The sequence below is a fragment of the Halichoerus grypus genome, chromosome 13 (genome assembly GCF_964656455.1).
Source record: "Halichoerus grypus chromosome 13, mHalGry1.hap1.1, whole genome shotgun sequence".
NCBI classification, from domain to species: domain Eukaryota; kingdom Metazoa; phylum Chordata; class Mammalia; order Carnivora; family Phocidae; genus Halichoerus; species Halichoerus grypus.
Genome location: NC_135724.1, coordinates 94968007 through 95206697, shown reverse-complemented (window position 1 = coordinate 95206697; position 238691 = coordinate 94968007). Strand labels below are relative to the sequence as shown.

The 238691-nt window shown below is 56.8% G+C and overlaps 7 protein-coding genes across 23 annotated transcripts; 3 read left to right on the top strand and 4 right to left on the bottom strand.

Annotated features, from left to right (window-relative positions):
* Positions 1–4911: 4911 nt before the first annotated feature.
* Positions 4912–28429, top strand: ANKLE2 (ankyrin repeat and LEM domain containing 2). The gene is made up of 13 exons (XM_078061175.1): positions 4912–5147; positions 10940–11413; positions 14230–14433; positions 15578–15771; positions 15851–16039; positions 19696–19818; positions 20783–20849; positions 21621–21793; positions 23448–23554; positions 24432–24622; positions 25059–25704; positions 26205–26336; positions 26756–28429. Exons 1-13 carry the CDS (start codon positions 4961–4963, stop codon positions 26958–26960), a joined length of 2892 nt encoding a protein of 963 aa, XP_077917301.1. The 5' UTR covers positions 4912–4960; the 3' UTR covers positions 26961–28429.
* A 2182-nt stretch (positions 28430–30611) lies between these two features.
* Positions 30612–38426, bottom strand: PGAM5 (PGAM family member 5, mitochondrial serine/threonine protein phosphatase). Of its 2 annotated transcripts, none has more exons than XM_036087520.2 (6): positions 38163–38426; positions 35317–35495; positions 34029–34154; positions 33832–33920; positions 33574–33704; positions 30612–31565 (listed from the first exon to the last, which is right to left on the bottom strand). In XM_036087520.2, exons 1-6 carry the CDS (start codon positions 38351–38353, stop codon positions 31415–31417), a joined length of 867 nt encoding a protein of 288 aa, XP_035943413.1. In that variant the 5' UTR covers positions 38354–38426; the 3' UTR covers positions 30612–31414. The 2 variants fall into 2 exon arrangements, with proteins under 2 accessions (XP_035943413.1, XP_035943412.1); XM_036087519.2 differs by having other exon boundaries at positions 33574–33707; positions 38163–38425.
* A 3468-nt stretch (positions 38427–41894) lies between these two features.
* Positions 41895–52004, bottom strand: PXMP2 (peroxisomal membrane protein 2). Of its 6 annotated transcripts, XR_013443574.1 has the most exons (7): positions 51711–52004; positions 50186–50299; positions 48163–48325; positions 47896–48030; positions 47633–47779; positions 47355–47456; positions 44822–44941 (listed from the first exon to the last, which is right to left on the bottom strand). XR_013443574.1 is itself a non-coding variant. In XM_078061173.1 (6 exons), exons 1-6 carry the CDS (start codon positions 51830–51832, stop codon positions 42170–42172), a joined length of 723 nt encoding a protein of 240 aa, XP_077917299.1. In that variant the 5' UTR covers positions 51833–51986; the 3' UTR covers positions 41895–42169. The 6 variants fall into 6 exon arrangements, 3 of the variants coding, with proteins under 3 accessions (XP_077917299.1, XP_077917300.1, XP_035927750.1); XM_078061173.1 differs by lacking the exons at positions 47355–47456; positions 47633–47779 and adding an exon at positions 41895–42238 and having other exon boundaries at positions 51711–51986; XR_013443573.1 differs by having other exon boundaries at positions 47355–47779.
* A 150-nt stretch (positions 52005–52154) lies between these two features.
* Positions 52155–100633, top strand: POLE (DNA polymerase epsilon, catalytic subunit). Its single transcript, XM_078061172.1, has 49 exons — positions 52155–52224; positions 55099–55240; positions 55592–55672; positions 56087–56131; positions 56323–56415; positions 56723–56877; positions 57861–58002; positions 58130–58210; positions 58953–59060; positions 59367–59477; positions 59967–60052; positions 60339–60458; positions 61781–61913; positions 62007–62120; positions 62251–62463; positions 62725–62832; positions 66315–66443; positions 66520–66622; positions 66713–66859; positions 67254–67399; positions 70406–70554; positions 71793–71885; positions 72080–72224; positions 74661–74818; positions 75161–75356; positions 77232–77446; positions 78999–79101; positions 79517–79597; positions 79707–79829; positions 82510–82722; positions 82991–83200; positions 83397–83540; positions 84661–84801; positions 84992–85145; positions 85220–85326; positions 85460–85636; positions 85716–85939; positions 86056–86276; positions 86577–86781; positions 87209–87382; positions 89053–89178; positions 90556–90688; positions 92029–92206; positions 92570–92698; positions 92805–92998; positions 97659–97859; positions 98190–98315; positions 98970–99059; positions 99181–100633. Exons 1-49 carry the CDS (start codon positions 52163–52165, stop codon positions 99292–99294), a joined length of 6843 nt encoding a protein of 2280 aa, XP_077917298.1. The 5' UTR covers positions 52155–52162; the 3' UTR covers positions 99295–100633.
* A 1572-nt stretch (positions 100634–102205) lies between these two features.
* Positions 102206–105365, bottom strand: P2RX2 (purinergic receptor P2X 2). Its single transcript, XM_036073018.2, has 12 exons — positions 105176–105365; positions 104933–105068; positions 104770–104841; positions 104594–104669; positions 104427–104523; positions 104190–104270; positions 103943–104081; positions 103422–103552; positions 103157–103247; positions 102954–103019; positions 102774–102851; positions 102206–102605 (listed from the first exon to the last, which is right to left on the bottom strand). The coding sequence occupies exons 1-12, from the start codon at positions 105349–105351 to the stop codon at positions 102501–102503; spliced, it is 1248 nt and encodes a 415-aa protein (XP_035928911.1). The 5' UTR covers positions 105352–105365; the 3' UTR covers positions 102206–102500.
* A 13427-nt stretch (positions 105366–118792) lies between these two features.
* On the top strand, positions 118793–119319 carry LRCOL1 (leucine rich colipase like 1; the record flags this gene model as incomplete). Its single annotated transcript, XM_078060480.1, has 3 exons — positions 118793–118951; positions 119027–119149; positions 119251–119319. Coding segments are annotated over 3 exons (351 nt in total), but the record flags the coding sequence as incomplete, so codon positions are not given.
* A 30663-nt stretch (positions 119320–149982) lies between these two features.
* On the bottom strand, positions 149983–236860 carry FBRSL1 (fibrosin like 1). Of its 11 annotated transcripts, none has more exons than XM_078061162.1 (20): positions 236402–236856; positions 219200–219400; positions 204850–204954; positions 202693–202728; positions 181885–181914; positions 163832–163877; positions 160990–161308; positions 160685–160905; positions 159969–160037; positions 159587–159801; positions 158766–158816; positions 158479–158574; positions 157861–157929; positions 157700–157729; positions 157434–157505; positions 156156–156288; positions 153974–154051; positions 153678–153761; positions 153265–153463; positions 149983–152282 (listed from the first exon to the last, which is right to left on the bottom strand). In XM_078061162.1, the coding sequence occupies exons 1-20, from the start codon at positions 236678–236680 to the stop codon at positions 151301–151303; spliced, it is 3315 nt and encodes a 1104-aa protein (XP_077917288.1). In that variant the 5' UTR covers positions 236681–236856; the 3' UTR covers positions 149983–151300. The 11 variants fall into 11 exon arrangements, with proteins under 11 accessions (XP_077917288.1, XP_077917289.1, XP_077917297.1 ...); XM_078061163.1 differs by having other exon boundaries at positions 156156–156285; XM_078061171.1 differs by having other exon boundaries at positions 160685–160790; positions 161202–161308; positions 236402–236855.
* Between the last annotated feature and the right edge of the window lie 1831 nt (positions 236861–238691).

Here is a 238691-nt window from a genome sequence, read left to right as displayed (position 1 = left end):
CTCCACGAGGAGTCTGCTCCCTCTGACCCTCCCCCCTCTCATGCTCTCTCTCTCTCTCATTCTTTCTCTCAAATTGACAGAGCAAGAGCACAAGCAGGGGGAGGGGTAAAGGGAGGGGAGAAGCAGACTCCCTGCTGAGCAGGGAGCCGGATGTGGCGCTCGATCCCAGGACCCAGAGATCGTGACCTGAGCTGAAGGCAGACGCTTAACCGACTGAGCCACCCAGGTGTCCCAGAGATTTACTCATTTTAGAGAGAAAGCGGAGGGGACTGGGAGAGAGAATCCCAGGCAGACTGCCCACTGAGTGCGGAGCCTGATGACGACTCGGGGCTCCATCTCACGTCTCTGAGATCATGACCTGAGCCGAAATCAAGAGTCGGACGCTCAACTGACTGAGCCACCCAGGCGCCTGTTTGTGAGCTTTAAATGTGCATTTGTAAAGACTTGATGGATATTTCAAAGTGATTTTCCTGGTACTTAAACGTTGGTGTGTTGAAAGCTGTCTCCTCTTCACCCAGAAAACAGCACTTTCCCTTGACTGGCCTCTCTGTGTTAGTGATAGGCCAGCCCTGCCCACAGCTCCTTCTGCCTGTTCGGTGCCCCTCCTGTCTCCGAGTCAGCTGAGAGCCCGGCTCGGCTCTGGAGCCAACCCTGTACCAGCCTCCTCCACTCTTGTCTGCAGTGTACGTTTGCTTGAGTTCAGAGCACAGTGTGGCTATCACACCGTCTGCAGTCTGGCCCACATCAACCCCTCCAGCTTCTTAGTCCATTCAACATTGAGAGTCCTGTGGTAAGCACTGGGCTCTCCCCCAGTTCCCCCTCCTCCGCTGGCTTCTGGCGGAGCCGGCAGGTGGCTGCCGTGGGGCAGGGAGCTCAGCGCATTAGAGCCAGTGGAGCGTGTCCCTTCTGGGCCAGAGCCCTGACCGTGGGTCGTATAACCCCCACCATGGCGACAGCATGATGGTGGCCGTGTGGCAGCAAATAGGAGCAAGAAATAAACCTGGTTCCCTCAAGCCTCTGGAGACCTGGGGGAATTACTACGACATGATCGGTTGGGGCTCAGGAGCGCCCCATGCCTTGCTGGGACATCTGGCCTGCTTCCTGTGCCTAGTGCCACCCCTGCCTCGCCTTCACGCACAAGACGTGTCTGAGTGCTTGTGGCTGTCACGCACGATACCAGAGATACGGCTCTCCAGAGGGAAGAAGCCTGGTTTGTGGCATTTGGTGATTCCTAGGTGTGAATACCCTTCCTGGGCAGAGCTGAAGCTCCCGACATGATGTCTTTGGAGCTGGGAAGGGGTGTGGGCTTTCCCAGGAGACTCCAGCACATCGCTGACTGTCCCTGAGGGATGTGACCATGAGCAGAAAGCAGACCTAGCTCGACTCCTTCATAAAAGCTTCCCTAATCCCCAACCCACTGTGCTCCTTCCCCGTGTACATTTACATATAGGGAACTAAGCTTATGCCATATAGTTATTTCTGGAGAGTCCCTTCTTTTCCTACTAGATTAGGGGGCATCAGGGGCTGGAGGACAGTACTGTGTATCCCACTCAGCAAGTGAGTTTCGTTGAACAGATGAGCCTTAAAGTCAGTGACTTTGAAGAGATATGTAAAGAAATACCAGTTGGGGGATTTTCTTCCTTGCTAATTTGGTGTAGAAATGGTGGCAGAACACTTCAAATAGAGCAGATTTATGAATTAGGGATAAATAAATACCTTTATTGAAGACCTTAAAATTCAGAAAGATCATGACAGCCTTGTGTGGAATAACCCTTTGCTAACCTGCACGTGCAATTTCCAGGCTCCCCTGCCAGCCAGGCTTCCTTCTGGGCTCCGCTGTGCCCTCTGCCAATGGTCCCAGCTGCCTCCTGCTGTGACTGTCCCTTATCACTCCCAGACTGCCTGGCATGGGCTGCTTTCCTGGCTAGACCCCCGCCACAAGTAACATCATGTGTGGCTGGACTGCCCACGCTTTCCCTTCTCTTGTTGAAGAGACGTGTGAAAACGAGGCTTTCTCAGTGACACGTGAAAACGAGGCTTTCTCAGTCGTTGACGGATACCGTCCCTGGCCCTTGTGATCTGGGATCAGAAATGGAGTTCGGGATTAGGATAGGAGTTAGACAAACTACAAGTAGGAATTAGATCAAACCTGCTCCTGTCAGAGAAGACCATCAGTTCTAAGCTTAATTTCTGTCCATTCGTTGGAAATCCACTTCTACCTCAGTGGTACATTGTGGTCAGTAATAGGGTTGGCTTCTTAACGTTGGAACTGTTTTTCCTCATGATTATCCCACTCTTACTTCAAATGTAGTCTGCATTAGACAGTGGTGAGGAGGATCCCGCCGTCGTAGGATCCCTATCGTTCGCTGGAGTCCCAGAAGATCCCGTATCAACATTACTGGTTAGGCTGGTAAAGCTGCTTGAAGAGACCCCAAAGTTCAGTGGCTTAAATGAGGGAAGTTTCTCTTTCATACAACAGCCCAGGCATAGAAACGGGACCAACTGGGGCAGTTTCGTGGTGCTGTCTACGTCTGGCATAACCTGTGACTTCCATCTGTGGCCTAGGACAGCGGCTCCAGGCCCCAACTTCCTATCTGCCTTTCCCACGCCCTTGGAAGGCATGTTCTGTGCCCTCGTTGAAGGGCGCAGCTCGCCAGCTCCACAGACCACACCGTCTGTTGCCTCTCCGTAGTCCCTGGGCCACAGGATGTGGTTTTTAGCTAGGCAGCAGGATGTTTGTCATTAAAAAGTGGAGGGTGGCTGCTGCTGGCCACAGCCTCTGCCCCAGTCCACAATCTGGTTGGTCCTGTCCCAACTACTGGGATTCGTGATTACTACACCAAAATCCCTTATGATAGGGGAGGACCCTGCTACCTCGTGAAGGCCCAGGCAGGTAACTTCTGCCTCGTCAACTACGGAAACGGTAATAGCAGCTAACATACCACGCCCTTACGCAGGGCGGCTGTGTAGCAAGGACTGGCATATGTTAATCCTCGCCTCTGAGACGGGTGACTGTCATCCTCCATTTCACCACTGAGGAAGATGCAGCACAGGGCAGCTAGGCAATTCATCCAAAGTTACCCAGCAGGGAGGGGCAGACAGGGCACCAGCGCAGGCAGCCTGGCCCAAGCCGGCTGCTCTCATCCGCGCAGTGGCACACATCTGTAAACAGGTCCAGAGGCCCCGGGCGACCCCGCTGGTCGAGTGCTGGGCTCTGGATTTCAGCTCAGCTTATGGCCTCGGGGTCGTGAGATCCAGCCCTGTGCGGTAGGCTCGGGATTCTCTCTCCCTCCGCCCCTACCCCCCACTCGTGCGCGATCTCTTAAATTAAAAATCTTAAAAAAAAAAAAGATTGGGGAGCTGCTGGGGACAGATGTCTGTTTTCAGGATACTTAGTACTTAAAAACAAGAAATGGCAAGATTTCATTCAAGCAAGGCACTCTTCCTTTTTAAATATACACAAAATTTACAGTTAACAAGTATTTTTAGTGTCCAGTTTGGTGAGCTCTGGCAACCACCCACCCGTGTGTACCCAAGCGAGACAGGGAGCGTCTCCTTCACAGGGACGGCTCCCTCCTGCCCAGCTAGCCACCCCTCAGGGGGGGCCCCTGCTCGGACTCCTATCGCCACGAGCCTTGGCTGGCCTTCACTCTTACGGATGGACTCGCACAGCACGCACTTGTGCGGGGAGGGGTCCTTGCGCTTGGTTCTCAGGTTCATCCCTGTTACTGCTGATACAGTGCGCACCAGAGGACCTTCAGAGGACGGCGCCCCGGCTTGGCGGTTCCCGCTGGCGACGTCCGCCTTCACACCTAAGATGCCCGGCCGAGCCGCGGAGCAGGAGCGTGCGTCCGCCCTCGTGGGAAACGGCCTCGGGGTCTCCAGGGCGCGCAGCTCCTCCTACGCCCGCAGCGCTGCACGGGGAGGCCGTGCGGCCGCACACGCGCCAAAGTTAGCAGTTCTGGGGGTGAGGAGCAGTGCTTCGCTGTGGGTTTGACCTGCGTTTCACTCACCCTCACTTACTGACTCTTCTTTTGGGCCAAAGCACTGTCAGCACCGCCCCGTTAAGTGTTTTCACCAAGAATGCCACATTTCCTCAGGGTTTTTATTTGTCCCATTTAAAGAACTGAGTTACCGTAAGAGTCACCCTTTTACGTCCACGTCCGAGTTCCGACACGCACGTGGGGCGCTCCCCGCGGCCCCTGCAGTCCCCCAGTCCACTCTCCATAGTCCGCCCACCGCGAGGAATCCCGCCGCCCGGAGCCTGCCCCCACGGCGCCGGCACGGCGGCTCGCACGCACGCCTACGGGAAGCCCCCCGCGCCCCAGGGCTGCGGCCGGGGAGGCCGGCGGCGCGGCCGACGGGGAACGTGTCTCCCGAGCACACGCTGCAGCTGCCGGGTCTCCGGTGTCCGCCTGCTTCGGCAGAACCTTGTTCTAAGCCCGTGCGCCGCCGGGAACTCTGCTGTGTCACAGGGGGTCCAGGAGAACCAGCCAAGGCCGACTCTCCCGAGGACCTTGCTTGCGCCGACCCCGCGAGCAACCGTTCCCACTGCGGCCGGGCAGAGCCCGCTGAGCCCCAGGCCGCCCCCCGGACCGCGCCCGCCGGACCTCCCCTATCTCCGGCCGGTTCCGGGAGCCCCCCCTTTCGCAGCACGCCGCGGCCGTGGAGGCCGCCCGCCTCAGGACCCCGCGACTCGAGCTGCCCGCGCCACTGCCTGAAGGCGCGCTCGACCGCCCCGCGCCGTCAGGGACTGGGGCCCCGGCCACGCTCCCTTGCCAGGCCACCGGGCGCGGCGGCGAGCGCCCCGTCCCGCGCGTGCGGTCTCGGCCCCGCACCGGCCACCCCGGTGTGCGGCGCCATCAGGCAGTGGCGCGGGCAGCTCGGGTCGCGGGGTCCTGAGGCGGGCGGCCTCTTCCACGGCGGCGGCGGCGGCGGCGGCGGCGGCCGGGCGGCGGCGATGCTGTGGCCGCGGCTGGCGGCGGCTGAGTGGGTGCCCCTGGTCTGGGAGCTGCTGGGCGCCTCGGTGCTGCTCATCGCGGTGCGCTGGCTGGTGCGGCGGCTGGAGAAGCGGCCGCGGGGCCTGGGCCGGAGCGGGCCTCCAGCCCCGCCGCCCGGCGCGCCCACGAACTCGGCCTTAGACCCAGGTGAGGCCTGTCCGCCGGTGGGCCCGCGTCCCTCCCGTCGCTGCCCTGGGCCCCCCCCTCCCCGGGCCCCCCTCCGCTCGCCCCCTCCCGTCGCCGCCCTGGGCCCCCCCCTCCCCGGGCCCCCTCCCGTCGCCGCCCTGGGCCTCCTCCCCTCTCCTCCCGTAGCCGCCCCTCCGCGGGCCTCAGTCCCCTCCCCTCCCCGGGCCCCCTCCCGTCGCCGCCCTGGGCCCCCCCCCTCCCCGGGCCCCCCTCCGCTCGCCCCCTCCCGTCGCCGCCCTGGGCCCCCTCCCCTCCCCGGGTCCCCTCCCGTCGCCGCCCTGGGCCCCCCCCTCCCCGGGCCCCCCTCCGCTCGCCCCCTCCCGTCGCCGCCCTGGGCCCCCTCCCCTCCCCGGGTCCCCTCCCGTCGCCGCCCTGGGCCTCCTCCCCTCTCCTCCCGTAGCCGCCCCTCCGCGGGCCTCAGTCCCCTCCCCGGGCCTTGGCCCCCTCCGTCGCCGGCCTGAATCTGGGGATCTGGGAAAAGACCTAGAGTAAAACTCTGGCGTCTTCGACATGCCGACGGGGGGAGAGCTGGGAGCCCCGGTGTCTTGCCTGGGGGCAGTTTTGTTTGTGGGGATCCCTACGGGACCGCCCTCCCGCGGGGTCCTGCGGTCGGTGCTCGTCGCCTGCGTGGCCTCGCGCGGCGTGTGCGGCCGCAGGGTCTCCCCGGACACTGCGCGCCCTGCGTGCCGCGGACCCTGCTCGGCCGCGTTCAGTTCGCTCTCCGGCGCGTGGACGATGCTCCTAAGGACTGTGAGGAGGGCGAGGCTTAGTAGCAGACAGCGGAGTTGAGCCCGCCTGGAGTCGCGGGGCCAGCGGGGCCGTGGGGACGACTTCCTTTTCTTGTTGAGGTTTTACAGCTGAGGAGACGGGTCCCAGGAGGGCCCAGCTCTGAGAACGCGGGTGGGCGGCAGACGCCCGCCGGGAGCGCGGCCGGGGACAGCAGGTGCCGCTGGCTTACCTTCGCTCAGCCTCCGGAGAAAGTTTTAGCGCTCTTTTTTTTCCTTTTTAAGATTTTATTTATTTGTCGGACAGCGAGAGCACAAGCAGGGGGAGTGGGAGAGGGAGCAGCAGGCTCCCCGCCGAGCAGGGAGCCCGGTTCCGGACTCCGTCCCAGGGCCCGGGATCCTGACCTGAGCTGAAAGCAGACGCTTAACGACTGAGCCCCCAGGCGCCCCCTCAGTCGGCATCCTGAGTAAATAGCAGGCGGATTGGTCCGGTTACACGGTCCGCCCTGTCGCTGTCGGACCCGAGACCGCAGGCTGCCCAGATGCTAAAGCTGAACGACGTGTGTGTCCAGTAGGGCGTGGGACTAAGAGATGAGGGCTCGGAGTGTCTTTTTTTTTTTTTTTAATTTTTATTAAAAATTTCCTTTTTAATTTTTAGTTTTCTATTTTGAAATCATTTTAGACATAAAAAATTACAAAAAGAGTATGACGCAGATACACACATGTGAAAAGATGCTCAACGTTTCCAGCCAATAGTGAAATACAAATTAAACCTAAAATGAGATGTGACACCCATTAAAAGGGCTAAAGTAAAAATACCACAAGATGCTGGTGGAAATGTTGAGAAAACTGGGTCTCTCATTTACTGCTGGTGGAAATAATAAAGGTTCAGCTACTCCAAAATCAGTCTGGCAGTTGCTCAAAAACGTAACTGTGCACTGCTTTCCTGGGCATTTATCCTAGAGAAGTGAAAACTTATTTTTACACAAAAACCATGTGTGAGTGCTTATAACTAGTTGTAATTGTAGTGTTCAAACACTGGAAGCAGCCCAAACGTCTCCCGAGGGCTGAATGGCTAAACGGCCGGTGGCACATTCACACCATGGAGTGCTACTCAGCAGTGAGAAGGCAGGACGTGCTGGTGGGTCTCCAGGGCATTATGCTGAGTGAAAAAAGGCGATCTGAGAAGGTTATAGTGTATGATTCCATCTATAATAACATTCTTGAAAAATTACGGCGATAGAGAACAAATTAGTGATCGCCAGGGTTTGGGGACAGGGGAGGAGGTTGGGTGTGACTGTAAGGGGGTGGCAGGAGATCTTTGTTCTGGTGGAACAGTGGAATGGTTGATTATGAGTTTATACGTGTGGCGGATGGTCATGGAATGCCATACCAAGACAGCAGAGCGATGCAGGCACTTCCTGATGCGCTGCGGCGTGTAGGAGGTCACCAGTGAGGGACTAGGAACCGTCCATACTATTTTTCAACTTGAGTTTATAATTTTTTTTTTTAAATATTTTATTTATTTATTCATGAGAGACAGAGAGAGAGAGAGAGGCAGAGGGAGAAGCAGGCTCCCAAGGAGCAGGGAGCCCGATGCAGGACTCGATCCCAGGACCCTGAGATCATGACCTGAGCTGAAGGCAGACGCCCAACCATCTGAGCCACCCAGGCGCCCCACAACTTGAGTTTATAATTTTTTCAAAATATAGTTAGATCCGGTATACCATTCACTTGGATTCTCTAATGTTAGTATCTTACATAATCACTGTAAGTAGGACAAGCCTCAACCTTAGTCTGGGGCCCTTTACAGAAGTTTGCTGACCCCTGTTCTGGCCTCCCCCTCCCCTTGCTTGTAGCTCCCTTCTCTTGGTGAGGAACCTGGCTTTCCTTAGCCACTATCTATCTAGTTATTTGCTGATTCCTAGAGTAGGCGTAAAGTAGCTTCAGAATTGCTGACCCGTAGAGTGCATAGTCACATGCTGTTTTTCATTTACTAGGTTAGTTCTCTCCCACCCATTTCTAATTTGTAATGCAGTTGAGCTCATTTGTTCTGGTTTGTATTCCACTTGGGGGGCCTTCCGCCATCTTTTTGTTTATTATTTTTTAGCATGTGAATCACAGACATGTTTCTAAAAGTCAGAACATACGAAGTGATACTCAGAAGGATTGCCCTCGGGACACCTGGGTGGCTCGGTCGGTTAAGCATCAGGTCTTGATCTCAGGGTCCTGGGATCGAGCCCCACGCCGGGCTCCCTGCTCCGCAGGGAGCCTGCTTCTCCCTCTCCCTCTGCTGCTCCCCCTGCTTGTGCTTTCTCTCTGTCAAATAAATAAATTAAAAAAACAAAAAAAATTTGAACCTTAAAAAAAAAAAAAGTGTTGCCCTACCCTGGGCTGGCCCTCTGTCCATTCTTCGCATCCAGTTTCCACCCTCCACCCCCAACAGGGACCCAAGCTCATTAGTTCCTGCTTTATTCTTTCTTTTGTACACATGAGCAAATACTTGTGTATTGTATTACAAATATTAATGTATTAATAAGTGTATTAAAACACATGTTTTTGTTTTTATTCAAATTGACTTTCTAGCAGAGTAATAAGCCTGTGTTACTTGATAACTTAGTAACCAGAACTGACAGTTATGGATAATTTGTCAGTGTCAAACACAGCAGCACAGATTTAACATGTAGTATTTTATCTAATTTTCATTGCAGCCTAAGAAGTAGAGCTGTTGTTATGTCCATTTTATAGATGAGGAAACAGGCTTGGCGTTTGCGTGACTTGTCCAAGGTCACACGGTTAGTGCTGTGACTTAATGTAATTGTTCTGTTTAGTGCCTGCAAGGACAAAACCCCCTTCAGACTAGCCCGGGATAGAAAGGTAGTAGCTTTAGAGCAAAGACATGGGAATGGTATGAAAACTGGACTTCTGTAGGAATGGATGCAATTCCTCTGTTTATTCAGAGCATCTACCCCACTTGTCCCGATCCCTTGTGTGTGGTTTTTACCTATCCTGTGCCTTTCATACCAGTTTCCTATCACTGGGCCACCTCTGTTGCTCTCATATCCAGGTACAGGGGGAATCTGCTTAGGTACCCTCCCCGGGTAGAATCCTGTGATCAGTAGGCCTCCCCCTTCAAGTTCTTTGGCAGCTTTTTGGGGCTGTGCGTTAACATTCATTGTTTAAAAGGCTAATACCCCTTTGCAAATAAGTAACAGCCATTTTTGAAACCTTGGAGTTGGGTGAGGGGAGGTGGCATTAAAAGTTAAAAAAAAAAAAAAAATACACAGGGGCTCCTGGGAAGCTCAGTCCATTGAGCTCTGGCTCTTGATCTCAGCTCAGATCTTGATTTCAGTCACGAGTTCCCTCCATTGAGCTCCATGCTGGGCGTGGAGCCTACTTAAAAAAAATAAATAAAAGAAATACACAGAAATAGGGTAATATAATGAACTCCTTGCTTGTAGTCATCATCCAGCTACAACAGGTATTGATACTTTGTGAATCTTATTTTATCTGTCACTGCCCCTCCTTTTGCTGTCCTGCTAGAGTAATTTTTTTTTTTTAATATTTATTTATTTTAGAGGGAGAGAGAATCTCAGGCAGACTCCCACTGACCTCAGAGCCTCACGTGGGGCTCAATCTCGCGACCCCAAGATCATGACCTGAGCCGAAATCAAGAGTCAGACACTTAACCAACTGAGCCACCCAGGTGCCCCTAGAATAATTTAAAGTTAATCTTGAATGTTCCATCATTTCATCTGAAAATACCTCTTAAAACTCTCTATTCCTTGGTTTCATTGATACATTACTGTGTGCAATTCTTTCTTCATCCCTTCTAGGAGTTTCTCTTTCTCTCCTATCTTTTAATCCTTTGTGTTTGTTCCTTGTTATACCTGGTGTATTATTGGTATTATAATCACCATCCATGTGCTTATGACTCTCAGATCTGTTACCCACTCTGAACTTACAATCTTGGACTTGAAAATTGAAATGCCCAGTTGGTGGCAGTAAGGTGTTTCTGATGCTACCGTGCCTAAGTCTCCATCTGTTTCTAGTATTCTCTGTCTCAGGTGGAGTCACTCATAGGCATGTAGACTGGAGATCTGGGTGTTACTCTAGGCTGACTGCAGTCCCTCAAACCCCTCCCCATGGCATCTGATCCATCTGTCCTTAAGTTTTTCTAATCTGAGCCCTTGTTTCCAGCCCCATTACCACAGCACTAGTCTTTTCCCCCCTTATTTCTTACCTTCTTCCCACTTCTTGCTGACCATGCTTACACCTATAATCCATAGGTTTAACTGCTCTTTCTCCAAAGGTATTGACTGAAGCTCTTGCTGTAGCTCAAATCCACTTGTTGGGTAGCTGTGTAACTTGAACAAGTTACTTAGTGTCTCTGTGATCCAGGTTCTTCATCTGTCAAGTGGTGGGTGAACAGTAATGATAACCTGCCACACGGAAAAATTGTAGCGCGGGAAAGACCCCCAAGACGTTAAACGTTAGCTACTCGTTAGTATTAGCAGGATGACTGCCAGAGGTATCTTTGTGGCTTCTCTGGCTAAATCTTTGCATAATTTCCCTTTATTTATGGAATAAAGTTCAAATATATCTGTAGGATATATTTCTGGAGTTGGAATTTTGATGGATATTGTTCACTTGCCTTCCTTGGGTTTGTTCCACATTACACTCTAGCAACAAATGAGCATGCCTGTTTCCCCAATGTGCTTACCTTCCTAGAATGTTAGTGTGATCGTATCACGTAATAGTACCAGGTTCTAGCATTCTTATCCAGATGAACCAGAAATTGCTTATTTTAATTTTGTTTAGGTTATTATCAATTTGGAAACCAAAAACTTCAGAAAGTTCTCATAGAGGGCTTATAGACTATAAAAAATATGGAGAAACACTGGATTGAAATGAAACTGAAGCCAGTTTTTTTGCTACTGTTGTGTTTTTTGTTTTGTTTTGTTCTGTTTTTAATAAGAAAAGATGTACTTATAACCATCAAATTGATTTTTGTTGTCTTGGGCCTAGGTGAAATGACAATGGATGCCATCTTGGCGCGACTGAAACTCCTGAATCCCGATGACCTTAGAGAAGAAATTGTGAAAGCCGGATTGAAATGTGGACCCATTACATCAACCACAAGGTTCATTTTTGAGAAAAAATTGGCTCAGGCTTTATTAGAGCATGGAAGAACACTGCCTGCACATCCTCCTGGCCTCAACACCTCAGGTGCCACTACTCTAAGCCAAGATGCACAAAGGATTTTGAAGTCTGCTGTAGGGAGCCAGGTTGAGCAGGTCGGCTTGTCTGAAGACAGAGATTTTGGTTATAGCATGGGCTTGAATCCTCCAGAGGAAGATGTCGTGACATCTAAGACCTGCTCCATGACCTTCAGTGCCGCCACTGGGGTCAATGGCCACAAAGCTGTAGCGAGGGCGCCTACGGAGCCGCCTCTGTACTACGGGGTGTGCCCGGCGTACGAGGACACCCCAGCGAGAAATGGTAATGTAACAAGCACCTGGTGGTTCTTTTTTTTTAAGACTTTATTTATTTATTTGTCAGAGATAGAGAGACAGAGAGAGCACAGGCAGGGGGAGCAGGCAGAGGGAGAAGCAGGCTTCCTGCTGAGCAGGGAGCCCGATGTGGGGCTCCATCCCAGGACCCTGGGATCATGACGTGAGCCACCCAGGAGCCCCGCACCTGGTGTTTCTTACACAGGTGGTTTGTGGACAGCAGGGGGGGGTGATTTTGAAAATCTCAAATCACAGAGAAGAAAAGAATTTAATCACCATAATTTCACCACCCCAGGTGAACCATTGTTAACATTTTTATGTAGAACTCTGCTGAATTATTTGTAAATGTATATGTGAATTTTTAAAAATGAAGAAAATTGGATTCTGTGAGACACGCTTCACCTTACAAATAGTTTTTGGCTAGCTTCCATTTGCCGATTAATTATTTCCCTCTTTTTTTTTTTATTCAACAGAATCTGAACACCTTTTATGTTAATATAAATGGCTAATGCAGCTATAAGTAGTTTTCAGCATCAAAGAATTGCAATTTTTTTAAAAAAAGATTTTATTTATTTGAGAGAGAGAGTGAATGAGCGAGCTTGTGCAAGTGAGCGTGAGTGGGGGGAGGGACAGAGGGAAGGGGAGAAGCAGGCTGTCCTTTGACAGGGAGCGGGACCACATCTCAGGACCCTGGGATCATGACCTGAGTCGAGGTCAGACGCTGAACCGACTGAGCCCCCCAGGTGCCCTGAAGAATTCCAATTTTAAACAAGACTGAAGCAGATTTAGCACTGGAAAGAATTAAATAAAAGCCTGATGTTGAATAGAATGTCAGAAATTATAGACTGTCATTATTGTGACATCATTTGTGGTGGTACCCCAAAGTAGGAGATCTGTTAGACATATTATGTACCATGAGTAGAATGGAATATTATTCAACCATAACAATTTTTTTAAAGAAGGTTTAGTGACACTGGAAATGGTCATGATGCAATTTCTGTTTATTTTTAATCTTTATTATAAAAGTTGCTTTTTGTAAAAAAATTTATATAAAATTATATGTTATATTTATATATATTACATATGCAGTACATAAAGTAAAAGTGAAATTTCTTTCCTCCTCCCCACCCAAATCTTACTCAAATTAACCACCTTATAACTGCTTTTGTGTGTCATTCCTGACCCTCCTATATTTTATTTATATATATATATGAATTCATATTGTATTTATTTATAATATATTTTCATTTAAATTTAACATAGATCTACATATAAAAATGTACCTTATTTTTATTTTCATAAAAATGGTAAGTAGAGGGGCGCCTGGGTGGCTCAGTCGGTTAAGCATTGGGCTCCCTGCTCAGCGGGAATCTGCTTCTCCCTCTCCCTCTGCTTCTCCCCGCTGCACGTGCATTCTCTCACTCTCTCTAGCTCTCTCAAATAAATAAATAAAATCTTAAAAAAAAAAAAAAATGCTAAGTAGAAGTGTTGGGTCAAAAGGTATGTATTTTTAAAACTTTGAAGGCCACTGCCCTCCAAAAGGCATTAGCATTCACTGTGTTTGAGAGAGTGATTTTTCCAGTCTCTACAGTACTGAACTCAACGTTTTAAATCTATAAAAAGGGAAGGCAGGTGTCTTGTTTCTGCTCTGTCAACCACACTGCATGTTATTGAACTTCTCTTTTATATCTTTTGAATAAGGGAAACCTCTGTCTTGTTGTAGGTGGATTACTTTTTTTATGTTGTTATAGTTTATTTGTATTAATTGGATGTATCTTTTGGTCATATCTGTTGACCATTTTTTTGGGCAATGGACATTATTATTCTGTTATGTTAAAAAAATTTTTCTCCACTTAAAAAATTTTTTTTCTCCCCGTCATTTGTGTTTTATGTATTTATGAGAGTCTCATATGAATTTGATTATGATAGTTCTCCTACAGAACTTTAATATTTTTATGTAATTGGAACTTTCTTTTCCTTAATGTATTCTTGGTTTCTTGGCATGCTTAGAAAGGCATTCCCCACCCAAAATTATGTTTAAAAATCTCTTACATTCTTTGCTAATATAGTTGTAATTTTTAACTTGCTTTTATTATTATTTTTATTTAGAGCATTAATCCAAGAATTTTATTTTTCAGTATGAAATAGTATCCTTAAATATAAAGTTACACATGTATACAAAATACATATTTTTATATCCATGCCCATACATATGATCAAGCTTATTGTGTTCTTTTGACTAGCTAAGGCCCTTTTTCTTCAAGATTAAAAATCTGAAATATTGGGGCACCTGGTTGTCTCAGTCAGTGGAGTGTGCAACTCTTGATCTTGGGGTTGTGAGTTTGAGTCCCATGTTGGGTGTAGAGCTTACTTAAAAATAAAATGTTTAACGGGTGCCTGGGTGGCTCAGTGGGTTAAGTGTCTGCCTTCGGCTCAGGTCATGATCCTGAGGTTCTGGGATTAAGCCCCGCATCGGGCTTCCTGCTCAGCGGGGAGCCTGCTTATCCCTCTGCCTGCCGCTCCCCCTGCGTGTGGGGGGTCCCAGCTCTCTGTCAAATAATAAAATCTTAAAAAAAAAAAAGAAGATTAAAAAAAGCAAAGGTAGACGCTTAACCCACTGAGCCACCCAGGCGCCCCTAAAAAAAAAATTTTTTTTAAGAAAAAAATCTGAAATATTAATATGAGAGAAAAATCAGACAACTGGGTAACAGTTGTTTATTATGAAACCCATGTCTTCAGGTGTGAACTAAGTGACAGTGACTCCGGTTACTCCTGTCTAATTTTCCTGTTACTTTTCCCATGCAGAAAGGATTCATGTCTATGAAGATAGAAAGGAAGCATTACAAGCTGTCAAAATGATCAAAGGATCTCGATTTAAAGCTTTTTCAAGTAGAGAAGATGCTGAGAAATTTGCTAGAGGAGTTTGTGATTATTTCCCTTCTCCAAGCAAAGCCTCTTCACTTTCTCCTGTGAAAATAGCACCATTCTTTAGCAGCGGTGGACTGAAAGGTAAATGATGTGGTGGCTCACTTCTTGGTGTTACTGTCAGGTGGGCCCCAGGTGTTTTGTGCTCTCTTCCACGTGTATTGTAATTAGTTTTCTCCTTTGAGAGAAGTCTGGTTTGCTAGGAAGTAGAGAGCTAAGGCCCAGGCCGTGGAGAATGGGCCAGTTACCTGGTCTGGGAATGACCCTGAGGAGAAAGGCAGCGGGGCGCTGAGTAGGCCAGGCATCTCCTCCAGGCCCTGAAGCTGACAAGGCCAAGGGAAAACAGCAGAAGGGCCACGGTTGGCCCTTTTGTTCTGCTCCTTTTGTTTCTCTCTCTCCTTGCTGCCCATGGGATTCAGGGGCTTTGTTAGATGCTGAGACTTGTCTACTTCCCACCTGAATGAAGCTACCCCTGCTTCTAGGACTGTGCCACCAGCTTTGACCCAGACAGTCCTGCAAAAGTTGAGCTCACCTGCAGGACCTGTCCAGTCAGAGATCTGACCATGCCCACTCTGGCTCCAAACCAGGGTCTCGTGAGAGGCTTTTTCAGTCAGCACTGTGCAGAAGCCCAGCAGCCTCTAACTTCCGCCCAGCCTCCATCATGTCCCCTCCAGGAGCTCACAGGCTGGGACTCCCAGGGAAGGCACCTTCTCCTTATGGACATAAGGCCTTCAGGCGAAAGCCCTTTCCTCTCTTTCCTTACTTGGCCTTAACACAGGTGCTCCTTAGAGGGGAACCAGAGTGATTTTGAATAGTTTGCAGTTTATGAAAATACTCCTCTAGAGATTGCTTTCAGACATTTTCAGGTGGTTGTAGTTAAACAACAACACTTTGACTCACTCTGCCTTTATGGGAATGCTCTGTGTGCTTGGAGGTTCTTGTGCAGACGCTGCTGGTGGCCCTTATTCCTCCTCAGAAAGCCTTTGGCAGGAGAGTCCGGTCAGGTCCTTTTGTTCTTGGGCTCATGCCGTAGTGATGTTGGTGCCGTGTTGTTGGCTGGGACACATGCCCTTCTGCTCTTCGTGCTAATTGATTCTTACTTGTTACTCCCAACTAGGTTAGAAGCTTCTGTGGGAGAGATTTTTGTTGCCCTCAATGTAGCACACAGTGGGTGATGAGAGAATGTTTGTGAAGTTAAATGTTCTTAAATTCTGTCTCTTAATGACAGATGGTTTGTACTCCTCTGAGTCAGAAACTATAAACAGAGAACGAGCAAACAGTTATAAAACCCCCCGGACTCAAGATCTCACTGCCAAACTTCGAAAAGCTGTGGAGAAGGGAGAAGAAGACATTTTTTCTGATCTCACCTGGAGTAACCCCCGGTATCTGATTGGTTCAGGGGACAATCCAACCATCGTGCAGGTAAGCCTGCTTCTAGGATTATTAGCATCAAAAGACTGGTTGACAAAAATGAAGCTCAGAATCTGCAGTTTTCTTTCAGGAAGGATGTAGGTACAACGTTATGCATGTTGCTGCCAAAGAGAACCAAGCTTCGATCTGCCAGCTGACTCTGGAGACTCTGGAAAACCCTGAGTTTATGCGGCTCATGTACCCAGACGATGACCCGAACATGCTGCAGCAGCGCATTTGTTACATCGTGGACCTGTATCTGAACACTCCTGACAAAGCGGTGAGTGTGCCCTAGGAGAGTCATAGCCCGTTCCAAAACAGGATTTGTGTCTTTCATGCGTGAGTATTTACTGCATCCCACTGCACGTAGAGAGGAGATGGCGCATTCATTGAGCTCCGCCAGCTTAGAGAGGGATGGATGACAAGATCCATTCACACACGAGAGTTCTGCCCCACCAGGCAGGGTATACCTGAGTCTCAGCTGTGTGCAAGGACAGGTCCCTCCTGGCCTTTTTCCAAAGTGGCCTGAGCTGGGCTTTGATGGGAGGATGAGCCAATGTCAAAACCTAAAGAGAGAAGAAAGTAAAGGAGTTTTGGTGCCTTTTATTCTAGGATTCTATGTATTATGTATTTTTTTCCCACTTAATATAGGAATATTTCCTGTGGAGTTAAAAATTTCAAAGGGTTGGTTTTTAATGGTGCATAGGCTTACGTAAGAATTCTTTTTTTTTTTTTTTTAAGATTTTATTTATTTGACAGAGAGAGACACAGTGAGAGAGGGAACACAAACGGGGGGAGTGGGGAGAGGGAGAAGCAGGCTTCCCGCCAAGCAGGGAGCCCAATGTGGGGCTCGATCCCAGGACCCTGGGACCATGACCTGAGCCGAAGGCAGACGCTTAACGACTGAGCCACCCAGGCACCCTTACGTAAGAATTCTTAAAACAGAAGAATTTTACATATTTATATAAGGCAGAACCCAGTGATAGCTTAGAGCCAAGAGTTGTAAGCTCTGAGCAAGCCTAGGAGTTTGAAAAATTGTAGTTGGCAGGAGAGGGAGTAACAGAAGCATGTTGGAGTGGCGCGTGACTTACTATTTCATGACATGTGTCAGATGTGACACACTGAACTCCAGAAATGCAAAGCAGGATAACATTTATTTATTTATTTGACAGAGAGAGAGAGAGAGACAGCAAGAGAGGAAACACAAGCAGGGGGAGTGGGAGAGGGAGAAGCAGGCTTCCCGCCGAGCAGGGAGCCTGTTGTGGGGCTCAATCCCAGGACCCTGGGATCATGACCTGAGCCAAAGGCAGACGCTTAACAACTGAGCCACTCAGGCGCCCCGCAAGGGTAACTTTTAAATTAACAAGAGAGAAAAGGGGGAGTAAAGATAAATTTGGCCAAGCTAGCACAATTATAGAAGGAAGTAAAAGAGAAAACAATGATTATATTAAAGCAATAGTAAGTGTAAAATAAGAAGGAGCAAAATCAGAGTTATGTCCGTTAAAACTAAGGGTGAACAGACTCAGTAAGGAAGGATTCCTGACTTGATTAGTACAATCAGGAAGTGTGACTTGAAAAACATAACAGAGAAGTGTGTGCCCTACAGAAAATACACAGTTTTTCTTAATGTCTATGCAGTATTCACAGAAAATGTGCATATGCATGTCCACAGGGAACACTTAATACATTCTTGAAATTAGATGTTATAGGCCATCTTTGACCATAACTCACTAAGAGTAGGAATCAGTTAAATTGTTGGCCACAAATTTGGACTATTGAGAAAGCACAGGGCACAACAGAGATCAGCACGGTGAGAAGCAGGGCTGGGCCAGCCAGCAGTGTCCGAAGAACCCAGAGCCTGCTGTCTTGTGCAGGAACAGCAGTTGCCGGCAGGAATGAGGAGAGAGGTTGCGGCCAAATTTGCAGATTTTGAAGCAGGTTAGAGATGGACGTTATGAGGTGTGAAGAAGAGGAGTGGCCGGCCAGAAGGAAGCAAGGGTGTTGAGGTCCCCTTGTGGTTGGATGCTCTGAATGAGTGAAAACAGTGACCCCTGATCTGCAGTGACCATCATCCTCCCACCTCTGCAGGCCTGACGGGAGATCAGGCTATTGTTAGAGCTTGGGCCACAGAGCTGGATGGAGTTGTCTCAGGCAGAACGTGAATCAAAGTCCTAATTCAGAGAATGCACTAGAGCAGGTCCAGCAAAGGACAGCCTGTTTTTGTAAATAAAGCTTTATTGGAACACAACACTGCTCATTCTAAATGTTCACTTTCTGGCCCTCGGTTGAGAACGTTTGCCAACCTGGACAAAAGGGCAAGATGCAGTTAGGGGCTGCTACTGTAGGCAAGCACCCAGACTTTTCTGGGTTCATGTGGGAGTTACATGAAAGAGAGCGTGTGGAGCAGGGGCTGGGTGGTGCCTTGAAGTTACTTGCTCACACAAGATCATTTGGGTCACCTAGTGAGTGCAGGAAGCAAGGCCCATGAGGAGTCTTTTTTTTTTTTTTTTTTTTTAAAGATTTTATTTATTTATTTGACAGAGAGAGACACAGCGAGAGAGGGAACACAAGCAGGGGGAGTGGGAGAGGGAGAAGCAGGGTCCCCGCTGAGCAGGGAGCCTGATGCGGGGCTCGATCCCAGGACCCCGGGACCATGACCTGAGCCGGAGGCAGACGCTTAACGACTGAGCCACCCAGGCGCCCCCCATGAGGAGTCTTGGTAGTCTGGGCGAGAAACTAAGGGGATGGCAGCGTGGCATATGGAGGGCAGGGATGACCTGCCAGGGACTTCAGAGCTGGGATCTGCCATCCTTGGTAATCATAGGTGGACTGCATGGCCATGTGTCTAGCTCTGGTAGATGTGAGTGGGTTCTGTTCTGGATGTGCTACATTTGAGCTTGTGGTCATTCAAGTGAGGATACCCAGAGGAGGTTTGCTCTATAGCTCTTGGGCTCAAGGATGCTATTACCCTAAAGTCCGCTGATCTTTAGGCCTTAGTTGAAGCTATCTGGGATTGGGTGCTACTAAGGGCAAGTCAGAGCATTGACAAGTATCCTGGGGTCAGGAGTAGAGTTTCATTTACTAGGTATTAGCCACTAGAGAGAATTTTCTTTGGGTACAGACCAAGTTCATAGACTTTGTTTTATTCTGGGTGTTGCCTCCATCTGTTTATTTCACCTTTTTTTATTTTTAATTAAAGATTTTATTTATTTATTCTGACAGAGAGAGAGAGATAGCGAGAGAGGGAACACAAGCAGGGGGAGTGGGAGAGGGAGAAGCAGGCCTCCCACTGAGCAGGGAGCCTGACGTGGGGCTCGATCCCAGGACCCTGGGACCATGACCTGAGCTGAAAGCAGATGCTTAACGACTGAGCCACCCAAGCACCCCTCATCTTTTTTTTTAAAGATTATATTTATTTATTTAGAGACAGAGCACAAGCAGGGGGAAGGGCAGAGAGAGAGGGAGAGAGAATCTCAAGCAGACTCTGTGCTGAGAGTCTGATGCCGACTCAATCTCACAACCCTGAGATCGTGATCTGAACCGAAATTAAGAGGCACTTAACCGACTGAGCCACCCAGGTGCCCCTGTTTATTTCACCTTTTGAGCATTGATTATATAACATTGTACTGGGCCCTGAAATGTTAAAGCTGCTGCTGTTTACTGAGCAGGTATTTTGCCCTAGCTCATTTATAAGCTACCCCTGGACCTGGGCACCCATGCACTGGGCAACAGTAATGGGTGCTGGGCTGGCCTCAAGCCCTGGCTTAAAGTGGGTATGTGCTAACATGCCATTTATTTCTTGGTTATAACAACAGTGTCTTTTTATGGTCTTTTAATTTTGAGGGTTTTTGTTCTGCTAAATACCTATTTTTATCTTAAAGCAAACTTATGAAACAAACATAAATAAGAAATATTCTTTCTCTGCACCTTTCTCAGGGCTATGACACACCGTTGCACTTTGCTTGTAAGTTTGGGAATGCAGATGTGGTCAACGTGCTGTCTTCACACCCTTTGATTGTAAAAAATCCAAGGAATAAATATGATAAAACTCCTGAAGATGTAAGTATCTATTAAAATGCTGTTACTGTAGTGTTAGACATGAAAATATGTGAAATTACAGTCTTGATCATAGTTACTGTGAAGTCACAGTGCTGACTGTGAACGTGTTTGCCTCATGGGCACACCTCAGAACCATGATCACTGAGTAAGGTGCACCGTAAAGAAGACGCATCTGTAGAATCAGGAGGGAGTGAACTGCCCATGTTTGCTGATTTTATTTTCCTGAAACCGGTGATCATTTGTTCTCAACAGCTCGCGGGTTTTTTTTTTTTAAAGATTTTATTTATTTGAGAGAGAGAGACAGTGAGAGAGGGAACACAAGCAGGGGGAGTGGGAGAGGGAGAGGGAGAAGCAGGCTTCCCGCTGAGCAGGGAGCCCGATGCGGGGCTCGATCCCAGGACACTGGGATCATGACCTGAGCCGAAGGCAGACGCTTAACGGCTGAGCCACCCAGGCGCCCCTGGTTTTTTTATTCTAGCAAAAATGTTCTTGTCGCTACAGTTCTCTAAGGAAGAAAGGTATCTCCTATAGTAGCAAGAATAAAACACTGTGTTGCATGCTAAATAGGAATTCTGTTTTAATCCAGCCAAACGACAGCAACAGACAGGCCCCCAGGCATTGGAGCTCATGGAGCTGAAAATTATAAGCGTGTCTGCCTGTCTCTGCCCTGACTGATACTGCCTTTCCTTGCAAGAAAACTAGAATGTGTAGTTTAGCACAAAGAAAGACAATAAAATTCACCCACAGAGTTTGTTCTTCTTGTCCTGACCCCTTCAGCTTTTACAGAACATTTTGGAAGAAAGACTGTACTGTTTCAATTGTGGGCTTTATGAAATTTTCAGCATTAGGACACTATCCTTGCTTAGTTAATCTTAAAATTTCGTTTTATAAAATTATTTTAATGATAAAATGTGACAAATTAAGGTATCGACTGTTCACATACTGTGTGTTTTAATAAAAATAGGTCATTTGTGAAAGAAGCAGAAATAAGTCTGTGGAACTGAAGGAGCGGATTAGAGAGTACTTAAAGGGTAAGGTGGGGCCTGGTGCTTGGAGTGTGAGGACCGCCAGTGGGAAGGCCCTGGACTGCCGAGCCTGGCCTTACACCGCGGGATCAAGCTCACCTCTCAGGGTGACAGCCCTTGTCAGGGTGATCTGCTGCTGCCTGAACCCCCAGCCCACATGCCAGTTGTCATATAAATCCTCCTTTGAAGCCTTGAACTTTTCTGGGAGACGGCAAGTTGTCTGTCATTTGACTGTTGCTCATGGCATCACCCCATAATCTCTGGGTATCACACGTGGCTGATCCCTCTGGTCCCTGCTCCCCGAGCACAGCCTGCACGTTGGCAGAGTGGAGGTGGGAGGAGCTCTTTGGTCTGGCGTTTGCTTGGCTTATCAGTAGCTCCCTGTCAGCCCTCCCATGTGCCCGTTCTGCGCCACGGCCTGTCTCTCCTTTAGCAATTCTCAGGCTCCCGCTTAGGCTAATCTTGTTCACACGGTCCTGCCTCTCAGTCTTTTTAGCACATGGGGGTGAAGAGGGGTGTTTGCTGCTCCCCTTCCTTCCTTCCTTCCTTCCTTTTATTTTTCCAGTGGAGGGAGAATGTAGGGCTAGTTAAAGGAGTCTGGCAAAAACTGGCCTCTCACCCAGAACCTCTGGCTCCAGAGCTTCTGCAGCCTTGTCCTCACTGGATCGCTTGCAGAGCGTCTGGTGTTTCCCGGGCTGTTTACCAGATGCCTGACACAGCCACTGAGGTGAGCACCCGCCCAAGCAGATGCCTTACCCGGGTGTCTCCTTCTCCCAGGCCACTACTACGTGCCACTCTTGAGAGCTGAGGACACATCCTCTCCAGTGATTGGGGAGTTGTGGTCTTCAGACCAGACGACCGAGACCTCTCACATCGGCCATGGTGGAGGCGGCCCCAGAGACCCTGTTCTGACCTTGCGAGCCTTTGCAGGGCCCCTGAGCCCATCCAAGGTGAGCTACTGTAAAAGCTTCTGGAAGCAGCTCCTGGCTGTCCGCACTGGAAGTGCTGGGTATTCCAGCTCTTGCTTTGTGTTTGGTCTTAAGGCCACGCCTCGTGGAATCCCAGTGAGCTGGGACGAGGTTTGAGGAGTCTGCTGTCTTAACCCTGTTCCTCACTGGCGAGCCAGGGTGCATGTGGTGGTGAGCCCACACTTCAGAGAAGTGAAGTTCACCTGGGCTAACCCGCCACCATCACCTGGTTCTTCTGTCCGTATCAGTGGCCCTTCTCGTGGCACATGCCAGTCTAGCTGGGCTGTCCAGTCCCATATTCCTGGATGTGTATTGTCACTAGGAACTTCACTGTGCAAACTGTGAAGTTCACCTTCTGGGCTGAGGTATTTCATACACGGTGTGTCATCTTTCTTGTTAAAGATTTTAAAGGAGTGCCTGGATGGTTTGGTTGGTGGAGTGTGTGACTCTTGATCTTGAGGTTGTGAGTTCGAGCCCCACGTTGGGTGTGGAAATCACTGAAAGATAAAATCTTAAAAAAAAAACAAACAAACCTCAAATACCTAACATGAGACCTACTGTCTTAACAAAATTTAAAAATAATAATTATTTTATTTTGGGCGCCTGGGTGGCTCAGTCGTTAAGCGTCTGCCTTCGGCTCAGGTCATGATCCCAGGGTCCTGGGATCGAGCCCCACATCGGGCTCCCTGCTCCGTGGGAAGCCTGCTTCTCCCTCTCCCACTCCCCCTGCTTGTGTTCCTGCTCTCGCTGTCTCTCTCTTTGTCAAATAAATAAATGAAATCTTAAAAAAAAATTTATTTTTTATTTTTTTATTTATTTTTTAATTTTTAATTTTTTTTTTAAAGATTTTATTTATTTATTTGACAGAGAGAGACACAGCGAGAGAGGGAACACAAGCAGCGGGAGTGGGAGAGGGAGAAGCAGGCTTCCCGCCGAGCAGGGAGCCTAATGCGGGGCTTGAGCCCAGGACTCCGGGATCATGACCTGAGCCGAAGGCAGACGCTTAACGACTGAGCCACTCAGGCGCCCCCAAAATTTTATTTTTTAAAGGTTTATTTATTTGAGAGAGCAGGGGGAGGGGTAGAGGGAGAGGGAGAATCTCAAGCAGACTCCCCACTGAATGAGGGGCCTGACACAGGCCTCGATTCCACAACCCCAAGACCATGACCTGAGCCAAAACCAGGAGGCAGATGCTTAACCAACTGCGCCACCCAGGAGCCCCAATGTTAATAATTTTAAATAAATAGTTACTTGCAGTTACAGAAGTGTCTCCAAAAACAGGTGTTGCCAGTTAGGGTTAGATTCGGTTGCATAAAACAGAACTCCAATATGAGTGACTTTTCCTCTTGTGTGATGGGAAAGTGACTTGAGGCCCTCAGTGTGGCAGCTCTGAGCCTCACAGCCCAGCCTGGGCCACTGGAAGGGAGCAGGGCTGCTCCCGTGTGGAGACTTGCCAGAGTCCCTTTGTGCCGCCGTCATAATGTGGTCCTGAGGTCTGTCCAGCTACCACCCAGGAGGGCATGGTGCCCGGGTGTGTGAGGAGGAGGAGAGACGCCGGGAGGCACTCAGCTGCTCTGTGATGCTGGTGTCCCTGTGACTTGGGTGCATAGCCCAGCTCAGTACGTTTCCTCCTCAGGCAGAAGATTTCCGCAGGCTCTGGAAGACGCCGCCTCGAGAGAAAGCAGGCTTCTTTCACAGTGTCAGGAAGACGGATCCAGAAAGAGGCATCGAGAGGGTGGGAAGGTACTGGCTGGCTCAGTAGGAAGGGACGGGAGCTGAGTGGCAATGTCGTTTTGTACGCTGCATGCCTCTATGTTGGTTGAGGACAGAAACCAGTTACAGCTGCAAAATAATCGTTCCTGGGAGGTGTTTATGGGGTTGGGGTAGGGGGATGTGAGGCCTCTTCATTGAGGTCTGATTCCTGCAAACAGTGCACACGCTGTGTAGCAAAGGTGTCCGCCATCGCGGTCCCTCTCCAGGCAGAGACTGGCGGGAGGTGTGTCCAGGCTGTGGCAGTGTTCTGGGTGATGGGCCGTACGGCGGGGGTCTCCTGGGCGGTAGAGCAGGAAATAAAACACAAGAGGTGGGTGTGGCTAGAAGCTACTAGTAAAAAGTCCCTGAAAGGTGTTTTTCCCATAGTGAAGAATCTAAATTACAGTGTGATCAAATAAAGCTACTTTGAATTGTTTTAGAACTTTTTCTCAAAATATAGTTTGAGAAATACAGTTTCAGGTTTACAGCTTGAACTTGATAAGGACTTCAAAGTTTTACGGCCTGAGCAAAACCAGAATTCTCTCCAACCTTACACAGCTGTTTTAAGGAAACAAGAAGGCTGGTCTTAGCTTGTGGTGCCAGCGGGGTGGTCGGGGCCCCTTCTTCTGCCACGACTTCAGTGCGTTCCGTGTGGTGGTCCATGACAGAAGCCCTGCTTAGTCTTGCCCTGCTTGAGAGAATGCAAAGTACTATTTTAGCCCTAAATTTAAAAATAAAAATTGTAACTAAGATTACAGGTATTGTTTGGCGCTTCCAGCATAAAGTGGCTGTTTTCTGTGTAGTCAGTTCTGTGAGTTTGGTTTTTTACACCTCGTTTCCAACTGATGGATTGTACTTACTCTTGCAGGGAGCTGGCTCATGAGCTGGGGTATCCCTGGGTCGAATACTGGGACTTTCTGGGCTGTTTTGTTGATCTGTCTTCCCAGGAGGGTCTGCAAAAACTAGAAGAATATCTCACTCACCAGGAAGCAGGCAAAAAGGCCCAACAGGACTCAGGAGAAAATGAGGCCTGTCATCAGGAGAGCCCCTCTGCCTTTGGTAAGGACACGCAGACGTCTGTAGGTTCTTGGGACTCGGACCCTGTCCTGTGTCTGCGGACCAAGAAGTGGGTCCATGTGAAGAGCAAGCACCTGCTGCTTCTGTCGGCTGCTCATGTTCTCAGCCCACTGGTGTCCTCGCAAGTTAGATGGGAGGGACCAGCCACTGTCACGTCCCACGCGTGCCTGCCCTTGACCTAGGCTTCCTCCTCATTTTCCTGCCTTTGAAGGTGGGGCGCTGGACGCTGTTGTTTCTGGGTGCAGGGTCCTGCTTGGTTTTTCCCAAGGGCAGCGCAGGCATCTTTCTGGGAGTCTCAGGAGGTGGATCTGAAGGAGAGGGCGGTTACTGGTCCTGGGGATTTGCGGCTGTACTGCGTGATCCCTTGCGGACTATGTCACCCAGTCCTCTGAAGAGCTGCTCTCTCTCTCCCTTGTAGGCCGTGCTCGGAAGTGCAGCAATTCCATCTCTGTGAGGGCATTTCTGGATGAAGACGATGACTTGAGCTTGGAAGAGATTAAAAATCGACAGAACACGGCTCGAAACAACACCCAGCCCACAGTTAGCGCTTTTGGGGACTCGAAGTGTGACATCCTTCCCTCGGAGCAGGAGACCAACCTTATAGAAGCCTCCACGCTGACCAGTCCCCACAGCAGCAAGAATGGGTTCTGTAGCCCCCTGAGCGGCAGCAGGACCCTGGGCAGGAAGAGGCCAGAGGCCCCCAGCACAGGGGAAGCTCTCATCTCACCGGTCTCAGGCTTAATGGTCAAGTTCGATAAACTGAATTTGCAAGGTCTAGAAAGTAATTTTTCTAAGACACCAAGTAAAAATATGAAAACTAGAGACAAGAAGAGCTTGACATCAAGAGTGGATGCAGTCGAGAGTGACTTAGAGTTGCCCGCTGCTGACACACTTAGAAACAACCAAACCAGGACAGAAAGCGAAATGTCAGCCAAAATGGCTAAGATACGTCTGGGTCCCGACACTCCTGTGCACGAGGCTCAGCAGAACTGTGGTTCCATGTCCTCAGAGCCCTCAGGGATCTCCGCTACGAAAGAGCCTGTCCAGAGGCTCTTCCTTTTTGGGTATGGTGGGCTGTGTGCACATGCGGGAGGCCGTGGGAGTGGGCGTGAGCTCACGTGGCACCGTCCCAGTTTTCTTGAACCCATTCTCTAGCCTCAGCCTGGTTGGACGAGCTTTTCTGGCTCCCATCTCTTTCATGAGATTGTAGTTCTTGGTGCTCTGTTGCGATCTTCCAAGTTGGTGGGAGACGTGTTCTCCTTTCCAGCTTAGCCTCACGTCTTGCTCTCTCCCTGGGGACGGGCCTTCTGGGTCAGCCTTCTGGTCAGTGACCCTGGAGGTGGAGACACTCAGTATTGGGTCCACCACTCCCCCTGTGGGACAGTGTGTCCTGTCTGCCACTGTGGCCTCTGTCCCTCCATAGCCAGCACCGCGGCCCCGACAGCTGGTGACAGAGACGGACGCTTGCCCTTCTGCTCCTGTGCTGGGCTCTTGAGGAGTGGTGTTGGAAGTCTTTTTAATCACGAGTGTTCCTGCTTTTTCTTTCCCTTTTTCTGCCTTATAGAGAGGAGCCGTCAAAACTGGATCGAGATGTTTTGGCAGCTCTGGAGTGTACAGACGTGGACCCTCAGCAGTACCCAGCCGTCCACAGATGGAGGAGTGCCGTCCTGTGCTACTCGCCCTCTGACAGGCAGAGGTCAGTGGGCCTGCGGGGTAACCTGTCTTACTCAGGGCTTGTGGGTAGCTGGCTTCCAGATGGTCCGGTTGTAATTCACATGTTTTCATGTCGTGGTTCATCTGGAACACCGGTCAGCCAGGCTGACACGCAGCTCCCGCCGTGGCCGCGGCCGGCGGCACCCTGCACAGGCAGGGGGTGTGCACTTGGGTGGAAAGCAGAGGGGTGCTGCTGACGAGGTGGGGGTGCGGGATGGAAGCAGCCGGGAGCCCTGGGCAGGGCCACACGGGATCCATGTGGAAGATCGTAGGTTCTCTGAACCTTCAGGGCGCGTGGTTCTGAGGTTCGCAGCACCTCTTCTGGAGCCAGGTGGTCCCCCAGGGCTTGGGTGCAGGGCTGTATCCCCGTCAGTGCTGACAGACCTTTCTTGGTTTCCTCAGTTGGCCAAGTCCTGCGCTGAAAGGGAAGCTGGAGTCTCAGCAGCTGGATCTTGGTTGTCCCCACAGCTGCAGCCCGGGGAGGAGCCCCGGGAAGCCCGGGCCTGCACCCCACTCCCCGGGCCTGGGCAGCCCTGGGCGCTATAGCCCCGCAAATGGGAGCCACCTCCGCAGAATGGCGCGCCTGGCCCAGCTCACAGCCTTGTAGAGCTGGTGCAAGCTGCTGGGCGTCTCATTGTCTTCTTTGTTTTTAAAGGAAGAAGGGTCATGTGTTTATTGCTAAAATTTACCAAAAAGAATATATTCTGATTAATTTATTAGTCCTCATTTTGAGAGTAAAAGATTTTTAGAAAATGCAAATGTTTTGTATAAAATTTAGTTTTCTGGTGTTTTGGGAGAAGTTGATGGAAGCAAATCCAGTTACAAACTTTCTGAAAATTGTCAGTGTGTAACGACGTGGACTTAAGTTCGCCATTCCCAAGCGTCAGACGCCATTCCCATTGTGTGTGCACCAGAAACCCAGGTGAATGCCGGAGCTGGGCTGCCCGTAGCTGCACTCGCTTCAACTCCGTTCTTAACAACAAAGATGAATTTAGTGCCGTCTTCCTTTTCTGGGAAGGGTCTCTGACTTTTTAGTTCCTGATGGAAAATCTTTGTTTTGCCAGTCGGTCCCAGTGGGTTCGACGAGTTGATAAGGTGGATGTCTGGGAGTAAACGAACCTGGAAATGACTTACACTTGCAAGTTTGGGTCATTACAAACATTTAAACTAGTGTCCAGAAGATAAAACTAGCTTTTCTCTGGGGAATAAATCCTCTGGTCCATGGGAGTCCTGGGAGTGGTCCCAGCCCTTGACAGACCAGCAGCCCTAAGGAACCTGCACTTCTTGTTCCTTTGTTTAGTTGCCGGGGTAGTGCCAATAAAATGATCTTTAAGTTCTCCGGTTTTGAGATTTATTGCATATTTCCAAATTCACTTCCTTTGGATTTCCTTTATAAAAGAGTGTTGTGTTTTAGTACAGAAACTAGAGATTTATCTTTTGAGTCCTGGTCAGTTACCTTACTGCATTTATTTTAGCTTTCTCTTGGCCATGACCTTCTGGGGGGGTCTGCCTGGAGCATGGGGGTCACCTTAGAACCACTGCCACGATTGATACCCAAAACTACACACCTGAGTTGAGGGCTGACTTCTCTCTGGTGCTCCGTGAACATTTCCAGTGTTTGATCCAAAATGAAAAGCTCTACCAGTTCTTGCTAAATTCAGTGCCTTTTGTAAATCATTTTTTATTTTCCTGAAACTTGCTTTTTGCGAATATACAGTGATACTAAGTAGGCGTGAGATTTTTGTTGTTGTTTATAAAAATTCTGAATTGGAACTTGTGTTAAAAAAAAAAACATTTCTTTCATGTGCTAAGAAGAGACAGGTCAGGAATATTGGAATCAAGATTTAGATTTTAAAATTTAAAAGGTGGTTACCCAGGGTGTTTTTACTTGTGTAACGATCTCGATGTAACGCAGAAAAATACATTCTATTCTAAAAGTCAGTGGCATTTATAAAAGGCATCTTTGTTCTCAAAAGAAATTAGAATACAGATAGTACGTTCACTGTTCTCTGTAAAATCCTGTTCCGTATGTTGTTGTAAATATTCAGATGGAAATTAAAAGTGTTTCTGTCCAAATTTTGCAGACTGTGGTTCTTGTATTCTGAAGGTTAGGTTATCTTTGCCTGTTTCTCCATTTGTTTATATAAGGTGGCCCTGGCCCCAGTGAATGCATTATCATGTGTCTTTTGCATTCTTTTTTAAGCTACTTCATGAAATAAATTATTATTAAAACCATGTGGTGGTAATTCTAAGCTTTCAGAAAGACTGCTCTTGTGGGCGCCTAGGCAAAATGCCGTTTTTAGTAAAATCTTTAGTGTTGTAATGAAACAGTATGTTAATCTGATTGTGGTGAATTTGCTGTTTTTTTGGCCCTTTTCATTCCTAACATGGTTGTGAAAAACTTGAACTTTCAGTTAAGCTAGCACCAAATTTCATAATCGCCCTTGGAAATGAGAAACCTTTCTTGTGATGTTAAACAACGGCGTGTAACTTCTTCAGTTCAAAAGAGGTGATGGGGACCCCTCTGCCACAGTGGGGTGGTGCGCCAGCCACAAGGCACACGGGAAAGCCCTCCAGTCCTTGCCTGGGGACAGCCACGGTGTAGGATGAGTGCCCATCCCGTGGGGCAAGTGTTCGTTTGCAGCTGTCTTGGCGGTCTCCCCAGTGGGAGCTGAACCTGGTCCCTGTATGCAGAGGGCAGGGAGAGGCCGAAGAAAGGGCCAGGCCACCCCAGCTTGGGAGGTGGCAGGTTTAATAAGCAGAAGAACTTACATACGAGGCTCGTCTTAGGTGGCAAGAGGAATAGATCCCTGCATCCACACTCCCAATCTGAAGAGTTTATATAGAAGCCCTACCTGGCTCAGCCCCACCTCACCATCTCAAGGCCATGTCCTTGGAGCAGCCTCTGGGGGGCCAGACAGGTGAGCAGAATCCACATCCAAGGATGGGAGGCTGTGACGAGCTCACGGGTCAACTGGCAGTCACATCTTTCTGGACCTTCCTCCTGAACAGCAGGACCACAGACAAATCGTCTTGAATAATTCTGGGACGTTTGCAGCAACATTCACAGCTTGGCAGTCTGTGGGATTACGGCCTTGACAGGCCGTGGCTTCAGATGTCATCGCTCACTGGCCTGTCGCCCTGAGTTGGGTCTGCTTGCTGGGCTGGTCAAGGCACGCACTTTTCCTCGTCTTAACGTTTTGCATTTGTGCACAAAACCTGTAAGGATTTTCTGGTTTACAGATTGCACTCATGTTCCTTTCCTATCTCAGAAGAAAATATTTTGGAATAAACAGCACGACATAATAGGAACCAACTGCTCTGTTCCCAGTGATGTCAGTTCAGGTTCCCTCATGTCACACAGGTTCCTGATTTGCAGGCTTCATTTTGGCCAAACTCAGGATACTGTTGCTGACATCTCAGAAGTCTTCAGTCATCTGTCCCACCTCAGATAAGTTTCTATCTTGACATCAGTGGGCCCGTGACCCCATGTCAACACCCACCTCTTGCTCCTCGGCTGCATCCCCCCATGTGGGCTCGTTTTCGGTTTCCAAAATGCTGCCCTGCTTCTCAAAGGTCAAGTGAAATGCCGCCATAAAGGCAGATCTGAAGGGGCGCCTGGGTGGCTCAGTCGGTGAAGCGTCTGCCTTCGGCTTGGGTCATCACCTCAGGGTCCTGGGATCGAGCCCCGCATCAGGCTCCCTGCTCCGCGGCGAGTCTGCTTCTTCTTCTGCCCCTCCCCCCACTCGTGTTCTTGTTCTCAAAAAAAAAAATCTGAAGAAAAAGGCAGATCTGAAGACAGTGCAGAGGCAGCTGCACAAACCCCTTGAGGGAGGGGGACCTGCCACCTCCACCTTCCGGCGTGTGGGTCCCAGGGTCCAGGGCTCAGGCTCAGGGTGGGACGCCTGTGTGGCCCTTGCCTTCTTGGGCCTCCTTCCCACCTGAGGTCAGAGGTGTGCTGCCTGTTTCTGTGCTTTGGGAAGTTGGCACAGCCCCGGGCTCACTCGTCAGAACGCTCTAGAGAGTGGTGCATGGTTGGTGCTGGTGGAAAGCCATTTGTCCAGCTCACTGTCCCGGGTCCGGGCCTTGGCCCCTGGTGGGTGGACGCCCGGCCAAGCCGCCAGCCCTGGGAACACAAAATACCGTGGAAAAGAGCTTTCTGCCGCTGCAACCGTTCCAGCAGGTCTGGGGCTGCTGTCTGCTGCGCGGCACGGGTTCCTGTCTTCTCGAAAACATTCGCAATCAGTACTTTGAGAAATCAGTAAAATAAAATTTTTATTTTGCAGTTATTTCCAAAGTTACAGAGAAATGGATCAAATGTCCCAATTAGTTGCACTGATTGCAGAAAATGTTCATAACCACTTCATAAAAACTGTAGTTTCTCCTAAGTTAACAGAATATTTGGGATGGACACATCACATCTAAATAGTTTAATCCGTAAGCATAAAGGATTAACAGCCAGAGGCAAAGACTGAAGAGGGCGCCCGGCTGTCCGATCACCATCCAGCCACCTCCCTCACCTGCCCAGGTGCGTCAGAGGTGCAGGACTCCGGACTGAGAAACTGGTTACCAAAGCAGGAACCCAGATGAGGAGAATCTTTAGTGGACAAATATTTAAGTGATAAAAGAGTCTTAAGAAAGGAGAAAACTGTACGACAAGAAGTTCTGAACGGAAGCCCTGGCGGCCCCTCCTCGGAGCCTTGAGGGGCTCGTGTGGTCAACTGTGGTCACGACCAAAGACACCCGTGTGGACTGACCGCGGTCCCCGCAGACGGCATGCATGAGGCCTCGTCTGGAAGACCAGGCAGAAAACCCCAAGAAAGAAATGAGGCCCATCTGCTCGGAACAATGCCCTTTTCCATCCCGGGGCCGGAAGTACAGACTGAAATGCCACATTTTAGATGTTTTAGATATTCTTCGTCCTTTTTCGCTGTCATCCTGGAGAAGTGCGGTGTAAGCGCAGTGCCGCCTGTGGAGGGAAGACAGGGAAGGAGCCGTGTCCTTGGCGGCACCCACGGGAGCCACAGGGGGACTGAGGAGAGCGGGGCCTCCAGGCAGCCCTCAGGAGCGGGAGATCTTGTCCGGAGGCATGAACCCCGTGTCCCCGAGGGTCCTGAGCGCCACTCGGCCATCTGGCCGGACCACCAGGTGGGTGATGCTGCCATTGTTGAGAGACAGGCGGAGCCAGCCTTCTGGAGGAAACTGCAGTGCCCTGGAAGGAGAAAGAACATGCTAGTACAGGGGGCTCTGTCACCAAAACGGGCTGGGGTCAGGGCAACGCTAACAGCCCCCAACCTCAGTTAAGGTCTCGGAGCAGACTTTCTTGGGGCTGGGGCCCATACAGGTAAGCCTGTCTCCTGTTTTCAAGCAGGGGGGTTCTCAGAAAGGAGCTGCTGGGCTGATGCCATCGCATCAAATCAAATAAGGGGCACGGTGACGGCCCAGCCCCTCTTTGGGTCAGGGGATCGACCCAACTCAAGATGGGCACGTGAGTCAGAAATCCATGGCTTCTTACAAGTGCATGCGATTGAACTTCCAGTGTAACCAAAAGGGGGCAGGGGCAGTGCCACGGATCCGCCCCTGACCCATTCTCCCCTAGGAACAAGGTGGTGTAACCCACAACCCCAGAGCCCTTCCTTGCTCTCACACTTCCTAGGCGCAGTATTTGCTGAAAAGCCCAGTATCATCACGGCTTCCGCAAGTCATCAGACGTCCTTTGTGCCCTAAATCTCTACATGGACGAGGGGCATCCCCGTGGCTCACCCTGCAGCCTGGGCAACAACTACCTTCATGCTGCTTTCTCAAGTCTTCTCCATGTCTTCCTCACAATTTCCAGAATGCCCTCCCGTATCGTGACGGGGATGCTCTGGCTCCTTCTAGCCCTTTATGGCACACAAGTCACCTCTACTCCAAGTCCCCGAATATTTCTGGTGTTTTCAGCATTGGGGTCCCTTCTAGTGGCTGCTCAGGTCAGCCCGTCCCAGGGTGTGTTCTAACATGGGGTTTCCACAGAGCAGAGATACCCAGAGCAGCTATCAGGGAAGAGTACGTGCTGAGCAGAGGAGCTCTGAGACTGTGCCTTCCGGGGGCGCTTTAGTTTGGAGGGTGTGGGGCGCCGTCTGAGGCCCACCCCTCTTTCCCAGCAGCACTCCACCTGGCCTGGGGCCCTGTGAGCAAGCTAAGAAGCCTGGCTCCTGGCATCCCTGTGCCCCCTGCCTTGGATGTCCTGGGCTTCTCACCAGAGGCCGTGCATGTGACACTGGAGGGGAAACGGCCCCCCTCCGCCCCCCCCCAGCCCTGACGACAGGCCCAAGGGTCAAGCACGGTGAGCAGGGACCCTGAGCCTGGATTTGGAGAGTTCCACAGGCCAGCCAGCGGGCTGTGTCCTGTCCTGCCCCTGCCAGGCACCGTCACACGACACACACTTTCTAATGGATCGAGAGGGTGGCTGGGGTTCCAGTTATCTCACGTTTTGCACTAAGTGAGCTTTGGTCAAACACATAAGCACCCAGCTGGCCTAACTGCCTCCAGGGCCCACCAGCCCGTGGCTGCACCTCAGGGCAGGTGTCACTCAGCGGGCTCTGGAAGCTGCATTAGTGCCAGGAAGTGAGGCAGGTCCAGAGGACACAGGACACAGGAGCCTCCTCCTGGGGGCCCAACAGCCAGAGCAGCAACGTGACCAACATGGTGACGGGTTATAACGCACAGTGCCAAATACAGACCCGTGAGCCCATAATCCTACAAATAAATGAACGGAGAGTAAGAGTGAGTGCTTATAGAAGAATTTCAATTAACAAATGAGGACAGAATGAGAGAAAGGCAAAACCATCATTAGGCAAGCGCCACCACAGTATCTGTCGTGGCAAGACCCACCGACAGGGGCTAAATTCAGTTGGCATAAATTGGAGGGAAAGGGGATTTGCGCTGTCTCCCAAGACGCTTACCAATCACCAAGGGGAAAACACAATTGTAGTGTGAGATGTCCAGCACACAATGCCTTAACCAAGTGACCACGTAGGCATCACCCAGAACGTGCCACTGACTTGGGGCACCCCAACCCGCCCGGACTGCATCGGTGCTGCTCCCGCCAACAATGTGCAATCACGAGGAACTCCAAACTGACAATCTACCAGAAGGCTGGCTAGGGCCTCCTGGAAAGATGAGCCGGCAGAGGCTGGCAGGAGGGCAGGTGGGCCAGGGAGCCATGTGTCACCCCTCACCGGCACACAATGTAGCGGATGACATTGGCGTGGCAGATGAAGATCTCGTAACTGTCCTCCTGCTGCTTGGCATCTGCCCGGTGGATGTAGTTCCGGAAGGCAGCCTCGATCCGGGCTCCATCTTCATAATACTGCTGGGGGCAGGGTAAGGAACCTTAAGTATGGAGGCAGCATGCAGGCCACGGGTGGAGGGGTATGGGCAGAGTGGGCCAACGGGAGCGGGGTGGGGGGTGCTCCCCGGGGGAGCAGGGGTTTTACCACAGCCTCCGGCTTCCAGTGGGACACAGGTGGGTCGGGCTCGATGGGGGCGCCTTCTCTTAGCAGGTCTGTGCTGACCTTGCAGACACCTGCGGGAGGAGCAATGACTCAGTGCTGCCCCTTCAGAAGAAGCTGCCCAGGGCCCTCTGCCGTTCTCAATCCTGCTGCCCAGGGACCTGGGGATGCCCGGCACTCACCTGGCAGGTGTTTGCTGATGATATCAGTGGTTTCTATTGCACGGGTCATGGACGAATGGACAATTTTATTAAACTTCAACCCCAAGCTTGCAAGTCGGAGCCCAGTTAGTTCAGCCTGTTCACGACCTTGAAAATGAAAAACACCGGAGAATTACATGTTGCTGGAGTTCCTCTTTTGTTTACTTCACAAATACTCCAGTCGTTACCAAGTACCATTAGGGCTGGGGGACAAGGTGGGCAGGCCCTCCTGGGGCTTGGGCCTAACTGGGGGGCCAGGCATTCAACAGGTAAAATCAACGAGATAATGCAGTTACCTTCAGCCCTATACAGAAGAAGTGTTAAACAGTGACCAAGGTTGAGGATCACTGAAGTGTGGGTAGGGTCCTGTTCCTATTTCTGGGTCCTTCGTGCCACTTTTACTCAATTTTGTCCAAAGACTGAGTTTCAGAGTGCCGCTGACCCACCAGTTGCGCAATCATCAGATATACCAACACGTAAAGACCCAGCGGCCTCAGCATTACTAAGTACACACTGCGTGCAAACACAGATCCTTTTTTCTCAGATACGTATCTTAGAATCTGGTTGAAAATGCCCTCAGCGAGTCCGTTTCAGCTGCACGCGGCAGCACCCCAGACGTGGCCTCCCTGCTCACGCGGCACAGCAGGCCAGAGGACAGGCTGCTAAACCCTTTATACCATCTGAATTTTTTAGTGCGTGCACAAATGGGTCATATCCTGTCCAACAAAGAAATCTTTACAAACTTAAACTCTATCTCAGACCACCCCATGCTTCCTCTCCTAGGAATTCCTTCCACAGATGGGCTTGCACGCCGGCACAAAGACCACGGCGGACGTGCATGCCCAGCAGTGCCGCGCACGATGGCAGGACTCGGCGACAGGCAGCACTTCTGCCAGGGGGACGTGAGAGCCACTATCACTCCATCTTGTCTGTTTACCATTATGAAGCCGACTTTAAACAGATCTGCAGGTGCTGAACAGAAGGATCTTCAGCAACAGGTTAGGTTGAGCCAAACAGGGTGCCCACGGTACGCCACTTGCTGAGCATGAGTACAGAACACCTCTGCTGTGCTTTGGATCTGATCACCTGCGAGATCCACCATATATTTTTTTAAAGTTGAGAATGTTTTCAATGCCCGTCTTGTGTCAGTGAGGCTGATGATCACTGTTAATGACAATTCTTGAATCTAGGCCAAGCCCCTGACATAGGTCCAAAGGGGCCCAGCGCCACCGGGATGGGTGTCAATTGGGGCTTGAGCCCCAGCACGTACCCAGGGGTGTCAGAGTGCGGTCCTTTTCCAGGGAGGCATCCACATGGTACTGGGAGTGCCTGATGAGGAAGATGTGTCGCGTGGCCTTGGCTTTGCAGTGGTCCAGCCTGGATGCCAGTTCTTCTTCTCCGGAGTCCAGGTTCCTCTTCCGCAGGTTGACCAGGGACAGTGGTTCTCGCCTAATGTTGAAATATGAGAGGTGTGTCCTTGTGATCCCCACTCACAAGTCAGCCTTGAGTATTTCTGACAAGACAGTATTTCCATCTTGGGAAAGCGCAGGGACAAGACAATGCCCTTTGCACTCTGCTCTCTGCTGCTGGCCCAAGAGCCCGTCCTCTTGGAGCACATCTCATTTACTGCACAGAGCTCAGTGCCTGGCCTGTTGTGGGTGATCAAACGGAGAAGCGAAGCCCTCGTGCAGCTTGTATTCTAGTGAGAAGACTGATTAAAACAGCCAGGTGATAAGTGATGTGCGGAAAACGAAACCGGGTAACAGGAAGGGGCAGCTGGGGGAGTGCCCACAAGGCCAGTGTGGCCTCGCTGACGCAGAGCCTGCAACTGCGCTGTCCAACGCTAGCCACTGGCCGTGTGGCTACTTAAACTCAAAATAATGAAAATTAAACAAAATATGACTCCATTTCCCCGGTCACACTAAGCACATTTGAAATGTCTATTGGATGGCACTACTGGAAGGTTGAGGAGGAGCTGAGGGAGCAGTGGGGGTGAGGGCGGGGGGGGGCACCAACAGCCACATGCTGAGAAACGGCCAAATCTTATGAAGACAGGCATGTCTGGTGGCTCCCAGAACTGAAATTAATAAAAGCTAATGGTCTGTGGTATGGGCAGAGCTAGGAAAAGAGTGTCCTCAGCTGGGACAAAGTGGTGACAGGATAAGTTTTGAGGGGAGCAGTGGCAACTCAGGGGTCCCGCTGGGCGAACCTGGGGTGCCCTAATACAGAAGGCTGAGATGCCACACTGGAGCCCAGGGCTGGGCCAGAGGAGACATCTGGGCACTACGGGCACAGACGCTGGAAGCCCAGACTGGATGAGGTTCTCCAGGAAGAGGCTGGACATGTCACCAGATGAGGCTCTGGAACTTTCCAGCACAGACAGCCTCCCCCTTCATACACCTAGACTTGGTGAGCAAATACAGTGTGTCAGCTTCAACCAATAAAGCTAGAGTCCAGTGCTGCTTCAAATAAGTCCTTTAATCTCACAGTGAATGTTTCCTTAAAAAAAACTGAGAAATTCAGAAGACTGTACTGACGTTTGAAAAGGAGAGTATGACCCTGGTCGAATCATGAGAAAAACAGACAAATCCCAATTGATGGGCATACTATAAAATTCCTGATTACCACTCCTCAAAACTGTCATCAGTTTTGATGTCAAGGTCATCAAAACAAGGAAGTCTGAGAAACTGTCACACCCAAGAGAAGCCTGAGGACACATGACTAATTGTCAGGTGGGATCCTGGAAGAGACAACAGACAATAGCTGAAAACTGAGGAAATCTCAAAGAAGCATGAATGTCAGTCAATAATAACATACAGATATCAGTCCACTGATTGTGACGAATACACCATACTAGCATTACAAGATGTTAGTAGAGTAAATCACGGGTAGAGTATATAAGAACTCTTATCTTTCCAATTTTTGTATAAATCTAAAACAGTTCTAAGATTTTTTTTTTTTTTAATTAAAGATTTAAAACAAAGAATACCAGGGGCGCCTGGGTGGCTCAGATGGTTAAGCGTCTGCCTTCGGCTCAGGTCATGATCCCGGGGTCCTGGGATTGAGCCCAGGGATCGGGGTCCCTGCTCAGCGGGAGCCTGCTTCTCCCTCTCTCTCTACTGTGCCCCCTGCTTGTGTTCTCTGTCAAATAAATAAATAAATCTTAAAAACAAAAACCAAAACCAAAGAATACCTATGAAGTTCCTGATACAACTAGGCTGCCAGTAAATACTAGTTCTGTGCCCCTCATTCAGAGTAAAGTAGGAAGGACGCGCTGGGATCAGATAAACCACTCCAGGGCCACTCCCAGACTCCAGAGCAGCGCCGTCCAACAGAAACACAACACCAGCGACATATGTACTTTAAAATTTCCAAGAAGCCACATTTAAAAACTAGAAAGGAACAGGTGAAATTTCAAAAATTCACTTTGTTTAATCCAACGTATCAACAATGCTATCACTGCAACACATAAACAATATAAAAAAATCTGCACTGCTTTGGTTTTTAGATTTAAATTCATTAACATCAAATAACACTAAAAATGTTTCCTGATCACAGGTGCCACTTTTCAAGTGCTCAGTAAGCACACGTGGCTTGTGGCCACGCACTGACCCAAGACCTGGAGCTTCCGTTCCTACTCAAGATGTCTCGCCACGTCCTTGCCCATCTTCCCTGCGAAGAGCCCCTTTACAGACCAGGCCCTCACCCTCGGGCCCCACATCCACCCTTCTCCCAGCTGTTAGGCGCCATCATCCAATCCGAGCGCTCCCAAGTTGAGCGAGGGAAACCAGGCTGACAGCCTACAGGCAGGTCCGACCCCCTACCCAGGCCTGCGAGCGACCACCTCGGACTGCCCCGCGTGGCAGGCACTGTCCTCCTTCCTCCAAACGACCCTCCGGGACAGGCGAGGCGGCCGGGGCTCGGAAGAGGGGTCGAGGGCGCCCCCGATCACAGCCAGCCTCGCGGCCGCATCCGGAAGACAAATCCGCCCGCGAGCCTGCCCCGCCTGCCCCTCTGCGGAACCGACCACACCGGACCGCAAGGAACGCCAGGGGCCCGGGAGGGTCCCCACCGCCCGACAGTCGGCGCGCCCGACGCCACCCGCGGGCCCCGCACCTGTCCCAGTTGGGGTCCCAGACGCCCGGCCCGGGGCGAGCGGCCCCCGCCCACGCCGGCGCCTCGACCACACGCGGCTCAGCGTCCCCGCCCGCGCGGGGCTTCCCCACGGCCACGGCCGAGAAGAGCACGGCGGCCGAGCCTCCGGCCAGGCCGCAAGCCGCCAGCTGCAGCGCCTGTCGGAACGCCATGCCCGCCCGTCCCGCGCCGGCCCCGCGCAGGCGCTCAGGGGTGGACGGCGCGCCGCGAGGGACACGATTCCCCAGGTGGCCGCTTCCGGCCGGCGGACAGCGCGGGGACGGAAGTCCCGCCCCCGGGGCCAGCGGGCCGCGGGGCGGGGAACGCCCCGGCCGGTCGCAGACAGTTTCCGGGAACGCGGTGGAAGAGGCGTGGTGGGCGACGGTTCTGAGACCTTTTTCCCGGGTCCTGTGCTGAAGGCCCCGGTGCGAGTCAGTCCTGGTTTCCAGCAGCGAGCGTTGGCGCGGCGCCACCCGTTTGCTCCGCGCTGCCCGTGTGGAGCCGCCTTCCGGGGCACAACGGGAGCATCTGAGCCAGCGGCGGGGGGCGGCGGGGCGTGTGTGAGAGAGAGACGCGCGGCGTCTGTGTGTGTGTGTGAGAGAGAGAGACGCGCGGCGTCTGTGTGTGTGTGTGTGAGAGAGACGGGGCGGCGGGGCGTGTGTGAGATGCGGGCCGTGTGTGTGTGTGTGAGGGAGGTGGGGCGTGTGTGAGAGGGGCCACGAGGTGTGTGTGTGTGTGTGAGAGAGAGACGGGGCGGCGGGGCGTGTGTGAGAGACGCGCGGCGTCTGTGTGTGTGTGTGAGAGAGAGAGACGCGCGGCGTCTGTGTGTGTGTGTGAGAGAGAGAGAGAGACGCGCGGCGTCTGTGTGTGTGTGTGAGAGAGAGAGAGAGACGCGCGGCGTCTGTGTGTGTGTGTGAGAGAGAGACGCGCGGCGTCTGTGTGTGTGTGTGTGAGAGAGACGCGCGGCGTCTGTGTGTGTGTGTGTGTGAGAGAGAGAGACGCGCGGCGTCTGTGTGTGTGTGAGAGAGAGAGACGCACGGCGTCTGTGTGAGAGACGGGGCGGCGGGGCGTGTGTGAGAGACGCGCGGCGTCTGTGTATGTGAGAGAGAGACGCGCGGCGTGTGTGTGTGTGTGAGAGAGACGGGGCGGCGGGGCGTGTGTGAGAGAGATGCGCGGCGTGTGTGTGTGTGTGTGTGAGAGAGAGACGGGGCGGCGTGCGTGTGTGTGTGAGAGAGAGACGGCGGCGGGGCGTGTGTGTGAGAGACGCACGGCGTCTGTGTGTGTGTGTGTGTGAGAGAGAGAGACGCACGGCGTCTGTGTGTGTGTGTGTGAGAGAGAGAGAGAGACGCGCGGCGTCTGTGTGTGTGTGAGAGACGGGGCGGCGGGGCGTGTGTGAGAGAGACGCGCGGCGTCTGTGTGTGTGAGAGAGAGACGCGCGGCGTGTGTGTGTGTGTGTGAGAGAGACGGGGCGGCGGGGCGTGTGTGAGAGAGATGCGCGGCGTGTGTGTGTGTGTGTGTGAGAGAGAGACGGGGCGGCGTGCGTGTGTGTGTGAGAGAGAGACGGCGGCGGGGCGTGTGTGTGAGAGACGCACGGCGTCTGTGTGTGTGTGTGTGTGAGAGAGAGAGACGCACGGCGTCTGTGTGTGTGTGAGAGAGAGAGAGAGACGCGCGGCGTCTGTGTGTGTGTGAGAGACGGGGCGGCGGGGCGTGTGTGAGAGAGACGCGCGGCGTCTGTGTGTGTGAGAGAGACGCGCGGCGTCTGTGTGTGTGTGTGTGAGAGAGAGAGAGACGCACGGCGTCTGTGTGAGAGACGGGGCGGCGGGGCGTGTGTGAGAGACGCGCGGCGTCTGTGTATGTGAGAGAGAGACGCGCGGCGTGTGTGTGTGTGTGTGTGTGAGACGGGGCGGCGGGGCGTGTGTGAGATGCGGGCCGTGTGTGTGTGTGTGAGGGAGGTGGGGCGTGTGTGAGAGGGGCCACGAGGTGTGTGTGTGTGTGTGAGAGAGAGACGGGGCGGCGGGGCGTGTGTGAGAGAGATGTGCGGCGTGTGTGTGTGTGGTGTGTGTGTGAGGGAGGTGGGGTGTGTGTGAGGGGCCACGAGGTGTGTGTGTGTGAGAGAGAGAGAGGCGGGGCAGCGGGGCTTGTGTGAGAGAGAGAGAGAGGCGGGGCGTGTGTATGTGAGAGAGACGGGCCGTGGGGCGTGTATATGTGTTTGTGTGTGAGACAGGGCTGTGGGACCTGTGTGTGAGAGAGAGACGGGGTCATGGGGCTCTATGTGTGTGACCACACCACTTGTGTGTTTGTGACCATGCTACAGGGTGGAGGGGAGCGTGTGTGTGTGCTTGTGTGTGACCCTGTTGTGGAGTGTGTGTGTGTGCCCGTGCATGCGTGTGAGACTGGATGGGCAGGGCGGGGGTGGGACCACTCCTTGGGGGGCACTGGAAGGAGCCCCAGCCTTGAGGCTGAGAGCCAGATGCGGGGCTCGATCCCAGGACCCCGGGATCATGACCTGAGCCGAAGGCAGACGCTTAATGACTGAGCCACCCAGGCGCCTCAGTCTTAACCAGTTTTAAGCATATAGTTCTGTGGCATTAAGTACATTCACACTGTTGTGCAACCACCACCACCACCACCATCCATCTCCAGAACTTTCTCCTCTTCCCAAAGTGACACTCTGTCCCCATTAAACACTGACCCCCTATTTGCCTCCCCCAGCTTCTGGCACCCACCATTCCGTTTGTCTGTATAAATACGACAATTCTAGGGACCTCATGTAAGTAGAACCACATGGTATTTTTCCTTTCATTTAGCACAGTGTTCTCAAGGTTCATCCATGTTGTAGCATGTCAAGTTTCCTTTTTAAGGCTGAATAATATTCCACTTCATGGATACAATACATTTTGTTTATCCATCCATCAATGGACATTGGGTTGCTTCCACCTTTTGGCTGCCGTGAATAATGCTATGAAGGTAGGAGTGCAACTATCTCTAAGTCCCTTTTGGTTTTGGGGGGTATGTACCCAGAAATGGAATTGCTGGGTCATCTTTGTAGGTTTTTAAGTTAGGAGTTGACATAATCTGACTTACATTTTTTAAAATCTCACAACCCTTCCCCTGGGCAAGAAATTAAAGAATTCCTCTCTAGGGAAACTGGCCAGTCTAAGAGAAAAGGCCTCAGTTACTGAAAATGGGTGATCTCCAACAAAACTGGGTCCCTGCTTTGTCAGCCCACAGTGAGGGTACTGCCTGAGCGGCTCCAACTCTTAAAGACTGATGCACAATCAGCAGACTTTTGGGGAAATCCTGATTGGGAAAAACAAAGAGCAAAACAAATGGAAAAAAAAAATCCCCATGAACCCTGAGAAAAAAGAAACAGCATATAAATATAAAAAAAATTTAAAAATATAAAATTAAGATCCAAGGGTATTGTATCCATGAAACAAGAATGGGATACTGAGAGTGAGAAAAGGTGAGGAGGGTTAACAAAAGAACAGTAAGAGAGCAGAAAAAAGTCAGCTGAAAGGGTGGCACACACTTCTCACAGGGCCTCCAAACGTCAGGGTCAAGTCCTGCTCTAGAAGGGCCCCTTTCCAATGGCTCCATGTAGGCAGGCAATAGTATTACAGATTCTACCACAATTTTTTTTTAGTTAAAAAAAAATCTGAGGGCAGCCCTCTGGTGACACAACTGTTCTGAAAAATTAAAATCACCACAGAAAAAACTACATTATAGTTTATTGTCGTCCTAATTCAATTCAAGGTGACAAGTGAAGTCAACACTACTGTATTTTCTGACTCTAAGGCAGCATCACCTAAGATAGTTACTGCCTTTTTAAAACACAAGTTCTTATGTTAAAAGATTTGTTTCTCCATCTTCAATCCCATGACGTGGAGTCAGATCAAGTCCTGACTAGGTTGTTTCTGCTCCCTCACCCTGCGCAGGTGGGTCCCTGGACCCCCATGGGCAGTGTCTGCATTCGCTCCAGGTCCTCTTCACTTCCCCAGAGAGGCCAGGTAGACGTACCAGAACAGAGACACCAGGTTGGCAAAGAGCACTCGGAACTGCCAAGAGAACACAGGCCACAGTGAGGCCCTGAGTGTACCACCCGTCACCGACCCCCCAGGACGGAGCTCATCGTGGGTCAGTCCATCCACCCACTGCTGTATTCACTGAGCCTGTACTTCGTACAAAGCACTGTGCTAGAGGGGTGAGCAGGACAGTCTGTGCCTGGCGCTGTTACAGGCAGTAACTGTCCTGTGTCCTCCTTCACTGAGCACTCGCTCCTGGCTCGGCTTCTCACCCCAGGACTGGACATCGCGTGGTGGCTTCACCACGCCCGCCGGTGACACCCCGCCAGCCCAGGCCATGACCCTGCTTTGATGATCTGATGGAGGTACTCCCACCTGAAACTACCTCTAGTCAGCGAGTCTCCCTGACATACAAGCTCCATGAAAGCAGCAGTCTGTTCTATCTTGTTAGTCACTGTATCCCTAGAGTTTAGAGCAGTGGGGCATACAGTAGGTGCTCAGTAAATACTTGTTTAATAAACTCCACTGCCCCTTAAGCACTCACCTGCAACCACCTAAAATGGAAACCTATCACAGCCTCCCAGCTTTCTGTCCCTAGGCTGTCCAGGAGGGTCCCATTTTCCAGGCTCTCCCACTCTCCCATCCATAGATCCCTTCACATCCTCAGCCATTCTGCCTTTCCGTATCTTTATTTCCTTTCTATGTACTTTAGGATCCATGGCTCAGAGCCTTCATTGCCTTCCCCTCTTGTTCCTTAGTTGTACTCCCTGGAAAACATCCTGCCTGCTGCCCTGGGGCCCTGTGCCCATGCACAGGAGGGTCTCCAGTCAGCTCCCTCTGTCATTCTCTACAAGTTTACCCTGTCTTTACTCCCCTCAAGAAACCCATCTTACCTCCTCTCCCCTCAGTCTGGCCCTGCCCTGCCCTCTGCCCTCCCAGAGGAAAGAGAAGGTATACACGGGCGTCCCCAGTGAACAGGCACCTCTTTCCTGTCTTAGTAGAGAAGGGCCTCTGTCTAAAGCACCTCTCTGCTTCTGCCCAAATCCCATGCCCCCCTCTTTAGGGTAGCATATGGCCTCTCTTCGCTTCAAAGCCCATTCCCATCATTTCTCCCCACTTCTTCACAAACTTCTTGAGAGAATTTTGCAGACTTATGATTTCTACTTCATCCACCACTCAATTCACAGCAGTTTGGCTTTAGCCCTCATGGAGCTGAAATTGCTCTTGGGAACATCACTGATAAGATCATTGTTAAAACCAATGAAACTGATTCTCGTTTTGCTTTAACTCTGCAGTATCTGTGGTTGTGTGTCCCTGCCTTCTCCTGGTTTTCTGCTACTCCTTGGGGTGTGTGTGTGTGTGTGTGTGTGTGTGTGTGTGACCACCCAGCCTGCACCTCCCTCCCTCCTCCCAGCCTTCCAATGGAGCTGCAACTCAAGGGAATTCTGCCCAGGTCTCTCCTCTCTAGAGCAGGGGTGAAAACAAGTAGGTTACTTAAATGGTGTGCAAAAAAAGCTTAAGGTTGCAGTCCTTGGAAAGGCCTGTTTGAGAGGCTAGCCCTTCCTTGGGGCCTGGGTACTTAGAGTTCCTGAGGGCTCCCACCTTTCCCCAACTGATAAGAATGGCTCCCTAGGCCTGGACTACTTGCTAAAATAACACAGTTCATGCTGAGCACCTGCTCTCCTGGGCGTCTGGAATTCTGGTGCGTGCCAGGCAGAGGATGCCTACGTGACCAGCCCTCCCAAAAAACCCTAGGTGCTGCGTCTTTACAGGGCTTCCCTGGGCAGAAACACGGCCTACATGTTGTTGCGTTTGGTGGGACCAAAGCTCTTTTGGTAAGCGCGTGCTCTGTGTGACCCTCATGGGAGGGAGGGAGCACAGGAAGCCTGCATGGATTCCTAGGATCCAGTTGTGTATCTTTCCTTTGAGGCTGTAATAAACCCAGGCCATGAGCACACAGATGTGCCGAGTCCCTCTAGCATATCTCCAGCCTTGCGTATGGTCTTGGGGCTGGACACACATGAGCTGTCCTTGGTGTGTAAAAGCAGTGCACAATGGCGGGGCCCCTCGGCCCTGCCCCAGTGAGCTGTTCCTGCAGCTTAGAGCCCCTCCAGGCTCCCACCTTGCTCAGAGCAGGAGGTGGGGCTGCGTGGGGCAGTTTCAGCAGCCCACCTCAGACTGCGACCCCCCCTGGTGCCCAGAAGTGCTGAACCCCATGTGTGTGGCACCCCAAGGGCTGCCCCACCCCAGGTCCCACCGTCTGCCTGCTCCTCGGGTGTGCGCTGACCTCACTGCAGGTTAGGCTGCCCGTGCCTCCCTGCACATCCTGCTGGGCATGGCACTGCTTAGCACCTGCGTGCACTTTTGACTGTGACCCGCAAGGCCAGGCACTGGCAGTACTGCACCCCTGGAAAATCCAAGCTGCTCCTGGACTGGGGGCTTTTCAGAAACATTTCTGGGACCAGCGGATGAGGTGTGGACACCTGCTTTATCTGTCCCAATCCGGAACTGCTACTGATTCTGGGCAGAGAGAAAACCGCCGATCAGTCCAAGCTAAAACAAGGCTGGTGGAAGATGAGGCCCCCTCTGGTTCTGCATGGTGCCAGCTGGCCTCACCTGCAAAGGGACGTAGTTGATGTTGACAAACTGCGCCGGGGTCCAGACTTGCCAGTTCATGCGCAGCGCCGGCCAGAAGCTTCTCCTTATCTGGACAGTGACCGCAGCTGCGTCTCTCCCCTGGAAAGGAAGGGTGTGGATGGTGGGCAGCTGCCACTGTCCTCAGAACCGAAGCTGGGGTGCCAAGGTCTGCAGGCCTCCAAACCCTAACATGATGGTTTTTAAAACTGTGGATTTTGGGGGCACCTGGGTAGCTCAGTGGGTTAAGCGTCTGCCTTCGGCTCAGGTCATGATCCCGGGGTCCTGGGATCAAGCCCCGCATCGGGCTCCCTGCTCAGCAGGAAGCCTGCTTCTCCCTCTCCCACTCCCCCTGCTTGTGTTCCCTCTCTCGCTGTGTCTCTGTCAAATGAATAAAATCCCTTTAAAATAAAATAAAATAGGGCGGGGGATGGGTTAGCCCGGTGATGGGTATTAAGGAGGGCACGTACTGCATGGAGCACTGGGTGTTATACGAAAACAATGGATCGTGGATCACCACATCAAAAACTAATGATGTATTGTATGGTGACTAACATAACAAAATTAAAAAATAAATAAATAAAATAAAATAAAATAAATAAAAAATAAACCGTGGATTTTGTTCCATTTGTATGTAGACAGCACACCTGTGTGCCTAATTAGCGCTGCGGCTCTAAGGAGCCAACCACCGGCTGGGAAGTCATCAGCAGTGAGGCAGTGCCCAGGGCCCTCGTGGACCTTCATCACTCTGTGCAGAGCTGACTGAACGGCGGGATTCATGCTGTTGGCCGTGGGCACCAGAATGGCTATGTATGCCTCGGCTGTCAGTTCTGCCCAAAACAATCTCCAAAATGGATGCATTTTCAAGCAGAACTTGAAGTTTTTAAAAAATGAACCCCGATAAATTGATTCTAAATGTCATCTGAGAGGATAAATGCATAAGAATAGCCATCTTGAAAAAGAATAGCAAGAGGAGGCCTAAATTACTAAAGACTTAAAAAAATACTATGAAATGATGGTAATTAAAAGCTAAAAAAGAAAAGACATACAATGGAAATTCATAGAATCCAGCAAAAGATCAGAGAGTCCAGATAATGGCTTGCATATATGGGAATGAGAGCGTGATAAAGTGGACGTTTCAAAGTACGGGGGGATTGTTCAATAAATGGTAACAAGACAATTTGCTATTTAAGTGAAAAGAAACAAGACAAAAGTATATCTCCCACATATGAATAAAAAAATAAGAATACTAGAGGAAAATATAGAATATTTCCACTATCTTTGTGTTTGTCAAAATGTACATAATAAAATCATAAAAGAATAAAGTAAAGGAGAATATTCCCAGTATCTTCCTTGAAGGAAGCCCACAAAGGAAAAGAATGACAGATTTGAATACATAAAATTTTTAAACTCCTGTATGGAGAAACACACTATAAATAAACTTTATTTATATAACTTCAAAGGTTTAACTTTATCTGCAATTAAAAGACAAAAACCTGAAAAATGGGAAAAATATCTACAGTCTGTATTTGGCAAAGGATTGATGTCCTTAATATATACTAATATACAATCAGTGAGAAAAAAGCAAACACTGATAGAAAATAAGCAGTTAATACAGTAAGCATATAAAAAGATGTTCAACCTCATAAATATGCATACATTATTTTTTATGTATCAAATTGCCAACTATTTAAAAGAAAAATACAATCCTGGTTGTCAAGAGTGTGGGGAAACAAACCTCGCCCAGAGGACAAATCTGCGAGGGTTGGGCGCTCTGGGGTCACAAAGCCTAGTTCTGACAGGACTCACGGGCTCGCAAGTTATGGGAACTTAAGCCGTGGGCCTGAGCTTCCTCAAAAATGGGGTTGACTTGTGGCTCAAATGACCCAAAGGACTCAATGCAGAGCTTGGAGCAAGTGCTCAATAAATGTCAGCAGTTTGTACTATTCTATAGCCCTGCAGGAAGAACAAGCAAGGACAGCCTTTTTGGACAATTCTAGGAATTAACCAAACAGGAACCCTTACACAAAAGGGACAGGCATACGGGGGAATACCATGCAGTCCAAACGTGATTATCTATGATCAAAAAAATGCTGGATGTTGGCAGAGCATAGGGAATTGAGTCCGTGATCCTGTAATTAGAGTTGTGTGGTGACACTTGCGCTGAGCACGGAGGAAAGAGAAGCTGAATCACTGCGCCGTAGACCTCAATCTAACATGACATCGTGTGTCAACTACATTCAAATTAAAAAAAAAATTTAAATGCAGATGCAGAAGCATCTATAGTGTGTGTGGTATAATGTGGTCCCACATAGATCATTTATGTGTTGGGTACCTTACACACTCTGGTCACCTATGACATATGTATTCAGGGTTCTCATCTTTTAATGAACATACATTCCTTTCATATTTGGAAGGATAAAAAGGGATGTGGGTGCCCTTTGCTTCCCCCTACCTCAGATTTCCTAAGGGCTTGCCCAACACCTCTTTTTACTATCAGGGACTTATTACTAACCAGTTAAGTTGAAGCATCTTTCCTGCCCCCCCTGAACACTTTAGACCACAAGGGGTGTTCTCCTCAGGAACCCGAACTCAAGATGCTGCTTCAAAATGAAACCTGAGGGAGAAGGATTTACCTGCTGTGATTGGTTGGGACAATTACTTTCAGGGCAGAACATGACACATCTTGGGCACACAGTGGATGGAGAGTTGGGGAGGGGGTAGAGGTGAACTGGGAAGGGACTGGGCTGGGCACAACCAACAGACATGCCTGGTGACTCTGCTCGGACACACCTCTCGTGTGGTGGTTGTGATGGTTTAAATCTATGCTGACTATGGTAACCTCTTCAGAGCACTTGTGACGTTCAGGACTGAGTTAGCACAGGGTTCTGCAATGCCATCGGGGGTTTCATGAATCCCACGGACCCCCTTCTCAGAATCCTGTTTGTATAAAATAAAATATATGGGATTACCAAGGAACCAACTATACTGAAATACACCTTTCAAAATATTCAGGAAAAGAATCTCAGGATAGATGAGTAGATGTGCTTGCTTACTGACACAGTGACAGGACTTGAGGCAGGTAGAAGGGGCCACGAAACATAAAAGATGTTCTGTAACAAATGACGCGTGGTGTCAAGACGCCTTCTCCCTGTGGCCCAACAGGTCCTGCCGACATAACCGTGGTCTGTCTGACGTTCATAAAGGGAAGCGAGGAATTTCAGTTTGAGTGTACTGCAAAGTTCACAGGCCCTCTGCTTTCCACCCACAGATGCCAGGACAAGAATCGCTGAGCCAAACTAAGAGCTATGGCAGAAACCAACCTCCAGGAAGTTCATGATGAGGAAGAACAACAACAGGAAGGCCGGTGCAAAGAGGAGGCGGTCCAGCAGGAGCCTCTTGAGCCCAGCCAAGGGGACCTCGGAAGGGATCCAGTGCTCCATGAAGACATAGAAGAAGTGACTCAGTGGCCCTGTGAAGAAGAACCTGAGGACCCACGGTGGGGGTGAGCAGGACTGCCATTCTCTGGGCGTGCCCTTCTTGGGTCCAGCTTCACCCCCAAACCCCAGGTCCTAAACCCTGCCTCCCTGGAGCCTCCCATCACTGACCACACAGGTCTGTGTGGTCCTTCTAGAAAACAGGCTTTCTTTGAATCTGCTTCAAGCACTCTTTTTTTTTTTTTGTCTCTGATAGACCTGCCTTGGATCTCCCATCAATTTCCATGCGTCCAGCTCCTTTTCAACACTGTCAGCTGGGAGACTTTGTTCATGATTGTTCTGGACAATGAACCCACCATTGTCCCGGCCACGCTCTAGTCCAGGTCCTGTCTCACTGTCTTCATAGCCTGTGTCACCATATGTCATGATCTCATCTGTTTAGTCATACGGTACCCTCTTTGCTGAATAGAGGTAACCGTCCCAGGACAGGATTGTGCCTGTCTGTTCACTGGGCGTGAACACACTGTCCACAGCGCCTAGAACACGGCCTGGCTCAGAGAAGGTGCTCAAGGATGAGTAAGTGGGTGCATCGCTCGTGTCAGAGCTTTTCATCAAACCCTCCTGGGCAGTTAGCGGGAGTGAAACCTGGTGCCGTGCACTAGCTGGTCTGTACTGACCCTGTGTGTTCCCAAGTGCGGATACTTGGGACACGACTGAACACAGCCACCGCATCTGCTGGTACAACAGACCGTAGCTCTGTAAAATTCAGCAGTAAAAAGATGTGCAGGGACCCAGGCTCTTCCAGTTTTTGACACTGGAAGTCCTCACTCAAGTGGTTCTCAGCTGTTGCTTCCTCCTCCACAGGTTAAGTGGCCTAGAGCAGGGGTCCTTAGTGAGAGGGAACAGAGTCTTAACTTTATTCATTCTTTAGTGATCCCTCCACCCAACGTGGGGCTCGAACTCAAGACCCCAAGGTCAAGAGGTGCATGCTCTACCGGCTGAGCTAGACGGGCCTTGAGAGGGAACAGAAGTCTTGAAGATGGAAACTGAGTAACACTTCCCAGGGGATTCTGACACACTCCCTCCCTCCAGGGTGATTATGGCTTCAACTACATTATGGAAACGTTGTGATGACCGCAACCAACATGCTTACAAATACAAAGTGATATTTCTGAATTTTAAATTGAAAAAATGACTCTTGTGGCAAAAGACTTCAAAATAATCCATCTATACAAACACTATTGTTAGCCTGAGAACTCAGGGAAGACTTAATTGGTAAAACTGAATCTCTGTGGTCTTTGCAATTCCAAAAGTGGTTCAGAAACTGGACACTTTTCAGTATACCTAAGTATTTATTTTCTGGATGCTTACACTATGAAAATAACGGAAACAACTGACCATATTTGAGTCTGTTTTCCTCTTTCATAGTCTTTGTGTCTTGAAGGCTAACTTAGGTTTAGGTGAATTATCTGCCCTCAGATCTCTCAGCCCAATGAAGACAGCCACCCCCACCCAAGCAATTCAAAAGGAAAACCATAAAACAAGTTCACATTACCCACCATTCTGATTTTTTCCCATGATTACTTCAATGCTTTTTTAAAAATTATTTCTCCAGGGGCGCCTGGGTGGCTCAGTCACTAGGCGTCTGCCTTCGGCTCAGGTCATGATCCCGGGGTCCTGGGATCGAGCCCCGCATCGGGCTCCCTGCTACGAGGGAAGCCTGCTTCTCCCTCTCCCACTCCCCCTGCTTGTGTTCCCTCTCTCGCTGTGTCTCTCCCTCTGTCAAATAAATAAAATCTTAAAAAAAATTATTCCTCCAAATTAGGTTATTTCAGAAACTTGGTCTTATACCCTCACTTTGTTGCAATCAGTCTGCTACTGGGTAGACCAGCCCCTTGATGGAACTCACCCATAAATGGCATATCTGAGAGGCCCAATGACATCTAGCTTTTGGGAGTTTTCTTTTTCCCGCTTCTTCACAATCAACTGGGCCAGGAAGTTCCCAAGTGCTGACAAAATGCCACTGTGGACAGAGATGTAATCAGATAACAGGAGAAAGCAGCAGGAGGGTGGCCCGTTCCTGTATGTAATCAGCACGGCTGTGCGGAGAGCAGCGTGGGATGGGGAGAGATGAGTCCTTTCTAAAGCAGCCCCGGTGTAAGGTTCCTACATCAAAAGGTGGAGACAGTAGAACTTCACACACAGACAGACACACACACACACCCCTGGTCTGTGGACTGCACCTGCCAGTGTCCTGGGTGCGATACTGCACTAGAGGGTTACAAAATGTTACCAGTGGGGGAGACTGGGCAAAGTGTACAAGGGATCTCCCTGCATTATTTCTTACAACCGCATGTAAACCTACAATTACCACAATATAAATTTCAGTAGAAAGGTGGAGATGGGCCCAGCTGCTCCAAGGTTTGGTCTATAGTTACCTTCTGATAAGCTCTGTGTGCTAAAAAAATCCAAAATTCTTTGTATGGCTGGTAAGGACCTTCTTGATCTGATCCTTGGCCACCACCTCCTCACCTGGTCCCTTCCTCACTGTTCATTTTCTGCAGCAACACAGACCTTCTTTCCACTGCTCCCCTGTTAGCTTGCTCCTCGCTCAGGACCTTTGCACTGGGTACCCTCCGCCCAGAGAGCTTTTGCTTTCCCTCCTTCAGGTCTCTGTTCCAATGTCACCTCCCCAGATAAAACCTCCCTGACCTCCCTGTTTATCTTGCTTTTTGTCTAGTTTCTCACTAGAATAGAAAGCCCACTGAGGGTAGGGACCTTCCCTACCCATCTGACTGCTGGTGCTTCACGCCCCGGAAGCATGCTGTGCGTATTTATGAAAGGCTGCGTTTAATAAGAGGGGATGAACTTATAAAATTAACTGACTAAAGCTAACGAAGGAGAACGATGTCTCATAAAAAGTTTAGAACCCCAAATCAAAGGGTGCAACGGACCGGCAGGCCCGGGGGGAGGGGCCTTTGGTCGCCTCTCCCCCAAGTGCAAAGCTGCTAAGACAAGGCAAGCAAACAGCTGCCGCCCGCCCAGGCTAAGGGTGCCGCTCGAGACACGCACCCGCACGCCCCTGACCTCGGCGCGAGCGCAGGTGCCAACGAGCCGTCCGGCTGCGGCCGCCAAGGGGAGGTGGGCCGGACCCACGCACCTCCGGGCGGGGACCTCCAGGGAAGGGGGCCTGACGCCCTCGGTCGGTGCATTCCTTTGGTCCGGCTCCCTGGCAACGACCCGCCAGAACCGGACGCACGCAGCCGCCTACGCTGAGCTCTCCGGCTAGAGCAAGGCTTTGGGGGTCGTCTGACTCGCGGCATCTCGCCTTTCGCACCCAAATCCCCGCACAGAACGCGTCTACGGGGCTGCGTCCCCGAGGCCGGCCGAGCTGCGGGCCGCCCCCCGCCCGGGCCCGACCCCTCCGCGCCGACCTGGTGGCCGCCTTGGTGAGCACCGGGTAGAGCCGCAGGAGGCGCAGGTACTGGGCGAGCGCCCGCTGCGGCAGCGCCCCGAGCCCGGCCCCGGCCCGCAGCTTCGACGCCGCCGGCGCCATCGATCGGCACCGCAGCTCCGCGGCCGCCCGGGCCCCCGACCCCGCCTCTCGCCCGCCCGGGCGCGGGGACGGCCTCCCATTTCCCGCCCCGCCGCGGCCCGCAGCGCGGCCCGGGGCAGACCCCGCCGTGCGCGGCTCGCGCGTCCGCACACTTTTCCCTGAGTCCCTATCAGGCCGCCTCCCCCCCGGCGCCCGCGGCGATAGGAGCTCGGTGGGGCGGGACGCGGCGAGCCTCCCGATTGGGCGGCGGGCGCTTCCGCTCTCTCGCGAGACTTGGTGGGAGCGCGCCAAATTTCTCCGGGAGAGCGGCGGCGGTCCGGGCGCGGCGCGATGGTTCTGAGGAACAGCGGGCGGCGGCGCGCGGAGCCGGGCCCGGACGGCGAGGCCAGCCGGTGAGGGGCGCCGGGGCTCCCGGGCGGGCGGCGGGCGGGACTGCCTTGTGCGGAGCTCCGGGCGCGCAGCCGCGGCGGTCCTTCGCAGGCCGCCACCCAGCGGCGCGGTTCTCCTGCGTTCGCTCTGGTTTCCGCGCGCTGAGGACAGACGGCTCTGTGGAAGCGCGGTCGGCGACTGGGCGGCGGAGCCGATGGGGCCGCCCGTCAGCGCCTGCGGACCGGGGTGGGGGCGGTCACCCGCGCCACCGCGATCACAGCGCGCGCGCACGCTCCTCGCCTCTCCTCCCTCCCGGCTCGCGGGGGGCCGACCCCGGGCCGTGCGGGGGACTGGGCGGTGTGCGCGCGGGGCCGACCCCGGGCCGTGCGGGGGGCTGGGCGGTGTGCGCGCGGGGCCGACCCCGGGCCGTGCGGGGGACTGGGCGGTGTGCGCGCGGGGCCGACCCCGGGCCGTGCGGGGGGCTGGGCGGTGTGCGCGCGGGGCCGACCCCGGGCCGTGCGGGGGGCTGGGCGGTGTGCGCGCGGGGCCGACCCCGGGGCCGTGCGGGGGGCTGGGCGGTGTGCGCGCGCGGGGCCGCCCCCGGGGCCGTGCGGGGGGCTGGGCGGTGTGCGCGCGGGGCCGACCCCGGGGCCGTGCGGGGGGCTGGGCGGTGTGCGCGCGGGGCCGACCCCGGGCCGTGCGGGGGGCTGGGCGGTGTGCGCGCGGGGCCGACCCCGGGGCCGTGCGGGGGGCTGGGCGGTGTGCGCGCGCGGGGCCGCCCCCGGGGCCGTGCGGGGGGCTGGGCGGTGTGCGCGCGGGGCCGACCCCGGGGCCGTGCGGGGGGCTGGGCGGTGTGCGCGCGGGGCCGACCCCCGGGGCCGTGCGGGGGGCTGGGCGGTGTGCGCGCGCGGGGCCGACCCCGGGCCGTGCGGGGGGCTGGGCGGTGGGTTCCCCGAAGGGGCCGGGACAGCGGTCAGTGAGCGCTTCCCCGGCGCACGCTTTGTGAATGGAAACAAGTCGGAGCAGATCGTTCAAGTAATTTCTTTCAGATAATGTGTTCGTGCAGAAGTTTACCTTGTAGACAACAAAAGTAGATATTTTCTTATCTTTGTGTTGATGTTTAATAAATGCCGCAAATGCTGTTTGCTGAGTACCCGCTGTATACAGAGAAGCCTGTCTGCTTATCATATGTATATGATTTGTCGCTGCTCGTTTTTAGGCAGAACTAGAATCCCGTCCAAATTGGTCATCAGAATTCTTGTTTTTTGTACTGTGCTGCGAGCTTTGCAGTTTTCATTGTTTCTTATAACGTGCATGAAAATCTTGTGTGGTTGATACGGTTAATTCCATTTTACCAAGAAACAAACTAATAATAAATTTGAGAACTCTCATTTTAGAACTAAAAATACAAAGCAACAACTTTTTTGTTTTGAATTAATTGTAGATTCTTATGCAGTTGTAAGAAATTACACAGAGAGGGGATGCCTGGGTGGCTCAGTTGGTGAAGCATCTGCCTTCAGCTCAGGTCATGATCCCAGGGTCCTCGGATTGAGACCCATGACGGGCTCCATGCTCAGCGGGGAGCCTGCTTCTCCCTCTCCCACTCCCCCTGCTTGTGTTCCCTCTCTCGCTGTGTCTCTCTCTGTCAAATAAATAAATAAAATCTTAAGGGGCACCTGGGTGGCTCAGTTGGTTAAGCGTCTGCCTTCGGCTCAGGTCATGATCCCAGGGTCCTAGGATCAAGCCCCACGTCAGGCTCCCTGCTCAGCGGGAAGCCTGCTTCTCCCTCTCCCTCTCCCCCTGCTTGTGTTACCTCTCTCGCTGTCTCTCTCTCTCTGTCAAATCAATCAATAAATAAAAATCTTAAAAAAAAAAATTACACAGAGCGATCCCATACACCCATAAGCTAGTTCCCCCCGGTGGTATCATCTTAGTTACTAGAACGCTAGGTCACAACCAGGAAATTGATGTTCATGCAATGCATGGATACTCAGTTACGTATGTGCGTGTATTTAGTTCTGTGCACATTGTGTGTTTGTGACCACCACCACAATCAAGACGCAGAACAAGTCTATCCCCAGGACCCCTCATGCTACCCTTTTATAGCCACAGCCACCTTCATTCCTCCCTCTTCCTCATCCATGGCAGCCACTAATCTGTTCTCCACCTCTAATTTTATTTCAAGAACTCTACGTAATTCAGATTATAAAGTGTATAATTTCGGGGGATTGGCTTTTTTCACTCAGCATAATGCTCTTGAGATCCATCCAAGTTACTGCATGAATCAGTAAGTTTCTTCTATTTTATTGATGGATAGTATTCCATGGGATGGATGTGACATAGGTTATTTACCTGTAGGTAGTATCTTGGTTGTTTCCACTTTTTGGCTATAATGAATAAAGTGGTATGAATGTTCACACATGAGTTTTTGTATGAATGTGAGTTTTCCTCCCTCTGGGATAAATGCTCAGGAAGGGGGCAGAGGGAGAGAGGGAATCTTAAGCAGGCTCCATTCCCAGCGCAGAGCCCAATGCGGGGCTCAGTCTCATGACCGTGAGACCATGACCTGAGCCAAAATCAAGAGTCGTGCACTGAGCTGACTGAGCCACCCAGGTGCCCCTGTACATTTTTAATATCCCATAAGGCAGCAGCATCTAGCCATGATGGTTGTTTTTATCAGTGTTCTGGTTACAGAGTTGAACAGGTTTTGAGGCTGCTGCCCCAGTCATGTTTCCCATGATTTCTGTTACTTTAATGAACTGTTTGCCAAATATAAGGTTTTTCAGGGATGGATCTACTGTGTTGCATCCAAAATGCTTACACTGGTTGGACTGAGGGTTTCGGGAATAGATAAGAGTCATGATCAGTGAAGACAGGATTTCCCTCCTTTTATTCAGGGATGATGGCCCCTCTTCCTCTGTCTCGGCACTTAAGCGCCTGGAGCGCAGTCAGTGGACAGATAAGATGGATTTGCGGTTTGGGTTTGAGAGACTCAAGGAGCCTGGTGAGAAGACAGGCTGGCTCATCAACATGCACCCTGTAAGCACCTGGGCAGCTGCTGGCTTAGGCCTTTGAAGAGCGGGTGGCACAGGTGGAGGTGGGCTTGTTCGTAGCTCTCCTTCTTTCTTCTTCAGCGTCACTGGGCTGTGAAGAAGCCACTGGGACTCAGGGGGGTCCCTGTTAACCTATAAAAAGTTTTCAAGAATGAGGGAGAGATTGAGAGAAATCCACACTTGGAAGATGTGATGCAGTTCTTGTGAATGGGGAATATTTATGTGGGGGAGGAGAAAGATTTTGTCTCTGCTCAGTTTCCCACAGAGGAGGAGCAAGAGGGTCCTTGTACTTGCGTAGGGGATAACTTGGTGCCCGTGTTCACTGATTCTCTTGTAGACCGAGATTTTAGATGAAGACAAACGCTTAGTCAGTGCAGTGGATTACTACTTTATTCAAGATGATGGGAGCAGATTTAAGGTAAGGTCTTGAACCCCAAGAAGCTAAGACCCACTCAGTGATGAGATGTAGCTGGGTCCAAAATGGCAGGTGTTCATTTAAGTGGGAGGAGAGGGGTTGAGAGGCTTCGGGTGTGCAGCTGCCCGAAGCCTGTTGGGGACATGGACCCCTTGGAGCCACATGGGTCACCATTTACTATGTCATAAGAGAACCAACTTGGAAAGCCTGAGAGAGGAGTAGTTTTGTCTCTCTCAAACTTTTGCCCCTGCCGTATGCGCAGGTGCTAATTCCGGACTGCATCACCTTGTAAGAGATGTCAAGGTCAAAGATATGTTAGATCTGGGCAGCTTGTGGGGATAGCAGCAAACAGCCTGTCTTCACTTATCTCCCTTTTTTCTTTCTCATTGCCCATGAATGGGTTGGTGGCTCTTGCAGGTGGCCTTGCCCTACAAGCCATATTTCTACATTGCAACCAGAAAGGTAAGTCTGTGGTCCATAGAATCAGGTCACACGACCTGTGCCTCATTTTATGGGGTGTGTGTGTGTGTGTGTGTGTGTGTGTGTGTGTGTGTGTGTTTCAGAACTGAAAGTAAAGAGGCCTCTAGAGAAACGGGCAAGGAAGACAGTAGGTTTTACTAATGGGAAGTTCTTTCATTCTGATCTCGATTTAGGGATGTGAACGAGAAGTTTCATCTTTTCTCTCCAAGAAGTTTCAGGGTAAAATTGCTAAAATAGAGACTGTCCCCAAAGAGGATCTGGACTTGGTGAGTATCACCGGACCCTCCAGGGTAAATGAGTTTGGTCTACCTTGCCCCTGGGGTGAGATGGAAGAGGCCAAGTTTAGCACCTGTGGGATGGTGTATGGATGATGGGGCTTTGGTGACTGTGCGTATGTCCTCGTAGAGAACTCTGGTGGTTTAGTTGTACCACATGCAGAGTTGGACAAGATGCTTTGGACCTGCGAACAGGTCTACTCATGTATTTACCTCTGAGTTGTTCTCCCCTTATTTTCTTACCCCAATAAAGTCCTTTTTCTCTTGAACTCATGAGCACAATCTCATCACTTTGTAGCCAAATCACTTGGTGGGTTTGAAGCGAAATTACATTAGGCTGTCCTTCAACACCGTGGAGGATCTTGTCAGAGTGAGGAAGGATGTCTCCCCTGCCGTGAAGAAGAACCGGGAGCAGGGCCATGCCAGTGATACCTACACAGCTATGCTCTCCAGGTAAGCCTTCTCATAAGCAGAGCCCCCAGGCGGTCCACAAGGACTGTTTCCCATGTTTCCTACGTTGACAGGATGGATAGGAAGCAGGAAAACTGAGTAATGAAGTTACCTTAAGGATTAGCTCTGTTCAGTGTAGAAACACTTGCAAGCAATTAGGTAGAATTTCTTTTTTTTAATTTTTAGTTATTTATCTGTTTTACTTCTTTGAGAGAGAGCAAGAGAGTGTGAGCGGGGGGAGGGGCAGAGGGAGAGGGAGAATTCTAAGGAGGCTCCACGCCCAGCACGGAGCCCAACATGGGGCTCGATGTCACCATCTTGAGATCATGACCTGAGCCAAAATCAAGAGGCGAACCCCCAACCAAGCCACCAGGTGCCCCAGCCTAGGTAGGATTCCTTATGTGCTGCATTTGCGTTAAATAAGTAGTGGTTTCCTGGGTGGTGTCTTAGCAACACCTGTTTCTTACATAGGGGCGGATTTGTGGCTCCGAAGTTTGAGTTGCTGTAACAGTAAAGACATTTTGGATTCCCAATGACACCACTTTTTTTTTTAAAGATTTATTTATTTGAGAGAGAGAGCGAGTGTGAGCATGGGGAGGGGCAGAGGGAGAGAGAGAATCCCAACCAAGCCAGCTCACCGCTGAGCAGGGAGGGGAGCCCGATGTGGGACTCGATCCTAGGACCCTGGGGTCATGACCTGAGCCCAAGGCAGACGCTTAACTGACTGAGCCACCTAGGCACCCCAGTTTTTTAAGTTTTTAATTTCCATCCTATAAAACACATGTCCTAAGTGTGTACGGAATTTCCGGTCTGACCTACTGCTGTGGGACGGTGTCCTCTGAGGTCATCTTTAAGAAGGGCCTGTCTGGTCATCTCTGCCACCTCGATTTACCTCCTGTGTTTACTCCACGTGGACTCTGGTCTTCCCCCTGTTCTGACCCCAAGCAGAGTATAGTTGAGTAAGCTGGTCTCTCTCTGTTTTGCAGTGTTCTGCAAGGGGGCAGTGTGGTTATTGATGAAGAGGAAGCCTCTAAGAAGGTCACCGACCAGTTGGATAACATTGTGGACATGCGGGAGTATGATGTGCCCTACCACATCCGCCTCTCCATTGACCTGAAGATCCATGTGGTGAGTGGGCCGTCCCTTTCAGGCAGCTGGAAAGTTAGGAGGTGACCCTGAAAGGATAAATCCATAGAGAAATACACCTCCTGGGACAGATGCAGAGCTCTTTATTAACGTGCTACCCGTCCTGCAGGCTCATTGGTACAATGTCAGATACCGAGGAAGTGCCTTTCCTGTGGAAATTGCCCGACGAGATGACCTTGTTGAACGACCCGTGAGTACTGCTTGCATTTCCTCCATCCTGACTTTTCCACTTGTTTCTGGAGAGATCTCATTTGGTGCTGAAGGATGAATTTGATTCAGAGATTTGTTTTCTTCTTTTTCCTCAAATACTTTTTTAAAAAAGTTGTAGGAAAAAAATTTTTTTTTTTTTGTCTGTTTCTGACCGAGTATAATTTCACTTTGTGCTTACGCATCACCATGTGATGTCCGTGTTTGAGCTAGGCTGGATCTGAACATTTGAGGGAAAGCTCTGTCTTCCATTTTAGGTGGTTGATAGCAAAGTGATGTGGTGAAAAATGGATTTATAACTGGAAGGCCTTGGTTCAGGGACGGCTTTGTGTTCTTGGGCAAGTCTGTATTCCTGTTTTCTCGTTTCCAAAACGGAGATGTCAGCTCTGTACCACGATCTATCTGGGTTGTCCTAAAGGTCAAAATGAGATCATGCATTTTCAAGCACGTTGAGACTCAAGTGTTCCATAATTCTAGGATTTTCCTGTCATGCTCTAACCTCTTGTATGTGTTTAAATTTTTATGCCATCCGTGAATCATGGCATTCTTGATATAGCTCAGTCAACCCCAAAATGCCTGTCTCACTTCTTTTGGAACCTCTCCCTGTGGCAGCTCGACTCTTTTAGCAGCTAGAGGTGGAGGTGGTAGGTGTTGAGAAGACCAGTGGGATCTCTAGAGTTCGGCTTGGTTTCTCTCCAACTTAATGAGACATTGTGTCCCTGCAGGACCCTGTGGTATTGGCATTTGACATCGAGACGACCAAACTGCCCCTCAAGTTTCCCGACCCTGAGACTGACCAGATTATGATGATTTCTTATATGATTGATGGTCAGGTAAGTGGTACCTTTTGGGATGTAAGCTTCGTAGGAGCAGGAACCTTGTCTTGTCCCTAAACCAGAGCAGTATCCACCCTATGCTTAGTATATTTTGGGTGAAAAATTAGTGAGTTGAGTCCAGGAAAGTGAACGAACCAGCCGTGCTCCTTCCAACAGAAACTTGAGACATTCGGGGCTCTTCTTGGGAGAGCTGCGGTGCCTTCCCGTTGCTGCTCCTGGAGCAGGAGCTTCTGGGCCAAAGTGGAGAGGTGTGTTTTGGCTTTCTGTGTCCTAACTCGTGCCGATGGCTCACGCACTTCCCAGGGCTACCTCATCACCAACAGGGAGATCGTTTCAGAAGATGTTGAAGATTTCGAGTTCACCCCCAAGCCAGAGTATGAAGGACCTTTTTGTGTCTTCAATGAACCCGATGAGGTAAAGAGGTGTCCCTCGGTGGGGCGCCTGGGTGCCTCAGTCGGTGAAGCCTCTGCGTTTGGCTCAGATCATGATCCCAGGGTCCTGGGATTGAGCCCCGCGTCGGGCTCCCTGCTCAGCTGGAAGTCTGCTTCTCCCTCTCCCTCTGCCTGCCGCTCCTCCTGCTTGTGCTCTGTCTCTAGCTCTGCTCTCTCTCGCAAATAAAAAATAAAATCTTTAAAAAAAAAAAAAAAGGTGTCCTTTGGGATACTGCCAGGTATTTGGGGTGAAATGGGAGGAAGAGGACTCGGCGCTCATGTAATCAGAATGGCAGCGTGCTGGATGGGGTGTTTAGCGGCGGGGTCCTCGTTCACGCTGGAAGCACTGGGTGGGTATGGAAATGGAACAGTGACATGAGGTCCCTGCTTTTCCTGAACTTTGGGAGGGGTGTTAGGAAACAGCTTGAAGAGAAGCAGAAATCCTCTGACAGCTAAGAATCATTGAATTCAGGTTCATCTAATCCAGAGATGGTTTGAACATGTCCAGGAGACCAAACCCACCATCATGGTCACCTACAATGGTGACTTTTTTGACTGGTAAGTCTGATGTCTTGTGAGTAACTAAAATGTGTTTGGGACGGGATGTTGCATGGTGGTGTGAATATGCTCATTTATTAACGGTTAAGAGGAAAAGAGTCTGTGAGAGGAGGGAGGGTAGGAGGAGCGCCGCTTGGTGGCCTGAGAGGCACTTCGCCCCGTTTGAGGAGAAGTGGGTGTGGGCGTTCCTGGGTCTGCTTGGCGGTCTGCTGGGGGCAATCTTCCTGTTCCTGAGGGAACTAAAGGATAACTGCCTGTGTGCCCATCTGTCTGCCCTCATCCCTAGGCCGTTTGTGGAGGCCAGAGCGGCGGTCCATGGACTGAACATGTACCAGGAGATAGGGTTCCAGAAGGACAGCCAGGGGGAGTACAAGGCCTCCCAGTGCATCCACATGGACTGTCTCAGGTAGGCCCCGCAGCTCATCGCTCTGTCTCGGGGGCTTTCTGTGACTAGGGTCCAAAGCTCCCTTCTTGCACACGTTGGTCCTGTCCACCTCCCTTTGAAGGAGGAAAGTGGCTTCTAAGAAGCAGCTCCCGCTATCTTTGAGGACAGTGGGTGCGGTTCTGGCTGGGTCCAGGGACGTGCTGTCTTTTGTTGTGTGCTCATTATGCCTTCTACCAGCAAACATGTTAGTGTCAGACCTGGTGGGAAAGCCAGAGCAGAAAAGCCAGGTTGGGTGAGGTCTTGGTGCCGTGGGAGCCCCCCACAAAGGTGGGGTTGCCACAGCCAGGGGTGTCCAGGCTGGAGATAGGCATCCGAGGGGGCTCAGAGTGCTCAGATGGAAGGCTGGAGAGAAAGGAGGTCTTGTGGGCCTCTTGTATCCTGTAGGGAGGTGAGTTTTGAGGAGCTACTGACAGGCTTAAAGCTTGATCTGTTTGCTCTGCAGCCCTGGCGTTATGGTGCATGTGTTGGCCAAGTTGTAATGAGGATGGGATTGGAGAGGGGTGGACTTGGGGATCCACGGACAGGGGGGCCAGGGGCACGTGAAGCACAGGGAATGTTGGTGTCTGGGGGAGGAAGCAGGTCTGGGAACCCCATTCACATGGGGCATGGTGATCAACGGTTTCTCAAGAAGAGAAGTAAAGGACAGGTGGGGGCCTTCAGAGGAGGCGGCAATCCTGGGAGGCCACAGGGGGCATTTCTGGGGACGAGGATGGCAAGAGTTTGGAGGCCGAGGGAGGTGAGACTCGATGCAGTTAAGAGTGAGTTATGGGTGCCAGAGACATAGCCGTGTCCATCATGGGACTGAGTTGAGGGCAGGATGTGGAGACGGACACGGGGTTGAGGGGCACAGGGTGCTTCCAGTTTCCATGCTGAAGAGACTATGTGAGGAGAGAACAGGAGTTTAAAAATAGGGCCTGAGGGAGGGGGAGAGCAGGGCAGACTAGCAGCACCCCCAGGACAAGCTGGAGGGGTGGAGGGAGGCCAGAGGGTGCGGGTTCCCAACCCCTCATGTTTATATTTCTCCGTGAGGGAGGAAGGGAAGGCTGTGGGGCTCGGAGGACCGGCCCTGGCATTTCCTCGTGTTTGTGGGCACATCCGCGAGGTTGATTGGATCTGGGTGAAAGGCTTCATGAGAGGTCTGCTCCCTGGGGGGTCTCAGTGGAGATCTCCAGGGTGCCATTAGGACTACGTCTTTCTGGGGTGTGTCCAGCTTTGCCACTGTCATGGTTGGTGGGCTTCATCTCGGAGTCCTCTCTGACCTTTGCTCTTGTTCTTGTTGCCAGGTGGGTGAAGAGGGACAGTTACCTTCCTGTGGGCAGCCACAACCTCAAGGCGGCTGCCAAAGCCAAGCTGGGCTACGACCCTGTGGAGCTGGACCCCGAGGACATGTGCCGGATGGCCACTGAGCAGCCCCAGGTACATGTGTTCCCTCACTCTGCTGCCCTTTGGTTCTGATGTGGTGCCTCCGTGCCTCCTCGTTGCTCTTACTCTCTGATGTTCTCTCCTCAGACTCTGGCCACGTACTCGGTGTCAGATGCCGTGGCCACGTACTACCTGTACATGAAATACGTCCACCCCTTTATATTCGCCCTCTGCACCATTATCCCCATGGAGCCTGATGAGGTCAGTGCCTGTCCTGGCCCCGTGTGCCGTTCTCCACACGCTGCCCAGTGGAGCTGGTCCCCGGCAGCTGACGTGGATGCAGCTGTGGGATTCTGGCGTGTGATCTGAAGCCTGCTGTTTCCCCCCACAGGTGCTGCGGAAGGGCTCCGGGACACTGTGTGAGGCCTTGTTGATGGTGCAGGCCTTCCATGCCAACATCATCTTCCCCAACAAGCAGGAGCAGGAGTTTAACAAGCTCACAGATGACGGTCACGTGCTGGACGCCGAGACCTATGTGGGTGGCCACGTGGAGGCCCTCGAGGCAGGCGTGTTTCGCAGTGACATTCCCTGCAGGTTCAGGATGGTGAGCCCCTCCCTGGTCTTCCTGCCGAGTGCTTGGTCAGACCCCGAAGTCGTGGGGGCTGCAGTAAGGCCCTCGTTCCTCTCTTGCCCTGTGGACCCCTTACCAGACCTCCTTTGTCTGGCCTGCCCTTGACTAGGGCACTGCAGGGCAGGTGCTCGGCTTCTCCGGAGCATTCTCTGCCGGCGTCCCTCCTGAGGTAGACGGGTTGGTGCAAGGGCATTTCCCGTCTTACTCGTGTCCTCTCTTGGTCACTTGTGCTAGAATCCTGCTGCCTTTGACTTCCTGCTGCAGCGGGTGGAGAAAACCATGCGTCATGCCATCGAGGAAGAGGAGAAGGTGCCCATGGAGCAGGTCACCAATTTCCAAGAGGTAACGCTCCAGGGGACCAGGAGAAACCATTGTCACGTGCCCTGCCTTGTAGACCGGCTTCTTTCAGTAGCATGTTTGTTACGCACTGGTACTTGGGTGCTGGTACTTGGGCCCTGAGACAGGACACAGGGTTTCTTCTGGTCTGGTTGGGGCAGGGGGGAGGAACAGGACAGTGTTGTGGTCACAGTGAATGACCTGACTTAGGGAGGCAGGAGAGTTTCACAAGGAGGCGGAGGGCTCTTGAGCTGGCTCTTGGAACATGCTGGTGGGCGGATGAGGGACAGACGTGAGTGCTGGGTCTGAAGACCAGTTCATTTGGACTTCATGTTATAGGCAGTGAGGAGCCATTGGTTTTTATTTTTTGTTGTTAAGGAGACTAAAAATGCTGAGAGCCCATTCCTATAAGTGACAGAGTAGAATATAGTGACCATAGCACCCATCAAATAACAGAAAGCACCATTGACAACGTGTCCCTTGCCTGGAGACCCCCGGTACCTCCCAGCTTGCTGGTCCTGTTCTTTGGACTTAGCACTTCTCAGGTGTGTCTTTTAGGCCCTGCTCAGCACTGCGGCATATTGAGTGACTCGTGGTTTGAAGTTTTTACCAGTTTTAGGATTGATTTCGAGAAACATCTCGTAACAGACTCACTAGGCAGAATTCAAGTAAGAATGTGTTTGTGTAGTCTGCAAACTGTGAAGTTCTGTGCAGCTGTCGTCAGCTCCAGCTGCCGTATGCCTCGGGAACTCTCAAAGGACAACCTGTGAGGAGCATCCAGGCTGAAAACCAAATGTGAGTTAGCCCCTCAGAAGGAACAGACACCACTTTCAAGTTGAAGAAGTGGCAACTTGAGACCAAGGTGTGCTGAGCAGAGGCCTCCAGATGCCTGGGGGAGCCCAGCATCGGGCTCCTGGAGGATGGGGAGTGTGGCCCTCGCGCCTTCCCAGAATGTTCTAAAGGGCAGCCCAGGGTCCTTAGAAAAAGGGCAACAGGCTAATCGCTTTGTTTCCAGGGGACCATCCTGTCCCCACGATGCTGGCGCTGGGCGTGTCCTCTGGGAACTTGGCCTCCTTCCCTCTCTTCTCCCTCCCTAGTAGATTTCAGAACGTGCCTCAGGGTGGAGAAGGATGGAGGGGCTGTTCTCCTAATGATTCATTTGCCTAGAATTTAGTTAGAAACGAGGTATTAACGCTTCTGGCACGTCCTGTTCCATGGGGTAGATAGTACTCTTTTTAGTCATGGTTTCTGGTGTGTTTTTTATCTTCTTTGGAGGGTTTTAAACAGTTTTTTAATACTAAGGGCAATTTTGCATTCAAGTGATTTTTCTCACATGACTACCAAATTTAACATATTTCATAAAAAAAGGTGGCTACTCTCCTGGTTAATCTTGTGTCTATTTAGGTGTGTTTCAGTCTAAACTTTAAACCTGACGGTTTAAAGCAGAGGTGGGCAAACCATAGCCCACGACGCCCACGCAGCCAGCAAGCTAACAATGGTTCTTACATTTTCAAAATGTTATAAAAAACAAACAAACAACATCTGACAGAATATGTAGCCACAAAACCTAAAGTATTTATTATCTGGTCCTTCACAGAGGTTTGCTGGGTTATTAGATTAACTTGTGGATACGTTAGTTCTCAAATTTGGGGGTTGTGTTCCCTGGTGTTGTGTACATTTTGTGCAGAATGAACTTTTCAGTTAAGTACGCGTCCGTGCTCTGATTTAACTCAGTGTTACGTTTTGGGCAGTGGATAAAAATACACGACCGTCAGGAGCCAGTTAGCTTTAGCCTTACATAGTCGCAGTGACTTTTTTACTTTTTAGGACAATATTTTTATTTCTGGAGGCTCTGTTGTTTTTTTTCTGATTTGCTTCTTTTTTTTTTTAACTGGACTCTTGTTTTAGAGTTTTGGTCTTCAGCATTTTTATTTATGCTCGTTTTCCCACGTTTACTCTAGGAGATGTATTCTCAAGTTCTCGGGGCCTCCTCCTACTGCGTCTGCTCTTGGTCATGGGGATCATGGGGGTCATGGGGGTGTTCCCTCTCACACTCTGCGGTTTGGAATGTGGATTTATACTCAGCAGGGAGGCTCAGGTGGCCCATCAGGGGCTGTCAGTACTTTGATGCAGTTTCTGGCCTGGGGTCCCTTGTCATGTGGTTCCTTGGCTAGAGGGTTCCCCAACCACACACTTGTTGGAGGGACCAGCCTTTGGTGCCAGGTGCTCAGGGAAGACTTTTTCCAGCAAGAGCCCAGAAGAGATGTGATTCTGGTGGGCAGACACATTCTAGTTTATCCTTTCATGGAGGTGGCCTCTGAGGGCCTGCCTTTATTTGGGGTTCTGTGTCCCTGTTGTGTGCAGGTTGCCTCGCACTGAGGAGGCATGAGAAATGTGTGGGGTGCTCAGACGGCCAGACGGCCGGCCTCGGAAGCATCTGCGTGTGAGGCTGGGAACTCGGGGCTCAGGTTCTCCCCTTTCTTGGACAGCAGCGCTTTGTGAACCTGACTCACTTGTGCTAACACTGGTTCACGCGGAGCGCCTGCTTCTCTTCTGGGAGTCTGTGGTTTGGGTGTGTGCGGGCAGAGGAGCTGCGTGACCCGCCCCCAGTAAGAGCCCTGGGCGCTGGGTCTGTGAGCGTCCCGGCGCCACGGCACTTGGTGAGTGTTGTCCTGGTTTGATGCTGGGAGAATTAAGCTCATCCCAGCTGGAGCCTGACCTCCTCCTGCCTCCGCCCCACTTGCCTTTTCCCTTGGCTGGTTGAGTTCTGTGAGTCATTGCACCTGGGGAGTGGTCCTGGGGACCCCAACACAGGGCATCACCGAATTAGCTCACTGCTCTGGTTCTGAGTCCGCTCTTTGCTTTTGCCCTCTGAGGGTAACTTAGAAGCTCAGTTTTGCGTTTATAGGGATAGTTCTCATGTTTTGTGCAGGATATCTAAGTGTTTGGGATCAGGAGGGGTTTTTTTGGCTAACAGCTCAACCTCTGGAAACAAATCTGATTCTTCGGTTTATAAAGTAATGCTGGAGACCATCTAACACGGAGGTTCAGAACATAGCGTTTGGGCTAAGGGGGCCTATGCTTGAGCCCCCGCTAACCTCTTGAGCCTTCTCATCTGTCAGGTGAGTGGTTGCTGAGGCCGGGGTGTCCCATGCCCTCGCCGTGCAGGCACGAATGGGACCCAGGAAGAGTGCTGTTGGTGCTCCAGCCTGGTCCCACACTCGCTGGCAGACGGCCCTGCCATGCAAGGCCGCAGACAGTCTTTCACAGTTTTCTCCCAACCGCAAAAGGTCCCCTGGGGAAGAGGCTGCTGCTCCCCGAGATGCTGTCCTCCTTAGGGCTCTGTCTTTTCTTGCGGGGCTCCTATAGCTCCAGGTGTTGGTGGCCATCGTCTGCCATCCTTCTGGGACCCATGGTGCTTGCTTTGTGACCATCTGCACAGTCTCCAGTTTTTGTCTTGCTCGCCACTCCTTTGTCCTTTCTCCTAGGTGTGTGATCAGATTAAGACCAAGCTCACCTCCCTGAAAGATGTTCCAAACAGAATAGAGTGTCCCCTTATCTACCACCTGGACGTGGGGGCCATGTACCCCAACATCATCCTGACGAACCGCCTGCAGGTGAGACCGATTCCCCCATCAGGATCGAGCTCCTTCTGCCCAGGCCCTAACCGATCCCCCTCCCGCCCCCCCGCAGCCCTCTGCCGTGGTGGATGAGGCCACGTGTGCTGCCTGTGACTTCAACAAGCCGGGAGCAGACTGCCAGAGGAAGATGGCCTGGCAGTGGAGGGGCGAGTTCAGTGAGTGCAGCCCCAGGGCAGGGGCAGGGTGGCTCGGCGGGGAGCAGGTGTGCAGGTCCCTGTCACGGACTCCCTCTGTCACCCGCCTAGTGCCAGCCAGCCGCAGCGAGTACCATCGGATCCAGCACCAGCTGGAGTCGGAGAAGTTCCCTCCCTTGACTGCAGAGGGCCCAGCTCGGGCCTTTCACGAGCTGTCCCGCGAGGAGCAGGCTAAATATGAGAAGCGGAGGCTGTCAGGTGAGTGGCTTCCAAACACGGTGCCTCCTCTGGCTTGGGCCTTTGTCGGGCCGTGCTGGTACGTCACAGCCTGAGGTCAGTTAAACTGGATGTTGCACCGGATGAGATCACTGTGAACTGGTTCTTCCTGCAGCTTTCCTTTATTTCTTCTTCAGATGGTGACATCTCCTTCCTGTGCTCTTGGGGACTTTGGCCCATTCACACTGGGGCTGCCCTTTCTTTGAGAGGATGAACCAGAACGTGTCTTTCGGGCTTCTCTGCTCCGTGGTGTTAACCTAGAAAGCTGCACTGGTTGGCATCCGTTGCTTCCTAGCTTTCTTTGGCTATGTCCAGGAGGCCTGGCTACCTCCTCTGTGGAGTCTCTCATGCTCCCCTGCTCTCGACTGTGCCTCAGATTACTGCCGGAAGGCGTACAAGAAGATCCACGTGACCAGGGTGGAGGAGCGCCTCACCACCGTCTGCCAGCGGGAGAACTCCTTCTATGTGGACACGGTGCGTGCCTTCCGAGACCGGCGGTATGAGTTCAAAGGTCTCCACAAGGTGAGTCTGACCTTCGTGAGGTCAGAGCAGAGTCGAGTTTCTGAGATGAGAACCCCCAGCTGGGATGTGTGGCTCCCCATCTCTGGGCTCCCATGCATTTGCAAAGTAATGAGTGCACAGTTGTTTTCAGCTTTGAGGGATTAAAGGCCTGAGGCCTTGAAACTGTTCTGAGTAATTGCTTTGGAAGTATTTATTTAGAGCAGAGATCAGCACACTATGGCTGGGCGGGCCATTTTTATAAATAAAATTTTATTGGAACTGAGCTGCGTCCCTCTGCAGCCAGAGGTGAGCTGCTGGAGTAGAAACAGACTGCACGAGTGTAGCATTAGCCGCGTGGCCCTTTATTTGCCAGCCTCTGACGGGAGGAGTGGGAGTGCGATTTACTAACCGTTTCATCCAGCAGGATCAAGGAAGGTACATAGCAACACCTCAGTGATCATGACACAGAGTAGTCTTATACTTGGGCGAATGGGGTTCTTTCTTCTGAAAGACCTTTCACTGCTGGACTCAGTAAGGTCCCTGCTCTGACAGACTCTTGTCATCACATTTTATAATTATTACCTTTTTTTGCTGGTTTCTTAGTGTGGTAAAATAGACATAACATAAAACTCAACATTTCTAAGCACACAGTTCTGCAGCACTGGGGACATTCACACTGCTGTGCGGCCACCACCCCCACCCCTCTCCAGAACTCTTCATCTGACGGAGCTAAAACTCTGCTCCCCCATAACAGTAACCCCCCATCCTACTTTCTGTCTCGGGGTTTAACTCCTGTAGGGCCCTCGGGTTAGTGGGATCACACAGCGTCTGATTATGACCGGCTCATTTCCCTCAGCATCGGGTCCTCGAGGTTCATCCATGTTGTGGCAGGTGTCGGACATTCCTTCTGAGGCTGAATGGTAGTCCGTTGTGTGTACGCCCCACGTTCTGTTCATCCTTCGTCTGTCCACAGGCGCTGGGTCGCGTCCAAGTTCTGGCTTCTGTGAATGTGGGTGTGCAAACAGCTCCTCATGTCCCTGCTTTCTGTTCGTTTGAGTGTGTACCCAAAGTGGCATTGCTGGGTCTTACGGTAATTTAATTTTCAATCTTTTGAGGAGCTGTGGTCCCATCTCATTTTGTTTCAGTTAAGTAACTGTTAAGTGTCTTGTTTCTCTGTCTCTCTTCAGACAAGAACTAAAGGTGTAGTGAGTGTGTCTCGTTCTCCGGAGTCTAACACGGTACCTGGTACATAGTAGACATTCAGTGAATATCTTAATTGTTTTGTTCTTTAAATATCAGACCTTCAAGAAAATTTTCTTCTCATATTGGATGGCGAGTTTGCTGAAATATGTATGGCGTTCCCTGTGGTTCTTTGTCAGTTGCTCTTATTAGGGGCCTCTTCAGTAGCTCTCGTTACCCTAAGTTCGGTTAATACAGACACAGAGAGGCCTGGCTCCTCGTCCTGGGACATCTTGGCCTCAGGACAGCCAGTCCCATCATGGAAACCCACCCTACAGATCCTGCTAGTGAAGACTTGCTTCCTCGCAGTGAAGCAGGTAGAGCTCATCTGCCAGCGTAAGTCTCACCCACATGCTGGGGGAGATGTCCTCCAGCCTTGTCTTTCGGGCTCAGCATTTCAGGAGGTGCAGCCCGTGGGTGTGAAGGCCAGGTGTCACCATGTCCCCCTCTGGGCTGGCACTGGGTGGGACTGGGGTCGGGCACGCCAGGCCTAGCATTCGCGATCCATGGCTTCTAGTCTGATTCAAATTCTGGAGAGTCTTTCATTCATTCCAGATGTTTATTGTCTGTTCTTTGCCAGGTGCTCTTCTAGGTACTGAAATGCACCAGCCAGGGAAGTGAAGGTCAGGTGTTCTAAGGCAGAAAGGGAAGCATCGAATGTTTGATCACTGTGACAGCATCCAAGTTAGCAAGCAGGGACAGACGTGCAGCTTGGGCAGGAGTGAGTTCATGTGCCCCCGAGTGCCTGTGCTGGTCACCCTTCCACGTGGGCAGTTCTGTGGATTTTGACAAAAACATACGTGTAATGTATGTATGTGTGTAATGACCGCCACAGTGAGAAGAACATTTCCATTACAACTATTTAGAATAGCACGAGGTCCTTCATTAGCTTTATCGTTTCCGTCTTCCAACACTTGGTACAGGATCCGATAAGCAGGTGTTGGTCCATCATTAGGCCCGTGAGTCAGTTGTAATCCTGAGATGTTGTCTTTATTGGTGTGCACTTTGCTCTCTGCCTGTCAGCGGTTTCTGAGTTCTGTTGTTGGAGAAGACCTGTAACTCAGCTTGTCCACGGCATTAAGTCAGAGTCCACTGAATAACAGGATGCATATTGGGAGCCCCTGGGCCTCTTGGGTGGCGTGAAGCCCCTTCTTCTGTTGCTTGTCTCAGACTTGGGTTTCCTTTGTTTCTCTGGCTCACTGTTGGGTTCTGGGTTTTGTCCCAGGAGGCTGATGTTGCCCCAAGTCTGAGTTGTCCAAGTGGGTTACCGTAGTATTTTCTCCTCGTCCTTGGTCTCACAAATAAAAGTTCCTTTGTGTTCAGAACTCGTTTCAGGACATCTGCCTTGTAGCGGGCAGCGCTCCAGTGACTCGGGACTCGTGGGAGGCCAGTGTGTGGTTCCGGCCTGGCTGCAGGGTTAGGGTTGTGCAGACCTGGGAGGGACGTGTGGACCCCGTACCCTTGTTACGTTTCTCAGGGGCAGTAATCGCGTTTTGGTTATGTAAAATGCCTTTGTTCCTAGGAATTGTGTGCTGGAGTCTTCAGGGGGGTCAGGTCCTGACGTCTGCACCTTCCAACGGGCTCTGCCCGTACAGAGAACGGGGTAAAGGAAACGTGGCCCAGGGTCAGCAGTGGTTTTTCTCCTCATGTCTATGGTCTTCTGTTGTATTAGTTTTGGAAGTTTTCTGTAGGTTTGAAATTTTCAAACTATTAAAACGTTGGGCCACTGACTACGTAGAATGTGAGCTGAAAGAACCTAGAAGGCGATTGGTCTCTGTGTGGTCCTAGGTGTGGAAAAAGAAGCTCTCCGCGGCCATGGAGCTGGGCGACGCAGCGGAAGTGAAGCGCTGCAAGAACATGGAGGTCCTGTACGACTCCCTGCAGCTGGCGCACAAGTGCATCCTCAACTCCTTCTACGGCTACGTCATGCGCAGGGGGTACGCTCCTGCCTGGGGCCTGAGTCGGGGGAGTCGGCGCCTGCAGGCCTCGTGCTCAGGGAGGCGGGGACCGCTGGCTGGGGCTGGGGGTGAGGGTGGGGCCACACTGACGCGGAGGGTCTGGGGTGCCGAGGGTATCGGCGCCACAGACATGTCGTCTCCGTGTCTTGGGCGGGAGACAGTGACGTGGTAGTTTCCAGTATGTTTATGTGATGGAGGCTGTGGAGAGGGTCTGGGCAGTCACCAAGCAACAGTGCGTGACTAATGCGAGGTCTGAAGCCATCTGAGGAGTTAGGAAGGCCGGGGTGGGGGGTGCTGCTTAAAGCCAAGGTGGACTGTTTCTGGCGGACATGGGATGAGGGGGGATCTGAATGGTGAGTGAGGGCCTTTCGGGGAGCGGGTCATGGAGGCCTGGCCACTGGGTAGGGGTCCCACTGGGGAGGGTCAGCGTGTTGACTCTGGAGAAGGAGAAATACGGCACACTAGGGATTAGGTTTGAGGAAAGGTTGTTGTATTTTTTGTTGCCTTTTTTTTTTTAGGGTTTACTTATTTATTCGAGAGAGAGAGTGTGCGCACACTCGTGTGTGTGTGCAGTGGGGGGTGGGGGTGGAGGAGGGGCAGAGGGAGGGAGATCCTCCAGCCGATTCCCTGCTGAGCATGGAGCCCAACGTGGGCCTCAGTCCCACAACCCTGAGGTCACGACCTGAGCTAAAGCCAAGAGTCGGACACTTAACTGACTGAGCCACCCAGGCACCCCGAGTTTTTGTTGCTTTCTAATGGCAGAGAAGGAGGGCTGGAAAGCAGGGCTAGAGTGGAGTCCTCGGGCAGGAGGGGCAGGCCTCCCGACGGGACCTGGTTTCGGGGCAGTGGGCCAGGTGTCTGGCGGGAAGCCGCAGGCATCCGCGGGCTTGTGTTTTCCCTGAGAGGTGAGGGTGAGCGTGGGGTCTGGGAGATGGAGAGGGCACAAGATGGAGCTGGGGACAGTGGAAGGGGGCTCGTGAGGACGCACGGCCACCTGGGCTGGCGATGAGGGAGCTGCTGCCGTGGTGGCCTGCCGCGTCTTCCAGCCCTGCACCTGGAGGAGGGCAGAGGAGTGTCCCCAGCGCTGAGCTCAGGGCCTCTGTGGTTCTCCTGCCCTGCTTCAGATGTCCCCTTCTCGGTGTCCTTCTGCTGACCTCCTCTAGTGACCCTTTGAGGGGAGCCCCACCGGCCCCCCAGGCTGTGACTCTCTTTCTCAGGGCTCGCTGGTACTCCATGGAGATGGCAGGCATCGTCTGCTTCACGGGGGCCAACATCATCACCCAGGCACGGGAGCTGATTGAGCAGATCGGGTGAGCGCTGCACTCTGGTCAGCTGCTGGGAAAGGACAGCCTGGAAGGGGGGCTGTGGGGCGGGGGCGGGGAGCGAGCAGGTGGGCATTGTGTTTCATGGGTCCATGGCCAGGAAGGGCCTTCACGCCGGGTTCTCCCTACGTGAAGGCCATGGTCCAGTATCCATGTGGCCTCGTTTCTCTGTTTCTCTGAAGGAGGCCCTTGGAGCTGGACACAGATGGAATATGGTGCGTCCTGCCCAACAGCTTCCCTGAAAACTTTGTCATCAAAACGACCAGTGTAAAAAAGCCCAAGGTGACCATTTCCTACCCTGGGGCCATGTTAAACATCATGGTCAAGGTGAGCCTGGGTCTCCAGGGAGGGCCTGCTGTCTGGGCCTGGATTCCTGGCACCCCACTCTGACGGGGATTTGGGAGGGGGACTGTGTAGGCTCTCAAACTTGCCTGTTCCCTTCCGAACACCCGACCAGCCTGCCTGTGCCGTTCAGGCTTTCCTGTAGCCCGAGGGTCTGTGCAGAGCGCCGTGCTCGCACTGGGGCGGGTCTTCCCCTTCAGCACCGTGTCCGACTGTCGCTTTTAACTTTTTATTTTGAAATAGTGTTAGACTTACGGAAGAGCCCTCACAGTAGAACAGAGATTTGTATACACCCTTCAGCCTGCTTCCTCTAGTGTTAGCATCTGCAAGCCCCGGCACCGTGACCAGAACTCAGGGAGTCACGTTGACACAGCACTGTAACCACGCCGGAGTCTTTATTTGCATTTCCTGCGTCTCCCGGGCCCCATGCTGGGCGTGCTGGTCCTGTCTCCTCAGGCCCCTCCAGGCTGGCAGCTCCCTGTCTTCCAGGAGTACTGGCCTCGAGTTTTGTTGACTGCCTCTCATTTGGATTTGTTTGTTGTTTCTGTCATTAGAATGAGGTCATTAGCATTTTTGAAGGAATGCCAAGGGCGATGTGCCCTGTGTTTCATCCTGTTGCTGCTTGGTGTGGGGATCTGCCCTTCTGGCCTCCCCTCCCCCGTCCCGCCCACTGTCCTGCTCACCTTCCCGCTGCTGCAGGAGTGAGACACGGAGTCATGGAGCCCACACCTCCCCACACCCCCGGGGAGGAGTGTCAGTCTGGCCGCGTGTTAAAACTACCAGAGCCCTGAGCGAATGCTGGAGGAGATACTTGAGACGATGCAGGTGTCCTGTATCTCTCTAATTTTCACTGGTTTGAGTGTCTGTTGCTGCTTCTGTGTGGCTTTCCCCTCTGGCGGCTCCCTCTTTCCCACATTCCTGGTACATGTATTAATTGGAATCCTTCTGTCAGGAAGCGTTATCACCCTTCTTTTCCACTTATCCCCCGCTTAGCAATGTACTTAGTCATGTCCTGCTGTGTTTTGTGACCCTGCTTATTCCTCTTTGGCTGCTGGGGGCTCCTTCCCATTTGCCCACATATTCTTGACACATGCCTCTGTTCTGTGGTTTGGGTTCAGGTTTGGGGCTTTTTTTTAAACAGCACTGTCTTACTTCTTACTTTCTTTTTCTTTTTTTTTTTTTAAAGATTTTATTTATTTATTTGACAGAGAGAGACACAGCGAGAGAGGGAACACAAGCAGGGGGTGCGGGAGAGGGAGAAGCAGGCTTCCCCGCGGAGCAGGGAGCCCGACGCGGGGCTCGATCCCAGGACTCTGGGATCACGACCCGAGCCGAAGGCAGATGCTTAACGACTGAGCCACCCAGGCGCCCCTACTTCTTACTTTCTTACTGGTCCTGTAAGGTGCTCCAGCCTCATCTTGAGTTTCCCAGTCCCAGCCCTAGAATCAGCTGTTTCTCTAAGGAGCCAGGTTCCTTTTATTGGAGAGGGTGTTGGAAACCAAGATCAGGTGCAGAGGCTCCTTGCTGTGGCTGTTGGTGCTTCTGGCTGTTCCTGGCCGATCAAGCCAGGAGAGATGTGTATGCCTGATGCCCCCCTCGCCCACACACGCAGCTGGGTTTATTTCTCTGTCTGCGTGTGCACTTTAAAATAGAGAACGTGAGTCCACAGCGATCTGTCTGGCCCCAGTCTAGTCCCTTTTCCTCATTAGTAACTTCTTCCTCCTGAGGTGAGAAGCCTGTTCCTCATTTTCTTGGTGTGTTCATTTGTTGAGCCCTAGTGTATGTGCGCAGGGGCTTCAGGATTGTGCCATCATGTGCAGTGAACTTACCAGCTACAGCACAGTGTGTGTGTGGTGTTTCTGTCTTTGTTCTGTACTAACCCCATCAGGACAGGGTTTGCCAGGGTGACAAGTCAGCCCTTGAGCAGGGTTCTACACAGAATGCAGCTCGGCTCGTGTCTTCCAGTCTGCAGTCCCTCTTGGTGTTGCCCAGTATCCTGGTTGAATGCTTTTTACTTTGCTTACAGTAAAATTCACTCTTCGTAGAGTGCAGTTCTGTGGGTTTTGACCCACACATAGAGTCATGTTTCCATCTCACAGAGCAACACGGAACAGTTCCCGAGTGCCGCTCCTTTATCATCAGCTCCAGACTCTGGCTACCCAGTGTGTTCTCTGTGCAATAATAATTCTGCCTTTTCCAGAATGCCCTGTGAATGGAAACAAGTCTATAAGCTCCTGGACTTAGCAGAATGCGTTTTGGTTTGTCCACGTCTGACATGTGTCGGAGTGTAAACTCTCCCTGGCTGAGTGGTGTCATTGTACAGAAGAGCCCCAGTTTGCTGGTCCAGCCAGTCCCCGGAGGGTAGCTGTCACTTCCAGAATGGTTGGGAGTAAGGCAGCCCCCCTTCCCCTCGTTTTGCAGGAAGGCTTCACCAACGATCAGTACCAGGAGCTGACTGAGCCATCCTCACTCACCTATGTCACCCGCTCAGAGAACAGCATCTTTTTCGAGGTTGACGGACCCTACCTTGCCATGATCCTTCCAGCCTCCAAGGAAGAAGGCAAGAAACTGAAGAAGAGGTAGGAATCCCACAGCCTTCGTGTTTGGGAAGAAAACGAACGGATGAGACTTAACCCATCCAGGAAGTAGACCAGGAGGCCAGATGGGAGTAGTTCTGTTTTTTTGACCTTTTTGATTCAATTTGGAGACACAAATACTACCAGCTCTGCTCTCCACCTGTTCGATTCTGGCTGCACAGGCTGCGGGCCCTTCTGTCGTTCTTCTCTCAGAAGCAGGAGCCTCGGGGTGGAGAGATGTTTGCTGCCCGGCGGATGCTAGAGGGGAGGGTTGGGTGGAGGGCCCGTGGCACGCAGCCAACATCCCAGGCTCCCGTTCACTGCCATGCTTGCCTGTGATTCCAGATACGCTGTCTTTAATGAGGACGGTTCCCTGGCTGAGCTAAAGGGCTTCGAGATCAAACGCCGAGGGGAGCTGCAACTGATTAAGATCTTCCAGTCCTCGGTGTTCGAGGCCTTCCTCAAGGGCAGCACGCTAGAAGAAGTGTATGGCTCTGTTGCCAAGGTGGCTGATTACTGGCTGGATGTGCTGTACAGTAAGGTAAGGGCACCCCCTCCTTCCCGGGCTGCGAAGGTCCTGCGGGCAGAGGGACCCCCTGTCCCTGGGCTCCCGGAGAGCAGGGTGGGTCAGGGCTAACTCTGACAAGACCCCAGGGCTTCCCGAGTGCTGGTGCCTCCGGGAGTCCCTGTCGGTGGGATCCCCCACGTCCAGTGAGGGAATTCTGTGGAGCAAGCAAGCAGCACATTAAAAGCAGCTCTAAGACAGAACTTACCCGTGGCTGCATCAGCTTCTTGGACTCTCACAGTCCTTGTAGGCCCTGTGAATGAGCATGCGGTTTCCACAGTTTAAACAGCAGGGCTGGCTCCCTTTAAAAATACCTTCTCACGGAATTTATCGTTCTCTCTCTGTTGCTCGTTAGTCTGTATTTCATCACGTTTGCATTACTTAACTCACAACTGTCCACTACTGTTGGGTATCAGGATTCTGGTTTCCACCGCTGTAATGTTGCCTTGAACATCTTTGTGCAGACGCTTTTCCCTCCTTTCTTGTGTTGTCTGCTAAGAGGAGGCTTTCTGAGTGAAAGGGGTACTGGAATATTCTGGAACATTTTTGTCTTCCTTTGCTTTGTGGGCCGCTGTAGCTTGGCATGTTGTCTTGTTCTGTAGTGTTCACCCATACACGAGAGTAAGCACCAAGAGAGAAAAACACGAAACGGGGGCCAGGCAAATCTTACAGGATGTTCGGGGTGCGGGGTCAGGGGTGCGTGTGCGCGGGGGCAGCGGGGGCGAGGGGTCAGGGGTGCAGGGACAGCGGGGGCGGGGGGTCAGGGGTGCAGGGACAGCGGGGGCGGGGGGGCGCAGGGGCAGGGGTGCGTGTGCGCGGGGGCAGCAGGGGCGCGGGGTCGGGTGCGGGGGCAGCGGCGTCGGGTGCGTGTGCGCGGAGGCAGCGGGGGCGCGGGGTCGGGTGCAGGGACAGCGGGGGCGGGGGGTCGGGTGCGGGGGCGCGGGGTTAGGGGTGCGTGTGCGCGGGGGCGTCGGGGGCGCGGGGGCAGCGGGGGTGCAGGGACAGCGGGGGCGCGGGGTCGGGTGCGTGTGCGCGGGGGCAGCAGGGGCGCGGGGTCGGGGGCGCGGCGGCAGCGGGGGCAGGGGTGCGGGGGTGCAGGGACAGCGGGGGCGCGGGGTCGGGTGCGTGTGCGCGGGGGCGTGGGGTCAGGGGTGCGTGTGCACGGGGGCAGCAGGGGCGCGGGGTCAGGGGCGCGGCGGCAGCGGGGGCAGGGGTGCAGGGACAGCGGGGGCGCGGGGTCGGGTGCGTGTGCGCGGGGGCGCGGGGTCAGGGGTGCGTGTGCGCGGGGGCAGCAGGGGCGCGGGGTTGGGGGCGCGGGGGCAGGGGTGCAGGGACAGCGGGGCGCGGGGTCAGGGGTGCGTGTGCGTGGGGGCAGCAGGGGCGCGGGGTGGGGGCAGGGGTGCAGGGACAGCGGGGCGCGGGGGCGGGCGGGGAGCAGATAGAGCTGTTTGCTCCCAGGCGCCTCTGAGTGCTCATTGCTGAGGAGCGCCTCGGCTCCTCACTCGGCCCTTGGCTCTCCAGCTGGCATTGTCTTTTTCTTTCCTGGCTCCTCCTTTTCCTGTGTTTCTTTTCCTTTTAGGAGAAAAATCACCATTTATGTCTTTCCCCTTTTTTTGCAGCTTTGGTGCTAATAGCTCAGTAAACATTTCTTAACATTTTTTACATAGTTTAATGACATGGCAGTTAAGGTTTTGTGTTTGAATTTGTAAGTGTTTTGTTCGCTGATGTGAGACAGCCCTGCTGTGTATCAGGCTGGAGAAAGTCAAGTTACCGCGGGAGGAATGTTCCCGGTGAGCCTGGGGTAGCCCTCCTTTCCTTCTGCGCCATGTTGTGCCCATTGCCTCTCTTCAGGCAGCTAACATGCCCGATTCTGAGCTGTTTGAGCTGATCTCTGAGAACCGCTCCATGTCTCGGAAGCTGGAAGATTACGGGGAGCAGAAGTCCACGTCTATCAGCACCGCCAAGCGCCTGGCTGAGTTCCTGGGAGATCAGATGGTGAAGGACGCGGGGCTGAGCTGCCGCTACATCATCTCCCGGAAACCTGAGGGGTCTCCCGTTACAGAGAGGTAAGGGTTCCTGAGGTTAAGGAAGGGATTGCTTAAGGTCTTGGAAGCTTGGGTTGGAAGCTTGAGTCTGTTGTGGAACCTCTGTCCCTTTGTAGCAAGGTGAGCTTCCTTGGAAAGGGCAGGAGGGGCGCCTGGGTGGCTCAGTCGGTTAAGCGTCTGCCTTCGACTCAGGTCATGATCCCGGGGTCCTGGGATCGAGTCCCACATTGGGCTCCCTGCTCAGCGGGGAGTCTGCTTCTCCCTCTCCCTCTGCTGCTCCCCCTGCTTGTGCTCTCTTTCTCTCTGTCAAATAAGTAAATAAAAAATCTTAAGAGAAAAACACAACAAATTACATACAGAGTAAAATAAAGAATTCTTATATATCAACAAGAGGAAGGCGACATAAAAAGTAGGCAACAGATATGAACAGGCAACTTGCAAGTGAAGGACATGATGGTCAGTACATGGAAAAATGTTTAAACTCACAGTAATCATGAAGTGCGGATTTCAGAAGCATCTATTGGTCGGAAAGAAAGTGTGATGATAGCAGTTGTCGTGCATATAGGTAGGCGTGTGGGTGACAGTCACTTCAGAGCAAAACCAGCCGTGCATGGTGAGGTAGACGATGCTGATGCCTCTCACAATGGAGCACGTCTGGGAATGTGCCCTGCGTAACTGCCCGTGTGTTTTCGTTGTGTTTAAGAGCAAATGTTGGGAATGCCATAGTGTCCTTCAACCAAAAATGGACAGATGTGTTTATGCAGTGAAATGCTGTGTAGGCGTTGGAATGATTGGATCGCAGCCGGCTGGCGCGTGCACCCCGTTGTACTCCATTTGTATCAAATTGACAAACACCGAGGACACTCTTACTTGTTTCGGATACATATGGACAGGAGTAGTATAAAAGCATGTGTGGGATTGGTGAACACCAAGATAGGGATCACGTTTATCTCTCTATGAGGATGGTCAGGAGAGCTGCATGGGACTTCATCCTTATGTTTTCTCATATAAGAAGTAAAAAGCGTGAAGTTAGATAGGACTAGGTGATGTGTGTACTGGTGTTTGTTGTGTTCTTAGTTTCTTTGCGTTCATAATATTCACGTTAACAACTCTCCTCCAATGAAAGGAAAGGGTATTGATGGTTGCTGTGTTGTTTGGCTAGTCATGTGAAAACTGGGTCATTCTTTCAGGAAAGCAGATGGAGTCTTCCTGTATCTTACTCAATGAGTAACATTTTAGAAATGTCTAATTGTGTGTGCACACGGGACTGTGTGATTTATGTAGCTCTGTTAAGCGTGGCCAAACAACACAGATGGCCCCCAGTGGGGGGGGGGGAATGTGCATTAGCCCCTGATGTTTTAATACATTGATGTATTATGTATTTATTAAATATGATAAACATTAGATATTAGCTGTACTTTATAATAAACTGATATCATGAAGTAAAAGCACAGGTTACAAACGGGGTTACAAGCCCTTTACACCCATGTTGAATACGTACACGCTGGTGAGCACTGTGATGGGAGTTGGGGAGAGTCTTGTGTTGGTGACTTTTATGCCTTTCTTCGCCCAGGGCTATCCCGCTTGCCATTTTCCAGGCAGAGCCCATGGTGAGGAAGCACTTTCTCCGGAAATGGCTTAAGAGTTCTTCCCTCCAAGATTTTGATATTCGGACGGTGAGTACTGACTTTGTTACTTTGAGAAGTTTAGGAGGAAGAGTCGACAGCAGAGTATCCCTGACTCAGGTCTGGACTCTTCACTCTTGACGTCCTCCTTTCTGATACATAATGGGTAAGGAGGTAGTTATGCTTTAGGGCAAAACTGGAAAAGCTCAGTGCTGGGGAGAGCTTGGATTCTGGCACAGGGCCCTTGTGCTGGCTCAGCCACTAAGTCTGGGATCCTGGGAGGCATTTAAGTGCTCTGCCTCAGTTTCCTTCTCTGTCAAATGGGTATGTTTTGTCCCAGAATTTCTAGGTGGGTTGCAAGTAGGACACAGGGAGCATTCAGCACAGTGCTTGGCATAGAGTGGGGCAGAGCGCTGCTGCTGGTCTCTCTCTCACACCCTGTTGCGGTCTCCTTCCCGCCGCCCAGATTCTGGATTGGGACTACTACATCGAGCGTCTGGGGAGTGCCGTACAGAAGATCATCACAATCCCTGCGGCTCTGCAGCAGGTGAGGTCTGCCAGTGCAGACGGGGCCCCGTGTGGCTCAGTGGCCACGGAAACCTGGGCCTGGCCCGTACTAGCAGAGTCAGACAAGTGATCCGTGTCCCCTTGTGTAGGTGAAGAACCCAGTGCCACGCGTCAAGCACCCTGACTGGCTGCACAAGAAACTTTTGGAGAAGAATGATGTCTGCAAGCAGAAGAAGATCAGTGAGCTCTTTGTCCTCGAGGGCAGGAGACAGGTAGTGGGACCGTGGGGGCCCCTGCTGCTGCCATTCAAGTGTCTAGAGTATTTCTTTGTTAAAAATGTGCCTGGCAGTCGACTCTTTATTTCCTGCTGGGGATTTTCTGGGATAGGGCACACTTGGTCGTCTGTTAAGGAGAAGGACTGTCCTGTATGTGAATAGGGTGGTAACTGGACTCAGGGACTCTGTGAATCACTGTGCCAGAGACTTCAGTTTTCTAAACTAGAAAATAAAAACCTGTAGAAACCGTAGAAAATACTTAAGTGTGTAATGAAGGGCTTAGCTAAAATCAGAAAAGACAAAAGAAAATTCTCCAGTGCTGAAAATGAATAGTGAACTTATTTTTTTTTATTACTGATTTTTTCTCCACCCCCCGAAAAGTGAACTTTAAACCAGGGCAGTAAATAAACTTACCTGCAAAAAACCAGATTCTCAGGTTGGACTTTTAAAATCTAACTTTATCTTAATTATAAGAGCTATCCCTAGAAGGCCAGGGCACAGAAGGATTGAAAGGATGAAAAGCACACAATCAGGCAAATACTAACTGAAACAAAGCTGATGGGCTGTATTAATGCCAGCAAAACGATCCTTAAGCCAAGAAGTATTAGTAGGGATAGGATGGTTATTAAACCATACTGAAAGTCACAGTTCACCAGAAACATATAATTCTGATAGTTTAGTTTTAAATAATGTAAAAATTTACCTAATTAATAGAAGAAATTGACATCCAGTCAAGTTTGAGAGATTTTAATAAATCCCTCTCAATTGAAAGATCGAGCAGACCAAAAACCAGTACGAATATGTAAGGTTGGGGGCGCCTGGGTGACTCAGTCATTGGGCGTCTGCCTTCGGCTCGGGTCATGATCCCAGAGTCCTGGGATCGAGCCCTGCATTGGGCTCTCTGCTCCACGGGAAGCCTGCTTCTCCCTCTCCCACTCCCCCTGCTTGTGTTCCCTCTCTCGCTGTGTGTCTCTCTCTCAAATAAATAAATAAAATCTTTAAAAAATATATATATAGGTAAGGTTGGAGTGACTCTAACCAGATTCAGTGAATAAATATAACTTTGTACTCAGTAATCAGGGATTACACATTCTTCTCAAGAACATGTACAATCATGACCGTGTGCATGCAACAGATTCTAAATAGTTTATATATAGCCCATTTTGTTTGGAAATTAAAAAAAGAATGTACACTTGTAAATAACTTATGGATCAAAGAAGTCATAATGGGGGCGCCTGGGTGGCTCAGTTGGTTACACGCCTGCCTTTGGCTCAGGTCATGATGCTAGGGTCCTGGGATCAAGTTCCATATTGGGCTCCCTGCTCAGGTGGGGAGTCTGCTCTCTCTCTACACCTCCCCCCTGTTCATGATCTCTTTGAAATAAATAAGTGAAATCTTAAAAAAAAAAAAAAGTCATGATGGGAATTAGAAATACTTAATGATAAGTACTAATCCTATCAAAATTTATGGTATGCAGCTAAAGAGCACTTACACACACACTGTCTGCACAGATAGATATTAGCAAAAAAAGAGTATGAAATCAAATAAGCTTTCAACTGAAGAGTCAGAGAGCAGCAGAGTGAGCTGCGGAGGGAGAAAGATGGAAGCTATGAATGGAAGAGCAGGAATGAGGGAAATAAACAGTAAATCCCAAACCTTAGTGTTCGAAAAGACTTAGGAAATAGGCAAATCTTTGTCAAGATAGATGAATCTTTGGGCTTTATTTTAGTGAAAATAGATACAATTGCAGACATGGAGAACCCTAAAACAACATAAGGAACTACCTTTACCAAACAAGCGGAAGCTTAGATGGACTGGACCGAATTATTCAAACTGACCTGAAAACCTGAATAGAGGTTAAACCATTAAATCATTGAATCACAGTTGAAACAAACCAAATGGTTTTTCATAGGAATTTTACCAAAGTTTTTTTTTTTTTAAAGATTTTATTTATTCATTTGAGACACAGAGATAGAGAGAGCGAGAGAGAGAGCATGAGCAGGGGGAGTGGGAGAGGGAGAAGCAGGCTCCTCACTGAGCCAGGAGCCCAATGTGGGGCTCGATCCCAGGAAGCTGGGATCATGACCTGAGCCAAAGGCAGATGCCCAACCATCTGAGCCACCCAGGTGCCCCCTTTACCAAAGTTTTTAAACAGATTATTTCAGAGAATAAAAGAGGAAAAGCCTTCTTAGTTCATTGGAATGGACCGTGTCTACATCGTCAGTAGGGGTCAATCTCAGAAATATGTGAATGAGTGGGAAAAGCAGGTTGCCATGGGATGTGTGGTGTGGGACTCTAACACTGCAGCTTAAGGGAGGGTGCACGTTCGTGGGCGTGGAGTAGAAGCACATGGTGCGCGGGGAGTGACAGGTGCCGTGCTGAGGGCTGGGAGGGAGAAAGAAGGGACCTGTCCTTCGCAATATTTTATTTCTTATGAAAAGGAGAGAGCCCCGGAGCAAATGTGGAAAGATGTAAGTGTTCTCTTCGTAGTCGTGGTACTTGAGTGACGTTTTGTTGGATCTTCACTATTAGAAATTGGAAGTAGATCAGTCAGTCAGCGCACACTGTTGTGTACAAGTATTTTGTCCCGTTCAGTTGACACCCATATGGCGTATTTCTAGAGGTGCAGTTAATCTGAGAGGTTGTGGCATTCTAAGTCTCCTTTGGGTCTTTGCAGGTGGGCACAGCCCAGGCTCCAGAAAGCACGCAGAGCCTTGGTGCTTCTGACATGGAGGATTTTGGCCTTGTGAAGCCACCGCACTCGGCAGTTCCTGTTGCCACTAAGAGGAAGCGTGTCCTCTGGGAGAGCCAGGAGGAGTCGCAGGACCTGGAACTGACGGTACCCTGGCAGGAAATCCTGGGGCAGCCCCCGGCCCTCGGAACCACCCAGGTAAGAAGCCTCGGAGCCTGGGGTGGCCAGTGGGAGGAGGGAGCAATGACAGCACTCAGGCCCGAGCTGGGGCCCACTGTCTTCCGTGGAGTCTGCTAAGTAGCTTGGGGGCCCCAGCATGGGTCTTGACGTCCAGTCCTTACAAGAGCTACCCAGACTTGGAAGCCACATGATGTAGTTGCTGAGGAAGGCTGTTTCTGTTTTACTGCGTGCTCCTCGGTTGTGTTTACTGTGTCCTCTTTCTGACCTGTTCCACCACGTGTCCTAGGAAGAGTGGCTGGTCTGGCTCCGGTTCCATAAGAAGAAGTGGCAATTGCAGGCCCGGCAGCGCCTGGCCCGCAAGAAGAGGCGGCGTCTGGAGGTGGCAGAAGGCAACCCTCTGCCCGGGGCCATCCGAGACAGGCCCGCCACCGGGTTGGGGAGCTTCTTGCGAAGGACCGCCCGTAGCATCTTGGACCTTCCGTGGCAGATTGTGCAGGTGTGGACTGCGATCAGTGGGGGGACCGGGGGGGTGGGATGCCTCCAGGGACAGCAGCACAGCCAGTGGGAAGGTCCTGGGGACCCTCCCGTGGTCCAGCATGGAGGGGAAGGGCAGGCCTTTGCTGGAGAGCGCCTGGGAGGCGAGCGCTTCCTGTGACAAGGTGACACACTGCTGCATGCTCTTTCCCTTTCAGATCAGTGAGACCAGCCAGGCGGGTCTGTTCAGGCTGTGGGCTGTCATCAGCAGTGACTTGTACTGTATCAGGCTGAACATCCCCCGTGTGTTCTATGTCAACCAGCGGGTGGCGAAAGCTGAGGAGGGGCCTTCATACCGCAAGGTACGGGCCTCAGGTGTTGCTGGTCACTGGTCCGCTGCCTGCTCAGTCTCGAGGTGTTCTCCGCCCTGATGGAGGGGCCACATAAAGAATGGGGCCTTGCGGATACAAAGCCTAGTGAGCCAGGTGCTGTAAGAATCGAAACGGTGTCTGTGGACTGCTCAGTGACTGGAGTGGCCCATGTGGTCCTGGTGCGCCATCCTCTTGGGTCCGATGCCCACGGAGCAGGGGAAGAACTAGGTGGATATCTGTCGGGGGCTCTTCTGATGGAAACAGCTTTGCTGGGATAGACCTCACATGCCACATCCTTCACTCATTTAAAGTGTGCATTTCAGTGGCTTTTCGTGTGTATCGGTCATGCAGCCTCTGCCACAGTCTGTCTTACAACATTTTTATTACCCTCAAAAGACACCCAGACCCTTAGTGGTCTCTCCCCTCCCCCAGCCTTCGGTAACCACCGGTCCCCGTTCTGCCTCTGGATTAGCCTGTTGTGGACATTTCATGTAAATGGAATCCACATAAGGCAGTTCCACCCAAAGCTCATTTACTGAGGCTGTTGGTACACATCTCTCAGTTGGGCGCCCACACGCCGACGTCTAGTTGAGGAAACGAGATGTGTGTGTTTGTAACTGGGAACTACACTGCGGAGGCTTTCCGGAGAAGGTGAGACTCAGTTCTGACCAGAGGATTCAGCAGGGTGTGGACCTAGAAAGGGCAGCAGAGAACAGATGATCTGGAATTCCTGTAGCTTTCTCCGATGTGGTGGGCATGGTAACTTCGAAGGAGATCATCTTTTGAGGGGATATTTTCCTGTTCAGTGCCCTCCCCTGCTCCCCTCCCCAGGATTCCCCCACACTCTGTGGCTCCCTCAGACCAGTAGATAGCAGGACAGTAAACTGGGCACCCCTGCTGCCCTTGCTATCTGAGAGCCCCTCTGCTTCTCAGAAACCCCAGGCTGCTTCTCAAAGTTCCAGCAGAGCTTTTGGTTTTATTCACGAGGAGAGATGGGCTCTAGGGGGTTCACCCGGTGGCTGTGGGACTGTTCCAGTGATGTGTGTTGTGTTTAACAGACATCACCACTTAGCTTAGCCATGTGATGAGCTCATCACTCTGTTTTCACCAGGTCAGCCGCGTCCTTCCGCGCTCCAACATGGTCTACAATCTCTATGAGTACTCGGTGCCCGAAGACATGTACCAGGAGCACATCAACGAGATCAACACTGAGTTGTCGGCCCCAGACATTGAGGGCGTGTATGAGACTCAGGTAACTATCTTCCCAGCTCAACTGAGCAGGGATCCAACTGGATGGGATAGAGAAGGGAAAACTCCATATGGGATGGACAGGCTAGCAGCACAACTGTGGGCCCCCCTCCAAGGCAGTGAGTTTCAGCAGCAAGTCTGCTGAAGACACACAGGCAGCGGCCCTCACCCTGCCTGTCTGCCTCCCCCCGCAGGTCCCGTTACTGTTCCGGGCCCTGGTGCAGCTGGGCTGTGTGTGTGTGGTCAGTAAGCAGCCGATGAGGCATCTTTCAGGCTGGGAGGCAGAAACCTTCGCTCTCGAGCACCTGGAGATGCGCTCTCTGGCCCAGTTCAGCTACCTGGAACCAGGTACGTGCATGCCAGCTCCCCTCACCTGGCCGGGCTCCCACACACCTCGGGGTGACGGCCGTGTTCTCCTGCAGGCAGCATCCGTCACCTCTACCTGTATCATCATGCCCAGGGCCACAGAGCGCTCTTCGGCTTGTTCATGCCCTCCCAGCGCAGAGCGTCTGTGTTTGTGTTGGACACCGTGAGTTCCCGGCAAGGGGCAGGACAAGCCTTTACCCCCCAGTGCCTGCGGTGATTGTGCTGGAGCCGTGGAGGGGGGCCCTGCCGCCCACACCTGCACGGGGAGAGGGCTGACGTGGCCTCTGTTGGTCTAGGTGCGAAGCAACCAAATGCCCAGCCTCAGTGCTCTGTACTCCGCCGAGCACAGCCTCCTGATGGAGAAAGTGGGTCCTGAGCTCCTGCCTCCGCCCAAACACACTTTCGAAGTTCGGGCCGAAACGGACATGAAGACCATCTGCAGGGCCATCCAGCGCTTCTTGCTGGCCTACAAAGTGAGTGTGGTGGGGCTTCTGTGTGCGAGCCCATCCCCCAGCCCGGGTCCCCCTAGCTGCTTTCTTCCCTAATGCCCAGGAGGAGCGCCGCGGGCCCACACTCATCGCTGTTCAGTCCAACTGGGAGCTGAAGAGGCTGGCTGGCGAGGTCCCCGTCCTGGAGGAGTTCCCGCTGGTGCCTGTCCGCGTGGCCGATAAGATCAGCTATGGCGTCCTGGACTGGCAGCGCCTTGGAGCCCGGCGCATGATCCGCCACTACCTCAACCTGGACACCTGTCTGTCACAGGCCTTCGAGATGAGCAGGTGAGCGGAATGGAAGGGTTTCTCGGTATGTCCATGCTCTGGCCATCGTGCTTGTTGCTGGCCTCTTCCCCATTTGCTCGTCCACGTCCTGGGGCTGACCCCGTGTCCCCGTGCAGGTACTTCCACATCCCCATTGGTAATCTGCCTGAGGACATCTCCACCTTTGGCTCCGACCTCTTCTTAGCCCGCCACCTCCAGCGCCACAGCCACCTGCTCTGGCTGTCCCCTACCTCACGCCCTGACCTGGGTGGCAAGGAGGCTGATGACAATCGCCTCGTCATGGAGTTCGATGACCAGGCCAGTGTGGAGATCAACTATCCAGGCTGCTACTCCACGGGTGGGTGCTCAAGGCACATGGGGTCCCCACCTGCTGGGGTTTCTGCCATTTATTGCCTTTCTGTGGTGGCGGGAACGCCGAGTGGTAGGTACGCAGCGCTTGGTTGTGCCAGTGTGGGAAGTGAGCCTGTAGGAGCCTCCGCGGCTGTGGGATGAGCAGGGGTGGGCTCTGCAGTCTGCTCAGTGGCCGTTTGTCGGCTGCCCTGGGTAGCAGTACGTTTTCTGAGACCGCGCTTGCTGAAGTCGGACTGCAGACACAAGAGGGTTTTTGTGGCACAAATAGTGGTTTCTCTGTGTGCAGTGTGCGTGGAGCTGGACATCCAGAACCTGGCCGTCAACACCATCCTGCAGTCCCACCATATCAATGACATGGAAGGGGCCGACAGCGTGGGCATCAGCTTCGATGTGATCCAGCAGGCCTCCCTGGAGGACATGATCACCGGCAATCAGGCCGCCGGCACCCTGGCCAGCTACGACGAGACAGCGCTCTGCTCCAGCACCTTCAGGTACCCGGGAACCTGCATCCCTGAGAACATCACCCTGACCTTATATTTTGTCCCGTCCTCTCCCTAGGCAGAAGAGCTGAGTTTGGGATCTAGAAGGAACATGAGAAACTTTGTTATCCTCTGCTCTTGTTTTGGAAAACTAAGAGCTAAGACACTGTCACTGGGGCTTCTCTCCGTGGGCGGCAGAACCAGAAACTCATATGGGTCCAGGCTCTTTCCTCCGTTCGCTGGGCTTTGCTGCCCTCTGGGCACTGTGTTCTGGCCTCCTTCCTGTGGCCAGAGGCATGCTGTAGGTGTTGAGTACAGAGGGAGGCCTGAGGGTGCAGATGAGGGCCCAGCAATGAGGTTTGGACAGTGATAGAGGTGACAGAACAGGGGGAAGCTGGTGCTGGCAACAAAGGGGACACCCTTTGCACCTTTCTTCCAGGATCCTGAAGAGCATGGTGGTGGGCTGGGTGAAAGAGATCACACACTACCACAACATCTATGCTGACAACCAGGTGATGCACTTTTACCGCTGGCTGCGGTCCCCATCCTCGCTGCTCCATGACCCTGCTCTGCACCGCACACTCCACAACATGATGAAGAAGCTCTTTCTGCAGTGAGTGCTGCCTGGGGCTTGCTCCAGGCCATGCGGACCCCTCAGTCCCCAAAACCAGAGAGATGGTCAGCCAGCACTCTGGAATCAGCAGCTCACTTCTGGGCTGATGGTCCGTGGCGGTAAAGGTCCCGGGGAAGGCTTAGCTGCTCTCGTAGTCTGTGCAGCGTCCTTCAGAGCTAGGCTGTGTGGTACAGCCTGTCTCCTTTTGGCACAAGTCATCATGCCTTGTGTTTGCTGTTCTTAATCTCTAGTTAAGAGTGGACCTTGGAGACCCATGTGTGCGTGTGTCCTAATGGGCGCTCAGGCTGCTGCAGAACTTAGGCTGCTGCAGATCACCAAGCCAGAACGGCCTTGTACCCAAGGTCATGCGAATGTATCTGCAGAATGATCTCCAGCAAGCAGCACTGATGCGGGCTCGATAGATGTTGCAACTAGACAGGAAATGCTCACCTGAGGGATAGCGACAGACACTCTCCGTGGAGGTTGCGCAGCTGATGTGCTCTGGCAGTGATTGAGAGTGTGTCCCCAGCCCACCCCACGGCAGACGCTGCTCCAGTGATTGAGAGTGTGTCCCCAGCCCACCACACGGCAGACGCTGCTCCAGTGATTGAGAGTGTGTGTCCCCAGCCCACCCCACGGCAGACGCTGCTCCAGTGATTGAGAGTGTGTCCCCAGCCCACCCACACGGCAGACGCTGCTCCAGTGATTGAGAGTGTGTCCCCAGCCCACCCCACGGCAGACGCTGCTCCAGTGATTGAGAGTGTGTGTCCCCAGCCCACCACACGGCAGACGCTGCTCCAGTGATTGAGAGTGTGTCCCCAGCCCACCCACACGGCAGACGCTGCTCCAGTGATTGAGAGTGTGTCCCCAGCCCACCCCACGGCAGACGCTGCTCCAGTGATTGAGAGTGTGTCCCCAGCCCACCACACGGCAGACGCTGCTCCAGTGATTGAGAGTGTGTGTCCCCAGCCCGCCACACGGCAGACGCTGCTCCAGTAATTGAGAGTGTGTCCCCAGCCCACCCACACGGCAGACGCTGCTCCAGTGATTGAGAGTGTGTCCCCAGCCCACCCCACGGCAGACGCTGCTCCAGTGATTGAGAGTGTGTGTCCCCAGCCCACCACACGGCAGACGCTGCTCCAGTGATTGAGAGTGTGTGTCCCCAGCCCGCCACACGGCAGACGCTGCTCCAGTGATTGAGAGTGTGTCCCCAGCCCACCACACGGCAGACGCTGCTCCAGTGATTGAGAGTGTGTGTCCCCAGCCCGCCACACGGCAGACGCTGCTCCCAGCCTGGCCCAGTAAAATGCTATCTGGGTGTACTCGTAATTTGCAATACTCATTATAAATGATTTCGAGCTTTCTTTTCATGTCCTTTACCCATTTCTCTGTAGTTTTGTTGATTTTTTCCTCATTGATTTATAGGAGTTCTTTCTACATAAAAGTTAGCCATTTTTGTGTGATACAAGTTGCATGCTTTCTCCTGTCTGTGGTTGTCTTTGGTTTTGTTTATGCTGGGTTTTGCCTTGCAGAAATCTTCCTTCATTGTTGCTTCTGGATTTCAGGCATATTTAGGATAGCTTTTTAGTTCAGGGTATCAGCTTGTTTCTCATGGTGTCTTGTGGTTTCTCTGTGGCATCGTGACCGGTGGTTCTAACCTTGGTCTGTAGGCTCATCGCCGAGTTCAAGCGCCTGGGGTCATCTGTCATCTATGCCAACTTCAACCGCATCGTCCTCTGCACGAGAAAGCGGCGGGTTGAAGATGCCCTGGCCTACGTGGAGTACATCACCAGCAGGTGCTCATAGTTCTGGAGTTCTGCTTCCTCTCATGTTCTCCTTTGATACCATTTAACTTCTGCTGAGGGACATTCCTGTCAATAGCTTGTAGCACGAATCTGTTCATAATGAATTCTTTCTGCCATTGGATATCCCAAAGAAGGCTTTATTTAACTTTCTTTTTTTGAAAGATATCTTTGCTGGTATAAAATCATGGGTACATCTGTTTTGAAAGATTTTTTTATTTCTGTCTGTATTTCTTTTTGGGTAATTTCCTTCATCGTGTCTTTAAACTTGCTCATCATCTCCTGCAGGGTGTAGTCTGCCATTCATCCCATCCAGTGGAGTTTCCATGGCTGGAAGCCTGGTGGGATCTTACGTGTCCTAGAGCCTATTCAACATGTTCTTTGTTCTAGCTTTGTGATTACGTTGAATTCAGGTTTAATAACCTTTTCAGTGTCCTGTTCTGCACAGTATAACACTTGTGTCAGCTCTGATTTGTATTCAGTTGATAGGTTTTTCTCCCGATTCCGTGTTGTATTTCTCTGCTTCTTTGCAGAGCTAGTGATACTGGATTAGATGCCAGCAATTGTGAATCCGTGTGAATGCCTTGTCTGTTGGATGCTTTTGCATTTCGTTCTTCTGTAAATATTGTAGAGCTTTGTTATTAGGAAAAAATGGAACCTTTCGGGCATTTTTTGGGATTTGTAGGCAGGATCAGAGCTGTGTTTATTTTTTTTTTATTTATTTTTTAAAGATTTTATTTATTTATTTGACAGAGAGAGAGACAGTGAGAGAGTGAACACAAGCAGGGGGAGTGGGAGAGGGAGAAGCAGGCTTCCCGCAGAGCAGGGAGCCCGACTCAGGGCTCGATCCCAGGACCCTGGGATCATGACCCGAGCCGAAGGCAGACCCTTAATGACTGAGCCACCCAGGCACCCCCAGAGTTGTGTTTAGTCGAGCTCATTATTCCTCTGTTGAAGTAAGACTTGCAAGCACAGCCCCTGATGCCTCGTGAGTTACGTGGCTCTCAGTGGTGGGAGCAGGGACTCAGTCGTCCTTGTCCTGGCTTCCTGTAGTCTTGCACACGCTTGCTCCATGCTTTGTGGCGTGCTTAGGGCACACTTGGGGAGGTCTCGGGGTCTTCCGCAGCTCTCGCTCCTCTGGTCCCCCCAGCACTGGTTCCTGCCACGCTCTCCTGGTGGGTGCAGAAGTCTCCTTAGTGTTGTGTTTATCTTGTTGTCCAGAAAGTGTGAGGGGTGATGTAATCTGAATCCACCTTAAGTTTGTTTTTAAGTAAGTGGACGATAAGCAGGTATGAAAATAAAAAGGAAAGTGGAGAAAAAGAGAAAAACTGTTGATTTTACTTAAGCAATTTCTGTTTTGCTTCTTTTTAGCATCCATTCTAAAGAGATCTTCCATTCCTTGACAATTTCTTTCTCTCGGTGCTGGGAATTTCTTCTCTGGATGGATCCCTCCAACTATGGTGGAATCAAAGGAAACGTTCCATCTCGTATTCACTGTGGACAGGTAAGGCGTAACCGTCTTGGAGAGCTGATGCTGGAATCTGGAAGGACTTTGGGGTCCCTGTTTGTCCCTCTGCACACATTTGGTGGTCATGGGCTGAGTGCCCGGCATGGCTGTAGGCCGCATCCTGCCAGCACACCTGAGGGCACCTGCTCCTACAGAGTCTGAGAGGAGACGAGCAGGTGTGGGACGTGCAGCCGCAGCAGTGGGAAGGGCAGAGAGCAGCCGTGGGGCAGGGGCTGATTTAGATGGGACGGTTGTGCAGGCGTAAGGAGGGGACAGGCAAGCAGGGATGGAAGAGCTGGGCCAGGGGCTAGTGTCAGACGGCTGTGACGATGGGGCAGGGCTGGGGCGGTGGTCACAGGTGCAGCACAGAGCAGCTAGGACCAGGCCACTTGGGACCAAAGGCCGAGTTGGAGATTTGGCTTTTAGTGATGGAGAGATTCTGAGTGGGGACATGTCAGGGCCTGACTTCCACTAGGGCCCCATGTTGTGGACAACACCGTAGGAGGTCAGGGCTAGCATCGGCCCAGGGGAGGGTGTAGGGCAGGGTGGAGTGAGGGAGATGGATTCGGGTGGGTTTTGAAGGTGGAGGGGACGGGCCAGTGGAATGGGTATAGGTGACACATGGGCGTATGGGCGGCACCCGGGGGCGTGAAGCCATGTGTCTGTTACAAGATGGATGGGGAAGGAGGGCGAGTGTGGGGTGAGGGGAGCCATGCTTGGCCAGCGCATGTGATGTGCACAAGGTCAGCCTGCCCTCTGTACTAAGAGTGGGTGGGAGATGGCCGCCCTCCCTGCTGGGGTAGGAGGTGTGTGGAGACCTCAGTGGGGAGTAAAGTGTAGGCCTTGTAGCTGGATCGAGAGAAGACAGTTGCTGTGGTTGCTGCTCTGAAGGCTTGGGGGTTGCCAGGGTGGACACGTTCCTGAGATGAAAGCCCCCGGAGGGGGGAGTCTGGTCACACAGGACATATCTGCAGTAGGGCTGACAGAGTCGTCACCATCTCAGAAGGTCTGGGATTCAGACAAGAGAACTAGTGACCTGAGGTCGCCTGCTTGTGAATCTCCCCTCCCTGGGAGCAGGGGGGTTGAAGAATTTCAAAGGGAGTTCTCTGGAAGAACAAGAGGCAAATCCCCCTCACCCTACGTGGAGTGCTTCTGCACATAAGTGACCTCATCCTCAGAGCTGCCTTGCGGGGATCTCCTCAGGCCCAGGGACGTGGGATGATGGGATGAGCGTCACACTGGGCAGAGGGCTCAGGCGGGCCAGGTGTGGGGCGACTGTTCGCCTCCTTCTGTGCGTGCTTCTCCGGCAAAGACAGCTGGGGTGGTGTCTGTTACAGCGAGACTCCCCAAAAGAGGGCAGAGAGGAGGAGGAGGAGGAGGAGGAGGAGGAGGATGAGGAGGATGCCGGAGCACAGGAGCCTGACGTGGAGGACATGCTGGAGAACAACTGGAACATCGTGCAGTTCCTGCCACAGGCAGCCTCGTGCCAGAGCTACTTCCTCATGATCGTGTCAGGTGAGCCGCCCTGCGGGCCCCGCGGCCCAGGTGTGCGCGGGGCCACCTGCTGCACGTGCAGCGCAGGGCGGCCAACGGCGCCCCGGCCCCCCCAAGAGAGGCCCTGCTTGCACAGTGTCCTCCGCCCGCGGCCTCGGCCTCCCCGCTGGGCGCGGCTGTGTGCGCTCGTCGTTCCTCCCCTCCCCTCGGGACCGGCCCGGCCACTGCAGTCGTCCGGAAGGTGCGCGCACGCGGGGAGTCCGGCTCTGGGTCTGCGGCGGGCCGGCCTGTGTCCCTGTCCGGCCTGCAGCCCCCCCGATCTCCCCAGCCGAGCGCGGCCCCGCCCGGGCAGCGGGCAGACCCTCAAGGCCCCCTCTCCCCCAGCGTACGTCGTGGCCGTGTACCACAGCATGAAGGAAGAGCTGCGGCGCAGCGCCCCGGGGGCCACACCGGTGAGACGCCGGGGGCCCAGCCAGCTGTCGCAGGACGCCCCGGCGGCCGGCGCCCTTCCTGGTGAGCACGCCCTCTCCGCGTCCTGGGGTTCCCGGGTTCCCCCGGGCCTGCCCTCTGCGCCCCGCCGCAGCACAGGGGGAACACAGCTGCGTCTCTGCCCTCCCAGGAATGATCACCTTCTCGCAAGACTACGTGGCCAACGAGCTCACGCAGAGCTTCTTCACCATCACTCAGAAGATTCAGAAGAAGGTCACGGGCTCGCGGAACTCGGCCGAGCTGTCCAGCATGTTTCCGGCGCTCCCGGGTTCCCACCTGCTGCTCAACAACCCGGCACTGGAGTTCATCAAGTACGTGTGCAAGGTAAGGCTGCGACCCGCGCGTGCAGGGCACGGGCGCCCACACTAGCGTGCGCAGGGCCCAGAGGGGTCCAGGGGTGGTGGTTCGTCCGCGTGCGCGGGGCAGGGGCGGGAGGGTGTCCGTGAGGAGTGGGCACGCTCGTGCCCGTGTGCGTGGGAGGCACGGGTGTCTGGAGTACATGCTCGTCCACTCCGTCATCACTCGCCACCCCTTCAGAGCAGCCGCTGTGGGAGGCATTTGGGGTGAGAAGGGGAGGAGACAGGACAGACCCCCGTCATTGTGAAGCCTGCGCTTCAGTGAGGGGAGGACAAGTCAGTGAGGAGCAGGTGGGCTCGGAGGAGCAGGGCAGGGCCAGTGAGGAAGATGGGGCCCCCGGTGAGACCCCGTTGACCCTCAGGGCCTGGCCCAGGGAGAAGGTCAGGATGCAAAGGGTGGGAGGATCCGGGGGTGCTGGTGAGAGGCGCGAGCGGAGCAGTGAAACGGCGGGTGCTCGCAGCCTCGTGGCTGGAGGGACCCGGGACGAGCTGCCGCAGGAGCAGGCTGAGATGCAGCCGCAGGGGAGAGCTTGCTGCGCTGCTAAATGCCTCTCTGGGCGAGGCAGGCCGAGTCATCTATGGGATAGTGTTACCGGATGGCCCTCACTCAGGCGTCACCTCTTCCAGAGGGAGCACTTTGCTGCGCGTCAGGTTACCTCCCCGCCGAGTGCATTTCAGGCTCAGGTGACCTCTGCTGACGGTGAAGGGGGAGTTCAGTGTGCCGTCTGACCGGTGCGGTAGACTTCACAGTGTCAACATCTGTTTCTAATTCCGGGGTAACTCACCTACAGTGAGATCTGCCCATTGTTCGTGTGTGTCTTGTGAGTTTCGGCAAAGGCACAAGTCACGTCTCTGCACAGGTCAGGATGCGGACATTCTGTCACCCCGGGAACAGTGCACCCCCTCGGCCTGCGCTGGTCTGTCCCATCTCTTCCGCCTCCCTGTACTTCCTGAAATGCACACACAGTAGGATCCCTCTGGGGGGTGCAGTTGTTGGAGCGTTCAGAGTGCTGAAGCCCCTGACAGCGGGGTTCAAACAGGCACCCCCTGGGTCAGCTACCCTGTGCTGTCTCTGGCCTGGAACCACGGGTCATGCACGGTCATGTCGCCGTTGAGGTCTGGCTTCTTTGGCTCAGCAAAACGGGTCTGTGCTTCTCCCTGGGTGTTGCACGTTTCCGTGCTTTGTTCCTTTCTACAGCTGAGTGGCAGCCCATTGTGCAGAAGAACCACACTCTTGGTTGTGCCGTGGTTGAAGTACATCTGGGTTTTTATTTTTGGATTTTTAATACGGTTGCTATAAACATTTTTTTTTGTAAGATTTTATTTGAGAGAGAGAGAGGGAGGAGAGGGAGAAGCAGTTTCCTTGAGAGCAGGGAGCCCAACGCGGGGCTCGATCCCAGGACCACAACCTGAGCCGAAGGCAGACGCTTCACCCACTGAGCCACCCAGGCGCCCCTGCTATAAATATTCTTACATAGGTTTTTGTGTGAACATAAGTTTCGTTTTATTTTTTATTTTTTTATTTTTTTTAAAGATTTTATTTATTTATTTGAGAGAGAGAGAATGAGAGCACATGAGAGGGGGGAGGGTCATAGGGAGAAGCAGACTCCCTGCCGAGCAGGAAGCCCGATGCGGGACTCGATCCAGGGACTCCAGGATCACGACCTGAGCCGAAGGCAGTCGCTTAACCAACTGAGCCACCCAGGCGCCCAAGTTTCGTTTTATTTTATTATTTTTTAAAGATTTTATTTACTTATTTGACAGAGACACAGCGAGAGAGGGAACATGAGCGGGGGAGTGGGAGAGGGAGAAGCAAACTCCTGCTGAGCAGGGAGCCTGATGTGGGGCTCGATTCCCAGGACCCTGGGACCATGACCTGAGCCGAAGGCAGATGCTTAACGACTGAGCCACCCAGGTGCCCCTATCAGGTTTTTTTTTTTTCTTGGGAGGGGCAGAGGGAGGGGAAGAGAGAATCTTAAGCAGGGCGTGGAGCCCAGTGCGGGGCTGGATCGGTGCGGGGCTGGATCGCACAACCCTGAGATGACGACCTGAGCCAAAATCAAGAATTGCAAGCCTAACCGACTGAGCCACCCAGACACCCTTTAATTTATCGATTTTTTTTAATGGGTTGAGCTTTTGATGTCATATCTAAGAGTGGGGGAGGGGCAGAGGGAGAGAATCTTCAAGCAGAGCACGGAGCCCAATTTGTGGTGGGGGGGAGTGGCTCGATCCCACGACCCATGAGATCACTACCTGAGCCAAAACCAAGAGTCGGAGGCTTAACCAACTGAGCTACCTAGGCACCCTTGAGTTAATTTTTATACGGTGTGCACGTTGCAGATTGAGGTTTATATTTCTGCGTGTGTCTAATTATTCCAGTACTGTTTATTTGAAAAGATTGTTCTTTCTCCATTGAATAGCGTTTGTATCTGTTTCAAAACTTAACTGGTCGTATACATGTGTCGGTCTTTTTCTGGATCTCCATCAATCTCATTGTCTGTTTTCCAGCACCACATTGTCTCGATTTATGTAACTTTATCAGTAAGTCTTGAAACCAGATAGTGTGAATGCCTCAACTTTATTTTTTTTTAAATTGCTCTTATTCTGTCTAGCTCCTTTGCTTTCCATATAAATTTCTGAATCAGCGTATCAGTTTCTACCCAGAAAAAAAAATCCTTTTAGGATGTTGATTGGAGTCATTTTAATCTATAGATTATTTTAGAGAGAATTAACATCTTAGTGCTGAGACTCTTAATTCATGAACTACTGTATCTTTCTATTTATTTGGGTCATCTTTGGTTTTCTTCATCAGTGTTTTGGGGTTTTCAGCATATAAATATTGCACACATTTGCACCTAAGGCTTTCAGGTTGTTTGATGCTATTGTGAGGGCAGTTTTTTAAACTTCAGTTTCCAGTTGTTCACTGCTACTCTATAGAGATACGTATACAATATTTGTGTATATATATATCTTAAAGATTTTATTTATTTGACAGAGATAGCGAGAGCAGGAATACAAGCAGGGGGAGTGGGAGAGGGAGAAGCAGGCTTCCCACAGAGCAGGGAGCCCGATGCGGGGCTCAATCCCAGGACCCTGGGATCATGACCTGAGCCGAAGGCAGATGCTTAACAACTGAGCCACCCAGGCGCCCCCAATATTTGTATATTGACCTTGTATCTTGCATCATATCTTTTTTATCCATTCATCAGTGGACACTTGGGTTGCTTCCGTAATTTGGCTATTGTAAATAATGCCCCAGTAAATATAGGGGTGCATGTGTCTTTTTCAATTAGTGTTTTTGTTTTTTTAAGTAAATATCCAGTAATGGAATTACTGAATCTTAAGGTAGCTCTATTTTTAATTTTTTGAGGAGCCTCCATGCTGTTTCCACAATGGCTGCACCAGTTTGCATTTCCATCAACTCAACATCCTTACCAACACCTGTTATTTCTTGTGTTTTTTATTTTAAATATTCTGATAGGTGTGAGGTGATACCTCATTGTGGTTTTGATTTGCATTTCCCTGGTGGTGAGTGAGGTTGAGCATCTTTTCATGTGTCTGTTGGCCATCTGGATATGGCACTGATTTTTGAATATTGATCCAGCCTTGCATTCCTGGGGTAAATCCCACTTGGTCAGGATGTGCTATCCTTTCTGTGTATTGGTGGGTTTGGTTTGCTGGTATATTCTTGGGGATTTTTGAGTGCACATGATGGCTGTTGGTGTGCTGTTTTCTCGTACTGTCTTTGTCTGGTATTAGGGTGATGTTAGTCTCATAAAATGAGTTTAGATGTGTTTCCCTTTTGTGTTTCTTAGAAGATATTATGCAGATATTGTTTTTTCCTTAACATTTGGTAATTCACTAGTGAAATCTCTTTTCATTTTTTTCTCTTTAATTCAATCCAGTTTTTTCAATCAGAAATAGGTAATCTATATGTTTTTAAGCCTAACAGGTTGTTGATCCTCATTGTACATACTTGCAGATTTACCTGCTTGCCTCACTGGATAGGGTGGTGGGCTTCAAATTTGACTAACAACAGTTCTCTCAAAAATGTCTTCTAAGTGGTGTTAGGTTCTGTGGTGCTTTTGGCACTGAGCTGGGTGTGGGAGAGGCTTCCGAAGAGGTCTGTCCTGTGCTTGCCTCTCCTTCAGGGACGGGGGTCAGATGCCTCATCGTGGCTCTGCACCTACCACGAGAGCCAGACTCCCAGCACCAGCTGCACAGGCTCTAGCAGGAGGTTGAAGAGGCTTCTGTGGGCTGGCGTGGGAATATCCCCACCATCGGGGGTTGGAATCATCCACCCTACAAACGAGATTGTCAAGTCCCATCGATCTAGGACTGCCGTCAGTGAGGAGGAAGGAGTCAGTAGTATGCCCCAGAGTCCCCTGGAGCTGACGGAGACCACGAGACTTGGGATCAGGGCAGGGCCTCTGCGCGGAGGGCCCCACACTGAGGAACCACTGGTGTAGACGCTGCGGCTCCCCTCCTCTGACACGTCCAGCGGGAAAAGGGAGGGTGAGGTGATGCTGAGGAACTGCAGCTGTAAGAGTCCCCCACAGGCTTTCCCAGTCCTGACAGAGCAGGGAAGCCCAGAGAGCCATCCCTGACGCAGGCTCTTTTCTTTGAAGGTTCTGTCTCTGGACACGAACATCACAAACCAGGTGAACAAGTTGAACCGGGACCTGCTTCGCCTGGTGGACGTGGGCGAGTTCTCGGAGGAGGCCCAGTTCCGAGACCCCTGTCGTTCCTACGTGCTTCCTGAGGTCATCTGCCGCAGCTGTAACTTCTGCCGGGACCTGGACCTGTGCAGAGAGTCCTCCTTCTCTCAGGTGGGTGGCCGCCGAGTTAGGGATAACCCTAACCCTCATGGCGCCGGGTCCTTGTGGCCGCTGGGTCCTCGCAGCACTGGGTCCTCGCGGCGGAGTCAGGACGGAGGGGCTACAGCGCCCCCTCTTGAGCTCCCCTGCGAGTTCTGATGTAAAAGGCACTCTGTGCCACGTACCAGAGCGGTGTCCTCGTAAACACGCCTGGCGGTGACCTCAGTGTGGGCCAGCAGCCCCCACCTTCCCCGCTCGCGCCACCTCGTCCCTCCCCAGCCCTGGGGAAGGCTGAGCAGAGGCTGAGCAGAGAACTGACGGGCCCCCTCCTCCTCTGCCTAGGACGGGGCTGTGCTGGCTCAGTGGCTCTGCTCCAACTGTCAGATTGCCTATGACACGTCAGTCATCGAGATGGCTCTGGTGGAAGCCCTGCAGAAGAAACTGATGGCCTTCACCCTGCAGGACCTGGTGAGCAGTGGGCCTGGCACTGGGGACTGCCCTCCAGTGGGCAGAGGCCTTCTGGGTAGGCGATTGGCACCCAGGAGAAGCTACGGGTGTGCACACTTCTCAAGTCACGACCTGGTCCTCTGAGGTGACCACCCCTTGGTTCAGGCTTCGTCCTTTTGACTCATTCTTACAGCATCTCTGGGGTTCCTACGGGGGCCAGGTGCTGGCCTCACGGATCTTTCATCGTAGTGAGAGGGGATAGACCGTGAGCAGACGGTGTGTAAGTCACGGTGAGCGTAAAGAGAATGGATGGGGGAGAGAGAGGGAAGTTTTCAGCATTGGCTGGAGGGATGTTCCCACTGAGCGGGGACATCTGAGCAGAGATCTGAGGAGCTGTGATGGAGTGGGGAGACCCGAGGACGGGGCAGGGGTGAGGAGCTCCCAGGACTCAAGAGTCAAGGGTGCAGTGCTCACACCGAGGGTGTTAGGAAGCACCTGGCACGTTTGGATAGATCCTGTTGCAGAGTCTCACATTTTATTCATAGTTGAGCTAAAGGCCATGGCAGTGGGAGGCAGGGAGGGCCGGTCGAGTGAATGTGCTCAGCGGCTGACCACTGCTGGCCACGACTGGCCTGGGCAGGGGAGACTCCTGACCAGGGCTGCTCCTCGTTGCAGATCTGCCTGAAGTGCCGGGGCGTGAAGGAGACCAACATGCCTGTGTACTGCCGCTGTGCGGGGGGCTTTGCCCTCACCATCCACACCAAGGTGGGGCTCCCACAGCCAGCCGGCCCTGCTGCCCTTTCCCGTCTGCCCACATCTGCTTCTACGCCTACACACTGGGGCCTCCTCTGGAACCGGGTCTCACTGTGACTTCTCATTTCTGCAGGTCTTCATGGAGCAGATTGGAATCTTCCGGAACATTGCCCAGCACTATGGCATGTCATACCTCATGGAGACCCTGGAGTGGCTGCTGCAGAAGAACCCTCAGCTGGGCCATTAGCAACTTGAGCAGCGTCCCCCTTCTCTGCCCTGACCTCCCAAACTTGTGGCCATGTCCAGGACGGAGCAGCAGGGAACACCAGCCTCAGGGAGCTTCGGGGAGCGGTCACGGGGCCCAGGAGAGAACTTACCTCTGGGTTCCCTGGGTCCCCAGCTGTGGTCAGGGCAGCCCACTCTGGGCCTGAGCAGTGTTCCCAGGGAGGGGCCCCAGGACTGTGTTTTGCTGACTAAACGCCCTCCCTGCTGCTCAGGGGGGGTCTCTGGGCAGAGTCCCTGAGGGTAGCCTAGTGGGAGTTTGCGCCCCTGGTTTTTGATCACTTGTTACCACAGAGAACACGTCCGATAGCTTGACACCAGCAGGATTTGGGCCATTTCCAGGGAATCCAGAGCTGAACCTCGTGGGGACCTGGGCGTCTTTCAGACGATGAGTTCCCGGGACTTGGGCTTCTTGTCTGGAAACTTCTTGGTCAGAGTAGGGTCTGCAGGGGTGGGGGCTCACATGACAACAGTGTCTGCAGCAGCGAGACTGGGATCTGGGGTGTGGCGCCCCTGCCCGCTCACCCGCCTGTGCTGTGAGGAGCCCCCCCAGGCGCACGTGCCGGTCTCAGTGGCGGGGAGCCCGAGGCCCAGGGGAGGGACAGTGCACACCATCTGTCAGACTCACGTCGTGTCTTGTGCCTGGGTTTGAGGAAAACATTTCTTCACATTCAAGGTTTTAGGTTTTTCCCTTCAGTTCGGAGGGGTCTACGTCTTGGGGAGAGACAGAAACAGCATCAGCAGCTTTGTTGGGGTTGCGTGGTTCTGTTCTGGCTGCTCAGTGTCAGGGATTGGTCCCAAGCCTTCTGACCCTGGGGGGGCCTGCCCGACCTCCAAAGGCCAAGCGGGGCATGCAAGCCCTGGGCCTGCTGCCCTCACCTGCCCACGGCAGAGCCGGTTAGAGCTGTGGCCTCCTTAACGCTGGATGCCTGCCACCAGTGTATTCGGAGCTGGGTGAGGCCAGAGACGTGGGGCCTGGCCCTTAGCTCTCCCTGCGGGTTGGGCTGGGCAAGGGGAGAGGCCCAGGCCGTGGGGGGCCTGCCTTTCAGTGACCTCAGGAAGACTGCTGAGCAGCTGCTTCCGCTGTTCTGTTGGCAGCCCCAGAAGACCGACTCCACACTTGGTTTCTAACTAAATGGGACTGCAAGCAGAAAAGGAACGGCGGAGTTGGTAAGGCGACAGCAGACCCCAAATGGGCGGCCTCAGGGGAAGCCCTGTGTGAGCCCTCCGCCGCTGTGGGCTCTGGAGCCTGGCTTAAATTCATCCTTGTTGCCTAACTTCTCAGTATTATACTGTGAACTTCATTTTATTCTTTGAATTTTACATTTTTTGAGATTTTTACGTGTGTGTGCGCGAGGTGTCTCAGTCTCTACACGGATGGAAGGAGGAGTAGCTAACATCGCTCCAGCTGGGTGTGTTGGCCTCTGGGTACTGAAATTTGGGTGTGTCTAGGCCCCGTGGCCACGAGAAACCCAATACTGGCTGGAGGGTGGATAGAGCCTGCATCAGCCCCCAGATGGAGATCAGATCAAATTAGGGCTGGGTGGGGGAGGAGGGGGCTGACCAGGCTTCCTGGAAGTGGAGCCGAGAAGCCCCAGAGGGGGGTGGGGTGGGGCTGAGGGCCTGCACACCCACCCCCACCCCCAGTCCCTGCAGCAGGGTGGCTCCTGCAGAGGCCAGCTTAGGGCCTGGGGCATTTGGGGCAGCTGAGGGCCCCAGGGTCACTCTCCTGCTTGGGAATGGGAAACCTGAACCCCTGGCCATGGTCCTTGAGCTGCAGTCCAGCCCCAACTGGAAAAGCCAGTTTCTCCAAAACTAGAGCTGGATGTCAGCAAGCCAGGCACCTAGATGTTGCAGGCCCTTCGGTGACAGTGGGGTCCTCACCCCAGGAATGTGAGGGTCTGCAGAGGGGGCTGGGTGGGGGCTTCTCAGGTGTGTGTGATTGCTGGCCTAGGTGGGTGTGGGCAGGTGGGAGGGCCGGCTCTGGCCACCTGCCAGTGTCACTTGGACTTGGGGACTTGGGAGCTGGGCAGGGTCTGAGCCCTCACTGGGCCTTGGAAGTGGTGGGATCCTAGCCAAGGTCATCTGTGCAAAGCATGCCGTGCTGCCTCAGACCTGTGTTTGCCATCCCCGTTGCTGGGGAAACCACCGTCCAGCCAAGTTCTGGCAACCCCTCAAGGGGGGGCCTGGCCAGACAGGCACCAGGCGGAGTCGCTGGATGTAATGACCACTGTGGCATCTCTGGGCGTGCTAGCCAATTATCTGCAGGCCTGACCCGCTGGTGCCGGCCTGTGCACCTCCTCAACCTGGCCCTGCCCTGTCCATCCCCATCCCCAGCACCAAATTCCTGCCCTGCCCACCCTGTTGTAAGTGGGGCCTGGGATGCTTGCACAGGTTTGGAGCAAGAGCCAGTGTTTTCCTTAGTACGACTCTCCTCACCTGCTCTCTGGCTCCCCTTCTCCAGAGTCCCCATCCTGTCCCATATTTTGAGGCTTAGGTTTGGGGTGACACCCCCACCCCCAGGAAGCTGGTAAGCTAACTGCAGGGCAGGTGCTGGGACAAGTTGAGTTCCTCATGCACCATCAGTCTCTGCCCACCCCCATGGCCCCCCTGGTCAGATGTCACCATGACCTGGCTGGACATGGGGGTAGACATGCCTGTGCAAACTCTGCACCCAGGCTGGTTAGAGGGGAGACAGGACCAAGGGCGCCCATAGCTCCCACATGCAAGGACCCTCCTACATGTTTGTCTTCAGGGTCTCCAGATGCTTTTCCTGAAAAATGAGGCCAGAGGTTCTGGTCACACGTTTATTGGATTCTGGGTATGTGGTTTCTTGCTGTGAAGCAAGTAAGGGGTGTGGGCGGGGAGGGGTGAGAAGCTGGAGAGGAGGAGGCAGGAGTCTGCCCCTCCCTCCCTTCAGACCTGGGGGAAGTTGGGGGGCCAGCCAGGGTCAGGGTGCCACCCACTTTGTGTCGGCCCATTGCCCGGTTGCAGGGGGGTCTTGTGGTTCCCAGGCTCTCACAGTGTTGAGGTGTGAGGGCAGGGCCCCAGGTGCACTGTGCAGGTCTCCGTGGGCTGCCAGGGGAGCTGGGGCTCGGTCTCTTGGGACCACAGACTTAAGGGCCCTACCAGGCAGAGCCTTTGAGACATGATGGAAGGTGTGTGGTGGGCTCAGAGCTGGGCCAAACCTCGGGGGTCTGTGAGTGTGGAGTCCTGCCGGGAAGGTTCGGAGGTGGACAGCTCTGGTTCTGCAGTCAGCTCAGGAGGGTCCACCATCTGCTCGGATGGGGCAGAGGTGGGGCAAAGCCATGGGGGCGGGGCAGCCAGAGCTTGGCCTGCCTGGCCTGGGTCTGCAGAGCAGGGATGGGGTGGGGGAGGGGCCTGGCCCAACACAAGAGCCAGAGTCACAGGCCAGCTACCAGGGGAGCGTCTCGGCGTGCACACCTTGTCAAATTTCTTATGGCTGTACACCTTGTTTTTGTTCATAAACGTCAGCAAGATCCAGTCACACAGGAAGGAGCCCTGGGCCGGCAAGACCCACATGTGAGGGCCTAGGAGACACCACCCCTCCCGCTCCCACTACCAAGGACCCCCCCCCCCAATGCCCAGCATGCATTTCCTTACCACCCCGATGGAGGTCAGTGCTGTGGCCAGATTAATGATGGTGGGAATCAGGCTGAACTTCCCTGCCTTGGGAGGGGAGGCGGCCTTAGATGGTTGCCGGGTCTGAGGCAAGTGGGGCTCAAGGGAGGGTGGGGGAGATGGGGCTGTGCCAGCGCAGCCCTGGGCCTGCCTGAATCCCTGGTAGGCAGAGCAGGCTGGGTTACCTGTCCATGCACGATGACGTCGATGCGGATCCCATAGGCCTTGATGAGTGTGCGGGTGGCGCTGCCGTTCATCTTGTAGTATTTGGCAAACCTGGGTAAGAATGACTATGGAGCGTGGTGGTGGGTGCTCACCCATCACCCAAGATGGGATGCTCCAAAACTCCACCAACCCCGGGGCCCCTGGACTTTTGAGCGCCTGCCCTGTCGTCTTGGAGCCCCCACAGCCAGGGCAGACGAGAACCCAGGCATCCCAAGGCCAAGGTACCTGAAGTTGTAACCAGATGAGGCTGGGACGTGCTTGGGGTCAAGCCTCCGGAAGGAGTACTTGGGATTGCACTTTGACGCTGCCAGGTCCAGGTCACAGTCCCAGTTGATGATGACCCCAATGACGCCACCCTGCCCGGAGGAGGCACAGAGATGGGTGTCAGGGAGGGCACACACAGGACCCTCGAGGGCCGTGGGGTCCTGCCCTGAGACTGCATATGGGGTGCTCATCTCGGGGCACCTGGGACAGCTCCGGGCTGAGAGCCGGGGTGCTTGGGGAGTGCCCTGCTTCTGAAGCATGAGGGGACACCGGTGGCCAGCTGTGTGACCAGGAGTTAATAATTCAGCAGGAGCCATGCATGCCCAGATGGGTTGGCCGATCGTGTTTCTCCTTCATCTGCCTGAAGAGGGCCAGGGTTGGCCAAGACTGCCAAGGGGGTTGGCAGACCCTTCGTCTGCAAGTAGGGGCCAGCATCTGAAAGGAGAGCTGACTCCCCCACTGTCCCTTGGCTGCCCCCTCACCGTATGTGCCAGCTCTGTGAAGTTCTCCCCTGCCTGTTCCACAATGAAGCCCAGCTTGAAAATGGGACAGTAGAGGTCAGAGACCTCGTCAAACGTGCAGCGTTTCAGGTAGCCGTCCTTCCGGTGCTCTATGTTGCCCCTGCGGACGGGGCCCAGCAACGTCAGTGCTCTGTACCCACCAACAGCACGCTCCCTGGAGGTAGCTCCCATCCCTAGCTCATTGTCACCGTACCCTAGTGGCTCTTACTTGGAGAACTGGAATTTAGGGTAGTGGATGCTGTTCTTGATGAGGATGGTGAAATTTGGGGCCATCTTGCCGAGAAATTGGCTGAGGAGGCACAGACTGGATGTGTTTAGTCTTCCCGCCTCAGTCCCCTCCCCAGCACATCCCGGCTCTGCTCAGTGAGGAGAGAAAGGAGGGAAACAGAGTCGCGCTGGGATGTCAGCCGGGGCCCGGGTAGGTGGGGTCGCCGGGGGTGCACACCTGACAGAGGCCCCATCTTCCACCGGGCACCAGCCCGACACCTCGCAGGTCTTGGCCGAGCCTTGGTAGTAGGGCACGCAGCGCCCGGTCCGCAGGCCTGCGGGCAGACGCGCGCTCAGGGGGCGAGGAGCGCCGCCCCGCCCCACCCCCGGCTGGCGTGCACTGACCGTTGCCCAGCATGTCCAGCTGCCCGGCCACGCAGTCCTTGTCCGAGTCACAGGTGGCGTTGCTGACCCTCATGCTCTAGGGAGGAACCGGCGTGGTCAGGAGCCCCACACCTTCTGGGGCAGGCACAGCTGGGTCCCCTCCCTCCGCCCCAGCTCTGCCCTCCACCTGGCCTCACCTCTGGGCAGGTTCCGAGGGTCTGGGAGGGTGTGACCTCAATCCTGGTGATGATGCTGAACACGCTGCCTCCCTGGGCTCAGAAAGAGGGGATGGTCGGCCAAGGCGGGCCGCGCAGACACCCCTCGCTCCTTCCCGGGGGCGCGCGGGGCGGGCAGGCGCACCTCGGGGGGCTTCACGTACTCCTCCACGTCCCACACTTTGTGTTCGGAGAAGGTGATGCCCTTGACCTTGGTGATGACGGAGCTCTCGGGGCCCGTCTCGCTGTCCTGGTAACTCTTCTGCACGATGAACACGTACCTGCGGGACGGGCAGGGCCGCTCTGGAGGCGACCCGGGACCCTCCCCCGCCGCTCCCCGTGGCTCCGGGCCCCGGCGCCCCCGCGCCCCCGGCCCAGCCGCACCCACCACACGAAGTAGAGCAGGATGAGCAGCTGCACCGCGCGGTACACGACGCCCAGGCGCCGGTTCTTCACCACGATCACCTTGGGCGTCTCGTAGTCCCAGAACGCCGACCAGCAGCCCCGGGCCAGAAGCCTGGCCGCGTCCGCCCTCGCGGGGGGCTTGGGCTCGGCGGCAGCCATGGCCCGGAGCTCCGCCAGGGGCGCGACGCGGCGCGCACCCTGCGGCCTGGGGGCGCGGACAGGGGCGCCCCGCGGCACCGCCCCGGGGCGTGGCCTGGCGCGCCCCGCCCCGCCCCCACCCCGCCCGGGCCGGGTCTGGAGCGCGCGGGGGCGCACGTGGCACGTGCCGCCAGGTGGGCCCGGAGCTGGCAGAGCTGAGGCGGCAGCCTGCGCCCCGCCGCGCCCGCGGAGGGCCCGAGGAGGCACCGGGGCCCGCACGTCCCCGGGGAGGATACAGAGCCAGCGGGGGACCTGGTTGAGATGCGGGCGGAGGACGCGGCCGGGCTCCGCCGGGCTCCTCGCGTCTCCAGCGGCGTCTGACCGCGGCGCGCGCCCAACGCTCACGGCCGTCCCTGCTGGATACAGTTTTCCCAGCTTTACTGAGACACCGTCGCCTTGCAGCGTGGTGTGCGTGCTGAGTGTAAGGTGGTCGAGGGGGGGATTCCCGAAGGGCAGTGCTTGGCGCCTGCCCGCTGCTCGGCAAGGACACCCTCCGGCCGGGTTCACGCAAACCCTGCGGCCCTTGCTGGGTCTGGGGACGCGCTCAGAGCCGCTCAGCTCGAGCCCCCTCCTCCGCCCGATCGCCCCGCCCTCGCGTCTGTCCTGGACTTCGGCTAGGGCCCCCAACTCTGCTTTTATCCACTTCCAATCCATTTCTGTTTTCTTTGCAAACCAAAGTTGTTTTTTTCCTTAAGACTGTTTTTTTTTAAAGATTATTTATTTATTTGAGAGAGAGAGAGAGAGACAGAGCATGGTGGGGGGAGGGTCAGAGGGAGAAGCAGACTCCCCGCCGAGCAGGGAGCCAGATGTGGGACTCGATCCCGGGACTCCAGGATCCTGACCTGAGCTGAAGGCAGTCGCCTAACCAACTGAGCCACCCAGGCGCCCCTTCCTTAAGACCTTTTATATCTACACCCCATTTCATTATTTTGGAGCAAATCCCAGACATCATAGTATTTCACAAAATGATAAATTTCTTACACCTTTATTTAGGTGAAATTCACTTAGCATCTAATTAACCATTTTAATGAACAGATTGTTTAATGAACAATTAAACAGAGTGTTATGCAGCCACCATTATCTACTTCCAAAACATTCTTATCATCCCCAAATAAACTCCCTGTTTTCTCCTCCTCCCACCAATCTCCTTTCTGTGGATTTATCTCTTTTGGATATTTCATATAATGGAATCATACAATATTTTTCGTTTTGTGTCTGCCTTCTATCACTAGGCATAATGTTTCCAAGGTCCATCCAGGTTGTAGCATGTATCGATACTTAATTCCTTTTTATGGAAGAAGAATATTCCTGTGAGTGATTATTCCACAATTTATCTACTCATCTTTGGATAGACGTTTGGGTGTTTCCATCGTTTGGCTCTTGTGACTAGTGCTGTTATGAATGTTTGTGTACAACTATTAGTTTGAACACCTGTTTAAAATTCTTTGGGTATATAGGAGTGGAGTTTCTGAGTCACATGGTAATTCTGTGTTTCACTTTTTTTTTTTTTTAAGATTTTTATTTATTTATTTAACAGAGAGAGAGCTCAAGTAGGCAGAGCGGCAGACAGAGGGAGAGGGAGAAGCAGGCTCTCTGCCAAGCAGGGAGCCCGATGCGGGGCTCGATCCCAGGACCCTGGGATCATGACCTGAGGCGAAGGCAGCCGCTTAACCGACTGAGCCACCCAGGCACCCCTGTGTTTCACTTTTTGGGAAATCCCTATACGGTTTTCCAAGCAGCTGAACCACTTTCATTCCAATCAGCAGTGTATGAGGGTTCCAATCTCTGCACATGCCCGTCAAGATTTGTTAGTTTCAGCTCATTTACTCATTGCCATTCTAGTGGGGGAAGTGGTATAACTTGTTTGGATAAATGTCTATTTAGGGGCGCCTGGGTGGCTCAGTTGTTAAGCATCTGCCTTCGGCTCAGTTCATGATCCCAGAGTCCTGGGATCGAGCCCAGCATCGGGCTCCCTGCTCAGTGGGGAGTCTGCTTCTCCCTCTCCCACTCCCCCTGCTTTTGTTCCCTCTCTCGCTGTGTCTCTCCCTGTCAAATAAATAACTAAAATCTTTTTAAAAAATGTCTATTTAATCTTTTGCCGATTTTAAAATTAGGTTTGCCTTTTTGTTGTTGGTTTGTAACAATTCTCTATATATTCTGAATACTAGGCCCTTGTCAGATTTTTCTCCCATTGCAGGTTATCTTTTCACTGTCTTGGTAATATCCTTTGATGCACAAAAGTCTTTAATTTCAATGAAATCATTTTGCCTATTTTTTTTTCTTTTGTTGCTTGTTCCTCTGGTGTCATTTCTAAGAATCTACTATCTATTACTAAATCCAAATTTATCTACAGCTTCAGCACAATCCCTACCAAAGTCCCAGGTGCAGCAATGGATAAGCTGACCCTAAAATTCATATGGAAATGCAAGGGACCCAGAGCTGCCAAAATAATCTTGATAAAGAAGAGCAGGTTGGAGGACTCACACTTTCCAAGTTCAAACCTCACTACAAAGTTGTAGTGATCAAGACAAGTTACTGTAGGGCCCAGCAATTCCATTCTCACTTACTGACACAAGGATAGAAATGCAGATTTATGGAATTAAATTGAGAACTGAGAAGTAAAATATAAATATGTAAAATAGAATAAAATAAATTGATTTTTGACAAGTACCAAAATAATTTAATGGGAAAGAGTAGTCTGTCAACAAATGGTCCTGGGGAACTGACATCCACATGCAAAAGATTGAAGTTAGACCCCCTACCGCATATCACGTACGGAAACTAATTCAAAATGCATCAAGGACCTAATGTAAAAACCAAAACATTAAAACTCTTAATAGAAAACGTGGGAGTAAACATTTGTGGCCTTAGATTTGGCAATGTATTCTTATAAATTACAACAAAGATATAAGCAAAAAAAGAAAAAAATAGATAAACTGGACTTCACCAAAATTAAAAACTTCTGTGCTTCAAAGGATGCCATTGAGAAAGAGAAAGGATACCCACAGAATGGGAGAAAATATTTGCAAATCACATATGTGATAGGGATTTGTATCTTAAAAAAAAAACTATTGCAACTTATAACAAGATGACAAATAACAGATTTTAAAAATGGGCAAAATATCTGAATAGAAATTTTTCCAAAGAAGATACAGAAATGGCCAGTCAGTACACGAAAAAACTCTCAATATCATCAGTTGGAAGAGAGATATCACTTCATACCATCAGGAAAGACATGACAAATGTTGGCAAGGGGGGCACCTGGGTGGCTCAGTCGTTAAGCATCTGCCTTCGGCTCAGGTCATGATCCCAGGGTCCTGGGATCGAGCCCTGCATCGGGCTCTCTGCTCAGCGGGAAGCCTGCTTCTCCCTCTCCCACTCCCCCTGCTTGTGTTCCTTCTCTCGCTGTGTCTCTTTCTGACAAATAAATAAATAAAATCTTTAAAAAAAAAATGTTGGCAAGGATGTGGGAAAATCACACCCTTCTTACATCTGGTGAGACTGTCAAAATGGGGCAACCACTTTGGAAAGCCACATGGCAGCATATCAAAAGGTTTGAACTTATCACAGGATCCACAATTCCACCTCTAGATGGAATATACCCCAAAGAAATGAAAACCTGTTTTCACACAGAAACTTGTACATAAATGTTCATAATATTATACATCATGGCTGAGATTAGAAACAGCCCAAATGTCTATCAACTGATGAATGAATAAATAATATGTGGTATATCCATACAATGGGATAGAATTCTGCAATAAATGGAAAAAAGTACCTTATATGTTCCATACATTACAACGTAGGTGAACCTAGAAAACATTATGCTAAGTGAAAGAAGCTAGTCCCTGAAGGCCACCTGTTGTACAAGTGCATTTATATAAAATCTCCAAAACAGGTCAGTCCACCGAGAGGGAAAGCAGATTAGTGGTGCCAGGGGATGGGTGAAGGGGGCGGGTCCTGGTGCTGCCTGGGTGCTGGGTGGGATGAGCCACTGCTCCCTGTGGCCTGTGGCCTGGAGATGACAGAAACCCTGCTCTGGGGTGTTGCCCTGTCCCCGGGCCTGCAGATGCTGGAGTTGGCAGAGAGGGTCTCTGTGTCTTAGAGGGGAGGGGCTGGTCAGTCTGTCCACCATGGGTTACAGGAACATAGAGCACACGGCTTTCCCACTGGCCAGGGGCTGGTCACTGCATGTATCCGATGCAGTGACCAGCATGATCCCACCAACTGGGAGGAGCACACGTCCTCACTCAACATCTGGCACACTGACCCCACCAACAGAAGCTTCAACCAGAGGCAATGCTGTGTGCTTAGGGTATTACAAACTCTTCTGGATCCCATCATGATTCAGGTAGGTGAGCTGAAAGAGAACAGCTTGTCCAGGAGGCCAAGTGGAGGGAACACCACCAACTCAGAGCAGAGCACTGGGCGGGGGGGGTGGGGGGGGTGGGGGCGGTCCAGAGCAAGAGGTCAGTTGGGGTGTGCAGGATGGTCGGGAGCCTGGGGCACAGGGTTCAAGAAAGAGAAGACAAGAAGTGATGAATAACTGAAGAAAATGATCTGATTTGAGCAAAGACTTGCGTCTGCAGGTGGGTATGGCCTGTTGGGTCCCAGGCACGAAGACTTTTAGGAAATGTGCCTGAACAGTCTGGGAGAGACGGTTGAATTCCAGTGATGAAGACAGACGAACAGAAAGAGCATGTCCAAGCTGCAGGTCACCTCCCTGCTGGCAGCCGTGAGCGCATTTTGTCTTCTGCATGCATGCAGTGGGTCTTCCTTCTCTTTTCTCGGAAGAAAAGGTGTACTATATAATCTTGCATTTGTCCCAGAATTTATTGATTTCTGTTCTTGAGATGAGTCTCCTGCCCTGGGTCACTAGGGATGCACAGCAAGCTGCAAGGAGAGTACGAGGGCCCCTGGGAAGGTTCCAGTTACTAGAACAAATTCAGTGTGGAGTCTATGTTTGATTAGGTTCGGGAGACTCCAAGCACTTACTGGGAAGTTTATATGAGGTGTCCGGAAGTCTGCTGGAAAGAAAATGAAGAAATCAAATGGGAACGGCTGGCTGGCTCGGTGAGTAGAGCATGTGACTCTTGATCCTGAGCTTGTGAGTTCAAGCCCCACGCTGGGCTTAATTAAAAAAAAAAAAAAAAAAAAGGAATGAAAGAAAAGAAAAAAAACCTGTTTAATGAAAAAAATAAATAAAATGAAACACTTAATGCAAACTCCCTAGGCTGGGAGAAAACCAGTGTGGACCCTAGTCATGGAACTTGTAAGGACAGTCAGTGTCCATTAAAACTTATAATTTGCATAATGCTTTAAAATTTATTTATTTATTTATTTATTTGAGAGAGAGGGAGCATGTGAAGGGGGGAAGGGCAGAGGGAGAAGTAGGCTCCCACTGAGCAGGTGTGGGGCTCGATCCCAGGACTCCGGGACCATGACCTGAGCCGAAGGCAGTCGCTTAACCAACTAAGCCACACAGGCGCCCCTCATAATAGTTTTTCAAGTGAAAAAGTTTACAAGTGAAAATTTACAAGTGAAAAAATTAAGTTATTCAATTGAATTCTAAAACCTTTGGTTAACAGGAAATATTACTCTATGGCAAGAATAGAATAAAAATATCTATAACAATGTAAAAACAACCAAGTTATAAGTAAAAGTTCAAAATAAAAAGCAAAAATAGATTTCCTTTTCTAAACAACTTTATTGAGATCAAATTCACACGCCATATGATTTACCCATTTGGAGTGTGGAACTCATTGTTTCTAGTATCCTCACAGGGTTGTGCTGGCCGCCCCTACCAGAAGCCCCAGGCCCATCACAGCCCCCCGCCCCCCAGCTGCGCCTGGACCCCGCCCCCCGGACCCCCTGGACCCGCGCGTCCCTGCGTCTTTACCACGCTCTCGCGCGCGGCCCGGGGGCCTGGGGCTCCGTCCGCACCCGCGCTGCCGGGCTCCGGGCTGGGGCGCAGAGCCGCTCCGACCCTGCGGGGACTCGGGCCCGAGAGAGAACCGCCTCCTGCGCGCGGCCAACCCACAGGGCCTGAGAGAGGATAGGGACAAACGGCCCTTTCAGGCCCCTGAGTTTGGGGCGCGTTGTTAGGCTGCGCGGAGGCGGGCTCGTGGCGCCCCAGTCCCTCTGGGTTCCTGCTCCAGCCCCGACCCTGCCCCGCGTCTCCCGCAGCCCCTGCCCCACGTCCCGGAGCCCCTCCGGAGCCGCTGCGGGGCGGGCTCTCCCGGCCTGAGCCTCCCACCCGGGGCCTCCTGTCCTCCGCTCGCTGGCCGCGTCCTCCCTCCCATCCCGGGACCCCGCCTCGCCCTGCAGGTGTCTACCTCATTCCGCGTCATCTATTTGTTGACAAGACCATTTCCCAAAACAGACCAAGCACTCCTAGGTGGCGGGGGCACGCAGTCCTTTCCTCTCGGAGCCTAGCGCCTGGTCAATAATGAATAAGTCAGTAAACGTTTATCGGATGAACAGTGTCTGCAGAAATGAAGGACCCCCCCCACAATGAGGACAAACGGGCCTTTTATCCAGAGCTTGGGAGTCAGCCCCAGGTGAGATCGGCAGACCCACAGGTGGGGATGCTGGAGGCGGAGAAGGTGGTGCAGGTGCCCAGAGGGGAGTGGGGGGCGTCCCACCTGATTGGTTAGGGGGCATATTTGGCTGGTCCTGACTTGGAAGTGGGGAGAGCCCAGGGAAGCTGGGATCACTGATCCAGTGCAGGCTGTCCGGCGCGTTGCTGCAGCGGCTGTGGTCAGCTTCCCCGGCTCCCGTGTGGCCCCGCCATGCCCACTTACATGCCGTCCCTCCTGCACACTGGTGAAAGGCTCTGGGTGCGGGGCGTGGAAGGTGGGGACGGGTCAGAGGTAGGAGAGGAGTTCCACTGACTTTGCCCTGGGCTCCCTTGGCCTCGGTCCTCCTGATTCTCCCTCGGGGTTGGAGTCTTTTCTGGAATTACAGCTTGGCTGGTCTCACTTCTACACAGAGGAGCAGGTGGGGCCCAGGATACAAAGGCAGGACCACTGAACACTTGGGCGCTTACCAACTGCCAGGGAGAGATTTTCTGCAAGAACTGTGCAGTCCGGCGCATGTCCCCGTGTGGTCGGCTTCTCTGTGTGGAGGTGTGCAGAGGCCTCCTGCCTGGGGCCAGGGCCCTGGTCAGGGGCATGCTGCCTTTTCTCAGAGATGGCAAAAGTTGCAGGGTGGGGAAGGCCCCAGAATATGGCAGTCACGGTTCGGGGAATAGTATATTGGGATATGTAATCTTGGGCAAGGTTTGGCATCAAGCTTTTATTTGCCAGATTGAGATACTATGGAATCATACCTGATGTTGACGTTTGGAAGGAAAGACTGTGGACAGATGTCTGGTCTGAGACATTTATAAACAAATATCCAAGAAAAGAGACTCCATTTATAAAAGAATATATATTTTTAAAGATTTTATTTATTTGAGAGAGAACGTGCGCGCACGAGTTGGGGGGGTGGCAGAGGGAGAAGCAGGCTCTCCGCTGAGCAGGGAGCCCGATGCGGGACTCGATCCCAGAACCCCGAGATCATGACCTGAGCTGAAGGCAGACGTTTAACCGACTGAGCCACCCAGGTGCCCCCATAAAAGAATATTTTAACATAAGTGGGGGTTGTGAATGCCAGTTCTTCAAGTTTAGGAACAACTCTGCCTCCAGGGCTGGTGAGGAGGGCCTGTGCCTCGGACCCCATCCCCCCCCCCCCCGAAAACACAGGGGGAGTGGCCAGCAGAACGGGATGCCGCCCAGCTCCTCAGTACAGCACAGGGAGCCCATGTGTCCCCGCCCCAGGAGAGGGGCCTCAGAAGGGATGGCCCTGCCCACACCTGGGTCTGGACATCAGCCTCCAGGACGGTGAGGGACGAATGTCCGTGGTCGGCCCGCCCACCGTGTGGTATTTGTTGCGAAGCTCCTGCGGACTGGTATAGATGTCCCGCGTGAGTGGCTAGGCGGCGTATGTGGTGTCTCAGGCTGGTCCTGAGCTGGGGAAGCTGTTGTCATCGGCCCAGGGCTCGTCATCCAGGGCCAGCTGAGAGACTGGAGTTGGCTTCTGCAGTCTGGGGGCCAGAGTTCCACCTTCATGGACCGTCTGGCAGTCGTCTGTTTGGATGTTCCATCACCCAGGACCAAAAGGTGGGTCTTGGGTTGCACCATGGAGATACTTGGCCACCCCGTGAGAGCTGTTTCTGAATGGTGTGAACAAGAGCCTGACCTCGGGGGCCTGGGGGTCTGGGAAGTGCTGGTGGGAGCCTCCAGGCGGGCGGCCTCAGCGGCCCCCAGAACATCCGGGCTGAGGCCGCCCTGGAAGGCCGTGCTCGCGCCCGCCATGCGCTCTGCTGGGCAGCAAGCGGGGCCCCCACACTCACACATCGCCATCTGCCAGGAGGTGAGACCCCCACGTAGACTTTGCCACTGCTTCTCTGGAGGGGAGAATATTTAAACACCATTACCACCCACACTGAAATAGACTGTGAAGTGCTTTTTCACAGGCGAAAAGTGAAAGAGCGATGGCGCGGCCGGTGCCTCACGCAGCGGCTTCCCCGCTCTCTGCCTCCCTGTCTTTGTCAGTCTTCGGGACTGCAGATCACATAGGCTCCGTTTATGCATCTCTTTGGGAACCAATTAGCAAAACTTGTGAATGAAATGCTCTAGCAGTGCTTTTGTTGCGTACGAGCTACAGTTTGTTGCAGATAAACTGAAGTATAAAATGACAGAAAACCCAAAATGCAGACAGGCGGTGTATCCTGTGACTTGCAATTTTTGTTAAGTGAACTAAAAACAGAGCAAACCTCCTCTTGCCTTTCTGAGATGTCTGTGTTGCTGGATTTGTCCTTGTGGGAATTTGCATTTCACACTGCGGCACGTAATTTCTGGATACTTCCGTGGAGGTGAACTGATACTGTGCTGACACGTGTTGTAAGTGCTCTGGGGAAAGTGCCGCCTTGGTCTTCAGACCAGCGGGCGTTCCTGTTGATGTGAGTTGAGCAGCAGGTAAACCGGAGCCGTCAGGGCCCCCTCCCTGCCCCAACACCTCGCTCTGGCTGCAGCGTCTCCTCATGACCTTCCTGACCGGCAGCCTGCCCCCAGCCAGGCGTCCCCGGGCAGCCCTGTCCTGGCTCCACCATCCTCCACCGTCCTGCTCGGCGCCCGGGCCCTCCTCCTCCCTCTGCATCCCCTCCAAGCACACCGGCCACCGTGTGTCTGCCTTTCTCCCTGGAGGGATTCTGTGTTTCTAAATTCCTGGCACTCAGCACGGACCAGCCCCGTGGGGAGGACTCGTCTTGCAGTCCGGAGGGCTCCCGGCCTCGGGACCTGAGCAGTCTAGGAAGCTTGGCAAACAGAATTCCACCGTGCTTTTCAGCACAGGTGACCCCAGTAAGGGACAAAGGGGTGAGGTGAGCATGGCTTCCCTGGAATCATCTGGAAACCAGAGGTTCAGGGGACACAGAAGGGACAGTGGGAGCCCACCCTTCCCCTCACAGACAGGGAAACAAGGTCCCAGAAAGGCTCAGCTGTCCTCCCAAGACCCTGCAGCAAATAGCGGGAACCTGGGATGGGAACCCAAGACAGGTCTGAGTTTAAGGCTCGTGGGCCCTGGGTCGGGGGCTGGCAGTCCTGACGGGAGCCCTGCCAAGGGTGCAGGAAGACAAATTCGAGGAGAGGTTCTGGAACATGGACGAGGGGGTGGAGAGCAAGCAGGAAACACAGGCCTGGGGCCAGAGGTTCAGAGTTGAGTGGGGGGGGGACACCCCCTCCTGCGCCTACAGGGCTTTGGAAGACAGCGTGTTGGGGTTTGAGGCCTCAGTGTCAGACTGCTCCCCGCAGGCTCTGACCGCTGGAAGACACCAGAAAGAACAGGGAGTGAAGGCTGATGGACTCCAGGTTGTGGATGGGATGATGGAATGTTCTGGAACTAGATAGAGGAGGTGGTTGCACAACATTAAGAATGCACTAGATGGGGGCACCTAGGGGGCTCAGTCGGTTGAGCATCCGACTCTTCGTTTTGGCTGAGGTCAGGATCTCAGGGTCATGGGATTGAGTCCCCGAGTTGGGCTCTGCGCTCAGCGGGGAGTCTGCTTGAGATTCTCTCTCCCCCTGCTCCTCCCCTCGCTCGTGCTCATGTGCTCTCTCTCTAATCTTTTTTAAAAAGTGCACTAAATGCCACTGAATTGTTCACTTTCTTATTTAAAATTTTTAAAAAGATTTTATGTATTTATTTGAGAGAGGACGCCTGAGAGAGCACAAGCCAGGGAAGGGGCAGGCACAGGGACAAGCAGACTTCCCGCCGAGCAGGGAGCCCGATGTAGGACTCAATCCCAGGAACCTGAGATCATGACCTGAGCCGAAGGCAGACGCTTAACCCACTGAGCCAACCAGATGCCGTGTCACCAACATAAAAGAACTAGGGGCAAAATTGGAGGCCAAACTGTCAGCTTTATGAATGGCCAGCCAGGCAACCAGCCAAACACCCACATGCAGGTGGGGGCAGCTCAGGCTTAGATCTGAGGCTAAGCTGGGACTCCTCCAGGATCCAGGACGGGATCCTGTGCTTGGGGGCTGCCGTGCCCACTTCCCCAAACTGCAGGGACTCCACCCCAGCGTGTGGGCGGGGTCGGCTGGGCCCCGTGTCATCCTGCCCGCCTGGGGGACACAGGAGCTGGACTGAGCAGGGGGGCTCAGCAGTGAGGGTCCCACAGGTGCTTTCTAACAGCAGAGAGGCTCCTGTTTAACTCAGGCACAATCATTCCCCAGAGAAAGGGGTGTTGAAAATTCGTTTTCCACTCAGTGATAAAAAGAGATTGGCTATCAAGCCATAGAAGACCCGCGGAGGGAACTTAAATGAGTCTTAGGGAGTGAAGGAAGCAGTCTGGAAAGGCTGCATTTGTAGGGTTCCAACTCTAGGACATTGGCGAAAAGGCACAATGATGGGACCAAAAAAGATCCCCCAAAAGATCCGTGGCTGCCAGGGTTTCGTGGGCAAGGAAGAACAGGTGGAGCCCAGGGGTTTCAGGGCAGTGAAAACACTGTATGCTAATGTGGTGGCATTTGTCCAACCCACAGAACATCCAGCACCAGGAGTGCGCCCTAAGGAAGCTGTGGACTCCCAGTTGTAATAATGTATCAGTATCAGCTGACCAATTGTAACGAGCCGACTGCGCCCACACGAGTTAGTAATAGGGAAACAGGCAGGGGAAGCGGGGCTATATGGGAACTCTCTGTACTTGCTGCACAATTTTTCTGGAAACCTAAAACTGCTCTAGAAAATAATGTCTATTAATTAAAAAAAATCTATCTTGCAAGGGAGACTGGGGCGGGGGAAGGAAGCAGGTGACCAGGCGGGTGCTGTGGGGGCAGGGATGGCCGTCCGGGGCACTGACAAGCTGCGAGCCCAATGGCGAGCACCGGGCATCTGCTACTGCTGTTGTCACTGCTGTCCGTGTCGTTGGCCTGGAGGACCAAGAGCTTTTTCCTGTTCCCTAAGGTCAGCGTGCACCCCGTGGCGCCGCGCCCGTGGAGGTGGCCCCCACTCGGGCTCTCTGGGGCTCCCAGCTCCTTTCCTGCGGGTGCCTGCTCCCACAAGTCTTGTCTGGGATCCTGGAAAGGCGGATGCCTGGGAACACAGCCTTCTCCCCAGGCACTGGGGCCCCCAGTTCGGCTGACTCTGGCGCCCGGGGCCCCGGTACCAAATCCAGGCCAGACGGCAGCGCGGTGGGGGTGGGGTGGGGGCAGAGCGAAGCTTCTCCGCTGGGGGGGGTGTGGGCAGCGTGAGAGTGCCTGTCCTGGCGTCCCCTCTTCACCTCCCTAATGCACAAGTCCCCCCACGTCCCAGCACCCACTGCACCCCAGAGGCTCCCTCGGTGCCCCAGGGCAGGGGTGACCCTCCTCCTCTGGACGCTTCTCACCTGCAAAGCCGCCTCACTGGGCTCCAGGCCCCGGTATCCGAGCGCCTTCCCAGCTTCAATTTTATGTCAGTAAGATCTTCAAACCCAAACCGAAGTTCTCACTGTGAAAACCCGTGACCGAGTCTCCAGCGCGGAAGCCTCAGCCCCGAGTGCTCCAGGACCCCGCGGTCCGCGGGCCCGGCCGGGGACCCCCTGCACTCGGTTGGCTCCTGCTGGTTGTGTGTGAGGCTCTGCCCTGCACCTCCCTCCCCGGGGGGCACAGGTGGCATCTCCCAGGACTCGGGACCCCGACTCCCCACAGTCCCGAGTCGCGGGAAGCCAGGCGGAAGCACCGGCCCAGGGCAGGACGCGCCACTCTGCGCTCAGCGTTTTGTTTTACTTCGGAAAATATACCCATTTTTCATAAAAAGTTGTTATTTATGTTAACATGGGACGGGGATCCTATTTTTAAATAGGCTGATGCATAAATAGGTAAAACTTCTCTCAGAGTTAGTGCCCACGCTGGGGAAGTCATTAGCTAGAACCCACACCAACATCAGCTTTGGGCACCTTAGTAAGTTTTTGAGTTTGCAAAGGAGTTTTCAGACCAAAGGTTGGAGAACTTGGATCAAAGCGCTCGAGAGCAGGCGGCCTCCCGTGGGTGGGGTGGGACCCAGCCACAGCTCCGGGCTGGCTCTGTGACCCTGGGAGGCACTTGCCCTCTCTGAGCCGGTGCCTCGTTTTACCCTCCTGTCCACGTGGCTCACGACAGACGACCTCCTTGGCTCCCTCCCTCTCCCTTTCCTCTGGCTCCCCCGGCCATCGGACCCATCGGGTCTGGAATATTCCAGGAACCGTGAAGGTTCGCAGGAGGAAGGGGAGGGTGTTCCTAGCAGGAAGCTGGGTCTGCCGCGAGGGCGGTAAAGGGCGCCCGGCTTTGCAGAGGCTGGGAGAGGCGTGCGAGCACCACGCCGAGTGCCGGGGCCGCTGCTGCGTCACCACCAGCCTGAACCCGCAGACCTTCTGCGCGCCCAGGACCGTCTTCCTCAAATGTCTGCCCTGGCGGAAGGTGCGTCCGGGCAGGGTGGCCGGCCGGGGGTGGGGGTGGGGGTGGGGGTGGGGTGGGGGGGAGCGGGAGGGGGGAGTGGGGGGGAGCGGGAGGGGGGTGGGGGGAGGAGGAGTGGGGGGAGTGGGGGGAGTGGGGGGTGGGGGAGTGGTGGGGGGAGGAGGAGGGGGCTTGGGGAGGGGGGTGGGGGGAGTGGGGGGGGAGCGGGAGGGGGGTGGGGGGAGGAGGAGTGGGGGGAGTGGGGGGAGTGGGGGGTGGGGGAGTGGTGGGGGGAGGAGGAGGGGGCTTGGGGAGGGGGGTGGGGGGAGTGGGGGGGAGGGGGTGGGGGGAGTGGGGGGGAGGGGAGTGGGGGGTGGGGGAGTGGGTGGGGGGAGGAGGAGGGGGCTTGGGGAGGGGGGTGGGGGGAGTGGGTGGGGGAGGGGGCGGGGCCGCTCCAGAGCGCGCTGGGTGCGCGGCATCCCGACAGGCACGCCTGCTCCGACCACGCCGAGTGCCGGGGCCGCTGCTGCGTCACCCGCAGCCTGAACCCGCAGACCTTCTGCGCGCCCAGGACCATCCTCCTGCAGTGTGTGCCTTGGCGCAAGGTGAGAGGGCGAGGCGCGGCCGGGTCGGGGCGCGGGGCGGGAGGCGGCTGCCAGGCTCCCGCTCTGCGTCCCCAGCCCAACGGGGCCGACTGCAGCCGCCACGGGGACTGCCGGAGCCAGTGCTGCATCGCGCTCCACGAGGCCGGCCGCTGCCGCTGCACCCGCCGGAGCGGGCTCCTGGCCCAGTGCCTGGCCTTGGTGAGCCCCTCGCCCCTGGGAGGGAGGCGCCTCCCGCACGGAAGGGTCCTGGACGTGCCTGAGGTCCTACAGCCGCTGAATGTGGCTGTCTCCACACCCAGTGGGCGCCCCGTTCCGGGAGAGGCGCACATCTGCTGTCTGGACACCGGCCTCCAGGTCCGTTTCCGTGAGCAGGAGAGCGCGGCGAGGCCTCAGAAAAGGAAAGAGGTCGCGGGCAGGATGGGGTCTGCGGTCAGGGTCCCTGTAGGAAGCAGGTGCCACGTGCCTGGTGAAGGGCCATCAGATGTGTGGCTGGGTGGTGAATCCCAAGCACTAGGCGGCATCAGGATTCGCAGCAGTGGGGCTGAGGGAGGGGAGGGGGCCAGACAGGCCCAAGGGAGGACCTCTCCGGAGCTGCTCTCTCCATCCACCCTCTCCTGGACCCTTGTGATAGCTGAACAGTAACTGCAAAACCAGAAGGACAGAGGTCAAGTGACACAGCCCCAGAGATCAGTCTCCTAGGGCACAAGACATGCTCAGTGCCCTGGAGACAGCGGGGGGCACATGGGGACATGGGCGGATGGAGACCAGGATGGGGATCAGAGACAGGGTGGTGTGGGTGGAGACATGGGGACAAAGATGGGGGGATGGAGATGGGGGACAGAGATGGGGGTGGGTATTGGAGACAAGGGAGTGGATGGTTGGAGATGGGGGGGCCACAGCAACTGGAGAAGGGCTTCGGGGTTGTGGAGGGAACACGCGGGTGCCGTGTGTGGGTGTTTAGGTACCAGCTTGAGGCTGGGATCGGTAACTTCTGTCTGATCACGAAGGGGCCTCTGCTCCCACAGGTAAGGACCCCGTTTCTGAGCACAGAACCCCATCTTGCTAACTGCACTATCATCACCTCCTAGAGTAGCCCCGGGCACAGCGGGGGCTCACAGAGATGTGTTCACTGCTGGGTTCCCACTGCTGCCCTTGCCCCCGAGGAGCCGGTTATCCATCGGTGAGGGTGGGAGAGCTGCAAGGCACCTGTCTCTCCCTGTGCGTTTTCTCACGTTTTCTCACTTTGTCCTTCAGTGACAGGGAAGAAAAGCTGCAAGGAAGAGCCAGCACGGACTTCACAGAAGCTCACCTGGATCTCGTGCCTGAGTTTGGCTGGGAGCTTGGCTCGTGGGTCCACACTGCTCTTTCTGGGCTGTGAAAACCTGTGGGCATTAGACACATCTGGCCCTTGTCCTATCAGTGAACTCCTGAGGCTGATTGTGAGCGTCTGAGAACAAACCGCAGCTACTGGAATCTTCACATCAATAAACACCTGCTGATTGACCCAACCTGTTTTGTCACGTCCATTTTTTTTTTTTTTTCCAGACAACAAAGGTAAAAGCAATCTGGGCAAGTTGAGTAGTGGAGCCTGCTCAGGTCAAGTACAAGGTTGCCTTCCTGAGGATGCGTGTCTAATCAGAGATCAAGTCTTACCTGGAAGGGAAAGGGCCAGAACTGGAGCATTTAAGACGCGCAGTGGCAAGCCCCTCCCTATGCACAAATGCCTCTTGTCCTTGCAAGTAGAAATAATCAATCGATTGTTCCAAACTGAAAAGGGTCCGCTAAGCCTTGCTGACGGACACGAAACACAGGTATAAGAGCGGAAGGGAGCTGAGGACGCACTGGAGGGGCACCTGCTTCCCCGGGTCATTCCTCCTCCCCACTCTGGCCCCAGTTCCTGCAGCATCTCTTGGAGCAGATGCCCCGGCTGACTTAGAGCCTGTCCCCACCAGTGGCTTCTTGCTGTTCCCAGAGCGCAGCTCCTTAGTCACCTGGCTGACTGTCGTCTGAGGTTTCCATTACCCACACCTGCTGACACTAGGCTTCTTTTCTGGGCTCCGTTAAAAATAATTCCCCTCGGGGCGCCTGGGTGGCTCAGTTGGTTAAGCGACTGCCTTCGGCTCAGGTCATGATCCTGGAGTCCCGGGATCAAGCCCCGCATTGGGCTCCCTGCTCAGCAGGGAGTCTGCTTCTCCCTCTGACCCTCATGATCTCTCTATCTCATTCTCTCTCTCAAATAAATAAATAAAATCTTTAAAAAAAATAAATAATTCCCCTCGATCCTCTCCTCCTCCTCCTCCCCCTCCTCCACTCCCTCTCTCCTCTTTCTCCTCCTCCCTCCTCTTTCCTCCACCTTAGCCTGAGCTAAGATGATCCTTGCAGAGAAAGTTAGGAAAAGCCATTGCTTCTATCCTAGTAAGAACAGCTCAGGTGAACCACAAAGCATAGTTAAAAAACAAAAAAGAAACAGATCTAAATGTAAAACATAAGATGTAAAGCATTTAGAAGAAAAATAGGGGTGCGTGGGTGGCGCAGTCCGTTGAGTGTCCGACTCTTGGTTTTGGCTCAGGTCATGATCTCATGGTTGTGGGATTGAGCCCCTGTGTTGGGCTCTGCGCTCAGCAGGGAATCTGCCAGAGATTCTCTCTCTCCCTCTGCCCCCCCCCCGTAAATAAATAAATCTTAAAAAAAAAAAGGATATTTTCTTGACCTTGGATTCAACAGAGTTCCTAGATGTGACCGCATGTCACTCATAAGAGAAAAAGTAGATAAACCACTAAAATAAGAACTTTTGTTCTATGACAGATACTGTTTTTATTTAATGATTTTATTTTTTATTTTTACGTAATCTCTACATCCAAGGTGGGGCTCGAACTCACGACGCCAAGGTCAAGCATCACATGCTCTACCCACTGAGCCAGCCAGGCACCCCTAGGGTAGATGCTGTTAAGAGAATGAAAATGTTAAACAAAGGACTTGTATCCAGAATATATAAAAAACTCTTGGAACTTAATGGTTACTGAACAACCCAGGCAGAAGGTAGATGAAAGGCTTGCACAGACAGTTCATCAAGGAGATCCAGAGATGGCAGAGAATCACGTGACAAAGTATTGGCTGTCTCCAGCTGTCAGGGCGGATGGTGGAACAGCTGGAACAGTCCTGCCCCCAACGCTTACGCCAGATTCACCGGGACACCCACATCCCTGACCCAAGTCATGTCCATGCCTGTGTTTCTGGCAGCTAAACATAGTTCCTGAATTGTATCATCCGAAAGACAAGTTCCGTTTTAAGATTTGGAAGAGATTTCTCTTTTATTATTATTTTTTAAATACAAGGAAATACCATTTATTCTTTTAACTATTTTATTTATTTAAGAGAGAGCATGAGCAGAGAGAGGGAGAAGCAGACTCCCCACTGAGCAGGGAGCCCCACACGGGGCTCGGTCCCGGGGATCATGACCTGAGCCGAAGGCAGATGCTTAACCAACTGAGCCACCCAGGCGCCCCAAGATTTCTGCTGTGGCTAAGAATGAGCAGGCAGCTCAGGCCAAGGGGAAGGCGTGGACCTGAAACGGGCCCTTAGGTAGAGCCCGGGCCCCTGAGCAGGTTCCTGGGGAAGCAGGTCTGACAACGACATCCCTCCAGGGACCACAGGCAAGGTCGCCAGGCAGCCAACTTGGTTCCGGTTCCGGCTGGAGGCCCACAGACCTGAGCCAGGTGCGTGTGCGCAGGCGCCGCAGGCCCGGGATGCTCGGACCTAAAGGGGCAGCGGGTGCCGAACCCGGGCCTGGGAGCTGGTGCTCAGAGCCGCTTGGCATCGGTGGATCCAAGTCGTATCCCGCACGACGGGCCTATGGGCCCCGAAGCCCGAGCTGGACAATCTGGACTGCTGCTCAGCGAGGGTCGAGAGGGACTGTCGGGCTGCCCTCCAGAGGGACACCTGGGAGCCTCCTTGGCTGGAGAGGCCCGGGAGCCCATCGGGCAGGCAGTCCACCTGGGGGTTCAATGTACCACCTCAGAGACCGTCCCGGGTGGGGTCCTTCCGTCTGAGGCCGGTCAGGTGCTCTGAGGGGGACCCGGAGCTCCACGGGACTGGGGTGCCCCCTGGAGCTCAAGGTGGGCTGGCAAGGGGCAGAGGGCACAGTGCAGGCCGCGAGGGGGAGAGCGGCGGGACCAGGAAAAGCACAGCTGTGGGAAGAGGCCGGATCACAGGAGGGAGGAGGCTATTTGGGGTCACTGGACTCGGCCTTGTTCAAAGCCTATGACACAGAGGCACATATGCCCCTGAAGGCCCATCTAGAGGCAAGTGCACTCCCTTTCCAGCGATGGGTGGAGGCTGGAGGGCCGGTGAATCCTCCCGCAAAAGACCCCGGGAGCCTTGAAGGCTGGGGAAGCCGGGGACCCATGGGGCCGACAGGCCGGATGGAGCCCGACGGCGGCCGCATGCAAGCCGCCAGCTCAGAAGGAGTCTCGGGGTTGGGATCCCTCCGCCCGGAAGGCTCTCCGGTGGCTCTGGTGCGGGCCGAGATCCACCGGCAGAGAGACACCCGGCCTCCACCGCACAGGTGAGGGGCGCCTAGCGCGCATGCGTGAGCCGCGCAGGTGCGGGCAGCCAGGGACCCAGAGGAGCGCGAGCGTGCAGAGCGGCTGGGGAGGGGGCGGGCCCCGGGGGTCCCATCCTCTGCCCAGTTCCCAGCCCCAGGCTACACACTTGTGCCTACTTCGCCCCCAGAGGCGAAGCTGGAGGAGCGGCGTCTGCCTGGGTCGCGGGGGCCGGGGAGGCTGGCGGGGTGTTTTCCAGCAACAGACACCTGGGAGCCTCGATGCCCGGTCAGCCCGGGACCCCGTCGGGCAGGCAGCCGGTTGCAGGGGACTGACTACCGTGGCAAGCTGTCCCCTGACGAAGGGTGTGGGGTGCCCGTTTTATTCCGGAGGCTGTTGGGGTGATCCCGGCTCTCCCGAGTCTCCACCGGACTCCAGGGCCTCGGCTGGCCCACAGGTGCGTATGGCGCTTTTAGGAGCTGCCCGTGGCAGGGGAGCCCGGGGCGCGGCTGGTGTGGGGTGTGGCAGCGACCCCAGGCCCGGCTGGCGCGGCCCACACGCTCACCTACTCGCGGGCCTGCACCTGCGCACGTGGGCGTGTTTCCCTTTCAGCGGGAGCTGGGGGCGCCGGGCCTGTGTTGCCAGGGGGCCCTGAGTCCCCTGACTGCGCTGTCCTTCTGTAAGAGACACCTGAGGGCCCTGAGTTCGGGAGAAGGCGCGGCCTTCATCAGGCAGCCAGTCCAGATGGGGACGGAGCTGGGCCCCTGGAAAGGTGCCTCTAGGAAAGATTTTTGGGGGTGGGCTCCCTCCAGCCTGGAGGCTGTGCATGTGGTTCCAGACCCACCGGAGCTGGGCAGGCTCAGATGACCCCAGCCACCCTCTGCAGGCTGACGCGGTGCTTACTGAGCATGCTCCAGCCGCACAGGTGCGTGGAGCCAAGGTCCCCGGCGAGGGTCTGGAGGGGCTGCTTGCTTCAGGCAGTAGCCTGGTGGGATCCATGGCCTCTGCCTGTTTCCAAGGGCGAATCCACACAAATGCGTATGTTCCCCCTGAAGGCAGCGCCGAGGGATCTGGGAGCCTCGCAAGGCCTGACTGCAGCGCGCTGACCATGGGATCCTCAATGAGCGGCACCTGGGAGCCTTGTTTGCTGCAGAAACCCGGGCCTTCCAAACAGTGAGTGCACCTGGGGACTGACCCGCCCCCATTTCCGGGGCTGCCTCCGGAGGAGTTTCAGGGCTGGGCTCCCTCCATGGTGGACACAAGGCAGAGGTGGCCGGAGATGGGTCCTGGCTCCCAGGGCAGTGACAGGGTGAGTACGGTGCAGCTGTGAGCCTCCCAGGTCAGGGGAGCCCGGGCCGGGAACAGGGGAGGTCGGGCGAGGTCGGGACGCAGGAGCAGACCTGTGTGCACATGCACCTGCCCAAGTCCAAGCCCAAACCTGCACAGACACACTTGTGCCGCTGAGGTCTGTGGGGTTTCGGGGGCCAGCAATGCTCAGACTGATTGTCTTTGTCGTCCGTGTCTTTTTGTTGTTGCTCTTGTTTGCTTGATACATTTTTAAAAGATTTTAATTCCAGTGTCATTAACATGCAACATTGTATTAGTTTCGGGCGTGCAGTGTAGGGATTCAACACTCCCACACATCACTCCGTGCTCCTCACGGTAAGTGTACGCCTAGTCCCCTGGACCTGGTTCACTCCTCCCCACCTCCTCCCCTCTGCTAAACACCAGTGCTCTGTAGTTAAGTCTGTTTCTTGGACTGTTTCTTGTTTTGTTCCGACATTTCCACACATGAGTGAGATCCTATGGTATTTGTCTTTCTCTGACTTACTTCACTTAGCATTATACTCTCTAGGTCCATCCATGTTGTTGCAAATGGCAAGATTCCTTCTATATGGCTGAGTAATAGTCCATTGTGTGTACACACCACATCTTTATCCATGCGTAAGTCAGTGGGCATTCTGGCTGCTTCCGGATCTTGGCTGTTGTAGATAATGCTCCTGTAACAGGGGTGCATGTATCCTTTGAAGTATTGATTTTGTATCTTTGGGCAAACACCCAGTAGCCCAATTGCTGGGTTGTAGGGCGGCTCTATTTTTAACTTTTTGAGGAACCTCCATACTGTTCTCCAGAGTGGCTGCACCAGCTTGCATTCCCACCAACAGTGTAGGAGGGTTCCCCTTTCTCTGCACCCTCGCCAACACCTGTTATTTCCTATGTTGTTCATTTTAGCCATTCTAACTGGTGTGAGGTGGTATCTCATTGTTTTGATTTGCATTTCCCTGATGAAGAGTGATGTTGAGCATCTTCCCATGTGTCTGTTGGCCATCTGGATGTCTTCTCTGGAAAGGTGTCTATTCATGTCTTTGCCCACTTTTTAAATGGATTATTTGTTTTTTTGGAGTGTTGAATTGTATCGGTTTTTAATACTTTGGATAGTAAGCCTTTATCAGATATGTCATTTGCAAATTTCTTACCAATTCTGTAGGTTGTCTTTTAGTTTTGTTGACTGTTTGCTGTGCAAAAGCTTTTTATTTCATGAAGTCCTAATAGTGCATTTTTGCTTTTGTTTCACCTTGTCTTTGGAGACGTGTCTTGAAAGAAGTTGCTGTGGCCAATATCGAAGAGGTTGCTGCCTGTGTTCTCCTCTAGGATTTTGAAGGATTCCTATCTCCCATTTAGGTCTTTCATCCATTTTGAGTCTATTTTTGTGTGTGGTGTAAGGAAATGGTCCAGTGTCATTCTTCTGCATGTGGCTGTCCAATTTTCCCAACACCATTTGTTGAAGAGACTATCTTTTTTCCATTGGATATTCTTTCCTGCTTTGTCGAAGATTAGCTGACCATAGAGTTGAGGGTCCATTTCTGGACTTTCCTGTTCCATTGATCTATGTCTGTTTTTGTGCCAATACCATGTTGTCTTGATGATTACAGTTTTGTAATAGAGCTTGAGGTCCAGAATTGTGATGCCTCCAGTTTTGGTTTTCTTTTACAACGTCCCTTTGGCTATTCAAGGTCTTCTGTGGTTCCATACAAATTTTAGGATTGGTTGTTTTAGCCCTGTGAAAACTGTCGTTGGTAGTTTGGTAGGGTTTGCATTACATGTGTAGATGGCCTTGAATAGGAGAGACATTTTTAAATTTTTATTATTAATATATAATGTATTTGTTTCAGGGGCACAGGTGTGTGATTCATCAGTCTTGCACAATTCACAGCACTCACCATAGCACATACCCTCCCCAATGTCCATCACCCACCCACCCCATCCCCCCCAGCCCCTCCACTCCAGCAACCCTCAGTTTGTTTCCTGAGATTAAGAGTCTCTTATGGTTTGTCTCCCTCTCTGGTTTTGTCTTGTTTCATTTTTTCCTCTCTTCCCCTGTGATCCTCTGCCTTGTTTCTCAAATTCCACATATTAGTGAGATCATATGATAATTGTCTTTCTCTGATGGACTTATTTCGCTTAGCATAATACCCTCTAGTTCCATCCACATCATTGCAAATGGCAAAATTTCATTTTTTGATGGCTGCATAATATTCCATTGTATATTCATACCACATCTTCTTTATCCATTCATCTGTTGATGGACATCTGGGCTCTTTCCATAGTTTGGTTATGGTGAACATTGCTGCTATAAACATTGGGGTGCATGTGCCCCTTTAGATCACTACATTTGTACTTTTGGGGTAAATATCCAGTAGTGCAATTGCTGGGTCATAGAGTAGCTCTATTTTCAAATTTTGAGGAACCTCCATACTGTTTTCCAGAGTGGCTGCACCAACTTGCATTCCCACCAACAGTGTAGGAGGGTTCCCCTTTCTCCACATCCTTGCCAACATCTGTCTTTTCCTGACTTGTTCATTTTAGCCATTCTGACTGGTGTGAGGTGGTATCTCATTGTGGTTTTGATTTGTATTTCCCTGATGCTCAGTGATGTTGAGATTCTTTCATGTGTCTGTTGGCCATTTGTATGTCTTCTTTGGAGAAGTGTCTGTTCATGTCCTCTGCCCATTTTTTGACTTGATTATTTGTTTTTGGGTGTTGAGTTTGAGAAGATCTTTATAGATTTTGGATACTAGCCCTTTATCTGATATGTCATTTGCAAATATCTTCTCCCATTCTGTCAGCTGTCTTTTGGTTTCGTCAACTGTTTCCTTTGCTGTGCAAAAGCTTTTTATCTTGATGAAGTCCCAGTAGTTCATTTTTGCCCTTGCTTCCCTTGCCTTTGGAGACGTGTCTAGCAAGAAGTGGCTGCGGCCAAGGCCAAAGAGGTTACTGCCTGTGTTCTGTAGGATTCATGGATTCCTGTCTCACATTTAGGTCTTTTCACCCATTTTGAGTCTATTTTTGTGTGTGGTGTAAGGAAATGGTCCAGTTTCATTCTCCTGCATGAGGCTGTCCAATTTTCCCATCACCATTTGTTAAAGAGACTGTCTTTTTTCCATTGGATATTCTTTCCTGCTTTGTCGAAGATTAGCTGACCATAGAGTTGAGGGTCCATTTCTGGGCTCTCTATTCTGTTCCATTGATCTATGTGTCTGTTTTTGTGCCAGTACCATACTGTCTTGATGATGACAGCTTTGTAATAGAGCTTGAAGTCCAGAATTGTGATGTCACCAGTTTTGGTTTTCTTTTTCAACACTCCTCTGGCTATTCGGGGTCTTTTCTGGTTCCATACAAATTTTAGGATTATTTGTTCCATTTCTTTGAGAAAAGTTGATGGCGTTTTGATAGGGATTGCTTTGAATGTGTAGATTGCTCTGGGTGGCATAGACATTTTCACAATATTTGTTCTTCCAATCCATGAGCATGGAACGTTTTTCCATTTCTGTCTTCCTCAATTTCTTTCATGGGTATTCTATAGTTTTCTGAGTACAGATCCTTTTCCTCTTTGGTTTATTCCTAGGTATCTTATGGTTTTTGGTGCAATTGTAAATGGGATTGACTCCTTAATTTCTCTTTCTTCTGTCTTGTTGTTAGTGTATAGGAATGCAACTGATTTCTGTGCATTGATTTTATATCCTGCCACTTTACTGAATTCCTGTATGAGTTCTAGCAGTTTTGGAGTAGAGTCTTTTGGGTTTTCCACATAAAGTATCATATCATTTGCAAAGAGTGAGAGTTTGACTTCTTCTTTGCTGATTTAGACGAATTTTATTTCTTTTTGTTTTCTGATTGCTGAGCCTAGGACTTCTAGTACTATGTTGAATAGCAGTGGTGATAGTGGACATCCCTGTCGTGTTCCTGACCTTAGAGGAAAAGCTTTCAGTTTTTCCCCATTGAGAATGATATTCGCTGTGGGTTTTTCATAGATGGCTTTTATCGTGTTGAGGTATGTTCCCTCTATCTCTACACTGTGAAGAGTTTTATGAAAGGAAGCTGTACTTTGTCAAATGCTTTTTCTGATTCTATTGGGAGGATCATATGGTTCTTGTTCTTTCTTTGATTAATGTATCACATTGATTGATTTGCAGATGTTGAACCAACCTTGCAGCTCAGGAATAAATCCCACTATTTGTGGTGAATAACCCTTTTAATGTACAGTTGGATCCTACTGGCTAGTATTTTGGTGAGAATTTTTGCATCCATGTTCATCAGGGATATTGGTCTGTAATTCTCCTTTTTGATGGGGTCTTTGTCTGGTTTTGGGATCAAGGTAATGCTGGCTTCATAAAATGAGTTTGGAAGTTTTCCTTCCATTTCTCTTTTTCGGAACAGTTTCAGAAGATTGGTATTAACTCTTCTTTAAATGTTTGGTAGAATTCCCCTGGGAAGCCATCTGGCCCTGGGCTCTTGTTTGTTGGGAGATTTTTGATTACTGCTTTAATTTCCTTGCTGGTTATGGGTCTGTTCAGGTTTTCTACTTCTTCCTGGTTCAGTTTTGGTAGCTTATATGTCTCTAGGAATGCATCCATTTCTTCCAGATTGTCTAATTTGTTGGCATATAGTTGCTCATAATATGTTCTTTAATTGTTTGTATTTCTTCGTTATTGGTTGTGATCTTTCATTCATGATTTTGTTTATTTGGGTTCTTTCTCTTTTCTTTTTAATAAGTCTGGCCAGGGGTTTATCAATCTTATTAATTCTCTCAAAGAACCAGATTCTAGTTTCATTGATCTGTTCTACGTTCTTTTGGTTTCTATTTCATTGATTTCTGCTCTGATCTTTATTATTTCTCTTTTCCTGCTGGGTTTAGGCTTTATTTGCTGTTCTTTTTCCAGTTCTTTTAGGTTTAGGGTTAGGTTATATATGTGAGACCTTTCTTGTTTCTTAAGAAAGGCTTGTATTGCTATATAATTCCCTCTTAGAACTGCCCTTGCTGCATCCCAAAGATTTTAAACAGTTGTGTTTTCATTTTCATTTGTTTCCATGAATTTTTAAAATTCTTCCTCAATTTCCTGGTGGACCCATTCATTCTTTAGTAGGATGCTCTTTAGCCTCCATGTATTTGAGTTCTTTCCGACTTTCCTCTTGTGATTGAGTTTGTTCGAGTTTCAAACTATTGTGGTCCAAAAATATGCAGGGAATGATCCCAATCTTTTGGTACCAGTTGAGACCTGATTTGTGACACAGGATGTGATCTATTCTGGAGAATGTTCCATATGCACCAGAGAAGAATGTGTATTCTGTTTCTTTGGAATGTTCTGCATATATCTGTGAAGTCCATCTGGTCCAGTGTGTCATTTAAAGCCTTTATTTCCTTGTTGATCTTTTGCTTAGATGATCTGTCCATTTCAGTGAGGGTGGTGTTAAATCCCCTACTATTATTATTGTCGATGTGTTTCTTTGATTTTTGTTATTAATTGGCTTATATAATTGGCTGCTCCCATGTTAGCGGCATAAATATTTACAATTGTTAGATCTTTTTGTTGGAAAGACCCTTTAAGTATGATATAGTGTCCTTCCTCATCTCTTATTATAGTCTTTGGTTTAAAATCCAATTTGTCTGATCTAAGGATTGCCACCCCACCTTTCTTTTGATGTCCATTAGCATGATCAATGGCTTTCTACCCCCTCACTTTAAATCTGGAGGCGTCTTTGGGTCTAAAATGAGTCTCTTGCAGACAGCATATTGATGGGTCTTGCTTTTTTTATCCACTCTGATGCCCTGTGACTTTTTATTGGGGCATTTAGCCCATTTACAATTGGGATAATTATTGAAAGATATGAATTTAGTGCCATTGTATTGCCTGTAAGGTGACTGTTACTGTATATTGCATATCGACCCCACCACAGAGGAAGAACGTCAGAAACAGATGGGACTGAGGACACAGTCCAAACCACATACGGGGATCATATTAAAACACACTTGTGAAATAACGAGGAAGAGTAGGGACCATACGAGAACAGAGACTCAAGGTGCAGCCTTGACCTGTTGGGAAAACGCCGTCAGAACCTGTGATACGTGGCAGCAGCTAATGAGGACTCTGAACACACACGAGAGTGTCTTCACTCACAAGGGTTTGCGACGTGGTCACCGGGGACTAAAAACACTGCAGGGCCCCAAGTTTCACCAGAGTGGGTTTTGGACTGAGACGCTCCCGTGTTCTGAGAACAGATACCAACTGCCTGAAAGGCTCAGCTGGGCTCTCTGAGGCCCTACGAACAGCAGGGCCACTAACAGAAAATAAACCATGATCCGTCAACTCCAGGGGCCTCTTCTGGAGCAGGCAGAGCAGAGCCCTGACAGAGGGGAACGACCTCGACCAGAAGTCCCACCAGGGAAACGGTACACTTCTGAGCAGGACACAGAGATGGGGGGGGGGGTCGGCCCTCGGCATCAGCGGAGGAAATCCCAGCTGTGCCAATAGCGGACCTGTGGGAACCTGCCGGCGGGGCGCGTGTCCACGCTCGAGCAGTCCGTACTGGGGACCACTCTGGTGCACGGAACACAACGCATCCTTTCCAAACAGATTCGCCTCCATGGCACCATTCACAGTACGTGCCAAGCTGCTGCCCTGACAGCCGATGATGGTCTAACCCTGGCAGCCTCAGGAACAGGAGAATCAGCACAATGTGCTGAACACAGAGCCATGAAATTGGCGATGGAAGAGTCTGCTAAGGGAAACCAGAATTGGTACGTCTGTTCTCAGACTCACGGGCAAGAGCTGGGGACACAGCTCTTTGGTACAGAACACGGCAGGGAAATGACCGCACAACGGGAGATAAACGTGGGGTGAGGACGTACGGCAGAACATAGCACGGGCTGTCATCCCCAGCTTCATCACACACGTCCCTGCACGTCGGAGGGACGACTGGGAGCACGCATGGGCGCCTCAGCCACAGGTCACGTGGGATGCACAGCAGGAGAAAGTGCTGAGAGAACAGGGACGTGTGTATCCCCACCAGACACCTCCACTCTCATAAAGACATGAGAGAACGGGCAGAGTTAAAGCTCAGAGGTCACTAATGAACACTCCAGACAAGGTCAAAGCTGACAGACTCTCCCAAGTTACACACATGGGGCATAAGAGACCCCTGCCTATATGAGAGCACAGACTATATGCATGGACCACTGTAGACACGTGGTCAGGAACAGGCTTCCCCTAACCATGCCAGAAAATGATTTTACACCATCCGCCATCTGAGCACTGGAAATCTGGGTTGTTTGCTATGGTACCCCAACTACCATCGAATTGGATCAGGGCACCCACATCGCAGGGAAGCAAACACAAGAATGGGCTAAGGAACAAGCCAGAATGTGCATCTCCCCCTTACCCTACAACCCAACTGCCTCTGCTTGAACTGAAAGGCTTGGAGGCTCGCTCCAGCCAAATTCTAGGTTGCTTACTAACCATCTAGATATTAAAGCTTGGGCTAACCCGACCTGGGAGGCGGCAAGATCTCTAAACCACATATACGGAAAGGGTGGACAAACTTCCACTGAATGATTACCGCAGGTACCCACAGAGATAAGAATTAGCAGAACAGCACCCCAGAATCTAAATGAAAAGGAAACGTGTTAATCGAAAGTATAGTGATAATGACCCCTACACACCCTGCTGGGGAAACCACAGCACCTGCCGCTAATAACACCTACGGCGACCGAAGTAAAAGGCGTCTTACATCAAAGTAAAGAAAATAACAGGATTAGAGCTTGTAACGCAGCCCCGCGCTGTCTGGCCCTGAACACAAAGGACACAGAAGCCGCACAACCGCACCCCAGCCAGTGGGCAGCATGGCGCTGGAGGGCGTTCGTGAGGACAGAACACACTGCCATTGAGCTCGTTAGGGTAGCTGCCACGTTCCAGCAAAAGGCCAGGAATACCCAGGGGCGGTGTGTGCAGCTGTGGGACACGGGGAGGGGGGCGGTGGCATTTCTCCGACTGGACAGGAGGCCCAGAGAATGAGCAACAGCACCACACACCCTGCCCTCCGCCACTCCTGCGTGGCGCTGGGGGCCAAGGGACTCAGTCCCTCCTGGATCGGATCACCCCGTCCTGCAGGAGGACCTCCGTGGGCAGCCGGGATGCTGGAAATCTACGGAGGAGGTATAGCAAATTCTGAGGGAGTGGGGAATGAGGCGGACGTCCTCCATTCCTGTGTCTGAAGGTCCTGAGAGCCGCACTTGCTGCAGGAATGAAAGCTGACGCCATCCAGTCCACCCGCAGGACCTGCCGTGGGCTGCTGATATCCACGCCGAGCCAGCTGCGGAGAGGACGTTTACCACGTTGTGCAAGGCATTGCTGATCTGGAGGATCGGACAAATCCCAGGAATGGGTACACGCCATGGGAAGACCGGACATGGAAAAGAGGCTCAAAAAGCCAAAAGTCGGGCACCTGGGTGGCTCAGTTGGTTAAGTGACTGCCTTCGGCTCAGGTCATGATCCTGGAGTCCCGGGATCGAGTCCCGCATCGGGCTCCCTGCTCAGCAGGGAGTCTGCTTCCCCCTCTTCCGCTCCCCCCTCTTGTGCTCTTTCTCTCTCTCACTCACTCTCTCAAATAAATAAAACCTTTAAAAAAAAAAAAAAAAAGCCAAAAGTCTATCCCAGTTGGTTGTAAAGCATCTGGAAGAAATAACCCGGAAGTAAGTGTGGCTTGACCACATCGCTGCAGGGACCCTTTCCCTCCAGGACGGACAGACTGACACTCAACAGGGCTGGTCAGCCTGTGGAAACCCTCAAAAACCGTACAGTTCAGATTTGCCCCACCTTCCCTGACGCCTCGCCTCCTCCAGAAAGGCCTCAGGGGTGCGGTGCTATGCAGGGTGAATGCCCCCCTTCCCTGGGTACAGGATGCAGCCCAAGACTGCCTCCAGGTGAGGGCCACGGGGGGCCATCAGAGCTGAGCTCCTGTTCACCGGTCCTCCAGAAATCAACACTGGGGTCCGCTCCAGTGGGCACTGAGGCTGAATGGTGGCCCTCACGAGTTTCCTGACCCCTCAGGGCCACTGATGGTGATGGAGGGCAAGCAGTTACTGTCAGGAAGACCCTCTGAAGCTGCCGTCATGGCCTTCCCCACCAAGCCTGAGAACATATGAGCATCGATCTCCTCCAGGGCCAAACTCTGCAAATCTGTGTGTGGATTCCGCCTCCGGGTTACAGTGATCAAAGCCGTAGACAGAGGGGACACGGGAACTGGGAACAGGTAAGCATGAAAACCATCCCACAACAAAAGTTGCCTGGGGGCCCCGGGGAGATTGGGGAAGCCGTCCTAGGACTGCGTGGAGGGGCTACTGAAAGCCCTGCCCACAGTAGTTTCAGTAGCCTGCTGTGGCCGCTAAAGAGCCAGTTGGCTCGTGGCGGATGATGGCGGACAAGGTATTGCCCCCCACCCATGAGGCTCTGCCCTACAGTGCCGCCATCTTGGATACCTTGCCCTTGGTCCTAGCAGCGTACCGTGCTCAGCTGCACTCAGCAATGCTTTTTTGGCGTACTGCCGGTTACACAGTCACACGGTCAATTTTGCTTTACGTGGGAGGGGCACCCATGGACCTTTCGAGGGCTTCCGCAGGTTACTGCCAGTCATACCACATGTCAGCCCAGGACCTGCCCCTCTTTCCTGCCCACCTGCCCATTATCCTGACGATATAACGTTAACACGTGGAACTCTGTCTCTGCTGCAGGACAGCCTGTAAGCCTCCCGGGGCATCTGCAGGGCAGAGGATGGGCAGTGGGCACAGAAAGTCCAAAGCCTACGCGGCCATAGCTTTTGGGAGCTGTCTGGTCGAGTAAGTCTTTGTTGTCCTAAAAGGTGTGACTGAGGACATGCAAGGCTACCCAACCATTAAGAATGTGGACACGACACAGGACTTCATAGGGATTTGGGGACTTTGGTCCCTCACTGGCACAGTGCTTGCTCCCTCAGATCACCTGGGAGAGAAAGGGTACCTGCGGGACTGCGGATCAGGCAGCTAGCACCTTTCAGACGCAAAACTACTAGTGAAGCAGGTTATTGCCTTGGGCGTCTCCCACACAGGGTTACATCTAATTAGACGTGTCTGAGACTCCAGATGACATGGGCTGGCCATGCGGCAGAAAAAAGAAAAACAGAGAGTCCCCGTGCACTTTGGTCTCAGATCTGGAAGGAGCAGAAAGCTGACATCCTCCCGCAGATCACCAGCTCCTAGAGGGCAGACAGCGCTCCTCCTGGTAGAGCCTCTCACTAAGGAACAGCGCATTGTGCAAGAACTTCCCTGCCCGTCAACGAGCAGGGTGAGGGTATGTCCCCTTGACCCACCCCCGCCGTGGCTGAAACCCCACTGTGACGAAGGGTCACGCCCATTTGCAGCAGAGGGGCACCCCGTCCACCAGTCTACTGTGGGCGCTACTGGGCCCCGTGGACTGTGTAGACGCTCCAGATATCCTGGCCCCTCTCCCTGGGACATCCCTGTAGCCTGTGGAGAGGGAGTGGGGAAATACTGGCTGATGCCTGAAAAATGGGTCTGATCAATGCAGTCCACCACCTGGACAGTAGTCACCACTCAGCCAACAACAGGAACGAGTCAGCACAGTCCGCTCAGCCAGGGCTAGGCCCAGGGCTGCTGGGCTGCTGGTCACTCACGAGCCCCGGCCGGGGACCCACTGCTCTAGAGGGATGAACCCTGTGGCTTGGACAATGGGAAGCTGAGGGGAGAATGATCACCAATAAGTCCTTGAGGGTCCAGGATATGTGGAAGGACATTTAGGTCCATCTGCAAGAGCCTGGGGTGGTCCTCACTGTTTTTCATATCCCGGCTCAGAAGGCTCTCACAGCTTAAGGCCATCAGGCAGCAGATGCCCCAGCTGAGGCTCAGCCCTGGCTGTGGACTCTTCAGGAGAGACAGCAGATTGGGAGCATAGACAGAGTGGCCACTTCCGGGGCTGGATGGGGTGGCCTAGAGCCACAGATGCAGCCCTGTGTGCAAGACCAGTGACCAGGTTAATGCACTATCATCAAGTCCTGCATGTTTTCAACAATGCCCAAGGCAAGTGCCAAGGGATTTCGGGACGATCCATGAAGTTCCTACCCAGGGTGGGATTGGCAAATGGATTCTCCTGGCCCCTCCCTCTGAGTCAGGGTTCTAAATGTGCCTTGGTTTGCGTGGACACTGCATCTGGCCTAACCCAAGCCTTCCCTGTCACCGTGCAAACCAGGCTGCCACCACTAGGGAAGCTGAGCGCCATGGACAGGGACCTCGCTGATCGGACAGGGATCGGGGGTTCACACTCCAAAGATCATACTGTGCGAGGGTGGGGGAAGGAACGTGGAGTGCGTGGAGCATCCATCACTCCTAGAACCATAGCAGCAGGGCTGGTAGAAAGGAACAGTGCAAGAGTAAAGCAGCAGATTAAATCACTAGCAGGTAAAACCACCTTGCCCGGGTGGACTACAGTACTGTCCAGGCTTTAATACATTTCAATGGTCAACCAGTAGGGCCTGTTGCCCCATATTCCAGACGGGAGTCCCCACTGAGGCGCCCAGTTCTGTAATCCTATGGAAGTTGCAAGACACGGTCAATGTCCTGACTCCCACTGAGGATCAGCGTGCTCTGCTGCTGAGGACAGCAAGCCCCATCACACCTGGGACAGGGGTGAGGGACTGGAATTTGCACTGGGAAGCCCCACTGGGGTAGACGAGTCACTTCCCAGCCCTGGGTGACGGGAAACGACTCAGCCTGCCCTGGGATCCCACTGTTCTGCTGCAGTCGGACCAACTGGAACACACTATACCTGGCATGGAACACACACCATCGAAAGAGGGGAGAGGGTGGGGGTCCTGGTCTGCCATATCCCACCACAGTCCCCCTCCTCACGCCGACAGGGCTGCCTCCCGGGGCCAACATGGTCGGGATGCACACCCTGGTCACATTCCTAAAGATGCAGCCACACTTACATCTAAAGTGCGGGTCTTGGGATCATTCTTGTAGAAGGGGAAGACCTCCCCAGGCACGTTCCTACTCCTCTCTGTCCTCCTGACCTGAGGCTCTGCTGCCCCTGTGGTGTCCAGTCACAGGACGGGCACCTGCAGGATGGACCTTCCTACTGTGGCCCCATCCTATGCCCGGCAAGGAAATCCATCCCACTGTTGGGTATGTGGGCTGCCCTCTCCAGATGGTCAGGATGACAATGGTGGGTATCGCCCCTCCAGGGGAGAAGTTGGAAGGCATTCAGAACAAGCAAGGACAGTACTCTGTTCACCTGATATTGCCAATAGCGTGTCCATAACACTGGCATGGGTATGGTTTTGCTGTCAAACACAGTATAGAGGCATCCCATCAAATAGCTCACTGGAAGGTTCTAGAAAGTCCTCCATCAGAGTCTTGGTTCGCTGTACTCAGAATTGGAATGGATTTGTGGGCCTTACTCTGGGTTAAGGACATTTGCACACCCAGTCACCCCTATGTTGGGAACAGAAAAGTCACTCTAAACAAAACCAACCCAGTGGTACCAGAAAGGTGGGATGGACACCCCTGGTATTGCATCCATCCTGTCACATGAAGGGAGAGTCACTGGTTGGCAGGGACTGGTCCCACCACTCGGGTATTTAGTGGGCGACCCCAGTGGGCCTCCATGGTTTTGTGGCACAAACCTTTGGTCGTGGCTCCCACCTGGGTGGTCGGGCCGCTGTACCCTGGGGTTCCCCTGGGCCCAGGGGAGAACCTGTCCTGTGGGAACAACAGTTGACAAGCTCCCTCTCCTGAAGGCCAGATGGACACACTCTGTCTTTGTCGGCACAGTGGTCTGGCTGCTCTCTGTTCACTCCATCGGTTTGCAGACCTTGCAGCCCTGGCTGGATTCACTCAAGGAGCCTTGAGGGATGGCCAAAAAGTCTGTCCCTACTGAACACCCAGTGTCTTCCATGAGACCAGCTGTCCTCCAGAACACGATGGCCTTGGACACCTGCTGCCTCACAAGGAGGCACCTGTGCCATTATCCAGCCAGAACTGTGTGTTCGTACCTCACGAGCCTGCTACTATATCATGTTTCTCGGGTCTCAGGAGGACGCGGGGAGCGCCCTGAGTGATCCGACACCCAGCCTTGGGGATTTCATAAATCAGTGGTTGGGATCATGGGCCTCTTGGTGGAAAAAGTTGCTGCTCATCTGGGGAACTGTTGTCTTAACCTGTGCTTTCTCTTGTACGCACCTGTGTCACTGCTGTGGCCTCTGCCTCCAGCACAGCGGGACGACCGTCACAGGGGGCATCTCCGGGCTAGTGAAACCCCTTCCTGACCCCTCAGGGCACACGCAGAACAGAGGTTCACGGGAGGTTGTAAGAGCCGGGCACGAGGGGTGGGGTGCTGGAGAAGGTGGATGAGAGGCCATGACCACCACTTGCCGTGACCTGGACCCAGGCAATCAGAGGCTCCCCACCCTCCCCTGTCCGTGGAATGTGGGTTTCCCTTGCCTTCCCTGCTCCCAGACGCTGCTCCAAGGATGAGGCCTTGAGACAGTGATGTGGTGTTGAGACCATCTGGATGGTCTACGTGACTGAGCCCAGTTATGGCCTCCATATAAACCTCTAAGAGGTGGCAGGTGGGTGTGGAGATCTACTCCTCTTGCTGCTGCCCAAGACAAGCCACGGATCTGAGTTCCCTTGCTTCTCCAAACTGCCACCTACTGATCTGCAGTGGCCTGTCCCTTTCTTTGGTCTCTCCCTGTTCTCAGACCAGTGACCAAGTTCACATTACATCTGAGAAGCTCCCAAGGAGCTTGCAGACCATAAGTCACTGATTAGATCATTAACCATCGATCCATGGACACTATGTCCAGACTTTGACAGAAAGGGGACACCTTAGACTCCACCAAAACATGACTAGAACTGATACATGAATTCAGTGAAGTTGCAGGATACAAAATAAATACACAGAAACCTGTTGCTTTCCTATACACTAATAACGAAGCACCAGAAAATGAATTGAGCAGTAGCATTTAGAATTGCACAAAAAAAACAGTAAAACCTCTAGGAATAAATTTAACCAAAGAGGTAAAAGACCTGTACTCTGAAAACCATAAAACACTGATGAAAGAAATTCAAGACCTTCAATGTTCATGAGTTGGATGAACAAATATTATTAAAATGTCTCTTTTACCCAAGACCATCTACACATGTAGTGCAATCCCTATCAAACTACCAACAACAGTTTTCACAGAGCTAGAACAACCCTAAAATATGTATGGAACCACAAAAGACCTTGAATAGGCAAAGGAACATTGTAAAAGAAAACCAAAGCTGGTGGCATCACAATTCCGGACTTCCAGCTCTATTTCAAAGCCATGATCATCAAGACAGTATGGTACTGGCACAAAAACAGACACACCAGATCAATGGAACAGAATAGAGAACGCAGAAGTGGACCCTCAACTCTATGGTCAACTAATCTTTGACAAAGGGGGCAGGGATATCCAATGGGGAAAAAAAAGTCTCTTCAACAAATAGTGTTGGGAAATTGGACAGCCACATGCAGAAGAATGACACTGGACCATTTTCTTACACCACACACAAAAAATAGACTCAAAATGGATGAAAGACTTAAATGTGAGACAAGAATTCATCAAAATCCTAGGAGAGAACACAGATAGAAATTTCTCTCACATTGACCACAGCAACTTCTTTCTAGGCACACCCTGGAAACAAAAGCAAAAATGAACTATTGGGACTCCATGAAAATAAAAAGCTACACAGCAAAGAAAACAGTCAACAAAACTAAAAGGCAACCTACCAAATAAGAATATATTTGCAAATGACATATCTGATAAAGGGTTAGTATCCAAAATATATAGAGATCTGATCCAACTCAACACCCAAAAAATAAATAACCTAAAAATGGGCAGAAGACATGAATAGACACCTTTCCAGAGAAGACATCCAGATGGCCAACAGACACATGAGAAGATGCTCAACATCATTCATCATCAGGGAAATGCAAATCAAAACCATAATGAGATACCACCTCACACCAGTTAGAATCTCTAAAAGTAACAAGTCAGGAAATGACAGATGTTGGCGAGGACACAGAGAAAGGGGAACCCTCCTACACTGTTGGTGGGAATGCAAACTGGTGCAGCCACTCTGGAAAACAGTATGGAGGTTCCTCAAAAAGTTAAAAATAGAATTACCCTACCATCTAGCAATTACACTACTAGGTATTTACCCAAAGGATACAAACTAATTCAAAGGGATACATGCACCCCTGTTACAGCAGCATTATCTACAATAGCTTAATTATAGAAGCCAGCCCAAGTGTCCACGGACTGACCAATGGATAAAGATGTGCTGTGTACACACAATGGAATATTATTATTATTTTTTTCACAATGGAATATTATTCAGCCATATAGAAGAAGGAATCTTGCCATTTGCAACAACATGGATGGACCTAGAGAGTATAATGCTAAGTGAAGTAAGTCAGAGAAAGACAAATACCATAGGATCTCACTCATATGTGGAAATGTCGGAACAAAACAAGAAACAGTCCAAGAAACAGACTTAACTACAGAGCACTGGTGTTTAGCAGAGGGGAGGAGGTGGGGAGGAGTGAACCAGGTCCAGGGGACTAGGCGTACACTTACCGTGAGGAGCACGGAGTGATGTGTGGGAGTGTTGAATCCCTACACTGCATGCCCGAAACTAATACAATGTTGCATGTTAATGACACTGGAATTAAAATCTTTAAAAAATGTATCAAGCAAACAAGAGCAACAACAAAAAGACACGGACGACAAAGACAATCAGTCTGAGCATTGCTGGCCCCCGAAACCCCACAGGCCTCAGCGGCACAAGTGTGTCTGTGCAGGTTTGGGCTTGGACTTGGGCAGGTGCATGTGCACACAGGTCTGCTCCTGCGTCCCGACCTCGCCCGACCTCCCCTGTTCCCGGCCCGGGCTCCCCTGACCTGGGAGGCTCACAGCTGCACCGTACTCACCCTGTCACTGCCCTGGGAGCCAGGACCCATCTCCGGCCACCTCTGCCTTGTGTCCACCATGGAGGGAGCCCAGCCCTGAAACTCCTCCGGAGGCAGCCCCGGAAATGGGGGCGGGTCAGTCCCCAGGTGCACTCACTGTTTGGAAGGCCCGGGTTTCTGCAGCAAACAAGGCTCCCAGGTGCCGCTCATTGAGGATCCCATGGTCAGCGCGCTGCAGTCAGGCCTTGCGAGGCTCCCAGATCCCTCGGCGCTGCCTTCAGGGGGAACATACGCATTTGTGTGGATTCGCCCTTGGAAACAGGCAGAGGCCATGGATCCCACCAGGCTACTGCCTGAAGCAAGCAGCCCCTCCAGACCCTCGCCGGGGACCTTGGCTCCACGCACCTGTGCGGCTGGAGCATGCTCAGTAAGCACCGCGTCAGCCCGCACAGGGTGGCTGGGGTCATCTGAGCCTGCCCAGCTCCGGTGGGTCTGGAACCACATGCACAGCCTCCAGGCTGGAGGGAGCCCACCCCCCAAAAATCTTTCCTAGAGGCACCTTTCCAGGGGCCCAGCTCCGTCCCCATCTGGACTGGCTGCCTGATGAAGGCCGCGCCTTCTCCCGAACTCAGGGCCCTCAGGTGCCTCTTACAGAAGGACAGCGCAGTCAGGGGACTCAGGGCCCCCTGGCAACACAGGCCCGGCGCCCCCAGCTCCCGCTGAAAGGGAAACACACGCCCACGTGCGCAGGTGCAGGCCCGCGAGTAGGTGAGCCTGTGGGCCGCGCCAGCCGGGCCTGGGGTCGCTGCCACACCCCACACCAGCCGCGCCCCGGGCTCCCCTGCCACGGGCAGCTCCTAAAAGCGCCATACGCACCTGTGGGCCAGCCGAGGCCCTGGAGTCCGGTGGAGACTCGGGAGAGCCGGGATCACCCCAACAGCCTCCGGAATAAAACGGGCACCCCACACCCTTCGTCAGGGGACAGCTTGCCACGGTAGTCAGTCCCCTGCAACCGGCTGCCTGCCCGACGGGGTCCCGGGCTGACCGGGCATCGAGGCTCCCAGGTGTCTGTTGCTGGAAAACACCCCGCCAGCCTCCCCGGCCCCCGCGACCCAGGCAGACGCCGCTCCTCCAGCTTCGCCTCTGGGGGCGAAGTAGGCACAAGTGTGTAGCCTGGGGCTGGGAACTGGGCAGAGGATGGGACCCCCGGGGCCCGCCCCCTCCCCAGCCGCTCTGCACGCTCGCGCTCCTCTGGGTCCCTGGCTGCCCGCACCTGCGCGGCTCACGCATGCGCGCTAGGCGCCCCTCACCTGTGCGGTGGAGGCCGGGTGTCTCTCTGCGGGTGGGTCTCGGCCCGCACCAGAAGCAGCCGGACACCCTCCAGGGAGCCCTCCCCCCACAAAATGTTTCCGGGGCGACAGTGAGTCCGTGTTGCGACTGGCTGCCTGCCGAGGGGCCCCTGGACTCCACACACGGGCCCCCCGTTTCAGGCTCGGGCCTCCCCTCCCCTCTCTGTAGCCTGAACAAGCGCAGCGGGTCCCCTTTCTCACGCCACCTGTGTCCGCCGGCTCCCTTGTGGCCTGTGGGGCTCAGGGTGCTCCCCAAAATGAACACGCCCAGGCTGTCGCGTACTCACGTCCCCAGCTTCGGAGGCAGCCGCTTGACCCTGGGGCCCGACAGTGCCTTTTCCATCTGGATGCCCGGTGGGCCCCGGGGTCTGGAGTAACCAGGGCTCTATGAGGTCTGCATGGGGTCGGACGGGGCCCCGCTCCGGGCGCAGGCTCTCCCTCCGACTCCCTGGTTCCCCTGCACGCCCCCCGGGGTTCTGGGCTGCCTGTGGGTGCTCCGCGGCCCCGACAGTCACTCCGACTCTCTTGGACCTTCTCTCCTGGCCCGTGTGGCTCGGGCTCCCACATGTGCACCCCCAGGGTGCAGACGCTTCCTCCCGAAATTCTCTCAAAGGTGGCCTCGTGAACCGCTCATGGGCAGCCCGTCTCTGATCTGGGGACCTGAGGGCTCCTGGGGTCTGTGTGAGCCCCGACAGGCCGCTGGGTCCCCTGCTCCAGGTCCCGGGCTCTCCCTGCACCTTCCCTGTTTGGGTCCCCGCCTCCCCCCATGCCTGGCTGCCCTGCAGGCCAGCTCCCTCCCGGCCTGTCTGTCTCCGGCTGGTCCACACGGGCCTACACAGAGCTCAGGGTGGACGGAGCCCCTGCCCACAGTCTTTCTGAGGAGGCAGCTTCACCTGCCCACGGTCACTCAGCATTCCCGCAGGCAGCCCCAGGGCTGCCGGGTGTCCATGCTCGCTGCTCCCCACACCAGTGTGGGCCCTGACCTGGAAGGGCGATCCGTGTCCTGCTGCCCTGGGCAGAATGCACCCGATGTGCGGGTTAAGGTGGACGCCAGGTACCCCGAAACCCCCTCCTGTCGCCCAGCCTCGTCGGCCGGACCCTGCCCTGCCCCAGGTCCCCGGCTCCCCTGAGCTGCACGTGTGCGGTCCACACCCTGGGAGCCAGTCTCGGGCTGCAGGGGGCACTGCAGTCCGTGGAGACAGGGCCTTTCCTCAGCCACAGGCAAGGCCTTCAGGGGGGACGGTGCCTTCCCCATCGCCCCGACCACGAGCACACCCAGAATAGAACTGCAAAGCTCCCACAGGCGGATCCCCTCCCAGTCGCAGAATTCATCACTTTCTGAGCCCACAATCCCCACAACAGAGCCTAGGACACCACCCAGATTTTGCAAAAACCTGGGACACCGGTCCCACATGTTAGCGTCGTTGCCCCTGGTGCCTGGCCCTGTACTCAGGCCCCACCACCCACCCCAGCTGCAGGGACTCGGGATGCTGATGAGGTGACAGCCTGCCCCTTCCTCCAGCACCGACAAACACAGATGACCTCGTCAGAGGGGTGAGGCCCCAGGTCCCAGGAAGACGGCAGAACATGGCGATGGAGACTGTGGAGTGCCAGGCCCTGCCCATCCCCATGCCTGGACCCTGGGGAGGAGGAGCTCAGCCCCCACACCTGGACACCAGGAGGAGGTAATCGGTCTCTAGTCCTGGAAATCCAGGGACAGAGGCCGTGGTCCCCATACCTGGACTCTGAGAAGGATGAATGTGTCACCCCTGCACAGAACTCAGAAGCGATGTGTCCTCCACAGGTGAGTGGGTGCCAAGTGAGAGGGTGCTATGTGAACCGGGGCCACATGAGCAGGTGCCACTTGGACCAAGGCCACGTGAGTGGGCACCACATGGACCAATGCCACATGGACCTAGCCACCACTTGAGCTGGGGGTCCCGTGACCCAAGGCCACATGGGCTAAGGCTACTTATGTGGATGATGAGTGTGATGACCACGTGGGGTGAGGCTGTGTTAACTGAGGCCACGTGAGTAAGTGCCGTGTGGTCCAGTCTCTCTGGAGGACCCTGACTACCAGAGCAGTCAATAGGAACAATACATAGCAGGACACATGGGTCGCCCAGCCTTCACGGGGTGTCCTAAACCACAGGTATCTACTTCTCATGGTCTGGAGGCCTCCCCCCTTGTGCATGTCTGCGTCCTGCTCTCCCCTTCTTAGAAGGACACCTGTTCTATTGGGTTAGATTCACCCTCGTGACCTCATTTCACCTCTGGCACCTCCTTGAAGACCCCGTGTCCACACAGAGCAACGTCCTAGGTCCTGGGGTTGGGGCTTCAATGTGTGGATTGAGCCTGTAACACCCTCCAGGTTGTTCTGGAAACACCTGGAACAGGCATGAAGAGCCGCTGGACCCAGGCCCACAGGGAAGCAGAGGGTCTGATCACAGTGGAGCCCGGCGTGTGGGTCTCATCCGTCCCCTTGAAGGCCAGCTCGAGGCCACCTCCCTCCGTCCCCACACCCCACGCTGACCTCTTGACTGGCCTGGTTGCCCTATTTGGTTACAGACTGAGCCCCTCGGAGGAGGGGACCCACCAGGGTCCACCCCTGTGTGGGCCCCGTGAGCAGGAGGAGGTGGTGCTGGATGAGAAGCGTGTGTGAGTGAGGGGCTTTGCCAGGAGGTGGGGCGAGGCTGCAGGCCCCCGTAAGCGGGAGGCTTGGCGGTCAGCCTGAGCCAGGCGCGTGGCACTGACGAGTGGCTGAGAACCTCTCTCCTGTGTGTCACACGCTGGCCGTGGCTCTACTCCACTGTATGTCACTGAGGCCCCGGCTGGTGGGGGGTCCCACGGGGACAGCGCCGTGGTTCCAGTGGGGATGGGGGGAAAGCTGCCAATGCCGGCCTCAGACATGTCTGCTCAGAAGGGCCTCGGGTCGACGCCGCCCCCATTTCTGTATCTGGAACAATTCCCACACCAGGGCTGGTGTCACGGGAGCGTCGCCCCCCCCCCCACACTGGGAGTAATCAGCACGTGCTGATGCGGCCCCGAGTGCCCAGGGACCCCAGGACCCTGGCAACGGGGGTGCATGCCTGTGTGCCTTTTGGGGGGAAGTGATCTGTCCTTTCCCTGGATTTTTTTTTTCCTGGCTAAACTGTATTATATATAAACTAATATATATATATTAAATCACATATTTTTTCTGGCTAAACTGTGTAAGTCATAGCAAGCAATTAAAACATTGTGATAAAGTAGAACATAGCGCCCCTTAGCCACTTTGTGGGTGCAGCTCAGGGGCATTAAGTGACTCACACCATGTGAAGTTGTCACCACTGTCCAGAGTGTCCTTCACTTTCCCAAACGGACGCCACGTCCCCATCAAGCTCCTGACATCGAAGAGGGGTTCCTGGACCCAGAAAGGCCAAGGGCCATGGTCCCGAGTGTGGGCCCCCAGCCTGTGCCCGTCTCCTGCCCCCACCCGTGACAAAGTCACCCTAGGGGGAAGGGTAAAGCCGCTGCCCTCTGCGCACAATACTCCTATCAGAGGTCGTGCACGGCATGTTCATTTTTCTGTGCGAGTCAGCTCCAGCTGAAGCCAAGTGGATCCTAAAACTAACAATTCTCCACAATGTGAGGTCAAGATGGAAGGCATTGTCAGGGGAGGGCAGGAAGGGGGTGCTCCACTGAGACCCGGGGCCCCTGGTTTGGGAAGATGTTCTGCGCAGGGACCTGGTGCTCGGGGCGCACGGCGTCCCTTCCTCCCCAAGAGCGCGGGGCGAGCGGCGTGGGGTCAGGGTGCAGACGCTTCTAGGAACCTACACCCGTGGTCTCTCCTCCCAGAACAAACCACTGAGAAATAACAAGAGGTGCCAGCCCCTGGTTAGTACCGTTTAGATGCAGCCGTCCCTCCGTGCGGCCCCTCCCGGGGGTGCCGTCAGCTCAGGGCAGCCGCGCCCCGGAAAGAGCTTTATGGCTTTAATAACGTGGTGGCGGCGGGAGGCGGGCACGCTGCACACGAATTGTTCTCTGGGAAAGGGGAGCGTCTGCAGTGGAGAGGCAACCAGAGCTCCAGCGGAACCCCCTGGTTGGCGCTGGCCCCGCGGGAGCCCCTCGGCGAGGGGGCGTCTGGAGCCAGAGCAGGAGGGACGCTGGGTGGGGCGCTGGGCCCAGCAACCTGGCTCCTCCCTGGGACCCGGAGAGAGGAGGAAACCCAGACGTGCGGCTTCTGCAACATGGAATGACGTGGACAGAGACGCCCGGGACGTCACAGCTGTGTCGGCGACATCACACCCGGAAACGCGCTCCGATAGACAGCGTCTTACAGCGTGCTCCGGGAACTGGTGCGTTCACATTTTCCAGAAAGATCTAAATTGCCCGAATCGTTTCTAGAACAGGGAGTGACGCGGCCAAGAGACTGGTTATCTTTGGAACCCAGAGCCAGTGCCCAGGCCTGCGCTCGCCCCGTGCTCGGGCTCGCGGGCTTCCTGGGCTCCCACCAGAGCACACCCGTGAACTGGTGTCCCCGTGTATGGAGGCCAGACCGGGGGAGAACAGCCCAGAAACGCTGCCCCCCAATTCCTCGGGCAAACACGCGAGATCCTCAGAAAGATTAGCAAAGTCAGGTATGGTGTTGACTCGGGAGAATGGAGTCCCCGTTTCCCCCTCGGGATTTGGGGCCGTGGAGTGAAGTTTGTTTGCTTAAAGTGGGCAAGACCACAACTTTTAAAATCATTTCCCAAGTAGGAGTGTCTGAATCAAGGCGGTTGACTGCTGGTCACAGTGACCAAGTGGGTAATGACATAAACACGTGGACGAACGAATCCACAGCGGACCAGCACCAGAATGCCCATCCGGGCGATCTGCGGCATCAGCACACCACGGGGACGAAGATGCTGAACACGTAACACCAAACACCCGTGTCCGATTTTACCATTTCAGAGGAAGCTGAAATTAAAGAAGATCTAGTACCTGGGTATCAAACTCCCCATCCTGCAAATGTCCGGAACCGTGGGGCCTTAGAGTGGCCCCCGGCACAGGCAGGAACAAGGGCAGGGTCACTGCCCGCGGCCAGCCCCGTGGTCCCCGTGGCAGCCCAGGTGAGCACCGTGAAGGAGGGACAGCCGGCTGTCCGAATAGGACCTCCGCCTGGGAAGTAAGGAAATCACCCGAAAACTGGTGGAACAGGGGGAGGGGTTAGTAAATGTGTGTCAGGCTAGGTGAGGTTGTGCGGCCCTGATGAGCAGCCCAATTTCGGGGGCTCACTTCCTGGCCGCACTGCACGCTCCGCGCGGCTCAGCCAACACTGGGCCGTGTTCTCCCCACGAGAGCGACAGAGCGGCCACCCTTGGGAACAGTCCTGGATGCTGGCGGTTTGGAGGGGGTGTCCGCACTGGCGGTTAAATGCACGCCAGCTGGGAAGCAACACAAGGACTTGCCCAGAGCGAGTCCCGCCCCCGACCACAAAGGGCCAGGAGCGCGGTCCCTCTGTGCCCTCAGAAGGCGCAGCAGGAGTGCGGTCACTAGCGCGGACGTCTGCCCGGCTCCGTTTGCGGCAAGTACATACGGCCCCGGGCCATTCTGTGTGATCCTAATAACCGGTGCGAACACACAACATTATTAAAAGCATAAAACACACAGGAATACGGGTCACGAGACGCTGCAAGCCCTACGTGGGGAATTCAACCCTTTACCAGACAACAGAAAAGGACACCTAGAGAAACGAGGGGGTCGCGTGGTGCTTTGGGGAGAATCGATGCTGTAAACATGTCAGTTCTTCCCCCAAATCACCCTGTGAATCCAGGGCTATCCCAACATAAAGGTCCCAGAGGAAAATGAACAAAAGGCTGACCAGCTAATTCTGGCGTCCACATGGAGAGAACGGCGGGGCTGATGGCACGACCCGGGCGCGGGAGGGCTCGCCGGCCTGCGGCACAGACGCCGTCCTGGGTCTTCCCTCCGCGGCCCCCCTCATGTGGGTTCTTCTGTTGGTTTACAACCTTAGTTTGAGATTTTCCTCTGGTAGCTTCCAAAGAGAGGACACGGAATAAACGCATGTCTGAAAATGTCTTTATTCTTGACTGGCGGGCTGCTTTTCATATCACTTCCTTTAAATGCCCCCCCAGCCCCACCTCCTGTTAATGTTTTTTCCTGAAAATTCTATGAGTCAGATGATGGGCATCCTGGGAAGGCCCTCTATGTATTTTATTTTTTCTCAATTCCTCAACTCACTGTCTTCTTGTTTTACCTTCTAGGAGATTTTACAAATTTTATAAACTTGTATCTTTTAATCCTTTTATAGAAAATCTTTATTTAACAACCATTTATTCTGATTTTAAAGATGCTTCCTAGGGAGTGATGTTCCAGTGTGGACCCTGGGTCCCTGGACTCTGGTGCTGCATTACAGATAACAGTCCCTTATAGGCCACTCTTGTAGACTAGGGCTTTCTTTAGTGGGGAGTGCTCCACCAGAGTGCTCCCAGGAGGTGCCCACCACAGAGTGCTCCCAGGACACTCCCCCAGAGTGCTCCCAGGAGGCGCCCACCAGAGTGTTCCCAGGAGGTGCCCACCAGAGTGCTCCCAGGAGGTGCCCACCACAGAGTGCTCCCAGGAGGTGCCCACCACAGAGTGCTCCCAGGACACTCCCCCAGAGTGCTCCCAGGAGGCGCCCACCAGTGTTCCCAGGAGGCGCCCACCAGAGTGCTCCCAGGAGGACATTCCCTCAGAGTGCTCCCAGGAGGTGCCCACCACAGAGTGCTCCCAGGAGGTGCCCACCAGAGTGCTCCCAGGAGGACGCTCCCCCAGAGTGCTCCCCAGGGGCCAGAATTTCACTATGGATTTTGCTCCATCATGAGTCATCCTCCTCAAGGATAACATTCCATTAGAGAGAGTAACCCCTTGAAAATGATATCCCTCGAGGATGGGACAGCCTGCCCCAGTGCAGATACCAACACTCTCTCCCACGGGTGACATTCCACCAGGAGGCCTTCCCTGGGATGGGAGTGAGAAGTACTGGCCTACTCCCCTCCACCCCGTGGTTCAATGCAGACTGTGTCCTCTGGCTTTTAGCTCAAATATTTTATTCCTTTACGTGATATCCCTGGACTCCCAGGTGGTCTCAGTCAAGGGGAGAGCCTGATTGGCATCCATGGGCCCACTACATCTATGGGTAGGTTCCCAGGGCCCTGGGGGCTGGTGGGCTGGCCGGGCCTGCCCTGGCAGCTGGGTGGGGTTTAGCGTGGGCCACTGGGCACAGTGGGCTCCATGTGGGGCACCCCAACCCTCCATAGGGGGGCCCTTCTTAGGCTCAGGGCAGTTCCGGGCCTGGCTGCTCACCCAAATCCACTCAGAGCCCCCATTTCCAAACCAAGGATGGGGTAGGGATAACGGCCCCTTGCCCTTCTCCTCCCGAGAGTAGAGGTGGCCAGTTCTGCCTCTGCCCCCTCCCTCCCTGAGCCCTCATTTCTCCACAAAAGGCTCACCTGGCTCTGTGTGGGGCCAGGCCAGTGGGGGCAGGGGGAAGGCCAGCCCTGCACGGATGTGAACCTCCACCCAGTGCAGAGAGGACCAGGCTGAGCAGGCTGACGGGGTGGGGATGGGCCAAGGTGGAGGCGGCAGGCAAAGGGCAGGAGGGCATTCCAGCAGCAGGAACAGCCCTGGCAGAGCTGGTCCAGGGGGAGCTGGAGATGCAAGGCCGAGACCCGTGAAGGTGCTCTGCTTCTAGGCAAGGGTGACCGGCGGCCTGGCTCTGCCCAACGCGCCACGGCAGTCCTGGGGCCGAGAACCCCCACCTTCTACAGTGCCACACACAACACCCGACCACCTTGTGATCCAAAATCAAGGCTGTATTTATCTTCATTGATTGACACGAGAACTCAGTGTTTAAAACAACCAGAGTCCACAGTGGAAACACGGGTTGAAAATACAGAACAGAGCAGATGGCTACCGACGGTCGAACCAACAAGGCTCAAGAGTGCAGTGGACACAGGTGGGGACGTCGGGGAACAGAGAAGGACGCTGAGGACAGGACAAGGGGACATTTGGGTGGTTATGAAAGCAAAACCAAAACCAAAAGGAGATCACGCCAAGGCCTCCGTAGGTGGAGGAGCGCGCTGAGGGACATTTGCCGATGGCCTTTGCACGGAAGGGAAAGTGGACAGAAGTTACTATTTCTGATTGCAATGAACCTTTAGACTCTTCACTCCTAAAAATCTACTTGTCTGGTATGGATTCTGAGAACGCTGCTCAGTGAGCACTAGGGTCCACAGCAGTGTCCTTGCGGCCAGTCCCAAGGAGGGCGGGGCCCAGCTCGCTGCGAGGCTGGGGGAAGGGCCCTCCCCAGACAGCGGCCCAGTCCCACCTCTGAGCGCTTGCATAGTGAAGGATCTGCTGCAGTTAAGCTTCTGAGCGTGTCCAACTGACAGCAAGTGGGTTTTTTGTGACCATGTTAAACAAATAACCAGAGAGGTTTCTAGAAACTGCCTTTTATAAAGTCTACCTAGGTTAAGAATTTAATAACGTCATATATTTATATTAACAGACTATTTACATATTTGTTTTTTCTTTAAAAACAAACCAAAAAAGAAATCCTCTTATGCTTCTGCATAATAAGGCAAAAAAAGTTTTGTACATTATTATTAATTATTATTTTAATATATATCTGTAACTTCGGTTCCAAGTACCAAGGGAGGGCCAGGCGGGCCCTGAGTGGGGGCCTCACAGTGCGCTGGACAAAATGACCGTTTTTTTCTCCATAAATAAGACAAAAGATCCTGGGGCTCTAGAGAGGGATCTGAGGCCTTTACATTGCAAATCTGAACTGAAGATAAAAAAGCAAAAGTTTCTCTTTTCTTTTTAAATGTCTAAAGAGCACAAAATTGAAAAAAATACAAATCTATTAAAAACGCTTCTCACCTGTGGGAAAAGATGTACAAACTTGAATTCTCCTCCAGTAGCCTAATTTCAAGCTCAGAAAACAAAAGATCACCCCCAGCAAAGCTGTGGATGAAGCTCCCCGACTGTGCAGACTTCGGGTGTTAAGCAAGTGTCACCCCAGGACTGACGGCGCTGTGCTTAGGTTCTAGAAACGTCCACGTAGAAAAGTTTACAGCAGTGCATCGTGGAAGCGGGGGCCCGCGGGGACTACCGCGCCTCCACCTCCTGGGGGTTGCGGGACGGGGAGTAGTCGCGCGCCTCGGGCCCATGGCCCCCCAGCGGCGTAGTCCTGCTCCGCGGCGGCGGCCCGGGGGGCGTGGGGGGCCCGCCCGCGGCCACCAGCGGGGGCGGCGCGCCCAGCGCGGCGGCGGCGGCGGCGGCGGCGGGCGGGGTCCGCGCCAGGAGCCCGTTGTGCAGCGCGGCGGCGGCGGGCCCGAGGCGCGGGTAGTGCAGGGCGCCCAGCGCGGGCAGGAGCGCGGCGCCGTCCAGGTGCGCGGCGGCGGCGGCGGGCAGGTGCGGGGCGGCGCCCAGGTGCGCGGCCCGCGCGCGCTCCAGCTCCTCGCGGCGCGCCTCCCGCAGGCGCTCCGGGCTGTAGTCGTGCGGCTCGCGGTCGCGGTAGGGGCGCTCGGGGGGCTCGAAGAGGGCGGCGGGGCCCGGGGCGGGGGCGGCGGCGGGCAGGGCGCGCCGGGGCAGCTCCAGGCCGCGGTAGGCGTCGCGCAGGGGCTCCCACGTGAAGCCCAGGCGCTCGCGGGCCGCCGGGCTGGGCCCGAGCTGCAGGGGCGCAGGGGGCGCGCGCGGGCGCTCGGGCGCTGGGTGCAGGCCGGCCCCTGGGGGCTCGGGCGCGTCGCCGTCTTCCCTGCGCTCCTCCTTGACCTTGACGTCGCCCTGGGGCCGCTCGGCCGGCGCCTCGGGCGGCTTCCCCGGCTCTCGGCCCAGGAGGCCCGCCAGGCGGAGGCTGTCGCCCAGAACCGCCTTGCTGTAGGGAGATGGCGGGCGCGCGGCCAGCTTGGCGCCGTCCTCCTTGGCCGGAGAGCGGCTCTCCTTGACGCGGGGCTCGGCCTCGCGCTCAGCAGGGGCCCCGGGCCCGCACGGTTCGCTCTGGCCGCGCAGCAGGAGGCTGCTGGCTGGGTGGCCCACGGGGGCTGCGGGCGAGGCCCGGCTCAGCAGGCGCGTCTTCTCCAGGAGGTCCCTGGGAGCGACAAGGCAGACACCCTCACTCAGCCTAGTGGCAGGAGGGGCTTCGTGGAACAGGGTGCCCGGAAGCAAGCTGGTTGCCACCAAGTTCCCACTTGTATGACCTCAAGGTCCTTGGGGAGGTATGTGTGTGTTGGGGGGTCCCACACCCTCACAAGGCCCCACAATACCCCACGTCTCCCCTCCCCTCGACAAACAACTTGGAAACCAGCTTTGCAGCAGGACCCCAGAGCTCCCCCCACAGACCCAAGCCGCTACGCCCCTGAGGCAGGACAGACCCTCAGTGAGGAACCTGGGCCCCAAGTTCACTCTGGGGATGGGACCCTGGAGTCCTGCATTGGTTCTGGCCTACCATAGCTCCCCTTCATGAGGCTCCACGGCCCTGTGCCTCTAAGCCCTTTGCCCCGAGTCTGGGGGCAGGGATGAGGGCTCGGCCCCCAGGGCCTTGGCAGGGTACCCCCGACAGGAGGGGCGAGGCTGGGAGCCCTCCTCTGCTCCTGTCCACTCCACCAGCCAGCCACAACTCAACCACCTCAGGTTCCAGACTCTGCTGCCGACTCTGGAATAGGACTCCCACCTACCCTGCCCCAGCCCAGCCCTGCTGCCCCAGGGCAGCCCGCTCAGCCCCACCCTCCAAGCCCGGGGACTCGCCCACAGGTGCCCCTCCCAGACCTGGCCCCACCTAGGAGATGCCGATGCTCTACTCCCTGCGAATGCGAGCTCCCTGCAGAGGCCCCGCTGTGGTCAGTGAGCCGACCTTCCCTGCTGCTGCCTCCAGGGGTGGACCTGCCCTGTGCACGGCTCCTGCCCAAATCCTGCTCCATCAGGGGTTCTCCACGGGGGCCCTCTCTCTACTGGGCTTTCCCAGCCCCGAGGGTACAGCAAGGGGGATGTCCACGCAGAGCTTGGATTGGCCCACACCCAGAGTTCCGCAAAGCCAGCTGGGGCCCACAAGAGCTGAGGGGGGCGCCACTCACCTCTCCTCCCTGCCCTTGTCCGGCTCTCGGTCGTGGTTGGTCAGGGCTGAGACCCGATCGGGGTCCACGGGCTTAGGCCATGGGGGTGGTGTGGGAAAGGAGGGTGGTGCCCGGTGCAGTCGGTTCCAGGCCTCGTGGGGGCTGGGCAGGCCATGCAGCACAGAGCTCTCCTTGGGGGCAAAGATGCCGCTGCCCTGAGCTGGAGAAGGGTGGGAATGTGAGGCCAGGACAGCTTCCCTGCCCCCACCGAGGGTGCCCTGTGGAACCGCAGGGCTGCTGGGGAGAAGCACACCATTCCTGCATCCCAGGGAGGTGGCCAGAGGGTAACAGTCGGGGTCTAGCCCAAACCCACACCAGGAGCCCGAGCGTGCGTGCATGCGGGTGAGCAGAGAGCAAGCTCGGTGGTCACTCACTCAGTGCGTGGCTCCCCAGGCCTCCGAAGGCGCTGCTGCCCAGGCTCCCCAGGCCCCCGAAGGTGCCCGGCCTGCTGAAAGGGTCTGTGGGGACAACCTGGGCTCAGGGTTCTGCGTGGCTCATGCCAGGGCTCCCACCTGACTCCCCTCCTGTGACACCAGAGCATGGCAGGTGCTCCTATAGTCTGAGGCATGTCCTGTTTCTTGGGGTCACCTCCCCACCCACCTGCATCCTCCCCCAGCCCTGAGGGCTGCAGAGGGCCAGCCAGCCTCCAGGGAGCAGACAGTGCACTTACCTGTCAGGTGACCGGTGGTCAGGAAGCTGCTGGGATGGGCTGAGGGTCCGAATGGGTTGGTGGTGGGATGGGCAGCACCTGTGGGGGCAGGTGGACGGGGGCCTCCTGTTTGTGGGTCATTCCCAGGGTGGGGACACCCCAACTTCCTCTGGGGACACGTCTATACCTCCCACTGGAAGCTCATGAGGGAAGAGGGGAGAGAGGCGATGGCAGCAGGGGCCCTGGAGGAGAAGGTGCCGAGAGCTGCCGAGGCTGTCCTGAAGACGCCCCAGGGCTTCCAGCTAGAAGCTAAGAAGCAGTGTCCTAGTGGATACACCTGCTTCTGCGATGTCCCCCAGCCACACCCCACGGGGGTCACTACGTGGTCAGCTCCACCACTCGCCGGCGGGCCCGCCCTGCCCCTGCTGGAGCCCGGCCCGCAGCACCTCCAGGGCGGCTGAGTGGGCCCTGAGAAGGGGCTGCTGGTCTGGGGGGGCTGGCCCTGCCGCTACACGCGCCCTTGGTTCAGGAGGGCGGATTCCCGGCGCAGACCAGGATGGGGCCACACTGGTCTCTGCAGCGTCCCCCAGCTTGGGGGACACCTGCTTGCTGGGGTGCTGCTGGCAAGCCCCTCCACTGCACACACGCAGTTTCTCATCTCCGGGAGCTCCACACCAGAAAGCTAGCCGCTCTCCTGAGTCGCTCACAGGACATCAAACTGGAAATTAGGAAATAAACAGCCTGCCGTGGCGCTAGTGAAGATGTGTACCCGCGTGCGTGGGGGGATGTGTTGCTCTAAGAGCACACGCAGGGAGCAAAAGCCAACGAGCCGACAGGCAGGCGTCCAGCTCGGGAGCTGGGAAGGGCGGCAGCACAGACACGGGGGGAGAGACACCCAACCCCAGACCGGGGCAGAGCCCCGCTGCAGGACACAACGCCCGACAGGCAGGGCAGGCCGCTGGCGCCCGTGAGCCTGGGGCCCGGTCTGGGGGGCGTGCTCTGGGCGTGTGGACGGCACAGCAGGGCTGCGCTGTGGGTGGGCGGGGAGTCCAGGCTCCACACGGCAGAGGAAGCCTAGGCCCACTGCCTGGGCCCCACAATGAACGCACGTCCTGTGGACTCCACGGACTGAAGCCCAGATGGGAGGACCTCTGCTTTCTGAGGGCCACCCCTCTGTCCGGAGGCCAGCCTGGGTGCCCTTGTCCACACCCAGCACCCCAGCCTGCTGACCGCATGTCCGGGTGGGAGGTGGCTGCAGGTGGAGGTGAGCGTGCATGAAGATGGAGCAGGGCAGTCAGGGAGGGCTGAGAAGGCGGTGCCCGCAGGGCCCTGACCGCTGGGGAGGGGAGGAGCAGACCCCTCCAGAGGTGGGCCGTGCACAGCTGTGTGGGGTGCTCACACTGCGGGCCCAGACGGCCGGCCTCGGAAGCACCTGCGTGTGAGGCTGGAAACTCGGGGCTCAGGTTCTCCCCTTTCTTGGACAGCAGCGCCTCGTGAACCTGACTCACTTGTGCTAACACTGGTTCACGCGGAGCGCCTGCTTCTCTTCTGGGAGTCTGTGGTTTGGGTGTGTGCGGGCAGAGGAGCTGCGTGACCCGCCCCCAGTAAGAGCCCTGGGCGCTGGGTCTGTGAGCGTCCCGGCGCCATGGCACTTGGCGCGCATCGTCTCGGTTCCTTGCCGAGGAAATGGGATGCGTCCTGGGCCTCCACAGGCCAGCCCTCAGCAGTCCTGCGCCCGGCTTCCCGCTGATCTCACCCCATGCGCCTTTCCCCTTTGCTCATTCTGCTGCATCCCTTCCCTGGGACGCATCTTAGCTGTGGGGGTGACCTAGGCTGAGTCCTGGAAGGGCTCCCCATGATCCTCGAACCTGGGGGCAGCCCGGGGACCCCAGCCTGGCAAGACTGTGCCAGGGCAGGCACATGGATTCTCGGGGGCTGTGCCAAAACCCTTCCTGGGAGATGGGCAGGCCGGGCGCAGGGGAGGACTCCCCCCCCAACCCCTGCCTTGGGTGGGGACGGGGGGACAGCAGAAGCGGAAGCTCCAGGGCAGAGGGGGCGCCTGGGGAGGGTACCACACACGGTGGCACGGAGGCGGGGGATGCCAGGGGGTGCCCCAGTGCATCTGGAGTTGTCCTGCTGGAGCGCCAGCCCAGGGAACAGGCCGGACCTCCCCTTTCCTTGCACTCTGGACAGGGTGCCTTACCCGAGCCAGAGAAGAGGGGCCGGGCCAGGTCCTGCGGGTAGTGGAATCCGGCAAACACGCCCGGGGCAGGGGGTCTGCTGGACAAGTCCAGCTTGGCGCCCACCTCCAGCTTGTGGGGGTCCAGCTGCATCTGCTGAGAGGGACAGAGCACGTGCAGGGCCCGGCCGTCCTGCCAGGTGCTGTGGGTCATCCCACCTGCTGTGGCGGGAACGGGCCCTCATCCTGGCCCAGGAGAGCCACGTGCTGCCAGGACGCGTGACGGACACAGGGGTGTCTCGTGCCTTCTGGGGCCTCTGAGAGCGGTGTTTACACTAAAGCACTCAGTTCAGACATTACATTTTCACTGGTAATACTTTACCTGTGGTAAGATTTTGTGAAACTGAGTTGAAAGAGTGGATTCCTATACCTGTCGTTTTAAACATGCTTAGAAGCTTCCAGTGACTGGATTTGGCATCGCTATTAGCACTTAAGTTTATTAAATAAGACAAACAAGGCTGTGGCTCTGCTGTGATGGCCCCATGAGGCTAAGCGGCCGGGCCGAGCGCTCACTGGTGCTGCCCACCTCTGGCGCCCTGTCCCGGCAGTGGGGGTCTCTGGCCCACAGGGGCTGCCCCCGGGGCTACGCCCGAACATTTGTGGAGTGCGACAGCGCTTTGTCCTAAGACCCTGTGGCCTTCTCGCAGTGCACGTTGGCGGGATCATTTCTGACAGCCGTGCACGGCGGTGCGTGTGACCAGAGATAGCAGCAGGGGGTGTCAGGACCCTTCTGGGTCGGGGGGGCTGGGCCCCTGGCTGCCCCCGTTCTGGTCCGGGTGACCAGACCACCTCTGCCCACCCTTCCCTGGCATCCCCAGCCCGTGGCGCGTCCCCAGAGCACCCGTGGCTGCCTCTTCCTCAATGTCATCTGGGTAACGGCCAGGGTGGCCACCTGGCCCCACCCTGCCCCCTTCAGTGTCCCCCGTTCACTGCTGAGCACCCAGGCACACACAGCAGGGGCTCAATAAGTGCTTGGAGGAAAGGTCAGGGGACAGAATCGAAGGTCACGTGGATGGCTCAAATGATGCTGGTGGGAACGGCACAGGTCAGCTCATCCCAAACCCCTGCCTGGGGGCATCCTGGGTGACCCCTACCACCCGGCCTCCTCCCCAGCCCTGCCCCGTGTGCCCACATGACGGGCACACGGTGAATGTCCGAGGATCTCAGACGCGGCCCCGAAGGCGTGCATCAGGACACCGTCTGACACGCCGGCCTGGCCGGCAGGACAGGTGACCGGCTCACCTTTATCTTCTGCTGATGGTGGTAGATCTGCCAGGCGATCTGCACGTGTACGGCACACCACTTCCCAGGTTTCTGTGACAGGGCGGGCCACACACTCAGCCGCACAGTGGGGCTTCTTCCTTCTGCCGCCCTCAGCACCCCCAGATTCCCGTTGTCGTGGGCACCCCTGGGGCCATCCGGGAGGCACCCAGAGTCCTCCTCAGCCACGACCCTCCCTCCCAAGGGCACAGGCACACACACACACAGACACGTGCCTGCACACTCACCCTGACCGTGGTCCGGTATGGGTCGGACACCTGTCACAACGGAGAAGGAGGTGTTAGGTCCAGGCTCTGGGGGGGCCATGCCCTGCCACCATCGCCACAAGGGGGACTGGGCTGGCTGGGGTGACCCCAGGGAGGGGAGGATGGGCAGTGCAGCCACCTACCCCGGGGCCTTTCTGGAGGAGGGTGTGAACAGCACTGGCCCGGCCTGTTACCTCGATTGGGTTTGAAGTCTGGAGGGAGAGAACAGGATGTGACAGAGCTGCAGAGCCCGCGCCCCTGCACACCGCCACCCGGGGGGGCCTGGCTTCCCACATCCTCAGTCCAAAGGTTTCTGCCAAGGTGGGAAGGGGCTCTTGACAAGGACATGCCTGGCTTAGGGGGCTGAGGCAGCCCTGCTCTGGGGAAGGTGAGAGGAGCAAGCCCAGTCCTCTCCCGGGCCTCCTGCGACATGGACGGCCCCGTGCTGGCCACCCCACATAGACCTCCCCTCTGCCCTGATGCTCCCCACGCCAACCTCGAGCACTCCCAGCTGAGGAATGATGCGTGAAGCCTGACTCCCGTTGTTCCCTGGTGCCCCCCCTGCCGCTGCCTAGGCTGGGGGTCCTGTGAGGCCCCGCAGGGAGTACGTGAGCCCCGGCCCCCTCGCGCCGTGGGGCTGCACAACCACATCCCACCCGGCATGGCTGGCTCACACCAACACCAGGACTGCAACACACACGACTGCATGGCGGGGGCTCCCATGTGCCCTGAACCCCGTCCACCCCAGGAGCAGCTGGTACCTTGGGCTGAAAAGCACCCTGTAGGGACCCAAAGGGGCCTGGGTGTGGGAGCAGGGTGGGCAGTCCGGGGATGGCAGAAGAGAAGGACGGGAAAAACTGCAAGAGAAAGAGGGGGAGCGTTCCAGGGCCCCGGCTGGGAGCATGGACATCCTGGGTGGGGACGCTGGGCCTGGCCCCCTGCTCTACATGGAAGGGAACCTGACAAGGCTCTGGGCAGGCGGAGCCCCACCCTTTACCCGCGACCTCTAGCCCACCGGCCAGCCCGGTGACCACAGAGGGACACTCACGTTGGAATGTCGGAAGTAGGGGCTGTCCAGCTTGGGTGCGTACTTATCAAACTGGAAGGAAAGAAGCGGAGAGTGAGGTCTCCCGAGCCTGCCCACACCCTCCACTGGGCCCAGCACCCACGCCCCCGCTGGGCCAGGCGGAGGCCCAGACGGCTGTCCTGCTTCCGGCAGCTGGTGGTCTGCAGCCAGCCGTCCCCTGGGCTCCCTAGGACACTGGCCCAATGCCCTGAACTGGCCCCTTGGGGCCCAGCTCTCAGACTGGGAGGGGCCCCTCCCTGTTCTAACGGTCCCACTGCGGGAGGTGCAGAGTGGCCCATCTGCACCATCCGACTGTACTGGCTGAGGCCCAGGGGGAGATACTGCAGCCATGATGGGGGGCATGGAGCCCAGGGCTGGTGGTCAAGCAGTGACATGTACCTAGGAGCCCCGCGACCTGGCCCTTCACAGACTAAAGCCTGGGGGCAATGGACTCTGCCCCACACAGCGGCTGGCTCCAGAGACGAGGGCCCAGGACCCAGGGCCCACCGGAGGGAGTCCGGTCCCCCCGCCCTCTCGGTCCTCAGTCTCCAGACCTGCTGGCCTGCTGCTGACCGAGACGCTGAAAACCCCGTGTGGGTACGGCTGGCCCAAGGGCCGTGCCGCCCGAGTGTGGACGTGGGGCACCCGCCCAAGCCCACAACAGGGAACCTCACGCCAGGACCCAGAGGAGGACCAGACGGGGCGGCCCCGGCCGCGTGCGTGCGGAGAGCGTCTGCGTGTGCCTGCTGTGTGTCCCGCCGCCCGGGCCGCCCCCCGCCCACCCGCACGGGGGGCCTACGCACCGGCGGGGGTGCGGCGGGCGGCAGGAGCGGCGTCGGGGGCAGCCCCGCGGGGAAGGGGGCAAATGTGTGTTGGTGCTGGTGTGTGTGCTGGTGTGTGTGTTGGTGCTGGTGGAACTCCGCCCGCAGCAGAGCCCCCGGGCCCAGGGGGGCGCCGGGCCGCTCAGCGCTCTGGACCAGAAAACGCGCGTTCAGCTCTTGCCTGAGCAGCTCGTGATCTACAAGAGAAAAAGAGAGAGAGACGGAGAGGCACGTCGGCCGCGGGCTCCGGGCGGGGCGAGGCGGATAGTCACCTGGCACTGGTTTCGGCAGGCCAAGCCGTGGTGGCCGCTCGCTAGGTGCGGGCCCCAGGGTGGAGGTAAGAGAGGTGCCTGTGACCAAGTACCAATCAGAATCCCCGAATGAGGCTGGCAATACATGATTGGCTGGCTGAATGAGATCAACAGGCTGGCATCTAAAGGCAAGAGAGAACACCGTGAGCCCCCGGTGCCCCCCAAGCCGGCCACAGGGGAGCCCTGCCCACCCCCCAGCCCCCCAGCCCCGCGTCCTGGTCCCATCCCAGGGCACCGAGCTGCCCGGACCTGCAGTGGGCTGCTCAGGATTTTACAAAGAACGTGGAGACGAGACCCCTGGGAGAAATCTTCAATGACCTGATATTTGGCCTTGAAGGGACACCTGCCAGAACCAAGCAGGAGGGAGAGGCCAGGCTGCTGCGGTTCACCTGGAGACCCCCTACTCCAGGACTCAGCTCTGCGTGCCCCGTCGTCCCAGACCCACTAAGGATGAGGGACTGCAAGGGTCACAGCAGGCCCAGCAACGGAGCCGCTCCAGGCGCCCCTCCCCCTGACTAGGCCTGGCAAGGGCTCAGGGTGGGGCAGCGGATGCGTCTGTTTCCGTGCGCACAGCCCAGGCCGACACCGGGCAGTGGGACCCCTCGGGAAAGGCAGCCTGCGGGGGCCAGCCCCTGGGGTCCGGGAGCGGGTGCGGGAGGCTCGGCCTCAGGAGCCCGCACCCCGACCCGCGGAGACAAGTCCCTCCCACCCGCCCGGGGGTGAGGGTCGGAGTGCGGGCGCGGCGACCCCGGCCCCAGCCAGCACCTACCGGCAGGGTGTCCTGGGATGACCAGGCTGTTGGCCGGCAGCGCCGGGGGCGGGGGCAGTGTCGGGGGGGCGGCGAACATGGCCGCCGCGTGGTGCTGGTGCTGGGCCTGCGAGCGGAGCGCCAAGTGTGAGGTAGACAGGTGGGGGCCCGGCCCGAGAGGCGACAGGGACGCGTGCTTCGCGAGCCCGAGGCTGGCGCTGCTACCGGCGCCGCTGCTCCTGCTGCGGGGGGCGGGGCTCAGTGCCTGGGGGCGGGGCGTCCGCGCGGCCCCGCCCCCGTCCCGCGCAGGCCCCTCCCCTCCCCACCTGAGGCTGTGCGGGCCGTTGTGCGCAGCCTGGCCTTGGCCCGCGAAGGCGCCCAGGGGCAGAGGCACGTGCGTCGGGAGCGGGGCGCGGGGCTGTGGGGGCGCGGGCGGCGGCTGCGGGGTGAGGCGGGGCAGGGCGGGGGCTTCCTTCTTGACCGGCGGGCTGGCCGGGGCGCCTGGCGCGGGATCGGCGGGGGGCGCGGGGCTGCGCACCGTGGGCAGGAAGGGCGGCTCGGCGCTCAACTCGCGGCTGCGCTCCAGGCCCGAGACTTTGGGCGGCGCCCCGGCCTTGGCCTCGGCCTCCTCGCCCAGCGTGGGGCCTGCGGAGAGAGGGCCGGAGTGAGCTGGGCCTGACTCAGGGACAGTGGCAGCGAGGTCACAGCCAGGGCTGAGCCCCCACCCCCCAGTCCACAGGGGCCAGGGCTGGGGCCCCTGCTGGGGCCGGGGAAGAGGGCTGCCGGCCCAGAGAGCCCGCAGTTTCCGGAAGGGAGGCACAGTGCGGCGCACGCTTGGCCCAAGCAGGGCATTGGTCCGAACCTGATGCCCGCATGGGCAGGCCCTTCCTGCCACTGTGCAACACGCGCGCTAGTGGCCTGCGTTCTTTTCGAAACCACCCAGGTGACCCATGGCCTGAGCCCTCTTTGGGCCCATGACCCGGGAGGCCTCCAGAGGACTGGCCTCGCTGGGACCTGGTGGGAAGAAGTTGCTGCCCCCCCCCCCCCCCCCCCGCCGCCCCCAGAACTGCCGCTGTCCAGGCAGATCCAGCCGAGACTGCTCCCCTTGGAGCTGTGTGTGTGTTTATGACCTTGACCTCCTGCCTACTCATTCCAAACCCGCCTTTCCAAGCAGTGTCTCAGGTCACGTGCCCAGAGGTCAGGCGGGTCAGGAATCCCCAAAGCAGGCTAGGCAGAGGGTGCGTGTCCAGCCACAGGAGGCTTTGTCTGGAGCGGACCGCGGCCCAGTTTCCTAGGAGTGGGAATCCAGGTTCCTGATTGCGGTCACCCCATTTGGGCTGTGGGCAGATTTCACGTCCTCCTGGGGCCCCTGTGGGCACTTGCCACGCTGAGTGGGGCAGAGAGGCTGCAGCTGCAAGGCCGTGGGACCCAGGCCGGCAGCGAGACCCAGAGGACTCTTCTGAACCTCTGGGACGTCTCCTCCCCTGGCAGAAACCGGTGGCAGCAGGAAATGGCTCCTTCTGCATCCTCTTGGGTGACACCTCCTGCTTTAACCAGCAGCCCGCATGTTTGCTCAGGGCCAGAACTGGGGAGGAGGCCACCGCCACCAGCACCACCACTGCCACGAGAACGGGGACTGAGGCCTGATGGCTCATGGCGCCATCTCTACCCACCCGCTCACAGCTGCCAAGGGCTGCCGGCCTGGCACTCTGACCTCTCTCTCCATCTTTGTGCCACCCCTTGCAAAGTAAGCACAGCCATGAGGACGGAAAGAGGCAGGTGTGGGCTGGGCAGAGCTGGTGTGCGGCCAGTGCCCTGGCCCTCCTGCAGCCCCTCCCCCACTGGGGAGGCATGAGCACTACGGGTGGTCACCCCTGCTATTAGCCTCCCTGGGCACTGCAGAACGCTGACTGGTTGCCCGAGCTCTGCCTCCGCACGTGCGTGAGTGGACCTGGCAGTGGGCTGAACTGTGCCAAAAAGCCCTGTCCAAACTGTGGTCCTTAGCACCTGTGAATGTGACCTATTTTGGAAAAAGGGTCTTTGCAGATGTCATCAAGCTAAGAATATTGAGATGACACCAGTCTGGAACAAGGTGGGCCCTAGACCCAGTGATGGGCGTCCTTCTGAGACAAAAGGAGGAGGCCATGGGAGGTGGGAAGGACACCCAGGAGGAAGAGGAGGGAGGGAACCTCCCTTAGAGTTTTTGGAGTGTGGCCTTGCCAACACCTTCATTTCAGACTTCTGGTCTCCGGACCGTTGAGAGGGTAAGTGTCCGTCCATTTTGTGATTATTTGTTGAAAAGGACACAGTTCTGTGTTACACTCTGTGTGAAATTCTTTCCCGAGACCAGTCTGGCATCCCCTACCCTGACTCTGGCATGTGTAGGCTTTGCAGAAATGCTTTGATCTGAGGACGAGGCTTCTCCACCTGAAGCACGGGGAGACCATGCCCTGCTCCCAGGCCAGCAGGACCGGTCACCGTGGGCCCCCACCTGTCTGTGCTGCAAGGCTGTTGCGTCCAGTCCCATCTGGACAGAGCCTTCCAAGCAGGCCCCTTCTCTGTGCTGGGTCCAGTGACCCTGGCAGACTGGGTGACAATGGCCTCTCCTGGCCTTGGATGCTAGGGAACTCACTCTCTAGAGCAGTGCAGGCCAGGAGAGCTTCCTGGCACCATGTGCCTGTGCTACCGTGTGGGGGCCACCGGCCAGGGGGTGGGGCTGCTGTGCAGGGATCTAGTCCCTTCATGGCAATGTTAGCCATGTACGCAGTGGTGGCCCTGGCAGCCAGGGGTGCCTCAGCAGGTGCCAAACCACGAGCTGCCAGTTGTCCCCAGAGCACCTGACCCCATGAGCCTCGGGAAGGTCTAGGAACATGCCTTGCTAACAGTTCTGGGGAGGGGCAGGAACCCCACTTTGGGAACCACTGCTCCAGTGCTGGCCCTGCTCCTGACTTCTGCTTTCCTTGTAGCTTTTGCTGGGGGGGCGGGCTGTAAATCACAGCACGTAACTCCTGCCTCAGGCTCTGCATCCAGAACCCGACCCATGATAGAGCCTAACCTGGAGCCCACTCTCTTGCCCCAAAAGGCCCACTGTCCCTTCCCATGATGACTTCTGGGATGTGTCCTGTCCTTTCCTAGAGGCGAGGAGGTGAGGCCAAGGAACATGCTTACCTTTATCGGCTGCTGGGGCAAAGAGCTTCTCGGAGCCCACAGATGCCTGGAAGACAGAAAGGAGGGTCAGAAACAGAGGGGATGAAGGGCCTGGGGGTGAACTTGGCTCTTACCCTGCCCCCAGGACACAGGTCTGGGCAGGTTTTGTGCATATGAGGTCTGCCCGGCCTGGCAGAACGTGTCCTCCTGTGTCCACAGCTGCCACCCAGGAGGGTGACCATGCCCAGGCCTGGTGCAAGCACGTGGGCACACAGGTCACTCAACCCAAGATCAGGGACTCGAGGATGCTCAGCAGAGACGTGGGGGTTCAGTGTGGCCCTGCCAGTGGGGGGCTGGCACTTGGGAACTCAGGTACGTCTTGGCAGGGCCAGCCCCAGGAACCCGAGGACTCCGCTGGGCCTGGTGCCGGAGGATGGAGCAGAGCTTGGAACTGAATAGGCTGCAGGATAGCACCCACCACACTTTGGTCCAAGTCACAGGTCTGGGGAACCACGGCTGTGACGAGGCACTGAGTGTCCAGAGCAGAGCATCCTGCTCCAAGTGGTTTCTGATGGACCTCACCTCTCAGCCTCTCTCCTGGGGGGACGCCCACATGCACACAAGATGGTGCAATGTCAGGGTGAGGACGTGGCCCTGCGTGCAGGACTCTGCCACAGCTCACAGGAAGGAGCTCCGTAAGACTGCCCTTTTCTTGCTAGTTGATTTTTTTAAAGATTTTAAGTAATCTCTACAGCCAACGGAGGACTCGAACTCACAACCCCGAGATCAAGAGTCGTACGCTCCACCAACTGAGCCAACCAGGCGCCCCACTAGTTGACTTTTTTAAAAACAGCTTCACTGAGCTATTAATTCACATGCCATACAATTCACCTGTCAAAGGTGTACAATTCAGTGGTTTTAGTGTCTTTGCAGCTGTGAGCAACTGTCACCTCAGTCAGGCTTAGGACATTTTCATCACCCCAAAATGAAACTGTGAGTTCTTCAGCCATCGCCCCAGCCCTCACATCCCTGGCCCCAGGACCACTGCCTCTCATGTGTGCAGAGGCCCTATGCTGGACTTCCTGGTGGAAAGCAGTCAGTGGTTGCTGCTGGGCAGGTGGCGGGGGTGCGGGGGTTGGGGAACAACCGGGCACCAAAGAGCATGGGGGCTCAGGCTGTGAGGCGGCCACTATCAAAGCCAGACAGCAGCAGGTGCTGGCTAGGATGCAGAGAAGCTGGGACTCTCGAGCACTATTGGCAGGAAGGTAAAAGGTGCAGCCACTGTGGACAGCGGTCCAGAAGGTCCTCACAAGGTTGAACGTGGAAATACGTGATATAGCAATCCCACTCCTGGATACACACTCCCCAAAACTGAAAGCAGAGTCCCCAACAAATATTTGTATGCTAATAGGCACAGAAGTATTATTTACAGTAGCCAAGAAGTGGGAGTGGCCAAGTGTCCATCAGCAGGTGTATGGAGGAACAAAATGGTCCATACATGCAATGGATACCACTCAGCCTTAAAAAGAAATCCTGACACCTGCTGCTATCTGGATGGACCTTGAGGACACGGTGCTGAGAGAAAGAGGCCAGAATCAGAAGGACAAACATTGGAGGATCCCACTTATCTGAGGACTCAGATTCATACAGAGTAGAAGTGGCGCCAGGGGCTGGGGCGGGGGAGCCAGGGTTTAGTAGGGACAGTGTCGGTTTTCCAGGTGGAGTCCGGGGGTGGACGGAGGTGGACAGAGGCGGCGGCTGCAAAACAGTGTGAATTTGCTTACTGCTTGTTCACTGTGTGCTCAGAAATGGTTAAGATGGTAAGTTTTGTTATGTGTATCTTACCATGATAAATACAAAATTAAGAGAAAATACAAGGGAGCTTTCCGGGGTGATGAAAGTGTTCTCTATCTGACGGGGCGGCGGAAACGTAGTTGTATGCATCTGTCAGATGCATTACGCTGCACACTTGGAACAGGAGCATCTTACTGCATGTAAGTTACAGTGCAGGAGTCCTTTAAGATGCGCTCCTGACCCAGGAACAGACTCAGGCCAGACACAGCTCGTCGGTGGGGAAGTGAACGGCGTGTGATGGGAGCTGGCTGCTAGGAAAAGGGGAAGCTGCTCCCCAATCAGAATAATTCCAGACTGATCGGTGATGTAAATATGAGAAACAGAACCATAAATACAAGAGAAAGCCTGTCGCTGCAATACTTTGCGATCACCCTGGAACGGGGTTAGCTTTTTCTAATCCTGTCCCCAAAACCGGGACCAGGAAGAAAAGAAGGTGGTAATGCAGACCCCAGCCCCCAGCCCAGTGCCCCAGGAACCGGGCCGGAAGGGAGGCTGTGGCTCCTCATGCCCCGCGATCTCCAAACGCTCAAGGAGGCCCGGGGGAAGGGCCCCTGACAGGTGAACAAGACCCACAGTGGGCCTCCGATGCAGGAAGCTCCAGGCGAGGGAGGTGGGTACACAGACTCCACCTTCCTGGTGTCTGACTGAGCATGGGCAGCGGTGCATGGAGGGGTCCTTCCTGCCTGGCCTGCCAGACCGTGTGTGACCTCCTCACCTGGTACCAGCCGGGCGGGACACGCTGCACTTCCACGCAGGGGTGCCACGGCCATGACCTCTTCTCTCCCAAGTTTGTTTCCGGTACATTCTACATGGTGAGTAGTGGCTGTGAGAGTCCCTGGATTATCACCTCACCCCTAGGAGTCCCCATGGGGTGTCCACCTGAGCTGGGGGTCTGCAGGGGCTGGGGGGACAGGCTGTCAGCCCTGGTGGGGGAAGAGGGTGCTGCAGCCCAGCGTCTGGCTCCAGACACGGCCAGCAGCGCCTGTCCCCGTCTGCCCCTCAGGGCCAGGCCCCTGGTCTGTTTGTCTGCAAAGTGACCAGGAGGACAGCTCACGCGAGTTTGCTCTATGGCAGTCACGGCCCCAGATCTGCTAGGAGCAATGACCACTGCACCCCCACGCTGTACCCCTGCCTGATGGCACAGGGGTCACCCACCCTCCCAGGGCCCGTCCAGAGACCCCAGGACCACACGGCAGCGCCCGAGTGACAGCTCTGTTGTTCTCATTACCTGGGCTCGTTAACATGCCCACAGATGAATTCTCCACAAAGCCAAGAGTCTCTTTTAAATCCAAATCAGAACAGGTCACCCCCCAACTCAAGCACTCCAGTGTCTTCCCAGTGCCCCCAACTGCAATCTGTCCCCGATCCTACCAGACTCTGTGAGGCCCACCTCCCCCACAGCCCCCGGCACCAGGGCACAGGTCTGAAGGTCTTTTCTTGCTTGGCTGCCTCTCAGCTGCCCTGGACGTGCGTGGGCACTGCCACTGATGAGAGGGCCGTGTGCCAGCCGTCTCCTCTGATGACGCGGCCCCTTAAGGTCTTCATCATCTGCCGCGCTCACAGGCCCTCTGGGCCAAAGGGACGGTGCTAACTGCGCAAGCAGCCTCGAGGGTCCCCAGCTCAGCGCCACGGCCAGGGGCTCCTTATCTCTCCGCAGAGCACATGAACGAGCTCAAGGCCCCGCCACCCCAGCTGCCATTACCATCCAGGAGTCTGGGCTGGGAAAGGGAAGCTGGGGGGGGGCCCCCACGCCCCAACCCCGTTCGAGCCCCCTGTTCTGACACAGCCATTCCTGTCGGAACAAGGCGGTATCAGAAAGGAACGCGGAGAGGCAGCACTGAGAAAATTCGTGTGTTCTGTGGGGAACGACTCCTCTTGGTCCCAGCCTGGGGGGAAGGGGGAGCAAGTTCACCTAAGGCCGCGCTGGTTCAGTTCAAGGCCTGGGGCTTGAGTAGGGGCCAGGAGGTGGCGCCCCAGACACTTGGAAATTCTAGGGGAACAGTGGAGGGGCTGGGGGGGGGGTGTCTTCCCCACCACTGCCCACCCTGGATGCCTGCCTGGCAAAGGCAGGAGGGAAGGCACTCTCCCAGGTCCATCCAGTCCCCACCACCCCCAGTGCCACAGAGGGCCCAAGTTAAAGTTTGCTTGGGAAGTTGAAGGACCTGAGTCCCTGCAGGGGTCCTGGGAAGGGACCCGGGCAGGTTCCTGGACCACAATGAGAGGCCTGGACATCTGGCCAGGCGCAGCCATGCCCACCTGGGAAGGCTCTGAACAGACGGGCAGGCACCCTCAGACCGCTGCGGGGCCGCGCCCGCGTGCCAGCCCCTTTCCCCGGGCACGAAAAGAGACGCTCCTGCTAGAGCTCGCGCAGCACAGTCCCTCCGCTCCTTCCATTCCAGGGGGAGGGGTCTGGAGCTGACCAGCAGACCCAACGGGGGTGGGCAGCCCCAGTGCGGCCACCAGACCTGTGCAAATAACTCCCCGAAGACCATCTATGGGATGTGACCCAGGCAGCCACATCGTCTCTACACCTGGCGCTGAGCCAGCGTGGGGGCGGAAGAAAGGGGTCACTCCGGGCGAAAATACAGGTGGGAGGTGCCCGGGCTGCAGGTTCACGGCCTCGGTGGAGGGGGCACGCCCGGTAGGGAGAGTGTCACGGCCGGCACGAACTCCCCTAGGGTGCACAATCCCGGCGGCGGGCCGAGGTCACAGCGCGCTTTGTCTTCGAGGACCCGACCCGCGGGGCACCCTCCGCTCAGACACGCGGCACAGCCTCCGCCGGCCGCGCCCCGCCCCAGACAAAGAACTCTAACTCCGGGCAGGTGAGCGCGGAGGGCGCCGGGAACCGGGGTGGCCGAGCCCCCGCCGGGGCGCAGACAAAAGCGCGCGTCCCCCACGACGCCCGGCCCGCCTCCGCCAAGGGCCCCCCCAGTGCCCTGGCCAAGGCCCGGGACCCTCTGCAGGGATGCACCCCCGCCCGCCGGCCGCCACGTGGACCGCAGCCGGACAGACACGGGGTCTCCGCGCGCCTGGCTCCCGGGAGAGACGGGGTGGGCAGAGCGCCGGGGGCCTCTCCTGAGCCCCGCTCCTCTGGAGGGGGCGGTTGCTCTCGTCCCCGGCCCCCGAAGTCCCGAATCCCTCCCCGGAGCCACCAGCGCGCACTCACCGCGCGGGCGCCCCGGGTGTGACGGGCTCTGCAGGCAATTGCCGCTAGTCCTCGGGCCGGGGCCGGGCGGCATGGACGCGGGCGGCGGAGCGCGGGCCCCCGCCACCTTTGCCCGTCGAGGTGGCCCCTCTCCCCGCGCGCCCTGCCTAGCCGGAGCCCGGGCCGGGGACGCGCATGCGGGCCGCGCCGGCTCGGCGCGCTCTGGGCGGTTTTCGGGGCGCGCTGGGCCCCCGGCGCCGTCGGGCGCGGCGAGGGCCGGAGAAAGCGGCGGCGGCGGCGGCGGCGGGCGCACTGCTGGCGGGCGCGCAGGCGGCGGCGAGAACGCGGGCGGGCGGGGCGGGGGCGGGGCGCGGGGCGCGGGTAGGCCCGACTAATCCAGCCCCGAGGCGCGGATCTGCCCGCGCGGGGCCGCAGGCCGGTCGGAACCTGGATGCTCCCTCTCCGCCACGAGGTCAGCGCTCGCAGCGCCCGCTGTGCTGAGCTCTTTATGGGCCCGACCCCCTCCGACTCGCAACAAGTTATGCACGGCTCCTAAGCCCAGTTTATAGAGGGGGAAACTGAGTCACCGAGCGGCGAGGAAAGATGACAGAGCTCGCACGTCCGTACGATGTAAGCCCCGCCCTCCCTGGGGCTCGGTTTCACCACCTGCGAAACGCGAATGCAGAGTGGGGAACGGTCCAGTTACTGGAAGCGCAAACGGGTACTGCGGGGCACGCACCGCTCGGCGGGCGAAAGCCCACTGCAGATCCGGGCGAACCACCGCCCCTTGCAAACGCCTGCATGTGCGGACACCGAGCCAGGCGCACCGGCACCCTCCATTCCAGAGCGCACAGGCGGGGTACAGCTTCCTATCATGAAACGCGCTGTGAGGCAATCCACGCAGCACACACGCTCGGGGGGCACCAGGAGGTCAGCTCTGGTGGGGCGTCCAGGGACCCCTGGCTTAGAAGCCCAGGTCAGAACCTGCAAACACCTGCCCCAGGCTGCGAGAATCAGTGGCCGGGTCCACACTGGGGAGCGCGCTGCGTAGCCGTTCCCAGAGACCCATAGTTGCGAGCTCCAGGATCCCGTGCGCTGGCTAAATACACACGAATGGACACATTTGCATAGGACCCAGCTCATCTCCAAGGGTCCAGAAGAAACGGCTAGCAGCGCCACTCGCGGTGGGGACCTGAAGTCCTTTTGTTCTGCTTGAATTATGTACCAAATACACGTATTCCCTTCTCCTGCCACATTAACGCCGTGCCCCCAGGTCCTGCTGCTGCCTGCCATAAAAACAGCAAACACTAGCTGCGTGTCACACGTCACGCTATATGCCCTGTAACTGTGAAATCGCTGGGCCCTCATGCCTGCATCCTCTGAGGACACCCCGTCACCCCCACTGTACTGACGAGAAAACAAACGGAGGTAGAGACCCGAGGTGACCCGTCCGGGGTCATGCAGCTGGTCTGTGGCAGAGCTGGGACGTGAACCCCAGCAGGACTGTGGCTTCTGTGGGCTTAGCCAAGACATGCTGGGAAAATCGGGGGCTGGGGAAGAGTCTCTGCCTCACAGGGGGGTGTCTGTGGGCCTCCTCAGCGGCCACACCACACCCCACAGGGTTATGAGCTCCCGCACACAGCCCTGGCTTCAAGGCCTCTGGCAGCAAAGGGGAAAGATGTTCATGTAGTGGGGTGTCCCGGCAGCCTAAGAGCTCTGAACGATGTCATGCCCTCGTCCTAGGAGTCTGAGTAGTTACCCTACACGGCAGAGTGGAATTAAGGGTGCTAACCAGCTGACCTTACTATGGGCAGATGATGGGGGGCAGTGTAATCACAGTCCTTACCAGTGGAAGGACATGGGAAGATGCCACTCTGCTGGCTGTGGACACAGGAAGGGCCAGGAGCTAGGAATGTGGGCGTCTTTGGGAGCTGGAGGAGGCAGGGAAGGGGGACAAGCCTGGCCCCACCCTGACTTAAGCCCGTGGAAACCAGAACACCAGAATTGTGAGATAACCAGTCTGTGTTGTCTGCAGCCGCCAGTTTGCGGAAGTTGGCCACAGCGGCCACAGAACCCCCACGTCTGTAGCCAGGACTCCGATGAGGGGATGGAGTGCAGAAAGACCAGCCCTTGGGGCATGACAGGCTGCCCCCCAGCATGTCGGCGCACAAATGCCCAGCAGCAGGCCTGGGTCCCGCTTACAGCCTCGTGCAAGCCATTGGCAAACACAGCGGGAGTCAGGCCAGACACGTACAAATGGGGTGGGAGTACAGCAGGTGGACGGGCAAGGTGATCGTGTGCTGCTCTGAGCGGCAGTCAGGGAGGCCCTTCCAACCGGGGCCTCTGCGCAGACCAGGCTGAGGGGATCTCTGGGGAAGAGCCCTTCTTGGACGGCTAACAGCCAGTGCAAAGGTCCTGAGGCAGGAGCAACCTGGCAGGAACTCGAGGGCGCTTGGGTGTTTGTGTTGAGCAAGAGGATGTGGCTCCAGGTTTAGGCAGGAGAGAAACTCTTTAAGACCCTCTCTGTAGGATCCACCATAAGGCTGGGGTGGGGGGTGGGGAGCAATGGGCCTAGCTGGGAGCTGCTGGGATAAGCCAGGCGGCATAGTGGGGGGCCTCTCATGTGATGGAGATGGGGCTGTTCCAGTAGAGCGGCAGGTGGCCGTGGTTACAGGAGGTGGGAGCTCTGCAGGGGGAGGTCGGCCAGGGGCCAGCATGGGGCCCTGCTGTCCCTCTTGTCCACCATGGGCTTGACGCTGAGGCCTAGAGGGGCCTGCAGGGAAGGAGCAGGGGGAGGGGATGACAGGGGACACGGGCCCTGGTGGAGTCGCAGCTCTGTCATTTCTTCGTGACCCTGGGCAGGTCCCACCCTCCCGGGGGCAGACGTGCACCAAGTCGGGTACTCCTCACTAACTGAGCTCTGAATCCTCAGGGCCCCCCAGGGGTGCGTTCTACTGTCGTGCCTCTTACAGAGGAGAGACCCAGGCTGGTGGCCAGGCTGCACCCACTCTCCCCCAGCTGGCTAGAGACCCTACCCCTGGCAGAGCCACTGGGGGTGGGGATAGCAGGTGGGGGCCGAGTGCTTCTGCTGGGCCAGTCTAAGCACCGGCGGGAGGCACCTGCAGACGTGCCGTCCAAGGGGGAGCAGCCCCAGCCCAGCCACGTCACCGAGTGCCACCCGCCCACCGCAGCCCCAGACCCCAAGGGAAGCCTGTCTTCATGTCAAGCATGGTCCCCAAGGCCACCGTGAGGCACTGACAGTCCTCGAGACAGCACCTCTGAGCTGGGCACTGCGTCCCCGTCCAGCTGGGGGAACCCAGGGCAGGCCTGTCTGTGTTGAGAAAGGCAGGCAGCTGTGACATGGAAGATCTGAGAAGGTGCGAAATCCGGAAGGGAACAGAGGGGCAGACAAAGAGGAGGAGGAAGGCAGCGGCCGGGGAGCACAGGGGCTTCCCAGGGAAACACACACTCAACAGAGAATGTTGTACCTCTGTCTGTCATCCCAGGCAGCACCAGGGGAGGTGCCTGCCCCCTCCCCCAGGCTGCCTCTCTGGGGGTAAGTAGAGGCAGAGTCTGCAGGAGAGGAAGGCCTGCGGGCCATGAGAGGAACACCTGCTGAGACCAAGGTCAGGGCCCTGTGGGAGTGTGGCTGGGGCTCTCAGGCAGGGGGCCGGGGTGCTGGGCCTGAGTGCCCTCCCATCCCTCACCGCCCAGCATGGACCCTGCTCCTGGCCTTGGTTCTCCTGGCCGTGTGGGAGTGTGGCCTCGCACGGAAGGTCCCCACGGGGGTGGCCTGGCGGGCTCAGCTGAGGCCAAGGTGTGGGGGCAGGGTTCAGGGAGGGCCCTCGCTAACCGGCACCCAGTGTTGGGAGGGAAGCGAAGCCAGAAAGACCCACAGACCCCACTAATGGGCTGACAGAGTGGAATCAGACCCCGCTCAAACGGCCAGCGCTGCCTCCTCACCAACCGGGAAATGCTAATTCAGTGCAGAGCGGTCTAGATGCTGCCGAAGACGTGGATTTCACAGACTCAAGGAAACCCTGCGGCAAGCCTTGGAGGGAGGGTCCGGCGGCACCGGGAGAGCAGTTCCAGGACGCCGAGCTGGGCTAGAGGGCTCTGAAGGCCGCCGGCCCCAGGGGAGGAGGCCCCAGGCCATCTGCCTTCCTCAATGCCGTGACCGTGGCAGCCATGTGGCTCGTGCCGTCCAGGAGGTGGACACGAGCAGGACGGCACAGCCTGACGCACTGGCTGAGTGGTGGCCCCAGAAGACATGTCCTCCCGGAACCTCAGAATGTGACCATATGTGGGATTAGGGTCTCTGCAGGGGTGACGAACATAAGGATCTCAGGTCGCCTGATTTTGGCTCATGTCATGATCTCTGCGCCCAGCTCTGCGCTGGGTGTGGAGCCTGTCTGGGATTCTCTCTCCCCCTCCCTCTCGCAAAAGAAAGACAGAGAGAGGGAGAGGGAGAGAGACAAGGATCTTGAAATCATCCTAGATCAGAGTGGCCCTAAACCCAAGGACTCTGTCCCTCTAGGAGGAGTCACAGAGAAGCCACATGACAATGGCAGAGACGGGGGATGCAGCCACAAGCCAGGGACACCTGGACGAGGCGGATGAGGCAGGAAGGACCCTCCCCTCGAGGCCCCAGAACCACGGCGGAATACGTTCCTATTGTGTAAGCGGTCTGACCTGCGCTGGAGTCCAGTGAGGCAGGGCAGGCCCCCTGCCAGCCCGTCCCCGGGGGGTGAGGTGTCCTCAGCTGGAGTCCGAGGCAGAAGCCATGAGCCCCACTGGGCTTTCTGAGGACAGGGCTGAGGGGTGCCCGTGAGTGTGCAGGGGTGCACACAGAGTATCTGTCCGTGTAACGCACTGTGTGGTGTGAACGCACGCGTGTGCGGGCGGGAAGGCATGTCTCCCTAAGGCTCCCGCGGTGGCCCAGTGCTCTTATGGAGGTGGCGGGCAGGCCTGGCTCTTCAGCCCTTCCCCTCTGGGGATGGGGAAGGGGTGGGGTGGGGCTGAGTGGGACAGTCACCCCAGGTCCTGCGGGGGGACCCCCAAGGGGCGGAAGCCTGTGGTGGGGCCAGGGTGGCTGTGGGGGCTCGGACCACCTGAGGCTGTGGCACTGAGCTGGTGGAGCAGGGAGGGAGGTGGGCACCCAGGAGTCGGGAGGGGTGTCTCGACCCCCCACGGACCCCTGCCCCACCCACCCCTCTTGTCTTCAGGCCCTCACTGCATCCGAGAGCATCTGGCCTGCTTATGTGTGTGCTCAGCCTACACCTGGCCCTGAAAGACCCTGGGGTTCCCACCGTGCCCCCACCTGCCCTGGAGGTAAGGACCACCCACCCACAAGCCTTCACCAGGCCTGGAAGCCCCCAGCCCAGCGAGGCCTATGAGGTCTGCTGGGCAGGGGGGGTCTGAGGGGCTGTGACCCCTCCAGGCACAGGGGGAGCAGCCCAACAGACAGACGGCCTCTCTGTAAGCCCCCCACCCCAGTCAGGCATGGGGGCTGCTCAGCTAGCTCTGGAAGGGACAGACAGCCCCCGATCTGGGGTGTCACTGAGCTGGAAAGGGGCAGTCAGTCCTGCCCTGCACGCAGGCCATGACCCCAGCACCTCTGCTTCCTGCTGAACACAGCACCCCCCCCCCCCCCCGCCCCGACTTCCTCTCCCTGCGGAGCATCTACATGTGCCCCGGCCGGCTCCAGCTGGGGCTGTGAGCACTCACGGAGGCAAGGCCATGCGAACATGCTCTCGAGGGGGAGGCGGAGGCTGGCCCAGATCAGTGGGGCCCCGAGGCGCCCCGCGGCGGCAGGATCCCAGCACGGGGGAAACCCATCGTCCCCTCCCGCCTGCCGTCCCCAGGCTCCGTTTCACTCAGGCTCCTGTGAGGTGACTGTTGGTCACCTGGTCTCTCTCACCTCCCTCACCCTGGATGCATCCTGGTCTCTCTCACCTCCCTCACCCTGACCTGCTTCCTCTGGGCCCCTGGTCCTAGAAAGCACTGTCCACCGTGTGCCATGGCCTGAGACCCAGACATTATTCCCCTGCCACAGCAGGAGAACAGTGGTCCCCACGACATCCATGTCCGAATCCTCAGAACCTGAGAATATGTCCATCACCCTAAGGGGCCCAGGGATTTACAGTTATGGTGAAGGAGCTGGTGAGGAGGTGGTGAGCCTGGAGGGCCCCAGTGGACCCAATGTGACCGTAAGTGTCCCTACAAGAGGGAGGAGGAGAGTCGGGGTCAGAGCCCAGGAAGCTGGAAAGGTAAGCAACTGTGTTCTCCCTGGAGCCTCCCGAAGGAACCAGCGAGGCTGACACCTTGATTTGGGCCCTGTGACACGCATTTCAGACTCGTGACCTCCAGAACTATAAAACTTGAACTGTTTTAAGCCACCGAGTTTGTGACAATTTATCACAGTAGGTGCTAATCCCCCCCCCCCCCCCGCACCCCGTCTGCTGGGATGCCACGGCCCGGGGAGCTGTGCTCGGAACAGGATGCAGGGCAGCTGCCACCCTGGAGGGTTATCGGGGGCCAAGTGAGCTGATGGTCCTCACTGGGACCCACCTGCCACACCCAGCGCCTATCTGGACCCTCGGCATGCAACGGTCCGAGGCCCTGCCTTGGACAGACCCGTGGGAAGACACTCTCCGGGCTCAGCATCCCTAGGCCAAAGCGCATGGCTCAGAGGGTGGTTGGCTTCACTGCCCCCACACGCCCACGAGGCTTTCCCTGCGCCTGGCCTGTACCTCTCTAAGGAGCTCCCTGCACCATCGTCCCCACAGCAACTGACCTGCAGAGGCAGGACATCGGGTGAGGGGACAGGAGAGCCTCCCACAGACTTCTGAGCAGGTGTTCCCAGGAGTGGGTCCAGGAGAGACACGTGGGGGAAGCCCACTGAGCAGGGAGCTCCTGCAGGGATGGGGTGCAGGGCACGTCCTCAGAAGGCCCCAGCCTCCTAGGACACACACTGGGCGCTGCCCTGGCATCAGCCCTCCTTGACCCCGGATCCTACATGGTCCAGCAACTGAAGGGTTACGGGCTGGAGGACAGGGAGCTCCAGCCCTGGGCTGCCGTGTGGTCTGCTGTCCCTCTCCTCGCAGGTTCCAGGGATCTAGGAGGTGGACCTCTCATTTCAGAGAGAAAACAGGTGCGGGGAGGACCCCAGTCAGGCATCGGGGAGCCTGGGCCTGAGTGTGTATCCACTGTAGGGACACGACACAGACGGGGCAAGGCTGGCCCGGGGAGGAGCGACTGCCCACTCACCTCATTTCAGGCAGCCCAAACCTGCTTCCTAGGGTCCAGATGCTCATCCAGTGGCTGGCGTTCTCGCCTCCACCCCAGACCACAGGCCCCCCCAGGACCCCCATTTAGCAGAGAGGAAAGTGAAGTCCAGAGGGTATGGGCCGGCCATGGAAGTGTGCTGGTGCCCTCGGGGGACCCCGGCCCTCCCGGCTGGCCAGCTGCCTGCCGGCCCCGTTCCTGGTCCTGCTGCTCGGGAGCCGGCAGAGGCCCAGCGCTGGGGGTTCGTCCTCGCAGGGGATCTGACGGACGGGCCGGCCAGACCCACATCCCTTGAGAGAGCACAGTGGCCATGGGCAGCGAGCAGGAGGACTAGCCCACCAGCCACCTGGTCGGGCCACTGGGGCAGATGGCGGCCAGTCCAGGCCCAGGAGGCTGCCTAACGAGCCCCACACAATCTTTCACCCCATATTTTCCCAATAAAAAAGCAGTTAGACACCAACCACAGCCTTGTGGAGGGGCCATCTGGCTGCCTGGCTCCGGAGGCTTCTGGCAGCACGCCTGCTTCCCCACCAGCAGCCGGCGCCCAGCGCAGGGCTGGGGGTGGGCGGGCCAGGCTGGGGGGCCTGCAGAGCCAGCACGGGGCGCCCACGGGTGGAGCCTGCTCTTTCACGAGGGGCAGCGACAGAGGTCTTCCTGTCTGTCTGTCTGTCTACACACCAGCCTCCGGGGCGGCTGCAGGGTAGACAGAGGCTCTGCTGGTCTCCGTGTGCCCATGTCCTGGATGTGGACCGTCCCCGGTGTGTCAGAGCCCAAGGCCAGTGGGCGAGGGGTGGGTGGGCCGGCAGGAGCCTATAGACACTGCAGGGCCATCTGACCTCAGACCCTAGCAGGTCTGGGAGGAGCACACTGGCTGGAAGAGAGGGGGCCTGGGTCTTCCTGCTGCCCTGTCTGGGCGGAGGCCTCCCTGGGGACGGCCTGCCTCCCACAATTTCCCCAGCGCCCAGACCCAGGGCCCTGAGCTGCCCACCCTGCATGTCCAGCTGCCTCACCACAGGTCCAGAGCAGCCCTGCTGTCTCCAGCCCACTGCGCAGCCAGGAGCGGGGCAAGGGGAGCTCCTTCCACCTCTGTGTAGCACACGGGTGCCCCAGGGCTGAGTGAGGGTCTGGGAGGCACCCTACGGCCGGGCCCCAGGAGAGGGCGTGCTGCGGGGGGATGGGCCCCAGGGGAGGGTGTGCTGTGGGGGGACGGGCCCCAGGTGAGGGCATGCTGCAGGGGGATGGTGGCCGGGCCCCAGGGGAGGGCATGCTGTGGGGGGACGGGCCCCAGGGGAGGGCGTGCTGCGGGGGGACGGGCCCCAGGGGAGGGCGTGCTGCGGGGGGACGGGCCCCAGGGGAGGGTGTGCTGCGGGGGGGCGGGCCCCAGGGGAGGGTGTGCTGTGGGGGGACGGGCCCCAGGTGAGGGCATGCTGCGGGGGGATGGTGGCCGGGCCCCAGGGGAGGGCATGCTGTGGGGGGACGGGCCCCAGGGGAGGGCATGCTGTGGGGGAATGGGCCCCAGGGGAGGGCATGCTGCGGGGGGATGGTGGCCGGGCCCCAGGGGAGGGCATGCTGTGGGGGGACAGGCCCCAGGGGAGGGCATGCTGCGGGGGAATGGTGGCCGGGCCCCAGGGGAGGGCATGCTGTGGGGAGACGGGCCCCAGGGGAGGGCATGCTGCGGGGGGATGGTGGCTGGGCCCCAGGGGAGGGCATGCTGTGGGGGAACAGGCCCCAGGGGAGGGCATGCTGTGGGGGGATGGTGGCCAGGCCCCAGGGGAGGGCATGCTGCGGGGGGATGCCTCTTTCTCCCATTCCCATGTTCTTCTAGCTCTATAAAATCAGGGCTTTTGCCATCCTGCAAACACTGTGGAGACACGTGGCCTTCCTCCCCTGAGCAGATCCTTCTGGAAGGGGCAAAAGACCTCACCTGGCTGTATCCCTGGAGAAAGGCGGTGGGGAGCTGCAGAGGGCAGAGGCTCCTGGGAGGGGGCCGGCCCCATGGCAGGTCAGTTGGACTGGGGTGGGGGAGGACAGGAAGGCTGGCAGCTCTGGATGAGCGGGCACTGCACCCCTTGGAGCTGCACCTGCTTCCTGATGGGCTGGGAGGAAGCCCTGGAACCCAGCCTGGCTAGAGGGAGGCAGAAGGAACTCAGGTCTCTCTTGCTGTCCAACCTCACACGGTGTGTAATTAGTGTCCCCATGCAGCCCGGAGGGACAGGGACCTCTTGGGACAGCAGTTCCCCACTGCACTTGGAACAAACCTGAGCTTCCTGCTATGGTTTACATAATGTGGCCTCTCTGACCTCATGCTCTCTCCCTCTGCTCTGGCCCCCATGGGACATTTTGCACCAACGTTCTCCCTGGCTCTCCGCACAGGTGATCACTCACTCTGCATGAGCAGTGGTGTGGGGAGGTGAGATGCAGATGGGGTGGCTGGTGCTACAGCTGCCTTCATGGACCAAGGGGGTGGGGGGGCAGCCACATACCAAGGACGGCCAAGCAGAGACAGGAGCCTGATGACCACGCACAGGCCGTGCCAGCCTGGAGGGCCCACAGCTGGGCTTCTCGGTGAGAAATACAAACCCTCTATTAAGCCACTGCTAACTCCAGTTTCCACTACAGCAGTCAAACGCAGGTTCTAACCAGCGTGGGGCCACGTGGCCGAGAGCTGGCGTCTGTCCTTGGACGGCAGGACTGAGGGCTGGGAGTTGGCTGTGCGGGCAGTATGGGTCTCTGCATCTGGCGGGGGCAGACTTGTGAGCAGATGAGCAGAGAGGCTGTGTGTGCCCAGATGAGAGGTACGGAGGACCGGGGGGAGGGCGGGGGGCGGGGGGGGCAGCCCAGGCAGCCACTCAGAGCCTGGTGCGGCACCATGACCCAGCCAGTGCTGACCAGGCACGACCCATCGGTGGTGGTTGGCAAATTATCCGGCAGGGAGCCCTTGCCCCAGGCAGCCTCTCCGGGAAGCCCTGACACCTCCCCACAATCACGCAGCTTTGGGGCTCAGCCCGAGTGCCCACCTGGCCAGCCCATGCTGACCCATGGTCAATTGCATGGGGTCGCAGCCTGGCCTCTGGCCTCCATCCCAAGACGCCCAGAGATACACCCCAGTGTCACAGAAGACCTAGGCACTCGTGGGAGGGCAAACCTGGGTGAGCAGGGAGGAGGCCTGTGCCCCTTCCTGGCTCTCCAGCACAGGGGCTTTCTGGAGCACCTTCCGGCTCTATCCACCCACAAACGGGAGCTGCCTGTGGCTTACTCACTCCGTTTTAACTGACTCAGAGCCCACTGTGGCTCAGAAGATGTGTCTCCATCTCCTGTGGAACAGGTGGGGACACTGGGGCGTGGAGGCGGTTCTGCTTTCTCCTCTGGCCCTGGCCTCACTGAAGCTGTGGATGGGGGTGGCCTGGCCTCCCACCTGCCCTGAGATGGAGCTGGGCTACCCCATCACCCGCGCAGACCGCTCACTGTGGCCACGGCTGGGGCCCAGCACACAGGTATGGGGAAGGCTGACTCTGGCCACTGCCTTCCTTCCCAGGACCCACAGCCACAAGCCCCAGTGGCAGCCTGAAGGGGGGTCTGGGCCAAGTGGCTGCGCCTGGCACAGCAGAGGAGTGAGCCCCAACAGAGACCCTAGCCAGTCCCTCCGGGCAGGGGGTTCTGGGACTCAGACTCTGGCCCTCCTAAGAATCCAGGGCAGGGACTCTTCCCTTGGGCTGCACAAGGAATTGCCAGAAAAAAACCAGAATCATGAGTTCGAGACCCTGCCCTGCACCCATCCAGAGTGAGCTCCTCTACCCACACCCTCCCGACCGCACCTGCTCCCCCCTGTCCCTCGGCCAGGCTGGGCTGGGCCCCAAGCGTTGCTCAGGACTGGCCTGTGGGCTCCCCGCTCAGCGTGAGTACAGAGGAGGCCATGGCTACAGCCCCTGCTAGCCCCTGCTGCTGGCCTGCCACCTGGTCCAGGGCATCGATGACCACGCCAGAAGAGACCTCTCGTTCCTGGGGCACAGTTAGAGCTGCACCTGCTGCCTGCCCTTTCTGCTCCCCCCGCCGTCTCCACCGCCCAGAGTCCCCACTCTGGTAGCAGGGCTGGCCTCAGAGGTAGAGGGACAAATAGGCCAGGGCCAGCAATGAGCAAGGGGCCAGGCTGCGCTGGGCCCCGGAGGCCCCTGGAGGGCTGGGGTCAACCCTCTGGCTGCCCGAGAGAAGGGGGGAGTGGGTTCTGGGTGCGGTGCGACCTGGTGGCCGAGTCAGGACTCCGACACCCGGAAGGAACCCTCCTGGGGGTAGCAGCATGGTTTCTTCTGTGGAAGACAGGCCAGGGGCCCTGGATGGGGCAGCCAGCGGTCTCAGGCCTCAGAAACCCCTCCCTCTGAACCCCATTCAGAGCACCCTGGCTTCAGAGAGCGCTTCCTGCAAGCTGGTTTCAGATAAAGGAGGTGCCGGAGTCGAGGTGTCAGCTCAGCACCTTCCTGAGGCCCTTCATCTAATTCATTAGAGACTGAGGAGCGACCACTCTGCACAGGTGCCTGGGTTGGGGGGCGCTGAGGTGCTCTGCCCCAGGACCCAGACAGCGGTTCATTCCCAGCTGCCCACCCCCCGGCCACCTTCCCCAAATGGTCCAGACCCCGATAAAGACCCCACGCAGGACTTCTGGGCCAGCTCCCCTTGCAAACCCAGGGGCTCAGGCCTCACCCAACCACACCACTGCTCCCCCCACCACGGATGACCCCTGGCCCTTCCTATCCCCACCCCTCCCGAGGCTCTGAGGCTGGTCACCCGGACCCCCGGGCATCCTCCGCAGGCCTGTCTTTCCATGCTTGCTCACATATGTCTGCCGAGAGGGGCCGTCCGGCTGTCCACACCTTGGACAGCACCTGCCCAACGCAGGCCAGGACACAGCAGGTGAGCGAGAAGCACGGTTGTGCGTGCACAGACCTCCCAATGGGACTTCGCTCCGTTTCACAAAACTGGCCTAGAAGCCAGTGTGCAGTGGACCCGCCTCCCGACAAGCATGGGGGAACACGCTGTCCCCTGGCCGGGACACTCGTCCTCCTCACCCACTCGGCACCTCCCCTCGGCGTGCTCATCGCCTGCAGCCTCACCACCAGCTACCACTCTCCCCAGCTACGCGGGTCACATACCCCAGAGGACTGTGGGGGCCAGCTGTGTGAGCTCGGGCAGGCTCCTCACCCTCTCTATGCCTTGGGGTCCTTGGATGCATCGGGGGGTCACAGTTCCTGCCCCCCGGGGCCTCAGGACAAGCAGAGAGTGAGTGCCAGGCCTGGGCCCGGCTGTGTCACTCCTGCCACTTCTCAGGGTCTTCGCCCCCACTGCAGTTCGCCTCCACAGAGCTCAGCACGCAGTAGGTGCACGGTCAGTGCTGGGCTGTGAGCTCGGGGCGGCCTCTTCCCTGCTCCCCACAGGACACACAGTGGCCAGCAGACGACCAGGGCCAAGGGCCCCAAGGAGGCCTGTGCTGTGGTTTTTCCTGAGCTGAACCCTCCAAGTGCATAAATCCTGAGTTAACGGGAACTGCATTGCTCCTGAAAAGGAGGGTAATTAGGAGGAGCTAACACATTGCTGCTATTAGCGAAGTCAGTTCTCTGGTGATGTTTACGGCCCCAGCCTGGAAAGTGGGGGGCTTACCCAGAGTAGGGCCCCCGCTCTGCCCACAGTGCCCCCCATCCCAGGGAGCCCTGGCGGAGACAGGGCCTGGACGTGTGGGGAAGCCACCTGTCCTGCAGCCCCGTGGGTGGGGGTCTCGGGAGGAGGTGTGGGGGCTTACCTTGTCGTCCCCTTCGCTCTCGCTGTCACACTGCAGGGGAGAGAGAGACAGGAGAGTCAGCGCCCCGTAGCACCCTGTGGCAGGGTTGTGGGGGGGGCCTCGCAGGCGAGGGGGTCTGGGGGGCCTGGGAGGGATCTGGAGGTCGGAGCACCAGCGAGGCGCTCGGTGAAGGGCTCTGTGAGGCGGGCCAGGCAGAGGTGAGGCAAAGCAGCATGCTCGGCCAGGCAGGTGCACCCACCGCAGGACAGACACCGGGGCCAGAGTGAGCCACGAAGCCTCCTCCTCACCCCGGCCTACACGAGGGGCAGCGTCACCCCGTCCTGGGAGAGCTGCTACCCTGTGACCCCCTCAGGCCTCTCCCACATGCTGGACTCTCCAGGCGGCGGGTCCAGGTGACAGGTGAGGAGCTTGCACTCCTGGGTGGTGGGCACGGATGGGGGCCCGGGGTGGGATCAAGGGTGTCCTCTGGGCAGGGACATGGAAGCCCAGCCTCAGCAGCCCAGCTCTACTGAAGGGGCAGAGGGGGCTTGGATCCCTCGGACAGATGGGGGGGTCAGCCCAGGCCTGAGGCCACAGGCACTGCCTATGGGGAGGGTCGCCTCGCGTGCCCCTGCAGCCTGGGTGTAAGCCACTCGACGTGCTCGCTCAGCTGGTTAGAGAAAGGTTGGTAATCGTGCAAACAAATCTTTGTTTTCCATCTTCAGTAGGCAGAGCTTTAAAAATAAAGACTGTTCTTCTAGAAACCACGGCAATTTTCCCCTAAAAGAATATAAAGAAAAATAATCCCTTCCTAGGAACCACAATTACAACACGTCGTGTCAAATGAATCTACCGCTGAAAATAAATCTCCCGGGCCACATGTGAGGGTGACAGGCCCCCGTCAGCCGTGCGCCTTGCTGTCTGTGTGGTGCCCTCCAGTAGGTCAGCGCGGGGGCGGGGGGTGCTCTGCCCTTGGCGCCCCAGGGGGAGGGCCGGGGTGCGCTTGATGGCAAAGTTCACAGGGTTGTACGGATGGGCCCTGTGCTTTACCAGCCACCCACAGCAGCTGGCAGTGACCCTGGGGGATGGGCATGTGGGGGGGGTTCTTCTGAGGCTAACAAGCGTCCCACCCCCAAAGCCCCGCAGACCCCCTGCACGGCCTGGACAGAGACCTCCAGGGTTGTGTCCCTGCACAGATGGCAGAAGGGATGCATGGGCCCAGTGCCCCGGCTGCACAATGACAAGAAGCCAGGTCAGTCCTTCACGAGCAGCTCTGGGGGCCAGGGAAAGGGCAGAGTGGCTGAAATTCAGGAGGAGGCACACCCCGAGGTGAGGAGGGGAGTGTGAGAGACGGGACTGGAGAGGTGAGGGGCTGGGACACACTGGAACACAGGGAGTGTCATCGTCCTGTTCCGCGGAGCTGGGACTGCACTCTGGCATGCCGGGGGCTCAGTGCTGGCAGAGAAGGGGTGGGTGCCAGGGGGTTGTGGCCTGTGGGGGCCAGGAGCCCTTCTGACTAGGCTGCTGGTGGAGCTGCCAGAGGCCCCCAGCCGGGCCTCTTCCTGCTCGATTAGCGGCACTGAGCCCTTGCCTTGGAAACCACAGTCCCATCAAACCGCCCGGAGGGTTGGGCCTTGTGTGTGCGCGAGGCAGGACCGCAGCTCAGGCGCCCGGAACCCCCCAGGCTGGGCTGTTTCACACCTCTCCCCACAGCTTTTGGTGTCACAGTGAGAGCTTAATGACCCGACACTCAAGGAGGGGTGAGGGTGCTTTCCAGCGAGCGTGCATGGATCCTATAATTAACCAAACGGCACACCCTGTCAGCCGCACAGGCCACGTCGTAAATGAGTTCACGTTACTAAGTCCCACTGAATTAATGTTTAACTGCAACAGAGTCGGAACTGAATGAGGCAATTAATCAGGGCAAGGAGGGAAAAAGAGCCACATCTGTCTTGCAGGAGCTGCCTGAGCGAGGTGACCTTCATGGGGTCGAGCTGGGCTGGGTGGCCCTGGTGGGTGTAACCCTGGTGTGTGTGGGGGGGTCCAAGCAGGGAGCCCATGGAGCAGAGGGCAGGCTCTGGGCCCCAAGGGGATGTGCTAGCTATGGTGGGGAGGCCAAAACGTGGGCAACTGGAGCAGACGTCCACTGGGATGCTGTGCTGCCACCCACATCAGGCAGCCCTGGGCAAGCCCCTTGACCTCTCCATGCCTCAGTTTATGCTTCTTTAAAACACAGACAACAGCCTGTCTATAGGATTACTGTGCAGCTTCAATGAGTGAATAATATATGCAAAGCACTAGGATAGTGCTGGGTATGTACTCAGCATGATATATAGCATGGTGATCACTTCATCATCGCTGCTACCGTCATCATCCTCACCACCATCACCATCCTCACCACCATCATCGTCACCACCGTCATCATCACCATCACCACCACCATCATCTTCACCATCACCACCATCCTCACCATCATCACCACCATCACCATCATTGTCACCACCCTCATCATCACCGTCACCATCCTCACCACCATCACCATCATCATCCTCACCATCATCATCATCACCCCCATCACCATCCTCACCACCATCCTCATCATCACCATCACCATGATCCTCATCACTACCATCACCATCATCACCATCACCACCATCATCACCACCATCATCATCCTCACCATTACGATCATCACCATCACCATCATCATCTTCACCATCACCACCATCATCATCTCCATCATCATCCTCACCATCACCTCACCATCCTCACCATCATCATCAACACCATCATCATCCTCACCACCATCCTCCTCCTCATCATCACCATCATCATCCTCCTCACTATCCTCACCATCATCATCACAATCATCATCCTCACCACCATTCTCATCATCACCATCACCATCATCACCATCATCATCACTACTATCATCACCATCACCACCACCATCACCATCATCATCATCACCCCCATCACCATCCTCACGCCATCTTCATCACCACCATCACCATCTTCACCATCACCACCATCATCATCATCCTCACCACCATCACCATCATCATCCTTACCACCATCACTATCCTCACCACCATCCTCATCATCACCACCATCATCCTCCTCCTCATCACCATCCTCATCATCACCATCACCACCACCATCATCCTCACCACCATCCTCATCATCACCACCATCATCACCACCATCACCATCCTCATCATCACCCTTACCACCATCACTATCCTCACCACCATCATCATCCTCACCACCATCCTCATCATCACCACCATCACCATCATGACCATCATCACCACCACCATCACCATCATAATCATCATCATCCTCACCACCATCACCACCATCATCATCTTCACCATCATTACATCTCAGCCTCTTCCCTTAGATCACCTGAACAGCTCTTGGAGGCATCTAGACCCCCACAGGGTCTAGACACAGACACCTCTCACTGACAGTGCCCTGCTTCCCCAGGAGCACCTGCACAGGAGGTCTGGGGAACTTGGCCTCCATCCCTGGGCCTCTTCCAGAAACCTGGGCAGCCACTTGCTTGGGTGGGGGCTGCTTGTCACCCTCCAGAATTGGGAGACACAAATCAACAGTCACTGAGCAGCAACAGAAATGGACTTTTTTCTTCTCTCAGTGTGAACGTTAATTACTGCTTCACAGTGGAGTTTAGTGGAGGTTGCCTGTCTCCCATTTCTCTAACAAAGGCATGAAAAATTCTTGGGCAGGGAGACCTTGACACTGAGTCCACTTCTCCCATCAGATGCTCTAGCACCTGGGCCTAGGCCTGGCCCGGAGGTGCCCATGGAGAGTGGGGAGGAGAGAGGCAGGGAGCAGGGACAGGGTCCCTCCTGCTCACTGTGGGGACCCCCTCATGCCATGGAGACAGAGAGGGCTTAGAGGCTGCCCTGGGCCCTGCCGTGGAGAAAGATACTGAAAGCCACCCCTAGCTCTGCTTCTGCCTCCCCCCAGCTTCCCACTCAGGTGACCGCTTGATCCAGGGGTCAGAGAGGGTTGGGGTGGCACATGGCCTGGTGCTCTGGCCCTGGGCCAGGTTTCTGCTCTTGCTGCAGCACACGGTCTGGGGTGCTACCTACAGAGGTCCTGCTTACAGAGCTGCCCGGGGACCAAGGAGGACCTGACTTCTCGCCAGCTTGAGACTCACTCTTGAAGGGCGCTGCTGCCTGCAAAGGCCCGAGCAGCTGCAAACCAAAAAAATCAGCAGGGTCCATGTGTGGGTGGAAGGCCACGGAACATTCTATGCAGCCCACTTGAGCATGGGGGCAGAAAGGTCTGAGCTGCTAGACAGTCAGTGCTGAGGCCACACTCCGGGCTGCCTTGGGACCTAGGGAATTTCAGGAGGCACAGATCCTTGATGTGGGCTGTTTTCATTGGGCCTGTTCTCATGACTCATGCCTGTGTGTGCAAGCCCAGCTGGCCTGTCATGTATGTGCATGTTCTGAGACATGTCAAGGTGTGCTCTCAGGCCTGTCTTACGTGAGCACCCGGGCATTCTGCCCAATGGGTGCTCTACCCCAGGGTGTCCTGCCAAGTGTCCCAATGTGCACATGGCACGTGTGCACCCAGGTGACCTAACACAGGGCCACTTGTCCTTATGCATGTGGCCGAGGAGCACTGGCCATGCTCACAGGACACGTCTGTGCTTCCCGTGGCCCCTTGTGGGTCCCATCAGCTCCAGCTTAGGAAACATTCTGCTCATTGGTGCTGCCTTGGAAGAACTTTGGGGAAGAGAGTGGCCGCCTTGCCTGCCCGCGTGGGTATCCGTCTGCCTCCACAGAGAAGGGCACAAGGTGCTCACCTTCCATCCTGCTGCGAACGCTCCACTGGGATGTACAACACCTGCCCCATTAAGCAGTTCAGCTAAAGAAGGAGCTGTGAACAGACTGCAGGAGGCCCAGGCTGGGAGCCACTTCCCATCACCTACTGTCTGGAGTCGGGGTAAAAAGGCCATTTTTCATCCTTGTTGGCACACCCCAGCCACGTACGTGAGCGCCACAGATGCTGGGCAGTGATGCGGGACCTCATGGGCAGGGGTGCCAGGAGCAAGGTGGGGGCTGCGGTCTGGTCTGTGCCTGGGGTGGCCATGGGCTCAGCTGGGTGACTGTGTCTGAAGCTGCAAGGGCGGGGCGCACCGCACAGCGGGGAGCCGTGCCCGCCAGCGCTCACCAGGGCATTAGCCTACTTCACAGACAAGAAAGTAGAGGCCCAGGGCGCCCAGGTGGCTCAGTCGTTAAACGTCTGCCTTCGGCTCAGGTCATGATCCCAGGGTCCTGGGATCGAGCCCCCCATCAGGCTCCCTGCTCCGTGGGGAGTCTGCTTCTCCCTCTCCCTCTGCCTCTCCCTCTGCTTGTGCTCTCTCTCTCTCTCAAAATGAATAAATTAAAAGAAAAAAAAAAGTAGAGGCCCAGAAGTTACAGGGAGTTGCTGGCAGCAACATGGCGCACAGGCAGGAGCCTAGAACCTGGGGTTCGGTGTGCCCGGCAGCAGCCCTGGCACTACAGGGCAGGCGGGAGGGGGGAGCCCCACGTCCCACTGGCGGGAGGCCTGGGGCCCTGTGGGGGTGGGGCTGATGGTGCACTGGCTCCCTGGGGCCGCTTCTGTACAACTCGGGCCCCACCACAGACCCACCTGCTTATGGGTGGGGAAACTGAGGCACAGTAGCTGGGAGCCCACCTAGGTGAACGGGTGTGTGGGCTCTGGCAGCCGCAGTCTCAGTCTGGCCCTCTGATCAGGGCCCCATGCCAGGGACTCCCTCAGGGCAGCTGGGACAGGGCTGGGGCTCCAGGATCACCCTGCAAAGGCCCCAGGCCACACTGGCCCAGAAAGTCACAGTGAGCCTGATTAATTATGCACGATAGCTGGATGGGGGGACCCTGAAAATCCTATTCTTGTTGACTCAGCTAATTCACTTTTTATGAGTGCTTAGGCTTTAAAGCAAAACAAAGCACTAATTACCCAATTAACGAGCAATTAAGTTACTGCAGCCTAATAGCCCAAGTGTGGACGGCCTCCACGGGCTGATGGTGAGTGAGACCCACTTAGAGACGCACAGCTGGAGCTGAGCAGGCGCACCTGGGGGGGAGGCACAGCCACATTACCTGTCACAGGTGGGGGCAGCAAGGGCAGATGGGGCCGGTACCTGCCCTCACCAGCGTGCTTCCTCCAGAGCAGCCCAGAGAGGCCGTACCACTCGCCTGCCCAGCCCCATGGCCCCTCATGTTCCCACCCCGAGTGTCTGCATCTTGGGTACAATGGGGAGCTCAGGGTGGCCGCCCACCTGGAGACCTCCGCGTGGGCAGTGGTGGGCAGTGGTTTGGAGCCCTGAGAGAGCCTTGCAGAGGCCACCTTACAGAGACAAGGATGGTCCTGCAGCTGGGCAGTGGGCTTTTTGGGGCCCTGAGAGATGAGTGGGTTGGGGTGCCTGCATCCTGCTGCCAGGCTGCCTCCTGCATTTTGAGAGCAGTCTCTGAGGGAAGTCCATGGTGACAAGGCATGGGGCCTGGTGGCCCTCAGCCCCAAGTCTGCACTGGGGCTGGAAACACTGCAGCTTATGAGTGACCAGTGGCATGATGCCACATCAGAGGGCAGAGTCTGGGGCACAGAGTGTTGGGCAGATCCAGTAACTGGTCAGAGGAGAAGCCAGCTGGAAAGGAGCCACCCCTCTAACTCTCTAAATCTCAAGACCACTGGAACAGAATTCTGATCCTTCCACTGCTTGGCCCATGTGACCTGCCTTGCTACCCCTGGAGAGAATGCATAGATGGATGGAAGGATGCATGAATGACGTGGCACGGTGCACACAGTACGCAGACGAAGCTGGCAGGGAATGAACACATGGACGGACGGTCAGATGGACGGATGGATGGACGGATGACAGAGTTAGCAGGGAATGAACACATGGATGGACAGACGGACAGATGGACGGACGGATGACAGACTTAGCACGGTGCACACAGTACGCAGACGAAGCTGGCAGGGAATGAACACATGGATGGACGGTCAGATGGACGGATGGATGGACGGATGACAGAGTTAGCAGGGAATGAACACATGGATGGACAGACGGACAGATGGACGGACAGATGACAGACTTAGCACGGTGCACACAGTACGCAGACGAAGCTGGCAGGGAATGAACACATGGACGGACGGTCAGATGGACGGATGGATGGACGGATGACAGAGTTAGCAGGGAATGAACACATGGATGGACAGACGGACAGATGGACGGACAGATGACAGACTTAGCACGGTGCACACAGTACGCAGACGAAGCTGGCAGGGAATGAACACATGGACGGACGGTCAGATGGACGGATGGATGGACGGATGACAGAGTTAGCAGGGAATGAACACATGGATGGACAGACGGACAGATGGACGGACGGATGACAGACTTAGCACGGTGCACACAGTACGCAGACGAAGCTGGCAGGGAATGAACACATGGACGGACGGTCAGATGGACGGATGGATGGACGGATGACAGAGTTAGCAGGGAATGAACACATGGATGGACAGACGGACAGATGGACGGACAGATGACAGACTTAGCACGGTGCACACAGTACGCAGACGAAGCTGGCAGGGAATGAACACATGGACGGACGGTCAGATGGACGGATGGATGGACGGATGACAGAGTTAGCAGGGAATGAACACATGGATGGACAGACGGACAGATGGACGGACAGATGACAGACTTAGCACGGTGCACACAGTACGCAGACGAAGCTGGCAGGGAATGAACACATGGACGGACGGTCAGATGGACGGACGGATGGACGGATGACAGAGTTAGCAGGGAATGAACACATGGATGGACAGACGGACAGATGGACGGACGGATGACAGACTTAGCACGGTGCATACAGTACGCAGACGAAGCTGGCAGGGAATGAACACATGGACGGATGGTCAGATGGACGGACGGATGGACGGATGACAGAGTTAGCATGGTGCACACAGTACGCAGACGAAGCTGGCAGGGAATGAACACGTGGATGGACGGACGGACGGATGGACGGACGGACGGATGGACGGATAACAGATTTAGCATGGTGCACACAGTACGCAGACGGAGCTGGCAGGGAATGGACACATGGACGGACGGATGGATGGACGGACGGACGGGTGACAGACTTAGCATGGTGCACACAGTACGCAGACGGAGCTGGGAGGGAGGGAACGCATGGATGGACGGATGGACGGGTGACAGACTTAGCACGGTGCACACAGTACGCCGACGAAGCTGGCAGGGAATGAACGTGTGGATGGACGGACGGATGGACGGGTGACAGACTTAGCACGGTGCACACAGTACGCAGACGGAGCTGGCAGGGAATGAACGCATGGATGGACGGACAGACAGAGGGTTGACTTGGGCTCTGACCACTGATGTCTGAACTGCCCCATCCTCCTGCTCCCAATGCGGGGTCTCACGGGGGCGGCACTTCCAAGGGAATTCTGGGTTTCACAGTGAGGGCCATCCCACAGCACCACTGTGAAAAACACAGATGACTTTTAATATTCTCTGGCTGCAGTTACCAAAGAAGCTAAGGAGAACTGGGCATTGCTTTGTGGGATAACTTGTCCGAGTTGGCCTATCAGGGAACTCGGACACCCCATGCCCCCCATGGCAATGGCAAGTGTGGAGGACACCCCGCCTGGACAGATGGAGGTCTGGTCCCCTGGTTGCTGGCTGTGCTTGGACCGCAGCTGGGGCAGCCCTGTCCTTCTTGGGAGTCCGAGCCCCAACAGGGCCGCCCCTGCCCCCCCCACACCCTGCTGTGACCCTCTATTCCCACCAGCAGCTCCTGGCCACACCGCAGGCCGCCCCCGACCTGCACCATGCACACGCCCGCACACCCGCGCAGACGCACACACAGGCTCCTGCCCCCACATGTGTGGTCATGTGCCTGGGCCTGTATGAACGCCATCCTCCCAGGGGCGCTCAGTGGCACCCCTGGACCCTAGCCCGACGGCCCCTCCACGTTCTCTCCCCTCCCTGCTCCATCCACTCTGTGCACTTTTGCTCTGACAGGCCACACATTTACTCATCCCTCCTATTCCCCACCCGCTCTTCCTTCCATGGCCCCCACAAGAGTGGGGATTTCTGGGTTTTCTTCAATCCTCTGACCTCAGGGCCAGGAGCCACCCCTCACCTGCAGTGGGTGCTCAGTAAATACTCGGAGACCGCAAACGGCCACTACATGACACTCCTGAGCTAGGGGGCCCTGACGGCTCCTTCCGAGCCATCCCGGCCCCACCCGAACCTCAAGGGGACAGGCGGGGGCCCTCTGCTCCCGCCTCAGGGGCCGTACCGGGCCCTTGGTGCATGGACAGCACGTCAGACATCAAGCCCACGCTCCCTTTTTCTCATTAGCGGCTCTCCCACCAGCCCTTGCTGGGCCGGAATAATTAACGAGCCCGTGTCAGAGAATGAATAAAAGATGGCCCACAGCCCCGCCGCACGCGGCTGACCTTTCGCAGAGTCGACTGTATTAATATATTCTCATGTTGTCAGACTCAAAGCGCTAACTGCCTTATGAATTATTTATCAACACAAAAAGTCTTAACCAGAACAGTGTTAACAGTAATTCCTAACCTTCTGTGCCCCAGCAGCCCCGCGTGTTCCACATAATTGAATTTCAGCTTCCGACTGGCACCCGGCCTGCCCTCCCTCCAGCACGTGTGGCCACCGCTGTCAGGGCTCCTTGGGGCTTGTCCAGAGAGGCTGTGTCCAGCCTCTGGGGACAGGGCTGTGGCCCGGTGACCTGGCGGGACGGGAGTCCTTGGCTCAGAACTACATGCCCTGGGCACAGTGGAGCAACACAGGGTCCAGGCAAGAAGGCAGAGCCTGCCGGGGACCTCAGCTGGAGGCCTGCCTTCGGAATGGGGAAAGGACAGCCGGGGGCTGGCAAACGCGGAAAGCCCAGTGCCCTCCCGCTAAAGGGATGGCAGGGGCTGCCCACACCTCAGGCCAGGCGGGGAAGGAGGGCTGTGGAGGCAGCGCGGGGGTGGGGGCGGGCAGGGCTGCAGGCTGGCTCCGTCTGGGGCTCCAGGGGAGGACCCGGCAAGATGAGGGGGCTATGGGGGCCCCCAGAGCCCCTCCTTGAGTCCACACTGTGTGCAGTCCCAGTCAAGAGGATACCGCAGGGTGACCATGCTGTCCGAGGCTCAGCCTCACACTGCCCCAGCCAAACGTTCCCAAGTGATCCCAGGGGATGCCACGGAGACACAGCTCCCTAGAGCTGAGTCCACAAAGCAGTGACGGGACAAGACGAGGACGCAGCCCTCAGCGGTCTTCCCTGTGGACTGGGTGAGGGGAGGGACCCTGTGCACAGGCTGGAGGCTTCAGGCACAGGGGTGCAGGGGGGCATCTGGGTGGCTTCTCCTGGCAGTCCCTGCAAAGTGACCGACGCAGGCCCAAATCCGTGGCCCACCCACGCGCCTGACCCCACGCCTGCCCGGTTGGGGGCATTCTCCTGCCAAGTGCTCTGTACCAGCAGCGGGCTGAACTCTCTTTTATGGGCCTGTGGCCAGTTCGAAACAAAATAACGGGGGAGGGAGATTTTAAAGATGGGTGGACGCCACGGAGACGAGCTGGCTTCTCATGAACATAGGTTCTCCTGCCCCTAAATCCAAGCCTTGCTCAGAGGGCAGCACAAGAAATGGGACACACCTATGTGACCCCCGAGGCATGGATAACTGTGGTCCAGGGCTCCAGGCTCCCAGCTGGAGGAGGGTGCCCTGACACCCCAGACACCTCCCAGAACCCAGGCCCCCTCTTGTTGACAGCACCCCAAAACTCCCATGGAGTGACCTGCCCAGAGAAGTGCCAATGGGCTGGATGTGTTTGGGCTGCTGGGACAAGCCTTTCCTGAAGCCCGCCTCCCTTTCAGCCCTGGGAGCTGGCTGGGCCCCTCACCCTCCATGTGGCCCCTTCCTTCTTCCACTCAGTCCTGACCTCAAATCTGCCCTTGGCCTGATGTCCCCGCTGGCTCCTCTCTGGCCACAGGGCACACTCACTCCCAGCAACCCTCATGCTGGCAGCCAACACTCTGAAAGCACCTGCCGCTGAAGGGTCTGTTATCTCCCACCGTCTGCCCGCTAGGGCAGGGACCCCGAGATGCACTCTGCTTGCACCCCCAGTGGATGGGGCCCTCCTGCGGCGGGTGGTGCTGAGGCCACGGCATTGTCGCAGACACGTGGCGCTCCACAGTGCTGTGCACTTTGGGGGGGACCGGGACACGGGCGGTGCAGGAACAGCAAACACGTGGGATGCTCCTTCCCTCTCTCTGTGCTCCAGCCGTCTTGCGGAGAAAACTGAGGCCTCCAGCCCCACGGCAGCCTCACACTCCTCCCCTACACCTGAGACCCCTGCCCGACCTTGCCCAGCTGTCCCCCCCAAAGGGAGGACTGTGAGCAGGGCAACGGGGGCAAGTGGCATCTGGCTCCCCACCCCTGTCCCCCATCCTGCGCCCGGGAGCCACACGTGACCTGTGCAGGCAGTTCTGACACCTGTCCTGTGCCACGGAGTGTGGTCCCGGCCACCTGCTGGGCCAGGTGCGGACCCCTCGCTGCCCAAGGCCCCGGGTCCCAGGGCTGGGAGGGGCCAGCGGCTGTCCTGGTCTGTGCTGCCCCGGGCTGTGACCTGTGGGGGCTCCTGGATGCCTGCCGCCCCAGCACACATGCAGCACTCCTCCGAGGGGGGGGCGGCACAGCAGCAGGGTGCGGCAAGAGGCCCACGGGGCCGCCATCCAGGGGGACAGCTGCTCCCCACCTCCAGCGCCGGCAGGACCAAGGGGTGGGGGTGGGAAGTTTCTCTGACCCGCACCCTGGGAGGGGAAGGGCACGTGACCCTGGTGCGCCTGGTGCACACCCCGCCCTGGCCAGGCTGACCTCTATCTGGGACAGCAGAGCAAGGGGACAAGGACCAGGCTACCTGCAGAGAACAGCCCGGAAAGACGAGGTTCGGAAAAGTGCCCGCGGGACTGCCCGGAACCTGCAGACACACACCAGCCCGCAGAGCCTGCTGATCCAGAACGTCAACCGAGACGGAGCACCTCCCCTGCAGAGCAGCACCCCCTCCACACCGGCACCCCTCCCCTCTACCCCCTCCACACTGGCACCCCTCCCCTCTACCCCCTCCACACCGGCACCCCTCCCTCCACACCGGCACCCCTCCCCTCTACCCCCTCCACACCGGCACCCCTCCCTCCACACCGGCACCCCTCCCCTCTACCCCCTCCACACCGGCACCCCTCCCCTCTACCCCCTCCACACCGGCACCCCTCCCCTACACCCCCTCTACACCAGCACCCCCCACACCGGCACCCCTCCCCTCTACCCCCTCCACACCGGCACCCCTCCCCTCTACCCCCTCCACACCGGCACCCCTCCCCTCCACACCGGCACCCCTCCCCTCTACCCCCTCCACACCGGCACCCCCCTCTACCCCCCTCAATACCAGCACCCCCTCCTGAACACCAGCACCCCTCTCCTCTACACCAGCACCCCTCCCCTACACCCCCTCCACACCGGCACCCCCCTCTACCCCCTTCAATACCAGCACCCCCTCCTGAACACCAGCACCCCTCTCCTCTACACCAGCACCCCTCCCCTACACCCCCTCCACACCGGCACCCCTCCCCTCTACCCCCTCCACACCGGCACCCCTCCCCTCTACCCCCTCCACACCGGCACCCCTCCCCTCCACACCGGCACCCCTCCCCTCTACCCCCTCCACACCGGCACCCCCCTCTACCCCCCTCAATACCAGCACCCCCTCCTGAACACCAGCACCCCTCTCCTCTACACCAGCACCCCTCCCCTCTACCCCCTCCACACCGGCACCCCCCTCTACCCCCTTCAATACCAGCACCCCCTCCTGAACACCAGCACCCCTCCCCTCTACACCAGCACCCCTCCCCTACACCCCCTCCACACCGGCACCCCTCCCCTCTACTCCCTCAATACCAGCACCCCCTCCTGAACACCAGCACCCCTCCCCTCTACACCAGCACCCCTCCCCTACACCCCCTCCACACCAGCACCCCCCACACCGGCACCCCTCCCCTCTACCCCCCTCAATACCAGCACCCCTCCCCCCTCCACACCAGCACCCCTCCCCTCTACCCCCTCTAGACCAGCACCCTTATCCTCTACCTCCCTACACCAGCACCCCTCCCCCTCGACACCCCCTACACAAGCACCCCTGCTCGACACCAGCACCCCCCCCACACCAGCACCCCCTCTGCCTGGTGCATCTTTCTCCTCAGCACTTGCCACCAGCTAAAGCACTGGGTAGGTCAGGTCACCTGTTTATCTTTTCATCCTCTGTTCTCTCCTGCTCTACCTGGGGGTGCACAGCAATTCACTGCCCTGCCCCCTTTCTGGAAGAACCTGCAACCTAGCTGCTGAGAGTCGGGCCTGCAGCAGGGCCCACGGGAAGGAAGCTCAGGAGCAGGGGCCCCTCAGGCCACACCCCTCCTGGTGCCACATCTACTGAGTGAGCATTAAAGGGCCAGCCCAGCTCTGCTAGGCCACTCCCTCGTCTGTCTCCACATCGGGGTTGGCTTCCCTGCAAATACACTCTGGGATATACCCAAGGGCCATGCTGACAACCCTACAACCAGCCCGAGGAGGTGGCGCGGGCAGGCTGGGGCTGACACCCCCTGAGCCCAGCCACAGCCGAAGTGCTGGGGGACAGGGACCCAGGGCTCCTTACCAACCCAAGGGAAGGACTCCTGTGTCCTACCAGCTGGACAGATGTGGGCCACGGCTGCACCCCGTGGTGGGTGGAGGTGGGCCGAGTGAAGGGTGGGTGCAGGGGCGGGTGGACGGGGGATCTGACAAAAGCCTGGCCAGGCTGGGGCTGCATCACAGGTCAGGACGCTGTGCTCAGGACACACCCCGCCGTCCCCACCATCCTCTGAGCGGCGGCACTTCCCCAGCAGCTGGCTTAAGGACTGCCTCCGTGCTCAGAGGTCGTGAGGAGAACGCAGCTCCCCGACTCCAGGGGGAGGCTGACTGGCTTTTATTGCTTTTGTACAAATTACGGCCGCTCGGAAGTGGCCCAAGGAGCAGGGTAATGGATGTCATAAACCTGCCTCATAAAGAGAGAGCCTGCTTCGGGGTCTGCCAGCACTGATTGGGGCAGCGAAGGCCTGTGCTGTTCAGGAGGGTGGCTGGGGACCGTGAGTGCTGGGCCATTCCTGGGGAGCCAACAGGTCTCAGGACAGCGAGGGTCACCCCAGGCACCTCCCCGCCCCCCCTCCCCCGGGGGGAGTATGGCTGGCCAGTGTTTCACTGCACGCGCCCACCCACCCTCCTGCCATCTAACACCTCAGTGGGACCCGAGTGCACCCCCATCTCATATTGCACCCCCCATCTTTAACCACAGAGGTCCCTGGCTCAAGGGGCAAACCTGCCAAGTGGTCTGCACGTACCCATCCCGTTACCTCGGGCAGAAGGTGGGCTGCACCCTCCTGCCAGGAGTGGGAAAGCAGGTGCAGAGCCAGGAGCCACCATCCCCGGGAGGTGGGGTGGCCCGAGGCCCCCCGGCTGCATGTATGCTCAGGTATACAAGGCTGCTTGCCCCTCGTCCACGGGTAAGGGGCTCGTGTGGTGGGGTGTAGCCCGCAGCAGCCTGTGCCCATCTCACGAAGTGTGGGCACCCTCCTGCTGAGAAAAGGGGCCCCCGCCCCGCCCCGTGAGTCCAGGTGGGTCTGGTGACGAGAGGGTGTGGGAGCCTCACCACCAATGCTTCCTCCTGGCTCCTGCCCTCGGGACCCTGGGTACGGCCCCCGTGCAGGGACCACACAGGGACGCCCGCATCGGGGGAACAGAGGCCCAGGCACAGGAGTGAAGGAACCTTCCATAACCGTTACCCAGGCCGTGGGTCTCCCTAGACGCCGGGGCATGCCAGCACAGAGCCCCGCTGCCCAGGCACTGTGGTGCGGGGGACAGGCAGGGGTACCCTGCTGGCCACAGCAGCCCCCCTCCATGGCCCTGTGGCAGGCACCCCTGCCCCACCACGGACACTGTGCCCACCTGCAGCCTGGCCTTGCCCCTCCCTACCACCTGTCCGCCACGGCCCTCCCCGCCTCCAACTAGCAGCGGGTCTCATTGGCTTTATTCACCATCTTCCCCACGGCGAGGCTGGTGAGGCAGGGACACTGGCCATTCGGGTCAGCAAACACTTGGGGGAGGGAGGAGGGCGGTCTGAGGAAGGGAGGGGACCTGCGGACGGGCCTGCCTGCTCCTGGTCTCAGCTAGGCCCCTCAGTGGGCACCCGTGGTGGGTTCTCTGACCCCTGCGCCTCAGTGTCCTCACCTAGAGGTTGGGGGTCATTGCCAGGGTGACAATGTCCACGTGGAGGGCCTGAGGCCTCCCGGGCTCACTGCAGGTGGTGGCCAATGTCATCGCTGCTGTTCTGCCTCTGCTCCTGTCCACAGCCCTGGAGCCTCTGTGAGCACAGGCCCTTCCAGAACACTCCGTGCACTGCACCCAGCTGGCCTCCCGGCCCCAGCAGGCATCCAGATCCTCATTTCCCTTTAATAAAGGAACCCCCAAGCCCTGCTCCGGAGGGAGATGGGTCGTCACATCCCCAGTTCCCAGCAGTTGAATGGAGAAAATGACTTTCCAGTTGATTTCACGGCACTAAGGAACATGTGATGCGTGCTGGGGAGGCTGCACCAAGCTTTCGGGACAAGCTGTCGAGGATGAGCAGTAATTGGGGATTTGCTGGGAATAAACCTCATAGAATCAAACCCCTTTAAGTACGGTCTATAAAGCAGGTCAGATGACAACTTCCCGGGTCGCCTGTGCAGGGACGCTATTGGGGACAGACACGAGCCCTGCTGCGCCTGAGGCCCCACTTACAGACACACACAAGCAAAGCCGCGGGTCACACCCAGGCACCCAGGCCATACCCGTCACTTACGTGCAGATACACACGGGGCATGCACACACCCTTCCAGACGGACATGCAGATGGCCAGAAAGAAACACAGGACACCGGTACGCGCAGGTGTGCCCAGCCCAGCACAGCCACATGGAGACACAGGGGCCCCGGCACACTCTGCTCTCACAGAGCCGCCCACGAGCTGCACACAGGGCGGGTGCAGGCGGAAGCCACACGGCCTACCCCCGGAACAGGCAGGCACGCACCCGCACGTGCACACACACGCACGCACACAGGTCTCGACCTCAGTGTGCATGCTCACGTGGCCAAGGGTCCCACGGTGAGGGCCTGGATTTAGAGGCAGGGTCGTAGCCCCCCTCTGCCCAGTCCAGCTGGCCCAGCCCTGACGCCACTGGTGGGCAGTGCTGGCAGCCACAGACAGCGCTGGGGGCCCAGTGCACACAAGAGATCCGGGTGCTGAGCTCACAGTGCTTTCCAGGCCTGGGCCTAGCCACCCCACCCTGCCTGCTCCTACTGGACGAGGGTCACCTGGCTTGGTTCCGGCTCCTGCAGTGCCAGAGGTACCTCTGCTTCTGGGAGGGCCGGGACAACCACCTGCACCCTGCAGCGCCCACCGCACACACCAGGGACCAGCACACACATCTGCTCATGCCAGGGACCAGCACACACACCTGCTCATGCCAGGGACCAGCACACACACACCTGCTCATGCCTGGGACCAGCACACACACACCTGCTCATGCCAGGGACCAGCACACACACACCTGCTCATGCCAGGGACCAGCACACACACACCTGTTCATGCCAGGGCCTAATGCACACACCTGCTCATGCCAGGGACCAGCACACACACACCTGCTCATGCCTGGGACCAGCACACACACCTGCTCATGCCAGGGCCTAATGCACACACCTGCTCATGCCAGGGACCAGCACACACACCTGCACATGCCAGGAACCAGCACACACACCTGCTCATGCCAGGGACCAGCACACACACCTGCTCATGCCAGGGACCAGCACACACACACCTGCTCATGCCTGGGACCAGCACACACACCTGCTCATGCCAGGGACCAGCACACACACACCTGCTCATGCCAGGGACCAGCACACACACACCTGCTCATGCCAGGGACCAGCACACACACCTGCACATGCCAGGGACCAGCACACACACCTGCTCATGCCTGGGACCAGCACACACACACCTGCTCATGCCTGGGACCAGCACACACACACCTGCTCATGCCAGGGACCAGCACACACACACCTGTTCATGCCAGGGCCTAATGCACACACCTGCTCATGCCAGGGACCAGCACACACACACCTGCTCATGCCTGGGACCAGCACACACACACCTGCTCATGCCAGGGACCAGCACACACACACCTGCTCATGCCAGGGACCAGCACACACACCTGCTCATGCCAGGGCCTAATGCACACACCTGCTCATGCCAGGGACCAGCACACACACACCTGCTCATGCCTGGGACCAGCACACACACCTGCTCATGCCAGGGACCAGCACACACACCTGCACATGCCAGGGACCAGCACACACACCTGCTCATGCCAGGGACCAGCACACACACCTGCTCATGCCAAGGCCTAATGCACACACCTGCTCATGCCTGGGACCAGCACACACACCTGCTCATGCCAGGGACCAGCACACACACACCTGCTCATGCCAGGGACCAGCACACACACCTGCTCGTGCCAGCGACCAGCACACACACCTGCACATGCCAGGGACCAGCACACACACCTGCTCATGCCAGGGACCAGCACACACACACCTGCTCATGCCAGGGACCAGCACACACACACCTGCTCATGCCAGGGACCAGCACACACACCTGCACATGCCAGGGACCAACACACACACCTGCTCATGCCAGGGACCAGCACACACACCTGCTCATGCCAAGGCCTAATGCACACACCTGCTCATGCCTGGGACCAGCACACACACCTGCTCATGCCAGGGACCAGCACACACACACCTGCTCATGCCAGGGACCAACACACACACCTGCTCATGCCAGGGACCAGCACACACACACCTGCTCATGCCAGGGACCAGCACACACACCTGCACGTGCCAGCGACCAGCACACACACCTGCACATGCCAGGGACCAGCACACACACCTGCTCATGCCAGGGACCAGCACACACACACCTGCTCATGCCAGGGACCAGCACACACACCTGCTCATGCCAGGGACCAGCACACACACCTGCTCATGCCAAGGCCTAATGCACACACCTGCTCATGCCTGGGACCAGCACACACACCTGCTCATGCCAGGGACCAGCACACACACACCTGCTCATGCCAGGGACCAGCACACACACCTGCTCATGCCAGGGACCAGCACACACACACCTGCTCATGCCAGGGACCAGCACACACACCTGCACGTGCCAGGGACCAGCACACACACCTACTCGTGCCAGGGACCAGCACACACACCTGCACATGCCAGGGACCAGCACAGACACCTGCTCATGCCAGGGCTTAAGGCACACACACCTGCTCATGCCAGGAACCAGCACACACACCTGCTCATGCCAGGGACCAGCACACACACCTGCACGTGCCAGGGACCAGCACACACACCTACTCGTGCCAGGGACCAGCACACACACCTGCACATGCCAGGGACCAGCACACACACCTGCTCATGCCAGGGCTTAAGGCACACACACCTGCTCATGCCATGGACCAGCACACACACCTGCTCGTGCCAGGGACCAGCACACACACACCTCATGCCAGGGACCAGCACACACACCTGCTCGTGCCAGGGACCAGCACACACACCTACTCGTGCCAGGGACCAGCACACACACCTGCACATGCCAGGGACCAGCACACACACCTGCTCATGCCAGGGCTTAAGGCACACACACCTGCTCATGCCAGGGCCTAATGCACACACCTCCCTATGCCAGGGACCAGCACACACACCTGCACATGCCAGGGACCAGCACACACACCTGCTCATGCCAGGGACCAGCACACACACACCTCATGCCAGGGACCAGCACACACACCTGCTCATCCAGGGACCAGCACACACACCTGCTCATCCAGGGACCAGCACACACACCTGCACATGCCAGGGACCAGCACACACACACCTGCTCATGCCTGGGACCAGCACACACACCTGCTCATCCAGGGACCAGCACACACACACCTGCTCATCCAGGGACCAGCACACACACACCTCATGCCAGGGACCAGCACACACACCTGCTCATGCCAGGGACCAGCACACACACACCTGCTCATGCCTGGGACCAGCACACACACCTGCTCACCCAGGGACCAGCACACACACACCTGCTCCTGCCAGCACCTGGTGTGCACACATAGGAACCCCCAATGCCCCAGCAGCAGGCCGGGCCTGTCCTCGCCACCACCTGTCACTCCCGTGAAGCAGCCATGGGGGATTAAGTTGCAAGTAGCTGGCACATTAATTACGGGTTCTTCAGGAAACATTCAAAGGAGCTCTTTGGGGAGAAGACCATGAATAGCACACGCAGTCTGGAAGCAGAAGAGCTGCCCAGTGGCTCTGGCGAGGGGGCTCGGGGCAGGGAGACCCCAGCTGCCCCTGCTCTCAGACATAGAAGGAGGCTCCAAATGGGGCATCCCTGAGCCTGGCCCCTCTGGGACCCTCGGGCTGGCACACACCCCTTACCTCACCTGCTGGTAGGGGTCCTGGCCCCTCACTCTGCCCGATCCTGACCTGCATCACACAGCGTGTTATCGCCAGCCACTTCCCACACTGGCAGGTCTGCCTGCCTTGTCCCCAGCTGGAGCCCAGCACTGGCACAGCTCCTGGTCAGAGTGCGGCTCCATCCAGGAGTGGTTGACACGCTGAGACCGCCTGGGCGGTGGGAGGAAGGGGCAGTGCAGGGCCGCCACCCATGGCTGTGACCGGGGACCCGAGGAGGGCAGGGCTCCCCCAGGGAGACAGCCCTCCGGCGTCACACCACCCAGAAGCGTACAACCCACCGGGTGCAACGCTGGAAAACACAGCACCTGACCCACCTGACCCTGAGGTCAGGGCGGCTGGGGCGGCTGGGGAGGCCCAGGGCTGCAGGGTGTCCTGCTACACAGAAAATCAGCGGGTTAATTACACACCCTATAAAAAGCCGATGTGAGTTAGAGAAGCAGCCCTGCAGGCCTGGCACTGTGGAGCTCGCAGTAAATCAGGGGCTGTGGTTTGGGGGGGGGGAGGGATGAGGCGGGCGGAGCCCAGGCCCCGCCTTCCAATGAGCGAAGACAGCTGTAAATCTACAGAAATGGCTTTTATGGAGCTCTGGGTTTTATGGTGTCATTAACGTTCCTCCTGATACTTAAGGGACAACGAAATGAAGTCCTGAAAAAAGGATAGGGGCTGCTCCCCTGGGGTGGGGCAGAGGGAGGGGCAGGGGCTGGGGCTAGGGCTAGGGCGGCGCCTCATGCCTGAGTCCAGGCTGAGTATGGAGAATGGCGTGGGAGTGTCAAGTCCCTGGGGGGCGGTTGCTCGGTGCCTGGGGCCCTTCACTCCGAGTGCCTCCCGGCAGGACCCAGAACCAGAGCGTCTCCCCCACCCCTAGTCCTCAGGAAGTCAGGGAATGAGGGTCAGCTGGTCTCTCCCAGGGCAGGACCCTGAGCATGTGTGATGCTCCCTCCCAATCCCCGCCAGCTTTGGCCCCCTCCCCAGCCCCGCTGCAGGGCCAGGACCACCCTGAGGTGTCTGGCCCCAGGGAGGCGTTCAGGACGGCTGGGGGCTGCAGAGGCGCGGGGCATGCATGGGTCCAGCCAGCAGAGGAGGGGGCGGCAGACTTACCGAGTAGCCTCTGCCCGAGACGGCCTGCGTAGAGCTCTGCGGGGAAGGAAGCATAGTCAGGAGGAAGGTCACGGCTCCCAACGGTGGCCCCTCCTCTGAGGACCACGCCCTTGGCCCAGGACCTGAGCCTCCTTCAGAGCCCCTGTTCCTGGGTGCTGATGGCTGACGGGCCACTCCCAGGGCGGGGGGCATGAGGCCGGGAGCCTGGACAGAAGCCGCAGAGGACGGCACAGCAGAGCATCCCAGAGTCCCAGCAGCCTTGCGCCTGTGCCTGAGGACCCGTGTTCGGAACCTTCCTCCAGAGACTCAGGAGACGTGGCCCAGCCCAGCAGTCAACCCAACAGAGAGGCGGGCAAAGTCACCATGTCCCCTCAGTGATGGGCTCAGCCCTTGGGCACATCTCGGCCCCTTGCAAGGGCCAGGTCCCACCTTTTCACACATGGTTCTACCAGCCACGAGAACGGACGGGAGGCAGGCCCACCCCTCTGTGCCCCCGTGGGCCTCCCACTGACCACCCAGCAGCCTCCAGCCTCCCAGGGTCACAGTGTTGCGGGGGTACGGGGGTGGGGGGCAGGCTTCCTGGAAGGGGAGCTGGACGGGTAACCTCGGGGACACGGAAGTGAGATGGCAGGGCACACTGTGGCCACCCAGGGAGGTCCCTTGAGGGAGACCCAACAGCACTTGGTGGGGTGCTCTTGGGCTTGAGTGGGCATTTCAGATGTGCCAGGAGAAACCAGTGAGGAGCTGGGCTTTGCAGGCAGCTGCTTGGGGAGGGGCACTCCACTGCAGGGGTGGGGGACAAGGAGCAGGAGAGGGCCGCAGGGCGGGTGGATGTGGGGGTGGTGCAGGGTGTGAGTGAGGAGCAGGTGCACAGCGGGCCAGCGTGGGCTCATCCGGGACCCGCAGACCAGGGTCCAGAGCATGCTAGGCAGGGACGGAGGTCTGGCTGCAGATTCCTCCAGGATGGTGGGTGACCACAGGGGGTGGTGTGTGTGTGTGGGGTCTTCCTACCGCAGCCTGGACTGCTCAGCTCTGCACACAGCACCCCATCCAGCCTCGGCCGGGGCTCTGGGACCCTTCCTTCCCCAGGCAGACCCTGGCCACGTCCCGGGGGCTCACCCTGGTGGGGGGGCCCCACCCCTAAGCCCTGCTGGCGGGGGCGGGCGGGGTGCTGTAACTGCTCCCCAGCGTGCGCCCTCAGGGCCATCCCTGATGTGCTCAGAATCCGTCTTCACGCGTCCCACCGGCAATTAAGAGTCTGAAGTAGGGCAGCCCCACGGCCCCAGACAATTACCAGCCTATTTTCCCATCTTGCGGCAACAAGCTCGGGGGGGGGGGGGGGGGGGGGGGGGGGGCCGGGCAATTAGGCCCTCCTCCTGGCCTCCCCCCACAGGCCGTGCCCCCAGGCCCCTATTGAGATGATAATAAGAGACGCTCACTCCATTCAGAAACCCAGCCCCACGCCTCCGTGCTTCCGCAGCTGGGGGTCTAGGAAAACAAAGGCCTCTGGGGGGGGTCCAGCGCCCCCCCTCCTGGGGGACCCCCCTCCTGGGACCCCTCTCCGCTGTCTTCATCCTAGTCTGCCCTGTGCCCACCTACCCCCTCCTCCAAGTGGCTGTGACCAGGGAGACCCAGGGGCCCTGGAGGGTACCCAGCACGCCTATGGCTGGCCATATCCCAAGTTCAATCCTCTGTGTGCTGCCCGGTCATCCCACACTAGGCCCGAGGCTCAGGGGCCTATCCTCTGGGACACTGTCTGTCCCCAGACCGGGACGCCCTCGCTCCCAGCGGCCCCAGCAGGCCCGCCCACCAGGCCAGAAGCACTGCCCGCCGCTGTTGCCACCACGGCCCCACCTCCCTGCCCACTGCCCAGCCAGCTGGGCGAGGGCAGACCCCCAGCTGGACAAGGGCCTCCCCATGACTCCTGCTGGGGCCTCATCCAAGTTCCTCATTTAAACCCCTCCTAGCAGGGAAGTCCTAATTAGTGAAAAACCGTGCTTTAATGAAGGCAAAATGCTAATTGCAAAGGCAAAGCCCTCAGTGAGACTCTCAGGTGCTAAGCACGTGGCCTGCAGTGTCTGCCGGAGGTCGGGGGGCCGGCTGGGGGCACCCGAGGGACCAGGAGCATTTGGCTGAGCAAGCGGCCGGGGCACTCACGTCACTGAGCTGGTCCCGAGAGCTGCTTGTCCGGGAGCTGGTGGCTTCGTGAAGGCTGTCATCCCCACTGTGGCGGTCGCCCCCTCTGGACGCGGTGACCTTCATCTGGGGACAGGGAGAGGCAGGCTCAGCAAACACAGACCCACGCCCTCTGCCTGTGGGGGCAGGGCAGGGGCACAGCCAGGGTCAGGCTCCTCATCCCTGCCCTGACCTGCTCAGCCACACTGAGCCCCGGGCCACAGCCCAGGGAGAGGGCAGCAGGGGCAAGGCTGTGCAGAGCTAACCATTTACCACTCGGAGCGGGGAGAAACACCCAGAAGAGCAGATGGCACGCAATGACATAATGCCGCTCTGAGCTCTGGCCTGGTGTCCTGGAGCCGGTGGGCCGCCCCGCCACCTCACTGCGCCAGGGAGCCGGACACTGGGCCTCCGCGGCAGGCCAGCGGCAGCTCGGCCACCCTCCCGGCACCCACACCACCACAGTCCCAGGTCTGCACGGCTGGGTGTGGACTGGCCACTGGCCACTGCCCACTGTGTGACCTAGGGCCACCGCCAGACCTCTCTGTGCCTCCGCACCGCGTCCAGGATGTTGGCCAGTGTCTCCCGCTTTTCACGCAGAAGCCCGGATCGGACGCTTGTGCCCACTTTACAGACGGCTAATCCAAGCCCAGAAGGTTAAGTGTACCCAGAGTTCCTGCTCCTCTTTTCCTTCTCACTGGGAAATAACTTCAGACCGCTGCAGGTCAGCCCCGACCCTGACCTCCTGCAGCCAGGGAGTCACCACCCCAACCACGTGGCCCAGGTGTCCTGGGTTTCCCCGCTCACTGTCTGGGGACCCACCACCTCCCAACCCCCCAGCCTCCCTATTCTGGAGCGTTCTCGCAGCCCCGTCCTGTCGGCGTGCGGGACAACCGCAGGCCATCGGCACCCCGTCTGTGGCCTGGCGTCTTCCTTGGAGCAGACCCAGGTGGCTGCTGACCCCAACAGCCTGTGGGCCAGCATGGGGACACCACGGGGCATGTGAGCGTCCTGCCCTCCTCCTCGCCCCCAAGCCTCCCAGCTCAGCGCGGTGCCCACAAGTGCAGGAGTGTGCAGAACCCGCCTCACGACCAGCGTCAGCAAGGCCTGGTCAGGGTCCAGAGCCTACAGCCAGTCCTCCACACCCAGCTGTTTTGTCTCGAGCACCCTTCAGTCTGGAGACCTTGACCGGGCCAAAGGTCAGGATGGGTCGGCAAGGCACACCGGCTATGATCTAGAATATTCCTGAGTCCCGGGGAAACACCCTCAGGACCTCAGCCCCTCCTCCTGCACACCCACGGCAGGCTCAGCCAGAAGCCTCTCTCGAGGCAGCCCCTCAGAGCCCCTGCTCCCCAGGGCCACCCCAGGTCCCAAGATGGGGCTACAGCCCCCAGAAGCCATGGGCCCTGTGCTCTTGGCCAGCAGTGTCCACAATCCACAGCCCAAGGCCCCAGGTGCTAGGGCCCAAGGGAGGCCCAGGCCTCAGCACCACCCTCCTTCTCTGAGGCAGGCCAAGGGCAGGATCCTGGCCCCACTCCAGGCACGAGCCCCCACATCACAGGCCTGTGGGACCCCTGCCTCCCGTGCTCTGTCCTGCTCAGCTGAGCGCTGACCAGCGTGGACTCTTCTGACTGTCCCTGAGTCTCAGCTTCCTCACCTCTGCAATGGGGATGCCCACTGAGTCCCTCACATGTGACGGGGCGCGCGCGCACGTGTGTGTGCGTGTGTGAGATGTGCGAGATGCGGTGTGTGCACGTGTGTGCGTGTGCGCGAGATGCGGTTGTCTCTTGAGCCCCGGGCCGGCACCGAGAAGCCACCAGGTGTCACTGTTGTCACCTGCAGGCTCGCCCTGCTCTGGACCCCACATCCGACCTCCCCCAAAGTGGAGACAACTGGGGCCTGGGGGACCTTCCTTGCTGCCTTGCTGGGGGAAGCCTCTGTAAGAAACCCAGAACTAGAGTCCAGTGCTTCTCAAAGTGGGGTCCCTGGGCCAGCAGCATCAGCAGCACCCAGGAACTTGTTAGGAACACAAATCTGCATTTTCAGGACCCACCCCAGGCTTCCTGAATTTGAAACCCAAACCATGTGCCATCAGGCCCTCTGGGAGATTCTGCTGTGGCTCAGTTCAGATCCATGGTTTTGATCATTAGTAATCACCCCCATGAGCCCCACACTCGCTGCTAGGGGACAGCAGCTCAGCTTGAGCCCAGGGCACGGTCCCTGCCCCCGGAGCGAGACCCAGAGAAACTGCAGGGACGGGAAAAGACCAGTGCAGGACTGCCATGTACAGTTGTGAAGACTGATCACTGCATAAGTTTACCCGGTAAGAGGAGAGGGGATGGAGGGGCTAAACTACAACCCACACACAGCTGAAACTGGAAGAGGGAGGATGCCACATTCCACTTCACACACACATAAACAGGCTGTCTCCTCTCTGAGCTGGGCCCCAGAAAGGATGCCTCAGCCTGACTCCTCAGTGGTACCCTGCAGGAGGGGCAGGCTGGGGTCTGTCACCCTTCTCGGGGGACCAGTTTTGGCTCTGAAAGCCCCATTTCCCAGAAAATCCTGTAAAACTAAGTCTTGAGTCATGGGAACCACCCCAATCCCAGACACAATGGGATGGCTGGTCACCTACTTCTGTCCCCAGGCCAGGACCCCAAACAGCCCAAGCTGGGGTTTGGCTATCCTGTAGCGTGCCTGCTTCCCTAGCTGCTCAGAAATGTTGCGGGCCAGCTATGCCGGGGTGGGGTGAGGGATGGCACATCTCTGCTTCCAGCTGGAGCTGGAGAGATGAGAGCAGTCTCTGGGCCTTCAAGTCCATCTACACATCGATCCACCCAGCCATCCAGCCATCCAGCCACCCACCATCCATCCATCCATCCACCCACCCACTTACCCATTCATCCATCCACCCACCCACTCACCCATTCATCCACCCACCCACTTACCCATTCATCCATCCACCCACCCACTCACCCATTCATCCACCCACCCACTTACCCATTCATCCATCCACCCACCCACTCACCCATTCATCCATCCACCCACCCACTCACCCATTCATCCACCCACCCACCCACCCATCCATCCATCCACCCACCCACTCACCCATTCATCCACCCACCCACCCACCCATCCATCCATCCACCCACCCACTCACCCATTCATCCATCCACCCACCCACTCACCCATTCATCCATCCACCCACCCATCCATCCATCCATCCACCCACCCACTTACCCATTCATCCATCCACCCACCCACTCACCCATTCATCCATCCACCCCCCCATCCATCCATCCATCCATCCAACCACCCACTTACCCATTCATCCATCCACACACCCACTCACCCATTCATCCACCCACCAACCCATCCATCCATCCACCCACCCACCCATCCATCTACCCATTAGTCCATCCCCACCCCTCACCTACCCATCAACATCCCCATCCATCTACCCGTCCACCTATCTATCCACCCACTCATCCATCCACCCACTCATCCACCCATCCCCCCACCCACCCACTCATCCATCCATCTACCCATCTGTCTACCCACCCACCCATCCACCCACCCATTCATCCACCTGTCCATCCATCTACCCATCCACTCATCCATCTACCCATCTGCCTGTCCACCGGCCCACTCATCCATCCATCCACTCATCCATCCATCCACTCATCCATCCATCCCCTCATGCATCCATCCACCTGTCCATCCACCCATCCACCTGTCCATCCACCCACCCATCTATCCATCCATCCACCCATCAGTCAGTCCTTCTCCTACCAATCCATCAATGGGCCCATCCACCCACCCATCCACCCACCTACCTACCCATCCATCCATCCACACATCATTCCATCCACCCACCCACCTGTCCACCTGCCCATCCACCATCCATCCACCATCCACTCACCTACCCAATGCTTACAGGGTGCCTACGAACTGGCTCTGTTCTGGGCAGCGAACACAACAGACACACATTCCCATCCTCCTGAAGCCTACAAAGAAGGGATGGGCACAGGTTGGCGGGCAGCCACAAGTACCAAGACACCAGCAGGGCTGCCAGGGAGGGCTTCACTGAGAAGGGGACGGTTCTGAAAGGTGTGTGGCAAGTCAGCAGACTAACAGCAAGAGTGGAGAATGGCACCACAGAGAAAGATGGGCTCCCTGGGGAGGGAGGGGAACCCTAACATGGAGTGTCTGTAGCTTCTGCAGTGTGAATACACCATAGCTGGGTTCAGCTGCCAACAGTCTGAAAACCGGCTTGGACAGTCTTGGCACAATCGGCTTCTGCAAGGTGGCATGCCAGCAGAGTGTGCTCTCAGCCTGGTGGGGCTGGGACTTTGCCTTCTGACTGAGCGGTATGTAGAAATAGGGCACTGCCCTCCATCTGGCAGGGCCCGGTTATGGCTCTCAGAAAGAGGGGGAGAGAACAATCCCCTTGGGCTAGCATGACCGGGCAGTGCCATCAGACCATGGGGTTAGGGACACCACTCTCAGACTGGGGCATACCAGGAAAAACCTGGGGTTCTGAGCTCTCTGGCAGTAACAGCAAGGCCATGGCAACTTGCCCATGAAGACAACCCTCCCAAGACACCACCCCAAATATCCATCCTTCCCTGACCTCCCCCCCAACAGGGCCCTCCAGCCCAGGCTCCACTGCACATCCCAGGAGGAAGTATCTATCTCCTGGGCTGGCTGCCAAGCACATGAGGCCAGACAGGCAACACGTGGTTCCACTTGGCAATCAGGCCACAGGGGTGGGAGGTGCTGGGGGTGAGGGGAGTGGGTGGCCAGTCCGGAGGATCCTGCTAAGAACGGGCCCAGGAGGTGGGACCCAGCAGTGCCTCTGGGCAGACAGGACTGCCCATGCCTGGTATGCCCCTCGCTCCCTGGACCTCAGTGTCCCAGGTCAGGGCTGTAAACCTACAGCTCAGCCCAGGAAACCCCTTCACGTGTCTCCAGGCCTGGTTGTCCCCCGGGATCCCCTACTACTTGCTCTTCCCACCAGCAACAGGTACCCGGTTCCCTGGGGCTCAGGGGGGCCTTCTGACCCCGCAGAACCTGCACCTCCTCCCACCAGGCACGTGCGGCCACCACCCTCCCCACGGCACATGACAGCGGGGAACGTGGCACAAGACCGCTCCCGTGCCTGAACCCATGTCCGGCAGAGGCCTGTGCGCGAGGCCCTCCCAGGGTGAGCCTGGCTAAGGCTGCCTCAGGGAGCCCCAGTCCTGGGCAAGGCCACAGAGCAAGGCCGGCCCCGGGGGGGAGCCCTTCATGCAGACAGCACAAATACTTGGGCAGGCAGGAGCATGAGACAAAGCCCCTCCCCCCCCCCCCAGGCTGCGTGCACAGCCTCTGGGCTCTGTTGTGTGCGCTCAACACCCCTCTTAGAATGTGAAAAACGGGTCATAGCTAAGCTTGGGTGTTTCAGGCTGGCGTCCCCCAACTGATGGCAGCATCCATTGGTGAGGTGTGGTCGTGCAGCCCGCTGAGACTCATGCCGGGAGTTCTTGGGCTGCACATGGGGTCAAATGCAACCCACTGTGAGGAGATCCTGGTGCCCCCACTCCCCTGGGCTAGCTAACACCTACGCAGGCTTTGGGCTTGGGCCCTGCTTCTTCCAGAAATCCCTCCCGATGCTCTGTCCACTCCTGCATCGACCAGGCTGGGTGAGGGACCGTCCAGGACCCCGGGGCCCCAGGCGTCCCTCTAAAAGTGAAGCAGGATCACCGTCTGGCGTGTCTGTCCCTGACGACCCGGCACAGGGCCCGGCACAGTGAAGGGGGCTCAGGCGGTGCGAGCGTCTCCACGGACAGTCTGGCACCGAGGCGCAAACTGCGGCTCTCCAAGGCTGGCCATCCCTCCCACTGCTCCCTGCTCTCCCACGGAGACTTGGACGGCTCAATGGGTGGATGGTGGAAGACGGACGGGTGCGTAGGATGCACCACAGATCACGAGCGATGCTGTTGGGGCCACCACCCGAGAAGACGCGTGGCCAGCAGGCTCTGGGGGGCACAAGCTGTGGGTGAGCCCTGTCTGTGCTTGGTGTGGCCCCCCTTGCTAGAGGGACAAGATAAGCCGCCGTGTCCGGCCCCCAGAATCCTATCAGAGTGGGCTGACGCAGGGCCCTCGGGGCTCCACCCGGCCTCCGTCACCTGCTCGGTCGGTGGAGACCTGATTCAAGCCACCCACAACCTCCTTGTGCCTGCAGAAGCCTCCCGCTCGGCGGCTGCCCGTCACCGCCAGCACTAGTTCTTAAAGACGCATCAGTTCATGCCCTGCGCTGCTCCCAGCTCCCAGCGGCGCCTGGGCCGGAGGCCCCCCGCCCTGAGTGCCAGGCACTCAGCCGCCCCCCGCCCCTCATCTACAGAGAGAGCCCCTTCTCCCTTCGGAGGCAGGCCCGCGGGCACCTCCACATCCCTCCACAGTTTCACACCTGTCTTCCCCACGGGAATGCAAGCTTCATGAAGGTAGGGACGGTCTTCTGTCTCGTTCCCTGCTGCATCCCGGGGCCCAGACGGGCAGTGACAGGACGCTCGTGCGGAATGGTGAGCGCTTCCCTCTGAGGCGGGGCTGTGAGGACCTGGCAGGCCAGGGGGGCTGGGGGGCTGGGGGGCTGCAGGGGCCTGACACCCTGCATCCCAGCTCTCCTCCACCCTCCCAACAGTGCCTGCGCTCAAGCCACCCAGGTCCTGCAGGGCCTGGCTCTCGGTTCCCGTGAGCGAGCGCCCGTCTGGGGTGGGAGCTCAGCACTGGCAGCAGCCGCATCCCAGCACCCGAGACCCAGCCTGCTGCTGGGGAAGCCGCCTGGGAGGGGGCCCGAGAGGTCCAGACACCGTTCTGTGAGTGGGAGAACTAGGGCCGTCCCATGACAGCCGCGGAGACGCACCCAGCACTGGGCACAGCCGTGTGAGAAGCATGCGGACGCCCCACCTGACGGACAAGGAAACGGGCCTGAAGGGAGGAGACGTGGGGTCTGAGCCCCCAGTGTGCTCGGCCCAGCCCAGCTGGGGGGGACAGCAGCGCGACCCTGGAAGCCCCATGCGCCGACCCGGAGCTGCAACCTGGTGTGGGAAGGAGTCGGGGAGGGGCAACTATCTGTGCAAGCAGTTGCCGCCGCTCTGAGACTGCACTCAGTTCACGCGCTCACCCACAAGCCTGAGGGCGGAGCGACAGGACCCCGCTCACAGCGGGAAAAGCAGGCCCTGAGGGGCCGAGTCAGCTGCCCAAGGTCACACAGCAGGCCAGAGCCAGAGGCCCCCGCCAGGACACCCAGTAGTGGTGGACACTGGTGTGCACCAGTGTGGTGAGCAGCACCGACGGCCACCGTGCGGCCTCCGGAGCTGTGCCACGACCCCCACCCGCCTCCCCCAGCACCTGCCTCTGCCAGGCCCAGGGTCACACGGCCTGGCCGTGAGCGCACACAGCTGCACGGGGCGCAAGGCACCTGGAGAGGGAAGCCGAGGGTTGTCAGCCAGAAGGAAGGCACGTCGGGACAGGAGGGGGACTCAGGTCACCAGGAATCGGGGCTCTACTGAGGGCAGAGGGGGAGGACATGCTCAAATGGGCTCCGTAGAGGAACCTCGCTCCCTGCAGACGGCAGGGGGACAGAGCCCGGGAGGCCAGCCGCTGCCACCGCCACCGCCTTCCAGGGAAGGGTCGAGGGCAAGGACACAGGCCACAGGAACGGAGCTGCCTGGGCGGGAACACTGGCCCACCCAGCACCCCGGCAGTCGGGGCAGTCGGGTGAAAGTGCCTCCCGGGTGTGGCCAGTGGGCTCCAGGCGAGGCTGGCGCTCACCCCGGGGGCCTGGGCGGCGGGAGGCCGGCCTTCTGGCAGGGCCGTGAGACCCTGGTGACTGGCGTGGAGACATGCACGTCACAGAGCTAACTTCCTCAACGGACATGGGCCCACTCGGGTCGTCGGCTTCGTCTCGGTCTGTGGGGTCAGACCGTATTTTCCCCGCAGCCTGCGCACCTCCCCTCGGCGGGCGACTCCCCGTGCCTGTCCAGGCCCCTGCGGCGCGGCCTCCTCCCTCTCGGGCCGACCCTGGTCACTGGGGGACCTTTATCCCTCATCCGTGCAGCCGGGGCTCTGCGTCGCTGGTGCTTTCAAAGGAACAGCTTCAGGCCTTGCCCGTGCTCCACCGTTTCCTGGTTCATTCACGCCCAGTCTTGTCTGCGTCCTTCCTTCCACCCTCTCCAGCCCCTGGCGGTCACTGGCCTCAGACCTGTCTCCTCCTCCAGCACGAGCACCGGGGTGTGACTCTGAGCGCAGACGATGAACTCTGATGGCCACTTCCTCTGAATTCTTTTCTAATGAAATCTCATTTGGAGAGACATTTAGAAGGTGGAAGCCAAGGACTGGCCTTGCGTGGGGGTGGGGAGCAGGGAAAGGCGGTTGCCTGTTTCCGGCGCATCACCTGGGCAGCGGGGGGAGGCTTAGAGCTGATGTCTCCTGGCCGGTTCGTGGTCGGCGACAGGGACTGTGGCACCAGAGGGGAGCTTCTGGGCTGACGCGCTCAGCTCTGCGGGCCAGTGGGGATTCAAACCGCAGGCTGGCTGAGCGTGAGCAATGAGCCATCCAGCAAGGGCCACGAGTGTGAGAAGAGACTCACGGAGACAGGTCACTGTGGACCCTCCACACCCCACAGGCTGGAAGCCGCGTGCTTACGGAGCATGTGAATGGGCGGGTCTGAATGAAGAAGAGCAAGATACACACCACCTTCCTTCCACTTGCTGTAAGGAGAGGGACAAATGTCCCACCGATACCACTCTGAACACAGGAGGTTATATGTTAATCTTGTCTCCTGTTCTTGAATTTCAACGTTGACCATGAGATGTTCACAACCGTGTGGCTCTCAGCACAAGCCCATCACACAGCTGTGAGACTCCATCTGCGGGCTCAAAACCCCAGCCCTGGGGCTGGGTTCTTGCCAAATCGCCCAGGCAAAGCGGACGGTGGGACATGGACACCGCTTTCCTTAAAGCCCCCTGGTTCTGGCAAACTGCGTGGATGTATGGTGGTCACTGCAGCCTCTGGCCAGGCCAGGAGGGCTGGCCCGTTTCTCTGCGCAGCTAAGCTACGGTGCAGCCTGGATGCGCGCTGGCCCCTCTAACTCAGCAAGCGTCTGCAAGAACAGAGCTCCATGGGGCAGGGCTGGTCCACATGGGTCAGGGTGCCTCTTCCGTGCCCGGAGCGGCCCCTGGTAACAGAGGTGCTGGCGAAATCCTCGGTCAGCAAGTGGTGGGGCAGTCCAGGGGCTCCCCCGCCCTGGGGCTTCCACAAGAGGGCAGGACTTGTCAGGACTGCCCTGGCGTTCACCCGAGCTGGAAGCCTGCTCCTGGAGAACCGCCATCTCGTCAGAAGCACACACAGACACGCACACGCACGCAGGCGACATGCACCTCCCAGGAATCCTGGGCAGGGTGTCCCAGACGAGCGCTGGGTGAGGCCCGCATAGGCTGTCCCCGTGCTCAGGGCCCTCCCCTCCCAGGGCTATCTCACCTTCCACCAGGTGCACCCTGAGGGGCCTCCTTCCTCCCCGCAAACAGCCACACCCACCATCATTGCCCTTGCTCCTCGCCGGGCTAGCAGGGACCTGGCATGGTCTCCTCCTCCAGGCCCCATCCGCAGACAGGGAGGTGGAGGCAGGGGGCTTACGCAGGGCGGGCTGTAGGGCTTGAAGGGAGACCCCAGCAGAGCACTGCACCCAGGCTCCCGTCTCCATCCAAGGGGTCCCCTGGAGCAACCCTGGGCCCCCCTCAGACTCACAGCACCCCCAAGGACTCAACCCAGCCCCAATCTTCAGACCAAGCTACCCCCATTCTCCCCACGACGGGGCAGGCCACACCCCACCCCTCTGGCCTTGGGGCCACGTAAGCTGCCAGGGCCCAAACCTCTACCCCCAGGCCACGCAGGGCCCCTACAACTGTGTCCTTTGGCCAGCAAGGTGGTTCATGACGTTGGAATGAGCCACCAACATTTCAAAATCTCCAAATCCACAAAAAACCCCACATTACCAGCCGCTCTCAGAAACCCCCAAGATCTGGCCACACAGGACCCTCGTCCCCTCATGGCAATGAGGGTGGCAGCGGCCCCCGGGACGTGGCACATGTGGTCTGGCCCCCCGATAGCAAGTGGGTGCCTCCCCTCAGGCTCCTGTCACTTTGAACCCAAGGCCAGCTGTGACCCCAGGGGACCCCTCTGGGCTCAGATGTCTCGGCAAGGAAGCAGGCAAGGAACAGTGGGGGCCCATGGGCACCATGGGGCTCGATCCCGGTGGGGCCATTCCGGAGGGGGAAGGGGGGGGCCCGGCACGGGGGGCTGCAGTCTCCCACCCTCTCCCGCTGACCGGCGCCCTGTCAATTCTGTCTCCCCCACATGGGCACTCAAGTGCCAGGGCCACACTCCCAGAGCAGAAGGGCCTAGAAATGCAGCGCCAGTCCACACCTGCCTGGCCGGCCCGCGCACCTGCACAGGACCCAGAAGGCAGAGATCCCAGCACTGCCGCCCTCGGGTCGGGAGGAGGGAGGGGACAGTGGGCACAGCCGGAGCCCATCGCAAGTCTCAGAGGTGCGTCCTGCAGCACCCAGAGAGGCCCCTTCCCGAGCAGCGGCTCCGAGGGACACGGCAGGATGGTCTGCTGGGTGACTACGGCGAGCGCGGCCCCCCGAACGCACACCACAGCATGGTGAGCCGTGTCCGGGCCGTGCACCCCTCCCTGGGCGCCCCCTCCCCGGCTGCTTTCCCGATGCTCGGCAGGAATGCAGCGAACAGGCGGCAAGTCCAGATGTGCAGAAAACCACTTGTCGGAATAAATCACTTCATGTATGACACACACTCGCTGATGCTGTCATAAAAATAATGGCACGGCACTTTTTATTTTCTTTAATCGGAAAAATAAGCCCCGCGTTTCTGGGAGACCCTGGTGAGGACCAGATGCCTGTGAGCCCTGCTGTGGGCGTTGGGCGGCCCCCACACCCAGCCAGTGGGGACCCCAGAGGGCCAGTGTCCTCATGAGCAAATGGGGTGGGCGGGGGGGGCACCTCCAAGCCTCCACGAACAGGGTCAGCACTGGAGTGGCCATCACGGCTCAGTGACACTAGGCACACAAAGGGCTGCCGGGAGCCCAGCCAGGGCACCCCCAAGTGGCTGATGCGGCTGTCCAGAAGGGGCTGCAGCCCCCTTCTCCAGAGACCCTCAAATTCTGGAGGGTCAGAGCTGAGCTCTTGCCTTATGCCCAGGACTCCAGGAGCACCAGTGTGGGACTGCCCTGAGCCAGGGGTCTGGGGTGAGGAACGGGCGACCCCTGAGCACGGGTCTGGGATGGGCGGAGGGCAGAAAAAGCCCTGTAGTGTGAGGTCTGTCCCGACAGGGAATGTCCTGGGGGGCCAACAGCTGGAAAGCTGCACGGGCTGAGTGGGAGGCCAGGAGGAGGCATTCCAAGAATGGCCCCGGCCCTCCTGGTCCAGAGCTGGGGGGACGGGAGACTCTGCATCCACTTCAGTGCCTAGCCACTGGGGTGGAGGCAGAGTTGGGGGGGTGGGGGGGGATACCCTCCTGTCACCAGCAGCTCCTACTTGGCCACAGACAGCCCTGAGTGCCCCGTGTCCCCTCCCTGCCTTCACAGAACCCTGGAGATGCACACACATCCTCGCCCTTCGCCTGAGGGGAGGTGAGCGGGACCTGCGGCCTGGCTCCAGCTGGGCCCACATTCTGCCTCGGGGCACGGAACGCACACTGGCAAATGGGTTAGGGCCCAAGGAGCGCGAGGCCTGCACTGGCACCCCCCACAACCCGTGTGCACACACACCACATGCACGCACCCACACCCGGGCTGGGCGTGCACAGGCTCTGACAAGGACACGTGGGCACTTCCGAGGCACAGAGAGACACTGAGGAACGCCTCCAACAAGCCCGAGCCCTTGGGGGCGGCCGTGTCCACTCTCCTAGGAGCGTGCGCATCCCAAAGTAGCGGGCACGACGGGGGCAGGCACGGCAGGGAGGTGGGAAGATGCTGGGGGTCCTCTCCTCTCTTCCTGGTGCAGGTGGGCCTCAGCCTGGTAGCGGCCCTGCAGGGGCTGCCTCTGCTGAGCCTCAGTTTCCAACCGCAAACAGCCCGGCCTGTCTGGAGAAGGCCTCTGGCCAGGCTGGCAGCACATCTGCCCAGCACAGCCACACCCAGGGTGGCCTAGAAAACGGGCATCAGGCTCCAGGACTCACAGACGGGGCCTGGCGGGCCACCGCAGGGGTGGAAGATCGAGTCCGTCGTGACCTCAGGGGCCTGCAGGGACGGCCCAGTGCCAGGAGTGAGAGCTGCGGCTGATGGGCCCGAACCAATTCCAGCAGTGACCGCCGTGGCTGGCTCGGGGGCCCCAGGAGGGGCCGACGGGGCGGGGCTGGCCGGCCCAGGAGCGACGGGCGCTCAGGGATGGGGAGTAACGGCTGGGGTTTGCAGGGCTGGCTGGGACCCAGAAGGGACTGCAGGGGCTGGCAGGGCTGCTCGGGGCCCAGGAGTGGCCGCTTTCGTCGGCAGGGCTGTTCTGGGCCCAGGAGTGGCCGCTTGGGCGGGTGAGGCTGTTCTGGGCCCAGGAGTGGCCGCTTCTGTTGGCATGGCTGTCCAGGGCCCAGCAGTGAAGGTTTTGGGGGGCCAGGGTGCTCTGGGGCTTCTACTAATTGCTGGGGCTGACTGAGGCCCAGCAGTGACCCCTGGGGGCAGCTGGGCTGGCCCAGAAGGGACCTCCGGGGCTGGCAAGGGGCTAAGAGAGTGCGCCGGGGGCAGCAGCACTGGCCTGAAAGTGAGCTGGCGGGTCGGCGGCGTGGACGCAGCAGGAGGAGTGACTGCGGGGGCCGGCACCGCTGTCCTGAGGATGCCCTGCTGGGCTGGCCACGGAGACAGGGGGCCACCCATGACCGCACGGGCCAGCAGCGGTGCCAGAGGGCCAGCAGAGAGCGCAGGGGCCGGCAGAGGTGGCATGGGGCCAGGAGGGAGCGCAGGGGCCGGCAGCGGTGCCAGGGGGCCAGCAGGGAGCGCAGGGGCCGGCAGCGCGGCCAGGGGGCCAGCAGGGAGCGCAGGCGTCGGCAGCGCGGCCTAGGGCCTAGGAGCGCCCAACGTGGCCGGCAGGGCTGAGCCAGGAGTGACTGCTGGGGCCGGCAGGGCTGCTCTGGGGCTGGAAGCAGCCGCTGAGGCCGGCAGGGCTGACCTGGGCCCAGAAGTGACCGCCGGGGCTGGCAGGGCTGTCTTGGGCCCAGAAGTGACCGCTGGGGCCAGCTGCGCTGACCCGGGAGTGGCCGCTGGGGCTGGCAGGGCTGCCCGGGGTCCGGGAGAGCCCGACGGGGCTGGCAGCGCTGACACGGGGCTGGGAGTGACCCCTGGGGCTGGCTGGGCTGGAGCTGCTGCTGGCGCTGGGCCGGGCCGTTCTGGTCCCAGTGGTTGGCTGGGAGCGGCCCCCCTTCTGGGGAGCACACCTGCATGGAAGAAAGAGCACGTGTCCACCTGGGCAGGTGTGCCTGCAGACCCCCCAACCAGCCCGGGCCCCTGAGACATGCTGCCCCCTCACCAGCAGCCCAATCCCCAAGGGAGCTGAAAGTGGAGTGTGACACACCAAGAAGAACCCCTCTCTGAAAAGAAGGCGCGTACCAGTGAGTCCCTGAGGAGGAAGCAGCTGCAGGGCTGAGCCGGCACCTGGGAGAGGGCCCCCCAGTCCCAGTCTCCCCACCCTACCCAGCTGGGCTCTGGTGACAGCAAGGACGGCCCCTCCCACCAAGGGCCCGTCTCCCAGCTGCTGTGGAGGGAGGCCCCTGGGCGGGGCTGCTCCCTGCACCGGGGCCCGACCACGAGTCACGTGACACCCCCCCTCACAGATACGCTGTACCCTACAGAAGATCAGCAGATGGAGAACACCCAGTGCTGAGCCCGTCCCCCACGCATTACAGACACCCTGGACACCCCGTGGTCGGCGGAGCCTGACAGACGCAATGGGGAAACGGGGCCAGCCTATCAGCGGGTGCACCCTCCTGCCCCAAGTACACACTCCCCCACCCCCAATCCCTGGGCTCCCAGCTTGGCCTCTCTGGCTGTGTGACCCACCAGGGGAAGGTCTCCTGTCTGCTCAGGACCTGGGCTCACGGCGAGCGGCTGCCTCGGGCCCCAGTCCACGTGTGCCCCATACCCCACGCCCAACAACGATGGAGCACGTTGCCAGGCAGGCCCAGATGCCGACGGTGGTGTCCAGGTGCTGGTGTGGCCCCGAGGGCACCCAAGGGAGAGGGCACAGAGCCCATGGTTCTGAGTGGGGCAGGGCCCAGTGCTCACCTGCTTGGTGGGCTGCAGTGGGACCTTCTTCTTCCCCCGGTCGCAGGCAGGCTCCAGGTCCTGCTCGGGACTGACGATCTCCAGGGGACGCCCATTCTCACTTGGTTCTGCGGACGGGCAGTTTTCTGACTCGCGGGGCTTCTTGGCAAGGCGACGTTCCCATTTCTCCTTCCGCTCATGTGGCTTCAGGGCCATGTCCTTCTGTGAGTGAGGAAGGACAAAGCTGGTTAATTGGCAGTGACGTCAGTGACACCATGGGAAGACCGTGCCATGCCCTGAGGGCGGGTCCCTGGGCACGTGACAGCACCTACCTGGAGCGCCAAGCACCACCCCCTCCCCCGAGTGGGCTATCAGGCCGGACTCACACCTCAGGAAGACGGGCAGATGGATCAGACGAGTGTGGGGGGGCTTGTCAGGACTGGGGGGCTCAGAGAGTGATGTGAAAACACAGCTGGACCAGGGGCTGTTTCCCAAGGGACCCCAGCCGGTCACGGGGGCCCCTAATCCGTGGCCCAAAATGCAGCAGGTGCTGCACTGGCCTTTCTAAGGGTGTCCCTCAGATTCCTGAGTTGAGGGCCATCACCACAGCAGCTGACCACTGTCCCCTGGTCCGGAGCCACCCATAGGTTTCTCTGCCCAACTCCATGCAGCACGGCATCCAGCCAGGTATGCAGACCATCAGGGACCCTGGACCCCTTCCCTAGGACAGGGACCGGTGCCCATCTTGCTCACAGCTGCACCTGGTCCCAAAGCAGGGACTGACACCCAGCGGGGTTTACTGAGCATGCCCTGCTGTGCCGATGCCAACCGTAGCAGAAGGGTGCCCACAGCCCCGTGCACAGCCCTACTATGCAGAGCTGGTCCTGCCAGTGCGCCGAGCCCAGGAGAATCTGCATTTACTGGTGGTGACCAGGCGCAGTGTCACTCACCAGCCTCGTGCTTGGGCCCATGGGGTAGGGCGGGAGGTACCATCTCCACTGGGCTGCTCAAGAAGAGGGAAGGACCCACTGGGAAAGCATTCACGCAAGGGGGAGGGAAGGAGAGCCTGAATGAAGGTGATGCCACGGCTGAGGTGCTCCCCCACGTCCCAGGTGATACCCTCACGGCCCCGCAGGAAGTGCTTCTTGAGAACCTGAGGGGTGACTGTGGCAGCCTCTCCAAGGGCTGGCCTCTGTGCTCAGGTGGGCACCTGGCCCCCCAGCCAGGCCTCAGTCCACCTGGGCAGGTGGCAGGGAGAACCAACGTCCCAGTCTGCTGTGGTCCCCTGGCCTGGCGATGGAGACGGGGACACGCTGTGCTTGGCAGGTGAGGTCCTCCGACCTCGCACTACACGCCTCCTCCTGTCTGTGCGAGGGGCCCACAATCCCCAGAACTAGTAAGGTGTACCAACACGGCTGGCCAGACTGGCACTGCCCTTCCAGGCCCGGAAGCCCCCACGACTGTCCTGCTGTGTGTGACCCCACAGCCCGGGCTGGGAGCAACCGTGCGCAGCTGCAGGCCACAGCTGGGGGCAGCAGCAGACTCCTTCTCTCTGAGGGTGGACACTCCACACTCCCAGGATTCTCCCGAGGGGCCACACCACAGTCACACAGACGGAGGACAGCCCCACCAAAGCCTCTCACCTCTGACGTGACACTAAGGGCTGGAGTGTGCATCCTCCTGCGTGAGGAGGGGTGCACCCTGCATCCCCACCCCCTCCCCAGGGCTCACTGAGGGGCAGCGGGAAGGGAGAGGGGAGGTTGGGCTGGCAGGGGCGCCTGCCCTGGGACATCCGCAAGGTTGGGAACCCTGCCTTGCTGAAGCTGTTCGGCTTGGACGATGATGGCCAGCTCGGCCCATGCCACGGCTCTGCCCAAAGCTCCACAGGCTTCTGTGAGGGCAGCAAGTGGACCCTGACTTCTCAGACCACACTGGCCTTCTGGAGTATCAGACCCCAGGGACACCCACAGGCTGCTGGCATTTCGGCGGCCGCTCCTGGAGTCCCGGTCAGATGAACCCCTCAGAGCCCTGGCTCATCTCAGCCCAAGGGGGCCGCTCCCCCACACCCTGACATCGGAACCCCTGCTCACTGTAAGACCTCCCAGCCCCTGCCCTGCCTATGGGTCTCAGGTCGATTCCAGATTCGGGGTCCCCCACCTTTGAGTACACAAAGCTGGCAGCAAACACTGACCAGGCCAGCTCAGCGCCAGGCACCAGCGAGCAGCTCAGAAGGCAGCTGGCTCAAACGGACACGAGGGCAGCCCCAGCTGGGAAGCCCAAGGGAAGGGGCTGGGTTAGAGCCTCCCACAGAGGAGCGGCAAGTGCAAACAGCCCAAGGGGGCGAGGAGCTCCATGCTCCCTCCCTCCCTCTCTCGTGCCTGCTTCCCTGGCTCCATTAGTCAGCACAGGGCCACAAGCCTCCCTACGGAAGGGAACCGGGGCGGTCCGTCCAGTGATGAGACTCAAGTCCTGAAGACCGCAGCTCATTCTCCACTCTCCACACGCGGGCACTCGATACTTACTGACGCCCAGTGCTCCCAGGACACCCGAGTGCCGTACCCCCTTACAGACAGTCGGTCACTCTTAACTCATCGCTTTCAGGCCTCCTGCCCTGCTTGAGGGCCAGTCTTGCTGCTCACAGGCTGGTCCCCCCACACAGGCCCTAGACAACACGGAGGCCCCCACCGCCCCTACCTCTGCGCCCTGGGTGCTGCCACCCAACTGCAGGCCGCAGCACCTCACCACCTACCCTCGGGGTCCCTTCCTGGCCCCAGCCCCGCAGCACGGTACAGAGGGTAGGCCCAGCAGACTGTGCTCAGAGGCCCGCAGGGAAAAACCAGAGCAACATGCTGTAAAGGGTGGACGAGCTTTCCAGAGAAACAGACCAGCAGGACGCCTATACACAGACAGCCTTCCTCTGAGGAGCTGGCTACGCAGGCGTGGGGCCCAGATGCCCCAACATCTGCAGGGGTACAGTTCTTCCCAGGGCTGGACAAAACCTCGGTCCCAGCTCAAGGGCCCAGGCAGGAGGAGCGCTCTCCTCCTTGAGGGAGGGTCTGGCTTTCTGTTCTGTTCAGGCCTTCAGGGGACTGGATAAGGCCCACCCCCACGCTGGAGGGCCACCTGTCTCACTCACTTTACAGATTTAAATGCTAAAGTCATCCAGAAACACCCTCACAGGTATCCAGAATGATGTCTAACCAAACGCTTGGGTCCCTGGGGGACACTGGCCCCGCCACGGGCAGGTACAGACACTACTTGGAGCGCATGCGGGCGTGGTGAGGAGGTGGGAGTTTGAGGCGCCCCACACGCACGTGCAAGGACATGCGCAATGCTCACACTCCCACGTGTGCACCCACCCCTGGCCTCCACAGCCTGGACAGGAGACGGGGCTGGAGTCCCAGAGCCGGATGGGTGTCTCTGCCAGGCCCTCTCTCTCTGTGCAGCGGCTGCACTGTGTGGGCTCCTGGGCCCCACCCCACCTCGGCCCTAACATCAGCTTCTCAGCACCCCGGTGCTGGAAGTGGCCTGGGGCTGCCCTGAGGCCCTTCCAGAACCTGCAGAGGGGCCAGGGCAGGGCCTAGAGGGAGGCCTGAAATATCAGTATGACTGATGCATACTTTGGGTGAAAGATGTGATTAGATGTGTCTGGAAAAGTGGCCTGGGGCGTACACACCATGCACCCCCCACGGGCCACCTAGACCTTCGTACTGCCACAGAAAGCAGCCAGGCCTCTCTCCTCAGATGCCCGCGGGCCACCTGCTTCTGCAAGAAGCCGTGACTCCACACACGGACCTCCTGAGCCACTGTGGGGTGAGCCCCACTTTCACAGAGAGAGCCACTGGTTCTGAGAACCTTCCGATCAGGTAAAATCACAGAAACAGTTTCTAGCCTGGGGGACTGCCTCTGAAGTCCCATATCTGAGCCCTGGAATGAGAACAGGGCTGGCCTGTGGTGTATATGATCAGAAGCACAAGCAGATACTAACTAGGAAACCTGTGGGAACAGCCTGCCCCTCTGGGACACCTGGCTGGGCTGGGATCGGTCTTTCTAATGAGCACTTGTAGTCAAAACAGACAAAACAGGGGGGACGGATGGAAGAGCAGACACTGCACAGCAAGCGCGGTGAACCGCCAGCCGCAGACCAGGCGGTGGGCTCCAGAAAGGCCTCCCTCTAGGCCCTGCCCTGGCTCCTCTGCGGGTTCTGGAAGGGCCTCAGGGCAGCCCCAGGCCACTTCTCCAGACACATCCAATCACATCTTTCACCCAAAGTATGCATCAACCACAAATCGAACACATCGTTTCCTGTAAACCTGTTGTATTTGTTTGTTTGCTTCTTAAACAAACAAAAAACCTAGATTGCTAGAACCCTTGAAATATCAGTGACTGGGCCTCTCCTCTGGCCTGGACTCAGCCCAGCAGCATCCCGGCCCCAGGGCAGGAGCTCCTGCATCTGGAAGAGGGGGGGAGCTGGGAAGCGAGTCGCCCCCCCGCCCAACAGAAGGTGAGCCAGTAGGCGATAGGCCTGGGCCCTGTGCACATGGAAGGTTAACGACACCATGGGCCTTCTGGCTCAAGCGGGCAAGAGGCCTGGTGCACCGGGATCCAGAGGCGGCCATCTCCACCCAGCCACTGCCCTGAGAATGACCCCAGGCATCCTTGGGCTTCCTGGAGAAGACCCGATGCTGTGCCCCCAAGGGGCTCTTGGTCACAGGACTCAACAATTCCTGCCTTGAGGCATTGCTGGGATATGTCTGGCTGGCCCTTTCCCAGCACGCCAAGGCTGGGGCTGGCCTTCACTTGTTATGCTGACCCTGTGTGAGCCCAGGCCAGTTCTGGAGGCTCACCCAAGCTGAGGCACACACCACCGCAGTTCTGCCCCCACTGAGCCTGCAGTGGGGGTGCTGGCCCTGGGTCCCAGTCGAGGCTCTGCCTGGAGCGTGGGGCCTCTGGGTAGGTGCAGTTTCCTCATCTGTAGACTGGGGCAGCAGCTCTGCCCAGGCTGTGGTGACCGCTCTGGGCAAGGGAGAGCCGCAACAGCAGTGACTGCCCCACCACGGGCCAGAGCAGGTCTCCGAGTAGAGGGTTCCTCGGGGCAGACCCCCAGGGCGGGAGGCCGAGGCGAGCGGTGGGCTGGGGTCTGACTTGCAGGACGCTCAGCGTGCTGCTGGTGGATCCACACTAGGAGCCCACAGAATTGGAGCGTGCCCACAGGGAAGCGGGCCCTGCCGAGGTTGCAGCAATGGTCTGGGGTGAGCCGGGACGAGCTCCAGCAGTCCAGGGCCCGGCGGTACCCCTGAGCTGCCGTCTGCCCATAGACCCATCTGTGAGCCCACACAGGCAGGGCGGCAGATGTGGCCGGGCGCACCCCAGGACGCGTGCCTGCACACACAGGGGCCCTAAAGAGGGGGCATGGCCAAGCGCCGCAGCCCACAGCCCTCGAGGCCCGAGGCAACAGTCCCACAATGAAGCCCCCAGCGCCCCCAGGAGCAGCCGGGCCCCTGGACCCTCCCTGGACCACAAGGGGATCTGCACGTTGCTGAAATCAATGGTTACATTTTCCTGTAGCAATTTTATGGGGCTATTTTTAGCTCCCCCAGAACGTCATTACTATGCAGTAACAATACGATCTCTACCTGCACTTCAGTAAACTAACTGCGCAGAGAAAAAAGTAATGAGAACTGGCAAACCCAGACCCAGACTCACTGAGGGCTGAGGCTGCTAGGTCCGACGTGGACAGGGCCTTTCCAGGCTCCCAGATCCTGCAGGCCGAGGCATGGCCATACTCCTCCAGCCAGGTAGGTGCCCCCTCCGCTCCTGGAACTGCACTGGGGCCTCTCCCCCAGCACCTGGGCCTGAGCCCCCAGCGTCACACAGGATCTACCCCTCACTGCCAAGCACTGGCACTCTCTTGGCCCACCTGACCTCCCCACCCCAGCCCACGTCCCTACCTTCCCACCCTGCATGGCTTAGGCTGCCTGTCTCCCAGAACCTCTGGGCCTCGGGGCCCCCAGCAGACCTTGCTGGCTCACGGCTCAGTCAACAGTCTTCGTTGTTCCAGAAGCTCAGGCCAAATTCCACCCGCTGCTCACGTGGCAGGCTGTCAGCCCCAACCTGGAAGCCCTTCAGCACACATCCGCCCCAGGCTCTCGGCACAGCTGTTCCCACCACCCTGCTATCTATGTGGCTCACTCTCCTTCACCTGCAAGTTTTCACTCAAACTTCACACCATGCCCCCACCAAGTAAAACCCCAGCCCCAAACCCTACCTACCTTCTGTGCCGTGACCCACCCCCCTCCAACCCCGGTGACAGAGACTACGTGCACAGGCGTCTCCTTCCATGTGGTCGAGGGGCCTCCCCCTAGGAGGGCACCCTCCTCCCCCACCCCAGCTAGAAAGGAGGCAGCCTGTGTGTCCACCGCCCACCAGCAACTGGCACCTGCCCCCACCCCCAGAGTTAGCCAACTGTCCTTGTCTGGGGCTGAGAGGGTTCCCTGGATCCGGGGAAGGCACAGGAGGGCCTGTGGACCGTAACAGCAGCACCGCCCTATCACAGACCACCGTCCACGGCGTCACCGAGAGCTGGAGGACAGGATGGCAGCAGGGTGGGGGTGAGAGGGTCCCTCTGCTGGGCCCAACCTCCCACCCCGGGCCCCGGCATCCAGGTGTCGCAAGGCCTGGGGCACCTCCGACACCCGCTGCTGACCACGTCCCCGAGTCGAAGACGGACTCACAGCCGGCCCGGACAGTGCCTGCAGGCGGCCCCACTCCGCTGCCCTGCCCCAGCATGAGAGCCACGTCCAGTCGCGCCCCCCAGCTGTGATGCTGGGACAGGAGTTCTGCCTGACCTGTCCCCTCCTTAGCTCACACCCACACCAGATAGATACTGCTCCCCATCATCTTCCCACCCCTACAGCCCACCTGCTGTCCCTCCATTTAAGGCATCCTGCTGGAGAGGTCCCTCAATCCACCAGGACTGTGGCTACCTGAGGGTAACACTGCCCTCAAGGACCATCCCCCGAAGGGCTCACTGACCCCCTAGCTGCTCCAGAACCTTCTGGAACCTGCCTCATGCACCTTGGTCCCTCTGGGTCGGTGTCTTGCCAGCTCACAGCACTCCTCCTCAGCACCCTGCTCCTGGGTGCCCACCCACAGTGTGCTCTATGCACTGGAACACCTGGCAGGACCAGCAGGGCTTGAGGACAGATGGTCAAAGACCCAGGAGCTGGGGAGTCGGCCCAGCAGCAGGACAGCCTCTGTCACACCTAGTGCTCAGCACACCAGTGGGGACCCACCTTCCCAGGCTCTGTGAAGACACTCATTCCTTCCTATGTCCATCCAGCCCCCACCATGTGCTGAGTGGTTGTTGGGGCAGAGGAGGTCACCTGGAAACAGAAGAGACCCACCCACCCCATGGCCTGGGACCAGTCAGACATGATGATGGTGACAGGAGCTCTGGACAAAGGCATGAAGGTGGAGGAGGATGGTGGGCATGGAGCCTGAGGCAAAGAGGCAGCCAGACCGAGGGGCAGGCAGGCCCCGTTCTGGGCCCCCTGCTCAGGTCTGCACGCCACAGACACATCCTCCCATGTCCATGCATGCACACCGCACTGCGACCCCACACTGTGACCCTGTGCTGACCACCCAGGCCGCCCTCTAATCCACACTCGACTAGGATCTTCATGTTCACAACTGCTCTCCTGGCAATTGGGTTTGGAGGTCAGTCTCTGCCCAAGCCCCTCCCAGCCCCTCCACATACAGACTGCTCTGTGTCCTTGCCCATGACTGCCAGAGCTGGCCTGAGGCTCACTGCCCTTCAAGCTCCCCCTCAGTCTCTGGGACCTGCTCAGCTGCTGCTCAGCTGTCACACACGGAGGGGGCTGCCCACGGAGGCCAGAAGCCAGGGCCACTGTTGCTGAAACGTCTGCTGCCTGGGGTGGGGCACAAAGAGAACCAACCTCAGGGTTAGCTCAGAGAAGAACATTGGAGAGGGGATGGGGATGGGGGGCAGGACCATGTGGCAGGCACTTTCAGCTCATCACCCCCACTTCCCAGATGAGGAAACTGAGGCCCAGAGCAGGCAGAGGGACACCTGGGGCCAGGTAGTGAGGAAGAGAAATGAATTTAAACCAGGCGTCTGGACTGGGCTCACTCACTTCACTGTCCTCCTCAGCTGGCTAGGAGCAGGGGAGGCTCAGAGGAAGCATCCTGAACTTGCTCCTGGAAGATGGGACTAGCACAGCAGGTGCAAAGGCCCTGAGGCAGGAGTGCCCGGGGCCCCAGGTGAGGGGGTGGCAGGGCCACGCCTCACGGAGAATGCAGGTTCATTCCATGGGTGACAGACAGGGGCCGCTGGCTTTACCAGCAGACAGGTCTACGTGAAGCCTGACGAATCCCCACGGGGCTACAGGTGGGCCAGGTCCTGGGCGTGAGCCATGCAGCACGTGGAACGGCCCGGGCTGAGGATTAGCCAGAGGCCTGCCGGGGTCTGAGGACCAGCACGTGGGGGGTTAGGAGAAAGCTGCAACGGGTAAGGTCAGAGAGCTGATGGGGGTCATGGCAGATCGCGAGGGTCCCTGTGGGGCCTCTAGGTCTGACTTTCAGCATCGCTGCTCATCAGATTGGGCTGTGGCCTCCCGCTCCTCCTTGGCAAAGGGGTACAAGTGGCAGCCCTCCAACAGGGCCACTCATGTGTCCTGCACAGACGTCTGCTCTGCCCCCTACACCTACCTGCTGACACCCTGCTCTCAGCAGAGAGCTTGTCTGGGGCCCACAGGCGCCTGCAGTCCGGTCGGCCTGTTAGGTGGCCCCGTGCTTGCCACCTGGGTGGAGTCCAGGGAGCAGTGCCCACCCCAAACAGCTGCTCCAAGGAAGAAGCACAGCTGGGGTCACTGAGATGCCTCACTAGGCGGAATCTAAGCTGGACAGACGGGTGTGGGTGGGGGAGGCATGGATGTGCCCCGCCAGGCCAGCCTGGCCTTTCTGCCGGGAGTTCCCTCCCCTACATAGACACACGCACCCACCCCCGCACCCCACACATGTGCACACACACTGACTGCAACTGGAAAGACAAGCAGGGGTGGTGTACATGCTGGGCTGGGTACCAGGTTCCGGAATCAGCTCTCCCCCACATGCAGCTTCAAACAGAAGCCTGGTACACACCGTCCTGCGCAGCTGAATAAGGCTGGTAACTCGTTGGCGAGTTTTCTTTCTTTAGCTACTCGGGCAAACCGGGGCACCAGAACAATCTCCACATGAAATTTGAACCAGATACCACGTTTGCCCAGAGTCCCCAAAGCACTCAACTCCATGTGGCTTTCATATTCTGGCTCCCAAGGGAAAAAGCGCCTCAGGTGCCCTTGGGGCCCCAGCCCAGCCACCTCATCGACCTTCTCCAGGCTTCCCAACCTGGACGTCCCACCCAGCCCTGCCATCCTCCTGGGCTAGTCCCTGCCGGGCACCTCCCTAGCACCTTCCTGGCCCATGCAGCGTCCTCCCGAGCCCCCAGTCTCCCTTCAGGCACTCGCCAGTCAAGGTACCCGTCCGCGTCCTGTCTGGGGCCAAGCCAGCAGCTGACACAGAGTCAGGCACACGGCTGGTGCTCAGTAAATGCTCAGGGAGTCAGGAGGGGGAAATGGGTCTGAGCACTCCCTGCTGCCTAGCGGTCACTTCTAGAGGCCTACAGCCCCACATGTGAGCCTGGCCTGCCCTGTGGCAACCACTGCCTGGGCCCCAGTGAACAAGAGACAGTGAGAAACCATCCCGAACAACAGTCCAGGTGAGAGGGGGCTGCCACGGCTTGGTTTATCTAACCCAGTGTTGGAGAGCTCGGCCTGGGACATGGTCTGGCTGCCCAGGCTTCTGGGAGGCCTCATGGAGGAGGCTGCACCTAGGGCTCTCAGCAGAGAGCATGGGCAGGTGACCATGGCCTGGGTGGTGTGGCCATGGCTGGACTGACCAATGACTCTTCCACCCCAGCAATTAGCAAAAGCCTGGTGCCTTGGGTTCCCCCTGTTTCCCTGACAGGGCTGCCCACAGCCCCCACCTCTGGGAGCTGCATGCAGAGCATGTGAACTGCAGGGGTCGGGGCCAGCACCACGGTGGCCCCCAGCAGGTGCCCTGCCCAGTCCCCATGCACTTGTTACTGCTCTGGCCGCCCTGAGAGGATGACATGCCCAAGCCCACAGTGGGGGTGGTGTCCAGACTCCAGTGTCCTTCCTCGAGAAGGCAGCCACTGCCCACCGGAACAGGATGCAGGGGGACAGGGCCTGAGGCCTCACCACCTGCCAGCTCACAGGCAGTCCTGCTTGGCAGCAAGTGTCCCAGGCCAGCCTGCTCCGGGGTGGGGGTGGGGGCTGAGGGGCGCCCTGCTGACCCCGTTTCCAGCAAGCTGGTCCCACGGATCCCTTACTCAATACCTTCCTCCCCACCACAAACGGAGCTGACTCGGGTCTCTAACTGGCCATCAGCAAAGGAGGCTGGAACACTGGGACCCCAAGTGTGGAGAGGAGTGGATGATTCCTATGCCATTCGGACTGTTCCAGAACACAAGAAAAAATGCAGCAGACACAAGACAATCTCAGACTAATTTTATATAAGAATATAGTGCTAAAAACCCAACTGAAATATCAGCAAAGCAACCTGACACAAGACTGTCGACATGGCCTGGAATTCAGGGATGTCACCAGGTCCAGAGAAAGATGACGATCATCACAAGGGGCGCAGGTCAGGCTCACTGCTCACTGCTGGTGCTAGTCCAGACATTTGCCAGGCGGGACACCGTGGCCACGTGAAAGATCGCACACAGCCGTGCTGAGTCAGGGGGAGGCAGGAGAGGCCCACCGGAAAGGATGGGGTAGAGGTGTTGACAGAGGCCACGAGACAGGAAAGGAGATGAGCAGTGACAACGCTATGTTCTCGGCAGACGCCACAGTGGCCAATGAGAAACCTTGGAGACTCCACTGGGCAGGTGTCAGAACTGACAAGGGAACTTGCTTGTGCCCAGGCACGAGCGCTGCGGCAGCCAATCAGAAAGCAGAGTGACCGAGGCGTGAGGCAGACCAGTGGGCAACGGCGCAGACCCTCAGCAGGAAGAGGCCTGGTGCCACAACTCAAGAACCGCCTCCCCATGTATCAAAGTGAACAGCACACCACCGCAGAGCACCAGCCAGCCAGCCCCAGATCTGGGAGCTTCTCCCTGGAAACAAGCACATGCACAAGGAGGTTCTGGGTAGGGAGATGTCCACAAGGACACCGACACTGCTGGAGTCTTCGTGGGAGGGACAAGGAACAGAGACTAAGCTGGAATGGGTCAGTGGTGGCCCAGGCACAGGGGTGAAGGCTCCCTGCCAGGGAAGGGGGCTATGTGACCAGTGAGTCACCCTGACACTTGGGGAAAGAACATTCCGGGCAGGGGACAGAGCAGTTAGCAAGGGCCAGAAGTGTGCCCATGTGCACGTCTGAGGATTCTCCGACAGGGGTGCTGGAGAGGGGGGCTAGATGTGGCTGGAGCTACAGGACTGAGGGGCTGCGGTGGGGCATGAAGGGGGCCACAGCAGAGCTAGTACTGAATTGCAAGTTTAGACCAGTGACAGGCCCAAGAAGCTAAGGGGGTGCTGGGGACAGAGGCCAGTTCTATGAACTCATGAGCGTTTGCTGCCTGCTCTGGTGTGTGTGTGTGTCGGGGGGTGACTGTCCTGCAGTGGGCCCAGGACAACGGACAGAGGACATGAGGCCCTATCCCTGAGCTACAGGATGGGGTTTCACCGTGTGCAACCGAAGGGTCACATGTAGGCCTGTCCTCTGCTCTGTCCAGGCCACAGAGCTGCTGCCCCGGATGGGGTCTGGAGCACAGACATACACAACACAGAGGTTTACACAGGTACCCCAGCAAGGACACAGCACACACACGTGTGTTCCCACGTGCACACACACCTGGGACATGGACCTACCACACCCACGCACCTGCTGTGGACTTGAGACTGTCTAAAAACTCAGAGCGGGGGCAGAGGAAAGGAGGGCTGTGGCCTGCCACAGGGGTGCCCCCATGGCCATGCTGCCCAGTCTGGGCACACCCAACCCGTTGGGAGGTGAGGCTCCACCTCACCCGCAGTGAGGTGCGGTGCAGCCTCCAGGCACGCAGTAGGAGGGTGGAAGTGGGGAGACATGGGTCTGCCGCCTTTGCCGCCATCAGTCCCACACAGCCCTCACAGATGCTGGGACACAGTGTGGGCAGGACAGACAGACAAACTGAGGCCCAGAAGCCACAAGCACTGTGTATGTGATCCCAGCCAAAGAGGAGCAGGGGAGTGGCCTGAGGTGATGGAGGCCAGGGACAACAAGCTGGCTCGCAGACACACGGGGCCACCATCAGGAGGACCACGGCTCCACCGCGCTGGGCCACAGCGTGTGAGCGTTCACCCTGTGGCTCCACTGCCATGACAGGCGTGCAGGGACAGAGCAGACTGCTCCCAGCCCGTGAGCAGCTGCAGGCTTTGCAGACCATCTTCGATGCCCACGATGCTCAGAGGGGCCTTCACCAGAGGTCAGGCAGCTGACCCAGGGCAGCACAAGCTCCTATTGTTGCTCCTGCAGCCCAGGAAAGGCCATCCCCTTAGATGTTAGGGAGACCACTGTCCCCTCTGCTCAAGCTCAGATTCCTCCCAAAGAGCATCCAGAAAATGCGACCCAGGTTTGGGTGAAGACTCACGAGATTTCTGTTGTCTGGTGCTATGGTGGGTGGATCCCAGACAAGAACTCCACCCTGGCTTCAGTTTCCTCACCTACCAAGTGGGTGTGTGAGGACAGTGCCCTCAGCAGCGGTCAATGTCGCCACTGCTCCCATGACATGCCTTATCACAGCAGAGCACTGACCCACACAACAGGAGAGCCCAGTCCAGGCTCCCACCCCACCATCAGCAAACTGCTGCTGCCAAGGCAAGGTAGCAGGCATCCACCCGGGCGGGCGGAGGAGGCTATGCAACGGCTTTGTGTTCATCGGCTGGCGGGGTCCCCCTTGGAGGGAGCAGCCCCTCCCCCACAGCAGCCCTCAGGCAGAACAGGGGAACAGACCAATGCTGGCCTAGGCAGGTTCCAGGCTCAGTGTCGTACCTCCGTTCCATGACTGCAGGTAAGTGTTCCTGCTCTCTGGGCCTCAGTTTCCCCATCTGGAGAGTAGAGAGCAGCCTGGAGGTGCTCTGGCTGGTGGGCATGGACACTCCCAGCTGATAGCTCCTCTCAGCAGTGACGGTCCTCTGTCCCCCTCCTTGGAGGGCTGGACTGGGCACACATACAGCCCCCCAGATCAAGGCCCCCACAGGCGGGACCAACAGTGTAGGCTTTTACATATGGACAAGAGGGCCACATCCTGGCCCCCCACACTCCTGACCCTTAGCAACCAGACCTAGCATGATCATGTGCCCTTTGCCCGGGGGGACACTGAACACCAGCTTGCAGAGAAATTACTACCACTGAGCCCCCTGCATGGGCCTGAGGGAGTTCTGGCCCCCCTACAGGGCCACCACCCATCAGGACTCAGGCAGCCTCCACTGCGTGCCTCGAGGCCCACGGCCCCAGCCCCAGTGTCCTAAGACTGGGAAGAACTTGGTCATTTCCAGCAGAAATGCACAGCACGCCCCTGACATCACCCAAAGCTGGGAGCTGGGCAGCCAGGCCAGGACCACCAGCCCACACAGCCATTCACCTGCTGATGTGGCCACTGGGAGGCCAGGGCAGGGTTTCTCAAGCACAACTGTGCGCAGCAGGTCGCGTCTGGGTTGAGGTGTCCGTTTTATGAATTATCAAAGTTAACGTGTAGTGATCCGTGTGGGAAACAGAATTACAGACAGGAAGTCACCCATTACCACAGCTAAAACTTTGGGTGTTTTCCTTTTCATTTTTTACTCCTGGATACATGCTTCCTGGACACATGTACAGAGGTGGGACGTAATCCTCTCTTTCAGCAAAAAAAGGAGGGATACAAGACTATACGCCTGTGTGGTTCTATCTGCACAACATACTCCGAAAAGGCCAGAAGCTGGCCAGAGTAGTTACCGCAGGAGATCAAGGCTGGAACTGAACATTTTTTCGAGATATACCTTTTCACTGATACCGATCTTTGAACCAGCTGAAAGTGTCTCGCTGTTCTGAAGCAAATTAGCAAAGAACCACACAGACGCCAAACCAGAAGGGTGGTTTCCACCGGGTACGCGTGCCTCTCGAGAGGTGGGCAGCACACAGAGCATGAAGGGGAAGCGCTGGGGCCCAGGCGTGCACGCACCCCTGATGGAAGGGCTGGGAGGCGCACAGTAGGTCTGCTAGGCTCACCCAAGCTCTGCCTGCAAAGTGGACCTCCCAGGAGACCCAGGGGCTGGCACAACCTGACCTGTGGCCATAGGTTCCTTTGCCATTAGGGAGGAAGGGTCAGGAGGACCTCAGTTCTGCCCTGGCCTGTCCCCCAAGGGCCTTGCCGTCACCTCTGGAGACAGAGATGTCACAGGAACCAGGACAGCAAGAAACATCCACCTGTCCCCAGTGTTCCTGGTCAGTGAGAGCAGAGGAAAGGCGCCCCTGTCCCCCCACCACACCACAAGACCCCTGTGCTGCTGCCACCTGCTCACTGTTCCCACCCTGTTTAACAGAGCGAGAAAGCTGACGGAGGACCGGCGCTCAGATGTGCAACCCCTGCCTGGCCCACGGCCCCTGCACCCCCTCAGCTCAGACAGCAAGCTCTAGCCGTCCAACTCCATGCCCAGGGCCTTGGACATACCGTGAACCTGGCCAGACCTGGGAGCCCTCTCCTCAGCCAACACCACCGTCACATGCGTGTGTCCCCAGCATTTCACAGAAGTGGCCTGTGATCCTCTCAGCCACCCGAGGCAGAGACTCGTCCCCCCTTCGGGGCAAACACAGGTGCACAGGGAGGTGCTGGAAGGGTGGGGTCAGGGACCTGCCTGGGGCATGGGGGGCGGGGGAGGCTGCACCCTCAGGACAAGGGTAAGGAGGACTCGTGGACACTGGCACTCTCAAACCTCCTGAGCCAAGTCTACACCTGACATTTGGGTGTTATGCCCCGGGGGTGACAGCAGCTCACATCCCCATGCCACGGCAGCCCTGGCAAAGCTCTGACACTGGGCGGGGAGGGGAGGCTTGACGTTCATGGCACTGGGCCTCAGTGTCCCCATCTGTACAGTGGAGTCTGAGGACAAGCAGACTCAGAATCGTGCCTGGTCAGGCACATGTTCACTGTGTGCTACACTCAGTGTCCTGACGAATTATCTGAACTCTGGGGAAAACCGTTACACTTTAGTAAGAAATGAGCCCAAACAAGAGAACCAATCTAGAAGTTATGACTTGTGCAGAAGCCCCGTACTTTCCAAGGCCGGCGGGTCCCTCCCTGGCTCAGTAGGGCAGAAAAAGGTGCATGGTGACGTGGCTGGGTGAACACCAGGAAGACAGCTGACTCAGTCTCACTATGGCCTGACCGGGGCTGCTCAGAGTCTGCAGAAGCCCCCACAGCCGAGGCTGCACTGAGTATCCCCGCTGCCGGAGGGGTGTGGCCAAGGCTGCTGCGGGCTCGTTTCAGCAGGGGTGCAGTGAATTCTGGCACAACCTTCCTCAAAAGCAATTTCTCCTCCCACCTGTTCACTGCACAAACATGTATGGGGCATGGGGACCTCACGGAGGGCACACAAGACAGACGTGCTGCCTGCTCTCTTCCAGCTTACAAGTTCTGGTGGGGAGAGAGCCAAAAAAGAGAGCCACTCTCTAGATGCCTTCAGAGAGAGTGGTCACTGACAGGAAGGGAAGTGAGAGATGGGCGGGGTGGGGAAGAAGGGGTGCTGCTTCAGAAGGTTACTGGGGAGGGCCTGAGTAATGTCTGTGCTGAGACACGAGGGCTCCAAACAACCTCGGCAGAGGGGACAGCAGGTCCAGAGGCCGCGAGGCAGGAGAAAACCTCAGAGGGGCCAATATGCTGGCACAAGAGGCCAGCATGCAGGGCCTCGGAGACCACAGTCAGGGTTTTGTTTTGTGCCCACCTGGCAGGGCAGGTACACATCTGGAAGGTGGCTGGAGTAAGCACTCTCCAAAGCTGCGGCACAGAACTTGGCCACCCCTTCCCAGTTCAGAGCTGTGGCATGTGCCACCCCCCAAAGTGTCTTAGCTGGGGACCCCTTAATCTGGGAGCCACCTAGGGCCCCCCAGGTGTACACAAAGAGGACCGGAGTGGGGGTGGGGGACCTGTGTGGTTGGCGTAAGTGCCCCACCTACACATCCACCTGCCCAGACAGAAAGCAGCACACCTGTCCCTGGGCCACGTCCCCCTGGCTGCCAGCACCCGACCCTGAGGCTCTCCACAGACCTGGCCCACCTCAGGGAGAGGACCCACTGCAGGGATCTGCAATGGAGGCACTTCCTCTCTCCCCAAAGCTGAGCCTCTGACTGGGGATCCCAGGCCACTGGCTCCCAAGCTCCAGGAAAATGAGGGGGGGGCTGTTAACTGAGCAATGTCTGGGACCCCCAAACCCAGCAGATGCTGGTGGCCCCTAGTAAGCGCTGCATGGGGCCCCTGGGGGGGCAGGGGGGCTGGCTGGCGGAGGCTGGCAGGACTGTGGGATCTCGCCAGCACTTCCACAGTTTTAGGAGGCCGTGGGTCCCCACCCACCCCACTTGCCACATCTCTGACAGTCAGTACTCACTTCCTTCTCAACTCACCTGGGCTCACGCAAGAAGGGCGGTATTTGCTCAGCAAACATCGCCCAGGACAACTCAGCCACACAAGTGGTATTTTTGCCACCCTATTAACTAACCAGGGGAACAGCCGTCAGGAAAGGGGTCTCAGAAATCCCCCCCCCCCGCCGTCCAAACAGAAACCTCAAGGAGGAGAAGAGGAACAGGAAGAATCTCAAAGTCTCCCCTCCGCCACCGCCTTCACCACGACCAGCAGTGCTCACCTCCCTGGCACGTCCTGAGCCGAACACTGGTATTTTGAAAGGAAAGCAGCTGAAAAAAGGCGTGTGCGCAAGCAGACAGCACTGGGCCGGGACGGTGCAATCCAGACTTTTCTCCCTAGCCGCTCAAGGCTCGCACCCGCCGGCACCCCCCGCAGGCGGCCGGGCCCTCCAGCAGCGACCTGCGCGGCGCGCGGGGCCCACGCGGCCCGGGCAGCCCTAAGGGGTGGGTGTGCCGCCGCCCCAGGAGCGCCCCGCCCGCCGCCCCACCTACCTCCAAGGCCTCGAGCGTGCTGAAGCTGGCGATGGCGAAGCCGTCGATGACCTCCTCCTCCTGCGAGCTGGACTCGCGGCGGCGGCGGCGCGGGGGGCGCACGGCGGCGGCGCGGGGCGGGGGCGCGCGGGGCAGGCCCGCGTTCTCCTTGCCAGGCCCGGGCTCGGTCTCGTCGCCCGACGACGCGCTCTGGTCGCGGGCGTCGCGGGCCGCCTCCCGACGGCGGCCGCGATCCCGCTGCGCGCGCGAGCGCCGGCTCTGGCGGACCTTGGCCTCCATGGTGCGCGGTGACCTTGCGGCCGCGCCGTCGGGCTCCCGCGCTCCCGCTGCCGCTGCGCTACGCGGCGCCGCCGGGCTCGGTGCGGGCCGCGCGGGCTCGGGCCCTGGGCGGCGGCGGCGGAAGGCAGGCCGGGCCGGGCATGCCGCGCGGGGTCCCTCAGCCCCGGGCCCGGCGCGGCCTGCGAGCCCCGGCGCGGGCGGCCGCGCGCATCGGCGGGGCGGCCGGCGCTCAGCGGCCCTCGGCCGCGGCCCCGGGGGCGCGCCTCATGCGCGGCGGGCGGCGGCGGCGGCGGGCGGAGCGCGGGCGGGGCGGGTCCCGGGCCGAGGCGCCGTGGCTCGTGAAGCTGAGGTTCAGGCTGAGGCTGAAGCTGAGGCTGAGGCGGCGGCGGCGGCGGCGCCCGGAGCGGATAACAACTGACGTACTTCCGCCCGGCAGCCAGCGCCAGAGGAAGTGGGCGCTCCGCGGAGCCCGGCGCCAGCCCCGCCCAGGCCCCGCCCCGACCGCGCCCTGGCCCCGCCCCCTCCAGCGCGCCGCCGGCCGGACCCCGCCAAGGCTCCGCCCCAAGCGCCCGTCGCCCCGCCCATGTCGGCCCCGCCCCGCCTCCGGCGGACGAGACCCCGCCCTCCAGGCCCCGCCCCGTGCGCGTTGCGCTCTGCCGAGCTCCGACCCCATCCCTGCAGGCTCCGCCCCTCGGGGAGGGAGCTGGAAGGCCGCGCCTCTTCCCGCCCCTCTGCCGGCACCTGGGCTGTGGCCCCTTCACGTGGGAAGTGCAGGGTCCAGGGGTCTCTGCCCTTCTCCAGCCTCGGTCTCACTCCGGAAAAGGGGAGGGGCGGCCTCTCCAGCCAAACCCGACACGGGGGCCTCGGGGCAAGCTCACCGTCACCCCGAGCTGGGGGCTGCGATGGGGGTGGGGTCTCACTGGGGGAGTTCTCCCAGGCACTAGAAGTCCTGCCCACGCGGGGATGTGTGTAGAAGGGGGATGGACTGCCCCTTCCCAGAGAGGGAGCGTGTGAAGGTGAAAGGTTCCTGGCCTCCCACTAGCCCGCACCCCAACCTGAGCTGTCTCCATGTGGCCCCCTGCCCGTTTCCTGCAGGGGGTCTCCTGCAGGCTCTCAGCTCCTGGAGCTCTCCACTGCCCCTGCCCAGGTGGAGTCCTGACCTCCCTGCTGCACTTCCGGGCGCAGTGCACCCCCCTCCCTCTCCCATGTCAGGTTGCTCAGATTTTAGAGTAGGACAGCCCTCCCAAGACCAGAGACCCCAGAATGCACCCTGGGGTCTGCCTGGTTGGCACTGAGACAGCAGTTTGGGCTGCAGGGGTGCTACGGAAAAGCAGGAACAGATGGGAAGGGGCAGCTGGAGAGTTGAAAGCCAGATATAATGGTGAACTTCCTCTTTCATCAACAGGGGACCGCCTGGGGAAAGGAGGGACATGCAGGTGGGGAGAGGCTGTTTTCTTCAATCCCAAGATCATTAATTCACTCAACACAGACTTACCAAATGCACTAGGTCCAGGCACTGTTTGTGAGGCTGTAGTGGACGAGACAGACGGCCATTTTGGAAGTGGGAGAGAACATGACCACAGAGCCAAATAACAGAGTATCTGATGATAACACGAAGCTAACTGAATAGGGAGGTGCGATAGAAAGTGAGTATTGGGTAGTCTCAGAATGCCTCTGAGTGCGGATCTGAGCTGAGACCCGCAAGATGAGAAGGATCTGGCAGAACCGTGTTTCCCTGAAGAGAGCACAGCCCATGCAAAGGCACTGAGGCATGGTAACATTTGCTGCACTATGTGGAGACTGAAGGGAACACAGTACATGAGCGCTGGAAGGTGCCCCCTTGCTCAGTGAGGAAGTGCTGCCCTGGGCAATACTGGAGGGATAGTCCACTGTCCCCCCATATAGGGACTTGGCTTTCAGTCTATATCACCCTGCCCCTTGGAGGGCTGAGGGCCCCAGTGTGTGGGGGGGCAGGGAGGTGGGTGGTCTGGGTGCCCCGTTGGCCGAGCTG

Excerpts from the sequence above, each read along its gene's own strand:
- PGAM5 (XM_036087519.2), bottom strand. The coding sequence starts at position 38,353 with ATGGCGTTCCGACAGGCGCTGCAGCTGGCGGCTTGCGGCCTGGCCGGA. Across the intron at positions 35,496-38,162 it reads TGGGACCCCAACTGGGACAG|GCGAGAACCACTGTCCCTGG; the intron begins GTGCGGGGCCCG and ends TTTCAACATTAG. Across the intron at positions 34,155-35,316 it reads CCGCACTCTGACACCCCTGG|GTCGTGAACAGGCTGAACTA; the intron begins GTACGTGCTGGG and ends TTCATTTTCAAG.
- P2RX2 (XM_036073018.2), bottom strand. The coding sequence starts at position 105,351 with ATGGCTGCCGCCGAGCCCAAGCCCCCCGCGAGGGCGGACGCGGCCAGG. Across the intron at positions 105,069-105,175 it reads ATCCTGCTCTACTTCGTGTG|GTACGTGTTCATCGTGCAGA; the intron begins GTGGGTGCGGCT and ends CCCGTCCCGCAG. Across the intron at positions 104,670-104,769 it reads CCCTCGGAACCTGCCCAGAG|AGCATGAGGGTCAGCAACGC; the intron begins GTGAGGCCAGGT and ends GTTCCTCCCTAG.
- ANKLE2 (XM_078061175.1), top strand. The coding sequence starts at position 4,961 with ATGCTGTGGCCGCGGCTGGCGGCGGCTGAGTGGGTGCCCCTGGTCTGG. Across the intron at positions 11,414-14,229 it reads GGACACCCCAGCGAGAAATG|AAAGGATTCATGTCTATGAA; the intron begins GTAATGTAACAA and ends TTTCCCATGCAG. Across the intron at positions 20,850-21,620 it reads GATTAGAGAGTACTTAAAGG|GCCACTACTACGTGCCACTC; the intron begins GTAAGGTGGGGC and ends TCCTTCTCCCAG.
- POLE (XM_078061172.1), top strand. The coding sequence starts at position 52,163 with ATGGTTCTGAGGAACAGCGGGCGGCGGCGCGCGGAGCCGGGCCCGGAC. Across the intron at positions 98,316-98,969 it reads CCTTCACCCTGCAGGACCTG|ATCTGCCTGAAGTGCCGGGG; the intron begins GTGAGCAGTGGG and ends TCCTCGTTGCAG. Across the intron at positions 99,060-99,180 it reads CCCTCACCATCCACACCAAG|GTCTTCATGGAGCAGATTGG; the intron begins GTGGGGCTCCCA and ends TCATTTCTGCAG.
- FBRSL1 (XM_078061162.1), bottom strand. The coding sequence starts at position 236,680 with ATGGAGGCCAAGGTCCGCCAGAGCCGGCGCTCGCGCGCGCAGCGGGAT. Across the intron at positions 202,729-204,849 it reads CTCGGGACCAGCTCAGTGAC|AGCTCTACGCAGGCCGTCTC; the intron begins GTGAGTGCCCCG and ends CCTTCCCCGCAG. Across the intron at positions 159,802-159,968 it reads TCATTCGGGGATTCTGATTG|ATCACGAGCTGCTCAGGCAA; the intron begins GTACTTGGTCAC and ends TTTCTCTTGTAG.
- PXMP2 (XM_078061173.1), bottom strand. The coding sequence starts at position 51,832 with ATGGCGCCGGCGGCGTCGAAGCTGCGGGCCGGGGCCGGGCTCGGGGCG. Across the intron at positions 48,326-50,185 it reads CTCAGATATGCCATTTATGG|GTTCTTCTTCACAGGGCCAC; the intron begins GTGAGTTCCATC and ends GTGGGTCCTCAG. Across the intron at positions 42,239-44,821 it reads TCAACTACGTCCCTTTGCAG|TTCCGAGTGCTCTTTGCCAA; the intron begins GTGAGGCCAGCT and ends TTCTCTTGGCAG.